The sequence below is a fragment of the Chanodichthys erythropterus genome, chromosome 5 (genome assembly GCF_024489055.1).
Source record: "Chanodichthys erythropterus isolate Z2021 chromosome 5, ASM2448905v1, whole genome shotgun sequence".
Classification (NCBI taxonomy): Eukaryota; Metazoa; Chordata; class Actinopteri; order Cypriniformes; family Xenocyprididae; genus Chanodichthys; species Chanodichthys erythropterus.
The window spans coordinates 15,060,819-15,308,669 of record NC_090225.1 but is presented as its reverse complement, the minus strand read 5'-3'; the positions used below and the strand labels follow the sequence as shown (position 1 = coordinate 15,308,669).

Genomic DNA, 247,851 nt, shown 5'->3' with positions numbered 1-247,851 from the left:
TCCCCAACGTGCTGGGCAATTTTATTTAACCCAACTATTATTTAAAAATGACTATATGGCTGGCTTAAAATGAACCAAATTAAAAATCAATATTTATATAATAATTTTTAAAATAAAAGTTAGTTTATTAAATAAATATTCTGGGTAACACTTTACAATAAGGTTCAATTCATTATTGCATAATTACTAGAGACAAGAATAATAATCAAAAGGTGAACATTTATTAATAAGCAATTTAATACATAATAAATGTTAATTTCCAACACTTTGGGTTCATTTTAAGCAAGCAATACAGTTATTTTTAAACAATAGTTAAGTTAAATAAAACTACCCAGCAGGTTGGGCAAACATGGGTTAAAACAAGCCAATTGCTGGGTTTGTCCATTTTCAATCCAACTTGGGTTGTTTTTAACCCAGCATTTTTTAGTGTAAGATTAGATCATTTCAACTCAAATTAATATTTCATGGCCACTTTTTTATAGATGTGCAAAAAGCAAGATAAAGTAAAGTCAGTTGGCATTCATTATTGCAAAATCTGAGGTGATCAGGATCCTGATGTGTATTAATACGAATTGAACATGTAGCTAAAATCCACCAGAATTTTTATGGCTCTTCTAACTTGTGATGCTCACTTTTTCCTGTAAAAGTATTAAAGGTGCCCTAGAACTTTTTTTAAGAAGATGTAATATAAGTCTAAGGTGTCCCCTGAATGTGTCTGTGAAGTTTCAGCTCAAAATACCCCATAGATTTTTTTTTTAATTAATTTTTTTTTTAACTGCCTATTTTGGGGCATCATTATAAAGGAGCCGATTCAGGGCTACTGGCCCTTTAATTCTCGTGCTCTCCGCCCATGGAGCTCGCGCTTGCCTTAAACAGCATAAACACAGTTTACACAGCTAATATAACCCTCAAATGGATCTTTACAAAATGTTCGTCATGCATACTGCATGCATGCGTCGGATTATGTGAGTATGTATCCTGTTATATCGTTTACATTGATTCTGAATGAGTTTGAGGCTATGCTCTGTGGCTAACGGCTAATGCTACACTGTTGGAGAGATTTATAAAGAATGAAGTTGTGTTTATGAATTACACAGACTGCAAGTGTTTAATAATGAAAATAGCGACGACTCTTGTCTCCGTGAATACAGTAAGAAACGATGGTAACTTTAACCACATTTAACAGTACATTAGCAACATGCTAACAAAACATTTAGAAAGACAATTTACAAATATCACTTAAAATATCATGTTATCATGGATCATGTCAGTTATTATTGCTCCATCTGCCATTTTTCGCTATTGTCCTTGCTTGCTTATCTAGTCTGTTGATTCACCTGTGCAGATCCTTTCATAATGTTGGGTACATGGGCTGGCATATGCAAATATTGGGGGCGTACACCCCGACTGTTACGTAACAGGCGGTGTTATGTTGAGATTCGCCTGTTCTTCAGAGGTCTTTTAAACAAATGAGATTTATATAAGAAGGAGGAAACAATGGAGTTTGAGATTCACTGTATGTCTTTTCCATGTACTGAACTCTTGTTATTTGACTATGCCAAGATAAATTCAATTTTTCATTCGAGGGCACCTTTAATATGATTCCTAACAAAGATGGAAAGAGGAACTACATTTGCATCATATAAAGTTTAGCACATAAAATGCAGTCCAGCTCTCTAACTCTAAACTGTTTTAATACTTTGGCTTCAAAGCAACTCTGGAACAAAATTGAGCAACTCTGGAACTACCACCTTTAGAGCTGGTTGAGGAGCGTTTGGCTTGTAGTGTTCAAGGATCAGTTCTTTGAAAAATCTCTTAGCAGCAGGTGAGGATTAGTTATGTAACCTAAAATGGAAAGGTGCTCATATGACATTTCTTCCTAAATCCAATTCAAATTAGACAATATACATGCATGTTAATGAGTTTGTAATGCATTGTGAAAACCTACAGTCAATATTTACCTTTTAAGAAAAAAGTTTCTTTTATTTTCACCTAGTATCTATTTAATGAGACACCAATGATGTCATCTTCTGCCTTTACTGTGAGTGGAGCCACAAAGCTTAACTTAGCTGAAGTGTCTGTGTCCCAGTTTGAGCTCTATAAAACTGCTTTGGGGCTCTTTGAGAGTTGATGTGATTGATGGTCAGCGTGTGAATACTAAACAGTGAAAATGGTGGCATGCTGAGAGAGCTCTACACAGAATAGGGTGAATGGAGTGTGTGTGCTGTGTGCTTGCTTATGTGTGTATCCTAAGGCTCGGTGCTGTTCTGGGTCTTACAAACAAGAGTTAAGCTCTGACTATCTGCCCTTACTGCCAATGAGTCAAAGCACAGGCTCAGAGAAAGCATTAGCCACGCCTCCAAAGCCACAAATGATTGCACACAGCTGTTTGCAAATACACCTTCACGTTGTGGTATAGAGAAATGAAAGCTCTTTGTTAAGTTCGTTGATCCCTGCTGGCCCCTAAATCTGGTCTGTGGGGGGTCTTGTGGTGTTTTTTGTTCCACAAATATACTTTTCGCCCACAAAATGTGTATACCGACCGGATTGAACATTAGCTGCTGTTTTAGCAATGACATTCACAAAATATGATGATAAAATTGACTGAACTAGTATGTGTTATTTTAGGAGTTTCCACTCTTTCCGCTCTACTGCTTTAGTCAGATGAATGGCATAATTCCAAAGTGTTTTGACTTGTTTTTGGATTTTCTCTGCTGACACAGAAAAAAACAGCAAGTGTTTTATTAGAGCAGTAAATCATTTTCCCATTAAAACAGACACCAAGGCTGACACACATTTTAGATGAGCATGAGTTTGTGTATGAGACTTGAGATGTGCTATGGAGAATAAAACGGCTTTTTATACTTTCTCATGATCAGCATAAGGACCAGTACTCTAAATCTTGGGAACAAGAACTTCTTTCTTTTCACTTACAACATTTCTTTATTGACTGTCTTCAAATTTGCTGAATGAATGCTAAAGCACTTTTGTGTTTTATCCTAAAGCTGCCTTCAAGTCCTTTCAGAATGATCATCTTTATGGCTTGAGAGCCCATGAAAGCCACCACCATTATAAAGTTATAATTACTAGTGGGGAAACTCTTTAAAACCAGATTTTCTGAACTGGAAGTGTCCGAAATAAGTTGTTAATGTAGTTTATACAGTTTAGTTTAGTTAGACTACATTTTTCATCATTCTCAGTGGCCACATCCTTTGCTCTGTATTTTGTATGGCTAAAATTCTTTTTTAGAAATTCAAAAACAGAGAAAGAAAAATTATTTGCCCAACACATCTATTTTATTTCCAAAATGCTGCAAATTTTATTTCCAATTATGCTGCAATGTCTGAGCAGAAAGCACCATATCATTTTTTAAATTTGGTTACTTTTATTATCAGATAAATTACATGCATAATTCTGTCATGAAACTCTAGATGACACAGGCTGATAGTCCATATCACATTTGCAGCCAATGAGCTTGTTGCTTACACTTTTAAATGGCTGGTTACATTCGCTTTAGCAGTTTGCAGCGTACTTCAGAGTTCCTCTAAAACCCTCCACCTTCCCCAGCTCCACCTGTATAGGTCTGCTATTGGTTATTGATGTGCAGCAGTACTATGACTTACTCGAAGAAACATATCAGCATATGTATTGGCAGTAGCAAATTCCTGTACTTGCTCTGCAGCAGCAGCTATAATCTACAACAACAGCATTAATCTGCATTCAATAGCAGCGTAGCAGATCTATTCCGCCAAGACCAAATACATTAACATTGTCTTATCCATTACGCTAAAGATCGTCCGAGAGTTGTCATGATAGAAATAACATTACTGTGTATATTTTATTTTTGTTGTTTTTTTGGACCATTTTATGCACAAATTACTGTATAAAATGTATGCACAAAAACAACACTAAAAATAAACTATAGGCCTAATATTATAAAAAACAATAAATATTATTTAAATTCAATTCAATTCAATTCAATTCAATTCAATTATATTATATTATATTATATTATATTATATTATATTATATTATATTATATTATATTAATTATATTATATTATATTATATTATATTATATTATATTATATTATATTATATTATATTATATTATATTATATTATATTATATTATATTATATTATATTATATTATATTATATATGGCCATAGTAAAAAAAACAAGTTGTTTTTATTCATTGCATACAGGTACTAGATAAATGACATTAAAATACATCAGCATCTCAATTTAGGGAGACTTGTCTAAAACCATTATATGCACTGGCTATTGTGGATTCAACCAGGTCACACCCAGAGAACAAATATACAGTCCATTAACAGGGGCTTCCTCAGAAATCCTCCCCTGACTGCAGATCAGCTGACTATATTCAGCCTAAAACCCTCCTTTTATCAAGAGTACATCAGAGAGTTCAGACAGGAGTCACTGCTGCACAGAGAGGCTGATGAGCAATGAGAGGAGGAGAGCTGAAGCGTATAAAGAATAGATAAAATATGACTTTATTGTGTAATGTCATTTTTAAGACATTACACTAAACCAGTGTTAACAGGTGAGTTGCATCATGAATGTGTCCAAAGCATTTAACTGTAACCAGAAAGCTGTCCTCCAAAACTTTCCCTTTCCCAAGTAAGCCATTTGATCATAAGCTGCATTTCACAGCTGAAATCTCAAAGGGGAGATGGGATGGAGAGATCAGATAGGACATTTGAGTTGAAGCACAACGGTTTTTCTCCCACTCACTTCTCTCTCTGACCTCTCAACCCTCTCTGCATTAATCATCAACACACATCCAGAGAAGAACGGACCCAGTTCAGTCTCAAAACACCATGAGTGATCAACAGAACATTTGAATGCATTTTATTTAGTGTTATGGTGATTTATAGATATTTATACTTTACATTTGGTCAGAAATGTTATAGATATTCATACTTTACATTTGATCAAAAATGGTGTTGACACAAGAAAAACCCTACACTCAAAAAAAAAAAAAAAAAAACATCCTGTGAAATTTACAGTAAAAAAACAGCAGTTGTGGTTGCCAAAAATTTACCAGAAAAAATATGGTAGCAACATTTTTACAGATTTATCTTAAATTTATGGTAAAAAAACGCATTTCATATAATATAATGTTAATATACCAACCTATTGAAGTACTAAAATCTGTTGTGACGAGCAGGGCGGGCGAGAGCCATGAGGGAACGAGTCTCTCACGGAGGAGCTCCGGAGGCATAAAAGGAGGAGCGACTACAGTGAAGGACGAGAGAGGACCAGGCCTGGACTTTATGTTATGTTTTATTATGTTTGTGTGGCCGGCAGACGTCCGCGAGGGTCTGCCAGCATTACTTTCGTTTTGTTCTTTGTTTATTTTATATTAAAGTTTTGTTGAATGTTCGCCGGTTCCCGCCTCCTTCTTCCCACATCTACTGACCTCGTTACATCTGTTTTGTACCTTTCTAATACACTTACAACAACCAAAAACAGCTGGTGATGAGAAAGTCACACGATGAATCAAAACTCATCACAATAAGCTTTTCCACAATTTGAGAAGGTAAATACTAATATATAAAAGTTGCATGCCTTTTTCGTCCTGGAAAATTACAAAAAAAAATAATGATGACTCATCCTGCACTACACAGATTTTTGTCCAATCAGATGCTCTCTAGACTGAGAATGTCCCACCCACTAACATGCAGATGTACTAACCTTTTCATTGCCACATTTTTTTCTTCCTTTTCTTCTTTTCTTTTTTTTTTTTTTTTACATCACTGTATAAAATATACACAAAATCTGCACAAAAAATAATTGAGACTGCACTGCTGATGGTCAGATTGCAGTATATACAGTAGTCAACATTTGAAGTGGATCAAAACCTTTCATCAAAATTGTCCTAAAACCTTCTTAGGACAACTTATTTCTTAGGACAACTTTGATAAACTTTTTTGATCCACTTCAAATGTTGACTACTATAGTTATATATATATATATATATATATATATATATATATATATGTTTTGTGGTTGTATAAAAAAGTGGAAATGGAAGAGTTTCGCCCGCAGTATACATACTTTTCGAAAGAGACGAAGACCATGCATATACTCCAAATGGGTCAAGAATAGCATGCAATTTACTTTGGGTATGCTTTTTTTAAGCATTTTAGGAATTTTACAGGAATGCTAAGGGGTTAAATGGCCAGAATTTGTCATATTTCTTAAAACTTACAAAACTACCTCAAGTATCTGATTTTGTTTTACTTTTTAGTTCAATTTTAAAACTCTATCTATATTCTAGCCTATAATCCTCTCACAATTCTCCAAATGCTGTTTGGTTTCTGGGTCTTATTCTATTTGTCACGTAATTGTATTCATTGGTGTTGCCTTGCCCAGATCCGGTATTTATTCAACATGTCTGTGCGGGAGAGGAACAGCAGCCGTTATCTCCAGTGATAATAACGCTGTGACATAAGAGGAGCCATTGGTGTGGGCCCAGCCGTGTTTTGGAGAAAAGAAGGCAGAGGGGAAAAGAACAGAACAGAGTGGAACAACATGGAAAAGCAGTGCAGAACCGGCTGTGGCCAGATTTGTTGTCATCATGAGTGCACAGAGAGTGATAAATGCAATAAACAAGGAACGCATAATATATTTATCTCACATAGGCTTCACACATACACTCACAACATTATGCTAATATGCTTTAGAAGCTAATTTAATGTAGAGATATTGATGCATAGATTTACATAACTTTTTAAAAAATACTATAGATATAGATATATTAGGGGTTTAACACAGTACACAAAAATGACGGTACATACATATACCTTGGTTTTGAAGTCACAGTTCGGTACAGCAGTGTGAGAAAATTAAACTCTTTTTTCTTTAAATAGTGGTTTACTGAATTATTATTACACTGTAAAAAATGACCGTGATTTTAACAGTAAAAGACTGTAAAAATGCTGAGGTGAAAAACTATCAATTGGTTTACAGAAAGTTTCCTTACTATATACGGTGAATAACTGTAATAGATCTAACGGTACATTTAATGTAATTTTACCGTAAAATACTGTTAAATTCACAGTTTTTGGAAGTGAAAAATAACAATTCATTGTAAAATTTACAGTGAAAAAACGTTAATTGACATTCCCACAATTCCCTGCGTGACACTTCACATTTGATATATTTTTGTTGAAATAACTCTGTTTCTTCTTAGTTTTTCTCATTTTTTCTAATCAGTTATGTGCATTAGGGTTTTATGTTACATCTAATGTTGTTAAATTAATGTTTATTGCATTTTTAAAATTTCATGCATGTTACCATGATGGTGTTTAGTGTGTGTGTGAATGACACTTTGTGCACCTTCTATATGTTAGTGTTGTCCTTCTCAGCTTGTGGAAAAGATGCTTGTGATGAACTTTGATTCATCATGTGATTCTTATCACCACTGTGCTTGCTGACTGTCAGTGAATTAAAAAGGTACAAAACAGATATTAGTACTTCATTAGGTTGGTAAATTAACATTATATCAGTTAATGAAATACGTTATTTTACCGTAAATTTAACCGATTTTTTTTTACGTTGCTACTGTATTTTTTACGGTAAATGGCAACCACAGCTGCCGTTTTTTTACCGTAAATTTTACTGGGATTTTTTTTACAGTGTAGCATTAATTATTTTTAGCATTAAATCTAAGTCTAAATGTACCATTTCTTGGTATGTTCACCTGAAACAAATAGTATGGATCACATTCAGTGATCAATGTGTTGTTTTTTTGGTATCTGTGTTGAAATGTTTTTGTATTCACTGCCATTACTTTGCCTTTTGATGCAGAAAAAAGTAATGTGGCTGAAACAGATGAATATGCCACTTCACATGCAACTACTGTGCCAACTTTCCAGTGTAAAGATGACATTAGAATATGATAGGTGTGGCTCAACTGCTCAGATTTAGAGAAAATTTGTAACAAAAAAATTAATCTAAAAACTTTGTAGCCATCTTTTTCCTGTTCCTCTTAGGTAAGTACAGCTTTTTGCCTTGGCAGAATACCCAAGCTACAGTGAATTATAGTACAATTTAGAAAATGACCAGTAGACAACTGTTTTTGCCAATAAAAATGTCTAAGGTTATGCTATATGGAATAAGTTATGTAATTGCTGGAGACAGCCAAGCACAATACGTCAGCATATGGAAACCTCAACTATAGTCCCTGGTCAATCCATTACATTACATGAGAAAACATATTAATCTATTGCTCTGATTTTACCCATCATTCATTTCAACCATAAGATCAGTAGCTTATGGCATTTTCAAAGAAATACATCATGTTATCAAACTGTGTAAGCGTGTTAAAAAACATTTTGAGGGGTCACAGACATGCGCAAATAGACAAAAAAATTATAAAGATCACACTGTTGTTTTAGACAGTATTTCAGTCCTCATTCACATCCGAAAATGTGCAGGAAACTCACTGGCATGTAATGATGACAGCAGATTGTCTGTAATGCATGAACTGCCTCCCCTTTTCTGCATCTCATGTGAATGTGCGAGGCCTGTGCAGTGGTTCATGACAGCGATCCAAGCACGTTCTCAATGAGATAAATCTGCAATTGCATTTTCCACTTATCTGCCTTATCTCATGGAGCCGTCCCTACCTCCTTCCACCCCTTTCTTTGTAAAAACACTGCACAATTTCAGCTCTTTTAAATGGGTGATTCATTGGAATATTGTATGTTACAGTTATTTTCATCTCATCATCTCCTAAACCACAGTCCAACCACAGTTTCTTGTAGAAGTCAGCCGTTTGCAAGAATTTCTTTTTCAGGGCAATATTAATATTATTTAATGTTAATTATTGTATGTAATAAAATATATTTATATTTTTCTCATAATATATCTGTAATTACGACATGGTGTGAATGCAGCACAAGCTCGTTGTTTTAGTTTAGGAGGAACTGTAAAGGGTAGCTGCTGTTTGTTTGTGGCGTTCGTTGACGGGTAGGTAGGACATCAGGGGCCATGTGTATAAAGCTTCTAAAAAATGCTTTTAAAGGTGATACAGAGGATCTTTTCGTCAACTGAGAATCCAAAGACTGTTACTGAGTTTTTGAAATGAGCGCATGCATAAGAACAACCCCCCTCCTTCACAGCTCATTTCGAGGGAACGCCTCCCAAAACTAGTGCACGAGTATTGGAACAGGAGTGTTTACCACCGGCATTCGCTGTGTCGTGTTCGTGGATTCATTATGTCGGACTTACCGCAGGTAACTCACAATCTACAATTGTTATTCCTGTCTCCTGACAAAAACATTGCATGCTGTGGAGTGTGGAAAGTTACTGGAGAGCGCAGCCACGCTCGTCTCTCACAAGGAACGTCACGGCAGTGATTGACAAGCCAGAGGGCTGATGTTTTCAAGGCCCTACCTCGTGCACAGATGATGTATATTAATATTATTCCTTTTAGCGCACTTAATAAATAGTCTTTTATCAGTTAGTAAAGACAGTTTCAAGTAATATTGCAATAATGTATAAAACAAAACATCCTCTTTAACACCTTTAAGAAGGGCTTAAGCTTTGACTTAAGTTTCAAAAAATTCTTAGTAAACAGTAGATTAGGAGCTATTTATAAAGAAGCTAAAAGCAGCTCTTAAGTGTTGTGAACTAATGACTACAATGATTTCAACCCAAAAAGTGGCTGCCCTCAACCTTTGAATCAGCCAATACTGGGCCAGCAAGGGTGAAGTTACAGCAGCATGACACCAATCATTTCATGCAATTATAATAAAATTATTTAATTAAGACACTAAAGCATTTTAATAATTAAATTTATTTAAAAAAAATGCATTGTGCAAAATTATCTTAAGTATTTATGCTGTGGAATCCTTTTCTATTTATATATGTCTCCTCATTTACAGTTATGTTGTAATGATGCAAACATGAGTTCCATCAACAGCTCCAAGGAAGCATGCAATAAAAAATTAAAGTGGCTTGCTTTTGCCACATGGTTTGAAGATCAGTTGGAAAGTCAATGAACTATACAGTATAGGCCAAAAGTGATGTCAGGCCTAGGAAAATTGACGTTAACTCTTTATCCAGATATTATTAAAAACGTGTTAAAGATTTTGTAAAGATATTGCATACTGTGCTTGGAGTCAGTTGTTTTATTTTTGATAATGCATTGAAACATGTCAAAATGTGCCAACATAATTTTTGGCCAGGCTGTCATACAAAAACAAGAGAGAACCAACAAAACATTATTTTTCTATGCATTATTTTTTTAAATTTTTTATTTTTAGAGATTTGTAGAGTGGGAGAACTCATCAAATTAATAGGTATATATATATATATATATATATATATATATATATATATATATATATATATATATATATATATATATATATATATATATATATAGATATATATATATATATATATATAGATATAGATATATTAGGGCTGTCAATCAATTAAAAATTTTAATTACATACTCTGTGATTAATTAATCTAAATTAATTGCATACATAATTTTTGCTGTGAAAGTATTAAATATTTCAATTCAAATGAATCAATGCAGGGTTTTTCTGGGGTCAAAAATGGTCTTCGGTGGTGACAGACATGGTCATCCACACAAACAGTAAAAAGTGCCCTACCCATGTGATCTGCGAGCCCGATACTGACAATAAAGTACCCGTCACTTTCACTGTAATTCTTTCTTGCCCTCTTTGCAAAAAAAAAAAGAGAGATTTTATAGCTTTTATAGCTCCCCTTGCTTTGTTCTGGTTTCACCTCACTCCAGTCTAAACTAACTGATTTTATAGGCAGGCCTAATTTACTACACATTGTCATTTAAATAACCTGAAAATATTGTGGATTATTAAGGCTAATTTTACTAACCACTCTTGCTAAATGGGGTAAGCACCCTTATGTTCTCATTTCAGAGATGTTCGAGTAAATGATTCATTATAGACCGTGTGGACAGATCAGTTGTTGTCATGATTCATTAAAATGAATCTGTTCAAATGAGTCATTAGGTTGCGAATTGGGAATAAATTGCGAATCGCGACTGTTATTAGGACATCGCAAAAGATTTGTCAACACAGAAAACACTTCACCACTGGATAGGATTTTCTTTTTGTTTACTGAAAGTGTGGTTTATGTCAGCTGCACGTGCAGGGCGCCTGTCAGAGAAGATGAGGTGACGTTCTTTTGAACACTATTCACACCCAGCGGTTATTCAGGAAAACATTCTCCGAATGCGCCTCGTGAAACATGGATTCGGTCTTACGAACTTTTAGCATTGTGTCAGTTGATTTAGATGATTATGTGTGAGGTAGGGAGAGTGCAAAGACGGTGCTTACTTTGAAGAGAGCTCGCGTGCACGAGGGAGGAGCTCTGCTCGTTCTGTCCGTCAGCGCAGCAGTCGTCTCCCTCCTTCATTTTACAGTCGAATGGTGGCTAGAACGGCTCCAGGTTCAAAGGTCAATTCAGAATGGATTAATTGGCGTTATTTTTTTTTTACGCGTTATTTTTTTCTCAGATTAATTAATCAAAATTAACGCGTTATTTTGACAGCCTTAATATATATATACACATATATTTGACCACTTCTATTATTGATTGCTATCAGGATGCTATCAGGATGTGAAGAAAATGTGAAAAGAGTTTCAGGATTTAAAGAGAGTTTCAACCAGTATAACAATAAGTGGTTATGAAAAACTTTGCCTAGCTTTAAAGGTGCTCTAAGTGATCCTGGGTGGAGTAACTTCCTGTTGACGTTCGAAGGGTTGTCAAACAAAACAGAGGCTAGCTAGACCCTCCCTCCTCCTCCTCCCCCTCCCCTCCGTGCTTCCTGAAACAGTCATGAACGTGCATTTAAAATCATTCTTGTCTGTTATTGGCTGGAGCATGTTTATTATGATTCGTGGTCCAGGCTGGACCATATTGTTTTTATTGTCATTTTCGGAGCTTGTGGCGACTACAGAGACTGCGTTTTTTTTTACAGTGTGTTCAGGAGACAGGCAGCTAGCGGATAGTGAGGAGATGTTTGCTGTATGTAACAAAAAATGTTTTGGCCTAAAAACGCGTGACATCACTTAGAGCACCTTTAAGTTTGGAAGGAAAAGTCCTAAATATGCTTTATTAAATGTATAAGTTGCACGGGGAGAGGATATAAATCACATTTGATATTTTGATATTTAATCCAAATTATTCACTATCACTCCCATGACTGAATGGCCAGTATTTATAGACTGTAGACAGCATAAGATGTTGAGAGAGGGAGGTTGGATTGGTTGCAGTGAATAAGTTTCAGTGTGGTAGACACTCTAATCCTCTACAATCCCTGTTGTCTCAAAGGCAACATTTCCATCTCCTCTCATCCACACTCTGCTAGTCTCCCCAGAGCTCAGCTCGTTATATTCTAATTATCAGTGATTGTGTTTCGCACCTTCAGCAAGAAAGACACAATGAATAAAAAAACACTATTTTTCTTAGGTCATTGGAGGTGGAAGATTAGTCGGCATTGGAGTACAGACACATCTGTTTAATTCAAGTGTGAATGTGGCCATGTGTGAATAAACTGATACTAATTCTGAGAGAATGTGATCTTTTCTTCCCGGTCATTTGGAAGGATTTGTACAGTGCAAGTCTATTGTAGTTTGTTATTCTTCAATTTTGAGCAAACAATAAAAAATACTGTTTAAATTCCCACAGATGTCTTCTGCTGAGGACACCATAAGGGCTGCAGCTGTAATAGATACAACAGCTGGGCTAATTTGTTGAGGAAAAAAAAACAGTTATGAGTCACATTATCGTTTATTGCGTGCTTCTGGACTTTATCTGCCTTCATTCTTTTTGGTGTGTATTTATGACTTCATACCCTGGTACCTTGAGAAAGATGGTCCTATAGCATATGTGTTCTTGAGTGCACATGAACCCTTCTGACAGAATCTCTGTCCCCATGGAGACTCAAAGGGGTCATGCAGTGGAACAATTGACTAGTGCATCTGCATCATGACAGCTGGGCTAACCCCATTAGTATTCAATTCAAGGCCTGGTGAATACAACCACTTTCCTAGAGAGACACGCATTCAACTCAAGCATATTGTCACAGATCAAGTCCATCTATCATGGTGTCCTTGGTTTTGACCATCCCTAGACCATCAAACATTTACCAGTCTGGTTCAAAGGCTGTAAGGTGCAAATATTGTGAGAATGAGAGATAAAGATAAAATTTCTGATAAAGTTGTTCTGAGTCTGAGATCACTAGAGAAAATGTTGTTTTCTATTTTACATTATCTAATTTAATAAAAAAATATTTTTTTACTACAAATTATATTATCTGCATACCAATTAAGAGTGAAAATTTCTTTAATATTTACGCATGTCTAACTTTTGCTTTAAAGGTGATAGAAAGTATTATTCCGTCGACTGAGAATCCAAAGACTGTTACTGAGTTTTTGATATGAGCGCATGCGTAAGAACAACCCCCCTCCTTCACAGCTCATTTCAAAGGAACGCCTCCCAAAACTCGTGCACGAGTATTGGAAAACGAGTGTTTACCACCGGCATTCGCTGTGTCGTGTTTTTTGGATTCATTATGTCGGACTCACCGCAGGTAACTCATAATCTGCATTTGTTACTCCTGTCCCCTGACAAAAACACTGCATGCGGTGCCCGTGGAGGGTGGAAAGTTACTGGAGAGTGCAGCCGCGCTCGTCTCTAACAAGGAACGTCACGGCAGTGATTGACAAGCGATGATCGCGTAAACGATTGGCTGATGTTTTTAAGGCCCTACCTCGTGCACAGATGATGTATATTAATATTATTACTTTCAGTGCACCTAATAAATAGTCTTTTATCAGTTAGTAAAGACAGTTACAAAACATCCTCTTTAGCACCTTTAATGACAGCAACAAAGTTCACACAGTTGATGTCACAAATTTGCTTATTTCATTTATTCATTAACCATTTCAGTTGTATCCAACTCTTGGTGATTCTATTGTGATTCGATTATGAACTTTGTGAAGTGTCAAAGTGGTAATTGCGTGGACTGTCGATGGAGGGACAAATCTCTCAGATTTCATTTTAAATATCTTCATTTGTTTGTTGAAGATGAACGAAAGTCTTACGGGTTTTAACGACATGAGGGTAAGTAATTGATGACAATTTTTTTCATTTTCGGATGAACTAACCCTTTTAAGTTACGTCAAAGAACTGTGTGTAAAATGAATGTTTAACATGTTCTGACCCAGTGTTCAGTGATATAGCTGTGTAGCGATAGACTCACAGTGACCCAAGGCAGACATGCCAAGTGACCCAACTCCCCTTTGTGCCAGGTTAATGAACGCTGGAGTGATCAAAACAAGGCCAAGTCCCGCCTCCTCCATCCCTCTCTTTTCAGCCCTCCCCTTCTCTCTCTCTTTCTTGTTCGACTGTCCACTGCCTCCCAGGCTGTCTGTCTCCAATAGTGATGTGCTGGGAACAATGGTGAACTCTTTGTACCATGAAGTGCTATGGAGGCAGGGGCCGCATGAAAGAGTGCTTTCAATAAAAAGCTTTTTAGAAAGGAAGGGAATCATTTTTTTCTGCTACAATATTGCAGTTTGATTGCATATTAGATCTTCTGATAACAAGTGTGCCATTATGGAGATAACTGATATAGTAGGTAGCTAACATCAACTCCTGTTCAGCTGAGCTCAGCTGTGACCTTTAGGATGAATGTCCAATGACCAAGCTCCCTCATACATATTACATCAGATTATTAAAGGAGTTTGGTTACTCTGTGCTGACAATAGAGAGCTGGCCACAAATCACTTTCAAACCAGGATGGTGAGTATTGCCACCCAGGCAGTGTTTGAATGAGTTCTATGTATATATCTGACTTCTGAGGTCCAAACATTCAGTTAACTGCCTAATACTTTGAAACTTTTATCAGGTGAAATGCTAAAAAATAAAAAATAAATTTAAAGTGAAATTAAAGTCTGTATGATAACAATATATCAGTATTCTAAATGCATATTATTGATTGTATCATGAATAATTAATCCATACAAATATTCCATTTTTCAAATAAAAACATATTTTAGCAAAATTTCATAACCTAATCTTCCAATGAAACAACAGACCTCTCTCTCATGATGTATGCTGGTCTGCTCCAATCAGTGAGTCTGCATAAACCCCGCCCTTTTCTTTCAAATGACCACAAAAGCTATTCAGATCTGCCTTCCAGTCAACAACAATTGGATAGAAACAAGTCCCGGTCTACATTTTTTCATTTTTAATAACCTGTTTACTCGGAAGCACCATATGGACTTTAACTAAATAAATACAAGTGAATTTAAAGTGAATGTTACAATACAATGAATAACAGAAAAACAAAACTGGACTTTTCAAAATCAATTCAGTATTTTGATTCATCCCAAATCTACTGTTTTGAATCTGCTCATTGAAAGACAGGGTACATTGTTAGTAGTTGGCGAAAGGTGAATTCTTTGTTTTAAGTGAGTCATTGAATAATCCTCACAACCAATTCGTCAAAAGTAGTCAGTAACACTTCATTTTACAGTGTCATTGTTTCATATGTTATGCGTAGTTACTATAGTATTAACTATAAATTATGCATAATTACATGCAACTAACCCTAATCCAAACCAAACTCTAATCCACACCCTATAGTAAGTACATGTAATTGCCTAATATTTCTCAGTACTTAAATGTATAATTACAGTGTAACAAAGACACCTTAAAATAAAGTATAACAAAATAGTCTCACATTTCTAAAGGCTGTAGCCCATAGTGCAATATACGCATCATTCACATTAAAGTTAATGAGAGAATGAGTGATTTCGGTAGAAACTTTTACTTCAGTGAGTTCACCTAAACAATTTGTTCAAAACAACAAATCATTCACAAAACTAAAACACTACCCAACTTTAGGCCTACATATCCAACACAGGGCTCATGTAAGCTTAGTGTCTGGTGAAGCTTTTCTTCCTTTCACCACGTTAATCTGTCAAGTCTCTGAGCAGCTTTCGCCTTTCCTGGACGCAACACAACGGCAGTATTCAGTGTGGTTGTGATTTAGAGTGTGCTACTTTACTTGGTCCCAGAGTTAAATCTTTAGCATTTGTCTGTATAGAGGATACTGTGCTACAGGATAAACAGCTGCTTAACAACATGCTGCGTTTGAAAGACAGAAACACTGATGCACTGATCGCAGATGAAGGCACCCAGTCAAAACCCTCACTGTTAATTCAATGCATGACTCTCTGGTGAGCATTCCCAGTCACCTTAAACTAACAAGCCATATGTTGTTCCGCAAGGCACGGGGGGAAAAAAATCAGGAATTTGGTTGTGTCTGTGCTGTTTATGCTATTAGTGTCATAAAAAGTGAATTGATTCCATATATAAGGGCTCAGATTCAAACAACCTGTAAAGTAATTGAAAACCTTTAATGTACTGCAGCATGAATCACCACAACATCTGTTGAATATGTATGCTGCACATAGCATACAAACTCTTCAACACCTACAAAGAAATATCAGTATGCACATTTACTACTTAGTATCTCATTCCTTCAATGTAATGTGTCAGCACACCTCCATTTAAACATTCTGACAGAAAATTGGGCAAAACAAACTAAACAATAGCATTTCAAGTCCTGACGTGACAGCAGTTGTGATACTGTTTTGTGCTATCGCACATTCTCTGCCCTGAGGTTTAACCTGGCACAGATGCAAGCCTTTCTAATCATTGGTTTGAGCTGAAAAAAAAACTCCCACATTTCAAAATAACATCCTGGTGCAGACAGTATGATGACAATTTTAGATTCCAAGGACAGTTAACTTCCCTTCTTCCTGGTTACCATTGTGCTTTTGTGATAGCAGAGCTCCTCAGGGATGAATGCAACCCCCCTTTTTCTATACCACAAACTTACAATGGCTTAGGAAGAACTTATATATTTGTATGTTTGTGTGTCCAAACATTGTTTGACTTAGCATACATGTCTATATACATAAAAGCATGTTAGCTGAGTGGATTTTGTTATATGTTGACATATAAGCTCAGATCCCATTGTTTAGTCATGTATCTTTGACATATATAGAGAGAGCCAGGAAAGATCTAAAACAAACAGGACATGTGAACAGAACAGAAATCTGCAGCCTATACATCCTGAGGCATTATGCACTAAACCCAGGACCAATGCACAGCCATCTGGAGAAGATATGTGGCACTTCTTCTGCAAGCAGCCTTGTTCTTGGGTGTTGACATGATTTTCGATTTTCTAGAAGATCTTCAGCTGGAATGCCTTGATGACATTGACTGTTGGTTTAACAAATAAGAACTCTTTGACCTTTTTGACTGTTGAGTTCAAATTGACTAATTTATAAATGAAAGAAAAGCAGAAACTGATTATATACCATCACGGAAAGATGAAATAAAACTAATTGATGTAATACCCTTTCTTTCATATGCTCCACATTATGTTTGTGTGTAATAACATCCATCAGTCATTACAGAATGACATGTGGTCTACAATTTACAGAGGGCAATTTACATCGGTCATAAATAACTGCTGCCCAAGCATCCATGATATCCTTTCAAGTAGGCCTACGGAATCTTGATTTCATTTAGAAAGTTTTGACTCACCATGCAATTTTCCTGATCAATCCTGTGTAGTCTGTGTTGCAATTAAAGCCTTATAAAATTCTGGGGTTAATGTAAGGGTAACATACCCTCACAATTATTAAATGTGGACATAAAAAAAAAAAAATTTAATCTATTAGTTGACTTGTGAGAGGTACAAAGAGATCAGCCCTATAAAATCTGGTACAAATTATCATGAGTTGGTGTGTTTTTTAGAACAGATCCAACTCTTACAGACAACTAACTACCACCCCCAAGTGGTTGAAAGCAGGGTTCAGTCAGCAAGATCTAAACGTTGAAGATGTGTAAAAGAGTTTCAAATTTAAAAATGCACAAAATACTTTTTTAACATTTATTTTTACATTCAATAGGCAAGTTGAGTCACCTTTATTTATATAGCGCTTTTTACAATCATGTAGATTTTTTCAAAGTAGCTTTACAGTGATAGAGGGAACATAATTTTGGCTTAAAGGTAGGGTAGGTAAGAACTGTATGAAAATTTTTTTTTTAAAATGTGTTTAAACTTTATTTATATATCAATACATAATTAAAATGTAAGTACTCTGAAAAAGAAAGTATAAAAATCGAGTGTCTGTAGACCTCTCACGACTGTTTTAAAGACAGCTCATTATTTCTATTCACTCCACCCCCTCCCTTCTGGGCTCCTTCCAAAGCCACGCCCCCAAAACACATGAACGCGCGACTCCGACCACTGAGCTGGAAGACGCATTATTTACCTGAGACGAGCGGAGAGGAAGGAGCACAGTGCATGACATCATGTCAGAATCACATGTAATAAAAATAACTTTATAATTATGAAGATAAACAAACAAGATGTATTTTAGTACTCACTAATCAAGCTAGCATATTGATATTGGTAAAGTTTAAAATATATATTTTTTTGAATCGCTAACGAGCTAGTTATGTAGAAGGCAAAGCTAAAAACAGGTTGCATGATACACGTTTTTCCATTACCATCATTTACACTGTGAAAAATGACAATAAAAACAGATAAACATGTTGATAGTTATAAAAACTGTCACTTGTTCACTGAACGACACAACATACAAGTCTCACCGGTCAGAAAGCGACTCCGAGACAATAGTGGATACAGGTGGTGGTGGCATTGTAAATCCACTTTTCAATGGTGTGGACGTTGATATGTCTTTCTCATAACTAATAAAACAAATTATACAAATCAACACAACAATTACATCACATTTATAAAATGTCTTGATTACAGATAAACAGAGTAACAAACACACAAATATCAACTCACAACTGCATTGCAGACACAAAATAATAACACACACATACAACAAAGTGTGTACAACACACACAGATACAAGATAAAGACATCAGTAAACATAGGTAGAGAATATAAAAACAAAACAAAGGCGAAAAAAAACGTGCAGGTAAACTTACAAGTGAACATGGTAAAAGAGTTAGACAGAGGGTAAATATAGTTCTAAGAAAAGTTCCTAGATGCGGAGTAACGTTAGGCCTACTATCTGTTAAACATGTGTTTAGTTATCTAAAGCAAAATTATGCACAATTCAACACTATAGCCATCATCTTGAGCTAGGCTATAGATTATTTATCGTCTCTACTACGGCTCGCTAAGTAATGTTATGTTAGCTATATTACGCAGCTACGTGTGCTAATGACACATGCTTCATGAAAAAATAAACAAAAAAATATGTACGATTAAAATACAAAAAGAAAGATTTACCTGTCCAGCAGAAATAAGGCCATCAACGAGTCACTTTTCAGCCCCTTGAGTTCCCTCAGTTCTCGCCATCGCTGGAAAGCCACGCCGATATTAACTCTTGTTTTATTTCTTTGTTTATCCAAAATGTTTTTGTTCCTTGCCTTTTCTTGTATTGTTACCGTCTTCCTTTTTTTGCCCGGTTTGCCTTCAGTAACTGCATAGGCCGGTACAGAGAATTCTGCTTGATGTTTCTCTGCCATTGTTTGGTACGTTATTCCTCTTGAATTCCCCAAATCAAACGTGCGCGCGCAAGTGGGCAGGTCATGTGTGGCAAAAGGGTGGTTGCCATGGTTGCGAGAGAGTGACAGCCGCCTAAGCCAATCCTATGTTTCGTCCCGAATGGAAATAATGAGCTGTGTTTAATACAGATTAAACGGTCTAGAGTCAATCGATTTTTATACTCTTTTTATCAGAGTACTTACATTTTAATTATGCATTGAAATATATAGAAAGTTTAAACAAATTTGGAAGAAAGTTGTTAAAAATTTTTTTACCTACACTGCCTTTAAGTTCAGTATTGATTCATCATTCGATACAGTTAAATACTTGATTCTTGAGTCTTGTAATACATTTTGTGTCACTGGAATAAAAATAAAATAAAATAAATAAATAAATAAAAAAATCCTTGACTTTTATTTTGAAAATCTCAGCAGGAAGTAGTCGTTGCACAAACTTCCGACAAGGATGCGCGAAACCCTGTAAGGGATTTCCCTTTATTTGATATCCTTGTTGATTGCCGTGAAAGAGAAGAAACGCAGTATTGAAAGGCTAGAAACACAGCCCCAGTCATGTCAGAGACATACGGTAGGGTGACTAATTTTCCTTTTCTCTTGCCATACTTCTTATCGACAGCATAGCAAGATTTTAGCAGGTGTCCCGAGCTCATTCATCACAGTATTTGCTTACAAGCTGTGTTTAGTGCCAGCTAGGCAGCCTGTCTGCCATATGTTTCATCTCTCGACGCCAGTCTTATACGTGTTTGTTTTTGGTTAGTCAATTAAAATGGTACTGACAGCATTAATTACTATAGAAAGAACGTTATTTGTTTGGATATACTGGTTGTTATGATAAATATATTTAGTGAGTATTGACAGTATTGATAGCGTATGGTTAATGTTATGATATAGCACTACTATACTATCCTATTTATATGAGGTACAATTTCTATGCACTTTTTAACAAAAAAATCTTTGTTTTTGTTTTCCTCCTCTCTAGATTTCCTGTTTAAATTTCTTGTGATTGGAAATGCAGGAACTGGAAAATCTTGTCTGCTCCATCAGTTTATAGAAAAAAGATGTATGCAATGTTATCTTATCAAAAAAAAAAAACATTAAGAAACGAGTTTGAAATGTTACACACGCATTATTCTGTTGCTAATGTCTTTTCCCTGTTCCTCCAGTCAAAGATGACTCGAATCACACTATTGGGGTTGAATTTGGCTCAAAGATAATCAGTGTGGTCAATAAGTTTGTCAAGCTCCAGATCTGGGATACAGCCGGACAGGAACGTTTCAGGTGTGTTTATACGGCTGTGTTATTTTTCTAAAACTGTTTCCTTCTTAGATTGGCCCTCTTTGTTATGACCACTGTGAGATATGACTTATTATGATAATTTCCAGATTTGTTCTCAGGCAGTCAGATGGTGGACATTTTGGTGAGGGAGTGTTTCAACTCCAGATTTCATGTACTTTAAACAGATTAATTTGTCTGCACTGTCAACATAACGCTTAATTCGCACTGAACATTTGCCAGCAGCTTCTTCTTGGAGCCAAAATACATTTATGTCACACAAACCGCTTTTTGTTTTTGTAGTTTCTTCTTTAAAAAGACTTCTTTAAAAGATTTTAAAAAAATTTTTTCGTTAATCATGTCTTATCTTTCATAGGGCATCAAGTGTTAATGTATTTTTCATTAGCTTTTGTTTTGTAAAATATATTTTTTTATTTAGCTTTTTATATCAGTTTGTCATTTTTGTACTTCAACTTATTTCATTTCATTTAGTTTCCAACGCATCATTTCTAATTTTAGTTTTTCAACTAATATTTATATTTTATTTCAGCTTTATTTCTTTTAATGAAAAATATTTTTTAATAGTTTTAGCTATCAATAGCTACACTACGGAAGAGGATTAGGGCCAAGCAATAATAAAAAATTAAAACCATCTCGAGAAAAGAAGTTGTTAAATTACGAGAACAAATTCGTTAAATTATGAGTAAAATTTCGTTAAATTACGAGAATAAAGTCGTTAAATTACGAGAAAAAAGTCGTTAAATTACGAAAACAAATTCGTTAAATTTCAAGAAAAATGTCGAGATAAAATGTTGAGAATAAAGTCATAATTTAATGAGTTAATTCTCAACATTTTATCTCGACTTTTTTCTTGAAATTTAATGACATTTTTTTCATAATTTAACGAATTTGTTCTCGTATTTTAACAACTTTTTTCTCGTAATTTAATGAGTTTATTCTCAACATTTTATCTCGACTTTTTTCTCAATATTTAACGAGTTTTTTTCTCGTAATTTAACAAGTTTATTCTCAACATTTTATTTAGACTTTTTTCTCGAAATTTAACAACTTTTTTTCTCATAATTTAACGAATTTGTTCTTGTAATTTAACGACTTTTTTCTCGTAATTTAATGAGTTTATTCTCAACATTTTATCTCGACTTTTTTCTCGAAATTTAACGACTTTTTTTCTCATAATTTAACGAATTTGTTCTCGTAATTTAATGACTTCTCGTAATTTAACGAGTTTATTCTCAACGTTTTTATCTAAACTTTTTTTCTCGAAATTTAACGACTTTTTCTCGTAATTTTAATGAGTTTATTCTCAACATTTTATTTAGACTTTTTTCTCGAAATTTAACAACTTTAATCTCAAGATGGTTTTATTTTTTTATTATTGCTTGGCCCTAATCCTCTTCCGTACTACACTGTGCACAACACCTTTGAGTAGAATCTATTTTGATCTAGTTTGTTTTTCATTACAGTTACAAAATAAATAAATTTAAAAAAATCACAAGATAACCTGAAGCAAAACATTCTGTAATTTGTTTTGTTTTTGTTTTTTTTTTTTTTTTTTTTGAATTTGTTTTTCCTCAAACAGCATTGAGCTTTTGGCACTGTTGTGCTCTGTTTGCAGCTGCAGCTCATTTTATAATACATTAAAGAGCCCTTTGATTTGTTAGATTAATTAGATGTAGCCTATCTTGTGCAGTAAAACATTGCCCTACATGATATTCATTTCTGAATTACAAGGCCTAATGTCCTACATAAGATGTTATGTTGTAGTCAATCAGGAAACAAATGCTATAGATTAAACCGAAAAGTGTCAGCCGCTGATGTTGAAGGAGGCCTGAGTTATACAGTCCTGCTACTGTGAGAAGGTGTGATTTGACTAGTGGTCAGTAAATATTGATTTTTCAATATTTATATCAATAATAATTGTATTTACTTAAAATGAACTCAAATTACACAATTATTCAAAAAGTTTCTTATGCTCACCAAGGCTGTGTTTATTTGATCAAAAGTATACAGTAATATTGTGTAATATTATTGCAAATTAAAAATGACTTAATATATTTTAATATGTTATTTATTCCTGTGATGCAAAGCTGAATTTTCAGCATCATTACTCTTCAGTGTCACATGATCCTTCAGAAATCATTCTAATATGCTGATTTAAGAAACATTTCTTATTATTATCAAATGTTGAAAACAGTTGTGCTGCTTAATTTTTGTGGAAAAATTCCTAAGAACAGCATTTTTAATAGAAATATTTTGTAACAATCTAAATGTCTTAACTGTCACTATTGAATGCATCCTTGCTGAATAATAGTATTATTATTATTTTTGTCCATTATCTATTAACTAATTGCCAATGCTGGGTAGCTCTAAAATGTCCAAATATCAGCCATTAAATTGGTTGGTTGATATATTGGTTTATCACTAGGTTTGACCAGCTGTTATGCCAAACTCTTGCAGAAATTGCAGATATTTAATTGTATAAATGTTTGTTCTCCTCAGGTCTGTAACACGCAGCTACTACAGAGGGGCAGCAGGGGCTCTTCTTGTGTATGACATCACCAGGTAAAGTCACACTTGTATATCCAGTGCCTCTGCATAATATTATGTGTGTGGCTCTATTGTCTCAGAAATTCATCACAATTCCAGATGTTTTCCTAGAGCTAGACTATGATATGTATTTATAGATCCTTAAGTGTATTGATTTCTCACACTTTCTGTCTCTGGATGTAAGTCGAGAAACATACAACGCTCTGACTAACTGGCTAACAGATGCCAGGATGTTGGCCAGCCAGAACATAGTGATCATACTGTGTGGAAATAAGAAGGATCTGGATGCTGACCGTGAAGTCACCTTCCTGGAGGCCTCGCGCTTTGCTCAAGAGAACGGTGTGTATGTCAGACCTGCAGTTACCTGCTGATTACCATTGATCTTCTTGCATACTGTGACTGCACCACTAGAGGGCAAAACAGGATAGAATTACTAACATAAACATGAGCCCACTATTGAATGTGTGTATACTCACAACTGGCTGCATTGAGATCACAAGGGCGTACTCGGAGACTAAACAGTGATTGGTGTATTGCTATTGTGTATATACTAGTGTTTAAGAATCTGTGTTGTTATTGTTAACTAAAAGCATTAAAAATGATTTGTGTTAACTGAAATAAAGCTATCAATATTAGATTAAAATCTTAAAAAAAAAAAAAAAAAAAAAAAAAAAATTGGGAATGTTGCTTTGACAACTAACTGAAATAAAATGTTTAAGTAGGTGTACTAGAAGCTAAAACTGCAATAAATATAAATTAGAGCTAAATAGAGATATTTAAATAAAACAAAACTAATAAAAATGCCAAAAAAAGCACAGAACAAAATGACTAAATCTCAGTGAAAACTTAAAAATAAAGCTAATTAAAAATATTAATAAATATTATAACAGTATATAAATAATAGAAAATAAACACAGTTATGGAATATTTTGCAAAATAATCCCAATCTTTAAGTCTTTTTGTGAATGCATTCATTTCTGAATATCGTTCATTTAACAAAACGGATGTAATTGTTTATATCTTTACTTTCAGAGCTCATGTTTTTGGAGACCAGTGCTCTAACAGGGGAGAATGTGGAGGAAGCTTTCGTCCAGTGTGCTCGGAAAATCCTTAACAAAATAGAGTCAGGTACAAAAATGCCTTGTGCTCTTACTTTTAAACTTATAAAGACACTTGAATCAAGCTGATGTGCTTGTCATTTGGTTGTGTAGGAGAGCTGGACCCGGAGCGGATGGGTTCAGGAATCCAGTACGGGGATGCAGCATTGCGGCAGCTGCGTTCTCCCAGACGGGCTCAGGCAGAGAGCGTGCAGGAGTGTGGCTGTTAACACAGATCCCGGACAACTGACCAACCAGGTGAAGGTCCAGAGGCTTAACTTCTCTCTGCTTGCTTTTCAGTTCTGAGGTTTTAACATTAGAAGGTTGTCCAGGCTCTGTCCTGGGGGGGGTTCAGCAGTTTCTTAACATTGTGATGTGCAATACTTCTTATTAATCATTTTCTTCATGTTGCTATATCATAACCTTGGTCTCTAAAAGAAAAAGGCGCTGTTCTTCCTCTACTGGCTGTCTGTACCAACATCCACTAAAAATAGCTGCGCTGCATTCAGATTTAATCAGATACAGTTGTCCGCTGTGCTCAGAACATCATTCCCTGCATATTAGATTTAAGTGTCTTGTTACCATGTGGTAATAGTTCTGTTCTGTCCTTGACCTTTATTCAATAATTGAATCATATTTTAATCTTTTAGTCTTTAGTTTGGAATTTAGTTTTGGCAAAAAATCAGACACACGTTAACCTTGTAAGAAACTATGATTAAAAAAGAATAAAAAACATTGAGTCTGAAAATACAAACTTAGGACTTTTCTGTGTGAATTGTTTGTAAAACCATTATTGTATAGATTTTTGAATCGAATCTGACATTACACAAATTAATTCACATATAAAATCTACTAGTTGTGTTTTTTGAAAGAGTGCCAATATCTTCAATAACATAATTATTTTGCATGCATTTTTGTTCACTACTAGTGTTTAGATTTTCTCGTTACCCTTTCCGCCTGAAAAGATGTTGTTCATTTCCCTTTTTATGGTATAAAAATCCTGGTAACACTTTACAGTATGGTTCTATATGTAAATGCTAACATGAACTTACAATGACCAGTACTTTTACAGCATTTATTAATCTAGAATAATGTTAAATTCTATATGAACCGCCATTCAAAAATAATAAAAAAAATTCTTGAGCAGCCAATTAGCATATTAAAATGTGACACCGAACACCGGAGTAATGATGCTGAAAATTCAGCTTTGCCATCACAGGAATACATTACATTTTAAAATATATTCAAATAGAATGAAATTTAAATAATATTTCAGAATATTACTGTTTTTACTGTATTTTTGATCAAATAAATGCAGTTTTGCTGAGCATATGATAATTCTTTCAAAAATATTAAAAAAACCTTACCAGACCTAAACATTTGAACATAGTACTAATTTAGTTGTTACATTTCAGATTGTTTAAAGCAACAATAATGTATTATAAACCAACAATGACTAACAATTAACATTAACCTAAATTAATAAATGCTTTAAATGCATGAACTAATAGTAATGAACTGAACTGTATTTTACCAGCATACTTCATAACACACAATTTTAACTTTAGTCAAAGTGTTGTCATAAACCCGTTGTCTGTAAAAGGATGTTGATAGCCACCCCTCAGCATCTCTACTGTATTTGGCATGCTCTAACGGGAGTAGCTCTCTTCAAGAAGAGGTGCTATTTTTGTCTCTGACACCAACCAAATGCCACTCAAGTTTGCTTCTGCATGCCTTGCATACAAGTAATGACACAGCACCAGCACACACACACAAATGGTCAAATGTTTTACCTTCTTCCACCCCCTCTTGAGAACAGACAAGTCCTCCAAACCCCTTCTCCCTCTTATCAGTCAAATGCCACACGAGAAACAGTGTCAGGGGAATGGATATATTTAACTCCAGATACACAGCCCTCCCAGGCACTTTCCGAAGTTTCTGAGGTGCCTTATTTGGAATGCAAGCTAGGAATAGAGATTCAAGGTGTCTGAGGAAGATCAAGGCTGATTGGGAAGCTACACCTTCAGTTTGTAGACATGAAGAAAGCGGTCTGAAAAGACCATCTATATGATTACCTGCACTTTTTCTGTGTCCTTTGGCCAAGGTTTTGTGAACACGAGGAGGAGGACATTAGTGGGGCGTGTGACGTACGGCTCATCGAGTTGGAGCGACTGTTTCCCCTCACCTTACTTTTACTTCTGTTCTGACATGCCGGGGACCTCCTTGAACTCCAGAAGGAACCGGAAAATGTTTACTGTCCCCCTCGGGCCCAGGCAAAGACATCTGTGGTACCCAAAACCCTGAGGGTAGTTAAAAGATCTGGCCCTTGCTCCTGAGAATACTGCACTGAGCCCCTGCCCCGTCTTTCCCTTTTCCATATGTAGTTGTTGTGTAGAGAAGAGTTTATATTATCACCGTGGAGCATGTTTCATGGTTGCAGTGCTATAACATATTCATAAATGACTATATACAGCATATATATATATATATAGCTGCATCACTGCTCTGTGGCAAGCACCTGTAATTCTTATCAATGATGTGCATTATCTCGCTTTAATTAGGTTTATTTTTTTCCATTATTGTTAGTATGTTTTAGGAAAGTATATTAGAAAATGGTTTTTGACATTTGTCAAGAAGTCTTTGTTCTTGTATTATAATTTACATTCAAAAATGTCAGCCGGTGCACACTTACATTCATATAACACTGTTATACACTGTCTGTATGAACAGCTTCAAAATCAGTGTTACATGATCTATATTTATTGTAAAGCATTTCTGTGCTGCAGTCCCATTTTTAGTTGTTGGAATGGTACTGATGTATTTAAAGTGATTCCTTGTTTTCTTTTTTGGAGTATTTTAAAAAAAAAAAAAAAATTTTTTTTTTTTAATCTTCTACTTTTGCCCTGTTCTTCTCCTATACATTTTAAATGGACATATCTCAAACAAGCTTGTATCGAAAATGATTGATAAATCATTGTGGATCCCACTACACAATGCTTATCATTATGTCTTTATATCAATTATTTTATGTTTGTAAAAATTTGAAACGGGATCGATTGCCAATAGTCATGTTTAACAATGCACTGAATGGTAGTTCCTTGTTTTTTCATCAATACTATAGCTTCACTTTACATCAACCTCAAAAAAGTACTTTTTAGCTGCTGAATGTAAAATCAGTGTTTGTAAAATCAATGTAATTTGTGTAAAACTTCCAATCCTATTTTGCTGGACACTCAAGTTTTCTAAAAAAAAAAAAAAAAATCATTAAATGAATTAATTTAAAGTGAATAAGAGAGACAATGCCAGACTTTTAAATTGCTCCTTGGGTCTGACACACGGATAAGATCTTGGCAGGCTTGCAGAATCCCAGTGTCCAGGAACAGCATGCTCTAATGAGTTGGTGATATAATACATTTGACTTGTGCATTAGTGAGAATAGAGTTTCATATATTAATGGCAGGCCTGTGTACAAAGTATCCTTAACTACAAACATAAGAACTACTTTTACATCCAATATTATGCTTGTGAAAAGTTTTTATTTTTTTATTTTTTTTACATTAACATGTTAATAACTCCCTCTAAACAGCAACCTGTTAAAATGTTAAGACTGAAAAATAACATTTACTATCAGACTGCATCCTCATAAGGAAAGTGTTTAAAAATTCACTATTAATGACCTATTAGTGTGGTGAAACACCACTGTAAATGTTACACACTTTTAAACACATCTCAGTTTCACAAGCTGAAATAGAAACACAAACTTTAATACCCTTCAAACTTGTTTTTGAATCAGTGGAGTGCATATTCATCATCTTTATGATAAACATCATTTAATAAACATTATGGCTTCAATACTTTTACACTAAAACCAACACTATTCATATAATACATGCCAGAATTGACCAAAAAGATGTGATGAGGAAAAAAACCTGTACATTTGTTCATACAACACATGCATTCTTCCATCTTCATCTGTTTTTTCCACTTCCTGTCTGGTTTTTGCTCGCAATGCTGACTCGTGGATCTGAAATAATTATAACTACTGAATTCAGAATCAGTTCAAAATCCTTATATAAATAGTGTACAAATATCTCAATCTCATTATTGCTAAAAAATAAGTTACATACAGTAAAATACAACACGAAATACCTGAGTGCTACTAAAAACCAAATAACATCACACTGAATGAAAGTTATTCTTGATGATGAACAGCTGGAATGGCTTTGATGTGTATGATCTCATTCAAACATGATTTGTCATTTTGCTGTGTATGTTTCATGCTTTGAATACCAGTGACTTTTTACAAATGTACAAGTAAAATCTAATATAGCTCATATTAAAGAAAACAGATTTATATAATAGAATGACTATTTAAGTAAGTGTTGCTTAACGCTTCACAAAGATTCATGTTGGAGCAACTAATATCTGTAAAATACAAAACAGATTTCTTTACGTTAACTCTAAATGTTAATCAATGTAAACAACGGAGATAATACACAACATTACAACACATCACATTATATGCCTCTAATTGTCTGACAATTACCGAACACTTTTAAATAATTGTTTGGCTAAGAGTGTAAAGAGACGCTGGTAAATCTCATGGCTTGTAAATCTACGCAACCTACCAAATCAACAAGGCATGTGATTGTTTGACAGTTTGCCCTGCAGCATCAATGGATTGTGTTTTCATGTTTGATATGTACCAGTAAATGCAACATATCCATGGTGTAAATAAACCCCTAAAAAACCTTGAGTTATAATCTGAGTTGAATTCATTGTGACCCATTCTGGAAGACTGGAAGTGAAGTGTTTTGGGTTACGTGGAGTGTTTTGGGTTGTTTAGCCTGAGAGTTTTAGATAGTCACAGACATTTTCTGAAAGCAGTACTACCGAGACCGAGCAGAAAAGCAGCGCATGTACTCTGTCATCCAGGGGTTGAAATCGGGGACAATCTTATTTATGTTCTTTTCTAAGTCAACAGATCTGGCTCTTTGTTTGTCAAATTTCTTCATCTGTTTTTCCACCTCCCGTCTGGTTTTCGCTCGCAACGCTGACTCATGGATCTAGACAGAAGAAAGAAATGCATGAAAAATGCTAAACAAATGAAGGCATCAAGGGTTAGTTCACCCAAAAATGAAAATTCTGTTATCATTTACTCACAAAACAACATTACTCCACATTGACTTTCATGGACAATAGGCAGTTGAAACATCATTTAAAATAATAGTAATGACAGAATTTTCGTCCCTTTAAAGTTGGCATGAAATGAAAGTTAAAAAAAAAAGTTAAAAAGTTAAAAGTTAAAAAAAAAGATGGGCGGGACATGATTTTGTTCATTGGGAACTGTTTGACGTGACTTTAAAGTAGTAACAATCAAAACTAAGAGAGTAATTGTTCATTTCAGTATATAAGGACTATTTATATTAAAGGGTTCACCCAAAAATGAAAATTCTGTCATTTATTACTCACCCTCATGTCGTTTCACACCCGTAAGACCTTCGTTAATCTTTGGAATACAAATTAAGATATTTTAGTTGAAATCCGATGGCTCCGTGAGTCCTCCATAGGGAGCAATGACACGTCCTCTGTCAAGATCCATAAAGGTACTAAAAACATATTTAAATCAGTTCATGTGAGTACAGTGGTTCAGTATTATTATTATTAAGTGACGAGAATATTTTTGGTGCGGCAAAAAAACAAAATAACTTATTTAGTGATGGCCGATTTCAAAACAATGCTTCATGAAGCATCGGAGCATAAATGAATCAGTGTATCGAATCATGAATCGGATCGCGTGTCAAACTGCCAACGGCTGAAATCACGTGACTTTGGCGCTCCGAACTGCAGATTCGACACACAGATTCACAATGCTCCGATGCTTCCTGAAGCAGTGTTTTGAACTCGGCCATCACTAAATAAGTTGTCATTTTGTTTTTTTGCCACACCAAAATTATTCTCGTCATTTTATAATATTAATATTGAACCACTGTACTCACATGAACTGATTTAAATATGTTTTTAGTACCTTTATGGATCTTGACAGAGGAAGTGACATTGCTTCCTATGGAGGCCTCACGGAGCCATCGGATTTCAACTAAAATATCTTAATTTGTATTCCGAAGATTAACGAAGGTCTTACGGGTGTGAAACGACATGAGGGTGAGTAATAAATGACAGAATTTTCATTTTTGGGTGAACCACCCCTTTAAAGGTGCCCTAGATTCAAAAATTGAATTTACCTCAGCATAGTTGAATAACAAGAGTTCAGTACATGGAAATGACATACAGTGAGTTTCAAACTCCATTGTTTCCTCCTTCTTATATAAATCTCATTTGTTTAAAAGACCTCCGAAGAACAGGCGAATCTCAACATAACACCGACTGTTACGTAACAGTCAGGATCATTAATATGTATGACCCCAATATTTGCATATGCCAGCCCATGTTCAAGGCATTCGACAAGGGCAGAACGTCTGGATCTGTGCACAGCTGAATATACAGACTAGGTAAGCAAGCAAGGACAACAGCGAAAAATGGCAGATGGAGCAATAATAACTGACATGGTCCATGATTACATGATATTTTTAGTGATATTTATAATTTGTCTTTCTAAATGTTTCGTTAGCATGTTGCTAATGTACTGTTAAATGTGGTTAAAGTTACCATCGTTTCTTACTGTATTCACGGAGACAAGAGCCGTCGCTATTTTCATTTTTAAACACTTGCAGTCTGTATAATTCATAAACACAACTTCATTCTTTACAAATCTCTCCAACAGTGTAGCATTAGCCGTTAGCCACAGAGCATAGCCTCAAACTCATTCAGAATCAATGTAAACATCAAAATAAACACTGTACTTACGCGATTAGACATGCTGCATGACGAACACTTTGTAAAGACTTTGTAAAGATCCATTTTGATGGTTATATTAGCTGTGTGAACTTTTTTTTATGTTGTTTAAGGCAAGCGCAAGCTCTTGGGGCGTGGAACACCAGATTTAAAGGGCCACACACCCTGAATCGGCTCATTTCTAATTATGCCCCAAAATGGGCAGTTAAAAAAATGAATTAAAAAAAATCTATGTGGTATTTTGATCTGAAACTTCACAGACACATTCAGGGGACACCTTAGACTTATATTACATCTTTTAAAAAAAGTACTAGGGCACCTTTAACCAAACTCTAATATTTGTCTTATTCTAGTAGTCTTTTTTTCAGTAGTTTTCTTACTGGTCAAGAGCCTCTTATGATATGATGTCCTTCGTGAAAGGATACTCACCTCTGCAGTTGATGTTGCAGGACCAACATTATGGGTTTTCTTAGAAGCCATATCTGTTTGCTTCTCTCCTGAGCCATACAGGGCAAAAGGGTGACGGTTCTCTTTGTCAGGGTCTTTGGTGACATGAGGAATGACCTTTGATCTTGTATGCTTGTGTGAAGAGCGACGTTTGCTCTTTGGTGAGTTCAGGATATGCGTGTCAGTTTCTGGGTTGAGAGCAGGAAAGCATTCTCTGGTATTTTCTTCCTCCCGCTCCTGATGAGTCTGCTCAGCAATTCTGGTAACTTGCTCTGATGAGAAAAGACAGAGATTGGCATGGATTTTTGCATTATAAAAAGTGTTTGGAATCATTATAATTAAGTACCACAGATTATTGTGTCTTTATGCCTTGCCGTTTAGTTTTCTGTGTTTTGAACATTACTTTGAAAACGATGCTAAACTGTGCAGATGTAAATATTTCACTAAGGTAAAGTTATCTACTGTAAATATGTTTTTAGCATCAGCATCTTTGCAATTGATTGAAAATTATAATCAGTAAAGTTTCTCTCAGTATGTCATAATTTACCAAGTATTTATGACACTTGTAGCTGTATTATAGCTGTAAAAAATAAATAAAAACATTGATTCATAGAATTTTTATTACCATAAATATGGATGTTTAATGAAACATAGAATCTATTTTTCTGACACATATATATTTTTTTAAAAGTCAATTGAAGTAAATATAAATATTAGGGGAAAAATCCTTAACATTGAGTTGCATACTGTAGAATGTGAGTAATAATTTATTGACTAGTTATTCTAGTATTATTTATACACTATTATAGTATTTATTCATATTTTAAATTAGATTATTATTATGTTTTTGTTTCAGTTTACATTAGAGTAATTTTGCTTTTAACATTTTTTTTAATTAGTTTTTCGTTTTAATATTTCTATTTATCTTTTTAATTTCAGTAATTTTAATACTTCATCTTTTCACTTATTTTCAGTTAGGTATTGAGACGATTTTCATTCAGTTTTTGAAAGTTTAAAGGGATTGTTCACCCAAAAATGAAAACTCTTGTCACCATCAACTGATTGATTACCCATATATTCTTCTAAATATCTTATCTTGTGTTCAGCAGAAGAAAGAAATTCATACTGGTCTGGAACAACTTGAGGGTGAATAAATGATGACAGAATTTTCATTTTTTGGTGAACTATCCCTTTAAGAATTCATCTAATATTTAGATTTTATTTCAGCTTTATTTAAATTTAGTTTCAGGTTTAATTTACAACAACACTCAAAAACACAAGCTATTTTAGTAAATAATATAAAAGAGAAACCATATAAGATGACAACCTGTAGCTCAGGACTTACTGGTGTGTGCCGCGTCTCTGTCCTGGACTTCTCCCTGTGGTTCTGGTTCAGCTGCAGGTTCTGGTGTCACACATGCAGATCGTTCTGGTTTCTCATCATGGAGCCTCAGAGGTTCGACTTTATTCCGACTTAGAGGAGTAGATTTGCCACTGGAGCCTGTCTCGCTTCCCCATTCTCCCCAAAACCAAGGGTTGTGCGCCTGCTCCAACAGCCGTCTTGACAGTCTGTACTTCAGCAAATCCTCATAACATTTTGCATAAGTGTCCCATCTCGGATCTTTAAATTTCTTCATGTATTCCGACCTGATTCTCTTCGTCACCATATTTCACTATCGTTCAACTGCAGATAAATATATATAATGTTACATTATATAGCGAAGTAACAGTCTGATGAAACGGAATTATGCAATTCTATTTCGAATCAGCCCTCCTCTCGCGCCAGACTTTTAAACCAAATTACTATGGCAACAGAATTCTAATACGCAAGCGAAAGCCAATCGCTGACCAGCAGTGAGTTGCGCTCTTCGACACGCCCCCTCAACGTACACACCTACTTTAAGCCATGGCGTCATCTCGGAGCTCTCTGAACCTCTTAACTCATTTGCATATTAGGGTTCATAAGGTGATGATAAACATGAATGCTAACTTGAGTAATACAGTTCACTAATCCAAAACACACGAATAAAGGGAAGACATTAGTACATATTTTTATACGTAGCATTATATATAATGTGTTGTCATCGACAGTGCGACTGAACAGAGAAACGACAGACCGTTTCTTTATCTACTGTAAGTAGTCAACGTTAAATATCAGCGTTTGACACAATGACTCTAAAAGCAATCAAACGGTTTGCGGTATAGTAATTAAAATAGATGTTAAAGCTACATTAGAACGTCGACTAAGCGAGTGTCATGTGACAGCAATGAGCGGAAGCAAGTTGAATGAAAATTCACGCCATAAAAACCTGTCAACAGTAACATGAGCCGTGTTTTGACAATATATTTGCTTACCGTTTTGATTAAAGCAGGGACGAGAAGGTAAACAGATGGCGCTTATTGTCTGCAGACGTCAACCTTGCTTTGTAAAACACGGTTGTAGCTCCGCCCTGTGGTGAAGGCGCTGGAAATCACTCGAAGGCGTCAACAGGTGTCGTTACAGTTAGAACTTGACCTCGCAAAGGAGGGGTTTGAGGGTCTTAAAAGTATTGTTTTATATATAACGTTACGTGTAACTGTTTATGACATTTGAACAGCGTTTTAAACGACTACAAAACACGTGACAGTATGCGCTCGCGAACATTTGTGCCAGAAAGTAACCACCATTTTCTCGTTTTTTATAGCGTTTTCTATTTACAAATTAACATAGTGATAGGATGGTGTTTATCTGGAAAAACTAGACCAGACCACAAAAACCACCCAAAAGAATCACCTTTTGACCTCAAGAATTTGAATAATGCACATTTTAGTTTTAGGATTTGTGACTCATTCATGACAAATTAAATCCTTTTAAAGAAATTGTATTATTTAAATGTAATTATTTATTCTCTTCTGTCAAATCGGTGAGGATCTCTCCCTGGTTCTCCAGGAGGGAAATGTAGCACATTGCAGTCAGGTCAGATGGTCATCGTGTTTTTGCCAAGTAAGTTCCTGGATCAACATCGTTGTTGATCCTGGAACAACATTCCAATCAACCAATCAGATTTGAGGGACAAGTTTACCATTTATGTCGAGTTTAGGCTTGCAACCAGGGTTAGGTGCTTCTGCATCAATTTTATTCACCTATCTTTCCCCTGTGATTTTAGGGATAAGTTATGGGTAGGATTAGGTTTAGATGTTGATCAAAATATGTTGATCGAGGAACATGTCTGTCTTGGCAAAATCACAGTGACCCAGGTGAGATGGAGGTCAACTTTCACCATTTTCAGGAATATTGGAAGGGTTAAATGACTTTATGTGTGATGACTTTTTGTTTTTTGTAAACTTAAATACTTTGTACACTAAGTAAACTGCTTTATGAATCTTACTTTATTACCTATGCTTCCTGAAAATAATTAGATCAAACTTTTTTCTTTTTTTTTACTAGAATTTACTTATTTGCTTTTCAGCAACACGCTAGATTTCCAAGTTTCCAGTTTCAAGTCAAACAATTTATTAACACAAATGCGTCACAAATACCAAATAATGGATTTTAATAAATTAATGACTATTTATGTACAGATTACATTCTTGTGATAGACAACATGGTATAATGGTTTTCTGGATCTCGATTGTGTCTGGACAATGCTGGGGCCTGCCTCGTCGTGTTCCTGCTTGGTAATCCAGGGTATGTTCAAGTAACATATGGGTACAAAATAAATCTGTACCAAAGCTGTCCCATAATGATGAATGTACAGTATTCTCCATTATTGCGTGATCCACAGCAAACAGATGCAGATGGTGGATTTAGAAGCACTTGCGGTGGACAATGCTGGGGCCTGCCTCATCGTATTCCTGCTTGGTGATCCACATCTGCTGGAAGGTGGACAGGGAAGCCAAGATGGAGCCACCAATCCATACGGAGTATTTACGCTCAGGTGGGGCAATGATCTGTCAGAATGAGGAGACACACGAGCATGTCAGTGATGCATTTTGCTATATCAATAGGGAATGGGAACATTTAAAAAGATAACCACAGGTGCATTACCTTGATCTTCATTGTGCTGGGGGCCAGGGCAGTGATCTCCTTCTGCATACGGTCAGCAATACCTGGGTACATGGTGGTACCACCTGACAAGACATTGTTGGCATACAGGTCCTTCCTGATGTCAATGTCGCACTTCATGATGCTGTTGTAGGCGGTCTCGTGGATTCCAGCAGACTCCATACCTGTTCAGAAACACCTTGTTAATCAAACTAAAAGCTGTATGGAAAAATGCAGCATTTTCTAATAGTTTTTGTCTTTACGCACCAATGAAAGAAGGCTGGAAGAGGGTCTCTGGGCAACGGAAACGCTCATTACCAATGGTGATGACCTGGCCGTCGGGCAACTCATAGCTTTTCTCCAGGGAAGAGGAAGAGGCGGCAGTGGCCATCTCATTCTCAAAGTCCAGAGCCACATAGCACAGCTTCTCCTTGATGTCACGGACAATCTCACGCTCAGCTGGAAACAGAGTTTCAGAGTAAGTCAGTTGATTTCATCATAACAAAAACAAATCAAAAATTGTGTTGGAAATGTTTGGGGTAGGTACTATTTTTTGAAAGAAGTCTCTTATGCTCACCAAGGCTGCATTTATTTAATTAAAACAAACAGTAAAATTGGGGAAAATATATTATTACAGTTTAAAAAAAATTTTAAAAGCTAGAAACTTAAAAAGAAAAACTGCATTTATTTTAAATAAAAATAGACATTTTAAAAGTATTTACTGACACTTTTAATAATTTTTTTTGTGCATTCTTGCTGATACAGATTTTTTTTTGTTTTGTTTGAGTGGTAAGGTAGTAAAAATGATGGTGTATATCCAACAATGACTGATATGATAAATTAAAAACAAAACTTTGGCCAATAACCATTATGGTACTAAAATATTGTGCTTCCCTCAACAAATATGAGTTGAAAGACACATTTTAAAAGAAATTCGATGAGTTGTGACAAATCGTATATAAACAACACAGAAATGAATGTGAAATTGAAAAATTGCATTTTCCTACCAGTTGTGACGAAAGAATAACCACGCTCGGTCAGGATCTTCATGAGGTAGTCAGTCAGATCGCGACCAGCCAGATCCAGACGCATGATGGCGTGGGGCAGAGCGTAACCCTCATAGATGGGGACATTGTGGGACACACCATCACCAGAGTCCAGCACAATACCTTAAATATAGAAAAAACGGGTCAGAAAAAACTTTTACCATATAGCACATTTTGTGCAGATATCTAAAATTGCATATTAGATCCCATAAAATTATTTGTAAATTAGATCTTTAACATATAGGATTGAGTGTTAAAATAATGGTCTCACCAGTGGTACGGCCAGAAGCATACAGGGACAGCACAGCCTGAATGGCCACATACATGGCTGGGACGTTGAAGGTCTCAAACATGATCTGGGTCATCTTCTCACGGTTAGCCTTGGGGTTAAGAGGGGCTTCAGTCAGCAGAGTTGGGTGCTCCTCAGGGGCCACGCGGAGCTCGTTGTAGAAGGTGTGGTGCCAGATCTTCTCCATATCATCCCAGTTGGTAATGATACCGTGCTCGATGGGGTACTTCAAAGTCAGGATACCCCTCTTGCTCTGAGCTTCATCTCCTACGTATGAGTCCTTCTGACCCATACCCACCATGACACCCTGGAAGAAGAAAAAGGGTATTTTAAATGTTGCAATATTTAAATGGAAAAATAGATTAAGCTTATCCATGTTAATGATTTTAAAAATGGCAAAATGCGACATACCTGGTGACGGGGGCGACCGACGATGGAGGGGAAGACAGCTCTGGGAGCGTCATCACCGGCAAATCCAGCCTTGACCAGGCCTGAACCATTGTCGCACACCAGGGCGGTAGTCTCGTCGTCGTCACACATCTTGATGGATTCTAATGTGGGACATAACATGGCAATATTAACTATACGTTGTGGTGAATTGTTGAATAGTTCATATGAATTCATATGATCTGATTTGTGCGTTTTAATACATTCTGCTTACACCCCACTGACTGTTAGGGGTGGACCTTCATACTTATTTTTTTCTAAACATTGTACATTTTCATAAGAATCACATATGAATTCATACGAAACCACCTTGTAAGACAGTTGCGTTTTCTTGGGTTGAACATTAAGAAATATTGGATTTGTGCAAAAAGTTAAATTGAATTAGTTGATTATACAACAATGCATGCATCGGTTACATACACTGCAAAAATGTTTTCATCATCTTTCCATCCATTTAACTTTCATAATATTTTGTATTATGAATATTTTTGTACTTCAGTTCTATAAGTCAGTTTCATGACTCATTTTATGAGTCAGCATTTTTAACTTTATTTTATTCATCAGTAATGAAATTCAAAATGGTTAAAAACTCCAGTCATGACTGCAGGTTGTAACTTTAATTTTACTTGAACAATTCAAATTAAAATAAGTTTAGTTGATTTTTGTATATACAGCGTACAAGTGTTGTGGAAATGGCAACATTAATGAGTAAATCAATTCAAATCAATTACTAATGAGTGAGTATAGTAGTAAAGTAATATTATAAGTTAAATACATATTTATTTTCCAATATATGATTCTAACATGCTGTCAAGTCAAGTATACGAATGACAATTCAAAATATACAAGTCATCTATTATGAATGCATTCATTGATTAATTCATGAAAACATAATTATGCAAATATTGTTTATGCCCGATCAATATATAACTTAATGCAAACCCTTTATCTATATTTTGTAGACGTTGACGCCAAATAAAATATATTAGTTGCTTTACATTGACTAAAAGTTAGTCTGTTAGTCAGTGTAACTAGTAGCGCATGTGTTTAATCCATTTCTCCTACCTTTCTCTGATGAAGCTCAGTGCAGAACACAACCGCTGATGGATCCAGTCACGGACTGACTGACCCATGAAAACCTTATATACTCTTCGTGTTTGTCTCCATGCGCACTATTGAGGATATCTGTATGTTCAGTTGGAGTTTTCCCCATCCTTCAACCATATTAGGCTCTTGCAGGGTAAGCGAGGGGTGACTTCCTAGTGAAGCAGCGTGTCTCCCGCTATCCCCAGGTTCGTAGTGAGCACGACTGTCCTTTTATGGTTTGATAGTCATCATTCCAGTCCACAGCTTGAGCTGTATATGGTGTGGGGGCGGTGTTTATGTTGCTACCAGCCTTTTCCCACATGGTGCTTCCTCCTAGTATATTTCTGTCAAATGAGATTTAGAGATTTGTGCACAGCCAATATTTGATCTCATTATTCTCACTCTTTGCGCAGTGTAAAATCTTGACCAAAGAGATGTATTATGTGAAATTAAAATAATGTGATTTCAGGTAAGGCGTTAACAATTTTCATTACGAAAATTTATTTCTTTTTGATGTGTTCAGTACTTTATTATTAGTGTTATTATTATATAATATGTACAAAAATGTATTGATTGTACTAGCTTAAATTGTATTTTTAGCTGTTAATATAGCCTAAGTGATTCATTGTTGCGAGTAATGTTATAAAAAATACCCCCCCCCCACCAACACATAAATGTGCAATAATCGTAAACGAAGTCATAAGTGAATTGTGGGTAGTCTAAACTTCTTATAGACTTGCATTTTCTATTTTAGACTCTTGAGGACATTTGGACCATCTGTTCACAACTGCACTACTGCCAGTTTTCATAGCAAATGAATTAGATGGTGTTCATGTTAGCTGACTAAATATTCACTTTATTTCATTCAATTGATAACATGATGTGTTTGTATTTGTGAGATATTTTAAAGTGCTATATTTTACAATCTTTTTGGTAATTTTTCTCCTAACTCTGTAGTCTATGCTCTGACAATAAGTCTTAATGTGCTATTTTGCTTCTCAAGTAAATATTGTTTTAAAGATATATTGATATTTTTAGTGGAAAACAAGACAAAAAAAAAAAAAATCATAATGATTCCTGGTGATGATTTTTTTTTCAGTGCAGGGAGGTGTGTGGCTGCTCTGCATGCTTAACTCAAAAGAGGCCCGTCTCTGTGCAAGCAGATATCCTGCCATAGTTGGCCCTAGAGCTTATGTTGTGCAAGTCAATGAAGGGGGCAGCCACAGTCACTGGGGCTAAGCAGCTTACTGCTTCTGCAAACACAGCCTGAGCTACAATCTCCCTGCTTGAACTTAATCAGACTTTGTGGTTTAGTTTCTGAGGTTAAGAGAGGGGCACAATTGAGGCAATTAAAGAAACCACTTTATTGCTGAGGTGTAGTAGTAGGTTTGCTTACTAATGGAGTGGCCATAACCATTTTGGAGACTGATAGATTACAGTGAACAGTCAACAACATTTTCCATAGTAGATCCAATTCGACAGTTTTCACCTCTTATCCCACTTTTGCTGCCGCTCTTAATTTATTTTCAAGGGTCAAAACAAGCGCCCTCTTCTGGTCACTAAAGTTTAAATGTTCTCGAACACAGGGTTGTGGACAGGGCAGTGTTTTAAGTAATGTTTCAATGTAATTTATTAAGAATGCAGATAAAACAATAGAAAATAAACAACAAACAAACATACACATTTCACTAACTGAAAACTAATAAGTTACCACACAAAATATTCAAATGTTCTAAAATTCTGAACAGATTTCATCTTGTCTCAATTGTACATATATAAATATATATTGTCTTTAAGTAAAAGTTACATTAAAATCTCTCTCTTATAGTGTCTGTTCTCTTCTCAAATACAACTGAGACAATAATATATATCCTTCTTTCTTTTACAATGGTCTATACAGATGCTTCTTCTAAAACAGTATCTTCATTACTGGCAAAACACAATGGAGTTGGATTTCATCCCAGTAAAAGCTTTGCGGTTTATGATTTAGGCACGATACATTGACATCTGTGTCATTAACAAAGGTGATAAGAAAAGACAGAAGCACCATTGTTTCTGTAATTCCCCCACCAACAAAATCTTCATTATCTGTATTACTTATAAAACATTTGCAGAATTAATTTGTGTAAATTGTTCATAAATCATTCTTGTGTAATTTTTCCCACTGAATCAAATGCAACAATTTACTTAATGGTTTTATGTAGTTTACACAGAATTTAATTCTGCTCATGTTTCATGAATAAGGCCCTATGTACACTTCAATAAACTGATTATCACCCGTTCCTTAATAAAGGACTGACATGATTTATTAAAAGTAATAATAGCATCAAGTAACTTGGTCTCATATTTCAAATCTACCTCCTATCCCTTTCAAGCTTTTCCATTCAAATATATTAAATGTTTTTCTTGGGCTATGAAAGCATAAAACAATTTTAAAAGCAGTGTTTTTGCAACTCTGATGAGTAATAAATCATGTCTACAGCATGTACGCTGTGACTGTCTGCCATTGTAATTAACAATGATCAGTATACAACTGGTTTCCAGTTACTTGGCAGTTTATGATACTGCAAAGGCTAAATAGCTACATTTCAGTCTTTTGTCATTTCAGAGTGCTCAAAACACAGTAAAACATATCAAGAGCATTTAAAGATGTTTGAATGCGTGCACTCTCTTTGTTTTCTTTAAATGACTGTGTTTCTCCTATTTGTAGAGAGCCTTTTTTTGCTCAGACTGCAGGAAGGCCTGCTTCTCCATCAGCTTGCGGAAGAGCCCCTGGTCATCGGCAAGGAGTTGGGCATGGCTGCCGATCTCCATCACCCGGTGCTGGTCCATCACAGCCACGGCATCCGCGCTCTGGATGGTGGAGAGACGGTGAGCGATGATCAGCACTGTGCGACCGTGCATCAGCCTCTCTAATGCCTCCTGTACCAGAAACTCATTCTCTGCATCCAGAGCACTGAAACAGAGACCAGGGCAAGTCATATATATATTATACACACACACACACATATATTATATATATATATATATATATATATATATATATATATATATATATATATATATATATATATATATATATATATATATATACACACACACACACACACACACACACACACACACACACACACACACACACACACACACACACAAGCCATTATTCTATACACAGATGCATTTTCCATTTTAAAAAGATGGTTTCTGTTTTTTAAGATTTTAAATATTCTTTCAGAAAAATAATGTTAAAGTAAACAGCATTGTGCACATCAAGATGTGTTGACAGGTTGAGAGTTTGACAAGTTTATTACAGACCTTGTGCTTAAGGTTCTGTACTGAATCATGGCAACAAGATCAATACTTATAGATTGTACTGTACTGTACTGACAAATATAATGAAACAAGATAAGTGATGATAAAGTCAAGACCTTTACTTGTCCTCCAATTACCCTGAAAGGATGATGCCTTTTTTTGTAGTTCATTATTATTTTAAAAATGTAAAGATATTATTGTAAAAGGATTGACACATAACCCGAGGACACATCTTTTAAAATAATAAATTGTTAACTAAAATATGAACTAAAATATATATTGTATAGACAAAGAATAAAGACTAAAAATCTAGCTTTTATTTCCATGTATATTTTTAACTAATGTCCCTATTATGGATTTGAAAAAGTGAATGAAAACAAAGTTTTAAATCTGAAAGTGCATTGTATATTAAGTTATTGTCTCTTAAAAGTACGAGTCGACTCTGAGTCAATTTAATGAGTCGTTTGTAAAAACGAATCCCAAGCCGTTTCGTTGTGACATCACAGCGAAACATTAGCATACTGTCCGCCCACTTATTGTGCACGCAGACTCCAGGGAAAATTCATTTTTTCAACAATACCACAGCAGTACAATCTTTTGTTGTGTTCCTGTCATTTTACTGATGACTGCTTCCCAAACCTTTGAGAGTTTAACACAGGATTCGCAAAGCACAAACGCTTCTAAACCTGTAAGTATGATTAATAATTGATGTTTATATTTTCTAGCGATCGTCCAAAATTCGTAGTTTTGTATGTTATGTTGTGTAACGTACACCCTAGTCTGTATGTCTCCTGCTAACCGACTAACTCATGTTTTTGTAGTTCTGCTATTCAGATGTGTGTCCAATATTGTCTAAAAATGTGTCGATTAATGCAGCTTGTCTGTCTTATTACTTGGAGTAATGATCAAGGATGGAGCACAACTTTTTTTTACAAAGTGTAATGCATTATCAGCTATTGTGCTCAGCTAACGTGTGAGTTTACAACATAGCTGTGGGCTCGGTTCGCTTACATAACTGTAAAACAAACAGTTTTTATTCCTCTGCGTTGTTATTATTACGATAGAGTAGAGCTCTATCTGTATTGCAATAGGATGTTAAGATGATAGTCCGCACGAACTAGTTGAAGTATTCTCTCTGTAAACAGTAAACACCCATTGTAATGTCAAACAATGGTAAAGCCATTTTTTACTTTGTCAATAGTTAAGGTGAAAAAGTCTGTGTACACATCTGTCCTAAATGTTTTTGTTATGTTAGAGGTTTTCAGCTTTGCTTGGCATTCTAATACAGCACACCTACAAAGTATAACAGTGACGCTGCTATCACATCATATAAATAATGCAAACTAAGATGACACTTACTATAGAGAAATGTCCTGCTCCAGTCGTGATTGCTAATCAGTTTCTGGTTGATCGACTACTTCAGACGTTTCATCATTGGACTTGATACAGTAAAATCGATGCTATCTTTTCTGTCCATACATTGTATACAATGTCTTGCAAATTGATAGCTGTCATTTAGTTATGGCAATGAGCATGCAGCACAATGGATTGGGCAATCTGACCAATCAGAGCAGTGTAGGCTCATGGAAAGGAGGGGTTTAGAGAGACTGATTTTTAAAACTGCTTCTAATTAAATGTATATTATGAGAAAACAAAAGTGTTTTTTGACCTTGCATGCATGCAAACCTGTTGTAAGAGACTCCCAAAACAATATTAGGAACCTTAAAAAAGGCATAATGGGGCACTTTAAAACATTTTTCCTAATGCTAATAAAAAAGGAAAAGTAAGAAACATGGTGGTGGGGACAAGCCAAAAATATAAGAAATTTTGTTTATAATAAAGTTTTTAAAGTCAAAGTGGCAGCAGCTGTTTTTTTTAACATATTTTGTAAAAATTTACAAACTTACAATTTGAAAATATTATTATTAATATTTGATCTGGTATGCTTCTGCTCATCTATTCTTCAGCTTATTTTTAAGGACTGTATAAACATCTCACCTCGTGGCTTCATCCAATAAAAGTATCTTGGGATTCTGTGAAAAGCATCAAAAAAGCATGAGATAAATATAAAACAACAAATATTTAAAATTCAATCTAATACTAAAGAGGACAGATTACCTTCAGCATGGCTCGAGCTATGGCGACTCTCTGCTTCTGTCCTCCTGTTTATTCAACAAATCAGTGTAGTCATGCATGAATTACAAACAGACACATTTGTCCCTTCACAAACATGAGTTTCACTGGAGGTTTTTTCATACCTGACAGCAGTACCCCCTTCTCTCCTACCACTGTATCATAGCCCTTAGGGAATTCCTGGATGAAGTCATGAGCATTGGCTATTTTTGCTGCCCTGTAGATTTCCTCTACTGTGACCTGACTTGAGTCTGTTGCCCCATAAGCGATGTTCTCAGCAATGGAACAGGAAAAAAGAACAGGCTCCTACAAAAAACATATTCACATATAGAAATTAGTAAAATGGATGTAGGATATGGTCTAATTCTCTTTCTTCTGGTGGCTTTTCTTACCTGGCTTACAGTACCAATGTGACTCCTCAGCCAGTAAGGATTCAAGTCTCGTATATCATGGCCATCAACAGTGACCACACCTGCATTTAAATCAAAACTACACATTTATCTCTGCATTTTTACTGCTCTCACATCTTAGTTATTAACATCAGTTTCAACATTTTTCACTGTATTCTTACTCTCAGTTCTCACCTGAATCAGGATCATACAGCCGGAGTAACAATGACACCAGTGTGGATTTGCCAGAGCCACTGGATCCCACTACTGCCATTACTGACCCCGCCGGCACAGACAAACTTAGATCCTGGAAGATGGGCGAATCCTTTCTCGTTGGGTAAGCAAAACACACATTACGAAACTCCAGTTCTCCTTTTAACTGCTCTGGTTTTAACACAAGCCCCTCTAAAGAAGAAAAAAAAATCAACAAAAAGATAATTACTTTACTGCCATTCACATAAGAAAAGATAAAAGTATTGTGCATTTTAGGCATTATTCAGAAAGATATTCTATTTACCATTGAGGGGAAATTCAGGCTTTCGGTCCATGAGTTCCCATAGACGAGTCCCAGCACCAAGCCCCTTCATCAACTCAGAGTAGAATGAGCTGAAACCTTAAATTAATCCACAGTAAATGACAAGTTGTACAGTACTTTAAAAACTTCTACACAGAGCAAAAATTACAGCTAAACAGGTTTCTACCTATGAATAAGGCCCAGTGTTCCACCCCCACAAGAGCCGTTTTGTTGGGAAATCCCAACAGAACTGTGTTGAAAGAAACATATTCTTTTCTAAATGTTGCACACTGGCTACAAAAATTATAAAGCCTGCCTTGGGACCTAATGACCTAAATGAACTGAATTCTATGTAAACCAGCCCATGCTGAAACTGAAAATGAAGTCCAGCTTATGGCGGTATTCAACTGAAAAGTTATCAGAAAACTGAAAAGTTATCAGAAAACTAATATATGTTGAAGGACATAAACTACCTTTCAAAAGTTTGGGGTCAGTATGATTTTTTAAAAACATTTTTGAAAGAATTTTCTTATGTTCGCCAAGGTTGCATTCATTTGATCAAAAATACAGTAAAAACAGTAATATTGCGAGATAGTTTTACAATTTAAAATAATTTTTATTTTTATAAAAATACATTTTTAATATATTTTAAATTGTATTTAATTCCTGTGATGGTAATGCTGAATCATTACTTTAGTTTTCAGTGTCACATGATCCTTCAGAAATCATTATAATATGCTGATTTAGTGCTCAAGAAACATTTCTTATTATTATCAATGTTGAAAATGATGTGGAAACCATGATACTTTTTTTCAAGTTTCTTTGACAAATAAAAAAGTTCGTAAGAACAGCATTTATTTGAAATAGAAATCTTTTGTAAAATTATAAATGTCTTTACTGTCACTTTTGATTAATTTAATGCATGCTTGATTAATAAATGTATTAATTTCTTTGCAAAAAACAAAAAAATATACATCTTACTAACCCCAAACTTTTGGACAGTAGTGTATATTCATACAGTGTATATAGTGTTGCTCTGAGCCAACATCCTCACCTGCGATGCTGATGCCCACCCAGAAGGAATACATTAGGAAAGATGACAGCTGCCCAACGGTCATGGCCTCACTGGCCATCAGCAGACCTCCCTTATACAACACACTCAGGATGATGACATTCCCACTCAGTCCCGTCTGCAACAGAAATGAAAACATCAGAGCAGAAGTACTGGACTGGACAAATGATCTTAAACTGCCTTACTGATTAAATACTACTTTTAAACAGTCAGTTCTAATAATCATGCAATACAACTTAAACATTTGCACAACAAGATAGATGAATCTCACCACTCCATAGAATCCAGCGGAAAGCATCGCCTCTTTCTTAGCTAGTTCAAAAATATGGTCAGTCTTTTCCGAGTACTTTTGCACCTCTGTCAGCTCTTTTCCAAAAGCTCGAACTGTCCGCATGTTGCTGATCCGCTCTTCTGCCAACTAGGAGATGCAGAGCAGCTACAGAGTATAAGGATCGCTTGGCCACTTGCTGTTATTACACTTACAATAGAGCAATGAATTCAGCTATCAAATGATTACTGTCCAAGGCTTAGTTTCATATCTGCAATAAAACATGCAATAAAGCCCCATTGAAAGGAAACATGACCTCTCACCTGCGTAGCCTCTGCCAATGCATCCTGTGTGCGTCTTGATATGGATCGTATGAATTTACCAAAAATTACAGCCAGGCAGGCAATGGGAGGAACAACCATCAGCACAAAGGCTGTCAGACTAGGTGACACATATAACTGAGGAAGAGAAAGAGAAAGTTCAAGAGTTGAATTAGTCAGTGATAATAAACAAAGATGCATTCATGAATACAAACACTACACCAGAATTACTGCATTCCACAATAGCTTCTGTTTTAGAAACAGATGAGAAAGTAATGGGAGTGAAATGTTTTTATATAAAGCAGAATCATGGTGGCTGGTTTCACATAAGTGCAGTTAAAATGTTATATTCGTAAAGAGAATTAGCTGCTAAAATGTCAAACTATCCCAAGCGTCTCACCATCATGCCAACTCCGGCCCCCGCCTGGGCGAGGGATCGCAGCCCATTAGACAGGTTGTCGGTGAGGCAGTTTCCGACGATGGCCGTGTCTGCCGAAAGCCGGTTAATGAGCTCACCGGTTCGGGTCTTATCAAAGAATCCCACCTCCTGCTTCAAAATCGAGGAGAAAAGGGTTTCACGCAAGTTTCGCACAATCTGTTGCCCTGTGAAAGCAGAGAAAGACTTTTTAAAGAGAGAGTACAGTATGCATGCTGGACAACTCAATGAGTCACATGGAATGATTCTAATTAATGGAGTAAAGAATAAAAAACGAGACCTAACCATTACAGAACAAATACATTCAATCAATAAATACATAGACTACCTTTCAAAAGTTTGGGATCGTTAAGATTTTTTTTTGTTTTAAAAATAGGTCTCTTATGCTCACCAGGGCTGCATTATTTAATCAAAAATACAGTAAAAATGAATAACTGTCTTCTATTTTAAAGCTGTAATATGTAAGATTTTTGCAGTAAAATATCCAAAAACCACTAGGCCAGTGTTATATATTTTGTTCACTTGAGTACTTAAAATATCCCAAATGTTTCCAACTATTTGTAAATCATGAGAAAATTGCGATTTTAACCAAGGTTCTGAGACGTGTCTGGGAGTCCCCCGTCAATGGCGTCATACCCGCGTTACCCTCGGTTTTATTTTGTAGAAACCATGGAAACACCAAAGATGCTTGAATATATTACATATTTCATTAGACAAGGGAACAACTGCTTGGTTAAATTTATAGACAGAAAACCAATTATTGTTGCATGCCATTTATCAACACAAGCCATCCAGCATTTATTAATATGATATTCTAATATCGATCTAGCTTACTGCAGTGTGCAACAAGTGTCTCACAGCAGCTGCCGAGCGAACGCTCAGAGTAATGTTATAACATCATTTTCAACACACTCAAATGTATCTAATATAATAAACAGAGCTTGACTGGAAGAAGCAGAAGCGGCGCCGACGACTGCGGCATAATAAAAGTTCCGCTGCTTGTCTCTCATTAGAAATCGCTCCAGAGGCCTCATTCAGCTCCAACAGCACTCAGTCCTGCTCTGCTTCATACTACAGTAATGGTAATAATCTCATCCATGAACATAATTTCTCCCTGAGTCCCATCCTGATTCTTTTCCACTGACTGTGAGGTGAAGACCACATCTCCCAAGATTCCGTGCTCAAAATCGCACATCAAGCTATGCCTTTGTTTTGAATTGGCGACCTCTAATAGCGAAAATTTACATACTGCAGTTTTAATATGTTAAAATGTAATTTATTCCTGTGATGGCAAAGCTGAATTTACAGCATCATTACTCCAGTCTTCAGTGTCAGTTCAAACGAAGTTCAAAAGAACCTCATTTATTTGAAATACAATCTTTTGAAACACTGTAAATGTCTTTAATGCATCTTCGTTGATTAAAAGTGTTAATTTCTTTCAAAAAAAAAATAAAAAAAAATCTTACTGACCCCAAAGAACAGTAACATAAGCCACAAAATTCTCCAAAAAAACACACAAAAACAACAACAAATCCCTAATGCACTATAAAGCATCTTTATTGTTTCATGTGATGTGCATTGAGACTTCACCTGAGATTTGCATGAGGTAAACACGAGCAGCATTTGCAGCGCCTCCGCAGAGGAAGACACCTGTTAGCATTAAACACAGGGAGGTAAGGGAGGCGGTGAAGTCCTCTGTGGGGCTAGAGTAGATGGTGTCAATCACTTTTCCCAGAAAAAATGGTGCAGACATGGTGACAGAGCTGGAGATCACCAGAAAGCCCACGGCAGCTATGAGGAGAGTCAGAAACAAATCATAAGGGACAAATAAAATATCATTTCATAAATCAGGTACATTTAGCAAAAGGTACATTTGCATAAGAAGATTTTTTTTTTTTTTTTTGATGATGATTTTCTTTGTTTTGTTTTGTCAAGAACATAATTTTCATCATCAATATTAAGATATTTACTAAATTTACATAGTATAGTTCTAGCTCTAATATCAACCCTCTATCAATATTTAGATGGTGTAAACATAATGTAAACAGCCTGATAATCTGTTTGTTCCTTGAAGAAACAAAGATATTTAGATATGGCTGCCATTTACTCTGGCATCCATCTGAAACTGAAAAACCCTCGCACACCATGGCCAGGCAAACTCAAACTTGCTCGATTTCTTCCTAACAAAGAGCAGGTAATTTATCCTATTGAAATATAGACTGCATATTTTTGAGAGTATAACAGTATTCTCTCTACTCCTAATGTGTGCATTAACTTGCAGAGGTGTAAAGTACTTGAGTAAATGTAATTAGTTACTGTACTTATGTATCTTTTTGGCTACTTTGTAGTTGTACTGAGTTTAAAAGATATTAGCAACTTTTACTCTCTACTTGACTACATTTTTGAGCAAGTAAATGTACTTTTTACTCCACTACATTTGTGACGAGTAATGCAGTTACAAATTACATTTTTCATGGCAGATAACTTTTTCTGCAGCAGTTTATTTCTCATATAAAGAAGCAATATCTCCATCTAAAGGCATTGAAAGTACTTTATCTTGTGCATTTTGCCTTTACTCACCCAAAACGTGTCAACAAGGATACTTTATGTGAATGTGAGTGCATTAGCAGGTAGTTGCTGATCGCGGATGTTTTATTTATTAGATGAGGAAATGACTGCAGCTGGTGATGAGGCTCAAACCATCACATACATACAGTAGACTTTGACTATTTAATTTTATTTAACATTGTTTTATTTATCCGCTATATTGACAAGACTGTTTTGAAGGATATTGGTTTACTTATGGCCTTTCTGTGCACTTTAGCTCAACTGAGACTTGAGAGTTTGTAGAAGTTTAAAAGGTTGTTGCGTCGACCTTGATTTATTATTCATTTATTGGTGTTGAGTTTTATTTTGATTTTAGAAAATAAACTTGATTTCTCATCTTACAAATCAATGGTTTCTTATTTTCACTGGTATGTCTCTCAGGACTAGTGCATCTCTGAGTCTACATTCAGCATGAGTAAAATACTGAAGTGCTGTTAAAATCAGATACTTTAAGACTTTTACTCAAGTCGTATTGGAATTGGCTACTTGTAACCTGTAGTGGAGTCATTTTCGATGTAAGGTATCAGTACTTTTACTCAAGTGTGGTTTTCAGGTACTCTTTACACCTCTGGATGGGTTAAATGCAGAGGACAAATTCCGAGTATGATTTACCTTACTTGGCCTTCACATGTCAATTTAACTCTATTTCACTTTCACTCTTTAAAATGTTCTTCGGTCCATTTATGTATCTCTTATTAGTAAATAACATTTTTATGTAATCATTTGCATTCTTTTCTTTTTTTACTTTCATCAAAAAATTTAAATATTTACAAAATGCACAAGGTGTAGATATCAATTTCAAAAAAATGTTTTCCAATATGGTCTTTTGGACAATATACCATGATATTTCTTGAATCACTATGTAAATACCATAATTTTTAAAGGGATGTAAAACTCTACATATCTCAGGAAACAGTCAAAACCATTCAAGTGCCTCCAAATGTAACTAAACACAGAACATAAGCACTTTGACTTGCCTGTCAGTCTCCATCTCTGGGGATAGGCCAGCTGTAGCAACTTATTGACATCTTCTGAGGGTACACGTAACGTGTTTTCTGAGGTTTTATCGTTACTCTCCTGGTTTACCACAGTCTTTGAGGTTTGTTTGGAGTCCGTAGATGTGCTGTAGAGAGCAACCGTGTGTCTGGAGTGTGTCCATATACTTTTGGGTAAAAATAACCCTCCAGTTCTGAGACAAGAGAGCCTGGACATGTTCCTTCCCTTATACACAGGCAACACAAGGGCATCAAACGATCCATTCTTGCACAATTGCTTTTTCCACGATGTTTTTGATGTCCGATTAGGCAAAAGATAAAATGTATCTGAACGAGAGCAGGTACTGTTACACTGTTGCAGTTTCACGATTGTATATCTTGTCATTCGCAACATTATCCTATACATTTGGAGAAAAAGACGAGCGAAACGAAATTTACGAGTCTCAACTAATCATTATCTGTCGAAACTTACTGTATAAAGTCAGACGGCCAATGCATCGAGCAGTGCTGTAAACAGTGGAGTGTCTGGACACACTTTTGACTGCATGACACAGTAGAAAGACGGACTTATTGTGGGCCGAGGGTCGACGGTTACTAAGGTTTATCTGTTCCTGACAGTTTTCACATCCAGCCCTTGTTTGCGTTATCTTCACACACGCCCAGCACATTCACTGGCAGCGCCCTGTCACAAAAACCTGCTGCAGGACATCTGTCGGTCTTTACTCAACACAACGTCAATGACTGTTCCAGTAACATAAAAGTGGGATTTGGAGTGTTTTAAAATAAAATAAGAATAAAAAGGTGACCCCGGTGATTTCCTTGACTTTTGAGGAAGCGAAGCACTACTACGTCATTAAACGATCTCCGTCATAGATATTAATACAGAGATGTCGCGTTGGTCAGATCAATAGAGCCGCCATCTTGGAAAGGTCAGCAAGGAGAACCGTATGTATAAAAGTCTCAGGCACGTCAGTATTTTCACCCCCCCCCCCCCCCCCAAAAAAAAAAGGTTTTAAGCCAGTCATTTATATCTTTTGCTGTAGTGTGTCAATAGGAAATATCCGTTCGCATTTCCAAACATTCGTTTTGCCATTAATTGTAATAATCCAGTGAGATTTTTGAATACACAATAAGACTGATAACAGCCGGTGCTCCACATGGAGATCAGAGCTCACCATCATCGAATCCATCTGTAATTACATGAAGAAACAGATGAAACTGCGACAAACTAAATCCAGAAGAACTGTGGCCATGTCTCCAAGAGATTTTAAGAAACCTGCCTCCAAAGCTACCTGAAAAATGATGCCCAAGTGTACCTGGACAAGAGCTGTTTTAAATGCAAAGGGTGGTCACACAAAATATTGTTTTGATTTAGATAATATGAGTTAATTGATGAATAAAATCTATTTATAACAGTATTTTTTAAAAACACCCTCACTTTACACCATTTTTACACAAGTGCCTAAAACTCTTCACAGTACTGTATCTTTGCAGGCAGGTTTCTTCAAGCATCTTAGAGACATGGCCACAGTTCTTCTGGATTTAGTTTGTCGCAGTTTCATCTGTTTCTTCATGTAATCACAGAGGGATTCGATGATGGTGAGCTCTGATCTCCATGTGGAGCAACGGCTGTTATCAGTCTTATTGTGTATTCAAAAATCTCACTAGATTATTACAATTAATGGGAAAATGAATGTTTGGAAATGTGAACGGATATTTCCTATTGACACACTACTGCAAAAGATATAAATAACTGGCTTAAAACCTTTTTTGGGGGGTGAAAATACTGACGTGCCTAAGACTTTTGCACAGTACTGTATATATATATATATATATATATATATATATATATATATTTTTTTTTTTTTTTTTTAATTCCTTGCTAAAAGCACTTTACTGATGAAACTGACTTCACATAGCACTTACATAATGTTGTAGTCATGTTGATTACATTGCTTCTTCTATTCTCATTTGTAAGTCGCTTTGGAGAAAAGCGTCTGCTAAATGACTAAATGTAAATGTAGAGAGAGAGAGAGATTACTATGTTAATATATGCTGCTATTTACTATGATTTAGTAATAGAATATATTATGAATGTTTTTGGATTGCTAGATTCACTTATGACGTTCTCACTCCAACGCATTAAAATGGAAGCTTTAAAGACATCATACCGTGTTTATGATTATTATTAACTAATACTCTTTTTTGACGTTTTTATCTTATACAACATGCACAATTGGCCAAAGTCTATGATAGACCCAATCTTGTGAAAATCGGTTGGAAGGGGGATAATGCTGCCTGTTGCACACACGGACGGATATTGACCTTTCCAATATGGCGGACCTGCAAACACGGCAGCTAATGCAGAATCTATTTATTCAGTTCTATAATCTCTGACGAAACCATTTTCAGACATGATAAGTCAAAAAGTTTAATTAACCGTAGAACGTCATACAAGTGCTGCATCTGTTTATATGATATCTACTTATTATTTTGCCACCGTTGTGGATTTCTGACATTTCTTTGTGTAATCACCGGTGTTAAGACATAATTTAATTATGTTGTCAAGCAATGAATCCGTTTCTAGCGTTGATGCTTGTTCTCGATTATTACTGTCTGGTGTCAAAGTGAAGAGGTTAAAGGTCTTTACAGTCTTCGCAGTGGTAGCACGTGTGTGATGAGATTGTAAGTTTATTGAAAGTTGCTTACTATAATACTTGTTATATTTCGGTACGTTTGATTCAATAAATTCTAGAACGCTTTTTGAGATTGTTTTGCGATGTGATTCGCTAGGGGCTGCCAGATATCTGCTAGAGACTGTTCAAAATGTTAACAAAGTGAGAGAGAGAGAAAAACCTCAAATTTTTGTGTCATTTTTACGTTACATGGTAAATCTGAAAATGCATATTTCATGTTTATGAAATACTAGTATTCAATTTCTCTCTGTTCAGATTCGTATGCATAAAATGTATCCATGTAATAACAATAATACAAATATTTATTACAAATGATTTATTATTACTATGCTGTCGTTGTTTACAACATAATAATGCAAAATAGTTTTGTGTTCGAGATGGACTGAAATGTATCTTCATTTTTCAAATATATATATACACACACACATATATATATATATATATATATATATATATATATATATATATATATATATATATATATATACACACATACATACATACACACATACATACATACACGCATACATTTGTCAAACTGATTATCGGTTCATCTCTAATATCAACCCTCAAGCAACATTTAATTGGTGTGAACATAGTATGTAAAAAATCAGCTGAATAATGTATGTTTTTGTTCCTTTAGACACAAAGATATTTAGATATGGCTGCCATTTACTCTGGCATCCATCTGAAACTGAAAAACCCTCGCACACCCTGGCCAGACAAACTCAAACTTGCTCGATTTGCATGGATATCAACACAGTGCCTTCTTCCTAACAAAGAGCAGGTAATTTATCCTATTGAAATACAGACTTGTTTTCAGTCTGCATATTTTTGAGAGTATAACAGAAATGCATGACATAAAATTCATTTTATTTTAGGGTCCAATTCTCAGTATTAACTATGACTTTTGCCTCAGTAAACTCCTAATTACTGCTTCTTAATAGTTAGTAAGGTAGTTAAGTTTAGGTATTGGGTAAGATTATGGGGGATGTAGAATATGGCCATGCAGAATAAGGCATTCATATGTGCTTAATAAGTACTAATAAACAGCTAATATCTTAGTAACATGCATAGAATTGGACAATAAAACTAAAGCGTTACCTAAATTTCTCATAAAATTGTCATTTTATTTGGATATATATATATAGCAGATTAATTGACTGTAGTGTTTTTAAGTGTATGCTATTTAAACATTTATGTATCTTGTATTATTAAGCATGTAACATTTTTCCCAATCACAGGTTCTGTTTGACTGGACAAGTCATGCCCTCACTGGTTTTTACAATAAGAAAATGGAGGTGCCCCCGGAGGTGGTGGAGGGTTTATGGACCTACCTAGATGATATTCTCCACAGCCGGAAGCTTCATAATGTGCTGAGTCAGGGAAAAACCATTAGCCTTCGTCTCACAGTAGCACAGGTATTTACTAATACTTCAATTTTGCAAGAATTTCGCTTCACTGTTCTGTTCACTCCTACTTAAGTGTTGTACTATTCCATCACTCAGTTATTATTATATGGAAGAGGATTAGGCCCAAGCAATAATAAAAAAATAAAACCATCTCGAGATTAAAGTTGTTAATTTTCGAGATTAAATGTTGAGAATAAACTTAATAATTTATGAGAAAAAAAGTCATTAAATTACAAGAACAAATTCATTAAATAATTTAACAACTTTTTTCTCATAATTTAATTACTTTATTCTCATAATTTAATGAGTTTATTCTCAACATTTTATCTCAACGTTTTTCTTGAAATTTAACGAGTTTTTTCTCATAATTTAATGAGTTTATTCTCAACATTTTATTTCGACTTTTTTTCTCAAAATTTAACGTAATTTTTCTCATAATTTAACGAATTTGTTCTCATAATTTAACGACTTTTTTCTCGTAATTTAATGACTTTATTCTCATAATTTAACGAGTTTATTCTCAACATTTTATCTCGACTTTTTTCTCGAAATTTAAGGACATTTTTCTCATAATTTAACGAATTTGTTCTCGTAATTTAACAACTTTTTTCTCGTAATTTAATGACTTTTATTCTCAACATTTTATCTAGACTTTTTTCTTGAAATTTAACGAGTTTTTTCTCGTAATTTAATGAGTTTATTCTCAACATTTTATTTCGACTTTTTTCTCAAAATTTAACGACATTTTTCTCATAATTTAATAAATTTGTTCTCATAATTTAACGAATTTGCTCTCGTAATTTAACGACTTTTCTCGTAATTTAATGACTTTATTTTCAACATTTTATCTCGACTTTTTTCTTGAAATTTAATGATTTTTTTCTCGTAATTTAACGAGTTTATTCTCAACATTTTATTTTGACTCTTTTCTTGAAATTTAACGAGTTTTTTCTCGAAATTTAACAACTTTAATCTCGAGATGGTTTTGTTTTATTATTGCTTGGCCCTAATCCTCTTCCGTATTATTAGGTATAGTAGCACTAATATTGTTTTTAATAATAATAAATAATTTCTACTTGTATTATTCTTATTTGTAAGTCTCTTTCATTTTGTCTATTAGGTTAATTTACTCAAAATTACTTATATATTAGGTTTCTTTTATTTTGTCAACGTTAACAAAGGTGATGCATAATTATACTGATGATTATTAGATTCTATTATTTAAAACACTATTGCTAAAAATGTGATGAGTAAAAAAATACACCTCAACTTATTCACAATGTTTTTGAAAGATTTAGAAAGAATATAGTTGTATCAAATAACCCAAATATAGTGAAAATGAAGGTCAAGTTGTAAATGCACTCTTGCACACTAAGACACAGACATTGAATAATTAAAGCATAAAGAATTTACAATATTGTATTACAATAGTATAATGTAATGTTTTATTTTTAAGTTTGTTTTAAGTTTTTACATGCTGTTTTTTAAATGATGATGATGCATGTTTAACTTTTTTTTTAAATGTTATTTTTGTTGCTTAAAATTAGATATAATTTTAGTCAGAATAAAACTGACTAAAAATGAATTAATATGACATGAATTATTATATTTTATGGATATTTTTGTCAGAAGACTAAAAATACAGACTAAAAAAAATGTAAAAATGAACATTGGCACCATTGCATTTCTCATGTGTTTTATTTTGTCCTAGATGATCAATGACAGGATTCTGGAATATTCTTCAGGACTTACATCTGTCAGTTTCCACACTGTTCTGAGCTGTTGCCATGGCATCTTGACCTCTCCAGTGCTCTCTGTGGCCTACACTGCTAAATATGAGTTGTTAGTGGAGCTCTTGTCTCGACTTTGTGGCTTGTCCAGCATGCAGCTCAGACAGCAAAAATCTGAGGAGCCTCTCTCGCCCAAAGTCTTTGAGGTTCTGCTTGTTGTTCTCAGCACCTACCTCACAGTGCAGAAACAGCAGGCGAACTCCAACCGAGTGTTTTCCCAGGTGACGGCACACCTTCTTCATCCGCTTCTCCTGCTCAGACACTTACTGAACACTAGAGTATGGACAGAGAATGATGACGTCAAAATTCGACAGAATCTGAGCAAGGAAATCCGGAACAAAGTGGACGCTGTCCTTCAGTCAGCACTCTTCATCCCTGATCATTTACCGTCCTACAAAGATGAAGTTTTACCATCAGAGGATGAATCTCGTGCCAAAAAGAGCCACGCGGGAAAGGGCTTGCAAGGCCCAGTCAATATCCTCCTTTCGAAACTTTGCGTCCAAGGAGCTAATGAAGAGGAAGAGGTGTTATTTTACGCTGTAAAGTCAAACTCTCTTGCCCTGCTGTTTAAATTCGCCTTAGATTCATTTTGCAAAGGGGGAGAGAACAAGCAAGTGATCTTCCACCTCATGGCTAAGCTCATTATTGCTTTGGGGTTCACAGATGAACTGGATATTGATGAGAAATTTAGTGCATCGAACTGGAGTATTGCTTTACTCGCTCTTGAGAACCTCATTAACTCCTGTTTGGCTGGTGATATCTATAATGTAGCTGCAGACAGAATAAAACACGGAGAGGTGCAATTGAATTTCTACAGGAAACTGGCTCGCCTATTATTTAACAATACACAGATGGGCATCCCAGCTTGGTACCGCTGTCTCAGGACTCTGCTTGCACTGAATCACCATATCCTGGAGCCAGATTTAGATGAGCTCCTTTCGGCTGTGTGGGTTGATGCAGACAACATGGAACTACGTGTTAGGAAAGCCAGAGAAGCACTTGTGTCTGCTGTTTTGCAAACTTACAGCAAACTTCGACAGCTGCCTAAACTTATCGAAGAGCTGCTTGATGTAGTGTGTCGGCCTGCAGCCGATGAATTGAGACCAGCGTTGTTGCCCGAAGCAATACAAAAGACCCTGACTCAGTGTTTGTTAGACAATCCTCCGAGCCAAAATCTTGAGATCTGTTGGCTCATTTTAAATAGGATGCAGTGCTATATGCTCCCCCACATCCGAGATGAAGATGAAACGTCGGATTTGGCACTGAAAATGTTTTCTGTAAGTTTGCTCCTCTATTCTGTACTCTTCAGTTTTAAGACCCTGGACAACAGCACCCCGGTGCCAATTGTGAAGCAAACTCAGAATGTGATGACAGCGGTACTGAAGGTTGTTGAAGACCTGTTGAAGCAGAACCTTGTCATCGAAGGCGCTTGGAGGGAAAAGGTCCAAGAGGTGACCCTTCTGCTTACCCATACTTGGGTTGAGGCGGATGTGCTCTTCCAGATACACTGTGCTAAGTACACATCACCGGCTGTCTCACAGAGTGGCTCTTTAGTGGACAAAGCCCTGACACTAAGGGACATGGACAGTCCACTTGGTAAATTTTTACAGACACTGCTTACACTCCACAAGCTGAAGATACACCTGCTCAAATCATTTACTGTAACGTCAGATGCATCAGAGATGCAGAAAATGGCCCAGTTTATTCTAAACAGGCAAGAACTTTCAATAATGCTCGACCCCAATCAAATCTGGGACCTTCAATTTTGTAGTGTTAACACCAACACTTATAAGGCAGCTCACTGGTTTCTTGTTACCTCCAACCTTCCTTTAATTGCCCCTTATCTCGAACCAAACGACATGTCTGTTTTTGCAGAATGCATGTTGAATTCTTTGCTTCAGGGCTTGGATGCCTCTGGAAGCAATTTGGAGAACACTGGGATCTCTGTCTCCTTAATATCCAGACAATTACTCGAGAGTCCTGTTCTTTGCGAGCTCCCTGAGATTTTTTCAGCAGTGATGAAGTGCATCATCAAGGCATTTTTTGGACTGCTGGACTCATCACACATGCAGTTAATCAGTCCTTCATTTTTCAAACCTTGTATGGAAATGGTTGGAGTCGACAATGGAGAAACAGGCATGACACCTTCTCTGAACAGACTGAAAGCCATTGGACAGGAGATGTTAGACTCTGTCAAAAAGAGATCTTCCATACCTCTATCTAAAACACAGGTAGATCAATTACTGCAGCTACTCAAAATCACAAGTGTCCTGAATGGATACGCAATGTCCCCTGAAGACTATTCAGAACTTTTTCTGAGCTTGTTCACACTGACTTCTTGTGTTCAGGGTGATGAAAGCGTCAATCTCTCTGCATCTATCGGATTGCTCAAAGAGCTTTTCAGTGTTATGGCTTCAGTTCTGCTGGTTAAAAACTCCCAAACTCTTCTGAAAGTTGTTCATGGAAGTAATCTCTTAGAGGCAACAATGACATCCCTATTCTCTCGGAGCAACAAGGGGCTCTTCAAAGGTGTGGACGGCCCGACATGGTTGTCTTTCCTTCAGTCAGTTCAAGACTTCATTCAGTCCCTAATTCAGCTCATAATCGACAGGAAGAGCAGCATGTGCCTCAATCTGGAGAAGTTTATCTCCTTCATGGTTGAGAGTAACATTGCCGCAGGAGTTCTGGCTGTAGACACAGGGGATCTCTGCTCGCTACAGCTCCATCTGGTAATTTTAAGCGTGCTTTGCAAAGAAATGATCACAACCCTCGGCAAGAACAAACAGCTGGATCAGACTCTGACTCATTTGTTAGAGAAGGCCACTTCTGTCATGGAGCCAGCCGTTCTGGCTGTGCTAATGGGCAAGGGAAGTAGTCTCCTCAGGCAGTCCTTCTCTGTTGAAGTGGTAACGGTCATGATCAGGAGTGAACTAGCAAGAGCCTCAATCTCTGAGGATGACGGGTTGGAGAAAATATCCCGAATGACGTTCTACCGGAGCTTTTACCAGCAGATCTTAAAGGAACTGTTCCCGTCACCTCGCCCTATGGACTTCCTCATTTCATCAGTTAACTATCTCTCTGCTTTTTACACGATTATGGAAAAGACCAAAACAGCAGATCTTGAAGAAGTCCATATTGAGATTTTGCGTAGTATTCATGCGCTGCTGTCAGGTACAAGGTCCTAAAACTTTTCAAAACATTTGCTTGACTAGAATAAAATTGATGCTACAAATTTTTGTGAACCCTCTGTCTGTTCTGAAAACAGTCTCTCAATCATTTCGTCAGGAACTTGGATGTCGTTGTCGAATGTGAAGAAGCTGGAGGGGCCAGTAAAGGAGCTGCTTAATCAGCTGGTGTCCAACTGTTCTCAAGAGCAGCTCCATCTATTACTGATGATGCTCAGAGAGGGGCTTGTGCCGGCAAAGATTGAAGAAGGCCAAGCCACTGTAAGATTGTTGGAGTGTTTTTGTTGTGTTCTTATTGTAGCTGTAATAGTTAATGTATGCAATAAATGTATCACTTAATACAGTTAATTTATTTACAAGGTTAACACAATTTATTCCTTTTCATGGTTTCAATGTGTTCTGTGCAATTTGTGAAAACTTACGGAACAAAAGTCCCTAGCAGAGCACCCATTATCAGTGAATAATTGAAAAAGTCACCCTTTATATGTAATTTCTTTGGATATAAAACCCAGATAGGACACATAATAAAAGTAAAGTAATTTGCGTTCTTTATATGGTGAAATTTAAGTATTATTGAATTTGGGCTGAAATGAAATATCACCCAAGAGTGACACACTCTCTTTCATTGAATTAAGAACACCAGTGGAGGACTTCAGGTCAGAGTGCAAAATCATCTTAATGAATGTGAAATTACATCAGAAATGAGTTGGGAAAGTTTTATTAGAATTATTGGAGAGAATAGTTCCGTTTTTGCATTTCCCAAGGGGTTTGATGCAATATGAGAAAGAGTCTGTGAAATAGTCTTTGTTGTTGCATAAATTTATGCTATGAATGTCATTCACACAAATTACTGAACCTAATAGGTCTGTGTAGTTTTCTTTTCTTAAAACATTAACATTAAACATTTTAACTGCAAAGAGGTATGTGATTAACGATCATCATTTCGGTGAATGACAGCCTTAATATTTAAAATTCTGCCTCTTGTTTTTGATAGATTCTTTGTTCTGCAAAGTGAAATGGATGATTGATGTTGACATGAAAACATTAAGATAAAATCCATTCCATTTTCTTTCTAAGCATGCTTGTAGTGTGCAGTGATGATGTTGTTTTTTTTCTTTCACAGGAAGTTCTGTCTGCAGTGACTTTCATAAAGCTGCTCTCCTGTTGTCTGCTTCCAGAGCATTGCTTGAAGGCTTTTTGGCTTATCACCCCACAAATCATATCCACTCTCATAGTAAGTATTTCAATTCCTGTTTTCAATTTATTTCCCATTTGATGTTTTTTTTCCCCTCGAATAAGATTAATCACACATGCATTTCTGTTTTACTGGTTTCTTTTTAATGTGATGCTATTTTCAAGATGAAAGTATCATAATATCCTATTTTTTATGTGTAAGCATCTGCCTAAGGACTGGACTTTAAGTAATAACACTGGATAGACAATATTTCCCCCAATTTGTCTTCCCAACAACCTTAAAAATGTTCCATGACCATGTAAAGCCATGACCTTCAAACCCAGGAACCATTGCACTTTTCGATTTAGACTACTTTAAATAACATATTTTTATAAGAAAGAAGTGCTTTAACAAAAAATACAAGGATCACATTACAACTTTTAAAACTTTGATGTGCCTGGCACTGTTTACTTCCTTTATACGTGATTTCCTGGACTTCTTGGTTAAAATCAGTGGGGCATATTTCAATAAATGCGTTAAAGCTTTACTTCTATTGAGGCTGGAACATTCCTTTAAGGGTGCCTAGAGAATTGGCTGGCAGTAAAAAACACCATGCAGCTAGCTTTGCAAAACATATCACATACCTCACCCACCGGCCTGACTCTCTTGTCTTGATTTAGCATTAAAATTCATCTGCCTGGAAAAGTCAGGTTTCAAAGCCTTGTCTATGTCACCGAGTTCACTCAGAGAAGGACTGTGTGTGCCTGTCAGGTTACTTTTATCACTGCACCTTTCTTCTCAGCATCAGAACTTGACATACTAGAGCTACCACTAGCAGAGTTCAGCCCAGCGACCAGACGCTTTGTTAACCTACTCACATCTCCACTGTCTTTAGTACACACACATAAGAACAAGCTCTGTAATCGTGGCTTTTGTCATTAATATTTTATAGCACCGATCGTTTGCTGAGCAGTTGAAAAGTATTCTGTGTGAACTTATATTGTGCTACGTTTGAAGATGTCTGCAGGATTTCTGGTAAAAGTCAGCCTGTGGTTTGTTAGAGCTCTGTAGTGCTTATATTGTATATATTTCATAATACTCTTAAGTACTCTTTGAACTCATTTTTTCTTTTTCTTTTAAATAACACCTACACCTAAGGAAATCAAAAGTGACAGTAAAGACTTTTGTAATGTTACACAAAATTTCAGCTCGAGTTTCTCTTCATTTGCGCATAAATCTTTTGTCTTTTACTAAAGATTTCCGTGTGTTTTTGGTATTTTTCGGGTGCTCTACGCACATCAGAGTTATCTTGGGCAGTCAGACTTGTAGCCCGAAGGTTGCGGGTTTGAGTCTTAGTACCAGCAGGAAATTGTAGGTTGGGAGAGTGAATGAACAGCAGAGCACAAATTCCGGTGTATGGGACTCCATACTTGGCCCCACATCACGTCACTTTCTTCCTTTCTTAATTTATTTTTCATGCTGTATCATGGTTACAATTTTGTACAATTTCGATTGAATTAAAAAAAGGTTTCCCAAGGAAAACTATCTGCTAAATGCATTAATGTTATGCAATGTGAAATTTCATCCTGCTGTTTTTGTAATCCAGAAATTATTTTATTTCAGTCAAACATCTCATGACTGATATGTTAGCAGTATCCATTTGAGAGACATTACTCTTGAATTTCACAGATTTCCTTACAGATTTCCTTGTTTTCAGTTTGTAATAAAGGAGTCCAGCAAGCTCCCCTCTCAGACCCGTGCGCTGACGTTGCCAACTCTCGAGGCTTTGACTGTCCTGCTCTTGCAGGGTGAAGCACAGATCTCCAATCCACACAATGTCATTGTGGTTCTGGGTGCACTGCAGTTTGTGCCTCTTGACAGTCATTCCATGGAGGACTATCATGCTGCTTTTGAGGCCATCCATGAAGCCCTGTTTGCAATTATCCACTGCTACCCTCAGGTGAGTATCCTCGGGCTGGAAGGAGAGAGAGATAAGAGCTTAAACCTGATAAAACCTAGACATTTTATTGCACTTTTTCCAAGTTGAATTATATCCTTATACATTTTAAATTGACTTTAGAAATCTCCTAGAGGCTGTGGAGGTAGAAACTGTGCCAGATGCTATAAGTTTTTTAAAGGCGGGTGTCTGACATCTGTTTATCTGCACTTTGGGAAAATGTTTTATTAATACGGTTTTGTTTCATGAACACACCCAACGTACTGTCTGGTGGACAAAAAAATTATTCCCATTGTGTGGATCAAGAATTTAATATATCCATCAGTAAACACAAAATGACATGGATTTTCTTGAGATGAAAAACATTGTATTACTTGACTGTTTTCAGTAAAAAAAAAAAAAAAAGTAAAATTCTGTAATTTGTTCTTATTATGTTCTGTTAAAATGGTGGATGTCATGGTAAATAAGTAACATTCAGCTGAATTGGTAAATTAGATAAGTTTTATAGGTTTATGCAAATAGGTGTGTTATACAGGCTAATGCTGCGTGATGTTAGGAGCGAACATTACAGTGTCCTGGAGAGATGTTTTAATTTGCACTTAATACTAGTGAAAATTAGAATGTAGTTTGGAAAGCTGCCACAGGTCCTGAGGGGAAGGATCTCACAGAGTCCGGTAAGTGAGGAATGCTGAGATTGTGCGAGACTTCAAGGTGTACAGCTTACTTTGCCAGTGAAAGTGGGAATCTTTGTACAATCTCAACACGACCTTGTGTTTGATGGAATTTATAAAGTGAAATGAGAGCACAAATTAGGTTTAGCAGAATGGAGTAGTACATGACCATTAGACATAATGAACAATGTGCATTATCGAGCTGAAAGAAGCCACTTTTACCAGGGAACACTACTGGTCTGCAACATTGTTTAGATGGGTGGCACGTGTCAAATGTGCGTCCACATGAATGACCAGACACAGGGTTCAATACATCAATGCATCACAAATCGAGAAATTATTCTGGATCGATTCCGATATTTTCCGTATGTATCACAATTCTCTTTAACAGCAGATGGCACTGTATGCTTTAGAAATAGCCGTACTCTGCTTCCTTCCAATTCCTTACGCACACCTCTTGAACCTTCTATAAAATAATTAATGAAGTTTGAAAAGGTTGAAGTGAAGTGTGTTTTACATTAATCTCACGTCATAAAAACATTCTGAGGTTCAAATACATTCTCAGGCCCTTTCCCAAATGGCACCCTAAACACTCACGGTCTTCCTATGAGTCTGCACTTTCGTGACGTAATGCCACTGTCAGGAAGAAGTCTGCTGCGGAGCTCGCACTAATGTGGGCTCAGCAAAAGTGTGCATCGAGGGTGCATATCAGCCGCAAAGCAACCCTTCTGAAACCTAAAATTGACAATTGGGACACCCTACGGTCTCGTGAACTTTACGGACATGTGCACAAAGTAGCCATTGGAAGACCGAAAGTGCATCGAAGTGTGCCTTTCTTTTTGACAGATTCAGCCGAATGCACAAGCAGTCTTCTTCATGAGCATTTGAGCATGTGGTTAACAAAATAGTCTAGAGTGCCATCTGCTGTTAAAAACTAAGCTCAGAAAAGATTTGCTATGCATTTGGAAAATATCAGAAATGATTAACAAATTGAGATATGGACAATACTTCGCTTCACCTGGGACTGGTCATAATGTTTTGGCTCATCAGTGTGCATATACTGTACACACACACATATTTTCTTGCCAGTCATTGTAAAGATGTTGCTTACGTTGTTGCTATGATTCAACTAAAAATCAGCATTTTATTAAAATATTAAAATACATCAGGATTTTTGAATCACTCCACAGTGTTCTTTTCCCAGCCATCTATGGACATATCTAAAAATGTTTAGCTTGCCCTTTTTTTGGCACAGAAGATTATTGTTTTTTGTGTTCGACTTGCACAATGTAATAAATCTGGAGTAGTATTCATTGGATAAACATAAAGGCCAATGGATTTTACACCGAGCCCAGCTGTGCACCAATTTTGAGAGCTTTAAATGTTTGCAGGTGATGCTGAAGGCTTCTCCCGCCTTCCTGAATTGCTTTCATCGCTTGGTTTCATCAGTCATGCATGAAGGCAGACAGCGGGGCGACTCTGACAGAAGTAAGCACACCTATTATACCCACATTCAGAAGTGCTCTAAATTCATGCTAAAATTTAAGCATTATATACCTTTCAAAAGTTTGGGGTTAGTAAATATTTGTTTGTTTTTGAAAGAAGTCTCTTATGCTCACAAAGACAAATAGTAATATTGTTGTTTATTACAATCTATAATCATTTTTTTTTTTTTTCTGTTTGAATACATTTTAAATTGTCATTTATTCCTTTGATGGCAAAGCAGAATTTTCTGCATCATTACTCCAGTCTTCAGTGTCACATGATCCTTCAGAAATCATTCTAATATGCTGATTTGCTGCTCAAGAAACATTTCTTTATATTAGGGATGTTGAAAACATTTGTGCCGATTCATATTTTTGTCAGTGCTAAGTTTCACCCGGCTATCAATCTTCTGTTCATCACTATCTTGTAACCTTTTCCATAAGACTTTTGTGCAAGAAGACAAATTTGACATCAGTGAATTCAAAGGCTCTTTTTTGTCAGTATGTCTGCACTTATTGTTGGCTGTAGCTGACACAATGAAAGTGGAAATCACCTGTTGCTGGCAAGCCATTACTTTTGAAACTTGATATAAAAAGTGTCGTATTCTCAACCATAGAGTCGTTGTGTCACGGAGCCATGTGGCTGCTGATACTTTTTCATCTACAAGTTGCCCTGAATTCATTTATTGTGCAGGAAGAAAAAGATGTTACTTGAGGTACGATTCACCTAATAAGACAAGCACCTCGCAGAGTTGTGTTCAGAGACACACGCTTGCAGACTGTGGCTCTGTGGATTTCAAAGTGAAGTGAAAGTGAAAAAAATTCCATGAAGAAAGAAGGTTGAATTTGATCCCGAAGCTCGAGGCTCAACACATTTCAGCACTGAAGGTGTATCCCTTTTAAATTGAGAATTCTTTTTATGACTTGAGATTTAAAGACTTTTGGCAGTAGCATCAGTACACTTAGTCTTTCTTCATTTCTTATACTTTCATATTTGACATCAAAGCTCAGTCAGAACTAAAATTTATTCAGATGTGAGGCAATTTCAATCTTACTGATCATCTTGTGGTAACTTCCTTAAAGCCTGAATGTGATGCGATGATCACTCACTCTGATCTGTCTGGCTCCACAGATAATGTGGCTTTGAAAAGATTTAACCTGGAATAATAATAATATTATCATGATTGGTGGTTAATGCATTATGTTCCATTTTAAAGAGAACAGAATAAATCAATAAGCCACAAGAAGCTGTGTGAATTTATAACAGCTAAGGGGTGTTGTTAGGCACAACGCGAAGCGGAGATCCTTAGCTGTTATAAATTCATTGTAAACCACGGCTTCATGGGGCTTACTGCTTTTTATAAAACGGCTACCACACAATACAAAAATTAAAGACAAAAAATATGTATCAATTCAACTTTCATGAAGTAAAATCATTAAAAGGCTTCCTTCCGCTGGAAAAAAATAGTCCCTGACTGTGAACAGCAACAGAAGTTACATTATTACGCCATTAGATGGCGGCAAAGATTGTCTTTATGATCGAGTCACTCAGTCTCAAAGATTGAAACTTGTGAACACGGAAAAAGACGCAAATGCTTTGCCTAGCGCTGTCAGTGTCAGCAGGGCATGGGAAAGCCCATTTAACGTTAAAAGGACAGGATTGCAGTGGACATTCAAATGGATTTTTTATTATGAACATAGACAGACCTGAAGGGAAATGCTAAATCTGAATGCAGGTAATACACTCGGTCACTCGATATCTCTCTAACAATAATCTTCTTACATAATACAGTAAGCTTCAATGAACAAAATCAATAGAGAACAAACATGTCTACATTGCTAAGAGTGGTTGCTAAGACAGAAGCAGCAACATACACATTCAGTGGCGCAGATATTTATGTAATGTGGTCAGCTGTATGTATGTTTTCGGCAATTTTACAACGACTTCGAACGCAACTCAACCAATAAGAATCAATGGCCGGAACCATCCGTTTTATAGTGTGTAATTAAAGTTTGACCATTTGGAATATATTTGCATATGTTTAAATACACTGGACAGAGGTACACTACCGTTCAAATTTTAAGAAATTTTAAGTTTTAAGAAATCAATATTTTTATTCAGCAAAGATGAATTAAATTGATGAAAAGTGACAATTTAATTAAGTAAAGATTTTTACATTGTTACAAATGTAAATAAATGTTTTTAAAATAAATGCTGTTCTTTTGAACTTAATCAAAGAATCTTGATAATGAGAAGTAATTAATATAACAGAAATAAGATAATAAATTTTTTTTCTTGAACAGCATACCAGAATAATTTCTGAAAGATCATGTGACACTGAAAACTGGAGTTATGATGCTGAAAATTCAGCTTTGCCATCACAGAAATAAATTACACTTTAAAATATATTAAATTAATAAAGTTTTTTTAAATTGTAATATTTCACAATATTACTGTTTTATTGCAGGGCATTGTTTTGGAGAGAGGGTGCATGGCTTAAGTTATGATCTTAATGCACCAATGGCATTAAGCATAATTAATCACGTTTTGTATGGATGATTCTAATTAAAATATTACAACTACTTTATATGATCTCTTTCAGCCTCTGAGAAAGACAGAGAAAGTCTTCTGAAGTGTGCTAGGCTGGTAGAGAGGATGTACACTCATATTGCCAATGCATCTGAAGATTTCACAGTCCTGTCCTCATTCATGGTTGCACAATATGTCTGTGAACTGCAAAGGGTAAGACACTAGTCATCAGTTTTTACCTACCACATGCCCATGCCAATTTCTACTCAAATGTTTCCTGAAATTGTCTTTTCTGCTCTCGCGAACCACAATATTTGCAAGAATGTTTGAGTAGAATCTTCGCAGTGTTATAAATCTTAAACCACACAATTATAGCTTGAGAGTTCATGCACTGGGACTTATCCGATGCACTATGTGCCAATTGTTTTTGTCACTTTGAAGTGTGAAATGCATTTGACATACTAACTGGCCTGAGACTCATGTTACTGCACTGAATAATCACATTAGCACACATTGCAGAATTGTTGTCTTTGTATACCCTCACTATGAGTTTCGGTCTTATTTCCTAGGTGACGCTTCAGCCAGAAATCAAAGCACATCTAACAGAGGGCATATACTGTATCCTGGACCATTGTGCTGAACAAGGCATTAAGTTTTTGAACACCACCCTTCAAATGGGTGTCAAGGAAGTGTTCAATGAACTGTACAATAGTTATATACAATATCACAAATCTCAAAGGCAAGGGGAAGAAAAGTACACAGTCTGACAATTGCATCATCTGTCTTTAACTGTTTGTGTGAAGTGAATAAATCTGTAATTTTTATTTATAAGTAATGTTATAGTTAAGCATATCTCTCAAAATTTCAGCATTTATTCACCCTCATGTTGTTTCTAACGTGTATGACGTGTATGCACACAAAAGAAGATATCTTGAGATTTCTTCTTCTTTTTTTTGTCCATACGATGGAAATCAATGGTTTCTATTGTTTGATAGAACAATCCGACTCGTCAGCCAGAGTTGGTAAAATTCTGTCTCAGGATTGTGCTTCTGAGCAAACCAATTAACCTGAGGTTGCTCCAGGTGGACTCTATAAAACTTAGTGTACTGTAAAAGTGTCTCCTGGATGACAAATATCCAATTAAAAATGTACCCCATTAGACCTATATTGTAAAATGGTGTTAAACATTTATAGAGCAGTCACACTAACTGCTCTGGTGTGCCTCAACTTCTTTAGCTTTCCTGCAGTGTATAAAGATATTGTGTTCCTGATGTTCCCTTTGAAGAGAATTTAGATACAAAACAGGAGCAAGTTTTGCAGACTGAAAAAATTTACAACCATATGAACATAATGCCATTACAATACAAAAAAACAAACAAAATGTTCAACATACACTGTACAAATGTAAAGGCATTGGATAGAAGTTACAGACTTCATGAGGAACTAGAAAATATTGTTCTTTACAATGGCAGCAAGCAAGAAAGATTCTCAGGATCTCTTTTTAGAGCATCATGGTGAAATTAGCTGGTAGCTAAAGCTATTTTCAAGACAACTGTTTTTACATTTAAGGAACTTGAGGTTCTTTAAATAGGAAATCCTGCAGGTGGTTTATACTTCATTGTGCTTTAATGTTGCTCACAACCATGTCAGTTACACTATCCTGCATGAAGTAAAGGGATTTGACTATGGTTTCTGGCTTTCCAAGTGGCACTTGGCTCTGTGGAACATCTAGGTGTGTGTCTGGTGGGCAAACTGATGGTGGAGCCCTTTCACAACTGATCAGAAGTCCTTCAGGCTTGTGTTAGTACGAAATGTTGGAAGTCTTAAGAGTTGCACCACCCTCTACAGCCATTCCTGCATGAAGCTTCCCCAGCTTTCGTCTCCCTTGTTCAGCAGAGTCAGGAAATAGCGGGTACCCTAAAATTGGTGTCTGTAGGGGGTCTCGCAGGAAAGCGAAGTGCTAGAACGGGGTAGAAAGCATCCCAGACGGCACCCAGGAGCTGGCAAGGATGATCAGACCAGTGGCCGAGAGCCAAGTCTGTTGCAAAAACAGATTCGGCTCATTAGCTCTAGTGAATGCTCAAATGTAGGGGCTTAGATACAACAAACCACTGAATGTAGGGGAAAAAGACATTTGCCTACATAAGAATTACTGCTATAAGATAGAAGCAGTCCTGTTCACACTCACAGCCTGTGGAGTTCCGTCTGGATTTTTTGGATGACAATAAAATTGTACATTTATCAAAGGTTAAAACAACATGTGTCAATGTGTGTTTAATATAGAGTTCCAATGTTATTTCTGCCATATTTCATCTTCATTGTCGCAATAGTCAGCTGGCCTCATATTTGTGTCTGAATCACTCAGTGAGAGTTGCTCAGTGTTGGCATGTTTGAAAATCTGCACCGATTTAAATACGACAAGTTGTCTTTTGGAAGCAAATTGTTTTTGAATGAGTTTTTTTTTTTCAATCGGTGGTTAAGATTGGTCATTGTCTTCATGTCGTTAAAAAGTGCAGCAGCCAGTTTTGAGAATGCCGTGTTATTTCCCTATGGAGATGGATGGAGCTTTCATAAAAACATGTTGACCTATTAAAGCCACTGGGAGATATTTATTTTCTATAAATGCCTTTGATGTTTTTACAATTCACTCCAGGCTGTTTCAGAACAGAACAATCTTATTGTAGGTTTATACACTGAAAATCTGTCACCCAAACATGACTAAATGGTAGGTCAGAATTATACGTTCCCTAACTAAATAAGCCTGACCTTTCATTCTTCTAGAGGAAGTCCTTAACTGATTTAGAGGGACTGAAAAGAGGTGGAAGGGTGGGGGAGCAATAAAGTATTATAGACCTTTTACAATAAATGGACACCATAGGAAATGACATGCATTCTCAATTGTAAGCTACAAGCTAAATGTTCCCTCTGTGAAGAGGTTTCAAATGCCAAGTTTAAGAGAAGGAAATGCACAACCACACAGTTACAGAAAAATTAATGACATTCTTGAGGCTTGTGTTGGTTTTTGACAATAAAACCATTTTATTAAGCTTCAAATTAGTGTTAAAATACTGTGGTATTGAGGTAGTTATTTCTGTTTTGAAGGGACACTGACAGAATTGCATTGTGACGAGACAGAAATATATAAAAAGACACAGCAATTCAGTTCATTGTGATGCAGAAAATCACTCAAAACAAAATATACAGGCTCAAAACTTGAACCAGACATGGGGAACTCTTAACTTTGTGTCTGCGGGCGATTTACTCCATTGGCATTCCTAACATGACATTTGAAAATCTTAAATTATTGAAAATATTTAAATTTCATCCTCAGAAGCCAGAGGTTATTTTACATTTGTAGTATTTGGATACAATGTGCACATACTTCCAGACATCAAGATCTAATTTTTTGTATTTTTATTAACTACTGTATGTATTTGTGTAATCTGTAAATAAATATATACATAAACACAAATAAATAACCCAAACCCTTTACCTTATTATGTTATTAAATGAGTGCTCGGAGTCTAGGCACATCATGATAGAATCATCTGGCTATTTGTTATTTCAAAGACACTCAATCCTAATCATTTCAGAGCACACTTACAACATCAACAGCTGTCCTGGAGCAATCTGAGGATAAGTGCTTTGCTCAAGTTTGAAGCGAGATTGAATGGGGTGCCATTTGCCAGCCCAAATCTTTAACTGCAGCACTATGTGTACATAAAGATCCAGTCTGCAGAGCTTGTCAGCATAGGAAAAGTAGGTCATTCAAGTGTTTCCTTGGAAGTGCAGCAGTGTTTCTAAATCAGCCCCGTCCTTTATTCAAATTATTAGATGGCTCAAAACATTTTGGATTTCAGGTCAAATTTTACTGGGTTAATGTAGCTCGTCCAACTGTGGCTTACATTATTCATTACAGTAGGCTACTGATAATTTAAAGCATTTATATATATATATATATATATATATATATATATATATATATATATATATATATATATATATATATATATACATATATAAGCTGACATTTTTAAAAAACACTATCAAACGTCTGAAATCAGACAGCTATTGCAGTGCGGCTCATTCTGAAATCTCTGAAGGTTTCTTTCAAATATTTAAAATAAAACTCCTCGAGATTCCAGCAGACATCAAGCATCAAAGTGTATAACTGCTTTCATTCCGGTGAGAAAATAATATTTTCCGAAGCTTTTATTAAGCTCCGATCAGACTTGGGCTGAGCATTGGTTCTTCTGACACACAGGGCAGTAACAAAACTGGTAAATGTGGGGAAGTGGTTCTCAACCAGGGGGCCTCAAAAAGTCTTAAAATGATTTACATTTAATTATGTTAATTATGTACAACATTAAATTGACATCATATTTTTGAGTTTATTTGTTTTATTACAACAGAAGCCCTACATATATAAGAGGGCCTTCATATCGTCTTGGATAAAGGGGGGCCTTGGAGTCAAAAAGGATGAGAATCACTGCCACAATATAGCTTAGATAACCATAAACGTGATTGATTGCTTTAAAGGTCAGTCACAGGGCTCTTACTGTATAAATAGACAGTTCTTGACCAAAATGAGCTGCTGTAATGTACCCTTTTCACATTTCCCATATACAGAGTTTTGGGAAATTGTAGAAAATGCATTAGCTCCAAATGGTGTGAAATAAAATCTGCGATTGCTTTCCCATGATTCCAAAAGGATGGATTATTGCAGTCAGAAGGAGTGTTATTTTAGTACCTTACTATTATAGTTTTTAATAATATTTAAATACATTTTTGTATTTTGTGTTTTCATTTTCATTTTAGTTATGTTTTTGTCATTTTTATTTGTTTCAGTTTTTAAAGTATGTTTTTTAATTTTTTATTTAATATTTTAATTTTATTTTTTTTTATTTATTTTAGCTTTAGATATTTTAGTAGTTTATTTTATTTCAGTTAACATTTATTTCATTTAAAGTAACAAACAAGATTTATATATATATATATATATATATATATATATATATATATATATATATATATAATGAAAAATGTTATTAGGCCTTTTTACATTTTGTTGAAAATTAGGTAAATGCATAATTTTACAGTCATGGGGCTCAGAATTCTTGGTTACAGCCCTGCTCACATAAACTAATTCTAGTTTAATTGGATGCATTTTTGTTACTTAATTACTTAATTAAAGTAAAAAACAAAACAAAACAATAGTCTAGTAAGCCAGCCAAAAGACAGTGTATGCATAATAAAAGGCAGTACACATCAGGTTACACATATGTGTGCGTTAGCGGAAAGTGAGGATATTTTTCTATGACTTCAGTGAAAAGAGCGTAACACTATAATAATATGTAGTAGTAAGATCTCGACAATGTAACAAACAATGATTCCTCGGTGCATCTTGAGGTACAGGCTAACGATGGATGTCCCCACCCCCACCCCTCCTCCGTACGTGTCTCTGCGGAGCGTGATTGGATTAAAGTCGGTTACCCTTTCCCCTCTAACCCGGTGATGCTGGCTGTTTCCTGCTTCTTCCTCTATCCAACCGCTGCTGCTGGTGAATTCGTGTTAGTTGAGCGCTGTAGCCACAGCGAGACGCAGAACGTGGACGTCAGTGGCTTTTCACGGCACAAACCCCGAGTCAGCCACTGTATTATCCCTTCCAAAATCACAGCAATGCGCAGGAAATCTAGGATATTATTATGTTTTGCTGTGCTTTGGGTTCTTGGCATAGCATATTATTTCTATTCGGGGACAACGCTGAGTCGAAAGGTAGGTTTTTCTTTTCGCTGCTTTCTTCGTGTTACATGCTGCTGGCTCGGTGCAAATATAAGTTGTTTGGGGTGATTGTTTCGAGATATTTCGTTTGTGGATGAATGAGGAAAAACAGTCACTATAATACGGCGATAGGGAAGACGAGAGAAGCCCGCACGTTTAAATAGCCAAAGTCTGTGGAGTGGACTCACAAAGATAGATAGTGTTATCGCTACGTGCTGTGATTTGACTGCGAGACTATCAAATAACCCCGTTTGGTATACCTGTATTAAAGACCTGTCTTATGCTCTTTTCTAAAAGGCGCATTTAGTTAGTCGTCTAAAGTCGTTTTCTTTGATACGCCTATTTTCTTTAGGAACGAGAGGGACGTTGACTGGCTATACAGACGAGTAACTTGTCTGCATGTAACATAAGTGATATAATTGTTACGATAAAAAATGTTACTGCTCATGTTTGTATGTTATACTAGCTATGAGGAGTTTGTACCATTTGCAGTGTTAAAAGGTAGTGCTAAAAAGCTACAGTTAATACAGGAGTTAGTTCCGGTTATCACAGCTGAAAGCTAATATTTATTCAAGAACTTTTTTTTTTTTTTTTTAACTGGTTGTGGCGCCGAGTCTTGTGAGTGACTCGAGTAATTTGAGTACGTTCAGTGAAAGATTCGTTCAGAACGAGTTAGTGAAGCTTTCTTCTGTTTATGGTATGTCCAGTAGGTGGCGTCACCGGAGTATGTTGTGTGTTGAAAGTCGTTGAATCGTTCGCTATCAAAATAAGAAACTCAACAGCGCAGTCGTGAGTAGGGCTACAACGATTAATCGTGATTAATCGTTTGCGAAATAAGTTTGTGTTTATGTAATGTATATGTGTGTGTTCTGTGTATAATAATTATGTATATATAAATACACACACATTCATGTATATATTTAAGAAAAAATTTATATTTATGTATAAAATATTTGTTTATATGTAATATAAAATATATATATTTATAATACATGCATATATTTCTAAACTTTATACCTGTATGTGTGTGTATTTATACATACATAATTATTATACACAGAACACACACATATATATTACGCAAACACAGACTTTTATTTTGCAAACGATTAATCGTGATTAATCGTTGCAGCCCTAGTCGTGAGCACCATTGTGATATTGCTTTTGTACTGAACTACAAATCTGTGAGAAAGTAGTTGACTAACAAAAATGTGCCTTGTTTGTATCCATCTTAGTTGGTTCGGCTATTCTTAATGTTATGCTGCGTTCCAGGCAGATTTTTGAGCCCGAAAGTCACAACTTCAAACCACGACTCACGACTTTGTAGCGTTCCAGGCAAGTCGAGCCAAACTGCCCGAGTATAAACAAACCAGCATGCTGGACCGTACGGGGCTTATACTCAATAATTATTTCTATCGCCAAAAGTGCTTCCTTGCTTATTTGAGGGGAAACGGAGGAGCATAAGGCAAGAGAAACTGTTATACCTTTTATTTTACCATGCACTTTCATAAACACCGCATCCGTAGGGGCTGCCATTGTTGTTTCGCCGGCTATGTGACGTCAGAACCCGTAACTGGGAGTACAACGATCTAGTACGAGTTCACAAGTGGGAAGTCACGGGTTTGACTGCTGTTCCAGTGCACTTTCATGGGTAGAAGGTTGGAAAAACACGGGTTACTGGTTGCCTTTAGTGTGCAGCAGTTTTTTTTTAGCTGTACTAAAACAGTTTTTGCTGCAAAGTGTTACTTAATTTATAAATTTATTGTGATAATCATAAAACACTACTTTTAAGCAAATAATTTTACTGTTTACTGCACTTCTAGTTATGTGGTAGCTTATAAGTGTGCATATTAGAAGGTGGATATACGAATCAGAACTGACTGTCGTATAAAGTGTGTAATTTTTGAAAATTCTAATTTCAACGCATTTACATTAAGTTTTGATCTCTAAAAGCTGCATGTCTGGATTCTATTAATCATCACTTGACAGTGTGTACAAGTTGCACTTTTGAGTGAGGGTGGTGTACCATGAAGCCACACTTTTTAAGTGACGAACCATCTGTCTCAAAGGATGTTTGCTGAAATTCCTTTGCTCACAGGCAAATACTCGGCTCTTGTGCTTCCCTTCATATTGAGTGACACACACACACTGTCTTGAGGTTTTGTTGTGTTTCATGTTTTGTTTCCATAGCTGTCCATCAGCCGCATTCAGCCAACTCATTTCTGTTATGAGTGCATTTGATATTGTGATCAAGGCACAATGAGGTGAATGGACCGCTGCACATCTGAGAATTGCGTCCTTTTGCATTCTGAATGTAATGCTATTGTTTGTTAGTGTATCATCAATCACAAGTTGTTATTGTCCTGTAAGTTGTACTGCAGACCTCTGGAATTGTTGTATTTTGTATTCATGGCTGAAATGGGAATATACTGGACTTCAAAGACTGCTGCACTACAAATTTCTCTACTGGTTTATTACAGCTTTTATCATATAACCTCATAATGTATGAAGACTGCTGCTTGTGGATGTTTTTAAAGCTTCATGTAGTGTAGCATAAGCAAGTGGCTGAACAGCTGGTTAGCGCTCCTTCATCTGGCCAAGGGCACTTCACATTCAATTCCTCTTTGTTGAACGAGACATCGATGATTCTGTTGTACGCAGCTTGTTTTCCTTTATATCCTTAAAAATTGCTCAATGAATTCATTTTATTGAAGAGTTTAAAATGACATGACCTTTGACTTGTCCTTTTGCATTTATTTCTGTGAGAACTGTGCTAGTTACGCAATAGATTTTAAACAGATGTCAAAGATCAGGTCTCGGCGAGGAAATGAGTTCCTGCAACCAGTGAGGCTGGACGACAGCCTCGGGATAACGGCGGGGTTGTACAGATGCTCATCACAGATTCTGGTACCTCGGTTATGCAAGGGTCAGATTCTGAACGTGTTCTCTTTCGGACTGTTTTTTGGAGCCAGCCATAGGATGCGGGCGGGATAGGGAAACGGGGGCGCTTTTATCTCCACCGAGAAATGCGTTTGATCTGATATCTGCTCCACAACACAATTATTGACATGCTGATTGTTCTGCCCCTGTTGGCAGGATTACAGTAGCGTTGCTGGGTTGGGGCCGTACTGCTTTCACTCAGTTGTTTGAATCAAAGCTTGTTAACATCAGGATGAACCAAAGTGCATGACAGATTTGGTCAGCTCTCACAAAGCTGTGTGTCTCTTGCTTTTTTTTCTTTGTTTCTCCCTTTGATACCAGAGGAGAATATGTAATTTGAGTCTGATGACTGTCATACAGATGAACTTAATTCGAGAAATGAAAGAAAAGCAGGGACCCTCGTTTTATGGTGACTAGAGACTCTGAGTTTCTCATTTTCTGATATCGCGGAGATGCTTGGCTAAATGCCACCGTGCAGTGAATTTTGAGGACGACCGATGCTAAATACTAGCAAATGCCAGAGAGCTCAAATAGCGCCTCTGGGTCCCAGTCGGTTTTGCCTGGAAGAATGTCCTGGACGTTGATGTATGAATTGCCAGAGGGTGAATTGGGTTTTAAATTTGAAGGGCAATATTTGAAAGTTTCTTTGGCTTTATCTCTTCCCTGAGATTCTGTCTGCAAAAACTCTGCAGCCTTGAAAATATGATGCATTTGTAGTTCTTTGCCATAGGATGTTTTTATACCTCTTATCTACCAGCTGAGCTTCAAAAGACTTCAATATTTATTTGGTTGCTTTTAAGTTGGCAACCGGATTTCATGAGATTATGTTTTGTCATCTTGTTGAATCAGCAGAGTTTAATTCCAGAGGTTGAATCGAGGCCTTATGTTTTAAACAATCCCATGAGCTAGTTACAAACTAACCCGTGTAAGAGTTCCTCCTAATGTTTTCACCTTTGATATGAGCAGACAATAATATATGAGACACATTGCTTTTTATGACCTGACCTTTAACAGGAACATGGTTATATATGTATTCATAAAAGATTTAAAGACACTAAAAGAGACTCTTCTGTAACTTTGGATACAATGGATAACTGAGTGACCTCAGTGGTCAAAGGTCATTGAGATGCAGAGTTTATGACCATGGAATTCCTCTTTCTCCATCCACGCTACTCTAATCTACTCCACTCCACTCTACCAGATGGAGACAAGGGCTTTACTGAAATGGTGAGAGAGAATGGGCAAGTTTTAAATTATTATTATTAATATTATTATTATTTTTTTAATATAAATACCTGAAATAACTAAGGTCTGTGCATACAAGCTTAAGATATTTTCATGTTTTATTCTACGACATAAAATTAATCAGTAATACCCCCACTCATGAGCATCTTATGTTAAAGTCGTGCGACTGGTGTAGTTCATTTATAGACTGACTTTTAGCTTTTTTACTTTGTTTTCAGGTTTCACAATTCACCTTAATTTGATTTATTTTATTGTGCATGCTCATTTCCACTATATTGTTATATTTTAGATTTTCATCTTACAATAATTGATTTCTTTCCTAAAAATCTTTTTTTGTTGTTAATAACTGTTAAATTTAACTTTGAAAATCTCAAAATAATTATTCATTTTCATACTGTAAAATATTTTAAAATAAATTTTTATTTTTAATTTAGACAAATCCTTTTTAAGTTATGTCTCCTAAGATATGTCTTTCTTTTTTATATCAAATTTTTCAAAGTAAAATATTGTATTACAGAAGACATGAAGCACAGTGATTACTTTTGAAGTATTGTCTTGTCCAAAGATTTTTCCAAAACATTTTTACCGAGGTCTTCGGCACTGGAGATTAATTTTCTGTAATATTTGGTAAGATAAAGGAGTCTGTGGGGATTTGCAGAAATCCTTTTCAATTCTCCCACAGCTGCCTGTTCTGTTAGGGAGTGAGATATGAACTAAATTAATACATCCCTGCTTACCACTTCAGTTTATAACCACATTGTCAGAGACAATTTCTCATATTCTCTATTCTTAGAATCGTTCTTTATGCACTCATGCTTGATTCTAGACTTGTAAACTAAAGGCATTGTTCTTTTTCTCATCAAGCAGCAATTTCCTGGTTGTTTTTAGATGATTGAGTCCGCCTGAGTGAACAGTGGAAGAGGAAGGACTATTTTGGTTCCATTTCAGACTGACCCAAAGGCTTGTAATCATCTGGCCGTGAGCCAAGAGGAAGTGAAACATGGATGATATAAGAAAATAGAATGAAGAATGTGCTAGCAAGAGTAAATGAAGTATAGAAAACTTACATCTGTGGACACCTTAACTACCAAGGGATCTGCAAATATTACATGTATGTAGAGGTGGAAAATGGTAAGCCTGTTTACCCAAAGGGCCAATGTCTAGAGAAATGTATCTCCATCTGAATATGTGATTAGAGAAAATCGATTATCCTCTGCAGGTAGTCATCTTTCTCTGTTTTTCACATTTGGTTCAATCATCAGTCTTGCATGTCTCTGTGAAATATGTATGAGCAACTGCGAGATGTATATGAGTGCAATGCAAATGAGAAGAAATGAGCTTTTGATGTAAAGGGTCATTCATTTACTTACTGGATATTCCTCTTGTGGCAACTCGGTGACATCATTCTGTGATGTTATCTTTTATGACTAACACAGACGGCCGCCTTATTGGTCCATCTAGACCTAGATACCATAAAGAGTGTTTTTCCACATTTTGTAGGATTCTTTGTAGGAAAGATAGTTTGTAAAGGTTTTTTTTTTTTTTTTGGGGTGTAATTTGTTGGTAAATGATTGTTTAGTCCATAGTTTAGGGCCCTTTAACACAGTTTGCTTTTTGTTGGACGAACTTTGTGTTTGTGTTAGTTACAGTGTCTCACGACGCACGTCACTTTTAATCTTTAGACCGCTAAAATGTCATATGCCATCTATAAACATTTTTTATTTCTATTAAAATTAGTATTAATGCAGGTTTTAGGACCTTGTATTAATTAAGAGACTTACATGTGATATTTATAGCTTTTAAAAATTAGTTTGTCACAGGGCCATTCATTATAATGAATTGATGAAGGCAGAAAGTTGATTAGAAATGGAGAATAGAACTAAGATACACATTTCTATTTTATATTCATGGGCTAACATTTGATTATTAAAAAAGTCTATGGACACATTATATGTCAACTACACATAAATGATTGTCCTTCATCTTTTTACTTTTGAGTACTGTTGGCAAATTTAACATTCTTGTGTCGTGACTCGTGATGATAAACATATCTTTGTATCAGCTGTAGTTTCTGTTCAATCATATCCAAGACATAACAAAAACTGAGTGCTTGTTCTTGATAAGCACTTACTGGCTCAAGCTTTTCAAGATATCTGTGGTGAAATTAGTTTAGACATGTTTTTAAGCCTAGTTTCTTAGTATGGAAAGTAGAGGGTATGGAGCTCATGAAGGGAATATCTGTATTCTCCAAAAACAGATGTAACTCATGATTTTCTTGCGTAAGCAACCAATACCACAGCAGAGAGTTTAGCCTTGGGTTAGATTTTTTTTTTCTTTTTTTTTCTGAGGATATTTGTCCAGTGGTGCCAAGTGGGCCATATATGTGCTTGGTGTATCTTCAAATGATCTTTCTGATGGAGTAGATGTAACATATTGAAAGGTACAGTAACAGTCTAACTTAAAGATCAGGGTATAAATAACTGGCTATTTAGAAGATTTTGCCACAAGAGCAACACAATCCTCCTCCATCCTTTGAAATAGAGATGAATATCAAATGCAGTCAAGTGTGTCTCATTGTTCCCAGTGTTCAGGCCTAAAGGCAGCTCTCTCACAGCTAGAATGTGAGGACTTCAAAAGACCCATGAAAAATTAACCAAATATTTTTTAGTTAATTATCATTTAAATTCAGGGAAAAGATGCCTGATTTCATATAGGTTTTTAGTGGTGCTATGACAATGTGTCATTTAGATATTATTCAGAGTCATTGTTAGGGATTCACAATATATGTGCACCCTACCGGTTATTGATTTTTGTGAAATATTTATTCATTGTTTAATTTATCAGTATTGGTTGATACCCTTTTGGATAATTATTGGTTAAATTTTGGATATAATTTTTTTCTGCTAATTGTAATATTTAAACTACTTTTGCCATCATCTATCATTTAATTAAAGGGATAATGATAGGTCAGTTTGCTTATATTTATTTATTTATTTATTGAAAAAACGTAAAACACTGCTTTTTTACTTAGAAATGTGTAAACTCTATATCACACTCTATATAATACCAAACTAATCATTAAATCGAACTTTCTAATCTGCATCCTATAGCTCCCTCCTATATTAATGTGAGGACTTATCTGTCTTATCTATCGATCAATACAATGAATATTTATTTCTTACATTATCATGATGAGATGCCTGCTTTCAAATGGATTGCCATTTAATAGACAGAGCCGTAGATCACTGACGAGCTACGCAATATCGCGTTCATTATCTCAGATGAATCGCCTTCGATAATGAACGCGATATTGGGTAGCTTGTCAGTGATCTACGGCTCTGTCTATTAAATGGCGCTCCATTTGAAAGCAGGTGATGGTGATTTAGCGGTAATCAGGGAACCGGCTTTACTGACGAAATGCGCATGACAATCGCATGCGATTTATATCGCCCAGCCCTAAATTGTAGCATGCTAACCATTTATTGCACAGGACAACTTTGAACTTTTTTTAACCACTTCAACTGTTGACTACTAAGAAGAAGGTTTTAGGACAACTTTGAACTTTTTTGATTTACTTCAAATGTTGGCATCCCAACATGATAGTTTATAGACACTATAGTTTTTAGTGTCTTTCTCTCTTTTTAAAATAACAAAATGGTATAGATTTATAGTATTGTATATTTGTAGTTGTTTTGAATGGCAATAGCAATCCTGTACAGTACAGAGTTTTTCTTCAGTCATTTTTCATGGAAACCAGTAACACATCCTGAGATTGAACATCTGCTTTGTGTCTATGGCAGACACATCTGCTCTGTCAGCTTGTGTTTGAAATATCATAGCATGTTTCCCACATAGATTAAACAAAGATTGTCTATATGCGCTGAGCAGTCAGAGTTGTTTAGACGATATGTAAGAGCCCGGTTCTTCATGTATCGAGACATGTACGCTAATGGGAAAACACTGAGAATATTGCCAGAGGCCATGAACGTGTTGAAGATGAGGTTTTCCTAGCCAAGTGTTTTCCGGCTGTTTGCTGCCTCGGCATCTCGGAGAGACCGAGAGACCAACAGACCAATGAAATTACAGCCATATAATTTTAATGATCTTGTGTTTTTGAATAGGCTTCAGTGATGGATTATCATATCACCGAAAGACTTTACAATGCTGCTGATTAAAAGCTACTTTTGTGCCATGGGAAGCTACATACACACCTTGCACTAAAAATACACTTGAATACACAACCCTAAAGTAAAAACCTCTTTATTTCTCCTCACAAAAAGTAAAAATGTCATTGTGCTTAAGATATTTAGGGTTTTCGTGGTTTCCAATAACAGTTGATGCATAATATCAGAAAAGCATATTTCTTTTAAAAAAGTCAGCCAGTGGAAAAACTACATCAGAGCGACGCTTACTATGTGACTGGTGAGCAGGTAGAAGTTATTCTTACCAGATGTTTGGTCTAACCCTAACCCTACCAACCAGCTTTATTTTGCTTCACAAGTTCATTTCAGCCTAAGGGACAAGTAATAGAAGAGCACCATAGTCGTTTCATCAAGATTGGGCCACTATCTTGTCTGACTGACTGAAATCAACTGCAGCGATGGACTTGGTTCACTGAGGCCGAGCTAGTTTTGTCAGCTTGTATGTGGCTCTTGTAGCCTGATTGAAAGCATTTATTCAGAATGGTTTCAGTTTTTCGAAGCAATCCCTCAATTTGTTCAGTGCGAGATGGAGAGCGACCATGTGCCTGCTTGGATGCTTTGTATATCTGATGTGATGTTTGAACTAAATTGCCTTCACTAATGCCACATTGTATAATTTAACCCATACAATTTTGTCTAAAATTCTGCTGCACCAGATTTCAAACTAAATTGAGAATGCAACAGTGCAATCATTCTCGTGGCTTTGTAAAGCTCAAAAGCATCAATTACATACTAATTAACATGCAGTGGAGGGCAGACGGTGGTCAGGAACTGCTGACTGCGGTCCCTTGTCTTTCAGCCTGATGTTACCTTTCATGCATATGCAACCACAGACTCCTCAGAGAATTTTACCCCTGTCATTTCAAAGACAGAAGATGAAAACGTTTTGAGTTGGTTTTTCCTATATATTCTCTAGACACTCAAGGCAGGATAATATAATTGTTGTAATTATTTCATTTTAACCGTGAAAGGCCTGTAAGTGCATTAACCTACAAAATCTGAACACTGGAGATCATACACTTGCCAACTTTGTAAATGGTTAGAGAGAAAAATTGGGCATCGTATAATAAACGACTGAGGGTCACACAGACTTTCAGGTCATTCCGAACACAACAAACACGCGCAGAAACACGCAACTTGTTGCTAGGAGATGCATGACAAATAAACAGTATGTGTTCTTAAATCGGCTCAAAATATCAGACATGTTTGATATCTTCTGACTTGATGGAATCAGAGTCTGAAACTATAACAGAGTCTGTGCCCATCATACTCCGCACATGAAATCTGTCAACTCCGACTTCTTGAAGGGTTAGTTCACCCAAAAATGAAAATAACGTTCCAAACCCGTAAGACCTTAGTTCATCGTCGGAACACAAATGAAGATCTTTTTGATGAAATCCGAGATCTTTCTAGCCTCCAATAGACTGCAACATAATTACCACTTTCAAGGCCCAGAAGGTAATAAAGACATCGTAAAAAAAAGTCCATGTGACTACAGTGGTTCAACCTTGATGTTATGAAGCGATGAGAATACTTTTTGTGTGCAAAAAACAAACAAAAATAACAACTCAAATTTTTATTTTGAAAAATAACAATAACAAATTTCTTTCATGTCAGTCTCCTAATCCTATGCTGTTTTCATTGTATAGACAGTGTGGCTCTTCCAGGTTCTACGTCAGAACACCATCTCATGATTGGCCGGCTCCTGCGTCAGCATCACACGCATGCATTGTGGGGCTCATGTGTACAGCGTTGGCCAATAATAAACCGCCGATCTGACGTAGAACCCGGAAGTGCCGCACTGTGTTGTAGTGTTGTCAAAAGTACCGACTTCGGTACCTTGCCGGTACTGAAATTTTAAAAACGTGACGCTTTGAGCGCTGTTGTGCGGATTCGTAAACATCTCTGATTGGCCGTTGTTTTCACGGCTCATCGGATATGTCTGTGATAGGCTTCAATGATCAACGCTGTAAAAACTTTGTAAATGGTCATCAATTAATCTCTTCACTAAGCGCTTACACAGATACACACGGGAGCGTTTGAAAGCAGGCATCTATTGCGGATCGGTCCACTGTTAGACGCCTGCTTTCAATCGCTCGCGCTCCCACTTTCAAAACGCTTTCAAATTCAAACACTTCCGTGTGCTTTCAAATGCTCCCACGCACTAATCATTGTAGCCAATCACAGGCATATCCGATGAGCGCGTCAACACAATGGCCAATCAGAGATGTTTATGAATCCGCTCAACAGCGCTCAAAGCGTCACGTTTTTAAAATTGCAGTACCGATAGGTACCGAAGTCGGTACTTTTGACAACACTACTGTGTTTACTATTTCAACAGCGTAGGAGACAGGGAAGAGAAGTTGTTTAATAAAGTCGTTATTTTGTTTTTTGCCTTTGCACAAAAAAGTATTCTCGTCACTTCACAACATTAAGGTTGAACATCTGTAGTCACATGGACTATTTTTATGGTGTCTTTACTACCTTTCTTGGCCTTGAAATTTATGATGTTGCTGTGTATAGGGTTATCAGAAAGATCTTGAATTTCATCAAAAATATCCTAATTTGTGTTCCGAAGATAAACGAAGGTCTTACGGATTTGGGACGTCATGACACTTTGGTCTATCTTCTGTGTAGAATACAGGACAAGATGTTTTGAAAAATATTTTTTCCATAAAATGAAATGTGCAAGTCAGTTGTTTTAGACCCCAAATTTTCTCAATGTGTTTTGTCTTCCACAGAAGACGCACAGTTTAGGAATGATGTAAGGATGAGCAAATAATGACAGAATTTTAATTTTTGGGAAAACTATCCATTTAAACTAACGTAAGTGATCGATCTTTTCTTCCATATTTGTGATGTTTTGTAAGAAAGAGACAGGGTTTATAAGGCAGAAATGATTAAAGAAGTCTGGCATATTGAGTTATGTCATTTTGATTAAGAATGACAAGATAAAAAGAAACAAAGAAATGTATATTCATGCTGACTTTAAAGGTGCACTATGCAGGATTTCTGAAAACAAACAAACAAACAAACAAACAAACAAACAAACAAACAAACAAACAAAAAAGACTCATACAAAAATAATGCATCTCAATGGTTAATTATGGTTCACTAGAAGTGTGTGGTGGTGTTTGTGTCTATAGAAACACTGTACTGTGCCTTTTATTTTCTTATTTTGTTCTTGAGCTGCTGTGCTCGGAACATTTCTGGGCCGGAACCTTTGGTCATTGGGTGTGTCGCCCCAGCCAATAATGACGCGCAATAATGACAGTTGTATCTGAAGCTCAGGAAGCTCCACTAAGTTGTCCTGTCTTGATACAAAGACGGTTTTTCATTAATAAATCTTCTCCCATGAATGTTTTGACCATGAGATGAAAGTTTGTAAATTAGGCAGGCTTAGGTAGACCCGTTTCCATGCGTCTCATTTAAATGAGCAGGCTCTCATTTGGATATTTTGTTTGGGAAAAGCCAGCTTTGCTTTTAGGGAGGTGTGGCATCCGGCAGAGGTTCACTGCTTATCTAATTATTTGCAGGAACATCCTGAGCCTCTGCCAGGTCTGTGGCTTCCATGAGTGCTTCACATGCATCTTCATTAACATTACAGACCAACCAATAAAAACCATTTGGCTTGGTCTTGCTGGTCTCTGTCATTTTTATTTTTATTTTTATTTTTATTTTTTACCCTAACTGTGCCTGAGGGCTCTGACTGTTCTTCATACCTGTCCTGTTTAGTTCATTTACATACCTTTTTAATGAAAGGTGAACATCTGTTCTGTGAGTTATACCACCTGGTCCAGATCAGTGAAGGACACAAGCTGAGAAAGGAACTTGGACTCTGGTGCGCAGTTGTTCAGAAAAGTAGGAAAAGTAACATGCACATGCATTTTAGACAGAACATGTAGCGCCTCCCATCCAATAAACCACAATAATCTTTGTGCTTTGTTACTTTGATATGAAACAAAGTCTCAGATTTCAAATCACATCCATCTTATTATGAAATTAAAAAAATAAATACCGTTTTGGTGCTGTTTAATGTGGTGTCACAAAGGTGAAGGTGTAGCAGGCCTTTTAGTTTAAATTTGCTTCTGGATGGTTTTTATTATCAGACAATGTGAATGTATCCAGATAACAAAGGAGGTGAGTTTGTCTTGAATAAGCAGAAGAACAAACCACTTATTCATCAAATTCCTTCACCTCCCTTCTTGGTAACCTTGCACAGACGCTGTGCCAACATTACTAGGTTTACAGGCTTTACCTGTTGTTATGACAATGAAATTGCAAGTCATTTTACACCAGACAAAGTTTTATTGTAACAGCAGTTTTCGCTTTTGTCAAACTATGCGATATATCATTTGTTTCCTGCTGTAATCTACATGACACCATAGTATACGCTGTCGATTGAGATTAACTTGTGCTGAACCCGGAACATTAATTTAAATGATTATCAGTAAATGGATGCTTTGCATGTTGATGCATCATAGTGGGAGTTTTATGGTTGTGCAGTGTCATTCTTGCATTAAAAAATGTAAGTCAATAAAACTTCATTGTCATTGTATAACCAATGAAATGTATTCCTTTTGTTAGTGTTGTAATTAATATATTTGAGAATTCCCCAGCTTTGCTATTTAAGCTTTAGCATAGGGCTCGGACAGATGGGTGAAGGACGACAGGGTTGGTAAACTGATCTCAGCAGGCTCTAGATTGACATGCTGCGCCTGCAGGGCAGCCAATTTGCACTTGTCTCCATATACAAAGTGACTGCCTCTGGATGCCCAGTGCATATTCACAGTCGACAGCTTCTCACCTTTTGCCGTAGCAGTTCGCTAGCATGTCAGTGAGAGGTAGTCTCTCTGACAGGATGCCTGATTTTGTTTGGCATAATTTTGCTCTCTGCATAACAGGTTTCATTTTGTCTTGATAGAGGGTATACTGCTGAAAAATAGTTTTGGTGCCACTACACTCACTGAGAGATTGGCAAGAACTCCTTCTCCTCAGTCTTCATTTTTATCACAAGCATCTTAAAAGGACAGTTCACCCAAAAATGAAAATTACTTCATTTTCATTTTTCTTTCTGATACGGAGAAGATATTTTACCTTTATTGTGCATAGAATGAAAGTCACTGAGGCTCAAAATATCATTGCACCCCACTGACTTTTATGGTAGTGACTTTTGTGTTCCACAGAAGGAAAAAAAAAAAGTGATACAGGTTTGAAAAAACTAATTTCCTCAGGCTCATGTCTTTTCTTTTAGGTTCTTTTCTTTTAAGTGAACTGTCCCTTTAAGATCTTTTAAGATGAGACTTAATCTCACACAAAACAACTGATTCCATAGTACAGAACAGCACTGCTGTTATTTTACTGTACAAACACTCTGAATGTCATTACTATTATGACAGAGAGGTCAACGCACCTCTTTTATTGACCATGTCCATAGAGGAAAATATAGGTGACAGTTCAGGCAACACATGGTTTCCTAGCTAATACTGTAAATCAACCATACATTTTTTTGTGGTTTATTCAGAATTTATACTGTTTGTATACAGTGCACCTTTAATGATTTTCCTGCAAAATACAGTAGCTAAAAGTACCAGTAGAAATTTGTCATGGCACTGCTATTAAAATGAAACCTCTTGGGTGAACTGCATAACATAACCTCAACGTACTCAAACATCATCAGGCCAAGGACAACATGCAACCTTTCAGTTCAAATTGTTGTCACAAATAAATTATAAAAAAAAAAAATCCTGTGAGCTTTTTATTTTTACGCTTTCTCTTCAAGTCATGAGTTTCCATTATAATGAAATTTGATTATTCACTTTTGAAGAAAATGCTCACATCTGCAGAGTAACTACTTTCCCTGATTTGACATGCAAATAATTGTTTAGGAATGGACAAATAGCTCAGTTCAGTTGAAGGCTGGTATATTTGTTCCATATACTGATTTATTATTTGGGGATGTTATTTGAAGACGAATTACTTTGTGGAGAGGAACTGAGTTCCAAGCAGTCCAGATATTGAACGGATAAGCTGATAATTGACAACAGATTCGCTGAACACATGATCTAGCACGTGTTTAACTGCTGCTTTTTAGGCGTTTCTTATGTACCAATTATGTCAAGGGACTTTTGGAGTTTAACAGAATTTCTTATGGTTGTTCCTTACATGACGCAATTGGGGCAGTAACCATCGTAGTTGAGTCTACCAATTGTTTCAGACTCAGAGCCATGTAACAGGTCAGGCACATATATTTATATATATATATATATATATATATATATAATATATATTATATATATATAATATATATTATATATATATAATATATATTATATATATATATAATATATATTATATATATATAATATATATTATATATATATATTATATATTATATATTATATATATATTATATATTATATATATATTATATATTATATATATATTATATATTATATATATATTATATATTATATATATATTATATATTATATATATATTATATATTATATATATATTATATATTATATATATATTATATATTATATATATATTATATATTATATATATATTATATATTATATATATATTATATATTATATATATATTATATATTATATATTATATATTATATAATATATATTATATATATATAATATATATTATATATATATAATATATATTATATATATATAATATATATTATATATATATAATATATATTATATATATATATATTATATATATATATATATATATTATATATATATAATATATATTATATATATATAATATATATTATATATATATAATATATATTATATATATATAATATATATTATATATATATAATATATATTATATATATATATATATATATATTATATTATATATATATATATATATATAAAAAAATATGTGCCTGACCTATATGTGTGTGTGTGTGTAATCTAATTAATTACACAATGTGGTGCTAATTAACTGAAAGTTAATCGTGCATCACATTTGATTGAGAAATTACCCCCAAAATATAATTTACAGTTATTATTGTGTAAAATGTGAGCATTTTGCACAAGCATCTGATAGACATTACAAAAGGTAACGTTAGAAAGAAATTATAATATTTGATTCAACATAGAATTTATTACACACACTTTTAGGCTGCGATGGCCATGAGAGTAAGTAAATGATGACAGAATTTTCATTTTTGGGTGAACTATACCTTTTTAATGTGTGTTTATTTTTTTTGTTTTTTTTATTTTTTATTATTAACATGGAATATTCAATTATTTTTTTAATGGAATACTCTAAATAAGAAACTATAACTCCATTACGCAATGAGCTGTTGCCCTGCATCATGTTTGTCACTCTCAACTGTGGGTGTGTAAAATGCGTAAATAAATTTAAATGGGTTATTTTTTCCCCATAACTAATTGATAGTAGTACACACACACACTTTAAAGTGAAAAACACTCAGTGTGGCTTAATGTACTAAAGCAATCACTAAGGAGAACCAGATTTATTTTAAACATTACTAAACATTATCTACTGCCAAAAGAATGAAACCGTAAGACATGGAAAATGACTATTTTTTGTGTGAAGCATTTCCTTCCCCATAGAAGCTCATGATAAGGAAACATCTTAACATTGCTTAACATACCAAAGCAACAACGGATCTAAAATTGCTCTCAAACCTGAGTGGTCATAAACACTGTCTGCATGTTAAACAATGATGTCATAATCAAAACACCAAGCTTTTCCTAATTTCACCTTAAAAATCTGCTATAAAGGAAAGCATAAAGGTGCTGTCTTTGGAGAGATGGTGTGTGTGGTTAAAGCTGCAAAACAGGAAGTTAGCAAAACTGCTGAAATGTCTTCTAAGCATCTTTTAACAGAGAAATATGGTCTTAATGAATTATGGCATTGTTTTTTTTTTTTTTTTTGGCATTTATATTGTATTTATATTTTATATAACATTTATATTGTTTATAACATTATAATAACAGCATTAAAAGGAGCGTTTGAGGATAGTTGAAGAGTCCTCCTACCTAGACCATGGTTTTATCAGGCTAAATATGGCTTAAAATTATTTTGTAAAGCCGTTTTCAATCGAAAAATGTTTGATTTTTACATTTCAGGTTATTTCCATATTAGTTTGTCCGTTGATCAATGTTATGATCTGACATTCAAAAGTGGTCTTTTTATATTAGCTTGACTTTCTTTTTAACAGACTTTTATGGAAGAGAGGCTGCTTAACATAAAAATGATTGTCTTTCTGCTAGGGCTGCACGATTTATCATTTTAGCACTGAAATCGCGATGTGCGCATCCACGATAGTCACATCGCAGGATGTGCGATGTCTAGTATAGGGATCGTTAATCCGTACGGACCAGACACCACGGTTCAAAATGTGTGATCATTTGAACGCCAGTCATTTTAAACATTCAAGAGAATTTACACCATTTGAGCGCACGAAAAGGTGAAAGAAAGCAATTCTGAATGTGCGGCTGTTTTGTATTTTCACACACAGACACAGAGCCATGCAGATGCACGTGAACACCGCATGCCATTCTCTTCCCTGTCTATTTGTGCCTGAATGGACACATATACATGTAAAAAAAATTGTCTAAATGCACGTAAAAGATCACCTATCCTCGTAAACACAACGGATTATGGCTTAGGTGAACGAAACAATTGCATTTTAGATGTACGGCGCGCGTTCAGTCTTAAAGTGACTTTCTGTCATGAATGTTAAACAACAAAAGACAAAGAAAAAAAAATCACTTTTGTAGTTTTAATGCAGATTGTTTAATTTATACAGCCAATGTAGTTTTACATCAATCCATATTTAGTGTTTTTCATGTAAAACATTGTCCAACAATGACTCAATGATTGACACTTTTTATTCTGCTTATAGAGCTAAATAAAGGCCAAGCTGAGGGAAAGTCAGTATATCACCAGATAATTAGGTTTGTATGATATTATGAGTTTTGGGTCAAGCAGGTTTCAGGGCGAGTTGTACATATTCTTGCAAGCTCATTGTGTTCTCCATAATATATTGGTCTTGGAAACTCTGCTTTATCTCAATCTGATTAAGTGAAATAAGATATTTAGGCAGAATGGTGAGAAGATAAGCTTCCATTCAAGTTGTTTAGAGTTCTGAATTATTGAAGTATGTACCGCACCACACTACTGCTGTGGTGCTTTTAATGGCAGGTTTAGATCTCCTCTAAACTTTTGATGCACATAGTACTATAAAATGATCATGTGTACAGGATATTCCTTCTCAAACCATTCCCATATCAGACCGTAAAGTGCTTTGAGCTCATCATTCAGCATCTGCTGTGCAGAAATGCACTTTGTATTTAGTTTTCTAACTGTAAACTTCTGTTGTACATTAAGCCATTTGTTGGCTGCCAACATTGACTCGAAGCACCACCTGTGTCCATGCGCAAAACTTGACGCATTCTTCCTCAGGTTTCAACTTGTTATACAATTTTCCTCCCTTAAGTCATAGATTTTAAATGTATGTCCAGAAATGGTAAATGTTGAAGTTAGATGGAGGCTTTTAACACATATAGAGGGAGGGTTGTGGGTATTTTGGGCTTTGAATGAGATGTGAGCATGGCTTGCAGGTTCAGCCTAAGATTTATTTTTTTATTGCATTATCACAATAAGAACCAGTTGTCGTTTGCAATAGGAAACCATAGGAAGTGTTTCACAGTTGGATTTTTTTTTTTTTGTGCAGAAAATTGAGAAACTCTGCTCAGAACCCCTCAAAGGTTTTTCCATGTATGGGAAGAATGTATTTTTAGCCTACAGTTTCCCCATCCCGAAGGCTTGGAGAATGGGTGCCCCTCTCCTGGCGAATGAGGTAATCATCCTTTAATCTAACAGTGGAGTTAACAAGAATAAAACAAAAGCAAGCTACGTGTTTTAACCCTTTCTGCCCTGACGGCGGTGCTTTCTGACATCTAAAACTCGCCATTGCTGAGATCTGTGAAGCTTAAACCAAAATAATGTTTGTAGGCAAGATTGGAACTTCATTCCACATTATTTATATATTCTGTTCTGTAACTTCACGAACACAGACAAGTGAAATGATCTGAAGGTTCAAATCTCCCAGTGCTGTTATACTAAATATCATCAGTCTTTGAATGCAGCTTGGACAATCATAATAGAAAACCGGAACTAAAATATTGTAGAAGTTATGGTATATCTGGAGCTGGAAATGAGATATTTTTATTTTTTTTTATGGAACATGCTCTTGATCTCAAGGCTATAATATGCAGAACTATTATGCATAAACGTAGCGTTCTTTGTCAGTCTGGGTCATGCCCTTGCCCACAGCATGACAGAGGCAAGTGTGCATGTGTAGCCTGTATTTTCAGCTGTCTGCCCTCCCTCACTGGGTGGCATTTTTTGGGTTGTCAGGATTTAACGTAGTGTTTCATTGTTTGGCAGTGATTTTATTTACAGTCACAGTTTCTCCAAATCCTGGTGAATAAGAATAAGAAAAAACATTTTACTAACGTACATTAGTGTTGTCAAAAGTTCCAACTGCGATACCAAGTCGTTACTGAAATTTAAAAAATGTGACGCTTTGAGCGCTGTTGAGCAGATTCAAAAACACCTCTGATTGGCCACTGTGTTCATGCGCTCATCAGATATGTCTGTGGTTGGCTACAATGATCAACGCACGGGAGCGTTTAAAAGCACACAGAAGTGTTTGTATTTGAAAGTGGGAGCGGAGTGGGAGCATCTGAAAGCAGACTCCTGCAAGCACTTGGTGAAGAGCGTCATTGATGTCTATTTACAACATGTTTTTGAAGCGTTGAACATTGTAGCCAATCACAGACATATGATAATGTGAACACAGTTGCGAATCAGAGGTGTTTACGAATCTGCTCAAAGCGTCACGTTTTTTAACTTCGCAGTCTGTACTTTTGACAACACAAGTGTACATTGCCATGTGCATAGGCGCCAATCCTGTGGGTGCTTCAGGGCTTGAGCACCCATGGAAAAACGTAAGATATTCTCCATTAATTTAATTTGAACCAATCAAAAAATCGATTTCAATTCAGGAACCTCTCTAATTGGTGGATCTCACATTAGGTCCTGAATTAGCTTGGTGGTAATACACACACAGTTCTGTTGTATTTAGCATTATGACATGAGTAACCTGACAAAAAAACTTTTGCTTTCTGTTTTTATGCACGATGATAAATAGCATTTTAAGTAAGTACCGGTTATGGAGGGTGGGCACTCCCTCACCGGCAGAAACATAAATTGGCGCATAAGGCCAAGTCTGTTTTTGCTGTACATTTTCTGCATTTCTATAAAAATGTTCACAATATTTGTGTTTGAATGTGAGCATTGTTGTAATGGAAAAATTTCAATTAAATAATTTATTGTTTTAGACAAATAATTATATTTGGCAATTCACCAACATGTATGTACACTAGGGCTGGGCGATAAAACGATATGTATCGTGATAGATGTGATTGATATCAATTAAAAAAATGTGTTCAATAAATGTGTTTTTTATTCTTTGTCGGTAGAAAACCGAGGTTGCGAAGCAAGTTTGGTTGCATTAACAAAGGCACTCGTTCTCTGGTAACTTAGCAAAGTAGGGAGTGACACGCTAACAGCCAGTCATGTAACAGTATCAATTTTGGTTGCGCCATATCGTTGTCTCGTGCTGGATTCCTCTTCAGTAACTGGCGACTGATAAGCAGAAAATGAGTGCCGCAGTGAGCGAGGAAATTGTAAATAAAAGAGGAAAAGTGTTCATTGTGACTTTAGACTTATGTTTACATTTTAATTATTTGAGTTTTCCATGTTTGTTGACATTTCTGTCTTAATAACTGAGGGGATTATGATCAGAGGAAGGTTAAGTTTAAAATAAAAATGTTTAAATGTAATATATTTTTCTCCTGGTCCTTATTTTAAATGGGTCATAAAAATCAATAATTGTCAATATCGATATGAAACACTGATAGCGTGATACAGTTTTCAGCCATTTCGCCCAGCCCTAATGAATCGCCCAGTCTGTTCACAAAGTCTGCATTTATTTGATGATAAATGCAGTAAAATAGTAATTTATAGTAAAATTTATAGTAATTTATTAAAAATATTTTAAATAACGTTTCTATTTTAATATATTTCAAAATGTCATTTATTTCTGTGATGGCAAAGATGAATTTTCAGCATCATTACTCCAGTCTTCAGTGTCACGTGATTCTTCAGAAATCATTCTAATATGCTGATTTGCTGCTCGAGAAACATTTTATTACTATCAATGTGGAAAATGATTGTGCTGCTCAATATTTTTGAGGAAACTGTCATAATTTTTTTTTTCAGGATTATTTGATGAATAGAAAGTTTAGAAATCATAGAAATCTGATAGATTCTTTTGTAACATAAATATTTTCAGTCACTTTTGATCAATTTAATGTGTCCTTTCTAAAAAAAAAAAAAAAAAAAAAAAACTCTTCCTCACCCCAAACCTTTTGAACTTTACATAGTCATATGACAAAGAATTGAGCACAGTGTGTTAGATTATAGCAACACCCACTGACCCATCTTACGCCTCTCTCCCCTACTAGAGAAATGTATCAAAATGTAAGACCTTTTTCTCTCCCTCATGGGTGAGAAAGTTGAAGTGTGACATTAAATTACTGCACAAGCGACTCCTCAGCCTGAAGTGCATTCGCGCTCTGCCGTCTTTTCTGCAGCTTATCACATGCTATCACCATCTCCATCTGAAGCGGTAGAAGGATTTCTTTTACCCCGAGGACCTGTTTGGCATTCAAGGCAAAGGGAGACTAATTAAACATGACTGCCTTTTTATTGTGTGAGCGGGCATCTCGTATCATGCTGCTTGAATGATCCAGTCAAAAGAAATCTCAGGCAAAGCATGGGGCTTTTGCACATTTCTGTCTGCTCCTGTCCATCCGTGTACCAGTTTTGTTGAAGACCCTGCATGTGTTGCGTTCTTAATGTTCTTTGTTCTGTATTACTTTTCTCCCTATATACTGTATATGTGTATATAATGTAAATAATTGTTTTATACAGTTATATATAAGTATACTGTATTTTATAAGCAGTATTTTTAACTTTTTTTTTTTTTAATTTTTAAATAATCAGTTACTTTTTGAGTGTGTTAAGAGTTCTTGACTACAAAATTACTCAAAAGACTCACCCCTATCAATAAAAGTGTCAAGCAATCAGGCAGTTAAATGTGTAATGGCTTGTTTTGACATGTCAGAGGCAATCAATGGGAATTAAGACAGGATGTACTGGCGACACTTCTGAAGCATTGACCCAGATCATTCCAACATTTTGAGCTCTAATGGATCTACTCTCTCTTACAATATTCTCACCATCTTTCCCCCCCCTTCTTTTTCTTTGCTGTGCGCCGTTTCATTGCTCTGATAGACCAGGTCTGCTGTGCTGTCACATGTTGTTTACAGCTCAGTTGCCACTGGTCAGATCTTCCCAATTTTCCAACAAGAATGCTTTTGTCAAACCCATCACGTCCTGTGGTTCACAAATGTTTTTGAGAGAATCATTGTAAGTCCTCTGGCATTAATGTGTTTCTTGTGACTGAACAATAAAGCTGAGCTATTCAAAGGCTTATCTGTCTGAAACTCCCGCTTTTGGTTGCACAATCAAATTTTAACAATGAGGATTTTTCCATTGTCCCAATCATGACTTTATTTCAGTTTTCACTCGCCCATCACACTTTTTTGTTTTTTTGGTAACATTTTATAGTTGTGACAAACATGTATTTAAATGTTCACATATATCATTTTTATATTATGTTATTTGTATACATAACCCTTCAAAGTCTTGGGGTAAGTAAGATTTTTGTTGTTGAAAGAAATAATACTTTTTTTTCAGAAAGGATGCATTAAATTAATCAGTTGTAAAGAAAATACATTTATAATGTAATACATTTGAACTTTTGACACCGAAGACTGGAGTAATGATGCTAAAAATTCAGATTCGCCATCACAGGAATAATTACATTTTAAAATGTATTAAAATAGAAAAAAAAAAAATTTAATTTGGTAATAATAATTTATGTTTTGATCAAATAAATGCAGTCTTGGAGAGCAGAAGAATTGTGCAAGTGAAATTTTCCATTTCAAAAGAAAGATACTACACAAATATGCAATCTTGAAAAGTTAAGGTGCTTCCAGCATAGTCACAGCAGATTCAGCAGCACTGTGGGAACTTTGGAGTGAGCAATTTGTGGCCTGGCCTGTCTGTCACTACATGTCCTTGGGTTTCTTCTCAAGAACTGTAATTATGATCAGTTGGCCTCTGAGCTTTCAGTCAGCAGTCGAGGCTAGAGTTGCAAACTGGTTTCATGAGTGCTTTTGTACCTAGTTCCTCAGTTTCTCTGAATTCTCTCTGGGATAAGAGTGAGCTACATGTAATTTTCTCTGTCTGAACCTAGCTCCTTTCATGAATACAAACCTCCAACATCAACTACTATGGCATAGGGATGAGAGAAATTATTTTTAGTTTTAAAATAAGTAGTTTTGGGAGCAGGGCTGTAGGTTAATCAACAGGCTATATATATAATCAAAATATAGTTTTACTTGAAGGGATAGTTCGCCCAAAACTGAAAGTTCTGTCATTTACTCAACCCCAAGTTGTATCTTAACCTGTATATAGGGCCCTATAAAATCAGTTTTATTTTTTCCCAAATTCAGTTTTATTTTTTCTTAAATTCCTTTTTTTTTCCCGTTTTTAATTTTTCTGGATTCCTTTTTTTTCCGTTTTATTTATTTTTTTGACTCAATTTTAATGGTTAAATTAAATTTTAGTAATCAAAAAGCATGTCTAATTATTGAAATAAGGAATCTTGTCCAATTTACCAACAATTTAATAAGTTTAACAGTTTTTTTAAGTTTTTTTTTTTTTAGGGCCCTATGTTTTATTCTTTCCCCTCAAATTTTATTTTTACCAAATTCTGTTTTCTGGATTCCATTTTAAGGTTTAATTCCATTTTAATAATCAAAAAGCATGTCTAATTAATTGAATTCTTAAAAAACAATATTAATTAATTAAAAAATCTATTTTTATGATTTTTTTTTTTTCTTCAGAAGTTCTGTTGTGTATTTAAATTTCTGGCAATCAAATGAATGCATACCATTTAATTTATCTTTTAATCAAACTCAAACTTTTGTCAAACAATGTGCTGCACAACAGAGCTTTACTTTTAAAATTAAAACATGGAAGAAACACTGATATTATTTAAAATATATTTTAATAAGTTAATTATTAAATTAATTTATCTAAATTCTACTGTACATCAGTAATATGTTTGTCAAGTTAAATCAAACTTTTATTTTGACGGTTTGACTAGAGCTTTGAGTTTCTCTGTGTTTATCACGGTAGTTTTCTCAAACGAAGCGGTTAAATGCAGATTAATTCGAGCGCTCATATAGTGAGGCGACAGAGGACGAAAACACAGCGAGCGTCGCACGTGCTTAAGCGTGTGTGCGCGCCCGCGCGATCGTGTGTGGCGTGTGAGGTAAATGAAACTGCGCTTCTGCATCATTCATTTCAGAGGCACACAGGCATGCAGGATTTGCGTTAAATAGTCTTTTTGCGGTTTAATATTCAGTCACTAGTCTATATTGCGATTTAATTTATGTGTACTGACCTGCTTTTAATTCATTCATCAAAAATTTGACAAATTCCGTGACATTCTGCGTTATACAGTAAATTCCGTTTTTATGAATGGATTCGGCGATTCCGTCTGCGATTCCTTGATCGCGGAAATTATAGGGCCCTATGTATAGATTTCTTTCTTCTGCCTAACACAAAAGAAAATATTTTAAAGAACTTTGGTAACCAAACAGTTGATCATTTTTTTGGTGAACTATCCCTTTAAATTCAATATCCCAGTATTATTCAGACCTGGATGTTGTGTGCGTTTTGTTTATTTTTCTCTGCCAGTGACCTGATTGTGCCAGTTTGGGGGCAGTGCATGTCAGACCTCCAGTTCCTCTCACACTTCAGAGACCTGGACAGTGGACAAACACAGTGGAGGGCTCAAGGCTATACAATTGTCTCATTGAATGTCCTTAGCTCTGCTTGCACTCGAGCGTGACTTCTCACAGTTTGTTTTGCGCAGGTTTTGCCCTCGAACCGTCAGCTGTGCCTGTTAGTCAGTCCTAAGCTGTGTGCGCACAGCACGATTTTTGCTGAAATTAGGAGAGATTTCTTTCGTGGAAGGGCAAATATTTACAGTCTTTGAAGGTGAAGTGTAACAGATAATCAAAATAACCTTTTAAAACAAGACACTACAGGGCTATGCAAAACCATTGTTATTTTTTTTGTTTTTTTTTAATCGTTATTTTGCTTCAATGGCTTTTCTTCTTTCAAAATGGTGGAAAGAAAACGAAAACATCCAAAATACACATTTAAGTGTTTATTTCATTACAACTACATTTATTTTCATTTGTAGATTTCAGTTACAACATATCTTCATAATGAGTCTCATACACTGTCTGAGCCAGAAATCTCCAATTCAGCAGCACTTATAACGCTTTTTATACAGAGAACACATTAATGGACATTTTTAAAAAGGTTTCTCCTGGAGTAATTGTAGAATTTCTGTCGAATATTCAATTGAAAGACTCTATGTAATTGTTATTATTAATGTTTATGTTATTGGTATATATGCCTGATTTTGTATAGTGATTGTTTTTAAGACAGAATTGTTAAATTATTGTAAACAATGTATTGAAGTGATACTGCTGATTGCCATGAATATAGCCATTGCTGCTGATATTGCATTAAATCATAAATAAATCAGCAGCACTTATATATTCCAAACTTTCCAGGTCTTGTCTATATTCTGAAGGTTTCAGAGAGATTCATATCCTTACTGTAAAAACCTCTTACTCTAATATGTATGCTAATTAGTACATATTTAATTAAATAATACATCCTTTGCATATTTAAACAACATTTCAGAAACATTTCATTTTTGAAACAAGATTTCAAACAATTTTGCAATTGTTAATGTAGGTTATCAACTGTGGAAGTTTGTTGATATTAAGTATAGTTTTAGTGGTCTTTTGCCTTAAAATAAGTTTATTGAAGTTTGTTTTAAAGAATGTAAGTTCCTCTTACTCAGCTGTGCCAACTTTATAGATTTTTTTTTTTCAAGAGTTTGCTTGGGGTTGATGCAGCGGTACCATTTCAATTTCGTGAGTCAATGAGAATGTCAGAAAGTGACATGATCAGGGGAAAAAAGGCGATGCTGTCAGTTGTAACCAAAGTCTGATATATGATACAGTCTGATGTAATACTGTTGATATCGGACAGTTTGCTTTAAAGTTTACCCGAGATCTCACTTGGGTCGTATCATATGGCATGGAACAAACACAAAGGACAGGGGGGAAAAAAATACCTGGCTTATTTCTTCCACTTCCTCCCCCACAATTCAGAACAGAGTGTGAGAGGATGAGAAAACAGACTCCAGAACATTTGTATTCTCAGTTTGTGCAGTTTTGGTTCTTGTCAACACTACAGTGGGCATCTCACAGCCACAGCTGCAGAAGAACAACGGCTCTTGTTTCACTGCCGAAGGTCTTTTTGTGGACAAAGCGCATTCCATTTTACAGGCACAATATAAAACAAACTATTAAGGGATTTATCATTCTGTTGTTTGAAATGGCCTGCTATTTTGCTCACAATATAGAGTTATGTTTGTGAAAAACGACCCACCTGCCCTGAACTACAAGGATAAGCGTTGGAAAAGAATCGAGTCTGATCCTAAGGGGTTTATTTAAAAGCTCTTTTCTCATTAAAAGTCTGCCCATGTTCCACTGAAGCCATTAAATAAAACTGTTGCATATAAAAAACAGTTACAGTTCATTACAAGTACCTGGAACTTACGACAACATTGTGTCATTGTTTATATCGTCATCTGTAATTTATGATTGAGCAATACCTAGCCTGTTTCTTCATGCTTACCATAACCAGGTTAGCATGAGCAAAACGGGCATGCTCTCATTAGACATGCTCTCATTTGATCTTCATTTATGCCTTTTGTATCTGTGCGTTGATACTTTGGTTGTTTAATAATGTCCAAACCTGAAACATAATTCCGGAATGTGGCATTGGTGCTGGGCTTTCATTTGAATAAAGCCACTAGTTTCAAAGCAAGTGTTAACTGACCGGCCAGTTGCATAAACGGTCGCCAAGTTAAAAATGTCTTAAAGTCCTTGTGAACCAGAAGTTGCAAATGACTTTTCTCCAGTGTTGTGACGCATTTCCAAGTGAAACGGAATATTGAACAGAGGGCCTCTACATCCATCTCTCCATCTCTTGCTCATAGCATTTTCAACCCAAGTTGTCAAACGCCACTCGAGACCGAAAGTAACTTTTCAGATTTTGATTTAAAGATTACCATGACAAGCAATTTTTTTTTCTGTGTATTAACTTGCATGGATTTATTGTTCAACACAAGACTAGTAATATGCACTAACAAAGTAAAGTGTCAATTTTTGATTTCATGACTACTTTAAAGGGTTAGTTCACCCATAAATGAAAATTCTGCCATGAATTACTCACCCTCATGTTGTTCCACACCCGTAAGACCTTCGTTCATCTTCAGAACACAAATGAAGATATTTTTGATGAAATCTGAGAGCTTTTCTGTCCCTCTATTGACAGCCTTCACAACTACGACTTTGATGCTTCAAAAAGTTCATAAAGAGATAGAAATAGAATTGAGCAGTTTAGTCCAAAATTTCTAAAGAGACGGGATCACTTTATATGATAAACAGATTGAGTTTAGGCTTATATTCACATATAAACATTAATTAACTTGCACATCAGTTGTGGTAAGAGAAGGCTCAAGCATGTTTGCTTAATGTGCGAGAACCATTTCCGAGGTTCATTCTCGTGTGTCACTCAGCACGTTTGAGCTTTGAAGTCAAAAGTGTCAGTTGCGTAGCTGTCTGTGGAGGGGGATTTCATCAAAAAGATCTTCATTTTTGTTTCAAAGATGAACGAAAGTCTTACAGGTTTGAAACGACATGAGAGTGAGTAATTAATGACAGAATTTTCATTTTTGGGTGAACTAACCCTTTAAGAACTAGTCTGACCAACTAGAAATTAGTTAAGGCTAATCAATCTTACTTTTCAGATTTAAATTAGAACTTAAAAAAAATGATGACCAACTTGTAAGACTAGTCCAAGCAGTTTATGCAACTGACTACACTGGAGAAAAGCCTGTAAATTTACTCACAGGGTGTTATAGCAGATGGTGTTTGCTTAAAACTCCTGACATGTCCTTTAATGTCTTGTCATTACAACCAAAAGGAGAACAGCTCAGTGACATTTGAAACAAACTGAAAGTGTTTGGTTATTGTACCCTTGTATGGATCAGTTCACACAGGATATCATCTATTGTTTGCCTCTGTAAACTTGCGCATAAACAGGCATCTTTGAAGGTTTTGATTCATTTTTGTGCCAATAGCGTTGCGTTTTTTTCAGACATTGTCCTGTTATAAACTGTTAAGCACTTCTCTATATTTTGTTTAACGCAATAACGTGTCCTGTGAACCTTATGTTACTGTATTGTACTATAAATACTTTTAAATGGACCAATCAGCATCCAGGACCAGAACTGTTTTATAATTTAGATTTTAAGCATTATACATTATCCAGTAGGCTGGCAGTGAGCAGTGTAATGTTCTCTCTTAAGTTCCCTTTCTCTTCTGTTTTCTTGGTCTCGTATTTCCTCAACGGGCAGTTAAAGACGAGTGGGCAGGCTTGAGTGACAGTGAGGTTGGCCGTTAATGCCCCTGCCACATTCAGACTCCAGCACCTTGCTCGAATTTTTATTGGGAAATTGGAAACAGTGGGTAGTCTGATGGAATAACGCTGTGTAGATGCTTTCGTGGAGCATGTCTTTAGTTCAGGCCTTGGTAACCATGGTTACAGCTCCTCTGCTTGCAGAAGACCATGAGGAGTCATGGCTGTTTGAGTTGCCCTGAGAAGAGTAAATGTTGTAATAAATATCTGATTGGATTTCATTAGATTTGCGCACATTGGACGTAGCTTTCTATCATCTCTATGGTTTTGCTCAGTTTGGGGCATTTAGAGAGACAGAAAGGTAATTGCTATTGGTAGGTCTTATCACATTCACAACTGTTTGAACTATTTGTGATTTTTACTTGCAGTAACTGCAATTTATTTTACCCTTTAAATCACAGATGGACATTCTAATAAGTTATTTATTAGAAAAAACATGGGAATGTGTTGTACTCAGGTTTCAGTTGCTTTTAGCAAATGTTTTTGTATATAAAAGTTGTTATGGCTGTATGTACTTATTCAACAGCAATAAGCTTTGTTGTCAGCGATATTATAGTACTTTAATATTCAGGCTGGCTTTCAAAAACATCAGTGTGAGTGGAAAGTGGACCCAAAAGAGAAATATTCATATATTATTCATGTAATTCTATCCCTGTGTTTTCACAAAGCCTTAAAGGTACAATATGTAATAATTTTGTCTGCTAGAGGTCGCTAGAAGCGTATTCAAAACAGGAAGGCATAGCTTCATGACACCAAGTTTTAGAGCGGTATCTTGGGACATGTGGTCTCCATCTCAATGGACGGTGCAAAGAAGAACTCCTGTTCATGGATGAGATTATTAATGTTACTATAGTATGAAGCAGAGCAGGACTGAGTGTTGTGGGAGCTGAATTAGGCCGTTGGAGCGATTGCGCAACACACGCCTCACGAGCAGCGGAACGTTTATTATGCCACAGTTGCCAGCGCTGCTTCCGCTTTTCCGGTCATGAGTATGAGGTAACGCAGCTCTGTTTATCATATTATATACATTTGAGTGTGTTAAAAATGTTAAACGTTACTCGGTGCGTTCGCTCTGTGGCTGGTGTGAGACACTGTTACACACTGCAGTAAGATAGATCGATTTTAGAATATCATATTAAATATTGGATGGCTTGTGTTGATAAATGGCATGCAATTAATTTTAAAAAGTATTGTATGATGGAGAAAATTATGTATAACTGTTAATAAAAAATAAAGCTGCATCTGATTAAGCTATGTTAGCTATTTGACAAAATAGTGTTTTTCTCTGAGGCATGGTAAAGCATGGTACTTGAAAAAAAATCAAGAAAATTGATTTAAACAATATGACTAAATGTGTTGAGCTATATAACAGTTCATTTTCTGTCTATAAATATATCAAAACAGTTGTTCCTTTGTCTATTAAAACGTGTAATATATTAAAGCGTCTTTGGTGTTTCATGGTTTCTACAAAATAAAACCGTAAACTAAAGGGTAACGCGGGTATGACGCAATTGACAGGTGGCGACTCGCACGTCCCAGGGCCTTGTTTAAAATTGCAATTTTCTACCATTTTTAAACTTACCATATTTACAAATAGTTGGAAACATTTGGGATATTGTAAGTACTCAAGAGAACATAATATATAACACTGGCTTAGTGGTTTTTGGATATCTTACTGCAAAAATATTACATATTGCACCTTTAAAGAGAAAACGACTGTTTTATGGGATGATTCCAAGTTTAATATGATAAAATGACTTCTAATATTGTACACTACCATTCAGTTTGGGATTGGTAATTTTTTGTTTTGTTTTGTTTTTAATGTTTTAGAAAGTTTCTTATACTAAGCAAGGCTTCATTTTTTTTTTTTTTTTTTTTTTTTTTTAGTGATGCACAATATATCTGCCACCATATTGGTTTTGGCCGCTATTTGTTCATTTTTAATGTTATCGTTTTCGGTTCGATAATTTCTTGGATTATTTCCTTCAACTGAGACACTTCTGATGCACACTGTTCTCCATGATCGGTTCGAATTGCTTATCATATACTTATCAGTACTACTATATTGCTGCAAGAGATGTTCAGCTAAGGGTATTGAAGGAAAATTAAGATATAAATATAAGATATAAAAAAAGTGAAGATATATGTAAATTGTCTTAACTGGATTTGATATAAGTTTTAGTGATTCTTTGTAAATTAGTATCTTATACTTGTATTGTTAAAAATGGGAGCTAAACAATTTTTTGCTAAAAGAGACATACCGTTTTATCATTGCTGTTTGCAACAATATCATCTGGTTTCCAACAGCCTGTGGTACTTTTTGTTCAGAGTTGCTTTTCCTCATAAATCTTGATCTTTTTGCTCAGTTCTCTGTGTTTGCTGGCAGCAATAGTTCAGTTATTGGTCGCAGTCCATTATGGCAACATGTGACTGTGTCTGACTGCAGGGTTTTATGGGGGATATAGCCAGCAATTACTTTTTAATGATTCTGAACTACTTCAGTAGTGACTACAATATAAGTTTAGCCGTAACTCCATTAGTGCATCACCTTCACCCACAATCAGCCAAACGTAAATCGAAAGCCCTCTCTTGTGTATCGTTTTCAACGTCATAAAATTTCGATCTATCAGCATCATCCCACCTTCCTTTCGGTGCTTGATGTAAGTCGTTATTTTGTCCATGAAACAATCTTGTAGATGGTTGTGGCTCTTATTTTGTTTCTGTCTTTCTGAAGTTTTACATTTCCTTGAGAGATGGATTGCTCCTGTTTTGATCTTCTATGTAAATGCTAGATTAGAAAATGCCTTTGCATGCATGCATATGTTTTGTGTTGGCTAAATTTATGAAAGCACTGTATTTTAAAGCATGCCCATTTTTACAGCCTTATAATCAGGGATTCTCCGATCTGATCTGCAGCTGATCGTATCGGCTGATAATCACATTTTGTGATTCAATCAGTTTTGGCCAATCTCATGAACCGATCGCAATTTAAAGGGTTAGTTCACCCATAAATGAAAATTCTGCCATTACTCACCCTCATGTTGTTCCAAACCCGTAAGACCTTCGTTCATCTTCGGAACAAAAAATAAGATAAAATCCAATGGCTCAGTGATGCCTCCGTTGCCAGCAAGACAATTAACACTTTCAGATGCCCAGAAAGGTACTAAAAACATACTTAAAACAGTTCAAGGTCTTACGGGTGTGGAGCGTCATGAGGGTAAGTAATAAATGACAGAATTTTCATTTTTGGGTGTACTAACCCTTTAATGTTATGAAGTGACGAGAATACTTTTTGTGCACCAAAAAAACAAGACAATTCAATTCACATTTATTTGTATAGCGCTTTTCACGATACATATCATTCAAAGCAGCTTTAAAGAGAATGCATGTCAACATTACAATTTAAAGAGTGCAGTTAGCAAATAATGTAATAATTTACAATCACTGTTAGCAGTTTAACTGAAGGTAGAAGCAATGAGCTGGAAAAATGAATTACATTAGCAATGATTAGGATATATAGAAATTGGGCAATGTGCATGTTGATTCAGATGATTGTGTCTTCTGAAGTCCTCGTAGGAGTTGTCGCCGTCTCTTCATAGGTGTTGGTCATCTAAGGTCTTAAGATATAAAAGTACATTACTTTGGCAGATGAAAAGTCTTACAGGTGTGGAACGATGAGGGTGAGTAATTAATGACAGAATTTTCATTTTTGGGTGAACTAACCCTTTAATGACGTAAAACCGTAAAAAGCACATGCAAACAGTATACAAATGAGGATATGCTTCGTAACATCGTGAAACATTTGTGAACCATAGTAACATAGCAAACCATCTTTATTTAGAGCAGTTTGTCCCGGTTCAAGTGAGCCCACATACACCATAACATGATGCATAGGCTAGATCTTGAGAAAATCCACATGACATGCTGCTTGGCTAAAACTATAGGACTTCTGGGATCATGACGCATTTTCTAACATTGATTGAAATGTGAATGCGATCTCGTTAGGGATGACCCGTCACTTGGATTGGATCGACAGTTCTTGATTTACCGAAACGGCACTGTAAGATCATCACTCATCAACCACTCATCAATCTTATTACTTGTTACTTATTCTATATAATTATAAATATTTTTATGCTTTGTGGCATTTACATATGTAAGTAGTTATTATGTTCAGTAAAACCACTCCACTTGTTTGGAGAGATTTTGATAAAAAGGCTACCATGGTTCCAAATACCATCACTTTTGATTGCTTTTGAGATTTCAACACAAAATTTGGCCCAGATGCAGCTGACATGATTGTGAACAACTTGATTATAGCCCATTATACTTTCTAAAGTCATCATGTCAAGTATAAATAGTATCAAAATAAATCAATAAATTGCATCACTTTTCTGGGGAATCTCCAAACATGATCAAATTCTATTTTTGCTATTTTCTTTCTTTTCTTTTTTTTCCCCAAATTTAAAAGGTTTTCTATCAAATGAGACCATGTGCTTGATGATATCATGACAAGAAATCTGTTGTCAGTATCAGCTGCAAAAATCCTTATGGTTTCTCTTATGACAAATAAAATAGTTCATTTTGGCATTCATAATAGCCAATGCAACAGTAACTTTATTTTGCATTTTTTAGGTGCATGTTTGCTTGGATTGCACAGATGCCCTTTAGAGAATCTAAACCAACACTATAAATGAGCAGGATGTTGCCATTTAGCAGATTCTTTTCATCCAAAGCAATTTACAGCAGACCACTTGCTGAGAGGTGCCCCCTCCCTCCCAGCCCCTCAGGAACCTGAAGTTAACAGCTTTGTTCAATAGCACAACTGTGATAAGAACTCAGCGCTGAACGATAAGGGGGCCAGTCGACAGAAATGTAACTTAAATGTGTTATGTATGAATTTAAAAAATATTATAAGGTTGTGTTGCTGGCCATGTCTTTATTCATTGGCTTGCACCAGCATGTACTGTATGTCACATTGAATTCTGGCTTGAGTTGGTAGAGGTTCCGGAAGGACACTTAATTGTTCCACCGTGAAGACAATTTTCTCTTTTAGTAAGTTTTGATACTCTACTAGTTCAGCACTTCCATTTCACTTAGCAGTCTGCAAGCAGTGGCTCTGAATCTTAAGCAAACAGAATTTTCTGGATTGCTCTGTGCAAATCTTCATCAACACTGGCGTTTTAGCTACATAATTGGGGTCTTGTGTTCTTGGAGGCTCTGTGTGCGGAAAAAATAGTTCATTCAGCCACACTAACATGACAAGTCTTGGTCAGATCGACTCACAGGTTCTGAGCGGCTCTCCTGCAGAGGGATGATGGGAATGAGGCCGTGGCCATGGGCTGTCAACACACGCAGGGTGCCGTGGTTGATCTCTTGGCAGGTAATTGCAGTAATTCTGTGATGCTGGGCTTGATTAGCGAGCTGTCTGTGGGTGGGAGAACAGAGGTTTTGGCTCTTCAAAGCCTCTGTGCTCTGGCCAGGTGCTCTTCATTAGTTATACCAGCCCCGGGCAGCATGCTAATGGTTTTACCTCATTCCGTCAGTGTATCAAGCAGTGAGAACGCAAGGTCATTTATCTCAGAAATGTAAGCTGTATCTACTGATTCTTGTAATTAGAGATGGGCTCATGATGGTTGACTATTCATCCAACAACTAGCAGATTGGTGAGTTTGGATAGTTTATTTATTTTCTTTTCGTCATTGGAGCGGCAGTGGATTTATTAGCATATGGACAGACCTCCCAGGAAACGGATATGATAAGAGTGAAGTGAACCCAAACCCAACCCCCCACACAATTATTCAGATCGTGCTGAAGACCAAAGTGGACTAGACAAGGATAAAGCTTATTGATGCATGATAATGTCTGTCTACGATAAAGAAATATCTAATTTAGTTATCTAATGGTTTTGAGAAACTTTTATACAATCAAGAAACATTTACATGTAACGACTCTAAAAATGTTGTGGTGTAACGTTCAAGTTAAAAATAATAACATATTTTCCTTGCATGTTTGACTGTTTAAATTTTAATCATTTTCAAAATGTTTTTTGGTTTTTTTTTTTTTTTTTTCTCAAGGTAAATTTTTTTTTTTTTTTTTTTTATAAATATGAATTATTATAGTTTTTGGGAAGTGGCATCATATAAAATTTTGCATGAACTAACCTTGCCTTTTAATAAAAAGGTCTGCAGGGATGCTCGCATTGACCGTTTAACCGTTAACCGAAAGTAAGAATTTTAACCGATTAATACTATCAGTTAAACGATTTTTTTGTTTTTTTTGCTGCATGGTTAAAGAAAAATATGCTATATATATATATACATATATGCTTATTTGTTAACTCACCGGGCGTTTCACACGTGCCAGACATATTTCGCTAAGCAACAAGCAAAATGAAGCGAGCGAAAAGAAGTACTGACCATTTCCAAGCAATCGATCACAGCGTGCTAACGTTTTAGGACAGGTCGATGGTATATAAATCGTGGCCGAACGTTAGCGTTTGTCAATCAAGCAAAACCGTCCATTCAGAAACCGAGAAATTTGACACTTTAAGGTAAGAGGCTGATCTCTCAGATTGACGCGCGAGCTGGCTTGACTGAAGGATTTGTAGTTTATGGACTGTTTTGAGTTAAAAGCATTGATGGCATCAATAAAAGAGATATCTAAAAGCGAAACGAAAATTATTGCCTCGACCGGCGACACAGTGGGGAGGACGCACGAGAGGAGACCTGCGCGTTTAATTGGTATGTGTATGCTACTGTAATACTGCATAATACAAAGCTTATCAGTGGCATGCACTTTGATCACGAAAGTGAAAGTGCCTTTTGCGGTCGCATAGCGGTGCCCCCCGCGTTCCCATTTCTCTCGATGTGAACCGTGAGCTCCAGTCCATTACAATTCAGGGCCATGGTATACTTCATTTCCCGCATTCCGCTTAAAGCCGCCTTTCCACTGCACATGACAAACGACAGCCGTTGGACCGGAAGTCATTCGTTTCCAATGGAGAGTAGTACGGGGGCTGCGTGGAGTTCCGATCATATGCGAATGCGGAAATCTCGGATCCGATTTGAGCTTCAGATGCGTTGAAATATTTGAACTTCTGCGGCTAGACCGTATGCGACCGGCCGACCGGATATGATGTACTCTAGTCAAAACGATGAGCACGAAGTTAGAATTACCAATATTTTAACACTTTAACGTTATTATATAAACACTATTTCTTTAAAATGGTGGTTATCAATAATTATGTAAAACAAAAAAAGATATTTTATGATTATTAAATAAATTTTTACGTTGAAGCTCTATAAAATCTACTAGTATGTTTTTATTTCAAATGTATTGAGGGTCATTTGCTTTGTATGGATATATTCATACATGCATTAACGTTACATTCATTAAAATCGTTCAGTTTACCATGGTGGTTGCTTGGGTTGGAATAAGCCGAGGGTAACGGTTGCTTCACTACCAATTTCTAAGTTCCGTGCGACTGCCGCTAGGGGGCGAAATGCGACAATCGGATGCGAATGTCGTGTGCAGTGGAAAGGCGGCTTAGTCTCGTGCGCGAGCCTTTCAAAGAAACTCCTTTGCCCATGAGCGCGGAAAGACGCGTTCGGTGTGCACACGTGCACCGTCCGTGGTCATAACAATAACAATCCTTGAGGTAGGCCTGCTATTTTTATTTGACGGAAAAAATGTCTAAAATACCGGTTGTTAAAAGCTTCAATGGATTCACCGTGTTTTTGTTTTGTCATCTTAATTTGTTAAACATTTAAGTGAAAAATATTTAGTGTAGGCCTATTTATTTTATGCCTTTTATTTAAATTATTTTTTTCTGCTGTCAGAAACGCTGCAGGTGCGTGACAATTTGATAATGTGAATCCAGGTTCTGTTGTTTATCTGTTCTATGCTGCTGTTTGCATGTTAAAATAAACCCGTGGAAGACACATACACTCGTCAATTGTATTTTTTATTTAATGTCATATTATATAGGCTATACAATATTATAATCTTATCAGTTAACGGTTAATAATCGGATAACGAGCGTCGGTTGTCGGTCGAGAAATTTAACCGAAATGAGCATCCCTAGCAGGGGTCCTCTCTCAATGATATCATTTCCTGTTTGTTCTCCCTAAATATTAGTTATTTAAATATTAGTAAGTAGTCAAGCAGTTTTGCAAAAGTATGTTTTTTCCAATATATAAATAATTGACAACCTCAGCAAGAATCTCAGTCTTAATAAGGTTATAGGAAAGGTTAAAGGAAATGAATCAGCTGTTGAGCTTTCAGCACACATCTGCACACATCTGTACTTGACCGTTTTTAGTTGTACTTGACCATTTTTCATTGCCTTTTTCCAGCTATATATTATGCATTATTGCATATTTCTGATTGTAAGCTGGAGGAGTTGAAGTGCCTTCTGGGGCTCTTTGTTTTATTATCCTTAGTTTTGCCATGCTTAGTCTAATGTTGTAAATCCAGCACAATGTAATCATTAGACCTCACAGTCAATTTTTCAGCCAGCATGCAAAAAGTGAGGTTGGCTTCAGCAAACAAGAAAGCATGGCTAATTCCAAAGATGCAAATTTCGGAAGATAGAGTTTCAAATTCCAAAGATCCAAAGATTTAGCATACATATGGTAAAAACGTTAGTCTCAGCTGAAGCAGTCCAAGCCTTGTTACCTTATCCACCTCCATCATACGCCCCATCACTGTTGCTTTTCAGCAGTGTCTGTCTTGGCATGATGCAAAACTTTGTCATTGAATGGCAATGCATTGAAGAATGCAGATAAACCATATACTTTCACAATGGTGTTAATTCTCTTCATGTTTAATCAGTCAAAATGTCTCTATCAACATTTTATTCATCTACAGTGAAAGCTGGATGTCTTGGTCCATAATAGGGATTTCTGTCATAGGTTTTATTACTTCTATGAGTTTCACTTGTGAACTTTATGCGTAAGGGATCATATCCAACAACATACTTGCACGCTGTCTGCATGGCTGTGTCCGAAATCGCCCCCTATATACCCTTAAATAGGGCACTATTTGAGGGGAAAGCCATTTGGTGTCAGAAACCATAGTGACAATGTCGGTACAGCATAATAACATATAGGTATAAATTTCTTTTTGATTTGATTTATTAAATTGTTTAATAAGGTTTATGCATGCTGGTTTCCATGACAGAATTCAAGATAAATCTTTTCATGACTACTGCAGCTGCCAGTTTGCTAAGCAAGCACAAACTATGGAAGAGTCAGCCCTTCCGGGTCACTCGGTGTGTCCGAATTCACTCACTCGTTTTTGTTCACTCCTTCATGTGGACTATATTAGTGGAGTAACGTAGGGAATAGTGAGTGAGGTTATAGGGGGCGATTTCGAACACAGCCCTTGTATTTTATGACAGGTGGCAACCAGCGTTAAGGTGCAATACCGCCACCTACTGTACATTGGGGTGTCAACCAGATACTGCCGCTGGATTATTTAAGTGTAATTTTATAATGTGGACTATTCATTTTAAATATTACGTTTATCACCAATACTGGTATATTGTGTAACACCGAAGTGACGCGATAACGATAGTTCGTTTTTTTTAATGTCCCGATTATCTATACCAGTATATCGCGACACCCCGAAACAAATATGTAATTAGCAGAGTAAAGAGTAGTTTACTGTAATATGCACCAAACAGACAACCAGCAATCTCACCATTAAGATTGATTCATTCATAGCCGTACAACAAAAGCACAATGGAAAAATCTTGTAAGAGTTTCATGAAGAAAACCATTCATTGAAGAATAAGTCATGTTGAATCCAGGGATGCTTCTGATTATCTTTGAAGGTCCATCTAATGATAAAAGAAACATTTGGTTAGAAATGAGACGTGTACTTTATAAATAGTTTAATTGTCTGAGTCATTGAAGAGTCATCGATGTAGTTTCTGTATCACACCTTAGGTATCAGATTTGGTTGGAGTCAGAGAGCTTGTGTGGTCTAGGGCCTGATATAATACCGTTCAAGAGTCTGGAGATCAGGAAGACCTGATTACTTTTACATTTGATCAATTAATTAATTAATTAATTAAAGACATTTATAATGTTACAAAGATGTTACACTGTTCTTTTGGAGAAAAAAAAAAAAAAAAAAAGGATTTTTTTTTTTTCCACAAAAAATATTAAGCAGCACAACCATTTTCAACATTGATAATAAGAAATGTTTCTTGAGCAGCAAATCAGCATATTAGAATGATTTCCGAAGGATCATGTGACACTGAAAACTGAAGTAATGATGTTGAAAATTTAACTTTGCCATCACAGGAATAAATTACAATTTAACATGTATTAAGATAGAAAACATTTATTTAAAATTAATATTTCACAATATTACCGTATTTTGATAAAACAGCCTATTTATGCTCACCAAACAGCCTTGGTGAGCATAAGAGACTTCTTTCAAAAACATAAGAAAAATTGTACCAACCCCAAACTTTTGAACTGTAGTGTATACCAGGTTGCTGTTTTTAGTAACTGGACATCTGTGATTTATGTACGTCTCTTATATTGAACTCTGGTTTCAGTGTCATTTACTCAAAGACCTTAGGAATTTAATGAAATAAAATATAAAATTGTAATGTCTGGGGTTGGCACACTGCCTGATTAATATTCTTAAAGGATTCTACCACAGGATTCTTAAAGGGTTAGAAAATGAAATTTCTGTCATTAATTACTCATCCTGATGTTGCTCCAAACCTGTAAGACCTTTGTTCATCTTCGGAACAACACAAATTAAGATATTTTTTGATGAAATCCATGAGATATCAGGCCTCTGATAGACTGCAACACAATGACCACTTTCAAGGCCCAGAAAAGTAGTAAAGACATTGTTAAAATAGTCCATGGGTGACTATTTTACGGGAAGTGTGTTGGAAGTTAAAATGGTGCAGACCTCAAAACAAGTTAACTGGATTTGGAAAATGTGTGCCAGATTCAATTTAGTATGATTGAATTATATTAAACAAAATAATAGAAGCTGGCCCAGATTTCTTATTTAGTTTTGTTTATTATTTTCTCTGTACAAAATTGTGTTTTTTTTTAAATACAAATGTAATCTAATAATCCATTCATTTCATGGAAATAAAATGGCTAATTAAATGTGCTTTCTTTTTGGTTAATTTAGCAGACTGATGATTTTAAAATACCACACTGTTTATTAAAAATATAAGAGGTTGAATTTCTAAAACGGCAGGTGGCCGCATGACAAAACTTCCTCATTTCATTTCCTTATTTTTTTAGCCTTTCTTTTTTAAATTTTTTTTGTGGGGGGGTTCCCGCACTTAGCCTTCTTCAGAGCTTGGAGATTGTGTGGATATATAAAAACACTCTTAGAATAAATTACATCCAGCTGTCAACTCTTTGATGAATGTTTCCCATCACTGATCAAACTGAATCTTTAATTAAGCTCTGTGTCACCTGCTAGGAGTCAGAGGCCAGACTGTGACTCATTTCATTCCCCAGTTCACAGCATGACTGCTGATTTCTGGGTGTGACTGGGTTGAATAATACTCTCCTTAGACAGCAGGTGAGGCTGAACTCGCCTTGAGTTTTTCCATCTATGAGGAGTTGCCGTGTCAGGTGGTAACTGGTTGTCTGAATGCAAGGCGCACACACTCATGGACATTTGGTGGAACGGCACAGCTGGACAGAAAAAAAAAACCCGTAAACCCTTTGCCACAAAAACACTAGTTTAGGTCTGGAGCTGTTGGATGACTCAAGCAGTCAAATGTGTTTGGACTTTTCAGTATTATCATTACAAATATTTACATCCAACTGTCCATTACAGAGCCTCCTTTTAAAGAGCGCAAGCACTTCTTCTAGTTTTTATTTTCTCTTTTGAAAATTTTTAAATACACCAGTATAAACTAATTTAAAGGAGTAATTCACCCAAAAATAAATACTCAACCTCATGTTAATCTCCAGAATGACTCAAAAGCACCATAGAATTTGACTTGTGCTGTATTCCAAGTGTTTTGAAGCCATACAACAGAGACTGTGTGAGAAATGACTGAAAATTTAGTTGTAGTGTACATTTAATTTGAGCTGAACTGATTATGATTAATTGAAAATGACTGATTTGTTCACATCACTGCTTCTCTCATGAACATGCCATGCAGAGCTACTGTCAGCAGATGTCAAACGGCATTTCATAATGCTTTTTCTGTGCTGTATTTGTCATTTTGAAGCTTGACATGCTCAGTCTTCATTCACTATCCCTTTAAGAAATGTGGCTACATGATATGGACTAGCTCTGTACAAACATGCAGTGAAAACCAAGCTAAATGTAGACACTTTAAGATCTGCTTGGAGCAATTTGCTAGGATGTAACAAGCATTAAATCTGTCCTCACCTGTGCTGTCAATCAGCTTTCCACCCAATAGTCTGGTTGAAAGTAATGCAATGGTTCCCTTGGTAAATGTATTACATTTTGATGTAAATGAAAGATGTCTGCTAATTGCTTCACATTTCCTGTCTCGGCATCACGCAGTAGATCTAATTAGATTATTTTAAGAAGTGTCAAGTGATATTTGCGATTGAAACAGTTTTTACTGCATTGAATATTTAGCCCTCACATATGGGTTTGTCAAAACGCATGACGTTGTGCATTGAGCTGTGATGAAAAATGTTTTTGATTTGTTTAGACACCCAACCATGGATTGCGAGTGTGCGGCCTGCTCCTGTTGTAACACAGCACTGTGGAAACTCATTTGTTCCACCCTGTAGCACACAGTAATGAAGGGATAAAATAGTCCTTTTATTTTGTGCTGAGGTGAATTGCATCTTCTACGCCTTCCTGGCAGCTGACGATGAGAGCAGTCGCTTGCTTGTCTCAATAATTTCTGCCGAAAGTATTTTAATAATGTTTTAATGATTGATGATGCTACCTTTTCTTGAATTTACTTTTATAGCAATGACCTTGTTGTCATAGCAGATTGGAGTTTAAATATGGGAACCAGTGAATTGATTGAAAAGAGAGCTCAAGGGCTCAAGGGGCATGTTCTTTTTTTGCAGTTTCGCAAACTTGAGTAGGCTTCCCATGAATAGGGTTTCTCACATTTCAAAGGATGCTTGAATTTTACTTGGGTATATTTTGATTTTATTTTTTAACTGTAAAAAGGTGCTTAACCTTTAGAAAAACCTTTGATTGTCAAACTTGTGGTCGGACTAAATATTTAGAGCTTTTTTTTAGTTGGAGTTTTTGCAACTGTTACCAAAAGTTGTCCAGCACCCAAATTGAATATAAGCAGAAAATTATGACATTCTTGTGTGATTTTAATACTTGGACACAGATGAGAAGGAAAATTTTAAAATGGTTTGTTTTAATAGTTGTTACTTCAGAAATCATGGGATCTGTGCCATAAATATTTGAAAAAATGAAAGTTGTATTGGGACACCAAAGTGTAAAAACCCCTTACGACATGAAATGATGAATAGACATAGATTGCAAATTTAATGTGTTCTGAACTCTAAGATTGCTTATCTGGCATGTCATTGCCAATAGCTCGTAATAGGTCATGGGCTGTAGAAGAAGTCCAGCTGCTGAGGGGAAGCTCCGTGAAGCTTGGCTGGACGTTCCTCTGTGCTCAGCGTTCTCTCGCACCTGCTCCCTCACCCTGCTGACCCAAGAGCCAGAATTCCCTAACATGAATCACAATCTGGGTCAGGTGAAAACTCTAGCTTTGCTTGAATATTCAACAAGGGCGCAATAATGATTTGAGTTACTATAGCACTGGGAATCCAGTTACAATCTAACATTATTTGGTTTATATTAAAATAATTGATCCATGTCAGTGGCTTTAATCATTTTGACATTGAATAGTGAACTGTTAGCTGCTCAGTGCTGACATGTTCATTTGAGGCATTGACCCACTAAAGGAAGTTACAGCAAATATCTGCGCTAAGTATATAAAATGGTCACAAGTGATTTATATAAATATATTTTTACAGTGGAACATTTGTGGTTTTAATCCTCAGAGTCATGTTTTGCTGGACTTGTTGACCAGATGCTTGTCCAAATGAGCTTTGGAAGTAGCTCCGCTAACCGAATCTGCCCTGCCTGTCCAGACTGCACATTTATTTACTGCTAACCTTGGCAGTGGGTCGGGTGTGAATTATTACTAGCTCTGTTTTGTTGCATGGTTGTTTGTTACTCGTGGGCTTGGCCTTGACACGATTGACAGAATACCCATATTTTCCGACATTTGTTATCAAGGGAGGTGAAATGAACTGTTTTGTTGATGCCAAGCCTCCTGTAGATTGGGTTATCTTCACTAGCTTTCTGTTTGCTCTGGGCTTTGTTTTGCCCTGGTTTTGTGGGAGTAGTGTCTGCTCAGGCTTTCTTCTTGCGTTCATGGTCTATTTGGTTATCACAATACCAAGCTTTTCAGTAGTGGGTACCAATTCCATTGGAATATCATGGTTCTTGACACCAATTCTCAGACTCGTCTATAATCTGTAAACAAGTTATTTTCATTGTTTATTAGCATGTATCTAAAAGAGTTTGAACAAAGACAGTCATGGTTGAATTACTGTATAAATTACCATATACAGTAGTCAACATCTGAAGTGGATCAAAACCTTTCATCAAAGTTGTCCTAAAACCAAAATAATGCAATACCCATTCCCATTCATGTTTTAGGACAACTTTGATGAAACAACTTTTTTCATCCACTTATATTAGGGTAAACGTACCTATTAAGCTCAAGTACCCATTAAGCACATTACCATCTTTGAGCTCAGATTATAAAAAGAAAAAATAATGTAGGTAGTTAAGCCTTTTTTGCGGTAGTTATAACTACTTACTGCAAAATTAAGGGATTAATGTTTAGACTTTTGCATAGTATAACCTGGAACCCACATGTGGAAAATTATTAGTTAGATCCAAAAGATAGTTTTAGCAACATAGCGCAGATGCTACAGAACATAGTTAGCTTACTAGCTGTATAAGATTGTTTGCTACGCTAATATATTACCTTTCAAGCATTACTGGCTTGTACTTTTAAATCCATAATATTATACATTTACAGTTTATTGATGGTCTGTGGTTTTAAACTGCTGCAGTTTTTAAAGACTTAATATTATTGTTAGGTGAGCTTAAAGGGTGCACTACTATGAAAATCACACAGCTTCAGTGTGACATCAATAAGAAAAAGTATAATTTCATAGACATTGTCAATAATAGTTGTTCATATTAAAATATGTATAAACTTAATACATGACCTAGATTATTTATTTCTCAAAATCGTGTCCTTTAAATTTAATGTAATATCTATTAATTAAAAAGTGTTGCTCTAATTTAATCTGTGTGCTCTCTTCAAGCTCATCCACATTAAACGTCTATGTAAATACTTCATAAACAGACTTTAAATATTAACTGATGGTTGTCACTTTAAGTTAATCTTTATAAAATGATGAATAACTTATTTTCACAGCCTTAAAGGGTTAGTTCACCCAAAAATAAAAATTACCCCACAATTTACTCACCATCAAGCTATCCTAGGTGTATCCTCAGACTAGTACAATCGGAGTTATATTAACATTTTTGGTATTAAATATTGTCCTGGCTCTTCCAAGATTTATAATGACAGTAAATGGATGTTGAGATTTTGAAGCCCAAAAAAGTGCAACCATCCATAATAAAAGATATCCACACGGCTCCGGGGGGTTAATAAAGGCCTTCTGAAGCAAAGCTATGCATTTGTGTAAGAAAAATATCCATATTTTAGTTTTTAAAGTTTTAAATATCTAGCTTCCGACAGACGGCCATACACATTGCGTACACATGCCGAAAGAGTGAACTCTTGGGAATGATAATAACTGATACTTACAGATTACACACTAGTCTAAAACACTCACAGGCTCAAGCAAAAACCATCAGAAAGGGGGGGATCTCAAACACCTTGGTTGGTTATCTGCTGCTAGAATTCCCTTGAAAATGAGTGGTTATGGTCAAACTCAACAGGAGGAGAGATATATGCAACACAACAAAAGCTCCTGGTCGTGGGATCTGTGGTTACTACAGCAACTAGAAAATGAACTTGATTATTAAAACTGGACTTAATACAATGGAGAATACATTGGATTTGATGTAATCTCGAGTTTTTAGGTTTGGACTTCATCACGTAATTTGGCAAAACGTTCTTCTGTTCTCTTGGAAACTGCATGAAGAAAAATATGTCAGAGCCAGGGTATTAGTACTGTTTTATAAATGTTTTACTATAGTACCAAAGTAGGGATGTGCAATGATTAATCGTGATTAATTGTTTGCAAAATAAAAGTCTGTTTACGTAATATTATAATAGTTTATAATGGTTATGTGTATATACAAATACAGACACATACATGTATATATTTAAGAAAAATGTTAGATTAATATATAAAATATTTATACTTACATGTACTATAAAATATATATATATAAATATATATTTATTTAAACATGCATATATTTCTTAAATTTATACATGTATGTGTGTATTTATATATTAGGGATGGGCATTTTTCCAAAATATTGTATTCGAATATTCGTTTATTTAAATTAGGTTAAACGAGAAAGACGTTATTGTTTCATATTCATCAATATTTTGTAACCATTTCTGAACAAGCTTACGATTAGGCAATATGCACAACAAGCTTACATTATATCTCATTATATTCTTTTAGTTCAAAGCATTAAACAATATGTGTAAACAGAAAATATTAAGAACAAAAGCCTTTAATCTCAAGCAGCGCGAGCGGGAAAATACTAATAAAGCAGACAGCGCCCGTTATTGTACAAAACGTAACGTTACATAATGCACTCGAGTCAGTATATGGTTATCGTGTTTATATTGTTTCATATGTTCATGTTGAGAAAAACAATAATATCCACATGCTCGGGTGAGAAAACGTGCTGACAGACGTTGCAGAGACACAAGATAATAATAGCTTACATAACTGTGTGCTAAGCTAAGTTTCTAACAGTAGCACTGTGTTTTCTGTTCGTAAATATATCTCCCTCGACGAAACTTAAAGGAAGCATATGTCTCAAAATAATTTTGCTATCAGATAAGTGACCATCTTTGCTCACTCGGGGATAACTTACAGCTGCGCTTACCTGTCGTGAATGCAGTGATGGACAGCTGTCTTTCCTCACTCGACGGGTATTTAGATTTCATGTGCTTTCTCATTATGGTGTTGATATTATGAAACTCAGTTTCATTCATTCATTTGATCAAAAGTAATTCCATTTAGTAAGATAATTTTCATCGAATTAATTCCAAACTGCGCGAGGTAGATGACAACATTATGTGATGATCAAATAAAATAAACTTGTTGAACACGCTCCACAGCGCCACCCGGTGCATTTAGTTGCGAGTTTTAGTGCTCAGGATTTATCATGGATTCACTGCATTTACAGCCAGCAAAGCAACATAGTAAAATTCGAATAGTATTTTTATTTTTCGAATATTAATTACAGAATGAATATTCGAATATTCGACTATTTGTGCACATCCCTATTATATATACATAATTATTATACACAGACCACACACATATATTACGTAAACACAGACTTTTATTTTGCTAACGATTAATCGCGATTAATCGTTGCACATCCCTATACCAAAGGCAGTATTCTGCAGCACCACTGATTTGCTATAACGACTGTAACCGCTTGCTCAATACCAGCTCAAAACATTTCATTTGTTGTTCAGTTACCATTTTAATCTGCACAATATATGACTTTATGCTCATGATCTGTTCCTCTCTTTGGCAGGATGACTGGAGTGGCATTAATTCAAACAGAATTCAATCACACAGCAATGCAGATGACAAAGCCCACAGCCTAGAGACTCTTCCTCCAGGTAAGAGCCAACCTGACAACCCATGTGCATAATCAGCTCATGTCAGGATTAGCCCGCTCTCATAATTCAAGTTTCCTTTTTCCGTCCCAAATGAATAATGGAGTGTTTCTTCTCAGGGAAACGCTCAAAGATGGACTTTAATGAACAGTTTGCACAAAACGGAGCATTAGGTTTTTCTTCTCCCGTAAACAGGACTTAACCTGAGGTTATTTGTGGAAGTAGGTGTAGAAAATCTCTCTTGAGGGCACTTAAAAATGCATGAGACTGATTTGAGAGTGGCTGTATTACTGGCCTGAAGACAAGAACTTGGTGTCTTCACTCTTATTGTATTCCCTTTAGGAAATGTACTCCACTGTGATCCAACTGCTTAATACATTAAGATATTAGCATATGCTTTTTATAGGCTTCCTGCATTTAAAAGCAGTATTGTAGTAGGGTTGTGAATGCATTATTTATTTAGCTCGTTAGTTTCTGTGGCATGCAGTCACTCTGGAGCTGAGGTCCACGGAGAGCTGTTCTACTAAATTTGTCATAAACATCAAATTACATTCATGTGTCGTTGCATGCCATAAAATTTGTTTCCTGTCTGTTGTTGTTCTCCCAGGCACTGTTTCTGGGAATCATCAGTAGTTTCTTGTCTCCCTATGTTACTCCTTTAATTTAGGTCACCCAAAAGATTTCCACAGAGCTAAACATTCACATAGGAGTACCTGATTTCATCTGTAATAATTAAGAGAACAGATTTAAAGTGATAGTGCGCCTAGAAATTGCCATCTGCTCACCTTCATGTTTTTCCAGTTTGATTTTTCTTCCGCTTGTGGAACATGGACATAACAACTTGCTATACAATTAACAATACAATCTGCATTTTTAAATTTTGCTTTCAGAATTTATTTTTACACTATTCTCGGCAGGAATAACCTGTAGTTCAGGTTATTAGTCACCTGAGCTGATTTACTAAGAATTGTATGAACGATTCAGTCCATCATTCAGATGCATTGTACAATAATAATAATTAAGAAAAGAAACTACATGTTTTTCCAGTTTGTGACCTTTTGAGTCACAAATAGTAAGAAATGTGAATTTCTTGAAACTACATAACTCATCTTAAGCCCTATTCGGACATGATTAGTTTTACATGGGGATTTGGGGGTAAAGTAATTATTACCAGAGCTGCTCAGTGATTTTAGTCCCGTCCGAATGTGCCATCTCGGTAATCATTACGGTCAGGTAATACTAATACAGTTCGAATAGACCCGCTGTAAATATGTATGGTAAAATTCCGTCATTTCCTGTTTAAAAGTAGTTGTCTGTGCATTTTTCAAGCATGGAAGCACTTGAAGAAACATTCATTTGTGTTGTAAGTGGTGGGACGAGTCTGTTGCAAACCTCAAGTATTTTCTACATACCATTCAGAGCAAAAAGAAGATCGAAGCAATTGTCAGATGCACAAAACTAATTTTATCTTTAGCCAAGTGCCTATTACCATCATAATCCAATCAGAATTTAATTAATAAACCGGACCTAACGGTTATTTATAATGTATATATTTAGATTGTATGTGTTTTCGCACATTGTATCATGAAGCAACGTATACCCACATGACGACAGGGAGGTCACGGTGGTGCGTAAATCGAGTTACCCCTCCCAGGCTTCTCTTGTCCCTTCCGAATAGGGCTTTGTCCCAACTAATGTCCCAACTAATCAACATTTTTTCAGATCCATAATTTATTTGCTGAATGAGGCATTTTACATTTAGTCAACAAACACATTCAAATTGACTAAATAAAGAAGTGTTATTTAGAACGATTTTAAGACAATAGTTCAGAGAACCTGAAAATCTGAACGCGTCAGGTTGCTATGAATTCCTAACAGTTCCTTTTTTACAGTGTGTTTGACTCTTTGTTCTTTTCAGATTTGTCATTTGGTTCCATTGATTTGTTAAAGAGAATCATCTCAATCAAATGATTTGTTAATGAATTGCACTTAGAGTTTGGTAACCCTGACTGTCAATGACTATACAGAAGGCAATGTTTTTATGAATATTGACTTAAATTTCAGTGTGTTCATCACGCAACGCCATTTCGACTTTAGAAGACCTTGAATAAACCACACAAGTTGTTTTTATAGTACTTTAGTAATATTTCAAAACTTTTTGCAGCTTGACATTTGGGGTTGCCAGTCATATTGAATGGAAAAGAGCTAAACATCCTTTTTTACTTTATAAACAAAAAAAACCTCATACAAATATGAAAAAATATGTCTTGCACTAAATTAAAGGTGGGATAAGCCATATTTCAAAAACGCTGTTGGGCATTGTTGATATTTGAAAACCCAAACAAATAAACCCCTCTCTTCAATACTCCGCCTCCAAAACTCACCCTCCAATCCTAACCACCCTGCTCCGAGTCATTCTTGAACCCAGATTGCTGCTGGCAGGCAAGGCAAGTGCACTAACAATGACGCTAAACACCGCATTCTCTGGCAGTTGTCAGTACACCTCTTGAGATGGGTTTACCTGCACAGCTCTCACTAACTGGCCACTGTTACACACACAGTGCGAGAGCGGATGTCTGTTTATCACAGTTGACGCGCAACAAAATGCTTCACGAAAAATAAAGTGCAGATGATGAAGGAACGACAAGGAAGCACAAAAAATTTGCATAAATACAAACAAGGGTTTGTTGTTGGTCACCAACAGCACAGCAGCTCCAGACATTCAGTGACACTCAAACCCAGCATTACTCACTCGTGGAGCGGAGTCAAAGCAGCCTCCGCGTGTGTTTTCAGGTTTTCCGCTTGGCTCTCTCCAGCGCTGCAGAGCTTTTCTAATATTAACGCGGGTCCTGAAGCGCTTGCCCAGTCATAAACCTTCATTCCAGTGATATTCTTTTGAGCTCTTTTGTATTGTCTCATCTCTCTTTCTGCAGTCTTTCTTCAAATCTCCTCCTTGCTCATTCTCTCTCCTCGACCGTCTGGACCCCTGATTCTGATCGGCTACACGTTTGTTGTTGGTGCTGGTCCGATTAACTTTGAAATATGGCTTACCCCACCTTTTAAGATTATAAGTGGTAAGGGCATATTACTGTTTTAAAATCATGGCAAAAATAACATCTATTTTTCTGTGCAGTTGTTTTGGACTCTTAAAGTACTGAATGAGTCACCAGCTCTACATTAGTGTTTCTTAGTTTCAAATATGAATGAACCTCTTACAAAATCATGATCAAACATATTTATTTAGAATGCTTGTTTGGTGCACCAGTTGAGTCATTTGGGTCAAGAAGAAAGTCCTCCTATCATTTTTAGTATTATTAAATGTATAGTATTTTGCAGTCAAGCATGATGTGCTGCCTCTGGGTAGGATTGAGGTATAGATAATGTTGCTGTATAGTATTTCAGCATGGAAAGTGGTGATGTTCACATTCTTCCTTTTACTCTCTGTCTATGTGTGCATGCTGCGTGTCGGAGAGCACTTTGTCTAGAATCTCACAGTGTCAAGTGAAGTGTGGAGGTCGCAGCTGAGATGCTCTGTTCTCTTTTGAGCATCTAATTAGTCTGATGACAGCCCTTACAGTCCTCTGCTGTGGGACAAGCTATCGACCTCACACAAGGAGAGTTCGTGTTGTTTCTGAGTGTTCTCGCTGAGCTTTCAACAGTGTTATGCATTGTATTGGAGATGCCTTTTCTGTGGGCATCTTTTTTGACCCAAATTATAGTCCTAAACTACAGAGATGACCTTTTTCTAATCATTCTGTCCCAGCCAGGTATTGCAGAGTTTATTTATATTGTGTGACAGGGCTGTTATAAATGTGACTGTCACACAATGGTAGATCAGTGCATTTGGTGCATTGCAGTTCAGGATAATTAACCTCAGCTTTAATTAACCTGAGCGTCCTAGATTACATCACTGTTGTACATCAAGCGCAACGTTGATCCATTGACATCTTTTCCCTTTTATTTACATAACGCCTCTTGCTTTTTACCAAAAAATAAAAAATAAATAAATAAATAAATAAATTCTAGTGTGCTATGTAATAGTAAAAGTGCCAGTATTTTTGCTGATGTAATTTGAATTTTTGAATTTCCCCAAATGGCTTGAAAGGGACTCTTTATCTGCTTGAATTAAACTTTTATGCTGTCTTTTCATGTTGAACACAACTGGTCTGTACTCTGCAGTGCAGACATGAGCGCCGGTCCCCTTTAGTACCTTTTTGGGACATTTATGGGTTTCATAATGTTGACAAATGATCACTAGTTGTTGCACTTCAAAGTATTTGATTTCACCTTGAGTATTCTGGTTCAAAACAATGTGACACGTAGACTACATCCTTACATTGTTCAATTCAAACTGTGTGGCCCTTTCTGGATTTCCTCAAGTCTGCATAATGTACCCTTGCTTAAAATTGTTCCTTTAACAATTTTAAACACTTTAAGTCTAATTCTTTGCTTATGTTTGTTAGCCTTTTTTTTTTTTTTTTTTTGTTCTTTTCATTTAAAAATGAAAATGAAGTTGTTGTTGTTTTGTACGTATTCCTTCCAGTATATATAATGTTAAAAATGTAATGATGATGATGATGATGATGATGATGATGATGATGATGATGATGATAATAATTTATATCTTTTAAAATTACATTATTAGTCTGTTGTTGTTTGTTTTTATTTGTGGTATTATTATTCTGTTCTATTCTTATTTCAGGTTTCTAAAATCATACATGATACTACAAGATGTATATAGAAATGAACATGATAGAAACATGGTTTGTGTAGTAGTGTATAATGAAGTGGTAAATACTTATAGACCATTATCTTTTCCTTTTGGTCCTGCTCCTAATTTGAAGCGTTGTCCCTTGTTCATTAACAATTCCCGTGGCAGTGGTCTTGGCCTCGGAATCGATGTTAGCGCTCTGCTGGATAGCTGGCATCGGTGGCATGTAATTCTCAAACAGGTCGGCCTAATTATAATGCAGAAGATGTCTGCCAGAGCTCTGCTAAATTAATTGCTTATAGTCTTTTGTAATGATAGATAACATAATCAAATTCTGCCACATGTTTCAGAGGTCTAAGTATCATCCCAGCAATCTGCCGTTTAACTCCGTGACAACGGTCTGTTAGCGACCACTGCTGATGTGACTGACATCAAAATGGAAAAATAACACTTTGTTCTTCAAGAGGAAAAGCTGAGCTTGTGGTTGGGAAATAACTTAATGCAGACAGTTATGGAATTGCTCCATTTGGCAAATATCCTTATATATATTATCATTTGGCAAATGTCTTCTTTGACAGATTCACCTGGGTTGTAATCAACTAAAGATGTCTAGCCAGCTCCTTTCACGTTCTTTTGGGCAATTGTGATTTATTATGCAATAATGGGCAGCAGTGCATTCGGGGTTTTTGTCTTGGCTAACAGAGAAGATTCTGAGAAACACAAGTATTTCATTCAAAAATGCGCAGTTTACTTTTGTTTTATATTTTATAGTGTGGAAATTTGTCCTTTAGTAAATGACAAGCATGATGTCTTGAGTGATATGGGTGTCTTTGGACATGTACTTACTGACAAAGTGTAAGTTCCAGAGTTGTTCAGATGGAAAGTAGCCTACCCTCATGTTAAAGTAATCAGTTTATAGTATTTGATTTATGTGCACACTGGTTAAATATATATACGTTTTTTTATACATTTTTTTTTCTAATGGAAATTGCAGGAAAAACAAACTACTTTTTTGTTTTGTTGCAAAGATCCTATGACATCTAGTGTTTAATCATCTGTTTGCCACATTTTTCAGGGAAGGTTAGGTGGCAGGACTTTGACCAGGACCTGTACGTGGGAGCAACTGTGGTGAGGCCAGGGCAGGATCCCTACGCCCGCAACAAGTTCAACCAGGTTGAGAGTGACAAACTCAGAATGGACCGCAGTGTCCCTGACACCAGACATGACCAGTAAGTCCCAGTCAACGCTTTAGTTCAACTCAAGAAATGAGTCAAAATCTGCTAAAAATTGTCATCTATTATTGAAAATTTAAACAACATTTGATCAAACATTGATAATTGCCTTAATCTTTTAAACAACTAAGATGGTGATCAAACTACATCTTATAAAAATCACCTGTCAAGTTCCCGAATCTATGCTTATGAGAGTCCGTTATGTATTAGGTATGTTATCATCTCTGACAGACAGCATGTTGAAGCCTTAGGCCGCCATTTTCTCCCTCTTCTCGGAAAGCGATGATGTAGTCAGAACATTCGGTAGAGTGGGTTTTCCAGGAAATGCGTGTACTCGCTGGACCTGTGTTTCTTGTAAATGCTACAGTGTATTGTGCACGTTATTTTGTGACAGACATCGGCTTTAATATTCAAATGATGTGGATTTGAAAACGGATGGATCGTATGGCGGTAATTATTTCTTTATTAGCTGGCAAGTATTCATTGAAGTGATTGATGCCCATGAGTGTGTTATGTCGATGTTTTTAGTTCTAATATTTCAACCGACAGCCAGCCTACGTTTTTGACGACATGATAACGTGCATGAGGGGTGAACTATGTTTGATTTTTGGGTAATTATAAAATGTGCTGGAGATGTTCGAAATGCTTTTTGTTTAGTTCATTATAATTATTTTACGGATTAATTTATTTTGTGGCTTATATAAATTCTTTTTTTTTAACCAGGAAAGGAGTGGTTTTGGTGCATTGTTGTTTTTATTGTCTCTTATAACAAAAATCTTTTATTTAAACCAATAAAAATGCAGATCCTGTTGAAAAAAAATCACTTATTAACTTTTTTCAGTATTACCCCTTAGCAGATTTTGACTCAAATAGAGTTTTGCTACTTGCTCAGTTCACTAGTGATGGGAAGTTCGGATCATTTTACTGACTCATGACTGACTGAATCTCATTCAGCAAAATAAACGAATCTTTTTTTCCAAGTCATTTTATTTGTTTAGTTCATTTCAGCAGAATTTAATTAGAATGTTATGTTAATTGCCAATTTCCCCCCAAAACGTCTCTAGCCAAATTATGAGAAACAGAAATGATTAATTCATTATTTCGTGACAGCCACATAAGCTCTGTAATCTGTACAAGAAAAAGAAATTATTAGCTCTCCTCCCGAGTCTTCTGGTCCGAGTTGTTCATTCTTTTGTCACGTGACATCCCAATAAGCTGAATCTATGCAGTCTGTACCAGAAACAGAAATGATTAGTTCCCAAGACTTCTGCTCTGAAACATTTGTTCTTTTACTCAGTATTAGTCTATAGGTGTGTTCAACTTGAAGCAGCGCTGCGCAGACCGATTGGTGTATGACATTAAAATATTGCGAGAGCATTAGCGAGCTAATACTAATGTAATTTTTTATTTGTTGTATGTTGTATTATATTTAGGAATTATTCTGTTCAAGACCATAGCTGAATTCTTGAATGAATGAATAAGGCATTTATATAGTTGAATTCTTCCATAGAAGCACAGCTGCTTTAGACAAGCTCAAGGCCACATGAAAACAGATTGGTCAAGAGCAGTTGCAATTGTGGCCAATTTAACATTCTACATGTTGAAAAGATTCACTGAAATCAAGGATCATCTCCACCCTGGCATTCACTAAAGCATCTCTGCCAACCTTGCCGCCAGATGAATGGGAAATTGCCCAAAAAATTGTGCACAATTTGAGCAAAAGGGTGTGTACTGCGTTTATATTGTCTAGTGCATCATTGCTATGTTGAAAATGTGTAGTCTACACAGACAGTCTCTATAATAGAGTTATTGCACATTTTCACATACCTTTTGTATTATGATTTTTATTTTTTTTTCTGAAGAGAAGATAAAAGTAAATCCACTGTAACCTGGTATCTTGCTTTATAAACATGATTTTCCCCATCATATGTCAAAGTTTAAACCATTAACCAACTCTTTTTTTTTTTTTTTTTTACCACATTCAATGTTATGGAAAATATCCATCTTGACACAAATTCACACATTTTTAAATTGTAAGAAATAAAAAAAATCAACCATTTTTTGACCAGAAATGCATCATGTAATTGTAAGAGTAAAAGAAAAACTAACTACCCGCTTGTTTGCAAGGAAGGTTGTGAAATAATAATGTATGCAATACAGAATAAATGTGGCCGTCACATGACAAAAGAACGAACGACTCAGACCAGAAGACTCGGGAGGTGAACTAATCATTTCTGTTTCCTGTAAAGAGCTTATGGTGGAACCAATGGTGTTGCTCATGACAACTCGTTATTCCAGAATCGTTCACGAACGACCCATCACTACAGTTCACTTTATTGAAATGAGCTAATGCTCAACACAATTTCTTTTTGTCACTAATTAATTTCATGGTGTGCAGTCAGTTTGAATTAGTATAATAGAAGTTTATTAATTTGTTTGTATTGGGACAACATTAATCATTTTCATTCGAGTTCCTAGCATGCACTGCATGAGTCTTGCAAGCTTGCATCTGCAAGCTATCAATGGTCAGCTAAACAACTGTATTTAAACACACACAATACACCTTCAGCGTAGAACTGGGCCTTGTTTATGTAACCATAAGCGCAGATCCTGAGGCCTCGAGCAGCCACGGAAAAACACAAGATATTCTCCATTCATTTTAACCAATAAAAAAGTGATGGCAACTATCAGTTTCTATGGTTTTTAATAACAATTATTGGAGCTGAGAGTTTTGTGCTCGCACATTACATTAATGCGCTCTCACTTAATGCTGGGTTCTTTGGGAAGCAAGGTTATCTTTCCCTCACAACCAAAAACACACTTCTTTGGTGAAATTGTTGATTTTGTAAAGTCCTGTGACCTGTGCAGTGCTGCCGATGACTTCTGTAAAGCCAAACATGCGTTGATGGGCGTGTTCTTGCTCTGGTCGACGTGTGCGTGCGCGCTCTTCCAGGGGAAGTGCCCGTACAAGGACCTTTCTGACGTCACACAGGCACATACTCGAAAAAAGGATTTCTTGATGAAAGGAAAGTTTATAAGTACAGCATTTATTTGAAATAGAAATCATTTGTAACATTATGAATGTCTTGAGTCACTTTTAATCAATTTTCTGCATCCTTTCTGAGTAAAAGTAATAATTTCTTATAAAAAAATTCTTACTGACCCCAAAATTTTGAATAGTAGTGTCCAAATAAAATATTACTTTTAGCATGCTTGTTCGTAAGCTGCAAGAGATTCAGTTGGATTAACTTATAATGTCTTTTATATCATTTACTTAATTCTGTTATATTTCCACTGCACAGCACATGCTTGAGTAGAGTTTACAGTTTAGTTTATCTAAGCCCATTTCCAATGTGATACTTTTTACAGTTGAATTCAGTGAAGGCATTATTTAAATTGAGGTAACTCACATAACTGAACATTAGACACAGGCTTCTCACCATAAAATCAAATTATAACCATTTCCTTGTTAATTATTTGATTCTTTAGAGCATTAAAGCACCCTTTCCACTAATAATGAACTCTTCATATTACACAGAGTATTTGCCCTGCATGTATGGTTTCTCCATTGCCTAATATATCCGATTTATAATCTAGTGTGCCTTACAACACATAGTGAATATGAAGAACAGTGTCCGTGCTGCTTTTTGATATAGTCAGTCAAAATGAATGTGCTAAATTAATTTCTGATTCTCATATAGAGAGGCTTGTCATTTGGTGGAGAGATGCTTACACAGCACAATGATAGAGAAATGCATGAAAAGCACTTCCCCAGCGACTCAGTGAGCCTTTCAAAACTTCGTCTTCATCTGTCTGTCGGTCATAGTGTCCTTGAGGTCCAGATTGTCTTCAGGGCTTAAATGGCTGTCAGAGATGTCATGGCAGGATTGACTATACTGAATCGTCAGGGTGTGTATGAGTAGACCGGTGAATGTATAAGTGGAAAGTAAATGAGTTTAAATGGAGAATGAGATTGTTCTCTTAGATGCAGACAGTAAATGTTCTTGGGTGTTATGGATCTCATCAGCTGTAACAGTCATACTTGTTTAAACTCAAGGGTCTCTCAGGGGAAAATCATTTACTACTGAGTGGGGATCTGAGGGAACGTCATATTTACTGATGATGACACATGGAAATATATGGGCACTCTTTTTTTCTGCTGATTAAATCGGCCAAATCTTTTATATCAAATAATGTGTTGCAAATGTTGAGCAAAACTATATATTGGGTTTGGACAGGTTTAGTGTTACTTTGCATTTTAGGATTCATTTTGGTTTTCCATCATCTTTTGAAATGATAGTTTCACATTTTCCACTGTTTTGCTGAGCTCAGAACTTCCTCTGCAGTCAGTTTTTATCGAATAAGCTTTTTTTGCTAACTTGGATTACTTTTTGGATTACTTTTTTTACCTCAAATCCCTTTCAGTGTTCAACAACTTGACCGTTCTGAAGTTTTTTTTAATTATTTGTTTTTATTATTATTATTATTATTATTATTATTATTATTATTATTACTATTTTACATATGAAGAGGACATTTGCATGCAACACAAGTCTTGTCACTACCATTTAAAAGTTTGGGATCGATATGATGATTTTAAGGTTTTTTAAATAAGTCTTTTTTGCTCACCTAAACTGCATTTATTTGATCAAAATACAATACAACAGTAATATTGTGAAATTTGAAATGGAAATATTGTTTAACATTTATAATTGTTTTTACGGTCACATTTTATGTATTGAATGTACCATAGCTGGGAAAAAAGTGTTAATTCTTAAAAAAAAAAATCATACTGACCCCAAATTTTTGAACAGTGGTGGAATTAGTAAAAGATAGCAAGAGGCTATTGAATTTTGAGTCAAAGAAAAATGGTCATCTAAAACTAAATTGAGTCACCATTAAGAGTCAAGTCACCTTTATTTATGTAGTGCTTTAGACTATACAGATTGTTTCAAAGAAGCTTTAAGTGATAAACAGGGCAATAATGATTCAATGATGCAAACAGAATTGAATTCTGCTTTAAAGCAGCACTAAAAAGGCTAGTAAACAGCCAATATTCAGTTGAAATCAGTTCACTGTTGATTTAGTTCAGTTCAGTAACTGTAAAGTACATCAATTATGGAATGAGTTCAAATCATTTATAAAGCAAATCTGGAGAAAACAGTGATGTTTCTTCCAGCGATGTAGTGTCAGTGCATTCAAGTCAATAATATAGCCAAATATTAAGTGGACATTAGTAAATAGCAATTAATATTAAAATTAATATTTTAATTTTTACACAAACCCGTCTTTCTAGTGCAGTTTGAACATGGCATAACTCTCGAGTTTCAAAAGGCTTCAGGATCCTTAGAAATGTTATCTGGGCCCCTTGGTTGTAACATCATTAGGGCTGCACTTAGCTGAGACTGAGATCGATTGCATGAAAAAATGAGGTTTCCATCAAACACTCATGTTACTGCTGTGTTATAATGACCAGATAACTGTAATTCAGAGAGCCTAGATAGCTTCATACAACCACTTTGAGCATCTTCACAGGAAATGCGTTTTCCTTATCTCAGAGGGCTGATGTAAACAGTATTAGGGGTTGGTAGTGCCTAAATGAATATAAATTGGTCCCACAGCCAACTGTTGACTGTAAATTAGCTGTTGTGAACGGTATGATGAATTAGTGCTCTTTTTTTTAACTATGTGATGTTAGGCAGAAACGGATTGCTCTGGATATTTCAAGGATAATGTTTACTGGGTCCCAGCGGGTTCTTAAAAAGTCTTAATTTAAATTAATTTTAATCAAATTTAAGGTCATAAAAATCTTAAAGGGTTAGTTCACCGAAAAATGAAAATTCTGTCATTAATTACTCACCCTCATGTCGTTCCAAACCTAAATGAATAAGACAATTGTTCATCTTCAGAACACAAATGAAGATATTTTTTATGAAATCTGAGAGCTTTCTGTCCCTCCATAGACAGCTAAGCAACTGAATCTTTGACGCTTCAAAAAGCTCAAAAGAGGTAGCTAAACTAATCCATGTTATGAATTGAGTGGTTTAGTCCAAATTTTCTGAAGAGATACGATCACTTTGTGATGAGCAGATTGAATTTAGGCTTATATTCACATGTTAAATGTGGGTGTAATATTATATTATATTATATTATATTATATTATATTATATTATATTATATTATATTATATTATATTATATTATATTATATTATATTATATTATATTATATTATATTATATTATATTATATTATATTATATTATATTATATTATATTATATTATATTTTTAACTCACAGATAACCTGTTTTGCATTTGAGTGCCACAGCTGGTTCAGATAAAGTAAAATAATCAGATATACATCATCTTAAAGTCTTAAAGATTGATTTTAAAAACCTTTGCAGATACACTTTGTTTCCCAAAACAGCAAAGGCTTTAACTCTGAAAAAATATATTAATAATAATAATAATAATAATAATAATTATTATTATTATTATTATTATTATTATTATTATTATTTGTTTTTTGCTGAGAGTTTGCTGTTTTTTTTTTTTGTTTTTTTTTGTCATACTTTGGTTCAGTATGGTTTAATGATGTGTTTTAGTTACATAACAGATGTGGACATGGCATTCATTGGTCTATTAAATGGTTTATGGAGAAACTCTGAAAGCAAAAACACTCCTCAAACATTTATCACCATCTCCACTGTCTGTAGGCCTCTCATGTGGACTGATAGAGGTGTTTGAAAAAGCCCAGTGTGAGGGGTGGAGGTTTAGGTTGGCCAGCGAGTGCTGTCTTCAACCATTGTTTCCACTGATGGCGTGTGGGGCTGGGCTCCCAGGACTCACAGGATTTACTGCTGACATGCAGGAAGACTTGTCAAGTGGAGGGCAGCCCTCTTGTCGGTTCTCCGCTCAACATAAACAGACTGCTTGGGAGATGCTGCCTTCTTAGGAAATTGCCCTCCCATCACACAGGGATGAGCTTGGCCCTTGAATAAAAAACATTTATAAATAGTCCTCTGCAACATTTTGACCTCAAAAACACCATCACTAACTTGTGTGGTGATTTGTGGTTACAGGATGGAATGTTCAATGATGCCGTGACTGTGTTGTTTACACGGTACTGCAGCGAGTTGCTTGGACACTTCAAGTTCCTGACCTCAAGGCGTCCAATTTCCCACCTGGCAATGTGAACGTACAGTTTAAGAATTGGATGTTTGTTACTATTTAAAAATCCATCCTGTGATTCCAGGAATTCAAGTGCCCTTTTACCATTGGATTATGATTTGAGGAAATGTGGTAACTCTTCACCTTTCACACAGGCATCCATCTTTGCTGTTTTTAGATCTCTTTCTTATTGAACATACACTAGACAAAATAGACATTTATTATTATTATTATTATTATTATTATTGGAAAAACAGGGGAATTGAGAATGCATTCTTACTGTATCCTGTGTCATACAGTACAGATAAATTTTAGGGCTGTCAAACAATTAATCGCGATTAATCCTGTTCAAAATAAAAGTTTGTTTACATAATATATGTGTGTGTACTGTGTATAATTATTGGGTCTCATTCATGAAACACGAGCAGAACGAATTTGTGTGTAAATCGTGTGTAAAGTGGTTCTGCCGTAAATTTTCGGATTCATTAAAATATTCGTATTTTCCAAATGTTAGTTGGTACGAAAGAAATCTACACCTGCTCCCAGCCACGCGTAAATAGTGCGTTTAACATCCGAACGTTTTGCTCATTAATAAGGCTGCATTTTAATTCACCTTAATAAGGTACATATTTACACAGCATTTTGAAAATATATTATATGTAGTAATTACATACGTTTTTTCTTTTTACTTTTATTGTGAGAGCCAGTAATAGCATCTGCAAACGGAGCACTTTAATCAAATAATTAATTGATTTCAATAGGGAGGGCAAACTAATGGCCCCTTAATTGTTATGGCAATTGTTTCCTATAAAATAGCCAAAATCCTTCATTTGGTGTCATAATATGATGCCCATATATAGTTGTCAGTCGGATTTAATGGGCGGGATTTACGGTAATTGAGAATGAACGTGCACGCGCGTCCCATTTACGACTGTGTGTGTGTGTGTGTGTTAATGAATTCCAATCACACACACACACACACACACACACACACACACACACACACACACACACACACACATTTCACTGTCACTTCTGACGTTTACGAAGTATTTGTGAATCAGGAGAAGAGTTTTCGGGAAGGTCTCTTTACGTGCGAATCACTCACATATTTACTCGTATATTTACGAATATTTCATGAATGAGACCCATTATGTGTATTTAAATACACACACATATACACATATAGATTTAAGAAATAATTGCATGTGTAAGGAACCCCCCGTCAGCCCAAAAACGGATTCCGACGGCCTGGGCGAAGTTATAATGCGTGCATGTCTTTTTAGCACCCCTATGAAGTTCACTCAATTTTTAGAATTTAGTTTAAATTTTACTTTAGCTGTTCATTTAATCTGACACCAATTTCAAATGATTATTTCTCTTAGATCATGTTTCTAATTAAGGAATTAATCATTGTATTAATTTAGATATTCTGGGTATCCCGTACTTACAATTATTCGTTCATTATGGACCCGATATCACACAGGAAGTTACATTGTCTGACTATGTACTTCCACAATCACAAATTTGTCAGTTTCTGATACTTAGTCAGAGGGTGCAGAGTTTACTAATGCATTTGAGTCAAACCGCCACATGCTTGTTCATACAAAAACACAGTTTTCTTAGTCACGATACTACAACTTGCTAAGTCAGTGATAGACAGAAATCCCAAGGTCTCACTTGATGTGCAAATTGCTCCTTTCATTGAGCCTTTAGTTTGACCTATCCTGACGCAGATTTGCGGAAATATGGACTCCAATAATCTATTGGTCATAATGATTTTAGAAGAATCCATAGTAAATCAAATATAAAATTTTATTTGTCAGGTAAAAATGTATCATGCCAATTACATAGTTAGACAATTAGAAGCCAATTCAGAAATAACAAACGCATAACATGAATTTCTCAAAGATGACTCTAAGAGTATGAAATGCATATACACACAGTGCTGTGTGAGTGTCTTCAGAAGATCCCACATGGCTGCTCTGCACTTTCAAATAATATTTTTTTTCAGGATTCTTTGGTGAATAGAAAGTTCAAAAGAACAGTGTTTATTTGAAATCTAATCTTTTGTAACATTATAAATGTCTTTACTGTCACTTTTGAAATTCTTACCGACCCCAAACTTTTACAAAAGCTTTGTATTTCAGATAAATTCTGTTCTTTTGAACTTTCCATGCATCAAGGAATCCTGAAAAAAAAAGTACACATCTGTTTTCAACATTGATAATAACAAATATTTCTTGAGGAACTAATCATCATATTAGAATGATTTCTGAAGGATCATGTGACACTGAAGACTGGATATTACTGTTATTACTATATTACAATATTACTGTTTTTACTATATTTTTAATTAAAGAAATTAAGCCTTGGTGAGCAGACAAAACTTCTTTTAAAAACATTAAAAATCTCAAACTTTTGAGCAGTAGTGTAAATATAACAAAATTTTCATAAACATCTACATGCATGTGTGTGTATTTATATATACATAATTATACACAGTACACACACATATATAATGTAAACACAAATTTTTATTTTGGATGTGATTAATCATTTGTCAGCCCTAATACATTAAAAAAATTACGATGCAATAAATTTCTGATTAAAGGTCTATACTAGAGCCCTGCGTGGGACTGATTTCTTGAACCCGCACCCGCCCGCTCCCGCTGAACATCCTACCAGGACCGCCCGCAATGTTTGTGTCCACTCCCGCGGACTTTCTCTCAGAGCTTGTGAAAAATGTAGGCCTACACAAATACTAAATTTGTTTGGATAAGTTAACATCCAAAATAACAGACTTTAAACATGATTGCGTTTAAATGAGATGAAGTAGACGCTAAACCAAAGCACCACACGTGATAAAAACATTGGGTATTTTTTTTATTAGCGTTATAAAACATTAACCGGTAAAACAAAACCACAACTAACGGCACCTCAGTTTTTAAATGAAGGCTACTGCATACAAACTCACCAAACGGTTACCTAAACAAACTGTTAACAGTTTAAGTAAATAAGCCAAAGCACAATAAGAAATAACTTTAACTTATTAAATAAACACAGGACTTACAAAGTAGGCTAGATATAATTTAAACAAATTAAATGCAAAACAAAATAAATAGAATGCCTCAAGTCTCAGATTTCACATTCACAATAGCTTGCTTATTGCAAAAAAGAAAATAAATAATACTAATAAAAAAATAAAAATATTGTAACCTACTTAAACAAATGAATTTGGGCCTTGCATTGCTTACTCCATATTACAATGAAAGGAAAAGTATATTGCTGACTGACTGCGGTCCCAGTGCGTCTTTCTTCCATGATCCGCCCACACACACTGAATTTCACAAAATTTTCTGACCGCTCACTCCCGCCCGCAGCAAAGGTAAAACCGCCAGCTCCCGTGGGATTTGCATTGGGTCCCGCGGGAGCCCAAACCCAATGCAGCCCTCTAGTCTATACTATGATGTATAAATGAATAATAATAAAAAAAAAAACACAAACTAAAATCAATCATTTTAATTTCTATTTAGGCATCACAACATAATGTACAGTTGTTATAAAATACTATATTTTGACTTGATTTGAATTAAATTACATTTAATTATTATTTATTTTATGATCTGAATGTAAAAATAAAGGAAATAAGCATGGATATGCATATTATCCAATATCTTACAATACTGATACATAGAAAAATCTGGCACAGATATTGTGCATCCCTAAACAATGCATTTCGAGACACCTGTCATGTGCCATCTAGCTGTTTTAGTTCACATGGATGGAATTGAATATTCTGCTGTCTGGGAACAAAAGTTTAATTTATAGTGCTTCACTAAGCCCAGCAGCCGATATTTGCACCAATAAGCCGGTAACAGATCTCTGAATGATGAGAACATGCAGTTTTTTGTTGAGTTTTTTGGAGCTACATCAAGCAGCAAGGACATCTGTTCATCTTTTCTTTCTTCACTCTCTTGAGCATGACCTTTTTAAGCCTGCCTGATTTTCAAAATCCCTCTGAACTCTGAGTTCTGGCCTTTTCTTGCAGAAAAACTACTGTGTGCTTTGGCCGCTGCCTGCCTGGCTTTTGGGAATATCTCACAGTGCTGCCAACCACTGCAACTGGCAGAGTAGTCATGAAGTCATCTACTAAAGTCTCCATGAGCCACATAAGCAAACATTGACCCACTGTTGTATGACTGCCACACAGACTGTGTAATTAAGATGCGTTTCTCGCTCACACTGCCCGGTCCCATTTCCTCTCTTTGTGTCTATATTCCATATCGATCTGATTCCTCCAGGTCCAAAGTTTCATTTGACACGTTTGTACAATTGCAGTGAAATGTTTAGCCTGCCCACCTCCCATGAGAGTGTTGTGGCATTAAAAAGAAAGAGAAAGAGAATACAACACCAGAAAGGGGAAAACACTGGATATATATATGCAAATAAAGGATAAAGGTGCAAATTTGCCTTGTTCAAGTTGTATGAAACCTGATGAATGATTTCTCTATGATCCAAAGAGCATTTGAGCTTCAATGGAAGAACAATTGACCGTCTGTACAAAGAGTCACATTATCAATAACACACATTTGATTACTTGATTAGTGAGCAACTACTATTCTCATTTTACTTGACGTTTCTTTGTTTTACATTTTTCAAAATCACAGCTTTTTCCAAATTGAAATGGGATTTTAAATCCTAGATATTCAAAGTGGTCTCAGACATTTGACCTCCAAATGTGTAGAGGGGGAATGCTGTTGAATACATAGTGGTTGATATGTTTATTCTTGGGCATTGTAATCTCACGTCAGCTGGATGTTTGTTTTAGTCATTTGGCAGGGGATGTTACTGGCATGGCTATCAAACGTTGTTGACTGTAGTTAGGTTGGACAGAGTTCAAATTGCATTGTAAATGGATGTGTGTTTGAAAACGTCACATGTGACCTGAACTGAGCAAGAACAAGCTGTTCAGATCATATTCTGGTATGATTTCCCAAACACCTCTTCTCATCTCTTCCTGAGAAGTGGGTTATGATGTAAACATTAGCTGCAGGGGTAATTCCTTTAAGACAGAAGCTCAAGAGTTTAAGTCTTTCATTGACATACTGCCATTAAAGCGTTTGGGTTGGTATGCGTTTTTTAATGTTTCTTACACCGTGTCTTAACCAGACGCATTGCGACACATGATAAAAGGTATCTTTTCCATGTTAATCAGAGTTTTTGTCCTAACCAACCACAATGGCAATGCACAATGATTCTATTTTAGGAATGCTTTCTATTTTTCTGCGACGTCGTGGCTGGAACAGCAACACAAAGTATAGCAATGATAATCTCAGGTACTGTACTATGCTTTATTGAATGTTAAAAGCATCTAATAGGAGTTTGAATATCATTTTGTGTGCCCTTTATAGCCATACTGAATGTGACAATAGTAATTCACCTCTGATCTTGAAAATAAATAAAAGAAAACAGGAACGTTCAAACTGTGAAATAAATGTGAACACATAAGTGAATTCTATGACCAAGATTGTTAAACTTGGTATGTATTATTTTTTTTTTTTATAATGTTAAAATGGTGTAATATTTCCTTATGTACATTTGGTTGCGATTGCAGTGTGCTTGCAGAGAGAGCCTGTCCCCACGCTTATCTGATTGGCTTGGCATCAGATATCGGCAGTGATGTCTCGCGCATATACTTCAATGAGAGCGAGACATCACTGCCGCTGTCAGAGCGCGATCAGACCTTACTAACGAGTGCTGAACGCGGTTAGACATAGTGGTGTATTAGAATAAAAAATGGTACAAATACTGTTCGGTTTCTCGCACAAACCGATCGTTTCGTGTCTTAGGACATCATTGTGACGTCACGAGCCGCAGGGTTTAATTTGGATTTGTCTATGCAAGACGTTCCCATTGACACACATTATTTGACTGACAGACGGCAGTGGTTGGAGTTAAAAATCATCATTTGTGTTCTACTGAAGAAACAAAGTCACCTACATCTTGGATGCGCTGGGGGTAAGCAGATAAACATAAAATTTTCATTTTTGGGTGAACTATCCCTTTAAGACTTTATTTAGCTCTTATGAGGATACTTTTTGGCATTATTGTGTGTTATTGTTCATTCAAGCGTGACGGAACTCGATTTCTGTGCGTCGTGTGTGTGTGACAGGACATTCACAGACAGCGCATGCTCTTTTTCTCTTTTGGTGCTCTTTAATGGTTTAAAAGCATTTGCGTGAATAAGAGCGTGATCATATATTGCAATGCAAGCCAAAGGATGACAGAAGAAAAACGGATGCTGCGTTAATTGCGTTAATATTTTTTTAATGCGTTAAACTGGAAAAAAATGAATCGCATGCATTAACGTTGACCGCACTACTTGTTTTTATATATATATATAGGCTATATTTTTATATATATATATATATATATATATATATATATATATATTAGTGGTGGGCCGTTATCGGCGTTAACGTGCTGCGTTAGCGTGAGACTCTTATCGGGCGATAAAAATAAAAATGTCGCCATTAATCTATTCTCAAAGTTGGGTTGGGAGCTGGGTCTATACTATGCAAGCTATGATGACTTTCACCTTGATATTTTAGCGCGGATGTATACCTAGTCGAATTGACCCTTCGCAGAGACCCGACCCCCTTAGTTACTGTTGCTTTGTCCGACAAGCCGTGGCGCTGTCACGCCACACGCAGTGAAAAATACATCGCGGAGCAAAGAGGACACTGACAACACGTCGACAGACAAAACAGAGCAGGCTACATATGATATTAAACAAAGTCCCAGATTTAAAACTGTGTAGTTTTTTTAAGAAATTCAAACAATAAAAAATGTTTTGTTGCTCTTTAATGTGTCGTGAACAGGGCTTGACATTAACACCCGCCAAATGCGGGTAGATTTCAGCTGGCGGGTAAGACAGCCACTCCCTCTAGGCACTTTGGCGGGTTGAATATAATTTCAGTTTACAGCCAAATGATTGTCGATCGTCGTAGCACAAAATTACAATCCAATCACACAATTCGTTATTTACGTGCAGTTATTGAAGGAGGGATAGGCAGAATTGCGCTGAATGACACAGCTGAAGCGCTCTCTCGCGTGCGCTCGCTCTCTCTATTAGTTTTAACAGAAGAATTCAGAGGGAAGATAACTAAACTGCAGCTGATGCTTTCAGCAAATGTGAAGCATTATCAGGGCTGAAGCTATTAACTTTATTTCATATTTTCATTACCAACACAACTGGATGTTAACAAATAATTAAACAATATTTTTTATTATTATTAAGCCCCAGAAAGCCTTGTTGAAGGCTTATTGTATGACTGAATAGACCACCAAGATGAATTTATCAAAATGCCCAGATGGAAACTGGGAAAAAGACCATATATTTAAGCTTTCTGTCATCTTGGATCATTTAATGGTTTGTGCAGTCTTACAGACATTGCACACTGAATTAAAAATGGGATGTGTGGGAGCATATTCATCATAATACAAGAATGCTTTAATATCCGGGAATTTGGTTTGCTCTTATTTGGTTTTGATGGCCATTTGTGCTGTGGTGTCCCATTTTAAAGCACATGGGTTCTTTTATTCTCATAACCAGTGGAAGATGTGTCTAGGTTTGATGCTTTAAATGTGTTTGGCTTGGCCAATGTTCCTCTTTGCAGTTTCATGTAAACGTCTTGTCACTATGTGTCAGTCAGTTTCCCTCCTGGAGAGCTGCTGAAGCTGCAGATGACATTATCCTTGTTGTAAGTCTTCTTATCGCTGCCCTTTCACCATCCCTGCAGTGTGTGAGCTGCATTCCCAATGCAGTAGTCACATACAGCACAAAAGACACACAAACCTTGTGTTTAAAACGGCCACGAGACCTTTTTAAAGGTCAGAGCGTTGTAGTTTGTTTGTTGGAATGCCAACCTTTTGTATTTTCTCACAAAAGTAGGGAGTTACAGAATTTCTCCTCTGAATTTTTACACCATTAACCTCTAGTAAATTTACCCAGAACTGAAGGAATGAAGCACACTAGTCTTAAATCCCTCTGTTAAACACCTACCTAAGCTGGTAATGAGGAACACATGCTCTTTGTTTACTCCTGAGAGAATATGCTTCTGTTTTGTTACCCCTGATGGCAGCAGGCCATGTGTCTTATTGGAAATGTTTTTGGCGGGAATAGTTGTTGTCTTGCTGAGCCCGTAGCCCGTGTCCGGTGTTCAGACTGCACCACAGCTCTAATTAAAAAAAAATAGACCTGCTTGCCAATCAATTAATGAATGATGCCTTTCTGCTCATGCCATCTTTGTTTGTTTCATATTCAGTCCTTTTTTCTTTTTTTTCTTTTTTTTTTTTAAATGTAATTTAAATATTACTGCAGAGTATCTTCCTTACATGAATATACTTACTGGTCGTAAATGTGCAGCAAGTTTAGAAATCAGAAATCATTCTAATATGCTGATTTAATGCTCAAGAAACATTTATTATTATCAATGATGGAAACATGTATGAATACAGTGATAAACTACCATTTAAATGAAATTACATTTTTTATGCATCAAAATGGCAGTAAAGACATTTTTGTAATAAATAAAAAAAATCTATTTTTGAATAGATGCTGTTCATTGAATTTTCTATTCGTTAAAAAATCCTAAAAAAATATTGTAATATTTATTGGTGCTCAATTATTATTAATAATAATAATTAATAAATGATTTCTGATTTCAGTATGAGTAAGAGGTGATAAACCATTTCGGTAGCACTTTATTTTACAGTATGTGTACTTTCCTGGTACACATGTAGTAATTATGCTGTACGTACAGGTAAAAGAGTGGTGACACAAGGTACTTACCTGACATGAATGTACACGGTTGTTGTTAGATTTCATTGGTAATTTCAAATATGAAATTTAATCGTAAGGTTGGCTAACAGTTTTGAAGAATTTGATGTTTCCCCATTCAAAGACATTGCATGATGCCCAAGATGCCTGAGAGGTGTTTCAAAGATGGCCGCCGAGTGGAATGACTTGTCTTAAAGGGACTTTGGTTGTACTCGCGGACAAGTGTGGACACACATAACGGACACTTACTTACAGTGTGTGCATGTTAACAACAGTACAAAACAGAGGTTTACCAAATAGTGTTTTCTTACTGATGCCATTTTAAAAAACAAAATTCTCAAGAAATAAAGTAATTGTTTTGCTGCACTATGTATGTACTTTATTTAGTGTTTTATGCACTGTTAATGCTAAATTGCTCTCCACAATAGTGCATCTTATTTTGCAGTCCTTGCTAGTTAATATGCTTAAGCTTATTATTACAAAGGTTAAAGAGCTGGTAATTCCTATGTAATGTTTATGTACAGGGGTGCACTTTATTTTACAGTCCTATTTCCATGTACTTACTATGAACATACTAGTGAATATACCAAATAGTTAATGTGTAACTTACACCTGTGGCCGGTTGCAAGTTAAGACTGTGACTTAAGATCTAGTTTGACCAACTAGCACTTAGTTAGGGCTAATCAGTCTTACTTTTCTGATTAGACTGATCTACCTTTTTATGTAACTGACTTTACAAATTTAGTACCAGTCTTGAAGAAAAAAATAGATGACTTTAGTTTTAAGACCAGTCTAAGCAGTTTATGCAACTTGCCACTGGTAAGAGCTAGTAATTCATATGTAATGATTATGTAAAAGGATGCACTTTATTTTACAGTCCTATTTCCATGTACTTACTATGAATGTACTAGTGAATATGCCAGTTAGTTTGTGTAAGTTATACATTACTTAGGTTGGGGGGATCCTGTTATTACCCACAGTTGTCCGTAAGTACTACGTGGTTACCATGTACACACCGTTAGTAAGTACAGTAATGTGTCTGTTAGTTACTATATAGGGACACTATAAGTAAGCGCCTGTTATTACCCAACACTTGTCTATAGGTACAAAGCAATTACCATGTATGTACCATTGGAAAGTACAGCAGTGTTTCTTATTAGTTTCCATGTACATACATGTCAGCTAAGTACCTTGTTACCACTCTTTTACCTGTATGTACAACATAACTACTACATATGTACCAGGAAAGTACACATACTGTAAAATAAAGTGCTACCATGATTTCTACAAATATTAATTTAAAAATTAAGCCTTAAAATTATTTTTAAAATTAAGTTTTAAATGTATTTGAATTATCCTCATTTTATAGGAACCTTCATTTTTCTATGCAAATATTGATGTTTAACCACAATTACTTGGATTAGCTAATCAATATATATATTTAATTATTTAAAATCTTAAAACATAGTAGCAGGCATTCAGCATGCTGAAACCAGAATATTTATTCTATTAGCTATTGACTTGAGCTGTAACACTGGAAGTATTTGAGAGTTTATTTGGTGCCATGCTGGGTAGTTGGAGGCCAGCGGAGGGAAGCATGCCAGTGGGATATGCTCTAAAAAAGTGCTTGTCTTCTAGTCAAAGCCTCCATTCTATTAATGGTCTACTGCACAGTTATTCCTCTCGAGACCTCCAGCAAACAGTGCTAGAAATGTGTGCTGGCCCCTTAATGTATTACGGAGAAGTCCAAGAGTATAAAATGGTAGAACCGCCTATACCTTTTCACTGCAAAGATTGATTAAAGTTGGGAAAAAATATGGATGTACCCTCTATGCCACCATATACCGTTCTGAATGTTATTTCTCTGGCTGTCATGGAATTAGATATGTGTAGTATTAGTGTCGAAAAGGACAGTAATCTCATCCCTTTGCTAAAGTCAGTTTTGAGCCTTGATGGTGGGCTCTCAACCCTGACCTGTTGTTTAACAGTAGTGTAGGAGGAATTGACCCCGATTCCCCTGCCAGGAATCAAGTGGCCACAAAATCGATGGCATCAGTGCAGAGGAAGCTTTGTGCGCTTTTATCCTCAATGAGAGGTGCTAGGAAACCAGAGGATTAGCCCCGTGGCTGTCAAATTAAAACCTCCGGGATATAAACTGTGTGTGTATGTGTGGCTGAAACCTTTATTGTGTGTGTGCGTATGCATGTTTGGAGATGCAAGTCCAGAGAGTTTAAGCATGCATGACCTCCTGTCCATCTCAGCCTCAGAGAAGCATTAAATTAATGTGGGCTTTGAGCTCCTCTAAGGGTGTGAGACTTCATTCAGGTGTAGCAATGTGACAATGGGGTTTTGCTGTGTAATGCTTCCCTTCAATACAAATGCCACTGAGTTGTATCAGTGTGTGTGTTGCAGTGTATAAAATTCTTTGCACTAAAAGGAAATGGAAGAGGAGTTTTATCTTCTAACTTTATCTTAATATGTTCTTTTCCTCTCTCTCAGCTGTCGTCACAAACAGTGGAAGACGGATCTTCCTGCTTCCAGTGTGGTTATCACTTTCCACAACGAGGCCCGTTCAGCCCTGCTGCGTACTGTGGTCAGGTAATCAATGTCAAGTAATAATGTTTAAAGGGATGGCTGATTATAATTTCACTTTTTTTTAACTTTAGTTAGTGTAATGTTGCTGTTAGAGCATAAACATCTGCAAAGTTATGGTGCTTAAAGTTGAATCTTTTAAAGAATTCTCTTTTTAAGGACTACAACAAACTGCTGGTAGGGACTACAACAAGCTTCTTCCTGGGTTAGTGACATCACTAACCCTAGAAATTTACATAAACCCTGCCCCCGAGAACACGCAACAAAGGGGGTGAGGCCATGTTGGGCTGCTTTAGAGAAGAGGAAGAGTTGTAGTAGAGTTGCCGTCATTTTACGCCAGACTGCTTCACAAACGAGCATCAGCGCTGGATTTGCACAAAAGGTTAACATGACGGCACATGCTAGTCGATGAATAACCGTTTAGAAATGTCCAGATCCATTCTAGAAGTTGTAACTTCTTTCTGAGTCTCTCCATCAGTGTCTGACTCCGGTTTAAACAATGTAAGACTGAACACCATTACTGACAATCGTCATTTCTGCTGCGTGAGATTCTCCAGCTTTGTTATTGTTGAGCAACTGAAGCGCGAGCTGTTAAAGCTCTACCCACTTTTGGAAAGTGGGTCAGGAGCAGCAGCTCATTTGCATTTAAAGGGACACACACAAACAAAAATGTGTTTTTGCTCACATCCAAATAGGGGCAAATTTGACAAGCTATAATAAATGATCTGTGGGTTACTTTGAGCTTCACAGACACATTCTGGGGACACCAGAGACTTATATTTCATCTTGTAAAAAGGGGCATTATAGGTCCCCTTTTAATGCACTATCATAAAATTTGGTTGCCAATACCTGTGAAATTTCACTTTGTTACTAATTGCGATATCACAGCAAAAACAATTATAGAACACACTCCTTTCTTTAAAATATTATAATAATGTTAATAATATTATATAATTTTAACAAACTAAATTAAAACCGTGACATGCAGCCTAGCCTTTAGTATTTCTTAATATTTCTTAGTATTTCTTAATCAAGTAAACATTACTTCATGTTTTTAAAAATAAGTAGACAGTCAGTAATAAAGAAGAGAAGACAGAAGTGCATTGTTTTTCTTTCTTTTTTTTCTTGTCAGTATTTGTAATTCATATTACTAATGTCTGTTAAGCTGCATTTACACTACAGTGTTGAATACAGAATATTTTCACATACACAGTGTAGAAGTACACTACTATTCAAATATACAGTAGAAGAAAGAAATATCAGGAAGATTATCAATATTGAAAACAGTTGTGCTGTTTAATATTTCTGTAGAAACTGTATTACATTTTATTTTCAGGATTCTGTGATTAGTAAATTCAAAAGAACAGCATTTATTTTGAATTATAATTCATTTTTCATAATGTAAAAGTCTTTAGTGTATCTTTTGATCAATTTAAGGCATACTTGCTTATTAAGAGTATTAATTTCTTGAATAATAATAAAAAAAATCTTATTAACTTTAAATTTTTGAATGGCAGTGTACCTCTATTTTTGATGCATCTACTGAGATCTTGGCTAAGACCTCCTACTCTCTTCCCACACTTCTGAACATGCATATCTATTCAACCTTGTCTCTTTCCCTGTTTTCAGTGTGCTGAAGAAGAGTCCTCCTCATCTGGTCAAAGAGATCATCTTAGTGGATGACTACAGTGACAACCGTAAGTGTCCTCATCTTTAGCCCCCACTCAAACTCAGTGGTACAGAACTATATAAATCAGATCTCATTATCGTATACAATCTTTTAACTGCTCTTCATGATTTTTTTTCATGATTTTTTACCCCATACAGGTTATTTTAGTTTATCATAGCACACTCTTGTTCCTTTGTCACCATAAATCATACATCCATATAGCAGAACACACCAGCAGTGGAGCTGAGATTTGTATGATTTTATAAAGTGTGTCACCATGGTGCCAGCCGTGCTCCTGAGCCCCCAATCCCATTACACTTTTTGTTTTTGGATGCCAAACTCCTTGTTTGACCTCTTCAGATGTCTGAACTCCATATGAACCCTGTCCTGAAGGCACTGCTGCCCTGCTTTATAATGCTCTGCTGCAGGGAGCCTGACAGACACCGGCCTTTTTAGTCCTCGCGTTTCTTCTATGTTTTTATGTGTGTGGATTGTGGTCCTGCTTTTGCATATTGGCATATTAAGTATGGTCTTTTCTTTTTGGATTTTTGCATCAGTGTTTGGAAATAAGAAACATTGCTCCTACCTTTCCGTTTCCTTTAACTTTAAGAGATGAATTAGCTTCTTCAGGATGTAAGTTTGTGGGGGGAAAAATCATTGATCATTTTCTGGTGGTTTTCTCTTTGCCAGCTCTCCCTTGGATTTTTCCAAAAAAAAAAAAAAAATTGGCCCCTACTTCCATGCCTTTTAAAGTTTCTTAAGACCAAAAAGATGTGCATCTCTTAGTCAAATTCAGCTGTATAAAATGTGCTCTTTCTAAATATATGGTGACTTTTACAAAATTGTGCAGACTATTTTTGGATTAAGGAGGTGGCACATCTGACATCTTATCACATTTCTCCTGTGTATATTAACTACAGCATATAAAATGAAAGAGATGAATTGTCCTAATCACTTGAGCTGACACAATATTTTCTCTGGACTTTCAGCTGAAGATGGTGCCTTACTCGGGAAAATCGAGAAAGTCCGAGTCCTACGGAACGATCGTCGGGAGGGTGAGTGATTTATTACCCTCTAAATCACAGTAACACTATTAATTAACACTAACTATTAATCAAAACTATACCCAAGTTAATATGTAAGGTCTTTTTTAGTATCCACTCTCATGTAGTCATTAAAATCTAGGCATCTATTAAAACTATAGCTGAAGTTTTACTATTGCGACTAATTGTGACCAGCCTCGGCATGAAGTCATTAAAAGCACTGCATACTTCATAGGTGCAAATATGGAGGAAATAAAACTAGAGAAAAGCAAATGGTCTGTTTTGAGCTGGAGTGTATTTTTGGAAGGTGTTTTATATATCTGTCAAGCACAAAAATGCTGTTCTGTAGCCAAAACTGCAGTTTGTTTATTTGATTCCAAAACCTTTTGTTCAAATCCTTTCCCAGTCCAACTAAACAAGATCTCTGTATTTGCTTTCAAAAGTTTTTTGATATACAAATTACTTGATGGTAAGGAAACGAAGACCTAAAGTTTTAGTCCCCTGTGAAGCTCATAGTGAAATAAAGATCACATTTGCATGTGAGTGTAGGAATTAAAAGCGTGCTCATACAGATTATATAGATTTGGATGTGATATTATATAAAGAAGCAAACTGGTTAATTAGTATTTAATGTTTCTTAGTGTTTGAACTTTGAAAATGGATTCGAAGTTGTCCACATAAGCCACTAGATGAGCTTTCACATATAATCCTATTCATTTCTGTATAGATAAAGTGTTTCCTTTTCTTCATGTCAAGCAGCCATACTGTATATGTGTTCCAAATACTTTGGCATGATGACAACTTTGGTTTGGTCAGTAGGTAATAATAAAATAGGGAACAATCACAAGCAATAGAACAAATAAAAGTTCAGGTATCTAACAGCATTATATTCAGATAAACATTCAGGGAAAAAAAAGAAAAGGTGATCGAATGTCAAATGTATTGCATGATTAGATATGATGCATGATGCAAAACTGATATCGTCAGGGTTTCTCCTTTTCCCCATTTTCCCCATAGGTGATTTTTGCCTACCTGTATACATTCAGACATAACTGACTTAACACCTCACCAATAATAATAATAATTCCTGACCAAGATGGGCATCATATCATTACCTTTTCCAAAACTACTTTTTACCAAACTTGTTACCAAAGCACTGGTACTTTTGACTATCATTATGGTTCCCTGCACATGTGTTGTAGATCATTAGGTTAGGATACAGGGATAACAACCTTCTGTGTAGTTCAGATTGCATCAGATGGCTTTGAGTCTCAATCCTGTGTGTGTGTGTGTGTGTGTGTGTGTGTGTGTGTGTGTGTGTGTGTGTGTGTGTGTGTGTGTGTGTGTGTGTGTGTGTGTGTGTGTGTGTGTGTGTGTGTGTGTGTGTGTGTGTGTGTGTGTGTGTGTTTGTGTGTTTGTGTGTCTGTCTGTGTCTGTATGTTGTGTATTATTAGGATTGATGCGATCCCGAGTCAGAGGGGCGGATGCAGCCACGGCCAATGTACTGACCTTCCTTGACAGCCACTGCGAGTGTAATGAACACTGGTTGGAGCCCCTTCTAGAAAGGGTTGCTGAGGTCAGCCATGTTTTTCTTTCTATCTTTTTATTTCTTCTTCTGACACACAAACAAGCAGAGAAACGTTGTGTCTTACAATTCTCAGATTTGGCAAATTAATCATTGCTTTTGGAGGCTATAATCAAACATGCTCATTACAGCAGCGGATGTTTAGCAGCTCACTGCAATTGCAAATGTCAGGCCAGGATGATAAAAGAAAAGAGTGGATGAGAAGTTATTGTGTTTTCTTTGGCTGTCTGTCTTGATGTACAATCTTTGCTTGCAAACCTTGCAGTGCCATATCATTATACCTGTTTGAGTCCAATCCTGCTGTCTACTGCCAAAAATTCTCAAACAAGCCATAAAAAAGTATGGAGGGAAGCTAGTGCTATCCAACACTGTTATATAGCATGTAGAGAGTATGGATAAGACATCAGTGTGTGTGTGTGTGTGTGTGTGCGCGCACAGGTGTGTTGAATCCAAGTAAACACACCCCAATGGCGGATGTGCAGGTCCGGTCTGGTTCAGGATCAGACTGACCTTAAAGAAATATTTGCTTCAGTTCCTTCCCTAGGCACACATTATTACTCTGATATTGCCTCAAGGCTTTTGACTCACAAAGTAAATAACAGGGAGTAGAATAACAAGACACTGAAAGTACAAATTACTGGCATTAATGTAGTAATACATTTCATAACCCCATTTATATTGTTAGGTGTCTTCATTTCCAGTTAGATGACCCAGATAATCACATAATCAAACTGTGGAGTTAGTGACCCCAGAATTTATCCAAGCACTTCATCATGATGATTATACCGAGCATGAATTAAATGTTGTTCTGTTTCTGGAGAAGTACCTTTAAACAGAACTTGTGTTTAAAGCGGAATAATAATTATAATTGAAAATGTATGTGTGCCGCGTAAGCAGAAATATACTGCCTTAATTTTCAGAACAGATCTGGTCAAAACCGGAACTCCTACTGAATCTGTTTTTAATGGTTTTTGACATTAGTCACTTTTCCACTTGTTGCATCCATTCATCATTAGTCCTCATCAAGTTGAGTTCTTCCAGTTTTATATCAGTGCTTGCCTTAATACAAACCACATGCAGTCAGTACAATGGATTTCCAGTCAATGTACATAGAGCTCAGTGATATAGCCAAAAAATGTTTCTGTTTTGATGATATTCATTTTTATTTATGTACTGCTAAACATGTCTTTATGAAGCCATTAGTTTATAGGAAATATAGGTTTATATATATATATATATATATATATATATATATATATATATATATATATATATATATATATATATATATATATATATATATATATATATATATATATATATATATATATATAAACCATTTAGTTTATTGGCAAAATGGTATAATTTAGAAAAATTATTTTTGTACCATTCACTGAATAGGCTCCATTGTGTGAGAACAAACCCTTTATGGTCAGAATTTCAGGGCATGCAAGTCTTTTCCCATCACTAGACATATGAAAGATGATATTAAATATCGGTACTGTTATGCATAGTTTTTTTACCCATATTTAGTGAAAGTTTGATATTTTAATTGGTATTATTTTTCAATTACAAAATCTTTTTAACCAAACAGTGATTTGTTGTTTCAAAATGTTTAATGCAGTAAAAAATCAAGCTAAAAATAATCAAAGCCTGTTTTTATTCAGCAATACAATGTCTTTCACAATTGAGTAAAGATGATAATATATAAATATATATTTATTAATTGAATGTATTAATTTATCAATTTATTAATGTGTTGCATTAATATAACAAACCATATTTACATTATAATAAAAATTATATACAAAATGCCACATGGAAACATTACAGCACTGTGACAAATGAATTTGTAAATTCAGAGGTGAAGCCACCGTTGGGATGATTTGATTCGTCAGGGTGTCCCAGAATTGACATGATGAATATTGGAAGATGTCTGAGGAGCAATACATTTATATTAAGTGTTAAATTCTCCACGCTTGTCACGTAGAGTTGATTGCCTGTCTTTTCTGCAGTGTTAACTCATGGTACTTGACTTTAAATACTTCAGTGATGTGTCAGCGAAGCTCACGAGATTAATGGGATTTTCCTAGGTATTTCTGATGGATTTGCCGTGATTTGTAATGGCAGTGCAGTGCACATTTATTAGTTCCATGATCAGCATACGTCAGGACTTTAAGTGATTTTAATTCTGGTTTAATTTTGTCTGTCAGTTGCTACATCTTTAAAGAATGCTTTGTATCAGAGATGTGTTTTCATATGCTTGTACTCTAACTGTCATTGTACTGTCAGCCCAGCTTCACATCATTTATTCTTCTCGGCAGGATAAAACTCGGGTTGTGTCACCCATCATAGATGTCATTAACATGGACAATTTCCAGTATGTGGGGGCATCTGCAGATCTTAAAGGAGGTAAATCTCTTTCATCAGCTCTTTTTACACAACAGTAAAATCACTATCCAGAGCTGTTTGTGTGTGTATTTGATGTGATTACATCCTTTCATGCACTTGTTTAAGAAAAATACAGCAGATGTCACTTGTTATGTATATGTGCAGGGCTATTCTGTGTGTGGTAGGTTTAAATGCATGCGTGGAGTGAGAGCAATACAGAGAGAATCCGTGGAGGCAGCACAATGTGTAAAAGAGTGAGAGCATGATGAATCTCAAAAAGAGGAAATGTCCTTTTGGAATGGAAACCATTTGATTGATTTTTGTCTGGGGGTTTTAGGCATAATGGCTCTATATCTCTGAGTGGAATAGCTTTTCCTCTGAGCTCTGAGGTTTCTGGATGCAGTGGGAAATAATATGGAAATGGATCAATCTATCCATGTTGGTTTCACTGTATTTTATAAAGCAGCATGGGTTATAAATATCATTTTATTTATATAAGGCTTTTTTCAATACATTCTGGTTAAATGAGAGCTCTATGTGCTAGTTATGTGCTACTTTCTCCTCAAATGTATGACACATAGTGGTGTTCATCTGGCATTTTTTTCCCTTCTTTTGGAATATGTTCAGAATGGAATACTGCACACAGTTTTTACTGTATGCATTAAAAACAATACCAAACATTTTAAACAGTAGTAGTGTCAATTTGATATGCTTCATTTTGATTTTGGGAATCAAAATAGTTATTCATAGTTACTATTTATAGCTAATTACTGTTTTTTTTTTCTTCTCTACAGATTTCTCCTTTAAAACACTTAACATTTAAAATACATAATCTGTTTAAACTTGCGTTTTAGTGGCTGTTTACACAACACAGTTTTCAACTAGAAACGGAAAACTTTTTATGCGTTTTGGCTGTTCATTTACACTGCAACGGCGTTTTGTGGCCTGAAAATGCTTTGAAATCGGGTTTCAAAGTGCACGTTTTTAAAAACGGTCTCTAAACAACAAAAATGTGAATTTGTGAAAACGATGACGTCATGCACATGCGCATTACATGTTTAGTCTATTGTTTCATCGCCACCTAATGGCCTGCCAGCAGAATACACTGTTTTTAGTCATTTTTTTACGGATTCTTATGAATGGGGATTGTTTTGACAATGGTGTCGTCTGTACGCTGAAAACTCAAAGGAAACACTTTTCCGTTTTAACCATATCGTTGTCATGTAAATGTTCCCTTAAAGTCCCCCTGAAATCAAAATGTAAGTTTTTTAGCTTTTAGTATGAATATGTTAGCCTTAACGTTATGAATAAACTGGTGTGTTCAAAAACAATGACAAAATTCACATTTAGGAGATATAAGCATTCAAAACTTAGTCTCTCACTTCCACATGGATTTTCATGACATCACATCGCACTTCAGCTTCTCATCAAATCAATCTTTTGTCCAATCAAATGCTCTCTAAGAATCTGAAGTCCCGCCCCCTCCTACACTGAAACTGCGGCTGAAATCGGTCAGTTCACACATTTACCAGTTTCTACATGGTGAATGGCACATAGTGCACTATGTGGAGAGTAGGGAACAATTCAGGCCCTGTCCCAAATGGCGCACTTCATGTGGACTTTCAGTTTCCTGGACTTAAATTGCACGTGCTCGCCGAGTCTACGAGTCCGTAGGCCGTCCCATTCAGCATTTTAATGCTCTGAAGTGTGCTCAGCAGCGCCTCCTTTGTAACCTTAAAGCGGTCTTCAGCGAAGCCCGCATAGATGCAGGCTCCCCGCACTTTAACTACCCAGGAATCCTTGCTAAATGCCAATGAGACAACGGATGGGAGGAGATTGATGACATGGATGAGAAAAAAATATTTAAGTGTAGGTATTATTACGGTTTTTATGACCTAGGTGTACATTTTACCATTTGTTACCTACAGTTTATACAAACATTATGGTGATCGACCAGTGGTTGATATCTCAAACATAATAATAGCGCGTTGAATAATACAATCGCATTACGATTCATTCAATAAATAGAACCGAATTTCAGGGCTTTACTGAGTCATATGTAAACCTAGTATTTATATTTAAACTTGTAAAATCATCTGAAACTCACGCACATGTTTATTATGTGTTAAAATTGTAATCTTAGTTCAAATGGAACATTATGTATTACAACTGTATACATTATTTAAATAAGCATGTATATATTAAGCAAAAGCAGGCTGTGTAGTTGACATGGAGATATGTTGCAAAACAAAAGAAACCTGTTCTCAATGCTAAATATTATAATATTTGTATAAGATATTTGAGATATTTATCTAATAAAGGGACTGATGATATGATCTTTCAGTTTATTCGACTCTGGATGGACAGGTAAAATGGTAAAAACAACAACAACAATAGGCAGCATATTCCCCGAACCTGCAGCTCCTGTCAAAAAAACAACCAGATCGTTATTTCCGGCAGGACGATCGAGTCTGTCCCAAAAATACCTCTCAATGCGCCCTCGTGGACTCGCGCCAAGGGCCCTATAGGTCTGCACTACATGACGTCACCAAAGTGTGGACTCTGAGGAAGTCCACGAGTTCAGAGTGTGCCATTTGGGACAGGGCCTCAGACAGTGTAAATATGCTTTCCTTTGACGCAAATGAAGTCCGTTTTTACGTTAGTGTCACATGAACCGCCGCAGCGCGAACACAGTCTGCTCTGGCCCAGGGACACGAGAGCACAGGGCGGATCATATCCGCGAGTTGGCTCAGACCACGAAAGGTATCGGACCCATTTAAATTCTGCACAGAATGCTATATTTCAAAGTGATATAGAGGAGATTAGGAGGATAAATGGTGAGAGATTAGAAGGAAACAGAGGTTTTACTGAGTTTAACGGCTCTGGCCGATCTGTGATATAAAGGAAACGCAATTTGCTATTTTAAAAAAAGGGGTGGGGCTGTTTGATATATCGCCCTGTCTTCCTGTTTCAGTTATAATTACGTCAAAACATTGAATAATGCTGCGTATTCCAAGACACTTCAGCGGGCCTTTAATCCGTAGGATTTGTATCTGTATTCTTAAGAAATCTGAAACTTACATTTTATGGAATGTTCAGAACTCAATCCATCCTTCGTAATCTTTAACCATCTAAAGCTACCGAGTGTCGGATTATGTAGATTCTTGTGTACAGCCGACAGAAAACAAGACACACTGCAGAAAATAAGACAAGTGTTGTGCCAACAGCAAGGTTTAAGGATGCAGCTTTTCATTTACACAGAGCCAAAGCCTAAAACTCATCATTACTTAAAACTTTAATACTATTCTTTTGTCGTCTGGCAAGCACTGGTGTTTCCTACTGGAAATGCAAATGTTGTTTTAAGCCAGTTTTGTGTAAAATGTATTTTAATGAAAAGAAATGTTGCACGCAAACATTTGCATGCTGCATACAGTATACAGTACATGCTGCATACTCTTAAAATAGTATGGTAGTATGCTATTCTGAACAAAGCCTTTTGGTTTCTTCATGAGTGAAATTGCAGTATCATTAATATGCTCCCTTATTCCCTTACCTGATACATGGCTGAGCCAGAACATTGAACCTACTTTTAAAATCAAGAGCTTTATCCCTAAAGTAATGTGTAATCTTTATCCAGGTTTTGATTGGAATCTAGTTTTTAAATGGGACTACATGACCCTGGAACAAAGACGGGCACGGCAAGGAAACCCCATTGCTCCTATCAAGTAAGAATTCATCTTTTCTTAAATATCTGCTTTGCAAATGGTTTGGTGACCTATTACTGTCAGCTGATTTGGGAGCTGTTTTTTATCCTTCTCACACTTTCTCTATTGGTGTGCATTCTAACTCCCACTGACCAGTGCTGATAGAATACTGAGGATCATGTCATTGTTACATTTGCATACTGAATTGTGATTGGTTTTCAAACATCAGCGGTTATATATCCAGCATTATTTGGTTCGTGCCTATACTTATTATTTTACTGACTTGCGAGCACTGGTGTTTCCTTAAGGAAATTGAATTACTGGCAGTGTTATTTTAGTGTTATTTATTTACTATTATAGAATTTTTCATCTAATCTTTATCATTTAATGTATTCCAGCTTTATTTACATTACCGAAAATCATTTTTAATTATTTTAGGTAACAATAACACTGATTGCTGATTTGCTTATTTTATTTTTTGAAGACTTCCTTGTCCAACTTCTATGCTCTCAAACATTGCACAGTAAACGAATGTAAAATTCTGTTGTCAACATGAGAAATGGATCCCGTAAAGTTCTTGTAATAACAGAACAACAAGTTTGTCCGAGGAGCCCATATACATGCTTGCTTGCTTGTTTGTAAAAGGTCCATCCTCCAGGGAGTGACTCGAATCATTAACGGCTAAAAGCGAGTGGGAAAGAGAAAGGTGTAAAGCGACCGAAATGGGAGATTGTATAGACGGTGCATTGCTGATGTGAAATCTCAATCACTGTGCAGCAAGTACATTAAAAGTACATTAAGATAATAAACTGTGTAGTTTCTCTTGACAGTGCCTTTATGGGATGTGTTGTGTAAAAGTCTTCTTGACACAGCACTCTTCATTTTTGTTTAATGATTCCAGTGTTGTTTGATGACTTCATTTATGGAGCTCTGATCAGATTGCGCTATCACAGTATCAGAGAGAGAAATGAGCACAGAATTTTGTAAAGTCACAAATGGCAACTAAAGCAACACACATCACCAGTTTGTGAGATAGTTGCCTTGTATAAATTTTAAGGAAAGTAAATTCTATGAAGTTTGCAAGTGCTAAGTAATTTCAAGATTTGGTTTGTTCTTATCTCATTTTTCATATTATGCGTTATGTTGTCCAGGACTCCCATGATTGCCGGTGGCCTCTTTGTAATGGATAAGAACTACTTTGAGGAGCTGGGGAAGTACGACATGATGATGGATGTGTGGGGAGGAGAGAATCTTGGTGAGTTGAGGCTTTGTTTTTCTAAATGCCTTGTATTTCATCTGTTGTGCTGGGACAAGCTGATTGGAGCTGACTGACTGAAGTCACAGTGGATCTTATCAGTGTACCAGTGTGTCCTTATTAAGTCAAACATTTGCTCATTTAAAGTGTGTGTATACACACACACACACACACTCAAAGTATAATATATAACACACTGAAATGTATAGACACACACACAAAAAAAAAAATCATGTCAAATTTGTCATATTTTTGGCAGATGATACAACTCTTAGCCAGTTTGATAAATGCATAAAGCATCATGTGCTTAATTTCCTATAAAGCAAGACAAACGAAAAGGAGAGAAAGAAATGGTAAATTGTCAAATGCATTCATTTTTATTCCTACCAAAGTCACTTTAATGCACATCACATTGTAATTACTACTTATGAACTTGTAAGTAGGATCTATTTATGAGGGTTTGACTTCAGACATCATACAAAGGTCTAGCACTGATTGTTTACAAAGACCGCATGGTTTAATTTAATGCCATGAAATTCATGAATTTGTGTCACATGAGTGTGGCTTAAGTGTTCAAATACTTTGTGGCGCCGCTGTATATGAATACTGAATATGAGATCATGGTACTTCTATCATTAGATTGTATGAGATAATGCCTTACCCATCCAAAATGTAATGTGCCCATCTAAGGGGCCATTCAGGTCACCACAGAAGAACTATTGCTTTTTTTATATGATTAGCAACGAGACTTGAATAGAAACTGCAGTGTAAGACTCAATGAGGTGGAGATTTTCAGGCTTTGACATAATGTCTGTGGCATGATGGATTCTGAAAGAAATTTCAGCTCATTCCACAAACACAGCACTTTTCTCAGCTGTGCTGCTTGTGGAAAAGTTTACAAGAACTCTTGAAATTATCCTTCAGCCTGGAAAAACTTTGTATTTTGCATGCGCGTCTGAGAAGTTTGCAAAGACCAAGAAGTTTCACAGAGTAGTGCTTATTTGTTTGTTTGTTTAGATGTCACACATGCAGTTATGAGTTTTGGCACTTTGGAAATCTGCATTTATGAACTGATTGTGTGTTTATATGATGTGTCTTATTAATCTCTGATTGCTGTTGTGCTTCTCAGAGATCTCATTTCGGGTCTGGCAGTGCGGAGGCAGCCTGGAGATCATTCCCTGCAGTCGAGTGGGTCATGTCTTCAGGAAACAGCATCCATACACTTTCCCAGGTGGCAGTGGTACCGTGTTTGCCAGGTATCTGTTATGTTATGTTATGTTTTATGTTATGTTTTATGTTATGTTTTATGTTATGTTATATGTTATGTTATATGTTATGTTTTGTGTTATGTGTTGTGTTATGTTATGTTATATGTCATATGTTGTGTTATGTGTTATATGTTATGATTTATTATATTCAAAAATGTGGGATTAGTAAACAAATCTTTTTAAAGAAATGAATACTTTTTTCAGCAAGGATCCATTAAATTGATCAAAAGTGACAGTAAAGACATTTATAATGTTGTTATATTATATTATAATGTTATATTATGTTATGCTATATTATATTATATCATATTATATTATGTTATGCTATATTATATTATATTATATTATATTATATTATATTATATTATATTATATTATATTATATTATATTATATTCAGTCTATTTTTCAGTCCATGTTACAAGATACTTAAATGTCAGTATTTTTGTAATCTTGCTAGACGTTTCACACCCAGGGTGAGCAGCGTTACAGTCGCTAAAGAACACAATTTTTATTTATCTTTAGGTTTTGTTATAGTTCAAGCAAAATGAGCCCTTTAGTAGTCTGGTTCATGTACTCCATCCAGTGGGTGAATCCAGCACTGCAGCCAGTGATAAGTGGGCTGTTGTGAGGCAGTGCAGTTGAAATTTGAAGTGACATTCTGTCCAAATTATAAAGCACCCAGTAATGTGCTGCAGAAGGTCCATTAGTGTTGAAGTTAGATTCAGGAATAATGGATATGTTATGGTCATTAGCAGAACATCATTATAGCTATATCAAATTTATAAATTACTCTCATCTGCCTGTGCTTGTCTTTACAGGAACACAAGACGAGCGGCAGAAGTTTGGATGGACGATTACAAGAATTTCTACTATGCTGCTGTGCCCTCAGCCCGTAATGTGCCCTATGGCAAGTAAGTGTGTAACTTTCTTAAATGGCAAATATTATTGCTTAGAGAAAAGTTTGGAACAAAGTAGGACATCATTGACTATTTTCAACATGAGAAGCTCATTGGTCACTGCCAAGGCAACATGATGACAGACATGGCTAATTGAAAATCACAGTCATCAAAAACATTTAGACCATTTGAAATGAACTCCAACTTTCCTCATTATTTGCAGCATTCAAAGCAGGCTGGAAATGAAGAAGAGGTTAGGCTGCAAACCATTTAAGTGGTACCTGGAGAACGTCTATCCTGAGTTACGGTGAGTGTATGACCTGGGAATAATAAAAATAGCTTTTGCATCACTTTGGCCTTGATTACATGTGCTATTATAATCTGAACATGGTCTGTGAAGTTTTGTGCATAAATGTGTATGAGCTTTTTGATTCAGATATACTGTCCATGTCCAGAAAGGTAATAAAAACATCATCAAAGTAGTCCATGTGACATCAGTGGGTTAGTTCGAATTTTTTGAAGCATCTAAAATACATTTTAGTCCAAAAATAACAAAAACTACAACTTTATTCAGCATTGTCTTCTCTTCCGGGTCTGTTGTCAATCCGCGTTCACGACTCCGCAGTGACGCTGCTTGTGACAGCGGTTGCTGCTGTGTAGGAGCTTCTTCCATCGCTCTTAGTTCTTCGTCCGTGTATTCGGGTTCAAATAAATATGGCTGAACAAAAAAATGTAAGTCTTCCTCTTTGTCAAAATCCTTAGACATGTTTGCGAAGGTGGTTTTGTTCACAGTGTGCGTCTCCCTCAGACTGTAAACGAAGCTCGGGCGCACCAGATAACACGTCAGCAGCGTCACTGCGGAGTCGTGAACACGGATTGACAACAGACCCGGAAGAGAAGACAATGCTGAATAAAGTCGTAGTTTCCGTTATTTTTGGACCAAAATGTATTTTCGATGCTTCAAAAAATTCTAACTAACCCACTGATGTCACATGGACTACTTTGATGATGTTTTTATTACCTTTCTGGACATGGACAGTCTACCGTACATACATTTTCAATGGAGGGACAGAAAGCTCTCGGACTAAATCTAAAATATCTTAAACTGTGTTCCGAAGATGAACTTTTTGGGTGAACTAACCCTTTAATAGGCGAGTAGGTGGTTCTTTTTGATGTTTCTGAGTACTTCTAAATGTGGATTGAGTGATTGGATCACAAAACATTTTAATGAGACTAATGTTAATACCAAGTATAAACGGAGCCTTTAACTCTTTCACTTATACCTAGACATGAGACTTTAAAGTTTATTCATGATAAACCTTTTGGGCTGTAGTTCAAAAATTAGCTTAATCATACCCAACTTGATGTCTCTGTATTGTTTAGGGTCCCGGATCATCAGGACATAGCCTTTGGAGCACTACAGCAGGGCCAGAACTGTCTGGACACACTGGGGCACTTTGCTGACGGTGTGGTGGGGGTGTACGAGTGCCACAACGCAGGGGGCAATCAGGTACCAATCCGATCTCAGGTACTGAACAGTCTTATGTCTGATATGGCAGCAGAGCACTGGGTGATGGACTTGCCATTGAGTTTGGGTTAGTTTTAAAGGAACAATGCACTTGTGAAGGGTGAGTGATGTGTATAGATAAGGGCCACACGGTAGTTTCTGGATCACTTTAGCAGCTTTTATCTTCTCACAGTGTGCAGGTCTGAGGAATTTAAAGGGTTCATCACACTTAGGGTGCTTTCACATTGACACTTTTGGTGCACACCCGGGTTCGATTGATGTCAGAGTTCAGTTTGTTTGTGAACACTGTTTTCCAAACTCAGATGCAGTCAAACTCTGGTTCATACCAAGCAATCAAACCAAGTGTGAAAGTACCCATAAACATACTTTTCTATTTATGAAAAATATATTATATTATATTATATTTAAAATTTTTCTTCCCTAGTGGGTACTACAGTGTGAAAAATGTAATTAACAATTTTAAATGATAGTATAATATATGTGTATGTGTATACAACATTTCATATGTTATATATATTATTCTATATTTATTATGTTGTTTTCTTGAGCGTTTGTTTTGTTTTGTTCAAGTTCCTGTGTAAATTTATATGGAATGAATGTATTTACTGCACATGTTCCCTGCTTATGTTTCTGATGAACAGGAATGGGCTCTGACTAAAGACAAATCAGTAAAACACATGGACCTTTGCCTGACGGTGGTGGATCGCACCGCTGGCTCACAGATCAAACTGCAGGGCTGCAGGGAGAACGACAGCAGACAGGTGAGCCTGCTATGCTCAAAGCGGGGGGTTGGAGGAAGCGCTGCTGCTCAGACTTTCAACATCATCATCTTTATTTTTCTGTTACAGAAATGGGAGCAGATCGACAACAACTCCAAACTGCGGCACGTCGGCAGCAATCTGTGCCTGGACAGCCGAAGCGCGCGGAACGGCGGTCTGACGGTGGAGGTGTGCAACCCGTCGCTCACCCAGCAGTGGAAGTTCACTCTCAACCTGCAGCCGTAGCTCGACACCGCCGATTCCATCCCTCCCCTTCTCGCCCTCGGACAGCCCGTGCTGGGCACGCACTCGCCCCTCAGAGAAAATCGCTGCCCAGATACAGACTCGGGGCCGCCACGGTGCGGTCTGGTGGTCCTCAAGGGCCACGGGGCAACGAAAACACAAACAAGATGATGATGACTATTTCCATCTAACTATATACCTCACTGTTTCATCTGTTGTCCAGCTCTTGGAAAGTGAATCTTAAGTGTCTAAACTGTATCCATTTTTGGAGGTTTTCTTCCCATTTTCCGATGCAAAGGATGCATTTTTTTTTTTGTCTTTTCTTATTTTTCGCCTTTTCATGTCTCATTTTCTTGAATTCCAGCACATTTTCTTTTTTTTTTTTTACAATGGACATCCATTGTTTTTTTATTTTTGTAGTCACGTTTCCAATATTGTTGAATGTAAATGACGTTTTATGGAGGCTCCCTTCCTGCGCTGTGATTGGACTGGATTCCAAGACTGTTGTAGTTTGGGTTTGATTTAATTTGAGGGTTCATGGGATTGAGGGGAGGACTCATTTATGCGCGCACCGACACACTTTGACTGTGGAGGACAGCGGCAGCCTCGTGCTTTTCAGCTCACGGCGCGCAGGGAAGAAGAAAAAAAATCAAGAGACCATTTTTGTTGTTTTCTAGTTTTTATTAAATTGTCAATATGTCTTTTTCTGGTAAAGGTGCAATGTGTAAAGTTTCATCCCGCTTTCCGTAAGGGCCCCTGGTGTGTTCCGAAGGAGAACCGAGGCATTGTACAGAACATGACTGCTGGATTCACATACTGTAGCACTGGCTGCTAACAAATCTAAAACAGGTCTTCAAACAAACAAATGTTTCTCAGCCACATTTTTCTCAGTAATCATTTATTTCTTAATTTTATGTAGCCTTTATTTACTTCGCCAAGTGTATTATGTAAAATAATCATGGTAATAACCTAGTAGGCTGATCTGAAGCTTTGCTCCCTCTTTGGGTTTTAAAGCAAAGATGGATGTGTGTATTACTCCTCATCTTCCATGATTTCTTCTGACGTTGTGCAGTGCGTGTTCTGGATCATAACATGAGAGTTGGAAAGGTTCTTTTCCTGCCTCCTTAAAGTCCTGGATGTTTTATTCTCAAGATCAATCATGATCCTCAGCAGCTTTGGCCGAACGTGGCACATTATGTCATTACTTGAGCATCCTCATTCTTCTTCTTTTCATGGTTAAAAGTTACTGCCTTTGTTATCCATGATACTGTAAAGAAAATGTGAGTTTTTTTTGTGTATGAGTGTGTTTCTAAGCAGCTTTCAAAATGCACATTTGAGAAGCATCTGGACTAAATGGAGAAGCGCAGCACAGTTTGTTTGTGTGTCCTTTTAATCGCCATTTAATTCATCGCCCGAAATATCTTTTTTTTCACATCCAAACTTTGTGAATTATTGTGGTACTTCAGTTGATCTTAAAAGAACTTGTTACTGTAAATCCAACAGACAAAGAAGCCTGTGATATGTGAAACCGAATCAGTTAACCCACCTACCTTTCATGTATAACGCCGTAGCATTCTGACTAACTTATTGTAGGCTAGGAAATCCAGACTAAATGAGTCCCTGACTGCCTTTCGGTCAGCTCTCCTCATGTATCAGCATTAAGTGTTATGTTAATCTTAGACTTGTATATGTTCGATTGGTCTGCACCACCCTGTGTTGTCCCAGAATCGCAGTTCTCCATTAGTGAGTATGAAGACGGCAACAGAAACACACGGAAGACTCTTTGTCTTGATGTTTCAGAGTCTGGGCAGAGATTGTGTGGCCTTTAGGAAGAAAATCAGTCCACTTACCTGAATTTTACTGTCCATGTTCTGTAGTGTCATTGAGTTTCCTGCAGTCAGATGAGTCTGCTGGACGGGAAAGCAGATGTAGATGTGGACTGCACTTTTGCCATAGTGAATCACACCACCTTTCTCCAGTTTAAAAGGAGAAGCCTATGAAATGGTATAAAGTTTGGGCTTTGAACGATGGGTGTTTTTAAAGAACTTAGCCAAATTTGGAGCAATACATGATGGCTAATTGGATAAAATGTTTACATAGCACAGTGTGCCAAAGTCATTTGCTGTTTGATTGAATATGGAAACAGACTAATACTCCAGACTAGGACCGTTTCATTTTTAGTAAATGAAGGACATGTGACCCCACCTTTTTTTCTCTTTAGTTTCCTTGAAAGCCAATTTTAGGAAGGTCTTGATGTTGCATTAAACAGCAAAGGAAACAGCATGGGGTCAACAGTTGTAATAGTGTATATGTGTGTATATACAGTATGTATGTCCATGCATGTACATTTACACATTCAGTTGCAGTTATAGTGATTTGGTCAACTGTACAGCGCTTGTATTTGTTCATTGTTTTATAGATATTGCAAAAGTTTGAATGACGAAAAATAATTAACTTAAATAAAAAAAAAATTATATACATATCCAGTGTCCGTTAGTGTTTTTACATATTAACAAAACTAAAAAGGAAAAATAATTGCATAAAAAAAAAAAAAATCAGGGTTATGTTCTACTTTTAGGACCATTACAATTTTTGCATTGTAAATTATATTTATATTTACTCACAGTGTGACTTGCAGTAAAAAAAAAATATATATATATATACTATTTGCATTTTTGTTAAAGGCAGTACAACAAATGCTACAATAATTTAATTTATATATGAATCTTTTTTTCTTTCATGTTCCTGTAAGTACTGCTTTTAATTTTAACCTTTTATTTTAAAAATCATTGAAAAAATTAAACCTAAATGTTCTGTAACAGAAACCTCAAAACTTCTCATTAAAAATGAGACTATACTAAGGTTAGATGCGTTAGGATAACGAATGAGCAAAATATGCTTGCTTAAAGGGTTATTTCACCCAAAAATGAAAATTCTATAATTTATTACTTACCCTCATGCCGTTCCACACCCGTAAGACCTTTGTTCATCTTCAGAACACAAATTATATCTTTAGTTGAAATCCGATAGCTCCGTGAGGCCTCCATAGGGAGCAATGACATTTCCTCTCTCGATCCATAAAGGTACTAAAAACATATTTAAATCAGTGCATGTGAGTACAGTGGTTCAATATTAATATAAAGCGACAAGAATATTTTTTAATAAATATTTCAAGAATATATTTAGTGATGGCCGATTTCAAAACACTGCTTCATGAAGCATCGGAGCATAAATGAATCAGTGTATCGAATCAAGATTCAGATCGCGTGTCAAACTGCCAACGGCTGAAATCACGTGACTTTGGCGCTCCGAACAGCAGATTTGACACACTGATTCATCTGTGCTCCGATGCTTCCTGAAGCAGTGTTTTGAAATCGACCATCACTTCATAAGTCGTTATTTCTTTTTTTCTCCAAAAATATTCTCGTCACTTTATAATATTAAGATTGAACCACTGTACTCACATGAACCGATTTAAATATGTTTTTAGTACATTTATGCATCTTGAGAGAGGACGTGACATTGCTCCCTATGCAGGCCTCACGGAGCCATCGAATTTCAACAGAATATCTTAATTTGTGTTCCGAAGATTAACGAAGGTATTACTGGTGTGGAACGGCATGAGGGTAAGTAATAAATGACAGAATTTTCATTTTTGGGTGAACTAACACTTTAATTGCCCTGAAAATAATGTAACGATGCAAAAAAAACTTTTGTTTGAGCATTGGTAACTCAGTGGTTGTTTGGGCTAGAGCTCTCAAAATTTGATACATGGTAGCCACATTTGTCTACAAATATAACTTGGACGTTTACTACACAATCACAGATTATGTGAGTTATGCTGCCTTCACGTGCTCTCGGAATTATCGTAAATACGATTTTCCCAGGTAGAAATTGCACATGAACGCCTTCCAATTCCGAAACTTGAATGCGATGAGCTCGTAATCACAACTTGAGAAGTGGGAATTATCAAATTTCCGATAGCACGTGAAGACGGTGTTAATGTCAAACACAAAGACTTCTGTTGTTACAGCCTACCCCACTATGAAACAATGATAGCTAATTTGCGGAAATAGGATTCACACAATCTAAATTTACGCAAGAACGTTATTGAATTTTTTTTTGAAATGTTGAAATGAAAAACGTTTTGAAATTAAAGTGAACAATTTAAAGTGACACAAAACGTATTGTATGCCTATTGCTTTTATTATTTTAAATTTAACACAAAACATTTGCCTTGTGTGCGTGTTTGTGTGAGTCTGTACTGTATTCCTGTCACATAAGGGTTCAGTCACTAGCCATGTCGCCAGCCGCCTATTTTTATCAGAATTTTTGGATATCACATAAAAAAAAAAAACAGAATGGAAATGCCAAGATTAGCATAAATTCTAAAAATGTGCACATAAAAAAACGTATGTGCTCAAGTGTGGTTTTTATTCGATAAGATTTGATGGGAGCACATTCACCACACAAATCCCTCAATGCGCAAAAAAATAAAAACAACTCAATGTTACTTAATGTTGCCTTAACGTTCTTTCCTGAATCTTTTTTGGGTCGTAAAATATACAACGTTACTCAATGTCACATGCCACTTCTGCTGTGAGCTCAAAAAGCTGAGGAGAGTGTATAATATTGATGACATCACCACAGATCTTTTCTGACTTGTCAAACTGACAGTGTTACAACTGACCCCATGTTACATCACTCCCTAGTCTATACTTGTTTTCTGTACTTTACTTATTTTTTGGTGTGAAATGTGACCTGGACACATTTGCGATTCACGCGCTTCTAGGATTAGTGTACTGAATGTTGCAACCAAGACTGTAGGAAAAAATAAATAAAAAATAGTATAAACAACATTTATTAGTGTGCAAATCGGTGTAAACTCACATAGAGGCAGGGAGGTGAAGCACAGGTTGACATACAGTGAGGGTGAACATTACAGATAACACATAGATACTCACATACAGCTTAATCATTTCAACATTCACAGTGAGAAGACAAGTGAGGGTACACCAAGCATTTTACAGCAAGACACGACACATTCACAACATTCATACATGAAAATAGATACATGTACATCACTGGGTTCTTGTTAAATTGACCAGATATTGAGGAATTTGGTCCAGTAAATAATTATTCACAGACTATATAGTTGACATAGCTGTTTGGTTATTAAAATGACATTTTTTTACCTGCTATCATGCCCCATGAAGCTGACCCTAAGGTATATCGTACAATGTTAGCGCCACTGCAAAAGCAGAATCTTTGCTTATTGGAAGGTTTTTTTTCTAATGCACTGCACCAGCAAGAGCTTTCGTTAAAAGTCTTGGTCATACCGACCATTTTCTGGCTTACAGAGTATGTTCTTGGCAGAGATGTTCATAGCACCCGAACCGATCTCCTACTATATATTGCACTACAGTATATGTTGTAGTTACAAAACCCTGAGGTCACCCAAGATAAGGTCAAACATCTCTACCATTACGGTTCACTGTCTGCCTGATTAAAGTAATTCCCACTGTGGTGCAAACACCCAAAAGATGCTCTGCAAAACACAGATATGCAATCTCAAAATCATCTGTTGCATTTTATATTAGATAAGCACAGGTGGCAGTTATCGCCTGAATTGTATTTGTTAATATATTGACGTTCTATTTGTAGAATTAGATTATTAGTAGCAAAATGTTACAATAAAGTGAAATAAAATGTTTGCAACATTCATGACAAACAAAAAAACAATCATGTCTATGATCACACCTGCAGTGATACATTGCTTTTGTCTGATTAAAACAAAAGATGCAGGTATAAAATATGGCGTATCTATCATCGTGATGGAATTACTGCAGCTGACATTACAAAGACTTTTTGTACAGATTTGTGTAGACTGAAACCAAAGCTTCAAAAGAATGTTTTTGTTACGTTCAGTAGTATACATCCTAATTGGTTTGTTAGTCTGCAGCATTTCAGTCAGTGCAAAGTAAAACCGTAAGTGATGGCACAGTTAACTGTAAATAAAAGAAAAGCCAAGGAAATAATAAGCATCTGGTACATCTAAGACACAAATTCCCTCACAATAGTACATCTGTCTCTTACAGTGGTCATTGTCCAGTATGAATATTACACAGTGATACAGTGGGAGATGTTTGACTAAATATATTACCTGAGGGAAATCTTCTAAAATGAATCTGCTTCAGTTCTTTGAAGTGACAAATTACACCATGCGCTTCGATTGAATACCGTCATTACTTCAGTTACAATATAGCGACATGGAGAACTGATCTTTTGACTGATCTCTGGAACAACGAAAGACCACATAAATCCACCCAGTTACAGGTAGAGAAACATTCCAGTTCTCTTTTTTTCAATTCATTCACATCAATGCCCCTAGATAATCAATTAAAATTACACATAATAAAAATATATCAATGGATTATTAGAAATCATATTTACATTTTTTTTTTTTGGTATACTACTGTATATTGGGCCCTTTTACTAGATTCATAATTTTATTGACAAAATTTTATGGATATTAATGATAGGCAGACAAAGGAATTTATACATTACGTTGAACACAGGTTTGATGGGAAATCTAATTTGGGATCAATATTACTGAAAATCTGCAATTCTAAGTGGCATTTTCGAATATTTCCAAGTGCAAAAAAGGCCGGGAAAGCATAGTAGTAGAGCCACGTTAATCAGTATCTGTGTGGCATTATGCATCACTAATGTTGTTGCCTTTTAAAAAAAGAGTCATAAAGATAAAGATCATAAATATTAAGTGATATAAAATAGAAAAAAGCCCAGATATTTGGGAGAACATCTACTATGTTCTGTGATCTAACGTGTGAATTGCATTACATTCTTGTTTTGCTGATAAAACACTTCAATAAGTATATACAGTATATTTATCAGTGCTGAATGTTGGATATGCTGCTCACAAACAGAGAGAATTCACAAAACATTGTACCTCAGGGTTCAAAACTACGTCAACACTATTACTGGAACTCTATTGATAAAAATCAATGAACATCTACAAAGGGCACATTATTGTGTTTCTCATGCAGCAAGTGTTACTGTGAAATATGTACAATAGTCCTGTAGTATCCAAACACACTTGTCAAATGGCCAAATGGGGTTATAAATGTGAGTTAAGTTGGGAAACATCCCTTTTTCAACCAACTTGGCACATTTTGCTTTATGTATAGGGTTTGTTCATTCAGAATGACCCTGAAGTGCAGGTGTATTTGAATATGTTAGTATGAATGCGTTGTCGTGGGTGGGTTTGAGACCGCATGCGGGTCCTTTCATTGAGTGGGTGAGCAGTCGTCCATATCCAGAAGCTCCTTGACCAGCCTCTCGCCGAACTGCGCCCGGCTATAACGTTTCACGTGGTAGGCATCTGACATCTTGTAAAGAATATAGGCGTTGTTGATGGCAATGCTGATGGTCAGCCAAAACACCTGCTGCCAGGTCTTATTCGGCTTGTGGAAAATGTAATACCTAGTTGGAAACCATGAGTTTAGTGAACTATCAAATCCATGTACATTCAGGTTACAAAGTGCTGTGTCTTAAGGGCTTATTGTAAAACTTAGTCAAACTCACTTGCTGTACTTGTCATCATATTTGCAGATGTAACTCAGGTGTGCAGCAAAGGCCTCCACAGCAAGGGGACATGGGATTTCTCCACTCTTCCTCTTAATGATCAACCCTAGGGTAGTCCAGGCAGAAATGTCAATCACGGAAACCATACAATAGGATGTAACATCTGACAAACATTCAGTAAGGAAAGACTGTTCAGTTATCTGCTGTAAGTTCACTGAAGTAGCTATTTTAGCAGTGACAAGATGGAAAAAATTACTAATCACAAGCATAAATGTAGTTTAAAAGCAACACAATCTAGACACAAATACCTCCAGACTTCATCACTTCTGCTTTAAGAAATCCAATTTGTTGTATTTCCACTTGATTCAAACTCTAAATTGAATTGGCCACAAACCACAGGGAGTTAAATTGGAATTTTAAAGAAAATCAAAGAAAACCAACACATGTAATACATTCTGGGAAATTAAGTTTTTTGGTCCAGAAAAGATAATTTCTTAAATGTGTTGAAATGTATAAAATAATCTATCTGTAAGTCCTTTAAAACTTCAAGGCTTTTTTTTAACAGAGTGTCTATTTACAATAAGTGCAAAAAGCATCACTTGTTGGCAAACGCTATTTACATTAGCTCTGCCCACCAATGTCTGGTTGGGCCAATCAAGTTTTAAAAATGACGCCCAGAGTTCAACGTCTTCAGTGGCGCAGCGGTAGAGAGTAAGGCTCGCAGACCTGGCCTTTAAAGCGATCGACGCAGGTCCAAATCTGCCTTTTGCACTAAAAATATGTTCTGAAAGTGGAAACAAACTGCAAATGAGTGTTTAATAATATTAAAAGTGTTCATTGGGTAGGGTTAGGGGAGGTTTTATTCACCTATTTAATAATTTTAATAATATAATCATTTACACTCTATGATATTATTGTATCCTGTTAATGTGCAAAAATACAGAGGTGCAAACAGTATCTGGCAATACATAGCATCTAATTACTATTTACTCTTATTGCAAAGAAAGAACTGACATTTTTACATGGTGTAAATAGAATCTATCGCTATTTTCACCTAGTGTAAATAGCATATCACTAAGAAAATGTTGCTATTGTCACTTAGTGTAAATATAATATATTGCTATTTTCATTTAGTGCAAATAGCCGCTGCCTTTTTTTTAATTGCAGTTCATTTTATTTCTACTTCCTTACATCCATATTTGAATACAGTTCTATATCTTTTCTGCAGCCTTAATTCAAATTCAGTTCAAATTCTGGAATTTCGTCAGAATATAAAATACATTCTCCAACAACCTTGGTAGGTGACCTTTCTGTGTAATCACTCATCATAAAACCTCTGTATAGTTATAATCTGAGTCACATGTGATAACATTTGAATCAAAACAATGATGTCACTGATCAGTATGAAGGTAAAGTGCCAGTCATTAGATCTGTACCCTTATTAAACATCTGATTTTGTCAGAGTACAATTAACTACCATCTGTTGCTTTCAGTATCTACTGCTCATTAGAGCACAATGTACTGCCTTCCTCAGGATTGCTTGTGGCATGTAAATTGCAATGCTGGCAGACTTTTTGGAAACTAAAACAGGCTATTTTGAATCCCGAAGACTACGGGGAAAAGCATTGAAATTACTTTTATAGACTGGATTTACACAGTGTCTAAAAGTTGAGGCTGAATACCGGTGGGATGATAGTTTTAGTTCAGGTTATGTATAGAAGACGTGGCAGAGCTTTAGCAGTGAGTTTTCATTGAAATTGTATAGCCCCATTAATCACCTGCTCTCAAAGAGGAAACGGTGCAAGCAGAAGAAGCTTTTACTATATAAACAGATTATTTCAGATTCCAGAGAATGAAATAGGCCTATAAATCGTAATTTAATCTCCCTTTTGCCTGACCTAAAAATCCAGGAGCAATGTTATTTGTTTAACACACATATACATACATATCCCTTTTGGGAATGTCATGTGCTTTTACTCCAGCACTTCATGCATAAATTTTCTTTTTGACTGGTTTATAATACAAGAACAAAAAGGAGAGATGATTGAATTCATGTTATATACATGCTTTTCAACACAACTATTGAAAATGCCTATCAGCTCTGACATTTATCACGTGAAGCTGCTGTCAGAACAGATCAAAGCACAATATGATGAGGATTTGGCTTTTATAATCTTATGATGTATCCACTTAATCCATGCCATCAGCGTAAAACCAATCTAAGCTCACACTACTTAAGTGAACACACAGGAACTTTGCTTCAGCTTCTGAGTGTCATTTGTACTTTGCATGTTTTCTTTTTATCATAAACTTATGGAACTGCATCATTTAAGCAAGAAGAAACAAACAATCTGCCAGTCCTGTGTGTTTTTCTTACCTTCTTTGGTGGGAGAGTAGGCGTTAGTGAGGAACCTGAAGCTGCCTTTGTTGTACCAGTTGATTATGGATGTATTGCCTCTCATCTTAATGTGAGACTGGCCACGTTGCTGTGGAGCCTCGGTATTGATCAGCATAGACTGAGGAAGACCTGTACAATCACTCTTCCTGGTGCTCAGCAACCCACAGCAGTAGATGCCTGCAGGAGAGAGAATGTACAGCAGAAAAAAGTAAATAATCCATCTTTGGAGAAGGCTGAGAATGAATATTCAGCCTCAGCATTCAGATTCACATTTGAATGCTGATTGAATGAATAGAGGTCACATGAATAGAGCCCTGCATGTGTGAGCTATGAAGCTGTGAGCAGATGTCTTCTCCTCAGCACTGACAGATTCTGAATGCAGCCTAGAAATCTGATTGAGATACAATGATTACTCATATTCATCCTCCCTGCAAGGGAAAGGGGATAAGTGCGTGACTAATCTTTCCTTGAAGATTTCCATTCTCATATTCATCTCCATTTTATATATGCAATGAAGTCAACTTTGTCCTGGAGGATTCACTCAGGAAAATTGACTACTTTTAAATTTATTGCTAAAATGTTTTGCCACTCCGACGAGTTCCAGTTTTGTTCATTACAAAATATCACATCTTGCATATCTGTGGAGCTCACCTACCTCATGTTGTGTGAATCTAGTGAAATTCCAGACAGCAACATAGTGTCGGCCCAGACACTTTGTAATCCACGTGTAATCCACATTTACCAGATGTGGGCCAGATCTGGGCCACACTACGTTGCTGTAAAAATGTCAGAACAGCAATGTTGAGGAAACTACTCTGAAACTGGCATGCTATAAGATTCTCATAATTTAAAGTAGTTAAATTACAATCAAGATATCTATTAAAATTAGATGGCTCACTACTATCTAGTAACATAGACACTATTTAAGAGGCCAATATCTATTTAAAATATATATTTTATGAAATATAATTTATTTGTAATCAAATTAAGTATTAATTTGGCACAATGACTATGGGGATCTCAATTAAGATAAGATATGTTATGTTAGACCACAAGACGTATTGGACCCATTTGAATTCTGAACAGAATGCTATATTTTAAAGCGATATAGAGGAGATTAAGAGGAGAAACGGTTAGAGATTAGAAGGAAACCATTTAATTTGTTCATAAATCGGACACATTGTGTGATGTTTTGCTTGCAGCATTATCATCAGACTGCAAACTAAGGTATGATTTCTTTTGCTGTGGCACTGAAGATAAATAAAACTGTGTAATTGTGATATTAAAGACATGATGTGTTTTACACAGATGCATGTGGAAAAAGCTACGCTGCGAGCTCTCACACAAGTCACTACTTTTAGTTATATACTCCCTAAAAACCATTGAACCTTTTTGTATGAAGCTATATAAATTCTACAAGACATTCAATTATGACCTAGATCTCAAATGATATAAAAAAAAAAGTTTCAACTCAAATGTAGAGAGAAAGAGTGAAGCTGGACACTAGCCTAATCCACTCTAACTGTGTTAACATTCACTCCCAGCTGGAGGCATTCAAATAATCTTTGAGTATGAAACACACGTTTGCTGTGAGAACTCAAGGTCAACTTCCTCTCACTCTCTCCATTTATTCCTTGCCATAGGATGCTGTCGCTGTGTAATTAAAAACTGCAGGGGATGAGGAACATCAGATGGAGAGAAGATTAAAGAGATGGGAAAAAAAGAAGCAGAGCCAAGGCAGAATTCACTGAGAGAAGTAGAGCAGATAAGGATGCAAGGAATTGACAGATGCAGCACTGTTGCACACACATTACAGCACCTACCCTGTTTCTCAAATTCTTGAAACAAGTTTAGACTTGTGATGCTTGGTCCAGTGAAGATGATAGCATTACGGCCAGCCAGATTCAGACAGAGCTGCTTGGCAACCAGACTGTGAAGCTGCGGTTTATTCTTCAGTGTGTCCAAACCATCTGGACCTGGACCCTCCTTCAGATGGACATAGATCTGAGGGGAAAGAAAAACAGAGTTTAAAGTTGCTTAAACATTAAATCAAAATTGACACTATTTACTTCTTAAATGCACATTCTGCATATTATTGTGAAAGATTCATCAATCACCCAGCCATCCATCCATGTGATATAAAAGAAAACCCTGATTTATCAGACCAGGCCACCTTTTTCCATTGCTCCAGTTCTGATGCTCACGTGCTCACTGTTGCCGCTTTCGGCGGTGGACAGGGGTCAACACGGGCACCCTGACTGCTCTGTGGCTATGCAGCCCCATACGCACCCATATGTGTATTCTGACACCTTTCTATCAGAACCAGCATTAACTTCATGAGCAATTTGAGCTACAGTAGCTCGTCTGTTGGATCGGACCACACGGGTCAGCCTTTGCTCCCCACGTGCATCAATGAGCCTTGGCCGCCCATGACCCCGTCACTGGTTCACTACGGTTCCTTCCTTGGATCACTTTTGATAGATACTGACCACTTCAGACCAGGAGCACCCCACAAGAGCTGCAGCTTTGTAGATGCTCTGACCCAGTCGTCTAGCCATCATAATTTGGCCCTTGTCAAACTCACTCAAATCCTTACGCTTGCCCATTTTCCCTGCTTCTAACACATCAACTTTGAGGACAAAATGTTCACTTGCTGCCTAATATATCCCACCCACTAACAGGTGCCATGATGAAGAGATAATCAGTGTTATTCACTTCACCTGTTAGTGCTCATAATGTTATGCTTGATCGGTGTGTGTGTATATACACCGTTTCACAATGTGACTGTTTTACTGTATTTCTGATCAAATAAATTCAGCCTTGGTTACCATCAAAGAAAAAAAAAACAATAAAAAGTCTTACCGACTTGCCAAACTTTTGAATGATAATGCTCATCAAAAATACTGAAGCAATGACAATATATTCGGTTGTCTGTTTGGCTCACTCCCCAGGCACACAGCAGTTATTTTCTCTAATAGGCACAGACCAAGAGAAGAATGCAATTATGCTAAGTGGTCTGGGCTCTCTTTTTCTTTGTTGACTCTATAAAAAATATTTTATTGATTCCATCTAGTAATGTGCCTCTCTGTAGTCCTTTATATATGTACTTAAACAAATAGCAGAGAATGGTGGAAAATTGCTTTGCGTTAACCAAGTAGGAAAATGTTTTCAATAAGTGAACATATCATTCCCTTTCTCATTAGAAACAATGCGATTTAACTTGGGGCAGTTGATAATTTTTTGTGGGATATACGTGTGTACACTCACCTGACAGATGAAACCAGTGGAGCTGCACTGTCGCACCCAAAGGCTAAACTTCCTCTTCTTCCTCTTGCGCAGCTCCCTCTCTGTACATGTAGTAATGAACACAGGGTCCTCATCAATCAAGGGCTCATGGAGGACCTGAGGGAAAGCAGCAATTCCACCATTATAACACTTCAAATGCATCATTTGACAAAGTGCAAAGTTGCTTTTCAAACTTTTTATGTTCTCCACAGAAGCAGCAAGCTGGAATCCTGAGAAAAGGGGCCTAAATAATGTGTGTACACCGATTTGAACTTAGAGTGTGCGTACAAATAAAAACCATGCCAACGTTCATATTTATAAAAACGGTCTTTGATGTGGAAAAGTGCTTAGCGCCACATCAGGGTCTAAGCAGATGTACGCACTTTTCCTTGTAGCAGAGAGTCGGAGTACTGCGGGTATTTGGAAATCTAAGCATTTATAAATTTCACATCTGGAAGAGAGGCATGCAGATGTTTTCTGAGCGTGCATTCGTTCTCTGAATCACACGTACGCACATTTAAGAAATGATCGTAAGGTCAAAAGAAGGACAGTTTCTATGCAACATTTTATAAATGAGGCCCAAGAAGTCATGAAGATGATAGATCTTTTCTGGTTATGTTCCCTAAAGATAACCATAAATTTATTTTTTTTATTAGTTTGTAAACCCTCTCATCAAACTGAAGCAGTTAAACAGGGAATGTGTGGCTATACTGAATGCCTGACTGTTTGCCAGTAGGGGATAAGAACCAAACCCACACTGTGGCAGTCAAAGTGGGCTGGTTGGCACACATTGTCAAGGTGATATCTCCATGGCACTGAGAAAGCTGAGAGACGCAGATGGTGTTTGGTTTACTCATGGTAGGCGAGTAATTGAGGGGTGTCTCTGAGATGGGTCACACAAGGCCTCATGAAATGCAAATCTCTGATTTAGAAGCTGAAGCTGATTTATTAAAATCTATATGATGATATACCAAGCTAAAATGCAGATTAATGACAATCGATAGTTCACATAAAATAAAAAATCTGTCATCTTTTACTAATCATCATGATGTTTTAAAGCTGTATGACTCTTCTGCAGAGTACAAGAGGATATTTGATCTTGATGTCTACCTCACTGACTTATATTTATGAAAAAACAAACAAAAAAAACTTGGGAGACATTTTTCAAAATATCTTCTTTTGTGTTTCACACAGTAAGTTTTCTTTTTTTGGGTGAACTATCCCTTTAATATTAATAAGTTGTAACTGTAACAACCTACAATTTCCAGCATGGTGGATTATTAATTTAAATTGGAGTACTTAAAGGACATAGAAATGTCTCAAGTGCACTTTTGAACAGTGAACAGTAGTTAATGGGGTTTTCAAAGGTCAGGAGTTCACAGGACCTTAATTAGCATCAAATCCTCAGCACTAAAGCAGAATTAGAATGTTTCTCAGAGGAAATTTCAATTTAATTTTATTTCATTTGTCTAGATATTTGTATATGTCATACTTTCCCTCATACTAAATTACATAATAAATAAATAATGTTTTAGTGTATTCTCACATACTAGGCTATTCATGCTGGCCACTATGAATCAAAGAGGGGAAAAAAGAAAATGGCAATTTTTAAAAGAAATCCCTGATGGCTATTTAAAAGATGAATGTGCCGAGATGCATTATACTCTGTGAATTATTCATACTATTTGAGAAACATTGTCTTGAGTCAGGAAACACAAATAATTTATTCTAATTGTATATCAGGCCTATAATTTGACCGAATGTAATGGTTCACATTTGTGGAATAATGGCTCAGATTCTAGCCCATATTTCAAGATTACTTTTCACAACTCAGATCCAATTGTAATTCCAGTATCTGAAAGCAGAAGCCCAGATTATTCAATGTGCCAAAAACTCATTTTCCAAATGAAAAGAGAAAAACAGAACAAATGTAGGAGGGTGTTGAAATGTCTTACTTGGCACAGCTGTGCACACTTAAAAGACTTCTTGTCATTTAACAGTAAACTCCCTGATGTTAGCCTGACATCTGAATGTCTGACACAATGAGTGCATAATTGTTGTCATTTTATTTAACAGAAGACTACATTTAAAATGAGATTTGGGCACATTAAATGAACAGAATTGACAATTACTGTCTATGATCTGATTAGAATAAGTATTTTTAAAGCAGTTTGACTGCTTTAATTAGGGCTGTCAATTAACATTTTATTTTAGTAAAATTATATAAAAAATAACAAATCTGTCACAATAATGTGATGTCTTTGATTTTTTGTAATTTCACTGAAATTAATAGCAATTATTCTGATTAAGTCATCAGCGTATCATGTGTGTTCAAAAGTATGGGGTTGGTAAGACTTTTTAATGTTTTTGAAAGACATCTCTTATGCTCACAAAGGCTGCATTTGTTTCAATAAAAATACAGTAAAAAAGTAATATTGTGAAATATTATTCCAATAACTCTTTTATATTTTAATATTTTAAAATGTAATTTAATCCTGTGATGGCCTATCCTGTGATAGAGTTAAATTTTCAGCATCATTACTCCAGTCCTCAGTGTCACATGACCCTTCAGAAATCATTCTAATATGCTGATTTGCTGCTCAAGAAACATTTCTTATTACTATCAATGTTAAAAACAGTTGTGCTGCTGATTTTTTTGGAAACCGACACTTTTTTGCAGTATTCCTTGATGGATAGAAAGTTCAAAAGAACATAATTTATTTGTAATAGAAATCATTTGTAACATTTTAAATGTTTTTACTGTCACTTTTGATTAATTGAATGCATTCTTGCTGAATAAAAGTATTAATTTCTTTGAAAAAAAATCTTACTGCCCCCAAACTTTTGAACGGTAGTGTAATTAATGTATTTAATTCTCAACCTTCGAGTTAAATATGAATTTAATAATATTTAAAATTTAATTAATTTAAAAAATTTTCATAAAGTCATAAGTTCCACACACATACTGAGAACTGGAACCTGAGGAATGATTACAAAGACTGAAGGTCAAAAATGTTGACTCCTGAGCTTATGAATAACTTAAGATGGGCCTGAGGTATTCATGCATTTAACTGTAATCTTTCAGAACAGATAACTGATTCTTTTTCAGTCTATGTATGCTACAAATTAAGATACAAAGTACAATAGACCTCGAGTATTGCACTGAGCAACACTGAATAGCAACAGATATAAAAGAGCCCTCAGACCTTTCAACGGTACCATAAAGCTCCCAGCCTGGGGACATGTGACGGGACTCCAGGCTCTCCCAATTACAGCAGAACGTGTTCTGATTTCAGTCTCAAACCCACTTTCCACTGGCACTGAAATCGAATGCTAGTCCTAGTTTCCAAAAAGTTAATACAGTGAGGATTTGTATCGCGCAGTTTTTCTTTGTACCGTCAACATGTTGAGGTTTGCTGACTGACAGTGATTTCTGCATTGAACTGAAGTATGATTTAATTGAAGGTATTCATTACCTGTGTCTGTGAGGGCCTGAAGGTAGAGCTGAAGCTTTTCTGAAGAGAGTCCAGGAAGGGTTGGATCTTATAGAGGCCCTGACTGCCACCTTGGCTGGAGCGGAAGGCTACAACATGGAAGTACTTGAGAATCTTCTCGAAGCGCGCCTGGCTCATCTTGAGCGCGATGCTGCGATTACTGAAGAATCCGCTGCTCCAGATGCTCAGCACTGACTCACAACGGTTCACGCTAGTAGAAGTAACGTAACCCAGAAAGGCCTTCATCTCAGCCAGCGTCACATTGGTCCATCCTTCATCACTGCCAAAGCGCTCCTGGTACTTTTTGGCATACATGTTGGTCTGGGTCACCATGTTCTGAATGACATTGTCGGGGACAAACAGCTGGAAGAAGTCCATGGCCGTGGCAGTGGCCGACATTTTCTGCGTCGGACCTGCAAAATAAAACATTAAAGTTTTAACAGAATGATATACATTTTTTAATTCTTTCATTTTTTTAGCCAAGGATGATTTTACCAGGCTGTTGCTCTGTATGCACATGATTGCAGAGAGATATTGCATCGTTTTATGATTCACAAAGCCAATTATTTTGGATTAAATAAAAGTGGTCCCAAAATGAAAATCCCAAAACTGTTTAGCAATGAAAATGCATAATATGTGATTTTGATTATACATGTAAACCACTGAGCAGCTGATTTACAAAAGACCTCTGAATCTTTCAATAAAACATCTGAATATATGAATTATCCGTATTTCTTCTAAATAATACTACATTTCAATATTCATATTAACTAAAACTAAAAAAAACCTGAAAGAAAATTAAAATTTGTTATCTTTTAAGAAGTGATTTTTGTTTTTTAGTGATTTTATAAACACACACACACACACATATATATATATACATACACTGCTGGTTATTTAACAGATTTAGATTTTTTTTTAGCTATTTAGACATAATTTCCTTAAAGGAATAAGTCACTCAAAAATTAAAATTCTTTCCACATTTACTTGCCTTCATTTATCATTTGTCAAAATATATTTTTTGTTTTCAATAGAGAAAAAAAAAAGTCATACAGGTTTGGAACAACATGAAAGTGAGTAAATGATAACAGAATGTATTTTTGGGTGAACTGTTTCTTTTCCTGGGCATTGGATGCACAGCTGAACCTCTAATGACTTTTATCAGAACCCTTATCACCATCTACATAATAGGGAGCATTCAGTAACTAATGAGTGTGCGCTACATCAAAGTGCTTATCAGCTAATGACAAAAGTTGTAGAAAGTGGCTCACAAAAAGCTTAATTTGTTCCATTGTTATCGTTTACTCCACTTCCTCTAATGGGCGTTTTGTCAATCTAAGGCACCATGCAGCTCACACAAAAATGGAGCAAACAGCCAAGGAGGATAATGGAATTGTTTCTTAAGCTCTTTATAGCTGATGTGTTATATTGTACAATAACCTACAGTGGAAATAAGTACCATTTACAGTGTTGCTTAGTGTGAATATTGGTCAGTGAATGATTTGTATTGATCCAACCTAAATGATCAAAACTCACACTTATATACGGCATTGTATGTTGAGATATATGCCATGCTGCGAACACAACAGACAAAAAAGTATGCTGCACATATGGTTATTATTGTAGTGACGGAAACCCCAAAGCACAGCATTGGCCAGCAACTGCAGCTACAACTTGCCACACATTTACTGTGTCACAGTAGCCTGATGACCCCAAAGCAAGAGAGTGTGTAATTTATTTAAGTATTTGTAATTGATTTGTGCAGTATACAACCGTGAGTAAACAACTGTCCAGGATTCTGATCTACACAGGAAATCAAGTAAAAATATAAAAATATAAACTACATAAAACAATGCTAAGCAAAAAAAGAAAAAAAAAATACATTTAAATAATTTTTTTTTGTTATTTTTCTGAACAAATGGTTTAGTCATGCTTTCCAAATCCCCATGTATGACGCACATCTTAATCAAACCACAGCAGCTGCTATTCAACCAGTAGCTCATCTCCCATTATGGCTCTGAAAAAGCTTGTGAAGCAAATGCAAACATTCCCTCAGGATAAAGTCCAAGTATTATGTTCATTCATCTGTGCCTTTTTGGTATAAACAACTTCCCAAACATTTCAGTTAGGGGAAAAACATCTCAGCAAAAATGCTGATTATATAAAAACTGCTGATTTAAAATATAAAAAATGTAATAAATTCACTAAAAAATATTAAAAAATGCTGATTTATATAAAAAAAAGGTTCAAACATTCACTGATGCTCCAGAAGGAAACACGATGCATTAAGAGTCAAGGGTGAAAACTTTTGAACAGGGTAAATATGTCCACATTTTTCTTATTTTGTTTAAATATTCACTTAGTGGTTCACAAACTTTCAAGCAGCACTGTATATTAAATATTTCAGAATTTCAATGTTAATCAAAAAGCATAAAACATAAACTTGATAGAGAATTCAGTTCCATGTTTGTATCTGGCTTAAAATGTGTTATGGAATTAAATCAAAGTGTTATGTAATATGCTTAACTAAAATGCATTAACATACCAATGTACTACAGTACTTTATATTTGTAGAACAACTATCCTTAGGTGCCCTAGAATCAGAATTTGAATTTACCTCAGCATAGTTAAATAACAAGAGTTCAGTACATGGAAATGACATACAGTGAGTTTCAAACCCCATTGTTTCCTCCTTCTTATGTAAATCTAATTTGTTTAAAAGACTTCGGAAAACACTCGGATCTCAACATAACACCAACTGTTACGTAACAGTCGGGGTCATTAATATGTACGACCCCAATATTTGCATAATGCCAGCCCATTCGACGCATTAGACAAGGAAAGGCAGTATTAACGTCTGGATCTGACGTCTGACCGAACCCGAGTTCGATTGCTCCCCCCTCCCCCTGCGCCCACTGGACTGTGTTCACATTATATTATTTGGGTCCGACCCGCGGTTCGTTTGCGTCATCAAACCAGCAGCTGTTTACTACGTTGCTTAGTAACGATGACACAGGAGAAGGCGGCAAAATGCATAACGTTGCTCTCCTCACTTTTATATTTTTGTTTTTGAACCGTTGGTTTTGTTCATAACGGCTCTTGCGTCTATCTGCCGCGAATGTAGAATGTTGAAGGCGAGCAAAAATGAGAAAAGCTACGCTACAGCTCTCTGTTTGCAGCACGTCAGTCACGCTCGTCGGGAAAGTGATTGAAACACACACAAACACACATTTTTATCAAATTATATGGCATTAATAGCGGTTCACTTCCGCAATTTGGTACGTTTGCATTCATATCAGAAGCGAACCGTACCGGAGTTCACTTGAACCGCACCCCAGACCACCCTTTTTAAGTGGACTCGGGTACGGTTCGCGGGTGCGCACCCGTGTTCACATCATCCAAACGTACCGAACTCTGACGTCAATCGAACCCAGGTGCGCACCAAAAGTGCTAATGTGAAAGCACCCTTAAAGGGGCCATGCTGAAAAAATCAGTGCATAGTTAATAATGCCCCAAAATAGGCAGTTAAAAAAATTAATAAAAAAAAAATCTATGGGGTATTTTGTGCTGAAACTTCACAGACACATTCAGGGGACACCTTAGACTTATATTACATCTTGTAAAAAAACAATCTAGGGCACCTTTAAAGGTGATAGAGAGGATTTTTTCGTTGACTGAGAATCCAAAGACTGTTACTGAGTTTTTGATATGAGCGCATGCGTAAGAACAACCCCCCCTCCTTCACAGCTCATTTCAAGGGAACGCCTCCCAAAACTCGTGCACGAGTATTGGAACACGAGTGTTTACCACCGGCATTCGCTGTGTCGTGTTTTTTGGATTCATTATGTCGGACTCACTGCAGGTAACTCATAATCTGCAGTTGTTACTCCTGTCTCCTAAAAAAAAACACTGCATGCGGCGCCTGTAGAGTGTGGAAAGTTACTGGAGCGCGCAGCCGCGCTCGTCTATCACAAGGAACTTCATGGCAGTGATTGACAGGCCAGAAGGCCAACTGTTTACGTGATGATCGCGTAAACGATTGGCTGATGTTTTTAAGGCCCTACCTCCTGCACAGATGATGTATATTAATATTATTACTTTCAGTGCACCTAATAAATAGTCTTTTATCCGTTAGTAAAGACAGTTTCAAGTAATATTGCAAAAATGTATAAAACAAAACATCCTCTTTAGCACCTTTAAATTTAAAAAGTATAGAAAAACATAAAAATATTGCTTGTCCAGTTGTAAGCTTAATGCTTAAAGTGCTGCAGTGATACTTCATATAAGCTGGCTTTAACAGCTGATCCTATTCAAAGGGTTTTCTGTTCACACCCAGAAGGTCTATATAACATCAAAATGTATTTATTTCTCTGTGTCTTTACAGTCAGTCTTCCTGGAGAACAGCTGCTGGTGTGCTACATAGTTTCCTAGATTAATTATTGAGAAGAAGAAGCAGCAGCCCCTGCAACTTCTCTACACCTCCTTTGTACAAATAAGCAAGCTGGTATAAATCGATCTTATCTTTTTAGATCTCACAGCAGGTGCTGAATTACACCATATGGCCCTCAAACAGTCTCAGTTTAACAAATTTGTCACAAAACTGTTGGGGAAGACAAAGATCTGTTTCAGGCTAAATGAAGGACAGCTTACAGCTTTTTTACTGTCCCTTGGTTTATTATTCTATATAACTTTCAAATTACTTGTTGAGATATGCTATGCTTTAACACCAGGTCCAAAGAATGCAAGCGAAAGCACAAAATCTGACCTGACCTGAATAATATAGACCTTATATAAGTTTCACAGTCAGTCTAAAGTGTTGTGCCAGACAAGGACACTACAATTACCTTTTGCAAATAACACTGACATCTCGCTCCGATGAAACATTGTTTTTCAGTATCCACATTTTGATGAGCCATGACATAAAATGCAAAATGTCGGTGGACTGACTTTGTGTGTGTACTATTTCATGCATCATTTTGCAGCTTGTGCCAAAGCAAAGGCAGTCACCAGATGGCCCATTTTCCCCCTGTGGTGACAGACAGAACTTTCTGAGCAACCACGACAGATAGATGTGTCATTTAATCAACAGCACAGCATCTACTCCATTCGGAAAACATTCAAACTAAAACAATACAAGAAAATATTACATAAAGATTGTAATACTTTCTACTAAAACATTATCTTAATATGTATTTATCAGTGTATTTTGGTTCATTAAGTATCTGCTGATAGCTTAATTCTTTCATTTTTCCATATTTGTGCAATGAAAGATCTTTACATGACATTTAAAACACATTTAAACATGCTCTCTTGGGTCACTTTGACTTGAGTGAAATGAAGCATGATATTAGTATACTATATATCAGTCTATTGATCCATATGTCAACCAGTCAGAGTCTGTACATTAAGTGATGCCCAGGAGGCTCTATACTCCTGTTTATGACAGTATTTTTAGACTGGCAATGAGATCAGAACATATTATAGAATAAAAGAAAAAAAAAACTCTTGACTATCCTTGCAAAAAAAAAAAAAAACATGTTTTGTTATTGAGGCAGGAATGATTCCCTGCACATTATGTAAACCACATCATTTGAAAGTCTGTCTGGCATTAGCACATGATTATCTCTATGATTCATGGAGAAATATAGATAGACCTTCAGTATTGTGTGGCTGAAATCGAAAAAGAGCCCTTCTATTTCTCTCCAATTCTATCATTACAGGCATGCATATTCAGAAAATGTATATCTTTCTTTGACATTGTACAAACAGAACTATTCTTATAGAAGCTCCGGTCGAGAATCATTTCATTTCATTTTATTTCCTAGTGAGAGAATTTAGTAAATCTTGTTCCCTTAATACTGCAATGAATCAATGGCATCACAATATCTTTTACATTTAACAGGTTTGATCACATTTCTGTGTCATAACTTTCATGACTTTAAAGGGATAGTTCACCCAAAAATGAAAACATTATATATATATATATATTAGAGATGTGCAACGATTAATCGTTTGCAAAATAAAAGTCTGTGTTTCAGAAATATATGTGTTCTTTGTATTATAATTATATATATATATATATATATATATATATATATATATATATATATATAAATACACACACATACATGTATATATTTAAGAAATTTATGCATGTTTAAATAAATATATATATTTATATATATATTACATATAAATATAAATATTTTATATATAAATCTAAAATTTTTCTTAAATATATACATGTGTGTGTATTTATATATACATAATTATAATACACAGAACACATATTACGAAAACACAGACTTTTATTTTGCAAACGATTAATCGCAATTAATCGTTGCACATCCCTAATATATATATAATTATTTGACTGACAGATGGCAACAGTTGGAGTTAAAAATCATCACTTGTGTTCTACTGAAGAACCAAAGTCACCTACATCTTGGATGCCCTGGGGGTAAGCAGATAAACATCAAATTTTCATTCTTGGGCTTTCATCATAAGTGTTTCGAAATTTCAATAGTTCACGCGACTTCGGCAGTTTGATACACAATCCGAATCACTGATTCGAAACAAAAGATTCGTAAAGCTGCAAAGCTTCATGAAGCAGTGTTTTGAAATCGCCCATCACTAGATATTGTTGAAAAGTCGTTATTTTGTTTTTTTGCCGCACAAAAAGTATTCTCGTCGCTTTATGATATTAAAGTTGCCCTCGAACGTTTTTTTACAAGATGTAATATAAGTCTAAGGTGTCCCTTGAATGTGTCTGTGAAGTTTCAGCCCAAAATACCCCATAGATTTTTTTTAATTAATTTTTTTAACTGCCTATTTTGGGGCATCATTAATTCGGCCCCTTTAATTCTCGTGCTCTCCGCCCACGGAGCTCACGCTTGCCTTAAACAGTGCATAAACAAAGTTCACACAGCTAATATAACCCTCAAATGGATCTTTACAAAGTGTTCGTCATGCATACTGCATGCATGCGTCGGATTATGTGAGTATGTATACTGTTATATTGTTTACATGAGTTTGAGGCTATGCTCCGTGGCTAACGGCTATTGCTACACTGTTGGAGAGATTTATAAAGAATGAAGTTGTGTTTATGAATTATACAGACTGCAAGTGTTTAAAAATGAAAATAGCGACGGCTCTTGTCTCCGTGAATACAGTAATAAACGATGGTAAACTTTAAGCACATTTAACAGTACATTAGCAACATGCTAACAAAACATTTAGAAAGACAATTTACAAATATCACTAAAAATATCATGATATCATGGATCATGTCAGTTATTATTGCTCCATCTGCCATTTTTCACTGTTGTTCTTGCTTACCTAGTCTGTTGATTCACATGTGCAGATCCAGACGTTCTGCCCTTGTCTAATGCCTTTCATAATGTTGGGAACATGGGCTGGCATATGCAAATATTGGGGCGTACACCCCGACTGTTACGTAACAGTCAGTGTTATGTTGAGATTCGCCTGTTCTTCGGAGGTCTTTTAAACAAATGAGATTTATATAAGAAGGAGGAAACAATGGAGTTTGAGACTCATTGTATGTAATTTCCATGTACTGAACTCTTGTTATTTAACTATGCCAAGATAAATTCAATTTTTAATTCAAGGGCACCTTTAAGGTTGAACCACTGTACTCATATGAACTATTTTAAATATGTCTTTCTGGGCATTGAAAGTGTTAATTATCTTGCTGTTAATGCAAGCCTCACTGAGCCATCGGATTTTATCAAAAATATCTTAATTTGTGTTCTGAAGATGAACGAAGGTCTTACGGGTGTGGAACGACATGAGGGTGAGTAATTCATGACAGAATTTTCATTTTTGGGTGAACTAACTCTTTAACATATTGGACATGAATTATTAAACTTTTAACCTTCAGAAATCATGCATGCTCTTTTTTTAGAAATGTTACTGACTTTAATGTAGTTTTTTGACCCCCACCAAAACATACTGTAGAAAAAATAATTAATATAATATTATAATATTATAGATTATTGGTTACAAACATTCTTCCAAATATCTTCATTTGTGTAGCTACAGCAGAACACGGAAATTTCTACAGGTTTGGAACAACTTGTGGAGGAATAAATGATGACAGAATTTTCATTTTTGGGTGAACTATCCCTTTAATAACTGCTGACTGAATGACATGATATAAGTATTGGTTCTGCATGGCAATCAGTGTTTGTGTGTGTGTGTGTGGTTTTATTTGACTTTTTTTGTCCTTGTTCTCATAAGTCCTTACTTATATGTTCCCTTTACTTTCGTAATTGCCACTTGTTGGATATAGTACATCACTTGATAAGAAAGCATTCACACTTAGTTAGTGTTAATGCTCTGTAAAAGCCACCTAACCATTTTAAAGTGTGAATTTCTCAGAAATAAGAGCCTCCTCTCATCTCATCCACCCACCCATGCAAATGACCCTTCCTGCTCTGATACAGAGAGCTAATCATAATCATAATCACAGCTGCTCTGAGGCTGGCAGTGATTAGACACTGGAAACATACTCAGCTGGACTGAAAACCCAAATTTTGGCCTGCTATCCCAGTTCCTATTTTCTCTGCAGGATTTCACAAAGCCAGTTAATAATCACCCCTGATCCATATTTGAAGGAATTGTGTCATCTGCTGGAGCCATCAGATGAGAAACATCAAAGTAAACCAATGTAGTCATCAAAGAGTCCCATCTGTGAGCTCAATTACTCGTCGAGCATCCAGGCCTCTCAAGGATGATGAAGCTGCATTGCATTTACATGAGGAGCAGTTCATCAGCGCTCATTATTAGACTAACTTACCATGCGTGTCCTGATAGTGGGGCACGCTGAGGTCCTGTAGCGTGTCGCTCCATCCCTCCTCCTGCGCCTGGCCGTTGGAAACAGACCCGGGAGGACCGCAGCACTGACTCCTAGTTTCCCCCGCTCTGCCATCGTCCGGATTCGTCTCCGTGTAGTTATCTGAATTGGAGTCTCCCGTTGTACTGTAAAAGGGGTTTTCGCTGCTGTCGTCTCCCGACTCCCCGAATACATCATCGGAAATCTGCAGGCTCTCGTAGCGAGAACGCGCTTCCTCGAGGAGCGACAGTCCCCTCCTTCCACACTCCGCCATCGTTTGTCAGTCCCGACGTAGAGCTGCTACACCCGGCGAGATTCGGCATGCAAATGACCTCCTTAGCAGCGTCGAATCCGGCATACAGTCTGTTGCACCAAACCCCTCTGGTTCGTGCGCGCGCGTCGCGGTCCTCTGCGGGAAAAGCAGCGGGAGCAGGTCTCAGTAGCGGCGGGGAAACGGAGGTGAACGCTGCGGGAGCTGTCCGTCCTCTGTGGTGCTGAAACACCCCCTATCCTGCGAGCTGAACCCCACAACTGACCGCTCCACAAACGATGCGTGCATCCGGGTTGGGCGGGCTCCCCTCTCTGTGGAGGACTGAATGAATCTCCGGCTTCCTTGGAAATCACCTGACTCGGTCTCCCTGCACTGTCCAATGGGATTAACCTCTGAATGAATCATGGATGTTAGAGACACGAATTATATTTGCTCTGCCACAGATTAAGAGCAGGCATATTAATGTTTTTCACTTTGAAAATGCAAGAGCATCAAATGATTTCCAGTTACGCATGTTCACATTTAAAACAGTATGCATTATAAAATTGTAGATTTCACGTTCTTGTTTTATATAGTAAAACAAAGCGTAGGGAATATAATGTTAAAATATTGATGGTAAAAATATATTAAATTATGTTACTTTAGTGCTTGTAGCAGTATTTATCACTCTGTATTTTTTTATTATAACGCCGGTTACATAATAGGAATAAAACACACTTATGTACGGGGCTGTGCACGGTGTAAAATACGCGTGCTTACTTAGCTGGGATTCATTTGGCATTAAATGAGTGATCATCATTGGTTTGTGCATTATAGTTATGCTGCAGTACCGATTGTAGTCAATTGGGGCGCTATTCACAGACAGTCTCCCTTTCGGAGAGTGTATGGTTTTGTATTTTCCACCTACTCGTTAGCGTGTGCCATGTTTGCGGAAGTTGAAGCGATTTCTCTGTCATTTGAAACGAAATGTAGCAAATAGTCTTCACGTTTAAAAAAATACGTTCGCCGATTATTTTGTTTGTGGTCCGTCCTAAAAGAACGATGACCTTACCAAAGGGACCCGATTCTTTGTGTTTCGACAAAGACGAATTTATGAAGGTGAGTATGCTGTTATTAAATGCATTAACTAAATAGAGCCCTGTATTCAGCTGTACGGTAACTAACTTGATTAATCAGTTGTGTATGTTTAGTTTGTGTGTTGTATTTATATTTTGAAGTACTGCTTGAGCAAGTTAACGCTGTTCAGACTTTACGGACGTTATGTTTGGGGCCGCAGAGACCCAAATGATGAACACTTGCAAATAATAAGAGACGTTTAGAAATTAATTTCTTTCTTTTTACCTCTTCCGGCGCTTTTATTATGTTCATTTGACTTAACACATTCGACATGAATTATTAAACCTTTAACCCTCACAAATCCTACGTGTCCTTTTCAAAAATGTGACTGACTTTAAAAATTAGTGAACTTTTACAGTGTGTACACTAACCAGAAACCTTACATAGAGACCCCTATGTAATAACATTTTCCATGGAGGACAGATGAAGCATGTTACCAAGTTGAAATTTATGATTATTAAAAGTCATGAAATATCAACTTGACACAGAAGTAATTCTTTAGTTGTTTGAAATCATTTGACACCACCTTTCTGCCTGATGGCTTTTTAATGTCAAATATTTGTACATTTCCATGCAGGATGATTTCGACGTGGACAAATTTGTGGCTGATTGCAGAAAGCGTGTCCAACTGGAGGAGATGCGTGAAGATCTGGAGCAATATTACAGACTCCTCAAAACAGCCATGGTCGAGCTTATCAATAAAGACTATGCAGATTTTGTTAACCTGTCCACCAATCTTGTGAGTCTTTCTGCTTTATGAACAACATTATACAGCATTTTCAGCAGAAATGGTGTTCTACCAAAGATTGTGTGTTTTGTTTTATTCTAGCACTAGTATGTTTTGTTTTTTGCCTCATACTTTATTAGCGTATTGTTTCCCTGAATGACAGAGAAGTATGTATCTGTGTTTTAGGTTGGAATGGATAAAGCCCTCAATCAGCTCTCTGTTCCTCTCGGCCAGTTACGTGAAGAGGTGCTGGTAAGTGCTTAACGCTTCGCTGAATGCTTTTGGATTTGCCATATTCCATTAAGCCATCATCTAAGTATCTTCCTCTCATGTACAGAGTTTGAGATCCTCTGTGAATGAAGTTATTGAAGCTATAGACAACCAGTTATCCAAGCAAGATGACATTCAAAAAAAGAAGGTAAGTCATGGTGCTGAAACTTGTACATTTTATTGTAAAGTACTCTGTCACCGCTATGCACTATGTTGTCCAACACTGTGTCCTCTGTAGCTCTGTGTGTTAAGACTCATCCAAGTTGTGAGATCAGTGGAGAAGATTGAGAAAATTCTTCACCAAAACACCAAAGATACAACGTCACTCGAGACCAGCAGGTACGTCAAGTACTCAGACAGTAGAAAAAATTAGACAAATATACTAGCGCTTTTTTATGTTTTTGAAAAGTCTCTTATGCTCATCAAGGCTGCATTTATCTGATCCAAAATATAGTAAAAAGTGTAATACTCTGAAATTTTAATATATTTTAAAATGTGATTTTATTCCTGTGATGGCAAAACTGAATTTTCAGCAGCCTTTACTGCAGTTTTCTGTCACATGATCCTTCAGAAATCATGCTGATTTGATGCTCAAGAAACTTTTATTATTTTTTATCAATCTTGAAAATAGTTGTGCTGCTTAATATTTTTGTGGAAACCATGATACATTTTTTTTCAGGATTCTTTGATGAATAGAAAGTTAAATTGAACAGAGTTTATTTGAAATGGAAATGTTTGGTACAATATAAAAGTCTTTGTTGTCACTTTTGATCAATTTAATGTGGTGTTACTGAATAAAAGTATTCATTATTTAAAAAATAAAAACCTTTCTGACCCCAAATTATGCAGTAGTTTTACAAATAAACTTCTTTTGATAAATGACTTGTTGCTTAAAGAAAAGATTCTGTTATAATTTTGCATTCTACATTACACTTACCATTGTACATGAACAGCTTGCTCTTTGTTTTTAAGTCCTCTTCTGGCAGGTCAGATCTTAGAGCGGATTGCCACCGAGTTCAACCAGTTACAATTTCATGCGGTCCAGAGCAAAGGAATGCCATTGCTTGATAAAGTCCGCCCGGTGAGCTCCCAGTCTTAAAAGAACCTATTATGTTTCTTGTTGCTATTAATTTCTCACTCTCATGTCGTTCCACACCCGTAAGACCTTTGTTCATCTTTGGAACACAAATTAAGATATTTTTGATGAAATCCAAAAGTTTTTTTTTTTATCCTCAATAGAAAGCCACGAATTTACCACATTCATGGTCCAGAAAAGTAGTAAAAAATGGTCAGTGTGACTACAGTGGTTCAACCTTAATGTTATGAAGCGACAAGAATACTTTTTGTCCGCAAAAATAAAACAAAAATAATGACTTTGTTCAACAAATTCGTCTCTACCCTGTCAGTCTTGTACGCAATTGACACAGTGAATGCTGTTCAGCGCTTTCGTGTTTACGTCCGAACGCCGGCTCAGAATTGGCTGGCTTCTGCGTCTGCATCACACGATCATTCATGACGCATGTGTGTGATGCTGACGCAGGAGCTGGCCAATACTGAGCCGGCGTTCTGATGTAGTACCTGGAAGATCTGCAATGTAAATGTCCTAAGAGAATGACAGGAGAGAGACAGTTGTTTTTTTTTTTACTGACAAAACATATTCTCATCGCTTCATAAAATTAAGGTTGAACCACTGTAACCACAAAAAACATTGACTGTTTTTACTACTTTTCTGGACCTTGAATGTGGTAAATTCGTTGCTTTCTATTTAGGATTAAAAAAAAAAAAACTCTTGGATTTCATCAAAAATACCTTAATTTTTTGGTCTTACGGGTTTAGAACGACATGAGGGTGAGTAATTACTGACAGAAATTTCATTTTTGGGTGAACTAACCCTTTAAGCTGGGGGTAGGAAAAAGTATTTTTAAAGGGTTAGTTCACCCAAAAATGAAAATTATGTCATTAATGTCGTTCCAAACCTGTAAGACCTCCGTTCATCTTCGGAACACAGTTTAAGATATTTTAGATTTAGTCCGAGAGCTTTCTGTCCCTCCATTGAAAATGTATGTACAGTGCATTGTCAATGTCCAGAAAGATAATAAAAACATCATCAAAGTAATCCATGTGACATCAGTGGGTCAGTTAGAATTTGTTGAAGCATCGAAAATACATTTTGGTCCAAAAATAACAAAAACTACAACTTTATTCAGCATTGTCTTCTTTTCCGGGTCTGTTGTCAATCCGCGTTCACGACTCCGCAGTGACGCTGCTTGTGACAGCGGTTGCTGCTGTGTAGGAGCTTCTTCCATCGCTCTTAGTTCTTCGTCCGTGTATTCGGGTTCAAATAAATATGGCTGAACAAAAAAATGCAAGTCTTCCTCTTTGTCGTAATCCTTAGACATGTTTGCGAAGGTGGTTTTGTTCACAGCGTGCGTCTCCCAGAGACTGTAAACGAAGCTCGGGCGCACCAGATAACACGTCAGCAGCGTCACTGCGGAGTCGTGAACACGGATTGACAACAGACCCGGAAGAGAAGACCATGCTGAATAAAGTCATAGTTTTTCTTATTTTTGGACCAAAATGTATTTTCGATGCTTCAACAAATTCTAACTAACCCACTGATGTCACATGGACTACTTTGATGATGTTTTTATTACCTTTCTGTACATGGACAGTCTACCGTACATACATTTTCAATGGAGGGACAGAAAGCTCTCGGACTAAATCTAAAATATCTTAAACTGTGTTCCGAAGATGAACGGAGGTCTTATGGGTTTGTAACGTCATGAAGGTGAGTCGTTAATGACATAATTTTCATTTTTGGGTGAACTAACCCTTGAACATCAAAAAAATTTTACTTTACGTTTAAACTTCTTAGACCTATAGTGAGATGTCTGCTTATTAATTTTGTGTGGGCTTTTTTTCTGTGTTCCAGAGAATAGCAGGCATCACAGCTATGCTTCAGCAGTCTCTGGAAGGCTTATTGATCCAAGGCCTGCAGACGTCAAATGTAGATATCGTACGGCATTGCCTCAGGACATATGCCACCATCGATAAGACCAGGGATGCGGAGGCACTGGTCGGACAGGTCTTAGTCAAACCATACATGGATGAGGTACGTTTTGCATATCATTCAGATACGGCAATAGTCGATTCTTATTTGCGTAACTGTCATTATTAAGATAGTCACAATGTTGTGAGCTTTGCAAATACAAAATAAATGGATATGTAATTTAGCCTGCTATACTCTCCATCTGTATATATATTTCTCAACTGCACCTGTTGTTTATTTGTCAGGTTATAGTTGAACAGTTTGTCAAGTCCAACCCTAATGGTCTCAAGATGATGTACACAAAGCTGTTGGAGTTTGTGCCTCATCATTGTAGACTGCTGCGAGAGGTGACTGGTGGGGCAATCTCTAGGTATGTCTGCCATTCGCCGTGAATGCTTTACACAACTGTATTGCACCATTGTTGTCATATTATATACACAGCACACAGAATTTTAATGAGTTTACCCTTTTGTATGCCCAGTGATAAAGCCGACATTGTTCCAGGATACGACTTCCTGGTGAACTCTGTTTGGCCTGAGATCATTAGAGGTGTTGAGGAAAGAATCACTTCCCTTTTTAATCCAGGAAACCCAGATGCATTTTATGAGGTAAACAAAAGAAAAACATGCACCAGAATTGCTTTATTTTTTTTTATTGTTCAAATCACTTCTTAAAATGGCATAGTACATCTCATTAAGTGGCTCTCCTTGTGTTTGTTTGTCTGCAGAAATACACTGTCAGCATGGATTTTGTGCGCAAGTATGAGAGGCAGTGTGGTTCCCAGGCAAGCGTAAAGAGGCTGCGAGCACATCCGTGCTACCAGAGCTTCCACAACAAATGGAACCTGCCAGTGTACTTCCAGCTACGGTGAGCATGACGACTCAGAAATCCAGTCAAAGTTGCGCCATTTCACTGCTTTATCTGTTTGTGAGCTAGTGTTCTTGGTCAATACAACCTGGATATCCTCTGTGACCCAGTTGTTTCCTGCACTGTGATATAATGTACTGTCAATTAATAGTAAACCCCCCTAAAAAAAAAAGTTCAGAGAAGCAGATTCTTTTAAATGTTTGTTGGTAACCTGCTTCGTGTAAACTTTGTGTCTGTTGGAAATTTTTAATTTGAGTCACTCATGATTTTTTGGAATTTCCTGTACAGCTTGGATTCTGTTCTTTGTGCAATATATTTAAAAAGAGATAACTGCCTTGGATATGAATCGATCTGTGTTTTAGGCTGGACAGTCTTTGCTCTGTGATGTTTGAGCATTACTACTCCCTGATTATAAAGTCCACTGCTATCTTAGTTTGTTTAAGCCAGTTAAGCCGGTATATTGTGTTTGCTTTTTCTTGGAATTAAGGTCTTGTAGTGAACTTCAGTATCTCTTGTGGTGTTTTTGTTTTATGGTTTAACATTTTGGATCGGAATTGAAATAATGTTTATGATTTACAGTTGTTATTGAACACTTTAAGACAAATACTGAACTAAAATATTCAAGATAAAAGCTCTTTGTAAGTGGTGTTGAGGTATTTTATATTTCTTATTATCTTTATTTTAATTTTATTTATTTTTATTTTACCTGAACTATTATTATTATTAGATTTTTTTTAATGAATATTTCAGATTAATTTATATGTAATTAATCATTTAGTTAATTGTTACAACTAAAAGATCAAGTGTAAACGTTCTTTGATGGCCAGAAAGATTGGTAAAAGTCTGAGTAAAAATGCATAATATGGACGTCACAGACACACACAGCCAATTATGGACCTCTGTCATGGATTATCCATTACCTGACCTTTTAGATCACAAATCGGTTGTTTAATGTTCTGTTTAATACAGAATTAGTATTTGTCAAAATCCTTGTATATCCTGTATATTTTGAATTCTCTACTAATCCTATCTTAAAGGATTAGTTCACTTTCAAATGAAGATTACCCCAAGCTTTACTCACCCTCAAGCCATACTAGGTGTATATGACTTTCTTCTGTCTGAACACAATCGGAGATATATTAATAAATTTCCTGACACTTCCGAGCTTTATAATGGCAGTGTGCAGGATCAAAGCGTATGAGCTGAAGAAAGTGCCTCCATCCACATCCATCCATCCATCCATCATAAACATAATATATGTTATATTAATAAAGCCCTTCTGAAGCGAAGTGATTGTTAAAAAAAAAAAAAAAAAATCCATATTTAACAAGTTATGAATTCAATTTTCTGAATTTAAATTTTCTGAATTTTATGAATTTGTTCTGGCAGAAGCTAGATATTTTACTTCATAACTTGTTAAATATGGATTTTGTTTATACAAATGCATCGATTCGCTTCAGAAGGCCTTTATTAACCCCCCGGAGCCATGTGGAGTACGTTTATGATGGACAGATGTGGATGGCTTTCTTCAGCTCATACTCGTTGATCCCACTAATTACCATTATAAAGTTCTGATGCGTCAGGATATTTATTAATAATTCTGTGATTATGTTCATCAGAAAGACAAAAGTCATATACACCTAGGATTGCTTGAGGGTGAGTAGAGCTTGGGGTAATTTTCATTTGAAGGTGAACTAATCCTTCAATTTTTAAGTCATTGCTTTGGAAAAAAATGTATAACTGCTATGTCGCAGATGTTACTTTGAAATGATTATTTTTATACAGCTGTCTTATGACTTTCTGGCTTGGATGTGTTTTTTAGGTTCAAGGAGATTGCTGGAAGTCTAGAAAATGCCATTGCCGATGGACTAAAGGCATCTCCAGGTCAGTCAGTGTGTTTGGATTAATGTAATAATGAAAGTGCCATGAACAAATCAACACCATGTTGACAGGCATGTGTGGTATTGCCTTCTTTATACATCTGCTGACCTGCTTTTTATGATAAATAAAGCTTTGACTATAACGATAGAGTAACAGATCATCACTGCTCACAATCTGCTCTTTGTGTTTGTGAACCTCAGCGGACGGCAGCTACCACCTTCAGGTTACTGAGGTGTTGTGGAGCTGTGTGTGCAGGTGCTGGGCTGACCAGGTGTACCTGCCACCGCTTGCTCATCGGTTTTGGAAACTAACGTTGCAGCTGATCTCCAGATACGGCACCTTTCTTACAGAGGTAAAGCATTCCTGGCAGAAAGAATATGTATCATAACAGGGTTGTTATTCATATCATTTCTTTTTTGTCTCACAGGTTCTAACAAAAACATCACCTCCAGAGACTAACAAAGATTTGGTAAGACCGCTCCCAAGCTCCGCCTCCTCCACATCCAGTCGCACATCACAGGATGCAGACAGCGAATCCAGTGGCCCCACTGTTTTGTCTACGAAGCAGCTTGTCTTCATTGCAGCTGATGTTGATAAGTTACAAGGGCAGGTAATTCATGTTTTCATTTCACTTGGAGCTAAAGTCTCATTTTGATCTTATTTGCATGGAGTGAGGAATGTTTTCACCCTGTTCACAGATTCCAGATATCTCTGAGATTATCAAGGCAAAATTGGAGGGTATTGGATTCAAAAACTTTACAGTCATTTCAGGTTTGTTCTGTGGAGTAAAAAGCCATTTCTGATGTTATGAGATTAATGCAATTTCTAATCTTCTTTTGTAATGTGTTTTTTTTTTTTCTTCCTGTTTGGTGCTCCAGAAGCCTTGCAGGATTCCAGGGCATCCCTGTACAGCTGCATCCCCACACTGAACAGCAGAATGACTCAACATCTAACAGAAAGAAGCGTTCGTTTCCTGAAAAGCGCTTCAGAAGTACCACGACTTTATCGAAGGACCAACAAGGTTAAGTGCTCATGTAATATTAAATGTCATGCAGAATGAGTCAGTGAGTCAAGATCTGAGACAGGCTGGGAAAGGGAAAAAAACATTTTGATTGATTTAATTTTGTTTGATGCGTTTATAAGTTATTTGGTTGACTTTTTCCCTGTAAAATAGTTAGTTAAATAATAGATTTCTCTATTTGCTGACTCTATTTATTTTAAACAGAACTTTTTAGCCATCACCCTAATAAACTGTTCGCCATGAAATGGAAATTCACACTTTTTATTTTCTAAATGCCTTAATTAATTAAATTAAAATAACTCAATCTTCCAATGAAACAGACTTGTATCTGGTGATGTATGCCAGACTTCTCCAATAATTCATTTCGCTTCAACCCTGCCCTTTCTTAGAACTGACAGCAAGCTTGCATTCAGATCTGCCTCCATCCAATCAATAACAGATGAATAGAATAGAAAGTCCCGCCCTATTTTTTTTCCTTTTTCAATAATTTGTTTGACTTCGATGTACATCGCAATATAGAAGAAAGTCTTTAGCTACTTTTGTTACTTACTTTAAAAACCTGAAAGCACAAGCTTTGCTATTTTACATTTTCCTCTACATGCAAACAGGAAGATGTGCTCAGTGCTCTGGCCTGAACTTTGGTTGCTCTCTCATTAATAGGAAGTTCCCACCAGAGCCTCAGCCTATATGGACAACGCACTTCGGCCACTCCATCAGCTGGTTACTGACTCCAAAAATGTGGTGAAAGACTCCATCATCCAGGAGTGGCTCCGGGTCACACTCTCAGACTGCACTCATAGGTACTGCAGATGTCTAGGCTAACTAGTTTATTGGCAAAATCTAGATTTTTGCTTTTTGCTTAAAAGGACCTCTGTATTTAATAGATATTTCGAAACCATATCGGACGTGCTGAGTTCAGTGAGAAAGATGGAGGAAAGTCTAAAGAGGTTGAAACAGGCTAGGAAAACAGCCACCACCAGCACCGTAGGCATCAATGCAGGACCATCAGATGACAGTAAGATCCGCCTGCAGCTGGCACTGGATGTGGAGTATCTCGGAGAACAGGTATGAACATAGTTCTTGAATGATTAGCGTTTGTTTTATATCAGGTTTGCTTTATTATACTTCTCCTTTTTTCCCCTCCCCAAGATTCAGAAGATGGGTCTTCAGCCAAGTGACATCACCATGTTCTCTTCTTTGCTGGAACTGGTACAGGAGGCAAGAGATCTTGCCTCAACGGAGCAGACGGGGGCCTAAACCACAATGGCCCCAGAGGGGCCAGATCAAAAAGTAGGGTCCAAAATGGTTCCTGATACAAATGCCTTCAAAACACATGGCTCAGTATCTGCTCCAAGAATGGTTTTATGGAGTCCTGTCATCCCTCAACTGTTCTAATAGCAGGTATATTGACCTGTCAGGAGAAGGAGCACACTAAAAGATGATTTAATCTCTGATAAGTTATTTATTGTTGAACTATATTGGATAATATGGCCAGAAAAGTCATGTCATTTATGGTTCAAAATGAGGAGTTTGTTGTATGAACCAATCAGAACTCAACATATAAAGTGCTATAAGTGTCTTATCATATGTGGTTACAACAAAGAATTGCACATGACGCAGGTGTTTGGCTTGAGTTATACCTGTCAGAAGTTGTACTCTTCAGACATTAGCTCTGGTAAACCCTGACAAATGGCATCAACAGTGCAAACGCTAAAGAGGTTTAATGCTGATATTACCTCCGTTTTCCTTATTTTTTAAAGAATATCAAATGGGTGTTGGAGTTTGTTTCACTGGGTAAGAATGGTCTCTATTAAAGGATTTAACAATAAAAAATGAGGATAGTATGAGCTATTTATGAGTGCTTACGTGTGTTGAGTTAATTTGTTACTAAAATGGCCTTGTCGAACATTTAGGAAAGGTCAGTGACCCCCTCGACTAGAAGTGTGTGTTGGATTTTAAAAAAAGTTTTTGTTTTTTTTTAAATAGCATTTGTATATGTGCTTAAATGAACCACTACTTACTGGCTAAAGTATATGTGGGTCATTGATATTACATATTTCATATTGTACAGTTGCTTTTATTTACAGGATTGTTGGATCATTCTGCATTTTTGGTTAAAAATTAATATTTCTCCAAAATGTTTTTTTTTTAACAGTGCATAAATGGAGTTTATACATATTTCATATTATGAATGCATCATTAAAAATTTTCAATTAATACGAGTAACTGTTATACATAGAAAAAAACTCTTTATTAAACATTTTGAATTAGCAGACACTAAAATATAAAACATCCAAGTCTAGTTTAATTCAGATTGTCTAAGAAAATATATTACTGGTTGACCTTGACTTGATGCTATCCATTATTTTAATATACAGTCACTATTTGAGTGGAAGCATTAAAACACTGTTTATATTGTCATATAATGTAAAGTCACCAAAACAGATTATGTTTTTAGGTTGTTGGATTGATAATTTTGCCGAGCATGAGTATGGCATTAGAGTTTCCCTCTACAATAGCAAAGAAGAACGGCCGGTTGACCATGACTTTGTGGGGATCCCTTCCATCTGCAGTTCTGTTCTGAACCTCAGAACTTCCCTCAGCCATCTCAAACACAACTTTGTTGAGGACCTGTGAGATAAAGGAGGTACACAGCCTATAGATTACTGTTGTATTTTGGTTTTTAAGTAGTGAAAAGAACCACACCACTGACCATGTAGAAGTTATTTATAACTCTAACAGCTGGTTAAAACTTGTTAAAGTCACTTCCTACTGGTCCTTTTTGATTTCAGCTGGTGCAGACTGTTCCTCTAAACAGATTTTTACCTTATCAACAGTGAAGTTCTCCTTGCTGCTCAGTCTTCTGAAGTTGGCGTCAGAGCCCATGAGGTATTTCTCCACTGCCATTTCAGATAGTACTAATCTCAGGTCAGTCACAGCAGTCAAGGAGAATTTGGGTAAAGATAGTTTCAGATATCTGCCAAGAGATTTGACAGCACAAATAGGTAAATCTGTGTGATGCCTTCATTAGTGTGCACTTTCTCAGATCAAACATGCACTCACTTCTCTTTTAGATGTCGATGCCATGTAGGTATGACTGTTAAGAGATGCTTCTCGATGTCCTGCAGGCTGGCTCCCTCATGAGGCAGCGCTAGCAGCATATAGGTTCTCTTACTGAGACCTAGTTTGACTACTGAACACTTCCTGCCAGCATCATTGAGGTACATGTAGTCTCCAGTATGCATCATAAATGGCACTTTGACACTGGAATTCTCATGAGTCCAGAATTCCTGATCGGTGGTTGCTTCAGGTTGGAATGCAGTTTTCCAGTTGCCTGGAAAAAAGGTTACAGGTTTTAAAATGCTACTTTTGAAAACCCAATATACAGCAGGTGATTTTTTTATTAATTTATTTTATATAAGTGCCTCAATGAGTCTATTTCTTACATTAGTTTTTTTTCTGTTGCATATAACAACAAAAAGGGCAATTGTTTTATTTTATTTTGTTTTTGAAGTGCCTCTATGAGTCTATTTTCTACCATATTTTTTTTTCTGTTGCGTGTAACAATATATACAGGCAGAAATTTGTTGATTTTATTTTATTTCATTTGTATTCCATTTCCTACTTTATTTCTTTCTGTTACGTTTAACAACAAAATTGGGGATTTTTTTTGTTTTAGTTTATTATATATGTATATATTTCTGCATTTTCTTGCACTTACTTGAGATAAAGTATAAAAATACAAAAGAAATACAAATAGAAATACAAAAAAAAAAAAAAAAAACACTCAATGTCAATTTTAGCCATATGGGGCATTTCAGGATTGCTTTCACCTTTAAAAAATATAGGCAAAAAAAAAAAAAAAAAACATAACTTTTTTTTTTTAGCCTCTCAATTTTTTTATTTTATATAAAATCCACCTTGCCCTTCTGGGCTTCATTACCAACCAAATCCAAATTCACTAAAAGTCACTCAAGAAGTTTATATTTATTTAGAAGATACATGAGATAGTTTACTTGAATGAGACTAATTGTATATATTGATTCTGGTTGGCTGGCTGTTTCTGAATTAAAAACATCAAGCACTCACCTTTGAAATGCACTGAACTTGCAAACAGCAGGTCAGTTTTTGCAGTAACACCCTTAAACAGGTTCTTAACCTTGCTGTCTGATGTTTTCTGAATGAAGTTGTTCACCTGCACCTCAGCTTCCTTGGTCTGTGAGAAGTCCACAGCTCTGACAAAAGAGTGGTCTGAGAAGTCTTGTGTTCCACGTAAAAAGTCTTTGGAAAGGTCAGCGTTGCTGTTAGTAAAAGTCCACACAAGGGTCCTGAGCTCATTTCGTGATTCGTCTACATGCGCGCTGATGGCCTGGAGTGTACGCAACACTGTGTGTCCGTCAATGAAGTACGCACAGTCTGCCTGTTCAGACTCCAGGTTGAGTCCTAACAGCTGCTGGTAGGAAATGGCAGTCTTTTTGGATGCTCCCAAGTAGAGGGTCACCAAAGCACCAAAGGCGTTTAGGGGTGAAAGCAATGTGTTTGCATGCTTCTGTGTACGACTAAGGGCCTGGTACATGCGTAACCCGAGCAAATTTTGCAGTTCTGCTAACACAGCGGTTCGTTGAGTGAGGTTTTTCAGGTTTTCTGTGGTGCTGCCGGATCGTGGGTCTGGCTCAGTGCTGTCTTGGAGAAGAGTCAGTGGATGGACCGTTTCAAAGGGCTTGTGTTCCTCATTCTGGATAACCTCACAGCTGATGTTTTCAGAGCTAAAGAGGTTAAACGGGTGGACATACACTCGATTGGCCATTCCCATTGCAAAGCAGGAGGCTATTAAAATAGTGAGAAACATCTTGCTAGGAAATCCTCAAAGTGGACCTATGGGATTTCAAATTGATTTGATTATGACATGGACTTGGTATTGCATGAGAATACTAACAAAACTTACTGCACATTACATGAAATCATAGACAACAGTTTTGTTTTTTGCATTTCAGAACAGTGGTATATCTGCTATGGCTGATTGATCTCTGCTCTTCCACCCACATTTTCACAGAATTAATTGACCAGTTTCTGTCTTACAGCAGCTGTACTGAGCTGCATTTGAGGGCAATAACCCTACTGAACTAGAGCAGAGAACACATGACTCAGATAAAGGAGCAAAGAGTGAAATGAGTACATTCAGTCCAGCTTTATCTCAGTGCACAACTTTTTTTAGATAATATTTAGATATAGTATTAAGATGAAAATGTAAAAGTATATAAATATATAAGATTGTATATAAGATTATTAAAAGATTTTTTTACGAAATTAAAACTTTCATTCAGCAAGAATGCATTAAATTGATCAAAAATAACGCTGTTACTTTGAACATTCTATTCATCAAAGAATCCTGAAGAAAAAAAATGTTATGGTTTACAAAAACATAAAAAAATTAAGCAGCACAAGTATTTTCAACATTGGTAATAATATGGAATATTTCTTGAGCACCAAATCAACATATTAGAATGATTTCTGAAGAATCATGTGACACTGAAGACTGCTGAAAATTCAGCTTCGCCATCACAGGACAAAAGTATATTTTAAAATATAGTAAATAATAATAATAATAATTAGGCATGAAAATGAATTCTGAAATTTACAGTCCAAGGTCCCAGAAAAAAAACTGAGATGCAGTAATATGCCTGGATCAGTTATCACCGTCAGGATCATTTAATGCAATTCTACATAGATATAGATAATCAGTCATAAAGTGTGAAAGAGATAAAAGACAGCTCCTGTTTACCTTCAGATGCTTTGCTGATTCTAGAGCTGGACTATGCTGGACTGATGGTTTAACGGGTATTTAAATAACATATACTGCATGATGACCAGTCCCCTTAGTTACACATTAACCCAGTATTGAGACACTCAAATTTCCCCAATGTTCAGCTTCAAACCAGCTTCTGTGTGTTGATAAACAACTCAGTCAGATATGACCACACACAGCCATATTTACCTAAAGCATGATGTCAGAATGGTGGGTGGAGAGAGAACACTATATGGAGGTGATGTTCAGATGATAAACAGGAAACTGGGTGAGTCATCTTTGAACCCCTTATATGAAATTGCTCAAAGAACGTCCTTGTTCTTGTAAACTAAATATCCTATTTCACAACAGAAGAAAAAGTCTTTTTAATAATAAGATTTTGGCCTGTAGGCTACCCAGGTGAAGAAAAAGTACACTTCTATAATTTACTTAAAGTGCTCAATTTTTTTGTACACTAATTTTGTACTTAATATACTAAAAATTATTCTTTAGTACTGCTTAAGATAATCTTAAGAACTTCTAAGTGTACTCAACTGTGCTAATTTGAGACAGTATGAAATATGAACTAAAATGTTCTTTTAATATACTATTTCTGTATTTAAAAAATGTATTTAGCTACCACTATGGGTTCAAATGCACTGTCTATCAGTGGTATCCAAAAACATTTTTTAAATACAGAGATACTATATTAAAAGCACATTATAGTTCATATTTCACACTGTCTCACAATAGCACAGATGAGTACACTTAGAAGATGATCTGAGTATGCAGAGTATTACTTGTGTTTTTATAAATGTTTAAAACGTATGCTCAACAAATAATGGCTACTATTGTGAAATTTTATTTATATGTCTAATTTGAACATTATCCCCTTTTGTGTTTTATTATTAACACTTGAAGTAGGCTACATGTTTTTATCTCCGTATAAACGCCTCCCAGAGGAACGATTCGGAACCGCAGCTGTAAGGAGCTGCGTGACCTCAGCCTTCCTCCGGATAAAAGTCTTGTAGATGATTATCTTTTTGATGGAGGTGTTTCCGTTTGTGTCTCATTTGCTGTTATAACGCAGAGGATTATTTGCAGAGGAAAGACATGCACAACATTTCATGAGACTCAGAGAGAAGTAGTCGACTTCGTGTTTTTTAAAAAAAGTTGAGTTCCTTTAAACAGGTGAACAGAGTTCCCCATTACAACCGACTGACAGATGCGTGAAGCTCTTCAAACAGAATTTAGCATCAGATTTTATCAGCGTTACCTTGACAACGAGATTAAAGGATACTGAAGCGAACTGAACTTTTCTAGAAATAAAAATCCAAACAAAACTGAGGAATGGCGGAGGAAGACAGTTTTTCATACTTAAAGACATTTCCTCAGGTGTTTCCTGTATTTCGAGTTCGTTCTTTAAGTGACACTTCTGCTTTTAAATCCAGAATATTGACCAGACTCCGCTCAGCCTGCTCAGGTAGGATTATCTTTATATTTATTTATATTTTAATTTAATTTAATTTTATAATCATTGTCTTTTGGTATCACATTGTGCTGGTGATGTAATGCCTTATAAGTGATGTTTGGTTAACTGACTTCATTTATTGACCTGTTTTCATAAGGAATACTTTAAGAGCTAAATGATGCTGCTTTTATATTATTGCTCTTTACTTAGTTTTATTGATTTTTTTTTTTTTTTACATTTGTTTCTTTATGTTTCCAGCGTTTTATTAGCCTATGTGTATGTCTGTCATCCCAAATGGTGTAACATTGTATGAATCTGAAGAGAATATGTCGATATTTATGTGTAATTTAAGACTGCATGCAGATTACATCCGGTGGGCCTATATGCAGTATATGTCCAAGCATTAGTTTCAATTCAAGACCTTGCACTTATGCTAACTTCAAGTATTCTCGGAATTATCGTAAATACGAGTTTCCTATGTAAAAAATTGCACATGAACGCCCTCTCATGTTGAAACTAGAATACAATAAGCTCGTACTCACGACTTCAGAAGTAGGAAAACTTCAAAAAAAAAAATGTCCTATAGCATGTGAAGCCAGTATTAAGCCCAAACAGGATATTAACAAATAACGCATGCGGGTTGATGGTTTTCCTCTCGCAAAAGATAAAATGATAAAAACAAAATCAATCTTAATGTCCTAAACATGTGCTGTAATTTGAGGTCTAAATATTTGGAATGAAATAAAACTAAATACAGCAGTGTAACTGCAAGAAATATCTCTTATATGAATTCAGCTAGTTCAGTCAAATAACAAGGGCTTAAAGGGTTAGTTCACCCAAAAAGTCATTAATTACTCACCCTCATGCCGTTCCACACAAGTTAGACCTTCATTAATCTTCTGAACACAAATTAAGATATTTTAGTTGAAATCCGATGGCTCCGTGAGGCCTCCATAGGGAGCAATGACATTTTCTCTTTCAAGATCCATAAAGGTACTAAAAACATATTTAAATCAGTTCATGTGAGTACAGTGGTTCAATATTAATATTATAAAGCGATGAGAATATTTTTGGTGCGCCAAACAAAACAAAATAACGACTTATTTAGTGATGGTCGATTTCAAAACACTGCTTCATGAAGCATCGGAGCATAAATGAATCAGTGTGTCGAATCATGAATCGGATCGTGTGTCAAACTGCCAATGGCTGAAATCACGTGACTTTGGCGCTCCGAACAGCAGATTCGATACACTGATTCATTTGTGCTCAGATGCTTCCTGAAGCAGTGTTTTGAAATCGGCCATTAATATTGAATATTGAGCCACTGTACTCACATGAACTGATTTAAATATGTGTTTATTACCTTTATGGATCTTGAGAGAGGAAATGTCATTGCTCCCTATGCAGGCCTCACTGAGCCATCTGATTTCAACTATCTTAATTTGTGTTCCGAAGATTAACGAGGGTTTTACGGGTGAGGAACGGCATGAGGGTAAGTAATAAATGACAGAATTTTCATTTTTGGGTGAACTAACCCTTTAAATAAACCTATAAACAGCATGAATTGCAATCATTTATGTTCCTTTTGTTTGTTTTTGATTTATCCACTTCATGGTTGAAGTCCTTTGTGGCTGTTAAACACTTTAATTAGTGTAAAGTTTAATGTAGGTCTGTGTTTTGTTCTGTGGTTTCTTGTCCTACCACGCAACAGAGATATCATTTCTACACTGACTGTAATTAGTAAACACGTTCAGAGAAAGTCTGGTTTAAATGTTATCACCCACATTGTTCTGTAACCTTTAAGTTAAACCCAGTTGTCTGACACATTTTTTTAACCACCAACTATGTAACTAAGTATATCAAAATGAGGGGTGATCTCATGTGGAAAACTTTGTAAGAAGTACTAACAGTGCAAAAGCTTTCAGTATTGTTGAGTTTAGTGTAAACTAATAGTTCTGTTTCATATACGAGCAAATTTATAGTTCAGATGTCCAGGTCAATGTCTATTTTCAAATGGCCTCTTTGCTCAATCCTCAACTTGCAGCTAATTGTCTCGTAAATGATGCTGTTCATAATATATACTGTATATAATATAAATCATTATTCCCTTGTATGACATGAGCCACATCTTTGGTGAGCTGAGTGAGATATCTATGGAAATGACAGTTTAAACCACTTCCTGACAGCTCACCTTTCAGTTAACCATGCTCAAGCTTTTTTTGTTCTATCAATGTTCTAGATTTAAATTGAGTCGTTTATTATTTTTGGAGTGCAGTGAACTCTCTATATGGGTCGCATATTCACAGAAAAACAGTTAAAAATTAAATATTGTCTCAGAGGTCTGTTTATATGTCAAATGAATTCAGTTAAGCTGCATAATGTGTCTATGAACAGTTAAAGATTTAATTGTTTTGTTTTTAGACATTGGCCTTAAAGTCAAACAAAGGCATTTGACTCATGTTTCAGTTAAAAAAAATTGATATAAAAAAAAAATATATAATTCTTTTAACATGAAAGGCATTAGAGTCATGTTGATTTGGGACTATACACTCTTGTGTGTGTGTAATGTACTAACTTTCAAGCTTCGTCATGCCGATGTAACCCCAGTAAGTAACTTTCTCAAAAAACCCACTATGATACCATAAATAGACATGACATATTGTACAGTCTGTAAATGACTGTGGCTTACATCAGCAAACTCCATCTACTTCAGTAACACATCCACCTAGAGAAGTAGTCCCAACGTTAATGGACAATTTAGAAAACATATTGATTAAACTCAAATTATAAGGAGAATTTTACTGAATAATTAAAGGGTTAGTTCACCCAAAAATGAATATTATGCCATTTATTACTCACCCTCATGTCGTTCTAAACCTTCGTTCATCTTCAGAACACAAAATTAAGATATTTTTGATAAAATCTGATGGCTCAGTGAGGCCTCTATTAAGAGCAAAGCCACCAAATCTCTCAAGATCCATAAAGCTACTAAAAACATATTTAAAACAGTTCATGTGAGATCAGTGGTTCTACCTTAATATTATAAAGCAACGAGAATACTTTTTGTGCACCCAAAAAACAAAATGACAACTTTTCAATAATATCTCGTGATGGCCGATTTCAAAATGATGCTTTTGAGCTTTAGAGGCATCGGATTTCATCAAAAATATCTTAATTTGTGTTCCGAAGATGAACAAAGGTCTTACGGGTGTAGAACGACATGAGGGTGAGTAATAAATGACATTTTCATTTTTGGGTGAGCTAACCCTTTAATGTAAACCCCCCAGAAATCTGGTTCCATTTACAATACTGTAACCGTGTCATTTTTGCTGTAACACTTTAAACACATTTTGCCTGTTGCTAAAACTTATTTTGACCTGGAAATACTTTTAAATATGCCACAGTGTCAACAGTTGAATTGTTTGTTTGCGCCTGTGGTTGACATCTGTAGGAATTCAGTACTTTTTTGTTTTTGCACTGTAGTTTCACTGTGTGTCCACCAGGGTGTGTGTTCCTTCACATTTCTTTCAATGCTTAGTATCTGTCCTTGTCAGTAATGCTCTGAAGCCTGCCTAGTGCCTAATGTCTAAGAATCATTCTGTGCTGAAATGTTTTAAGTATAACCCCATGACTGTTTTTCACTAAGCCTCACATTAATAATTCATAATGTATTGCTTGTGTTCCTGCAACCACTTAATGCAACTTAGTGTGCATCCTCTCTGCCCGCCGTCACTTCATGATCTATATCCAGTCTTTGCAAAGATCCTATCAATGCGTTTCGAGAAGGGGACACATTTAAATATACATTCAACAGTGGTTTGAGTTCAACGCAACCGGCACTTTATCTTTCACATTGTGCAACATGGTGAGAAAGCCTCTGCGCTCTGTTTGTTTGGATTAATTTGTAGGTTTTGCCTCCTTTGATGCTGGTGTAAGGATATGTGCCGTCCTTTTCTGCACACGATTAGTCACGTAATGACAGAGATTGAGGCCGGTGGAGAGGAGCTGCTGAGAGTGGTTGCCCTTTTCTAACAATGCGCTGGAGACAGAACTCATTAAACACCCTTTTCTGTTCTTTACCCTCTTAAAAGCTTGTTCCTCTCACCTCTGGATGGATTGTAAACAGTCTTTGAATAGAGTTTCATAGCAGATAGAGTGTCAACACCGACTTGTTATTTGAGCTGTGTGATATAGATGATATGGAATTGATGAACTAACTTTTATGATAGTTGCTTTTTTTGGAAGCAAGCTGCTTTTACATGAACATGAAAATTTGATCTTTCAAATGCCTTCATGTAGGAGTATAGAAATAAAGATTTCGAAAAAGCTGACGCATATCAGTTTAAAATATTGTTGACAAGGCTGTAACTTGCAAATGGTACTAGGACAACCCACCTACAAAAGATAACTGGTTTCAAATAGAAGCTCAAGAAAATGAAAGGGTTGCATACCTACTCCAACATAAAAAAAAAATAATGGAAAGAGATTGAAGTGTTTGATTGAAGTAGATGCGAATGAGTGTAAATGAATGCTTTTTTAATGGTTTGTAATGATGTCATTTAGATCAGTATGATCTGGAGTAATTCAGCTTTGCCATCACAGGAATAAATGACAATTTAAAATATAATCATATAGAAAACAGTTATTTTAAATTGTTGTAATAATATTTCACAACATTATTATTTTTCCTGCACTGAACCAAAACTTTTGATCGGTAATGTGTTTGTCAATTCAAGTCACCTTTATTTAAATAGTACATTATACAATACAGATTGTTTCAAAGCAGTTTCACAGTAATGAACAGGAAAATAAATAGGATAATAAGTAATAATATTTCACAATTATTGACCAAATGAAGCCTTTGGTGAGCATGAGAGACTTTAAAACATAAAAAAATCAAACTAACACATTACTGAACTTTTGTAGTGTATGTTTTTTGCTTTTTAAAATACTAGTTTTTTTTTTTTATTACATTTGAGCAAAAAGTAAAATAATTAAACAGAAAATTTCAATTAATATTAATATTTACATATGCATATATGTAAATAAATACCATATTTATTGACTGTATAAGATGCTAATGGCAGCATAATAAATTGCCAGCATTTGTCAGTAGAATGGGAGAAGAATGTCCTTGTTTTACCTTATTTGGAATATGCTAAACACCATCAAATTCCAATAGCTAATGGAGCAACATATTTATTTTTTTCCCTAAATAAAGGCTTAAGATGCGGTCACACTGCACTTTTCGTTCCATTGACTTCCATTCAGATGAATGCAAATGCGTCAGACCGGAAACGCAAGCTCGTGCAAAAAAATTCCGCATTTCGCTGTGTTCCAAAGTTCAAGTTTGGTGAACTCTGACCTGCGAATTTGCATCACGTGAAGACGTGCGACCAGTAGAAGATCGATTTGTCACGGCATGACCTCTTGGCTGAATTCAAAGAATCATATTTTTGCAGTGCAGTTGAGTAGGTTCTATATTTTTACATTTTGAATGTATTACTTTAAGTTATATGTTGAATTCATGTTTATTAAAAAAGACGCTGTAGACCATGATGTCATCACAACCATTACAACATCCGAAGAAATTTTGCAAGTTCAAAGTCTAGTATGACCGCGACTTTAACCAGAGTTTAGATATTAAAGGGTTAGTTCACTCAAAAAATTAAAATTCTCTCATGAATTACTCACCCTCATGTCGTTCCACACCCATAAGACCTTTGTTCATCTTCAGAACACAAATTAAGATATTTTTATTAAATCCGATGGCTCAGTGAGGCCTGCATTGCCAGCAAGATAATTAACACTTTCAATGGCCAGAAAGAAATATTTAAAACAGTTCATGTGACTACAGTGGTTCAACCTTAATGTTATGAAGTGACGAGAATACCTTTTGTGCGCCAAAAAAACAAAATAACAACTTTATTCAGCAATATCTAGAGATGGGCGATTTCAAAACACTGCTTCATGAAGTTTCGAAGCTTTACAAATCTTTTGTTTCGAATCGGTATTTCGGAGTGCGTACTAAACTGCCAAAGTCACATGATTTCAGTAAGCGAGGCTTCATTACATCATTATAGACTTGTGCCGATATTCGGTAATGCGATAAATCGCGATAATGAATATGCACGATATTGTAATCGTGGGCACTTCAGAATACCATAAATAATAATTTATTACCAATTATTAATTTTTTATAAGGCAATTAAGAATACTTTACCCATCAGTCGTATAAAATGCACAACACCGCTGTATTCTGCGTCAAAAGGACACGCGCTCAGATGTAAACAATCCCAACGTGCACGAGAAGCACATGGCGGAACCAGTGAAGGAGACGAGCTGAATGAAAGTGCGCGTTCACTCTCTGACAGCAGAGGGCGCTGATGGAACAGCAACGCAGCGGTTACCATGGAAACCGTGCAAACAAAGTAACTGCGCTAGTGAAGTTTTTAAAATGCCTCAACAGCCATTCATTTTTTTGTAATCTCAGTGTTGTTCATCACAGCACCAAATACTGAATACTTAAAAAAGACTTAAAAGGATATTAATTTACAAACCTAAACATTTTTATATTTTAATCTGGACTACAAAATGCCCTAATGATTAGAAATGTTCTGATTATTTGTTATTGTTCAGTAAAACTTTGAAAACATACAGCTTCATTAGTTAACATGTTAATTCATTATCACTAAACTGACATAACTTTTTTTAATGGACCTGACATAAAACTAACAATGATCAGTTGTGTTTCTAAACTAACATTAACAAAAAAATAATACTTTCTGTAACAAATGTAGCTATTGCTCAATCTTAGTTAATGCATTAAATAGAGTAAAGTGTTATCTGTTGTTCTTTATAGCCTTCTTTTGCATTTTAATCTGTTTGAAAATTTCAGTCAGAGTTGTTTTTGTTTTATTACAAAAAGAGTTCTTAAACCTGTTAAATTATGACAAAAATGGTTTTGCAACTTATAACTTAATAAAGTCATTATTTTGTTTTTTAGCACACAAAAAGTATTCTCATCGCTTCATAACATTAAGGTTGAACCACTGTAATGTACCACATTAAATGTTTTTAGTACCTTTCTTGGCATTTGTCAATGTAGGCCTCACTGAGCCATCAGATTTTATCAAAAATATCTTAATGTTTGTTCCGAAGATGAACGAAGGTCTTACGGGTGTGGAATGACATGAAGGTGAGTAATTATTGACAGAATTTTCATTTTTGGGTGAACTAACCCTTTAATCTAACAATGATGTGCATGTAAATGTTGTTGTCATGAATGTTGACTGTAGAGTAGATCACTGTAGGCTTATGTAGTTGTTTTTCCCCGTAGGGGCATAAATGCTCTGGCAAGGCAGCTATTCCTAGCATATCTGTGGTTCCTGACAAGATCCCTTTATGTCCACCATTACGCCTGTCTCCTCCTCTCCCTCTCCCATCCTCCTTTTCTCGTTCTTCATGTTCAGCTTCATCTTTGGTAGGAGCGTGAAGCAGCTCTATGCGTCAGACAGTGTGGGCGTTCTCGGCAGACACACAAAGGGCACATGTGAAGATGGGCCATCATGCCTTTCATCTGTAATTGCTATGCTCTGTTGTATTTATAGAGCTGAGAGGATGGCATCTGCATTTATTCAACATTTTAACGAAAGGATGTTTATTTACTGCATGATTTATGAGCATTTTGAGCTGAGACACACAACATATCCCATGATGAGTCAACCCAGCTGGGCAATACAGTATCTCTTCGTACTCTGAGTCTTGATATGGTCACGGTTAAAAAAGTTAATTGTGCGGGGTATGGCTTGGGTGATAACGTAACCTGCTTTTGTAGAGTGTAAATCAGTGACGCCACTGAGTTACTTGAAAGACTCAAATATTTCCATCACACTATGTGCTTTTCTCTCAGTACTGGTTAACTTAAAAAGCAAAAGGTAACCTGACTTGGTTAAAATATCACAGACTAGTTTCACAATATCACAAAAGCATGTTGCTATGATCTTGCAATAGTGCTGTTTCAACAACACAGGGAACACTAATTAATTGCTCATTGGACTTTGACATCACTTTTTTTTTTTTTTTAACAAATATCCCCATTGACGTGCTTTATGCTTAGTTGAGATTACTAGCTATAACTACTACTTGGACCTCTAAACTATGAACTATCCATGTCATCCAAGATGTTCAAGATGTACCGATCCAGCGTCTACAAAGCGAGTGTGCAAAGACTAAGCCAAACAGCCTTTACAAAAAAGGTAAAACAATGATGTCGGACGATTTTGAAGTTGGAGGAGAGTTTCTCACCCTACCGCGGTACTTCCACCTACGGCACAATGAGCATTTGTGGTTAAAAAGTATATCAATTATTATTATTATTATTATTTTATTTATTTTTTTAGAAAATGACCGATCATTTCGCTAGACGAGACCCTTATTCCCCGGATGGGATCTTGTAGAACCCTTTGAAGCTGCGCTAAAATTGCAATTTCCCGGTGAAGTCCACTATATGGAGAAAAATCCTGGGATCCTGGAATGTTTTCCTCAAAAACCTTCATTTCTTTTTGACTGAAGAAAGAAAGACATAAACATATTAGATGACATTGGGGTGGGTAAATTATCAGGAAATTTTAATTCTGAAGTGAACTAATTCTTTAACATGAAACTATTGCGATAAAATCACTTACTAACCTTTCTTTTGCAAAATTATATGCACCGGTAAACCCTTTTGCCGGTAACTTTTGCTTGATATTTCCAATACCCTACAGGCTGCTGGAAGTGCATTACTGTAAAGGCAGATTGTACAGACTGAGTTGAAAGCTTCTCACGGTTGCTGTTAAAAAGATCTTAAAGGTGAAGCCTGTAATTTCTTCACAATTACTGTCAGCAAATGGATTTATAAAAAGTTTAAATTATAAACTAGTCAGGATGCTCACAAACAGAGCAAAGTTTCAACAGTTTTTCGGAATCTAGCTACTAATGTCTTGCATATAGTTATCTTTGCATGTTATACCAGGATATAGAGAAAATATTTTAACACAAAAAAATTACATTCCTTGTCAAATTTCAACAGAACCCAGAACTTTCTGTTAAGCAAAGTATTAATCTATTTAGAATACTTAGAGTTTTTAATTGCAAAAAAGATGAAAAGGTGTAGTAGAATGCCTCTCTTAACCCTTAAATGCATGACTGTTTCGCCAATCATTCTTACATATTCGGGTCTTTATCGACCCGGAACTATATCTAACATGGAAGGATCTCTACCTGTCGCGATAATATAAAACTCCTCTGATATTAGAGTAACAATTACAGAAGAATAAAATAAAGAATATTTTGTTACCTTTTGGAGCTTGAAAGGGCTCATTCTGAGCAGATGTTTTATGCCATCATCACTGTCCTCGTCAGAGCTCATTTCCCAGTAAATTCAGCAAATAATAGGCTAGTTTTATGTATGAGGCCACGAATATAAGCCCATTCGTGATCTCAAATGTATTCTCAAAACTATTTAATTTTCAACATCTTCAAAATCAATATTTCTATCACTAACAGCTTCACCAGATCCATCCAGTGACAGTTACAGTCCTATTTCATTGCGTTCAGTACTTACTCTGCAGTAAATCACTGAGCCATTTCATGTTGTTATTATTATTATTTCGTTTTCTGTCTAAATGAGTCGTCACTTCAGCATTGTGTATCAGACACTGCCACCTTGTGGAATAAAGGTGAATCGCACTTATTCCTTCATCTAAGATTCGATTATTGTTGTGCAGAAAAATATATGTACACTCATACACACCTTGGGTCGTTTGCGACCCTATACAATTTTTACAAAAAATGAATACAAAAATAGGCATTCTTTTATAATTTTATGATTTTTTTCTTGTTATATTCTTTATAATGAATTGATTGAGGAATACCAACAAGGTTGATGTCTAACTTTAAAAAATGAACAAGGAGGAGGGTAGTGAATGAAGTCCCGGGTCACAAAAGACCCGAGGTATGCATTTAAGGGTTAACACATGCCACCTTTAAGCAGCAGTAATCATATAAAGACACCTAAATGCCACTTCAAAAGCACTTCTGTGACACCTTTGTAGTGTAAATTTTGCAGCATCTCAGTGTTCACTTATAAAATATCAACCAGTGCACCCATGTACCCTGTGAGCAGTGCTTCTACAGTTGCTTTGACCAATGCAAAGAAAATGTTTATGTTCATGTGAGTACTCAGCCCACAAGGGTGAGCTTTGAAAACCTACTCTCTTATTTCCCGAACATCTCAAGCAGTGATTCATCCTCTCTGCACTTCAGCCAATTCTCAACGTCAGGTTGCAACATGAAAATAGATTTGGAAGTAATTATTACAGATTCCCACCCACAGGTGTTGTGCCCATCAAGCCCACTTGTGAGAGGCCAAGCCCGGCATTTGACCCTAACACGGCTTACTTTCCTTGGGAATATAGCACATTGCACGCACCGGCAAGCGCTTCGCTTATGTGCTTCACCATGTAAAACAACTTAACGCCGGCGATAAGACTAGAGTCATCTGTTTCAGCTGGACGTGTGTAATTTAATGAAGGCTACAAAGCTGTCTCACGCTACATCAACTCACCCCTCCTCCCCAAACCCATTCCCCGTAGCCAAAGGCGATAGCTGAAAGCCCCAGTGGACTGGGAGGTTCCACTTGATGGGCTCAGACTGGCTCAGTCAGCTCACTTTAATGGAGGTAATGGCTGTTTGTCATCCTCCAGCCTTCGCCGCTCTTCCTGCTGCGCACCACTGCAGAGAAGAAGGCTGCGAGAGCACTACAGGAAGTGAGGAGAGAGAGAGAGTGAGTGAGTGAGAGAGAGAGAGAGAGAGAGAGGGAGGGAGTCAAACAGATAGAGTGAGAAAGGAAACTGAAGACCATCTCACTGGAGCAGTTGTTTTTTTTTTTTTTTATAACCTTCCAGTCATGGAACATGCCTGTAAGTCCTCAACTTTTTGACACTTGTACAGCATGTGTGTGAAGTATGTGTGTGTGTGTGCATGTGGATATATACAGTACTCTGCTTAAATGAGATTAGAAAGTTTCTAACATTTTTATTAGGCTTCATTCTTATTAGTTTATTAGGTTAAAATACCTTATTCTAGATATTTTGGTCTAAAGAGGAGTGCTGTCATGTTGTTGAAGTCTCGTGTGATATCGATGTTCTGTTGACACGTGCACTCTTGTATGCTCTTTAACATGCCTCACATTGTATTGATGTTTTCATTATCGGTTTATATTCTGGGAATCCAGCTAGCGTGGTGTTTAATCATTGAATAAACACACTTTGGCTAAGCTCTGGTGCTGTGTATTACTGCCCTATTTTAGGTTATAGTGTCATATGATGTTACATTGGATTCGCAATGCTTTTTGTGTGTCATTGCATGAAAATGCGGTCTCTCATTCTGTCATTTATTTTTGACAGTAAAGAGGAAATCTGACGCAGAAATCATTTGCCTGTGACTCCATGTATAGTAAAGTGAAAACCTGACAGGAACTATGGTGTTACTTATTGTAACATCACAGGTGTCGTGTATCTCAAAACAGAGCAGAAGTTTTTTTCTGTTAATGGCATTGATATCCTGTTTTTCTGCCAAAAATACATTTCAAAGTCTTATGTGCATGTGTTTGGCTTGCTGTGATAATGCCTTTGACACAAACTACAGAGGGGAACCTCCCTCTGGATATTTTGCAAAGGAAATTCATATTTGTTTGGGAGTGGTTTGCATAAGCTTTCAAGTTTGGGGTTTTTATATGGCCGCTTACATATTTACATACAGCTGGGTTATTATTTCAAAGCAGAAATGGAAAGGAGGTCATTCATGCTTTGAAAAAGTTTGTCACAGAGTTCCTGAATGAATCTGCTGCATCAGTGTAAATGCACAGGAAATGTGGTATAACCTGTTGTTAAAATGAAAGAGGCATGTGACTTACTGTTTATGATCTGTTAGAGGTGAGATTCATGATATGTGTGGTGTGTAGATTTTTTTTAACTCTATAAAGCTACTGTATTTTTTGATGTGGAAATTCATATTGTTTCTAAATTATCAACACGACCAAAACTTTGCTGAAAACCTGTTTTACACAATCTACTACATTCCTTCTGATTGATAGTTTAATTTTTTTAGCAAGTAAAAGGCCTTTTAGTATTATTGTAAAACTGTCCACCTTCTTCCTGTCTTTTTGCTGTGAAATCTTTACTTTTTTTGCAAGGATAAATTATATATTGTTAGTACTAGTAGTATTTCAAGATGAATGCTTACTGGACTGAATCAACTTGGGTTTGCTTGATTATCCATAAATAATTTTTTGGGAAAGATTTTAAAATGTGAGTATCAAAGACGATACATTAGGCTTTTAAAGAAGAACATTTATCTCTCCATCATCACTGTATTGCATTGCACTATATATTTTGCCCCCACAATAACAACTACAGAGGTTTGATCATAAAACTAAGCATTTAAAGCTTACTAAGACATATTATTGGGCGATATAGAGTGATAACCAATACTATATTTATATGCATTTTATGTCTGCTGTACTGTAATAAAGAAAGATATCAATGATTTACATTATAAGCTATCATATTTTCATCATACTTTTTGGCCATATAAATATCAGCAACTGCTCCAAATGGCATATTTTTGCTCAATTTGGGCCTCTGAATAAAACTAAGGTGTTTTTGAACTCCAGAGATGCTGTGAAAATGGCTGTTAAAGTGCAGTTTTAAAATGTGCAGTGTGTATTCTTTTTTTTTCCTCATTAAAATGTTTTAAATCAAATTAAATGAATGGGTATTTTTGAAAAATACATTAAAATGATCACACTAAAAATTAATAGTATAATAGAAGGTCTCTTATTTTACATGAAGGGGTCTCCTCATGGGGGCAGCCATATTGAGATCACATAAATACTACTTTCATTCCCTCAGTAATGCCTGTTATTGGATACTTTTACTCACATACATTCATAAATGAGTCATGACTGACTGTATAGATCCTTCCATGACATTGGTAGTTAAAAAATGTTTTGCATGATGCTACATTCTTGTTGCTAGTTTTTAGTAAAAGCCCAAGATGACTGCTATATCAGCCTGTGAAACAAAAAATGCATCTTTTTCTGTACATTGTGATGCAGTAGTTAGTAGCTTTGAAAATGAACTTGCTTTCTATTCAAAATGCTAGTTGATAGTTTAAAGTGGGCATGAATCCGTTCACTTACCTCTGTATACCTGTATCCTGACACATTAATCTGAAGTAACTATGTGTTAAACTCAATTATATGGTATTACACCCCTTCATTAAACATATTGAGTGTTTGCTTATGTTTAGTGTCTTATCAATGTGCTTGTGAACAGTGTTGGTCCTCCCAATGTTGTGAGCATCATCAGCGTCTGTTTCCCTGATTAGTGAAACTTAATGCTCTCCACTCCCCCCTGCGATGTACTATTATTAAATGTCCCAGATTTCCAAATAAGAGCCATCCGTGCTGGGGAAAAACACTTACAGGCAGGATGTCAAGTATTGATCGACAAGGTTTGCCATACCTTGTTGTGCTCCATCATTGGGTAAACGGCCCAACAGGAGCCAGTAGTCTACAGAAACATTTCCAGCAATACATCATCTGTTTATTTGTGCTGTTTTTATCTGAAATGTTTTATGGTTAGGTGACGCTTGGTTAACAAAACTGCTTATGTCTTATGCATCATACTGTAGTTCTAAAAACATGCATGAGATAGTTATCTTTAGATCCTGGCAACAAGTTGATTCTGTGGTTTATAACATTTGCATACCATGATGAGGTGCAAGTATCTTGTTTTCTAGCACACTAGAACTTTTCTCTGGATTTAGAGTTAATAAATAAATCATCTGAGCAGAGGAAAGAACTAAATGGCATCACTTAAACAATAATTAGCTGCTATTTTGTGCTGAGATTGGCAGTTAATAATTGATGAGCTTTTCCTACATCTTTTCCAGTGATGCTGCATTTAAGTTTTGGTCCTTGCACCCTTTTAGTGGGTGAACTGCAAAGGCATGAAGTGATTAATTCGATCGTCATTGTCAAAAATATCTGCTATGAACATGAATTGCATCATACCAATGTCCACATTTAACAATACAAGGGGCAGAGCTAGCAGTAGATCATGAGCTGATGAACAGTGTATTAAAGACTAATGCATAGACATTGTATATGCATTTGAGGGTTGCGTTTGTTTTGATGGGATGCAAAGAGATCCGCTTTACCCTTATTAGCTGTATGCCATTATTGTCTTCCCATATGCACTTAGGCTGCACTTTAGAGCAAATGGACAGATTTTTTCTCCACAGTGAGTCCAGACATGTGTCTCTTGGGATATCTGACTACATTGGAAATCAGATTAAGGTGTTCTCAAAAGAGTCCAGAGCATCTGTATGGCATGCATGTGGACCAACAATTCACTTCATTTAATTGAACCGATTTACTTATTACAATTTGTGATGAAAGTTCCTGAAATTCTGAGATATATCAAATAGGAACAAAAATACATTCAATTGCAAACATATTCATAAGCCGTATACCAATCCTAAACAGTAAAAAGAAATGTATTTTTCAACCAAATGAGATATTTGCATGCAAAGTGCACGGATTTTGTCAATAGATGGCAGCATTCTCTGGAATACTGTCAGGATATGAGGAGGTGTGTTGTGATTTGGTGACTCACCATACGCCCCTTCTATTTTTAAACCTGGGCCAAGGCCATAATCGATGCATGTCAGGAACCAATTATAGAATACAGTGATTAAGTTCTTTTGTATGCATACTAATGTAGCTGTCTATAATATTTTTCCTGAGATATTTTTTAGCATGGAGATATTCTTTTCACTATTATTCTTCCGTGACTAAAAATAAACCATTTGTTTGGCATGACCATCTGCAGAACACATGGAAAATCAAAGGTGATTTTAAAATGAATGTGCCCTTAAAATATTGTTTTGGTTTAAGTGGATTCTTTGGAGTCTATGTGTGTCTGTCTTATGTGTTTAATGTGTGATGTGCATGAAAGCGGTTATCAGAGTACAGAAGGTTCCCTGTCAGTGTTAACTGAACAGATGCAGACAGACCGTGATATCAGACTGACATGCCACTCTGACCACTTACAAGCAATTCAGGGCATCTGCTAACCCCAGCAAATCCCTGCATTTGGTCAAATCGGTCAAATCATTTTTCAGAGGTATTTTTCTTTATTATATTATATTATATTATATTATATTATATTATATTATATTATATTATATTATATTATATTATATTATATTATATTATATTATATTATATTATATATCGTGATTAATCGCATCCAAATTTTTTTTTACATAATGCGTAAATGTACTGTATATTTATTTATGTATATATAAATACATACAACATACAGAAATATTTACATGTATACTTATATATATATATATATATATATATATATGCGACTTATATGCATATTTATTGGATGCGATTAATCGTTTGACAGCATAGATAGATATAGATAGATAGAGAGATAGATTCCTTAACACATTTCATTTTGTGATTCCTTAAGTTATGCTCTGTATTTAAGAACTGTATGTAAAAAGTAACAGTAAAAATAACAGTTATTGAGAGAAAATAAAATGAAATATAAATTTCAGTTTACACTTTTATTTTATGTTTATTTTTAACAAATACACTGCCCGGCCCCCCCAAAAAAGTCACTGTTTGGATTTGAATAGGCAATGTAAGAGGTGAGCACTCTGTAAAGTCTCCTCCAGCACATGCCAAAGACTTTCATTGAATTTAAGGTCTGGACTCAGAGGTGCCAATTCATATGTGAAATTCTTCATGCTCTCTGAACCATTCTTTCACAATTTGAGCGTGATGAATCTTGGCTTTGTCATCTTGGAATGTGGCTATGATACGTCTTCCTACATGGTTGTTTAAGAAATGAAAAGTTACACACTTCACCAATTAGGGTTAAAAGGACCGTTGCCAAACATAGAACATGTTAGAAACCTAATATTCACTGCAATAATGATCCAGTCATAGACTCTTAAGCCTATTTAAATCCAAACAGCGACCTTTTTTTTTTTTTTTTTTGGCCAGGCAGTGTACTTTTACATCATCCAGAGGCCCCCTAGTGGGCCCTGGCTCTCTGATTGACAACCACTGCTTTAGATTATCTAGCTTTATGTGTCTAGCTGTACAGTGGTGACAGGGTTCACTCAAGTAGCTCTGCAGTTATTGGTATCCCCTATTTGTGCCATTTATACCAAACTTCTAGACCGCTATTTCAGCCCTCCTTAATAAAAAAATAATTTCAGTAACAAAATTAAAATCAAATAATGCAAAGATTACAGCAACAAAGATTACATCAACAAATCACACTATTTACAGCTTCACATACTCAGGGCCATGGTGTTATGATGGTAAGGAGGACCTTCAGGAAGGAGGGGAAGGGGTGGAGAGCTCATACTTGATGAGAACATTCAACTTAGCTGTGCGCAAAACAATAGCTCAGATCTTTAGAGTTGGCTTGTTTCCGTAAGACTTCCTGCTCTGAATCCCACACACCATTTCTGATTTGGGAGAGGGGGCAGTGGGAGTGAGTGCAGGCCGTCTGTGGGGCTTTTGGCCTCTTTTGCAGGAAGCAAAGCAATAGCCGCAAGCAAACTTAAGGAATATAACAGTGTTAGCATTTGGCACAATAAAACCTATTGTTTTGTTATTAAAAAGTGCATATTTATTCTCATGGGACGTAAGAGAGAAATGGAAGTTGTCACAAGGACTGTATCTTAGTAACTATTAAATGGTTTCTCAAGCACTTGTTTTAGACGTTGGTTTCATACACGTAAAATGGTCTATTGTGAACAATAAAACCACAATGACATTCACTCAAGAGTCATCTGTATGATGAAGGTACATTTTAGGTAGAACAGTGTTCTCAAGACAAGGGTTTTTTTTTTTTTTTTTAGGCAAGTTCAGGTTGAGGCAAGTTGTCAGTGGTTTTAAATGTTAGGAATGTATATAATTTGCTATTTGAAACACAATTGCCAGTGTTATTTTTGTATGTCACAGTTTACTTTTTGCTGCTTCATAAATGTTTTAATCTTTCTTATTTTTATAGTTCATATTTTGTTGAAAGCATTTGACAGTCTGTTTAATGGTCAGTTCCAGTGTGACAACATGCCCCGCTATTGAAGTTCAGTGTTAAGGTATGTGTCTGAAACTGACTTTCAGCAATAAGCCGAACTTGAAGTAAAAAATAGCCGGGCTTCTTTTTATATAAAACATTTTATAAACTTTAATTTAAATGATCAGGTCTTGAAACCATCAATAATGGATGATCTTTAATATAAATATTTTTATAGAGATTTATAGTTAGATTTTCTTTAATTAGTGGATGTAAAACTTTTACAGTCATTTCTTGACCAAAAAAAGACAGATAAAACGTCTTGAGTTAGCAAAAGACATTATCGACAGAATGAACCATGTTTTTATACAGTAAAGCTGTAGTCAAAAATAGCACGCGCACTACAGTATTTTCTAATGATGTCACTTTTGGCTAACACATGATATTACCAACATACATTTCCATGCTTTAAGCAGGGCTGAAGCAAGGAGGGGCTTGAAACTTCCTCCTTATGACCTCTGACTGCTTACAATCTGCAAAAAAAGGAATGACAGGCATTTCAATCCGGAGACTCGGAGTTCGATTGCGTTTCTTGCGAGTTCACAAAGTATGGAAAAGCTCTTTTAAGAAGTGGATCTCAGAGTTGGAGTAGGGAAATGAGTGTCCTGTTATGTCGATCGAGTGGGCTTTGTTGCACAAGTTCTTGGGGCGTCGTATGATCATTGGTTAGCGGCCCATTGAAGATCGACATGGGCCAGACATCTGTGTCCAGCTTGTCTCAGAGAACGAGCGGTAAGTGTCTGAAGGGCTTGTTCAGTGACTCGCTGTTTACTCACCCACACCGCTATCTCAATAAACGCCCAAGGAGGGAAGACGTGACTTTTCAGTGTCCGCGGAAAACCATGTTCATTTTCAGTTTTTTAAAAGTTGGCTTTGACCGAATCTGCTATCTACGCGACACGACGAAACAAAACGCTCCCATTATAATATTCAAAAGCAAGCGCGTGGATTTCGGTGTGTCGCGTGGCTCTTGTAGCGTGCAATGTATACGATCAACAAGTGGGACTTTGTCACGCGCATCTTTCGGCGAATTGAGGTGTTTGTGTTGTTGTGTTAGTTAACCATAAAATCCTCACTTGAAGATGACGAAGAAACATAAATTTACTTGCTCCTGCATTCAGGAAATGCTTTTGTCACTTTGTTCTTTTGCTCTCGTTTGTCGTCAATATGTGCTGTCAAAGCTTTGTGCTGTTGGAAAATGTACTTCCTAATTAGGGTCAAGTCAGGGTGCACTGTAAAAAAAAAAAAACAGAGTACTTTTAACGGGGAAACAATTTAAAATGATATTAGATGAAATTATTTAGCTGAATGTTTCCTTACAGTGGAAAAAAAAAACATTTGAAGAAAATGTATTATCTTATAATTTATAATTTATGATTGAATGATTTATATTAGAATAGGCAAAAAAAAAATAAAAAAAATCTTATAACCACTGTATTTTTATAGTAATGTAAAAAGAAGCAGTGTAATTTTGTTAGTCATTATCAAAACCCATGTCTTAATTGTAGATTTACTGGTTTTGGTTTTATTTTATAGGTGCATGTTCAGCTCCTCTGACTGTTGATTTTATATAGCAAAATTTTCAAGCAAGTACTTAACAATGCACTGTGATTGTAATCTTAAGCTTCTTTCTGCACCAAATGTTGAATCACGGGATTTGCCACTACCTTCATTTCCCCAGAATTTCCATTTTTGCTTCTTTTGCTATTAATTTACCAGCTCTCAAAAGAATGGTGATCAGATGTTATTGTGTTTCCATGAACAGCATGCATATGATGCTTTTAAATAAGACTGAATCATGCTTTAAATGGTTTTGATGGGGTCTGAAATATATAGAAACTAATGGATGTGTAAGATCACAGAAATTAAAACGAATTTTGACGAAGCAAAGATTTGGTTGTGTGGCACTGAATGATCTATACTCCTCTATTAATTAGATCCAGAAATCATCAGTGCCGTTTTTGTCTTTGGTCTAGTTCTTTTGAATAATTTTATAGGAAAGGCTATTGCAAACATAGGCATTTCCTTTCTGTCAGTAGGGGAACAAAGTGTTGACTGAAATTGGCCTTTTGCTTTTTCTTTGATATTATGAGGAACTGGGGCTGTGTTGCATATACTGCTATCAAATTTTAATACAAAGCTAGATTTAGCATTCATTGATGCCTTAATGAACTTACATGTTGTCAAAAATAGGCTGCAACTTGAACTCTCTTATAACCGTCCTCTGCTCATTTGTTGACTAACATACCCTCTTCTGCATTACAGAGTTTGAGACTTTTAAAAAAGCATTGAGACAATGAACTCATTTTCAGGCAGAGTGGCTTTTTTAGCCATCACTTACCCCCAGATCGCTCTTTACAGCTGCTTTGTATTTATTTTTAGAAGCATAAGGCAAGTCAAATGTGTGATTGTTCTGTAAGAAATATGCTGTCAGGGATGTTGGTATGAGCTACACTAAAATTTGACTCCCGTGAACTTTTTAACTGTTAAGTCTCACATGCCTCTTTGAAAGCCTTAGAAGATTAATAACTGATATCTTTTGTTTTCAGGTCCTCATGATTATTTGTCAGGTTTGATGCATTTTCAGTGGCCTCACCTTATAAAAGAGGAAGTGAGAAATTCAGTCAGCTGTACAAACTCAAATGGGAAACATAACACAGTATTTGCCACAGTATATATATGAATAATATGGCTAAAAATTTCTCGGTAACACTTTACAATAAGGTTCATGTACTTTATAATAAGGTTAACTAATGAACCTTATTGTAAAGTGTTACCAATTTCTCCATATTTTTCAGCATTTTGTTGATATTCAATAATAGGCTATATCTTATATCATGTATTTGCGTTGCATGATCATTTCATTCAAACTAAAAATTTGGCCAAGACTCAAAATCAAGGCTTGTTTTCACCCCTTTTTTTCAATAAATGAACACAAGGAAGAATATTTTGTCATTTTCAATTATATGCACCAATAAAAAAATACATATTAATGAACAGATATAATATTTTTTGCTAAAACAAAATGTATGTTTACTTTTGGAATTGGAGTTGATTGATTCCTTTTTTTCTTCATTTTTTTCCACCTTTTTTGGACAACTGATTCACAGACTGAATTAGAACTTAGAAATTTAAGTTTATATCAGAGACTACTAAAACATCTTAAAGGGTTAGTTCACCCAAAAGTGAAACCAATGTAAAATGTCATCAGTTACTCACCATCACGTTGTTCCAAACCCATAAGACTTTTTTTTTATCTTTGAACCACAAATGAAGATATTTTAATGATATCTGAGAGCTTTCTGTCACTCCATTGATAGTCCATGCAACTACCACTTTGACACCTCAAAAAGTTTATAAAGAGATTGTAAAACTAATCCATAAGAATTGACAATTTTGTCCAAATTTTCTGAAGAGACTGGATCACTTTATATGATGAACATATTGAATTTAGGCTTTTATTTACATATAAACATTGATCAGTGAATAAAAAAGACACTTAACCGTGCTTGCTTGATGCACAAGAATGAACTCATTGGTTCTCACACATCATGCAAGCATGCTTGAGCTTCCATTTACCATATCTGATGTGAATGAAAACCTAACTTCAATCTGCTCATCATGGGGATCGTGTCTCTTCAGAAAATTTGGACTAAACTGCTCAATTCATACGGATTAGTTTTAAGATCTCTTTAAGAACTTTTTGAGGTATCAAAGTGGTAGTTGTGTAGACTGTCAATGGAGGGACAGAAATCTCTCAAATTTCATTAAAATATCTTAATTTGTGTTTCAAAGATGACCGAAAGTCAGGTTTGGAACGACATGAGGGTGAGTAAATTATGAAAGGTTGAACTAACCCTTTTATTTAAAATGATCCATGCAACTATGACCTCATGTCAGTGCCAGTATCAAACTTACATCATAAATGATTTCAACAGTGAACTGTAGCTCTACAGTTGTTTACAGCATCCACACATGTTCCTCTCTGCCCTTCAGATGAATTCTACTTGCTCAGTTGTGAACCAGTGTCATTGTTTTCAATGTGCTTGATCCTCTGAGGTTTGATCTCAGGGACTGCGCTCATCACTGGGAGCTCTGGGAATAACACATTCTATTAATAATCCAATCAGAGGCCAACTGGCTGTTGACAGGCCAATGAAGTTTTGGGTCAGTGGCTCCTTAGGGAGAATTGATTAGTGAAGAGGCGCTTTGGCATCTTCATGATGGTGGTGAAAAGACCACAGACATGCTATCTAGCACATTCCTGTCGCATGTGTCTGCTAATGAAATCCCTCCATGCAGTGTGAAAAACAGGCTTCATGTTTGGGGCTCAACCATTTCTGTGTGAAAAATATCCTGGTTGCTGGTCAGTTTTTGGACTTAAGGATTGTATTCCTTTTTTGCTACGGTGCTCCTATTATGCGAATATTACCTTTGTAATACATTTATTTGTGTAATATAATTGTTTATGAATGTAAAACATCGGCAAAGATTCAAAGAGCAAAATGCTAGGCTTGCTGCGTGTTCGCCCGCACACAGATTACATTACTTGGCCACCGCGGCACTGCCCCCACAGTCATTTGCTTTTCTATAGAAATATAAAAACCATTTAGTCCAGTTGGACAACAGACACTACAATTATAAACTGAAAGCGTGTCTGCTGTGCTCCATACAGCACGATCTGCAGAGTTGTAGCGAAGTGCAGCAGGAGTCAGATTTCACTTATTATGTGACGAGAGTGACTGACAGGACGATGGCGGAGGATTTGGTGCGCAACAGATCCTGAGCATCATTGACAAATATCTTGTAAAATGTGTTGTCATTACCACCACTCTCTATATACAAAGGTTATGCGTGATCGTGAAAGTGAAAAGCGAGCGAGCATTCCAAAGCGATTTTAATGTTATCGGTAATACCGGTATGAAAATTCCCTCACAGTGACATCCTTACAAAGTGCACGATAAATGGATTTAAAGGGTTCACCCAAAAATGAAATTTCATGTCATTAAGTACTCAGAGATTTTTTAGAGATTTTGTGCGCAAAAACAAAACCAAAATAATGACTTTATTTAACAATTCCGTCTCCTCCCTATCATTCTCCAACACTGTTTACATTCAGTGCCTCCAGGTTTTACGTCAGAACGCCGTCTTAGTATGAGTATTTAATGACAGAAATTTCATTTTTGGGTAAACTAACTCTTTAATGTCTCCCAAAAGAATGAACTGATTCTAGAGAAGTCACCAGTAATTCCAGTCTTACTTCCTGCACCAAGCTACGTAGATTTGCAACAGATTTGCATGATGTCAGCCTATGGTCTTCATTAGCTGACTGAGAACAATGTCTACTTTGACCCCGCTCTCAAACACTGTAGTTATAGCTGAAATCTGGAAGAGTTTGGTTTGTGTTGTCGACATGCCGAGAAGACACTGCGGCAGCAAATCTACTTTAAGAAACGACAAGTACCAGTAAAAAGTCTTGTAGTAAAAGGTCTTGAATTTGTCTGGCTATCACCAGACCAAGCTCAATTTAAAATTGAACATTGGTCTGGGGAGTTTGCTGTGTATTTCCTACTGCACAAGAGGCGTGATAAACGAGCATTATTCACGCAATTGTATAGTCCTTCAACCAATCAGATCAACGATCCGGGTGACGTATTTTGCAGAGCGATGCAAAAACTCCAGACAGGTTTAGTTTTGTATTGGTTTGTAGCATTGATCAGCGGTTTGCAGAATCAGCAATGGCATTGAGCGATTTTTTGCAGGTTGTCAAAATTGAGCGATTTGTTTGCTAAACTAAAGAAGTCAATCATTCAGCATCATCGAGAGGTTAAAAGGAATTGGATTGACAGTCATGCTTGCCGTCGCTTCTCTATCGTCATCGTGTTATACCCGCCAATAGCGAACAAGGTGGATAAGCCAGTCTGTGACTGGTTCCCGCAATAGTGTAACAGAAGCAGTAGAAATGAATGTACGGGTTTCCAGACTGAGTTGCCGGTCGAAATCAGATCTATCAGGCTGGGTTTACCCAGTCTAGTCTTGAATAGTATTCTCTTGTAAATAAAAACAAAGATTATTGGTGTATGTTTTACAACACCAATAGTGCATATATCAATGAAGGTGGTTGGTTTGGGGGTTTACCCCAATCTTCAATCCATATTTAACAAAATTGCTTTAAAACAGGCTAGGAAAATGACTCTGGACCCATCTCATGTACTTTATCCTGAATTTGAATTACTTCCATCTGGTCGACGGTTCCGCACTGCAAGGTTTAGATACAACCGCTACAGAAATTCTTTCATTCCTCTGGCTACAAGGCTGTTGAATTCAAATCAAAGGACATGATTGTGTGATTGTTATTTATGTGAGTGTTATGTTTGTGCAGCTTTAACCTGTATTGCCCATTTTCCCTTTATAGGGACAAATAAAGTAAAGTAACTACAAAAAGTTTTTTTATTTATTTATTTTTAAAGTGCTTTATGACTTTCTTCTGTGAAACACAAAAGATTTTGAGAAATATTGGGAGTCCAAATGACATTGGACACCACTGGCTTTCAATGTACAGAAAAAAAATAATAAAAATAATAAAAAAATATATATATATATAATTTTTTTTTTTTTTTTTTTTTTGGTGAACTGTCCCTTGGAGGGTGACTTGTTGTTTTATAGATTTCTTTAATACTCCAGGTCTCATAACTGACACACACACTCATTGACCCAGGTCTCTGCTGTAATTCTGCAGAGAACAATGTAAATGTGTATGCATTTCTTGAAATGATAAATGGTGTCACTGCTTTGGAGCCTGACTCTTTGTTTATTGTTCTCAGTTCTTTGATCTCATTTAGCCATGTGGAAATGCTCTTGTGATCGTTTTACACTTCATCTGGTGAGGTGTGCCTATGACTTTAGGTCTGCTGTTGTGTTGGATTTGATGAACGAGTTTAATATCTCACACGTTGGCCTTGTGGAAATAGATTCTCGGTCAGAATCTATTCTTTTTGCAAGCTAAGAAGAATTGATATAGGGGTCAGGGTGGGGTGGAAGTGAGTTCAGTTTCTGGCTGAATCACAATCGCAAACCAAGTTACACTTCAAGTGAGCACCCAACCTAAAATAATCGATCGGTTCTGTGATTTTAAGGGTCTTGGTTGACTTATTGGCATATATTTGTAGTAGGCACTTTCTACAAATATTTTTTCAGGTTCCATGCCTCTTTTAAAGATTTTGAAGCACAAACCCCAAGTTTCTTAACTATTAAATACATTTCATATTATGTAACATAAAACTAAGTTATTGTAAGAAAAAAAAAAAAGATCAAAGAAATGTATGGGAAGTTTATGGTTTATGGGAAATAGATATTTTTCAGTAACTATAAACCACCAAACTACTGAGTGACAGCTTAATTTAGGTCTCATTTACTGTTAATATATATTGCAACCCCTTTACCCATTCATTTAAAATTTTGGTATATATAATATAAATACAGGATTTTTAAATGCATGTGCAGTACACTACTATTCAGAAGATATTTTTGTCTCTTATGCTCACCAAGGCTGCATTTATTTGATGATAAAAAAATGTAAAAGCAGTAATATCGCAAAATACAGTTTAAACTATGGTATCTATTTTTATATATTTCTAAATGTAATTTATTCCTGTGCTAAATTTTCAGTCACACGATCCTTCAGAAATCATTGCTGATTTTGTGATCAGGAAACATTTCTTATAATTAATGTTGAAAACAGTTAGTGCTGCTAAATATATTTTGTGGAACGTGTGATACATTTTACAGGATACTTTAATGAATAGAAAGTTCAAATGACCAGCATTTCTTTTAAAATGGAAATCTTTTGTAACATTATAAGTGTCTTTACCGTCACTTTTGAACTATTTAATATGTTCTTGCATGAATAAAAGTATTAATTTCTTTTAAAAAATTACCCCAACCTTTCAGGCTCTTGTATACCCTGCTTTTGTATGCTATTTATGGAAAGAGCCAGCTAGTTGTTGCTGCTTAAGGGTGCCTTAATGTCTGTTGTTATGGTCAGAAACATTCATTCACACAAGTATTTCCTGTTGTAAAAACCTGTTGGATATTTTCCATTGTTTAAGGGTCAGCTGAGTTTTTATTATTCATTTCATTCAATGTTCTCATTCCTTCTTTCTTTGATTCACTTTTAGTGGATGGTCTGGAAAAATCTTCTCTGGCCAACTGTGATGTGGTGGTGGGAAGCTCGCAGTCTCCTCAGCTGAAAGGAAAGGGAGGAAAGCTCTCTTCTCTGGGCAAGATCTTTAAACCTTGGAAATGGAGAAAGAAGAGGACCAGTGATAAGTTTCAGGACCTCTCCAAAGGTAAAAATTCCTATTTATTAATTGTTGTGAATGTTCATGCTTGGGACAATACATCCAACTATGTATATTCAGGATGTACATCATCCAGCATGACATTCAAATGGTGATTATGTTGGATGGATACGGTAGACATGGATCATAAAATTTATTACACACAACATTTTACAGCTGGCAGCTGCTTGCACTTTTACTGAACTCTGTGAATCCATAGTAACCATAGAGTTGTCTTGATATAATGATATCTTAATATGTCATTCATCTTTATAGTTCTGGAGAGGAAAATATCCACCAGGCAAACTCGAGAAGAGCTTATAAGAAAAGGTGTCCTTATTCCAGACCAAGGTGAGATTTTAAATAAATGAAGCGAATGTGATGCTACTGAGCTGTTTTCTGTGATATTAAAGGAATGACTCATTAGAATTATTTGATTATTTATTGTCTTAATTGATTTGTAATACACTGTAAAGGCAGTTCCTTGCAGCAACCCAATGTGTAAATGTGGTTAAATGGTGAAATGGGCACCCAGGAATCTTTTCCATTAAATAGCTGTCATTGATATTATCCATCCTTATAATAAAAACTAAGAACTTCCTGGACTTGCTGTTCACACACATCCAAAATAATGAAATTTACTTCCTCTACATGTGAGAACAGCAGAATCCTTCCCAATCTTCAGGCTCAGAGTAAAGTCTTTCACAAATACTTTTATATGTAGTGCTTTTCAGAAAATCACGGTCCGATCTATTGAGCTATCAGTCTTGCGTGGGGAACTCAAAGCACGTTTTGTAAAAACATCTGCAGAATGACTTGAATGTAAATTGTGTTTTTACTGAATAACAGGCATGACGTCTTGGTTCCATGATAACTGAGCCATGTTTGCCTATCTTTAGATGATCCTTTGAACACAGAGACCTTGAATGGTCATGCAGTGCCCAGTGGAGTTACTGAAAAGGTCAAAGTGGACATTGAAACACCAGAACTGGTCCCTGAAGAAAAAGCTGACTTGGCGGCAGTGGCAGAGGACCCAGAAGGTACAGTTTTCTGTTTAATCCAGCAAAACTGGGCAAAATAAAGTATTTATTTATTTTTTTTATGTTTTAAGTTCAAGCCACTAATGAGTACAAATATTTAGTCTAACTGGAGGGTCCTTTGCAGCATGCTTATATGTGGTTGTTTTGTGAAATTTCTTCACAGTATTTTGTTGCAGTTTAATTTCTGCACATCACACCATCCATATCATTTCATATGTCATTGTGGCTGAACATTAGTGAAATCAACACGTGTACAAAGAGCAATGTATCAAAATGGGTTGATAAAGACTGTCACAGTCTGTCGGTCATAATATAAAATGAACTGTGTTGTTTAGAGGAAGTGTGAGCAGCTTTGGAGCAACAGTTTTATCTTGTTCAGTGAAAATGTGGTCAAGTTTTTAATAAAGCGTAAAAATGAAGTTATTTGCAGAACAAGGACATTTTCTGAGAAGGTTATTTCTGTTGTAGTATGTTTTTAATGAAAACCTCTTGATTGACTGAACTTCTTAAGAGGTGAGATGCCCACGAGTGTCTAATGTGCTGTATAGTTCAGCAGATTTGGTTTTGAAGCTATATTTAAAAACTTTTTTAATAATAACATGATATGCTGTGTATTGAGAACATCCTTTAATGGGTAATATGCCATTTAGACTGACATCATTTTGGATTTTTTTTTATCATAAGCTGTGGGCAGAAGTTGTGGGCACAGTCATGAGATGTGCAAGAGAAACGTCAGCACTATTATATTTTTATAAGTTCTGCCTCTTTAATGTTCTACACAATTCTGTAATAGTTTCCAAGCCTTTTTCTCCCACCAATGGGTTAATTTTGGAGAGGCTGTGGGGAATAGATGCAGTAAAGCATTAAGCCACTTGAGGCGTTTCTGTTCTGTAGAAGAACACCCATTATTAAATGCTTTTTTAAAACTGCACCAACAGCATTAGACCAATGTTTAATAAATTGTTTAATAAATCAGTTAAATTATTGATTATAACATACACACACACTCACAAACATTCTTATGCTCACCAAGGCTGCATTTATTTTTAATTTAAAATAACTCTATTTTAATACATTTTAAAATGTAATATATTCCTTTGATGGCAAAGCTGAATTTTCAGCATTACTCCAGTCTTCAGTGTCACATGATCCTTCAGAAATCATTCTAATATTTTGATTTGGTGCTCAAGAAACATTTCTTATTATCAATGTTGAAAACAGTAGTACGGCTTAATATTTATTCAGGATTATTTGATGCATGTGAAGTTCAAAATAACAGCATTTATTTGAAAAAGAACTTTTGTAACAACGTAAAAGTCTTTACTGTCACTTTTGATCAATTTATTGCATCAAATTGTCATTATATATGACAGACAATATCATTTGTCAGCCAATTAATATAGTTCATAAGCCTTACAGTAGGCTCTTCACTGTCACTACTTGATGCAATATTATAGAATGTGTGTGATTTAAACATGGCTTAGAATGTAGCTTATCCTATTAGACTTTAAAGCTAAATGCTCTATTTATTCTGTTTGACTATGTGCTGACATGATCTCATAGCTATGTTATGAGGGCCCTCTGATTCAGTAACAGTTTAGGGTGCTCTGCTCCTCTGTGCTCCTGTAGAGGGGAATGACAGCAAGCGCAGCCCAAAGGCCAGTGAGTCAGCCGCTCCAAAAACCCCTACTAAAAAACACCAGACTGCACTCCCAAAACCCTCTGGCGAATCCACAAACTCAGGTGTGAAGAAAGGGGGCCAAGCAGGGGGTAAAAAGGTAACCAAGACCACCAATAAGCAGGTCTCCGCTCCTCCACCCAAACAAACCACCCGAACTGCCACTCGTGGCAATGGTGAGTACACGTGTCAGTGGTGTGAAAAGAGCATCGTGATTGCATGTGTGGGGAACAAGCTCTGCATGGAGGGGTCCTGTTTGCATCTCTTTCCCCTGACGTGTCACGCTGGGAACCAACTTGGTCTTCGCAAAAAAAAAAAAAAGTCAGCAAAATCTATCTGCATTTGTTTGAGAACGGGCAAATGTGCAGTTTGATAGTTACATGTTTTAATAACTAGTTTGGGTTTATGTGTTCCAGTACTGTGCAAAGTGGTATCCTGACTCATTTGTCACCCAGTATGGTTTTCTTGTATTATTCTGCTTGCATTACATGTCTTCTGTCTCATCGTTAAACGCATTATAATATTTTATTGATGTTTGCCTTTGTGTCTGAATACAATGGTATAATAAATGTGCTGCATTTTGCATGCAACCAGGACTTTGTGCATGTACACCACACTTACGTAATTGTGTATAAATAGAGGCTCATTGTTCCACACTGTGATGTTCTTTTATCCTTTTACCTGTCCATTGCGTCCCATCATTGACAGCTTCCTCTTTTATTTATTGATTTATTAGTAATTCATTCATAATATTATACGTATATTCATTTTGCTTTGTTACTTTTGAAAACACAACTATATGTGAGAACCCCAGAGTATTTGTTTTATAGTTTAATAGTGTTTTGAACTTCCTGGCTCTTGTGAATAACTAAACTCATATATTTGGTCAGCAGTGACCTTCACATAAGAACCTGCATGTGAACATAAACCATCTGATTTTATCTTTTAGTTCTGTCATTACGTCTTAGTATAAGTAATCAGTTTCTGTTCTCAGAAAAAACATTTAAAACCCCGCCATTGTTGTTGGTATAGCAATTAATTTATCGTTTCGTGATCTCTAATTCTCAAATTTCCCTGAATTTCTTCACAGCAAAAGCTACGAATCCTAAGAAAACTGCAGGCACATCTAAGAGTTCCACTCAGGCATCAGGTCAATCATCTTCGTCGACCTGCTCGAAGACCCCAAAGAACAACAACTCAGAACTAACAACAGCACAAGCTAAGTCTGCCAAGAAAACCGCACCCTCCAGGTCCCCGCGGCCCCCGTCCAAAACCCCGTCCGAGACTGTGGAAAGCTCCTCTAAAAAGGACCAAAGGAAAAAAGAATTAACTTCAAATGTTAATGAGAAGGCAGAGGAGAAATCTCAGGATGGGAAGGGTGCCGATCAACTTTCCGAGTCCTCTGCCGAGATGGACAAAAGACAGCCTCATGTTAACCAAGCCACAGAGGAAACGTCTTTCACTGGATCCTCAAATGAACTTTCTTCAGACACTTTAAGTGAACCTGTGAGCACAGGGAGCGAAGAAGAGAAAAAGAGGCCAGACCAGACACAAAGGTCAGTTTATATGTGTTGTCATTTTTAATGCATATGTTTAGTATCACTTTGTGAAATCTGTATTCTTCTAATGTTGTGCTTTTAATATTGATTTATAAAGCACATGTACATGTCCCTATATTTCCCCTAAAGGTAAGTCATGCTGTGTCATCTTCCAATCAGACGTTTAATGAAATCGGGGTTAACTTACTATAATGCATACTACCATTTAAATGTTATTTTTAGAATTCAGCATTTTTTTAATGCAATATTCCAAAATAGGTGGATGGAAATGTAGCTAATGTCACATGATCCTTTAAAAATCATTCTAATCTGCTGATTTGTTGCTCAAGAAACATTTTATCCTGTAATCAATATTGAAAACAGCTGTGCTGCTTAATATTTTTGTGGAAAGCATGATTTTTTTTTTCCAGGATTTTTTGATAAATAGAAAGCATTTATTGGAAATGTGTTTTGTAACAATTTAAAGGCATTTGCAGTCGTTTTTGATCAAATTAATGGGTCCTTGCTGAATGATATTACTCATTTCTTTCAGAAAAGCAAAAACAAAACATACTGACTCCAAACTTTTGACTGGTAGGGCAATTGTTTCTGCAATGTAACTTCAGGCTAAAGCTTTGTTCTTCATTTTCAGTTGTGTTGTATTTTCGTAGTTTGCCAAAATGGATTTGTAACCAATATTTCATAAGACATCAAATAGACTGATCTTGTAACTTGCATGATAGGAAATGTGGTTAGTGAAAAAGTTATCTTTAATATTGTTTGGAACATTATCACATGATTATATGTGGGGCTGTTTCTGATTTTGTTTTTGGATCTCAACATTTTTTCATATTTTTTTGTAGCCAGACCTACAGCAATACAGCTGCACTGAAGGTGTTATATCAAAATGAATCAACAGGACAGTTTGTCAACCTTGTTCTACTTAAAATGTATAGTAAAAAAAAAAAAGCATGATCTCTGAAGTGCAGCAATCAACTCTTGATCCTCTCAGATGTGTTGTGGCCGTTTCTTAAAGGCACAGCAGCCAAAATACACCACTTAGTTCAAACAGTCAGAGAGGGGAGAGAAAATGGTCATGAAAAACATTGACTCTCTCGGAACAAAATCTTTAATAACACTATAAATGGACCTCAGGCAAAATATTGAAAATGAATGATGTATGTATCTTGAATATGTTGTCCTCTTTCCCTTATTTGATTATGTAAACTGATCTTAATAACGGCTCATCCTAATGAATATTTTAAGTAGGCTAAATGAGTGTTTTGCTTGGCGTTTTTTAGGAGTGTTGGGACTGAAGAGGGAGAGAGACAACAAACAGTCAATGTGGAAAGCCCAGAGGTGACCGTCATTCCTGACTCCATTCGAGAAAACCAGGCCAGCGACTCTGATTCAGATGGACCTATACTCTACAAGGACGAAGAAGAGGAGGACGAAGATGATGAGTATACCTCTAGTACGTGTTCAAGTCTAGTTGTTTAAACCCCTTGTTTCTCTACACATTTCTTTACATCTGTCCAATATACAAAAATTAGGAGAATTATGTAACTGAAAAGCTTTAAATAATCCACTTTTCTGGATCTGTTTGGAGAGTATACTTATGTGTCATCAGCCTGATGTTTATGTATAACAAACACAGCACGTAGATCAAGTACAGGCGATACATTTCTTGGAGGTTTCATTCTTGGCATCTGCATTTTAGAAGTTTCTCTTGTAACTTCAAAGAATCTTGGCAAAGCTGTGGTCCAAGCTTTTAGTTTGTCAAACTGGAAAAACATGCTATCTGTAGTCAGCGTTACTTTCCGACATGCTGGTTACTCTGCAGACTTTGCTGCAAGTGCACAATGCACAGCACATTCCTGCAAAGTCTTGACGCCTGTTTCTCATTTTCTGCTCTTTTCACATTGCAATCTGAAGATGCTTCACTGATGTCACAATGCAAATGTCTCAAGTTTGTTGTAGGGTTGCGCTGGTACTAAAGCTCTGTCTGATGCAGATGAGCCGATTTAGAATGTTCATATCAGGGCTGATAACTGATAAATGGCCAGTATTGCAATTCTTTACCATTTTGTCTAAATAAATTAAAAATATGTATTCAGTACTGTGCAAAAGTCTTAGGCCACCACCAGCTTTGTTTTAGCAATGTTTTAATGACCATTCATGTTTATTTTTCGCTCTCTTTATTAAGATACAAACGGAAAATAAAGGAAATATGTACACAAAATGTAAAATAATTTAGAAAAAAATAGCTTCTTCAAGCAATGACCTCCTGGACTTCATCTCATCAGATTTTGAAAGTTTTTTCTTGGCCTTCCAGTCCTTTTCCTTCCCATTTAGGTTTAAGAGAACCAGGTTTATGCTATTGTTCAAGTGTAAGGGGTGGTCACTAAATACTTGCCACTTTAGCCAATAGAAGCGTTTTTTTTTTTTTTTTTTCGTTTTTTTTCCTGTTTTTTTTTTTTTTTTTTTTTAATACTACATACAATTTTTCTGTATTTTATGGTTATGTTGTAGTAAAAAGACATTCTAATAAAGGGTCGTTACACCATTGCTAAAACAACATCTATTAGTGGCCTACGATTTTTGCACAGTACTGTATATTTTAAAAAATCAATCATTTTAAATGATACAATTGAATTAGGATTCTCATTATAATGCACAATATGACAAATTGTGATTTTTGAGATTAGCTAAAGATTACATTGAACATTCATACTAAATTTTGTTTTTAAAGAAAAACGTTAAAGTCGGCATGAAATGGAAGTTGTGATAGTCTGTCTTCCCTACTGTGTATTGCAACACGATCATTTATAATGCTGCATTTTTAAATAAAAAAAATAAGAATGGCCAATTTTGATTTAATGGTGACTGACTTTTGGTGCGAACCTAGGTTCGATTGATGCCAGAGTTCAGTTTGTTTGGATGATGTGAACACTGTTTTCTGAACTCGGTGCACACTCATGAACCTGAGTCCACATAAAAATGGAAATGGTTAATGTGGGCTCCAGTGTGGTTTGCTGCCAATATGAACAGTCATACTAAATTGAACCGCTATTGATGATGTATTATTCGATAAAACTTTGTGTTTGTGCGTATTTTCACTCACTTTCCTGACAAGCAATCAAACTCTGGTTCAGACCAGGCAATCAAACCAAGTATGAAAGCACCCTAAGTGTGTGTGTGTTAGATGACAGCAAAGGTAATCTAATTGTAAAAATTAAATTACAATCAAAGTCACAGTTTAATATAGAAACCAGTGGTTATATACAATATATATCCAATCAACCTATAATGATGCATTTAAAAACAACCTAATATCAGTCAATAACCAATATGCTACCAATATATCTTGCCTAGTTAATTTTTCTTTTTATAGGCTCCCTTGCCAGCAAAATTCGACGCAGGGACACACTTGCTATCAAGCTTGGTAACAGGCCCAGCAAGAAGGAGTTAGAAGAGAAGAACATTCTCCCACGGACCTCAGAGACAGAACGACAGGAGCTATGGCAGCAGATCGGCTGTAAACTAGTGAGGTACATTAAACTATCCTGATCTGTACTGCTAATATACTGGATACTAGGATTGCCAGTTTATTATAATTAACGTACTATCAGTCCGAAGTTTGGACTGAATTTTTGTTAGTCATAATCTTGTTTTGTAGACGAGTATAAATTGAGCACCTATTAATTTCTTTACAAAACACAAGCTAAAGATTCATCAATAGTCTCTGTGGTTCCTCCCAGACTGACTCTTGTTTTCTTCATCCCATAGACGGCTGAGTCAAAGGCCAACCACAGAAGAGCTCGAACAGCGAAATATTCTGAAGCGTATGTCTCCTGTCACTCTCTCATTTACATAGTTTGTAGACAGTTGCTTTGTTTGGGACGCCCTGGGCTCTGCTGTTTGTTCTTCCTTATTGCTGCCTCTGATGTTGGAGACACGTTCATTGAGTCACAGGCGTCCCTGTGTGTCTCTGTCCCTGTGTGATTTAATTGATGAAGACTAGGAATGCGATGGAGCTTAAACAAGCTGTAAGCTATATGCTGACTAACAGGGAGGTAAAAACAATTCATCAAAGAGTTGCCTAAAGCTCACTGCTTACCTGAGATATAATTCATCTTAGCTGCAAATGTAAGCTTGAATGTCTCAAATCTTGTAAGTTTGAGTTGTAATGTATAAATGAGTCATTAGTATTGTTTACTGAAGTAAGCTACATTATTAAAAAAGATATTGATAACTGAAAATGCCATAAGAGTATAATGTCACTTTGAATTGTTAGGTTAACTTGGTTAAAAATGGAAGAAGGTATTTAATTGTTTTGGAAATCATATGGCGTCGTCATCAACAACAACAGCAAGTTTCCGTACCATTTAAAGCAATCGGTCAGCGTAGGATATAGATAAGGAGTCTTCAAGAAATTCTCATGGTCCCGTGGCATATTTGGCCAGTGTTGCACAAACATTTTGGTTTCATTCTAGACCATCATTTGCTGTTATGCTAAGCCGGTTTTCACTGCCCTCTGATCACTTACTGACAAGAAGGGCTAAATATCAACATTGTCGGATACATATCATTTAGTCTTAAATGACCTTGGTTGTGCTAAAATGGAAAGTTATATTCTTCGTTTTGCAATAATTGTCAAATATTTATTGGATCATTGGATAGGATAAAAACTAACAAAATAATCTTTCTTATATCCCTTTAGAGAAAAATGAGGAAGAAGAACAAGAGGCCAAGCAGGAGATTAAAAGAAGACTGTCCCGAAAGGTACATCCTTCTGCAATCGACTAGTTTTGATTGAGACAGTCAAATTCTCATAATTTGTTCAATCTATCAGAAATATATGGAGAGCCATTTCTGCCACATAAGAAATAAAATCTTGTTTCTAAATTAGTTCTAAATTATGAGAAAAGATGTCATAACTATGACAATTTTCTGTCCTTTTTTCCTATCTAATAATTTCAGCCCTTTTAATAATATGTAATTGTGAATTAGTATGTCATAATTTCACTTGTAATTTACCAAAGCATGATTTTTTTTTCTCATGTGGCTGAAATGAGCTTCCATTGTAATGTCAGATATTTAAATATATTACAGGTATACATTTAATTTATTGCTCTAATTACAAATAACAAAACCTGTTAGTTCAGTATAATGCTGCTTGAAGTTATGAATCATCATTAAATCATTTCCATCTAGTGGAAAATGGGGGATTGTGGGACATTGCGCCCTCTGCTGGTCTTACATGGAAGTAAAATATATTAAAAAAATCACTTTTAAGAACAGGATATCAATTTGACTAATGACATTTTGGCAATGTACTTTTGCTCGAATTTAATATTTTCAGATGCTATTGCAAAATTAGTTAATTTGATCATGTCTGCTAACTCTTAATTGCAATGTGTGAGGTGTTGTAGGGAGTAAGAAATAGATTTATATTCCTGACGTGTTGTAGAAGTGGAGGCCAGAAATGGCTGGAAGTCTGGCCATTTTAATTAGGGCCTTCTAATTTAGTGTGATTCTAATGCCCTATGTAATCGAGAGAATCAGGGCAGAGAATTTAAATGGGCTGATAGACCAGATCTATAAATTGGATCAATATTCATTTACAGAGATTTTCTCAAAATGGACCTGTTCTAGCTGAAACTGCGATAATGGACAGTGCTTTTTAGACCGATGACTGCAAGTATAGAAACCACTTCTAAATATTTTCACTTGCAAAGTTAGTCACATCCACCATTACCTGCTTCATTATCAAAGATGACATTTTGCATGACATTCATTGTTTCACGCACTTCGGGTATTCCTTAGGCTAGAAGGAAAATGTTTAAATCCTATTGAAGGCGATTGTACACATATTAAAAGGTGACTTGAGGAATTGCTCTGTCTGTAGCTCAGCGTCCGGCCCACAGTCGCAGAGCTGGTGGCACGTAGAATTTTGCGGTTCAATGAATATGTGGAGGTCACAGAAGCAAAAGACTATGATCGGCGTGCTGACAAGCCCTGGACCAGGTTGACCCCTGCAGACAAAGTAAGCCATTCCTCTCTCTTTCTGTTGCTTTAAATTGTGCTGTGCTGCATAGAATTGTAAAGGCACATGTGCACATGAACCATGGCAATTGTTGTAGCATAATTTTTCCCATTATATAAAAAAAGAATTGTTCAGAGGATTAAAAAAAACCTAGAAATTTTTTTTTTTATTGTAACAAAAAATATTAATTGCACTAAAAAGCAACTAAATTAGTACTTTTTAAATTTAAATTTAACTTATAATCTATTTAATTTAACATATTTTAATGTTTCTTTTCTGAACAAATATTTGTATTCTTAAAATTTAAGACTAAGGGAATCTTGAGCTAATACATTAACACATTATTTGTCTCTTATGTATATTTAAAGATCTTTTGGTGATGCTTTATATTAAGGTCTCATTTGTTACTATTATTTAATGTATTAACTAACAATGAGCAATACATTTTTTCCAGTATTTAAAAATCTTTATTAATGTTAGTTAATTAAAATCGTCATTCATTGTTCGTTCATGTTAGTTCACAGTGCATTAACTAAAGCCGGGCACACATTTAACAATTAGCTAAAACATTCTAAGACTGAGCTCAACATACAAGCGATTGTTTCCTGCCACTGAAGCAGATTTAAATACTTACACATAGAATTTGAACACCGACTGTAATCGCAGACTGAACGCAACTGGCACTGACTGGACGCGTTTGAGCGTGATCAGTCACAAGTATCAATTTACATTCATAATCGGCCTCACAATCGTTAGGTGTGTGCGCGGCTTAATGTTAACAAATACAACTTTTGATTTTAATAATGTATAGTAATGATTAAATAACATTAAGAGTAAGAAATGGCGTAGAAGTATAGTTCATTTTTAGTTCGTTATCTAAAGAAACCTTATTGATTTTTACATATTTCCTCGCATAAATGCTTTGATAGTTCTCCCGAAATGGAAATAGTTCGATCTAAAAAAAAAAAGGAAAATCATGTAAATATTTACCCTCATTCTAAACCTGTTATCTGCTGTAATCTTTGTTGTTGTTGTTGAACATAGTTTTATGGATTTTTAGTGCTTTTATAGAACTTATTTTGTCTTTTTTGGAACTTTGACAGCCCCCGTCTATGTTAACTGTTGTTTTATGGACAAAATCTACATGAAAATTTTGTGTACCAAAGTAAATAATCACACATTTTCATTCTATACAACTTTTCCATTATGATTTATATGGAATATAATGGAATATAATTTATTTAAACACATTTATTACCTGTCTATAATATTGTTAAATGCATAGTTTATAAAATATTGGAAGATTTTTTGCCCTTTGTATGGTCACTGATGCCATCTACTGGGCATGTGACTGGTGCATTGGAATATGGTAATTAACAAATACTTATGTGGTCAATAGTTCATTATAATTAACAGTGCTGTTTTTTCAGTGAACATAAAACATTAAAGTAGCTTATTATACAATTATAATGTGAATATTGCAGTTTTTATGAACATACACAACCTATCAAAAGTTTGAGGATAGAAGTTTGAAGGGTTTTTTTTTTTTAGAAAATATTTTTTAGCAAGGACATATTAAATTGATCAGAAGTCACAGTAAAAAACATTTATAATGTTTCAAAAGATTTCTACTTCAAACAGATGCTGTATTCATTAAAGAATCCTGAAAAAAATGTATCACCGTTTCAAAAAAAAAATATTAAGGAGCACAACTATTTTAAACATTGATCACATCATCACTAATGGCTTTTTTTCTTGTCACAGGCTGCTATACGTAAAGAACTTAATGAATTTAAAAGCAAAGAAATGGAAGTCCATGAAGAAAGCAAACAGTTTACCAGGTATGTTTGTGTACTAGCAACCTGATCAGGAGGATGAAATCATTGATAAAGATTTAAATTAAATTATACAAATGTATTTATTTAATGATAAATAATTGACATTAATTACATATGTGAAGCATAGAATAGTCATTACAGAAAGTCTCTTTAGAAGTCAGTATATTGTTTTATTTTCATAATAATTGAACATCAGCCTTTCATTGACTTTCGGTCCACTGCTTAATCTGAGGTAGAGTTTGGCCATTCCCACAGGAAAAGGGTCCTCTTAAAGGCACAACATGTAAGATTTTGGGATTAAAATATCCAAAAACAACTAGAACAGTGTTATATATTTTGTTGACTTGTGTACTTATATTATCCCAAATGTTTTAATGTTTAAATCCAAAGAAATCAGCTATTTTAACCAGTGGAATGGCCAGTGTTTCATTAGAATGAAATGAGATAATGTGAATTTAAGTGATCAAATGTAACTGTAACAAAGTTCAAGTTCAGGGAAGAAGGAGGTGGACTTTAAAAGTAAACCATAACATTAATCGTAAAATATGCATAAAGAACAAAATGAAAGGAGCAGTGGCGGCCGACTGTGAGATATATTAACGTAATAAAAACAGCAATGTAAAATGTTCCAGGCTCTCAGCCCAGCCCTGCTTAATACCACAGTAACGTTAATAAAACTTTAATGCATTAGTTCATCCATGAACACAGAGTCCCATCGGATTGCTTTCCATCGGCTGTGGAGATGAAGGCAACTCCCATGATTTCACGCTCATTGGCATCATTAAAGGATTAGTTCACCCAAAACTGAGATTTCTGTCATTAAATACTCACCCTCAGAACACAAATTAGGATATTTTTGATGAAATCCGAGGGTTTCTGAAGCACACGTAGGCATCAACATCATTGCACCTTTTGAGGTCCAGAAAGGTAGTAAATAAATTGTTAAAATAGTCCATGTGACTACAGTCGTTCAACCTTAATGTTATGAAGCGACTTTTTGTGTGCAAAAACGAAACAAAAATAACTTTATTTAACAATTTGAACTGCTGTCTTACGCATTTGACGTAATGAACGCAGTGCAGGTTTCCGTGTTTGCGTCCGAACGCCGTCTCAGCATTGGCTGACGCTGTACATGTGAGCAGCACGACGCATATGTGTGATGCTGACACAGGAGCCGGACAATAATGAGTCAGCGTTCATATGCGTAACCTGATATTGCTGAGTTCAACATGTTCCTGGGTCAACATTTTTGTTGATCCTGGAACAACATTCAAATCAACCAATCAGATTTGAGGGACAAGTTTACAGATTATGTCAAGTTTAGGCTTAAAATCATGAATTGGTGCTTCTACATCAGTGTTATTCATCTATCATTTCCCTCTGATTTTTGGGATAACTTATGGGTAGGGTTAGGTTTATGGGAAGGAATAGGGTTAAGACTAAATTTTCAGACTAGAATGTTGTTCCAGGATCAAAAAAATATGTTGACCCAGGAACGCATCTAACTCAGCAAAATCAGGATGTGCCAGACGTAAACACAGAAGCCTGCACTGCGTTCACTACGTCAACCGCGTAAGACAGTTCAGATTGTTAAATAAAGTCATTATTTTTTATTTGGTTTTGCACACAAAAAGTATTCTCTTCGCTTCATAACATTAAGGTTTAACCATTGTAGTCGCATGGACTATTTTAACAATGTCTTTACTACCTTTCTGGACCTCAAAATGCGCAATGACGTTAATGCCTATGTGTGGTTCAGAAAATCTCGGATTTCATCAAAAATATCTTAATTTGTGTTCCGAAGATGAACAAAGGTCTTGCAGGTTTGGGATGACATGAGGGTGAGTACTTAATGAGAGAAATTTGAATTTTTGTGAGAACTAACCTTTTAAGCTATGCCATTATAATTGTTTTGAAAAAGCGACCTCTAGTGGCGAAACTTGCATATTGCCTTCAAAGGGATAGTTTACCCCAAAAAATTACTCGCTTTTACTCGCTCTGATGTTGTTCCAAACCTGTATTTTTTTTCTTCTTCTTCTAATGCACACAGAAGAAGATATTTTGAAGAATGTTGATAACAAAACAGTTTCAGTTGCCATTGACTTCTATTGTATGGACAAATAAATACAATGGAAGTCAATGGGAACTGAAACGGATTGATTACCAACATTCTTCAAAATAAATATATTCTTTTGTGTTCAGCAAAAGAAAAAAAGAAGGTTATGCAGGTTTTAAACAACATCAGGGTGAATAAATGATGACAGAGTTTCTCTTTAAGGTCCTAAAGTGTGGTGTGAGTATGATGGGGTAACCGTGAAGTTCAGCGAAAAGTCACATGATGGGAGGTGCTGCTTCCATAGCACTATGATTGGCTAATTACCCTGTGTCTATCATCACATTTGTTTTGCAAATCACCCTGAATGGGTTCAGACTTGTGGAAATGGATAGACTAAGCACAATTATCTGATGCATTAGACATCAGTCATGATCTATGTATTTGGCAGGACTCTTTATTCATCAAGTGCCGTGTTAATAGACTTGCTGCTAATAAAATGACCTTATCCGTTGCTCTTTCCACTGTAGATGCCTTGTTTCCTCTAAATATTGCTCAGATCTGTTCTGAGTCCTGTCTGTTGGCATGGCTGCTAAACTAGCGTCTGCTGTCTGTTTTGTGGCAGGTTTCATCGGCCCTGAGGCGGTGCCTGGGGGAGGGGGTGCTGGACGGCCGCTGATACGAGGCTCTCTCTTCCTGTCTCTTTGCCATGCTTCCTGCCGAGAGGCTAACAGACTGGCTCCCTGCGGCAGTCGGCTCTTCTCTGGCACTGGCTGCACTTTGGTTATCGCGTTGAGCCACTAGGGGGCTACAGCGCGGCTAAAGATGGGCCTGGAATGCAATTATAAACTGAAACCGAGAGAGAAAGAGAGGGACCTTCAAACAAGATAAAGCAATGCAATGGTTCTGACATGTTTTTTTGTTTGTTTGTTTGTTTTTTATATGTTTTTGCACACACTAAGGACAAGACTTGCACTCTTTTAATTTAAAGTGTCCCTGATATTCTCTCAAGGTCCAGCACAACAGTGTAAAACATTGAGCGTGTGCAGTGACTCATCGCATTGTTGCGTGCAGCCCTGAGGATTTTTTTTTTTTTTATATATATATTACATATTTCTTGCTGTATTTGTGCAGTAATATCTATGAATATCAATGCATGTGAAAAACATTTGATAAGACTCATGTATCTAGTTCAGTGTACATTACGTGGACATCGAGGTCCGTTGTGATGTCCAGGTTTATTACTGCCATTATTCGTCTGTATCGAGATTAATACCGTCCTCAGTATAATAGAATGTAATCAGATATAATGTTGTGCCTTTACAGTGTTGTTTTGTTTTCCTCCAAAAAGTCTGATTACTTGATATACATGTGGTCATGTTGTAACATATCTTATATATAACTGCTGTTCAGGAATAGACTATCATCATAAGTTTATGACATAATCCATGTTTATTTACCTTGCATTTTAGTTTCCTCTTAAACGGTATTACAGTTTTCCCAAAATTCCAGGTAGTGTCTCATTGATTTGGCTTTTAGGTTGTACATAAATGTGGTGGGTTTTATTGTGTTTTATTTACAGTGGTGCCGAACATATACAAGATGTGGCAAGCAATATAATGTAGTGAAACAATAGTTTTAACTCAAACTTGGAAAGGGCTTCTAGTCCATTATTTTAGTCCATTATAAAAATGTGTCAGTATTGCATTATTGCACATTTTGGTGCTCTATATAATATCTGATTGTATGTCAAATGCAGAATTTGCTGGACGCTCACTTTTGTCCAGCTTTTATTTTTTTGTTTTTTTGTTCGTGTAGTTAGAAATTGGGAAAACTTTTAAATTATTTCAAATCAATTGTACAGTCTGTGTATGATATATGTGAATACATCCAGTATATTGCAGTATATTCGCTTGATTTCTTTCGCAGAGAGAACACATTAACTTGTATTAAAATTCTAAATGTTTTATTTAGTTGTGAATTAGATTTTGATTGAACAGCTTTCGCATTTACATTCGAGAAATCAATCACTACTAGACAATTTTAGATCACATTTATTTAGATTTCATCAATATTTAATCATTATAGAACCATTTAAGATATATTACTAAATGGATTAGTGGAGTATAGATTATTGTACACATTTGAAATCCACACATCTGCATTTCATAGTGAGAAATATTCATATTTAAAGTTTGTCTGTATATCTTGTCTTACTGTGTAATGTTTTAAAGCAGTATCCAAAACAAGCAAAATCTTACAGTAAATCTAATAGGGTCATATTTTCATTTTTTTAATTAAATGATTCCAACACTGAAGACAATTTTTCAGAATTATGTGGTGGTTCTTTTACCACATACTACAAAATGTCCATTTAAATTTAATAGAGATAACTGATCTTTAATTTTTTTTTTTTTTTTTTTTTTGACATTTTATAGCTTTAAACCATGTATATGTTCATATATAACATGTAACAAATGTATTAGCCCACCATTATAAAGAGAAAACACAAAGATTTTAAGAATATGTCAAAAACTTGTTTAAAACTACAAATTTTATTGTCATTTATTAGGAAAATAACAACCTGAAACAACTAAATAGTCTTTATTCACACATAATAACCCAACCAAACTTTATGAGTGCATTTGTTTTACAAAATATTTGAGCAGTGAATGAAAGGAAACGGGACATCTGTCTGGTTTTATTTCATGCAGCATTCAACTGTAAAAGCGATGAGCATTCCAGTAAAACAAAACTAACAAGCAACTTGATCATAATCTTTTATTATTTATGTGTAGAGAGCATAAATATAATTTGTAGAGCTTTTGTACAATTTTATAATTATTATTGTATAATTCAGAAACAATTACTTGACATTTTATATTGTACATACTAAATCATTCCGAGCATACATGTATTCTATATCAAAGACTAAAATAACACAAGACGTGTCACTCGTATTGTTTTGAATGGGAGAAAGTGTAACGCGCAATATGGCGGAATAGGTCCCGCCTTCTAAAGCCAAGAGCCAATCGCCGACTGGTAAAGTCATCGCGTCACTTCAGCGGCCGTTAGAATCACCGGTTTCTATAGAAACAGTCAGACGCGCGCCTCCGAAGAGACGCGCATTTAGGTCTGCGCATGCGCATTAGCTTGATCCAGCCTGAAAAAAAATAGTTTTTTTGTCATGATTCGAGCGTTTAGAAACTAAATTTATGAGTCGGTTGTTGTTAGATTTCACTTGTGATCTCAAATATCAAATTTAATCGTAAGGTTGACAAACAGTTTTGGAGAATCTGATGTTTCCCCATTCAAAGAGATAGGAGCTGCATGATGCCCAGGATGCCCGAGAGGCGTTTCAAAGATGGCCGCCGAGTGAAATGACTTGTCTTAAAGGGACTTTGTCTATATACACTGCCCAGCCAAAAAACAACAAAAAACGTCGCTGTTTGGATTTAAATAGGCAAATAAGAGTCTATGATTGGATCATTATTGCAGTGATTATTATGTTTCTAGCATGGTATATGTTTGGCAACATGATTTGATTTTGCCCGGCAACTCAGTCGGTAAACCCTTACATTCATTTCTGCTGCCTCTGTTACACTTTTGCGGGAACCAATCACAGACTGGCTTATCCACCTTGCTCGCTATTGGCGGGTATAACATGATGACGATAGAGAAGCGACGGCAAGCAGCTTTTAACCTCTCGAAGGTGCTGAATGACTTCTTTAGTTTAGCAAACTAATCGCTTGAGTGGGTGTAAATGCAGCTCACTTTCATGTGTTTTTTGTTTTTTTTTTTTTTTTTTGCACAACCTGCAAAAATCGCTCAGTGCCATTGCTGCTTCTGCAAACCACTGATCAATGCTACAAACCAATACAAACTAAACCTGTCTGGAGTTTTCGCATCGCTCTGCAAAAGTATGTCACCCGGATCGTTGATCTGATTGGTTGAAGGACTATCCAATTGCGTGACTAATGCACGCCCTTGTGCAGTAGAAAATACAGACAGACTCCCCAGACCAATGTTCAATTTTAAATTTAGCTTGGTCTGGTGATAGCCAGACAAGTAGAAAGACACATCATGGCCCAATTCCAGAAAGAAAAAGCCAAGATTCATCAGGCTCTAATTGTGAATGGTTGGGAGCATGAAGAATCATTTTTACACATGAATTCTTTGGGATGTGCTGGAGTAGACTTTGCAGTGTGTTGTGATGTTATTTCCATCAAGAGGTGTATCAATTTTTGGTCAAGATCTTGTATTGACAATGCAAGAGGTGAGCACTCTGTAAAGTCTACTCCAGCACATCTAAGAGTCTGTGATTGATATAACATGCTAGAAACATAATAATCACTGCAATAGTGTACTTCTACCAGTTGAAAGGCTAACTAGAGTATGTGAAAGAATAACACGTGAAGATGCACTGTAAAATAAGCTCATTTATTGTAGCTGCACTGGCATACAAATAAAGCCATTTTAATGCATCTTTACTGGTTAGATTCCTACAGTAGGAGACATTTTCCTGCAGCGGCCAGATAGTCGATATTAAGTCAAAATGATTGTATTAACATGTCATTATTGTAAATGATCAATCAAACGCTTTCTATTATTGTAAATACTGGATGCTGTCCAGGAAATCTTTGTGCGTAAGAGGACTAAAGGAGTCAGCTGTGCTCTTGAACTGTTTTCCCAGTGACGCACTGCACAGTCGTGCATTGTGTATCGTTGTACGTGTGTTTGCACACTGACTGTGGATCTGTAATGATCTCCCCCCACAAATCATCCTTCTTTGAAGCATGTTAAAAGTACAGTAAATTACAAATACAATAGATAGTTCATATCTTGTAAGAAGAAATAAAACTGCCATACACATTCAGAGCAAATATTGTATATGTCGGCAAGTCACACCTTTCCCATCAAGCCCTTTTAGACATGGCCAGCTCTGTCGTCATTGGCGCCAAGTGCACTCCAGTTGATTTCATGCTTCTTTTAACTTGTTTTTCTTCTCCAGTTGCTTGTGCCTCTAATCAGATGGTACTGGCATCTGTTCTTACATATTTAATGATAGATATGCTTATGTACTCATAGACAATGATTTAAATGTAAACCTTTATGATCTTATATTGAATTACAGCATGACAGACAGATTTTCAAATTAATTGTCCATAAATGATTCGCTGGAGCAAAATGACCTTTAATGTAAAAGCACATTTAGGCAGTGGCGCACATAACAAGCTGACTTAAAACTTAGCTAGCATGTGACAGCTCTTCCTCTGCTTATATAAATGGCTTTCATATGAAAATTATGGCTGTTTGAGATTTTACCATTAGGGATTTAGGTGATGGCTTTATGGTTGTCGAAATGTAACAATAGCCACATCCTTAAACACATACTGTCAAGGTTAGCATCAACCACTGAATGACATTAAATGTTTGCTCAATGGCTTTTTTGTGTTGTCA

General features: G+C 36.0%; 10 protein-coding genes and 1 pseudogene across 15 annotated transcripts; 6 read left to right on the top strand and 5 right to left on the bottom strand.

The window, feature by feature from the left end:
* Positions 1-20,093: 20,093 nt before the first annotated feature.
* On the top strand, positions 20,094-29,387 carry rab4a (RAB4a, member RAS oncogene family). 2 transcript variants are annotated; one of them, XM_067386220.1, is made up of 8 exons: positions 20,094-20,229; positions 20,641-20,721; positions 20,825-20,939; positions 23,454-23,516; positions 23,686-23,840; positions 24,534-24,629; positions 24,713-24,857; positions 26,698-29,387. In XM_067386220.1, the coding sequence occupies exons 1-7, from the start codon at positions 20,214-20,216 to the stop codon at positions 24,826-24,828; spliced, it is 642 nt and encodes a 213-aa protein (XP_067242321.1). In that variant the 5' UTR covers positions 20,094-20,213; the 3' UTR covers positions 24,829-24,857; positions 26,698-29,387. The 2 variants fall into 2 exon arrangements, with proteins under 2 accessions (XP_067242321.1, XP_067242320.1); XM_067386219.1 differs by having other exon boundaries at positions 24,713-24,856; positions 26,703-29,374.
* Positions 29,388-29,487: 100 nt separating this feature from the next.
* On the bottom strand, positions 29,488-35,256 carry ccsapb (centriole, cilia and spindle-associated protein b). The gene is made up of 4 exons (XM_067386218.1): positions 34,253-35,256; positions 33,243-33,581; positions 31,880-32,169; positions 29,488-29,664 (listed from the first exon to the last, which is right to left on the bottom strand). Exons 2-4 carry the CDS (start codon positions 33,562-33,564, stop codon positions 29,488-29,490), a joined length of 789 nt encoding a protein of 262 aa, XP_067242319.1. The 5' UTR covers positions 33,565-33,581; positions 34,253-35,256.
* A 110-nt stretch (positions 35,257-35,366) lies between these two features.
* acta1b (actin alpha 1, skeletal muscle b) lies at positions 35,367-38,924 on the bottom strand. The gene is made up of 7 exons (XM_067386215.1): positions 38,769-38,924; positions 37,668-37,807; positions 37,239-37,563; positions 36,929-37,090; positions 36,189-36,380; positions 35,925-36,106; positions 35,367-35,827 (listed from the first exon to the last, which is right to left on the bottom strand). The coding sequence occupies exons 2-7, from the start codon at positions 37,794-37,796 to the stop codon at positions 35,684-35,686; spliced, it is 1,134 nt and encodes a 377-aa protein (XP_067242316.1). The 5' UTR covers positions 37,797-37,807; positions 38,769-38,924; the 3' UTR covers positions 35,367-35,683.
* Positions 38,925-40,436: 1,512 nt separating this feature from the next.
* Positions 40,437-51,668, bottom strand: abcb10 (ATP-binding cassette, sub-family B (MDR/TAP), member 10). Its single transcript, XM_067386214.1, has 13 exons — positions 50,818-51,668; positions 48,824-49,024; positions 47,198-47,400; positions 46,801-46,935; positions 46,481-46,627; positions 46,192-46,327; positions 45,141-45,236; positions 44,819-45,028; positions 44,627-44,706; positions 44,360-44,540; positions 44,220-44,263; positions 44,100-44,134; positions 40,437-41,745 (listed from the first exon to the last, which is right to left on the bottom strand). Exons 1-13 carry the CDS (start codon positions 51,239-51,241, stop codon positions 41,490-41,492), a joined length of 2,148 nt encoding a protein of 715 aa, XP_067242315.1. The 5' UTR covers positions 51,242-51,668; the 3' UTR covers positions 40,437-41,489.
* Positions 51,669-53,429: 1,761 nt separating this feature from the next.
* urb2 (URB2 ribosome biogenesis homolog) lies at positions 53,430-71,534 on the top strand. The gene is made up of 10 exons (XM_067386213.1): positions 53,430-53,520; positions 54,175-54,318; positions 54,776-54,952; positions 56,655-59,904; positions 60,019-60,179; positions 61,042-61,152; positions 62,810-63,052; positions 65,112-65,208; positions 67,808-67,947; positions 68,304-71,534. The coding sequence occupies exons 2-10, from the start codon at positions 54,193-54,195 to the stop codon at positions 68,499-68,501; spliced, it is 4,503 nt and encodes a 1,500-aa protein (XP_067242314.1). The 5' UTR covers positions 53,430-53,520; positions 54,175-54,192; the 3' UTR covers positions 68,502-71,534.
* On the top strand, positions 62,313-62,398 carry LOC137020887 (U5 spliceosomal RNA; annotated as a pseudogene).
* Positions 71,535-73,270: 1,736 nt separating the features above from the next.
* galnt2 (UDP-N-acetyl-alpha-D-galactosamine:polypeptide N-acetylgalactosaminyltransferase 2) lies at positions 73,271-163,479 on the top strand. 2 transcript variants are annotated; one of them, XM_067386210.1, is made up of 16 exons: positions 73,271-73,509; positions 119,565-119,652; positions 125,436-125,589; positions 144,106-144,204; positions 145,828-145,895; positions 146,857-146,922; positions 148,365-148,486; positions 150,820-150,907; positions 154,524-154,611; positions 155,742-155,845; positions 156,975-157,101; positions 157,934-158,026; positions 158,235-158,318; positions 159,395-159,539; positions 160,181-160,300; positions 160,388-163,479. In XM_067386210.1, exons 1-16 carry the CDS (start codon positions 73,414-73,416, stop codon positions 160,541-160,543), a joined length of 1,698 nt encoding a protein of 565 aa, XP_067242311.1. In that variant the 5' UTR covers positions 73,271-73,413; the 3' UTR covers positions 160,544-163,479. The 2 variants fall into 2 exon arrangements, with proteins under 2 accessions (XP_067242311.1, XP_067242312.1); XM_067386211.1 differs by having other exon boundaries at positions 159,395-159,521; positions 160,388-163,478.
* Positions 163,480-164,216: 737 nt separating this feature from the next.
* On the bottom strand, positions 164,217-186,747 carry pgbd5 (piggyBac transposable element derived 5). 2 transcript variants are annotated; one of them, XM_067386212.1, is made up of 7 exons: positions 186,141-186,747; positions 177,305-177,735; positions 173,811-173,945; positions 172,367-172,547; positions 170,523-170,720; positions 168,146-168,251; positions 164,217-168,043 (listed from the first exon to the last, which is right to left on the bottom strand). In XM_067386212.1, exons 1-7 carry the CDS (start codon positions 186,448-186,450, stop codon positions 167,848-167,850), a joined length of 1,557 nt encoding a protein of 518 aa, XP_067242313.1. In that variant the 5' UTR covers positions 186,451-186,747; the 3' UTR covers positions 164,217-167,847. The 2 variants fall into 2 exon arrangements, 1 of the variants encoding a protein (XP_067242313.1); XR_010895203.1 differs by lacking the exons at positions 164,217-168,043; positions 168,146-168,251 and having other exon boundaries at positions 170,586-170,971; positions 171,199-172,547.
* Positions 186,748-187,362: 615 nt separating this feature from the next.
* Positions 187,363-197,470, top strand: cog2 (component of oligomeric golgi complex 2). The gene is made up of 18 exons (XM_067386207.1): positions 187,363-187,545; positions 188,141-188,302; positions 188,477-188,542; positions 188,628-188,708; positions 188,799-188,899; positions 189,533-189,641; positions 191,493-191,672; positions 191,855-191,979; positions 192,091-192,217; positions 192,337-192,476; positions 194,299-194,360; positions 194,558-194,709; positions 194,785-194,967; positions 195,056-195,128; positions 195,236-195,378; positions 196,039-196,178; positions 196,263-196,443; positions 196,528-197,470. Exons 1-18 carry the CDS (start codon positions 187,489-187,491, stop codon positions 196,633-196,635), a joined length of 2,190 nt encoding a protein of 729 aa, XP_067242308.1. The 5' UTR covers positions 187,363-187,488; the 3' UTR covers positions 196,636-197,470.
* Positions 197,471-197,607: 137 nt separating this feature from the next.
* Positions 197,608-201,314, bottom strand: agt (angiotensinogen). The gene is made up of 5 exons (XM_067386209.1): positions 201,161-201,314; positions 199,468-200,253; positions 198,442-198,712; positions 198,205-198,355; positions 197,608-198,009 (listed from the first exon to the last, which is right to left on the bottom strand). The coding sequence occupies exons 2-5, from the start codon at positions 200,225-200,227 to the stop codon at positions 197,833-197,835; spliced, it is 1,359 nt and encodes a 452-aa protein (XP_067242310.1). The 5' UTR covers positions 200,228-200,253; positions 201,161-201,314; the 3' UTR covers positions 197,608-197,832.
* A 693-nt stretch (positions 201,315-202,007) lies between these two features.
* phactr2 (phosphatase and actin regulator 2) lies at positions 202,008-243,488 on the top strand. Of its 3 annotated transcripts, none has more exons than XM_067386204.1 (13): positions 202,008-202,646; positions 228,034-228,204; positions 228,472-228,546; positions 229,095-229,235; positions 230,865-231,089; positions 232,004-232,469; positions 233,753-233,925; positions 235,846-236,002; positions 236,241-236,296; positions 237,175-237,236; positions 238,363-238,500; positions 240,265-240,341; positions 243,017-243,488. In XM_067386204.1, the coding sequence occupies exons 1-13, from the start codon at positions 202,514-202,516 to the stop codon at positions 243,030-243,032; spliced, it is 1,890 nt and encodes a 629-aa protein (XP_067242305.1). In that variant the 5' UTR covers positions 202,008-202,513; the 3' UTR covers positions 243,033-243,488. The 3 variants fall into 3 exon arrangements, with proteins under 3 accessions (XP_067242305.1, XP_067242307.1, XP_067242306.1); XM_067386205.1 differs by lacking the exon at positions 202,008-202,646 and adding an exon at positions 220,297-220,588; XM_067386206.1 differs by lacking the exon at positions 230,865-231,089 and having other exon boundaries at positions 202,038-202,646.
* The last annotated feature ends 4,363 nt before the right edge of the window (positions 243,489-247,851 follow it).

Excerpts from the sequence above, each read along its gene's own strand:
- acta1b (XM_067386215.1), bottom strand. The coding sequence starts at position 37,796 with ATGTGTGACGACGACGAGACTACCGCCCTGGTGTGCGACAATGGTTCA. Across the intron at positions 37,091-37,238 it reads TGCTTCTGGCCGTACCACTG|GTATTGTGCTGGACTCTGGT; the intron begins GTGAGACCATTA and ends TCTATATTTAAG. Across the intron at positions 36,381-36,928 it reads TTATTCTTTCGTCACAACTG|CTGAGCGTGAGATTGTCCGT; the intron begins GTAGGAAAATGC and ends CTCTGTTTCCAG.
- rab4a (XM_067386220.1), top strand. Across the intron at positions 20,722-20,824 it reads TCAGTTTATAGAAAAAAGAT|TCAAAGATGACTCGAATCAC; the intron begins GTATGCAATGTT and ends CTGTTCCTCCAG. Across the intron at positions 20,940-23,453 it reads GCCGGACAGGAACGTTTCAG|GTCTGTAACACGCAGCTACT; the intron begins GTGTGTTTATAC and ends TGTTCTCCTCAG.
- urb2 (XM_067386213.1), top strand. The coding sequence starts at position 54,193 with ATGGCTGCCATTTACTCTGGCATCCATCTGAAACTGAAAAACCCTCGC. Across the intron at positions 54,319-54,775 it reads TTCTTCCTAACAAAGAGCAG|GTTCTGTTTGACTGGACAAG; the intron begins GTAATTTATCCT and ends TCCCAATCACAG. Across the intron at positions 65,209-67,807 it reads GCGGGGCGACTCTGACAGAA|CCTCTGAGAAAGACAGAGAA; the intron begins GTAAGCACACCT and ends GATCTCTTTCAG.
- ccsapb (XM_067386218.1), bottom strand. The coding sequence starts at position 33,564 with ATGGTGACGAAGAGAATCAGGTCGGAATACATGAAGAAATTTAAAGAT. Across the intron at positions 32,170-33,242 it reads CAGAGACGCGGCACACACCA|AGCAAGTTACCAGAATTGCT; the intron begins GTAAGTCCTGAG and ends TTTTCTCATCAG. Across the intron at positions 29,665-31,879 it reads CTGCAACATCAACTGCAGAG|ATCCATGAGTCAGCGTTGCG; the intron begins GTGAGTATCCTT and ends TCTTCTGTCTAG.
- galnt2 (XM_067386210.1), top strand. The coding sequence starts at position 73,414 with ATGCGCAGGAAATCTAGGATATTATTATGTTTTGCTGTGCTTTGGGTT. Across the intron at positions 73,510-119,564 it reads GGACAACGCTGAGTCGAAAG|GATGACTGGAGTGGCATTAA; the intron begins GTAGGTTTTTCT and ends TCTCTTTGGCAG. Across the intron at positions 119,653-125,435 it reads CCTAGAGACTCTTCCTCCAG|GGAAGGTTAGGTGGCAGGAC; the intron begins GTAAGAGCCAAC and ends CACATTTTTCAG.
- phactr2 (XM_067386204.1), top strand. The coding sequence starts at position 202,514 with ATGGCGGAGGAAGACAGTTTTTCATACTTAAAGACATTTCCTCAGGTG. Across the intron at positions 231,090-232,003 it reads AACTGCCACTCGTGGCAATG|CAAAAGCTACGAATCCTAAG; the intron begins GTGAGTACACGT and ends ATTTCTTCACAG. Across the intron at positions 236,003-236,240 it reads ATCGGCTGTAAACTAGTGAG|ACGGCTGAGTCAAAGGCCAA; the intron begins GTACATTAAACT and ends TTCATCCCATAG.
- agt (XM_067386209.1), bottom strand. The coding sequence starts at position 200,227 with ATGTTTCTCACTATTTTAATAGCCTCCTGCTTTGCAATGGGAATGGCC. Across the intron at positions 198,713-199,467 it reads AAGTTCAGTGCATTTCAAAG|GCAACTGGAAAACTGCATTC; the intron begins GTGAGTGCTTGA and ends CCTTTTTTCCAG. Across the intron at positions 198,010-198,204 it reads AGAACTTCACTGTTGATAAG|GTCCTCAACAAAGTTGTGTT; the intron begins GTAAAAATCTGT and ends TTTATCTCACAG.
- pgbd5 (XM_067386212.1), bottom strand. The coding sequence starts at position 186,450 with ATGGCGGAGTGTGGAAGGAGGGGACTGTCGCTCCTCGAGGAAGCGCGT. Across the intron at positions 170,721-172,366 it reads TCAAGAATTTGAGAAACAGG|GCATCTACTGCTGTGGGTTG; the intron begins GTAGGTGCTGTA and ends TCTCTCCTGCAG. Across the intron at positions 168,252-170,522 it reads CTACTCTCCCACCAAAGAAG|GGTTGATCATTAAGAGGAAG; the intron begins GTAAGAAAAACA and ends GGACTACCCTAG.
- cog2 (XM_067386207.1), top strand. The coding sequence starts at position 187,489 with ATGACCTTACCAAAGGGACCCGATTCTTTGTGTTTCGACAAAGACGAA. Across the intron at positions 187,546-188,140 it reads ACAAAGACGAATTTATGAAG|GATGATTTCGACGTGGACAA; the intron begins GTGAGTATGCTG and ends ATTTCCATGCAG. Across the intron at positions 191,673-191,854 it reads TCAAACCATACATGGATGAG|GTTATAGTTGAACAGTTTGT; the intron begins GTACGTTTTGCA and ends TTTATTTGTCAG.
- abcb10 (XM_067386214.1), bottom strand. The coding sequence starts at position 51,241 with ATGTATAGGATAATGTTGCGAATGACAAGATATACAATCGTGAAACTG. Across the intron at positions 47,401-48,823 it reads TTACCTCATGCAAATCTCAG|GGCAACAGATTGTGCGAAAC; the intron begins GTGAAGTCTCAA and ends CTGCTTTCACAG. Across the intron at positions 46,328-46,480 it reads CCGCTGGATTCTATGGAGTG|ACGGGACTGAGTGGGAATGT; the intron begins GTGAGATTCATC and ends TTTCTGTTGCAG.